General features: G+C 33.1%; 3 protein-coding genes across 6 annotated transcripts; 2 read left to right on the top strand and 1 right to left on the bottom strand.

The window, feature by feature from the left end:
• The first annotated feature begins 11,557 nt into the window (after positions 1-11,557).
• Positions 11,558-61,850, top strand: LOC114335932 (uncharacterized). Of its 2 annotated transcripts, XM_028286221.2 has the most exons (9): positions 11,559-11,924; positions 27,572-27,676; positions 35,338-35,433; positions 39,138-39,333; positions 41,599-41,823; positions 44,768-44,959; positions 50,820-50,873; positions 55,476-55,667; positions 61,504-61,850. In XM_028286221.2, exons 1-9 carry the CDS (start codon positions 11,649-11,651, stop codon positions 61,728-61,730), a joined length of 1,563 nt encoding a protein of 520 aa, XP_028142022.2. In that variant the 5' UTR covers positions 11,559-11,648; the 3' UTR covers positions 61,731-61,850. The 2 variants fall into 2 exon arrangements, with proteins under 2 accessions (XP_028142024.2, XP_028142022.2); XM_028286223.2 differs by lacking the exon at positions 35,338-35,433 and having other exon boundaries at positions 11,558-11,924.
• A 7,364-nt stretch (positions 61,851-69,214) lies between these two features.
• LOC114335931 (glutamic acid-rich protein-like) lies at positions 69,215-185,477 on the bottom strand. 3 transcript variants are annotated; one of them, XM_028286219.2, is made up of 13 exons: positions 185,323-185,477; positions 179,017-179,168; positions 173,015-173,045; positions 172,853-172,958; positions 172,748-172,799; positions 161,091-161,241; positions 134,714-134,800; positions 115,971-116,220; positions 108,271-108,528; positions 107,883-108,172; positions 82,933-83,102; positions 70,773-70,923; positions 69,215-69,291 (listed from the first exon to the last, which is right to left on the bottom strand). In XM_028286219.2, the coding sequence occupies exons 1-13, from the start codon at positions 185,422-185,424 to the stop codon at positions 69,271-69,273; spliced, it is 1,821 nt and encodes a 606-aa protein (XP_028142020.2). In that variant the 5' UTR covers positions 185,425-185,477; the 3' UTR covers positions 69,215-69,270. The 3 variants fall into 3 exon arrangements, with proteins under 3 accessions (XP_028142020.2, XP_028142021.2, XP_028142019.2); XM_028286220.2 differs by lacking the exon at positions 82,933-83,102 and adding an exon at positions 82,831-82,886 and having other exon boundaries at positions 107,883-108,175; XM_028286218.2 differs by having other exon boundaries at positions 107,883-108,175.
• A 35,213-nt stretch (positions 185,478-220,690) lies between these two features.
• On the top strand, positions 220,691-221,542 carry LOC114335934 (uncharacterized). Its single transcript, XM_050661169.1, has one exon. The coding sequence runs from the start codon at positions 220,691-220,693 to the stop codon at positions 221,540-221,542; it is 852 nt and encodes a 283-aa protein (XP_050517126.1).
• The last annotated feature ends 21,504 nt before the right edge of the window (positions 221,543-243,046 follow it).

A 243,046-nucleotide genomic window follows, 5' to 3' on the forward strand; every position in this document is an offset into this window, starting at 1 on the left:
CATATGCTGCCCTCCCTGATAAATTGAAAATGGTTATTCATTTTTGATTTACATTTACTCTGTGTGGAGTATGAAGGGAACCATTCTCGTTGGAACTTTACCGCGCTGAGCAGATGGGACGTGAATTGTAAATTGTAGAATTCCCTCATCTTCCTTAGTCTCAGCATCCGTATGGCTTGCCAATTGTAGAAGCCTCGGAGGTGTAACCAGAGAAGGTTCCCATTGTTTTCATTCTGGTGGGGTGTAGAATAGCATTATGTTGTTTTATATGCCATTAGAGTGAAAACTTGGTATTTTTGCTAGCAGTTGCCGCTAGGGCATCTATGCCATTTCGTTCGTTGCAATCCGGGACTGCACGCTGGGGTTTGTTTTGGTTGGATCAGGGAGGGCAGCATATGTGCCTCCTGATGAGAGACTAATAAGTTTCGAAACCGGTAGGGGTGCTTGCCGCACTCTCTGATTGGACTAGAATATGGTTCGGCTGTGTTTTCGTTTTGCAACGAAATTGAAAATGGTTATTCATTTTTGATTTCCAAATTCTTCGCAGCTTCTATATGGGGTAGAAGCTTGGACTCTGAAAGCCCAATCCGTAAAAAAACTGGAGGCATTCGAAATGTGGCTATATAGGCGTATTTTGAAAATTCGTTGGACTACAAAAGTCTCAAACGAAGAAGTGTTAAGACATATTGGATATGGCAGAAAGCTTATGTACAAAATTAAAATAAGAAAAACGTCGTGTCTGAGCCACATACTTCGAAACGATAAATATTCTCTGCTACACGTCATCATGCAAGGAAGAGTAGAGGGAAGAAAAGGCTTGGACAGAAAGAAGAAATCTTTGCTGAGGAATATCAGATATAGGGCTTTTCATCGATTGTCATTTATTTCGAGCATCTGTCATATGTTGTTTAATCTGTGTATAATATTAATATACACGGATTATACGACATATATGACAGAAGCTCGAAACAAAGGACTGTGAATGAAAAGCCCTATTGGACTAACCTCAGTATTCAACAGATATTTGACGTTACGGAAGATTGGGAAGCGTTTAAAGAAGTCATCGGCAACCTTCGTTAGAAGATGGCAAAATAAGAATAAGAAGTTTAAATGCCTCGACAACCAAGACCATTGACATGGAAATTGGCCACAGTTGATTTCGCAATCAGATTGTAGTGTAATGTGTAGTGTATATGTTGAGTAAATTTCTTGTTACTTAGTAAAGTCAACTTCATCTCTTTACAAAGATATGCTAATGAAAAATTGTATCATTTGTTATTCACTGTGGTTTTGATGCTCTATTACTTCTTCGTAAGTAATCTATCTGTACCACATCTAACCTCCTCTTTAAGTCAGTATTCGAAGCTTGTATCACATCAAATCACGTTTTACTTGGATTAACTGTTATTCCTTTCAAAGTATAGTGATCAAATAGGCGCCACAATATGAATTACATAGGTATATATCATAAGCACCTTGCACAAAATTTACATGATCATCCAGAATAGTTATTTTTCTACGAGCGTGCAAAAATGTCTACTTTCTCGCACGCATTTTAGTTTAGAAAGTTTCACTTTTCCGCACGCGTGTTACTTTTCCGCACGCGGTTTTTTACTTTTCCGCACGCGTGTTAATTTAGATATGTTAATATGGCCTTAAAGTAATTATAATACATGCAATAAACTAATATTTACATATTATTTACTAATTTATTTCAAATATGTCTTATTGTGTTCCTGTTTTAATGAAATTAACGCGATTATTTAATTCATAGGATATTCTGACCAATAGAAAGCTACAGAGATGCAAATTAAGGTGAAAATTCCACACCTGTAATTTTGAACCAATCAAAATACGTTATTTTGACAGATCACCATGGCAACGGAGGTATTTTATCGGAAATTTTTTGCTCGTGGGGTACCCAACAGCGAATTATAGTGGAAATTTTTTGACGTTTACAATAACAGAACATTTTTGACAGACCGGTTTTTATTTGTTTACATAATTTAAAATAAAACGCCAAAAAATAATTTTCTATCACTTGTAGTTACTCAAAACTTATGTAAAATTGAAGAATATACTATTTTCTATCTTGAAATGGTATTCCCATGCAACTACAATGAGTAGAAATTACGAATTTGAAAGCCTAAATAATTGCTGACAAAGCTGTGGCGCGCTATTAATCTGTTCATGCAGCTTTGGATTTTCAAATGCAAATTTGGTGTGGAATTTTCTTACCAAATACCACGCGAAGTCAAATTAATATCCGGAAATTTTTTTTTGATCATGAATATTTTTAGAAAATTTCCCTCGTCTGCGACTCGGGAAATTTTCAAAATATTCATGAGCTCAAAAATATTTCCGGAAATAATTTGACCTCTAGTGGTATTACTAGTGATAATTTTTGATAATCTCCCGTGGTTAAGCATATTACGTCAGATGCCCTTCGTTGCTATGAAAAAATATATTCAGTGACATTAATGAAAATTAATGTTTTAAAAATTATAGAAGTGATGGCTTTCAATCGTCAAATATTTATAAAAACTGTGCGTTTAATGGTACTTACATAAATAAGTTACAATAAAATTTTGGTTTTGAACAGTTTTATTCATGAAATAATCGCAACAAATTGCACTCGACCTCTGAAATTAATATAGAATTTTTGCTCTCGTGACACTTTGACATAATTTCACTCGCCTTCGGCTCGTGAAATTAAAACTGTCAAAGTGTCACTCGGGAAAAATTCAATAATTTCAGAGCTCTTGTGCAATTACTACTGACAATTCGATGAAATAAAATTATTTTGACATAATATTCGAAAGTCAAATCGGTAGACAATAACAGTCGTTTTGAATCATCGTCATGGAAACCAAGATCGTCGTCATGCTAACTAATTATATTGAAAGTTTGGTTTTGACAACCTTGTCAAAGAATTAATTTGTGTATGTATTTTCATATTAATTAAATTAATTGATTAAGATTTGGTAATTTTTTAAAGACTCTTAGAAAAAATATTGTTCCTAACTCTTGCAGAAAGTCTCTTTTTCGCACTCGACTGCTTGCCGAAATCCCTCGTCGCGTCGTTCGGCAAACTGCAGTCGCGTGCGGAAAAGAATGACTTTCTGCACTTGTTAGGAAAATAACTATTTCCTAACAAGTGCAGAAGTGCAAGAAGTGCAAGAGTTAGGAACAATATTTTTTCTAAGAGTCTTTAAAAAATTACCAAATCTTAATCAATTAATTTAATTAATATGAAAATACATACACAAATTAATTCTTTGACAAGGTTGTCAAAACCAAACTTTCAATATAATTAGTTAGCATGACGACGATCTTGGTTTCCATGACGATGATTCAAAACGACTGTTATTGTCTACCGATTTGACTTTCGAATATTATGTCAAAATAATTTTATTTCATCGAATTGTCGCGTTAATTTCATTAAAACAGGAACACAATAAGATACATTTGAAAGAAAATGTAAATAATATCTAAATATTAGTTTATTGCATGTATTATAATTATTTTAAGTCCATATTAAAATATCTACACGCGTGCGGAAAAGTAAAACGCGTGCGGAAAAGTGAAACTTTCTAAACTAAAACGCGTGCGCGAAAGTAGACATTTTTGCACGCTCGTAGAAAAAAATTATTATTATACCGTTTTCATTTACACTTTTCTAAAAGCTGTTGCATTACGAACAAATTATCAAAACAAGACCCACAGCTTTAAATCCGTCTTGCTCTTCACTCACAATTCTTTCCGCATCTTTATCTAGTAATCTAGTATTTTTTCAAAAGCCTTGAAAACAGTCAACTCAGTACTCACAGTATACTCAAACGTGTGTAGTTATTTGGGAATTGGGAGAAAAGTTTGTATTTATTTATTAGCAGATCCGCTTTTTATTAAGGGCATAGGTACAACATTTCGCGCCATTATGTTTTAAATGCATTCAGTTTTTTCGAATCCTGAGAAAACTGATAAGTATTTTTGGAAAAATAGAAAAATAGACGGTTTCGTTTTGATTTAAATCTGTCTCCTGCCATCCCCCGATAGCGCTATTTCTAGGTCTACCTGTTGTCAAGGAGGCTATGCAAATATGGTATGAGAGTACAAAGACTCGTTTCATATAGGTTCTCTGAATAATCGCATTTTTGGAATATTTTCCTAGCGGTGCCTTTTGATATTTTCATATCTGGGTTAACAGAAAACTTGAATTGAGTCGACATTCATTTCACTTATTCCCCGTTAGAGGGCGTTCTAACCTTACTCCGGTATAAATAGTTTTATTGTATACCGAGAGCTACGGAAGAAAAATATCGGAGAGGACCACAAAAAATCAAGTGGTGGATGCTAAAAGATGAGAAAGAAAGTCTATTCAGGAGAAGAATAGTAGAAAAAATATGTTGGAACATGAAAGGAAGCCCTAATACAATTTGGAGAAAAATGGCCAGTAGTATTAGAGAGACTGCTATTGAAATACTTGGGAAAACGTCAGGAAAAAAGTTTGAGGATAAAGAGACTTGGTGGTGGTCAAATGAAGTACAAGGAAAAATAAAAGAGAAGAGAAAATTATATAAAAAGTGGCAAGAAACCAGATCCGACACAGACCTTCAAAACTATATGGTGGCGAAAAAGGAAGCGAAAATAGCAGTAGCAAAAGCCAAAGCAGAAGCGTATTCAAACCTATACGATCAACTTGATACCAGGGAAGGCGAAACGAAGATATATAAAATAGCCAAACAGAGAGCAAAGAAAGCAAAAGATTTTAATCAGATTAGATGTATCCGAGATGAAAATAATAAAATACTAGTTCACGAAAGGGATGTCAAAATGAGATGGAGAAAGTACTTTGACAGCTTATTAAATGAAGAATTTGACAGACAGCCTGTAGATTCAACGGAGACAGTAGCAGCAATGGTCACCAAAATAACAAACGAGGAAGTGGCTCAAGCGCTTCAAAAATAAAGAAAGGAAAAGCGGTAGGACCAGATGATATTCCTGGGGAAGTATGGAGAGCATTGGGAGAGACAGGAACAAGGTGGTTAGCGGGCCTATTTAATAGAATTATGGAAGTTGGACAAATGCCAGACGAATGGAGAAGCAGTATACTGGTACCTGTTTACAAAAACAAGGGAGATATACAACAATGTATAAACTACAGGGCTATAAAACTGCTTAGCCACACCATGAAAATATGGGAAAGAGTAATTGATAGACCGATACGCGAAGAGACCGAAATATCCGAGAATCAATTTGGCTTTATGCAGGGCAGATCAACAACAGATGCAATTTTCATTATAAGGCAGTTGATGAAAAAAAACACGAGAAAAGAAACAAACGCTCATATGGTATTTATTGATCTTGAGAAAGCATATGATAGAGTTCCTAGAGAGATTCTGTGGTGGGCACTCAATAAGAAAGGAGTCCCTGGTGAATATGTAAAGATTGTGAGGGATATGTATGAGGGAGTAACGACTAGTGTTAGAACAGGTGTGGGAGAGACTGATAAATTTCATGTAAAAGTACAATTGCACCAAGGCTCTGTGCTTAGTCCGTATTTATTCTCATTAGTTTTGGACCAGATAACAGCAAAACTACAGGGTAACATTCCATGGTGCTTAATGTATGCTGATGATGTCGTGTTAGTAGGAAATAGTGAAAGAGATTTAGAACAAAAACTGGAACAGTGGAGGCAAGCTCTGGAGGAAAAAGGTTTAAAACTTAGTAGGACAAAAACAGAGTATTTGGAATGTTCATTTAAAGATGGAGTTACTACAAATAAAATGGTATCTTTGGATGGTGAACTGATTGTAAAAAGCAACAGTTTTAAGTACTTGGGATCGGTATTACAGAGTAATGGAGAAATAAATGGAGATGCATGCAGTAGAATTAGGGCTGGATGGATGAAGTGGAAAGAAGCGAGTGGTGTGTTGTGTGACAGAAAAATTCCAATGAAGCTGAAGGGAAAATTCTATAAAACAGCCATAAGACCGGCTATGATGTACGGAACTGAATGTTGGGCAGTGAAAAAGAAAGAGGAACAACGAATGCATGTGGCGGAAATGAGAATGCTTGGATGGATGAGTGGAGTGACAAAGAATGATAAAATTAGAAATGAGTATATTAGGGGAAGTCTAGGTGTGGCACCAATTGTTGCCAAAATGAGAGAGCATAGGTTGAGATGGTTTGGTCATGTTCAACGTCGAGACGCTAATCACCCAATACCAAGAATAGCTGAAATGCGGATTCCTGGAAGGAGTAGGAGAGGAAAACCAAAGAAGACCTGGGGGGAGACGATAAGGCAGGACATGTTGGTAAAGGGGATTAACATTGATATGACCCAAGATAGAATTGTGTGGAGAAATGCAATTAGGGAAGCCGACCCCGCATAGGGATAAGGCAAAGAGAATGATGAGTTTTTCTCCCCGTCATCTGTTGTTCTTGATGTCGGATATCTTGGCTTTTTATTTATTTTCAAAATCAATATTATTTATTTATTATTTTGTGTAAAACGGTTATTTAGAATATAATATTGATATTTCTTTAAACTGTATTGTTTCAGGTATAATTATATTCTTCTACATTCTATTCCTGTTTCTGGAGAACGCTACTTGCTCTTGTTTCTATTCCGTATTCAACAATTTAACTTGTGGAGCATTTGTGTACGTTGAAAAACTAATCGTAATTAATTAAACAAATGATCCTAATAGGTACTTGTGACTAATTTTACTACTTCTGACATCAACAAAACCAATAGAAAAGTGATAGTGAATCGTTGACCTCATTGACGTGCAATTTAATTAAGGCTTTCTAATGCTTATTAGGACGATATACAGGAATTGTACAGACATATATAAAATTTGCAAAAAAATAGTTTACGGATTATCGCCATGAATCGCCATTATCGCTATTGAACTGAAAAGACGGAAAACGAAACATAAGAAAGCAACAAGATGCGATGAAATACATTTTGAATTTTAGAAAATTTTCAACGAGAAGAACCTGAAATGTTAGAACCATTCAATAATAAGTATACAGTGTGTCTCTGTTCTAATATCGTGTTACATTTTTTGCTTGACCAGTATTAAGTTGTAGTTCTACGTAAGAATAGGTATATTCTTTTGGATGCAGTAGGTAGTAGTGTTACCGGGGAAACTGGAATACTTAAATTTAAAAAGTTGAAATTGATAATTACGATAACAACAAAACATTTTAAAGGTAGAAAAAATTAAGAAGTTTGGATATCTTGGGACAACTGTTGATGAGAATAACTAATACCTGTATGTATATTATAGGTGTAAACTGGAAAAGTTACAGCTCATTTAATAAAATGCGTTGAAAACTGAAAGTAAAACTAAACCCATTTAACATGTGGATCTACAGAGGAATATTAAAAATAAATTGGGCGGATAGAGCAACAAATATTGAGCTGCTAAGAAAAATAAAAAAAGAAAAGAACGTAGATAATGAATAGAATTAATTTAAAAAGTTGTAAGTCGAGTGATAAGAGTAGATAACACTTTGTTGCTTAAAATGATAACACAAGTTATTTATGCCTGGTTGCACCAACAAATCTTAAACTAAAGGCTTGCTTTAAGCTCAGCTTACGAAAAATACGCATTACACCATTGAGTCTTAGATCAATTTTCAACTTATTACAATAGATTGCCATGTGGATTGGATGGATAAAAATCGAAAATTATGGTGCAAAATAAGTTAAACTTAAAGCGGCTCTATCTATAAGCTGAGCTGGGCTAAGCTGGAGCTAACGATTTGTTGGTTCAACCAGACATTAGAGCCCGTAATGTGAGGCTCTGCCCTCAGGACTAGCAAACCACGTGCTGTGGGGAGTAGGGTGGAACGAAAAATTCGAAGTCATTATTTTTTATGGGGCTAGTGCAAAAAAGTTGTGTCTTGATGTATAATAAAACTGTAAGAAATATTTTTTGTATTGGACCCTATCTTCAGGTTCCATATTAAATTTAAATTTTTGGGAATAACAAAAAAAAAATAAAATTTTAAAAATTTATTTTTTATCAGTTCTTTGAATCTAAATAATTGTTTTATAATACAATATACATTTTAAGATTGATAGTCTGATTTTGTGTTAAAAAGGCATAATATTATTTCTAGACTGCAACCTTGAACGAATAAAGCCATATCCCTTGATTCTGGTCCATATAACAGTTCTTTCCACGGATTTTGTCTGACAAGGGCAGTTTAAGACCTATTTTGTTATAATTCCCAGAATCAATCATATCCCTTACATCTTCATTGGAAATATGTTTTAGCAAAGGAGGAGCCATAACTTTGAATTCAGAAATAGAAATTAAGTCATTATAATCTACAGCACTTAAATTGAATGTTGTTATTTTGAATCTCCGGATCTTTTTTTCTTTCTGACTTTCTCTAACTTTCGGCACTCTGCGTAGTCCTAGCTCCCGTATATGTTTTCGTTCATCTTTCATCATACCGAGTAATACATTTTCGGGATGCGCAAAATAAGCATTCCTTTAGATAACGGCATCAACAATTTTTCTTTGGTCAACTGGTAGAAATCGTGAATAATGGATCATTCGCCATAAATGTTTTGCACCATCAGAACAGCTAGGATACAGTTTTATATAAAACCAAACTGGTGCATACACTTTTTTGATGAAACTTACATAACATAATTAATTGGGGGCTAGGACATTCAGTTCCAACATATAGTCGAAGCAAACGATTAGCAACTGTCAGCCACCTTGCGTGTGATATTTTCCCAGGATTTTAAAGACTCAAATCATTAGGATATTTTCCCGCAGCAACTGCTTGACTGATTTGGTACAAGTACTTCTGATCGGTACTAAGGTCTGTTGTTTCTAATAATATTGCTAGGTTGTTCTCTATTGCGACAAAATCGACGACAGCCTTCTCTTCACAGCGTTCCAGTAGTTTCCCTATTTGCCTTGAAAAACCAAGTGATCCACTGGGGGTCCATCTAACTGTTGAATTAAATGACGTAGATGTAGCTCACTGCAATGAATTAAGCATACTAGCCATAGTAGCCATCGAAGTGAGGTGCCGCAGTATTTGTGACGTAGGTGGTTGGACTGTAACTGCGTTGACAAATGAGCAATTAATTCTTCTTCATGATCATCTGCATCAGAAGAATTTGAGCCAGACAAGCTGCTACTTATGGAACGACTAGAGGAATCAACGTGTACATGCTTTAAGAATAATTTCGTCAGTAGTATATTTTTGAGAACTTGCATGCCTTTGCCTTTATGGTTCTTTCCATTCTCTTCCTTATTGCTGCAGATGCTGCAATATCCACTGGTCCAATTGCCATTTTTCGACAGGATCGTTGATCTTGAAGAAAAAATTGCTCATTTTGTGGTACTTTCTTCATTTTGTCACAAGTACACACACACAGTTCCAGTCATGTTGCACTTGTAAGCCGCGATATTCAATAACTTTTCACACTCCTTTCGAAACTGGCAAATCTTTTATATGTATGAATCAGATGCTTGCTGAGTGTTTGTGTATCGCTTAAGATTTTGATGCCCTGTATAAATATTTTTAATCATATCTTAAATGCGCTTATGCGATAATGTTTTAATAGAAGCTTTTATTCATATTTGTTCTACTTTCGTTGCAACCGCATTCAAGATGTCGGCGATAAATTGATCTTTATTATTATTTGTTTCCGTTTATTACGAATAAAGAGAAAGCACTTTAGAATGTCACACTTAGTTGGTAAAACACGATAATTAAAATTTGATCGGAGCCATATTGATTTTTTTGACAAAAATATTTTTTTTTGTTTTTCATTTTTTATATCCAATATGGAACCCCAAGATATTTTTTTATTTCAAAATACTCTCGCACTAATTGTTTTCATCACCTGACACAACTTTCAAACGATAGCCACAAGAATTTTCTTTTCTTTTATTTTTTAATTCTTCTTCATGATCACCGCATCAGAAGAATTTGAGTCGGACAAGCTGCTACTTTTGGAACGATTAGAGGAATCAACGGTACATGATTTAAGAACAATTTCGTCAGTATTATATTTTTGAGAACTTGCCTCTGCCTTCATGGTTCTTTCCATTCTCTTTCTTATTGCTGCAGATGCTGCAATATCCACTGGTCCAATTGCCATTTTTCGACAGGATCTTTGATCTTGAAGAAAAAATCGCTCATTTTGTGGCACTTTCTTGATTTTGTCACAAGTACATACACACAGTTCCAGTAATGTTGCATTTGCAAGCCGCGATATTCAATAACTTTTCACACTCTCTTCGAAACTGGTAAATCTTTTCTATGTATGAATCAGATGCTTGCTGAGTGTTTGTGTATCGCTTAAGATTTTGATACTCTCTATAAATATTTTTAATTATAACTTAAATGCGCTTATGCGATAATGTTTTAATAGAAGCTTTTATTCATATTTGTTCTACTTTCGTTGCAACGGCATTCAAGATGTCGGCGATAGATGGATCTTTATTATTATTGGTCAACTTCCGTTAATTACGAATAAAGAGAAAGCACTTTAGAATTTCACACTTAGTTGGTAAACACGATCATTAAAATTTTGATCAGAGCCATATTGATTTTTTCGACAAAAATATTTTTTTTTGTTTTTTTATTTTTAAAATCCAATATGGAACCCCAAGATATTTTTTTTATTTCAAAATGCTCTCGCACTAATTGTTTTCATCACCTGACACAACTTTTAAACGATAGCCACAAGAATTTGTCTTTTCTTTTATTTTTTTGACCTCTTTCGTTCCACCCTATTGGGGAGTCCTGTGTAGCCTGATGTAAAATGTAGGAATAATTTAAACATCACATTTAATGTCATAAGTATAAAAATTGTAATACCTCTATGTTCGATATGTATACCTGACGTAGTACGACATGTAATTTTAGTCTATTTGTCCTTTGTCCAGTTCGTGTTATATGTTATGTGTTAATTTTTGCCATTACTCAAAATTAAACAAATAATGTTACATTTTATAAGGATACTTTCTTGATTTGATGAGGCGCCCCCGATGGTGCTATGAGCGAAAGTATACTTGGGCAAGATGTAATAAATTTAGTGTAAATGCATTCAGTGTAAAAAATGCAAATTTTCTACAACTATACACTATTTAAAATGTTTTTACCCCAATATTTTGAAGGTCAATCATGTAAAATTTGTTAGCAGCACTGATGCTGATGTTACTTCGATAACGTTCTGTGATATAGCCCTCTAAGAGATTTTTTAAATTTAATTTAATTTAAAGGATTTTAACTATTTTTTTTGTAATACTAAATAACTTTATTACCCTAAATAGGATCCTTAGTATTGTTTTGCATTGTAAACAAAACAAAATTATTAGGTAATATATAAATAAATATTCAGATTGGGCAGATTTGTATATGCCTAATAAAATTGACACGCGTTCTAAAGCATCGTTTAAAAATTTTTCACTTCTACGACACTGATGTGTGTCTTCACCGGGGTCACCCAACTCAAGAATCTACCATAACCATTATCTCCGTATAAAATCCACCTGAAGAATACACTCAGCTTTAGTCGTTTTATTCTCTTTGCAGAAATATCTTCAACTATCTTTACATGGTTCATTGCTAACATAACAGACATAAATACCTAAAAAATGAAAAATCTTATTTTCTTTCTGTACGCGATTCTGGTGCCCAGTTTAAACGCTATCCCCGTAGATGTCATCCAGAGAAATATTCCAGTAGAAGTGAGGTATGACCAGATCCTCCCAGGAATTGTATCCAGGGAGCAAGTTCTAATGCACGGAAGAAGGAACTTAGATGCAAAGGTGCAATTATCTTCAGACGAACTGCCTCAGGTATTGAAACATTTACCGATTCCACTTGAATCTGATCTCGTTCCTGAAATTGTTAGCGAGGAAAAAGTTCAGGTGAGTAAATATTTAAAATTTATTAAAAGTTTTGCGGAAATTAATATAGATTGATTGATTTTTAAAGTTCATCGGTTTCTTAATGGTTGTTTTACCCTTGTTTTCTAAGGGCGTAGGTGCAAAATTTCGGCTCTAGTGCTTTTTAAGTGCATTCATTTTTTTTAATCCTTAGAACACTAATAAATATTTTTGAAAAATTTAAACGCAGAATGAAAGTTTACATTGTTACCGAGGGCCCTTAGTCCCTTAGAATAACCAAAAAGTTTCTTTGAATGAGAGAGATATTTAAAATTTAAACGCAGAATGAAAGTTTACATTGTTACCGAGGGCCCTTAGTCCCTTAGAATAACCAAAAAGTTTCTTTGAATGAGAGAGATATTTGAAATTAAAAATCATACTAAATTTTCCCTTTTTTTTCACCTCTGTAACTTACCTATTAAAATAAACATTATAGACGTTTTCAGGGACTTTCGGCTCTCGGTAGTAATGCAATATTTTATTCTTCGCTTAAATTTTTTAAACAGACATAAGTTTTCTCAGGATTCGAAAAAAAAATGAATGCATTTAAAACACAGTGGAGCGAAATTTTGAAACTGCGACCTTCATTTTCATCAAACATTCCATATTCGATGTTTGTATTTGGTTTTATTGTCAGTTTATTTACTGAAGTGCAAGTGTTTCCGTCTTCTGTCTATTTTCATACATACGATACATACCTACGTTAAGTAGAGATTAGAGTTAGAGGATCCGATATAAAGGTACGTATACATATGCGCGCCACTCGGCACGCGCCCTGCTCGCCCGCAGCATGTTTGTTAAATTAATTAAGTGTTTTCAACTGACCCACAAACGGCGCTCACACGAAGCACCATGATTCAACTTTTGTCGATTTTTCAACGATCCTTTGATGGTTCGCAATATGTATTTGGACGGGTTCGCCAAAAGTATGTTGGTTTTGGCGTGCCTGAGTTGAATATTTGTTAGTAATGAAGTGGTAGGAAGGAAATATTATCAAACTTGTTCAAACTTATTGATGCTTACCGTGGAAAATCCTTATTGTGAGATTCTCAACATAAGGACCATTAAAAAAAACTTAACATTACATATCTATAGGTACATACCTTAAGGTCGACCTGCACCGATCTGTTTAATGGATAAAAATTATTTGATATGTAATTTATTATGCTAAGATTTATAGAAAACAAGGGGTGCCCGATATAATTTTGTCATGATTATAATTAATTAATAATTAAAAATTGAATTTTTTAAATAAATTTAAAATTTATAAAAATTTAGAAGAACCTCAAAAATTTATAGATTTTTTGGATCATTAGAAACAAAAAAGTTTTTTTGTAATTTTTCTTTAAGTTGATCGTTTTCGAGTTTTAAACAATTTAAAACTAAAAAATAAACGAAAAATGACGATTTTCAAGGCTTAAAATCACAAATAAAAAATATTACTTTTGTAATCATCAAGTAGGTACCCAAATTCAAGTTCAAAACTTCTTTTATCCCGATAAAAATTTTTGCCAGGTTTTATTCTAAAATATATTTTTTTAATTGTTAATGAGGAAGTTTCTTATAGGAAAATGGGCGGTCGGACTCCATTAACAACTCAAAAACAATGTTTTAACACGAAATAAGTCCAAAATATGGTTAGAACTGATATAATATGGTTAGAACTTGAATTAGGTACTTCGTAATTTCAAAAATTTCACTTTTGTTTTTGAGCCTTGAAAATCGTCATCTTTCGTTCTTTTTTCAGTTTTAAATTGTTAATAACTCGAAAACGATCAACTTAAGAGAAATATTACAAAATACCTTTTTTGTATCGAACGATCCAAAAAATTTAAAATAATATGTCAGGCCGATTTTTTTAATTTCTAAAAAAAGTTATTTTTAATTAATAATATTAATTATGGTCAGGACAAAATTATATCGGACACCCCTTGTTTTTTATTTAACATACTAAATTACACATTAAATAATTTTTATCCATTAATAGTGGAGTCACTGAAGGTTTTTACCTCCGATTTCGTTGAACCTCCATCGATTTTCATGAAAATTGGTGAGTAATTATAGGATACCTCAAGGAACAAAGGTGACATAATGCCAACTTGCGCTTTTACCCTGGAGGTGGATGCCACCCCTTCTCGGGGGTGAAAATTATTTTATTAAAAATAATACCATAAATCGATAGAGGGACAAATTATAAGCAATATTTGTTATATCAAGTTATTAATATAAATCAACACTTTTTGAACAATATCCCTTCGTTGGCTCAGTGTAGTTGGTCTTTAAGTTGTGATGGAAACACCCAATAATAGTAGCAGAGTTTATTGATGAGACTTACACTATGGATGTTGACCCGGGGTACTTTGAGTAGAGACTTAAATGATGAGCGTTGAAGACAATCACTCGCGTTAATGAATTAATAATAATTGAATTTCTAGACAAGAGATCTTAGTTTTATATAAGTTTAAATTGGGTCAATGTAAACACGGGCCCCGCGTGATTTTGTGTATCTAATTAATGTAAATTGTTTATCTTATGTCAGCAACTTTTGGCTGATGTCCAAATTATATTATTGATAATTGACCAAATGTGTATGTAATTTAATTAATTACGTGTGTGTGTGTTTAATAACAAATAAATGCATTCGATCTACTGGGTGATAAAATGATACTGTCCAATTTCGGATATGAATACTGAATATTTGATATTGGACATACTGCGGACTCGGGCAAAAACTGGCCCAAGTGTCAATACTCAAAGTTTACATATAAGTATTACATAAAATAGTCAAATTCAAACATGTTAATAAATAAATAGTTTAAGAATAATCAACAATCTTCCAACCGTACTCTAGCTATCAATGTCCGACTCTATCTCTAGATTAAAATTAGGGCAATTGGATGAAAATGTGGAGAGTGGGATGTCGGCCTTTGAAGTCGACGGTACATTGTTATGCCGATTACTACTTAATACATGTACTTCCTGTTCGTTAGTCTGAGTATGTGGATTCCCTGAACGACATAGTCGTACAACAGGACGGTATTTCCATAACGTGAGTATCCCAATAATTACCATTATAGTGATGGTCCCGGTGGCTACAAAATAATGCCAATTAGATTCTGGAATCGATTGCCACTGCGTATGCGTCATTTCTTGTTCTAGACTTTCCTCCTCAAGTAACGCGTGACGTAGCTCTCCTCCTGGTATGTCCAGGTAGGTGTTTAGAGGCATGTTAAACCTGCGGGGTGTCCTCGCCACCAATTGGGCCACGGGAGTGATTGGCGCCTTCAGGTAGCTTGTTACCGCTCTCTCCATCCCACTGCTAGTGGGGAGTAATGTAATATTTTTCGTTTGGGCGATACATTTGGGTGAAAGTTTCAGGAATGTGACTCGTTCCAGTACTCTTTCGCTCCGATTTCCATCGCAAATAATGGATATGTGTATCGTGACTGGCGTGATAACGAGCCAGAGGTTGGGGGTACCCATCTTACTCCATTGAGCTGTCTGTATTGTCCTGGCTACCACTGGACATGTGCTATTCTTAGATCGCTCATAAATTTCTTCAAGTATGCAGTTTGGTTGGGTATCCATGTTCCTTATAGCCGTTGGTGAGCACGCTATCTGCGTCGTATCTGCCGTGACTTTCAGCATGCTGTACTTAATTTTCCCTGTCACTATGAAATAGCCGATGACTGTTATATATCTGTCGTCATGACTGACTTCTGCTTCTATAATGGGCTGTCGTCGTATTTCGACCCCTTGTGGCAGTATCTGCCCTGCTTTCTCTATCAATTTGTTTATCTCACCCGGTTTCACTATATCAATGAAGTGTCCGTGGTTATAGTGAAGGTTTAATATTCCCTCGTAAAATTGAGTATATTCGTTTATGAATTCCATAACTTGCAACGCTATCGTTTGTATTCGCAACGTGCTATATTCGGTTTCTAGTCTCTGTGCTTTGTCTTCTACTTCGTTAAGTCCTTTAGATATTTCTTGTAGGCCTGTGATTAGTGCTTTGTTAAACTTGTTCATTTGCTCGTTTATCCTGTTCTCTGTGTGATTGATTGATGTTATTGTTTCTAACATTATCTTCGCTTGATGCTGTGATCCCTTTATTAGCTCCTTTTGATTATTGTCTAATGCTTCAATGTTACTGTAGGCTTCGTCATTGACTCCAAATACTGAGGTTAATATTGTTCCTAATATTCCTCTTCTTTCCCTTGCTTTTATTTCTACTGTCAACCCCTCGCTTACTGATTCCGCCTTTCTTTGTCCTTCCTCTAACTTCCCTATTATATCCTTACAATTCACGATTTTTATATCCTGACACAGTTCTCGTACTCCTTGTATCATATTTCCTATTAGTTGGTGCTCTGTTCGAATTCTTCCCTTTTCTAGTAACACCTTTATTCGAAATGTTCCCCGGTCTATAACGACCTCTCCAAGATCTTCTGTGAAAAATCCTGGTTCCGGATTATATATTTTATATGGTTCTGCCTTTATGGGTTTTAACATCGTTAAAAACATTATAGCTACTAGTATTTTCTTCCATCTTAGTGCTGCTGCCTTCTTCGGCTTTTCCTGTTTCTCTTCTTCCAGTCGTATTAGTTTATGTATGGGTCTTTTTGTCAGTTTCCCGTTCGCCTTTCTCACTGTTACGACTCTGGTTAGTCCCTCCGCTCCAGGGTGTGTTTCTGTTACCCTCGCTAATGGCCATCTGCCTGTATCTTCTTCTTTTATTATAACTATTTCTTCTTCTTTTATGTTAGAGTGCGCCTTATGCCATCTATTTCTCTGTTGTAATTGGTGCAGGTATTCCTGTTTCCAAATTTTCCAGAAGTCTCTTTTTATTTTCTCCAATAATCTCCACCTCGTCGGCATCTTCAAATAAGTCGTAAGCTCTTCTTCCCGATTTGGTGATATAATTTCTCTCCCTATAAGGAAGTGAGCTGGTGTTAGGGCTATTTTCCCTTCAGGGTCTTCTGATGACCCACATAATGGTCTCGAGTTCATACATGCTTCTATTTGTGTCAGCACCGTACTCAATTCTTCATAATATGTTAGAACTGTTTCCCCGATGATTCTTTTCAAGTGATATTTCATTATCCGCACTGCGCTCTCCCATAGTCCTCCGAAATGTGGTGCATATGCAGGTATGACATGCCATTGGGTACCTAGTGCCAGTAATCCTTGTTTTATCTCGTCATCTATTTTTTGATTTTCTTTTTTCAACAAATTTGCTGTTAATTATTTATATGGGAAATAAGCCACAATTAAAATGAAAAAAATAATTTTATTAACGTTTCGACGCCCAAATCGGGTGCCTTTGTCAAAATACAAAATATTACTAAAATAAACTAAAGTGTTGTTGCTAAGCAAAAAAAATTCTTCTAATAATTTATTTAATCTCACTCATTTATATTGGCAATTCAGACATACATTATACATTTTAAAGTAGAAGACTTTAAAATGATATTGCCAATATTTTATGAGTTGCGTTCCTGGGACGACTTACTGAAAGATAGTTCATTCGATTACATGAAATTAACCCCAACTCAAGAATATCCGTCATAAAAAATTATAGCATGTGATATGTCTTTAAAAAGACAACCAAATGCAACGACAGTAAAATTCTCGCGTTAGAGACTTCATAGTAAATCACAAGGGAAAACCAGGAAAAACCCTGTGATACTATCCCGATTATATTTTATGATTATAATTAATCATAAAAAAATGCCACAAGGAAATAGCTTCAGAACAAATTTGCTGTTCCTACGAATATGGTTCCGTTATCGCTGTATACGTTGTTGCACTGTCCTCTGCGTGCCGTAAATCTCTTGAACGCCGCGATGAATGCATCCGTAGACATATCGCTTACTACTTCGAGGTGTACTGCCTTCGTTGACAGACACACAAATACTGAGATGTAGCCCTTATAGCTCCTCTGTCCTCTGCCTCTCGTGGTACTTATTTTTATTGGCCCGGCATAATCTATCCCTGTGTTAGTAAAGGGATGACTCGGGTTCACTCTGTCTTTCGGTAGATCTCCCATTAATTGTTGTGCTGCTTGGCTTTTATACCTCCTGCACCTTAAGCATTTTGCTAGATGATCTTTCACGGTTCTTCTGCCGTTGATTATCCAGTATTTCCTTTTTATATACTGTAGTGTTTGTTGTAATCCGCTATGTAGATTTTTTGCGTGACTATCTGATATAAGTAACTTTGTTAATGCACTATCCTTTGGCAAAATTATCGGATGTTTTTCTCCGTACTTTAGATTCGTGTGTCTCAGTCTTCCGGTGACTCTTAGAATTCCTTGTCTATCCAGGAATGGTACCAATGACGCTAATTTAGTTTTCTTGTCTAACTGCTGTTTCTTCTCCAGCTTCTTTATTTCTTGTTTGAAGTAGGCGTGCTGTGAGTGCTTTATCACCTTTAATAGCGTTTCCTCTAATTCTTGGACTGTCAGCTGACTTTGTCCACTGTCCTTCTTTTTTCTGCATTTTTTCTGCAAATCTCCTACAGTATGCAAGTACTCTTCTCATTCTTTCTAAATTTGAGAATCTCTCGCATATGTCCTCCTTTATCGTTGTCGTGTGCACCGTTATTTTCGTTTTGACTTCCTCCTCATTTGTCTCTGGTATTTCTTCTGATTCCTGCGTTAAAGTTTTGTTACTAGTCAGCCAAGTTGGTCCCTTCCACCATAGCTCTGCTTCTAATAATTCTGATGCTGTACTTCCACGTGAGAGGATGTCCGCTGGGTTTTCCTTCGTATCTACCTTATGCCAATTTTTCGGTCCTATAACGCCTCTTATTTCCTCTACTCTGTTGGCGACGAACATTTTCCACCTTTTTGATGATCCCCTTATCCAAGCCAGGGTTATCATTGAGTCTGACCATGCATATACCTCAATGTTTTCCCTATTCAATGCTTGTAGTGTTTTCTTCATTAAATTTGCTAATAGCACCGCGGCACACAACTCGAGCCTCGGTAATGTCGTTTTTCCTTTCCATGGTGCGACTTTCGATTTTGCTATCATTAGATTCGTTTTGATTTCTGGGCCTAACACCCTTGAGTAGATTACCGCTCCATATCCTTTCATAGATGCATCTGCAAATCCATGTAGTTCTACTCTGTTTGTCTTGCTTAAGTCGTTCCACCTGGGCAATGTTATTTTCTCCAGATTTACTAATTGCGCCTGGTATGTATTCCACCTGCTTTGTTGGTTGCTAGTTAATTCTTTATCCCAACTGGTTTTTTGCTCCCATAATTCCTGTATGAACATTTTCGCCTGAATTACTACAGGTGCTATCCACCCTAGTGGGTCGTATAGTTTTGCTACTTCTGACAGTACGTGTCTTTTCGTTATTTTCTTTGCTGTCGTTATCCCTATTTTGAATGTGATTATATCTTCTTTAGGGGACCAGTGTATTCCTAACGTTTTCCGTACTTCTTCTTGTTTGAATGCCTTGGAGTCTACGTTCCTCATTTCCTCCGGTACGTTCTCCATTATTTTCTCTTCGTTGCTCAACCATTTTCTGAGAATGAAACCTCCTTTTCTGAACAGTTGTATTAATTCCTTTTGGGCTATTTCTGCTTCCTGCACTGTCTCCGCTCTTCCTAGTATATCGTCTACATACATGTTTTCTTTTACAATTTTCGATGCCAACGGGAACCTCGCTCCTTCGTCTTCTTGTAATTGCTGTATTGTTCTCAACGCTAAAAATGGTGCTGCGGCCGTGCCGTATGTCACCGTCGTTAAGTTATATTCTTGTATTGGGTCCTTTGTGTCCTTTCTCCACAAAATTTTTTGATATTTTTGGTCTTCTTCTGCCATTCCGATTTGTCTAAACATTTTTTCCAAATCCGCTGAGTATGCTATCTTATTGGATCTCCATCGTAATAGTATATTTGTCAAATCTTGTTGTAATTTTGGCCCTGTGTGCATAATATCATTCAGGCTTACTGCCGATGAGCTTTTACTTGATGCATCAAACACGGCTCTTATTTTCGTTGTAGTACTGTCCTCTTTTCTCACTGGATGATGAGGTAGGTAGTACCCATCTCCCTGGTTTTCTGCTATTACCATATGACCTTGGTTTTCATAATCTTCCATGAATTGTCTGTAATTCGCTTCTAACTGTTTGTCTTTTGCAAACTTTCTTTCTAGTTGCATCAATCTGGCGAATGCCTGCTGCTTAGATTCTCCTAGCTTTGTAACGTCTTCCTTAAACGGAATTCTCACTTCGTATCTCCCGTCTTCATCTCTTTTTACTGTCTGTCGATACATTTCTTCACATTCTTGTTCTTCTACTGATAAACTTGTTTCCTGATTTACTTCTTCTAATTCCCAGAATTTCTTTATTTGTATGTCCATCTCTTGTCTGGATATCATACAGCATACTTCTGCTTTTGTAGTCTCCTTCTCTCGTGCTATCCCCGAAACTATCCATCCTAGTTTGGTGTTTTGACTCAGGAGTCCATTACTTATTCTGTGCATCCCTTCTGTCAATATGTAACTGTATTCTTTTACTCCTAGTAGTAAGTCTATTTTCCCTACCTTGTAATATCTTGGATCTGCCAGTATTGCATTTTTCTCGTTATAGTCCGGTAGAATTATATCCTGTTCCGGTAAATTCCTTGTTATCTTCGGTAATACTAGTGCTTCTATTTCCATCTCGAAGTCACTTTCGTAATGAGTTTCGATTAGAAGTTTCATACTCCAATTGGCTGTTTTTTCTCCTGACGAGCCTATCCCGGATATGGTCGCCTGTATAGGCTTCCTTGTTGTTCCTAGCGTCGTCGCAGCTTGTTCCGTTATAAATGCGCATTGTGACCCTTGGTCGATTAATGCTCTCATTATGTGTGAATCTCCTTTCGCATCTCTTATGCGTACAACAGCTGTCGCTAGTAATGCTTCACCTTCCTTATGGCTTGTACAGTTTACTGAATTCTGCCCTCTTTGGTGGTCGTTGATATTCCTATGCCCATTGGTATCTTGTGTATTTTCTCGCCTTCCGTTATTTTGTTCTCTGGCTTTGTATGGATTATTATTTCCTCCTCTGTACCTATTAGCTTGATACCCATTTCTTCTATTATTCGAATCTCTTCCATTTCTTTCTTGTGTTTGTTCTCCTTTCGTTTCATTGGAGTTTCTTTTGTTGCCTGTGGTTCCTTTCTCATAATGCAACATATGGTGATGGTCTCCGCCACAGTGTCTGCACCTATATTGTACATAACATTGTTTTTCTTTTTTATGTGCTAGGCAGTTTGCACACAATCCTTTTTCTTTTATCATCCTGTTTCGGTCTCTTACATTGAGTTCCTGAAATTCTCTGCAGTTCGGTACTCCGTGATCTCCGTTGCATATCACGCAACGTGTTCTTGGTTTCCTCCCAGATCCTCCTTGCTTCTCTTGTCTTTTTTCTGACTCCAGCAGTTCCAGTGTCTGGAATCTTCGCTGTAAGAATGTTTGTGTCGATTTGTACGTCGGTATCTCTCTACTGTCTCCAACGTGGTTTTCGTACAGCCTCCTGGTTTCATTGTCCCATTTCGTTATGATAATTCGGGCTACCAATGGGCTCCACGCTTCCGTGTCTGTTCCTAACCCTCCTATGGCTTCCAGACTTTCGTGGAAGGTGTCATGTAGTGATTTCAATGCTCTAGCAGAAGATTCCTTTACTTCCTGTGCTAGTAGCATCCTGTCTATCAATTTAAACAATATCATCCTTGGATTCTCATATCTATCTTTTAGCATGTTCCAGGCCACTTCGTAGTTGGCCTCGGATATGTTTAAGTGTTGTATCATTCTGTTGGCTTCCCCTCTTAGTTGAGTTTTTAGGTACTGCATTTTTTCTGCGTTTGATAACTGGTCGTTTTCATGTATTACTTTAGTAAACAGATCGTGGAAAGTTCTCCACGTTTCATACCTGCCTTCATACACAGGGATTTTTACCTGCGGTAATGTCACACCGTCCCTCCTCTGTGTGCTTTCTGGCCGTTGCATTCCTGGCCTTATTTTCTTCAAGGTTTCCCTGACTCTCCTCTTTAGTTGATTTATTCTCTCTAATTCTCCATTATCTATAGCGTCTAGTTCCTCATTTACTGCTGCTTCAATTATTAGTGTATTCACCTTTTCCATGTATTCTCTTAACTCTGACTGCAGCTCTTCATCCTCCTGCAAATCTTGTTCATTTTCTGGCCGTAATAATTCCTCGATTCTTTGCTTCCTTATCTGTATCTCCTTTACTTTCGGTGCTTTTCCTCTTTTCAGCACCCTTCCATATTCTTCCAACAGGGTTTTCCCCTCAATATATGTCTTAAATACCTGATCATGGTATTTTGTTTCAAAATATTTTTCTTTCGTTATACCTCCTTCTAGCAGCTTTTCGTGGTTATTCAGAAATTTTGCCCAATATTCTTCTAATTTTTCCTGCCTATCCCGGATGTATTGTTGAGTCCTCCGAGATTGAGAATCCTTTTTAGTATTTGAAACTAGTTTCGCTAATTCTGCTCCTATCTCCGCTTGCTTAACGTATACACTTTCCATGGTTATTTTTATAAAATTTTAAATTCAGCGGTAAATATATTAAACAATATGAACTGTATTTTATTTATTAAGCAATGTACTTAAATATGCCTATAATGTCTGGCTAATTGGCTAGTCCAAGGCCATCAAATTCACACAAAAAAAATATCTGCTTATTAACAATTATATTAATTTTCTATACCTGTACTATGACGCTCTCTCGTAAGCCAGAATGTATATAAATAAAAATGTAATTGTATGCCCTTGTCAAGTTTGCAATTTTTTCAACGTTACCGTAGGTAGCTTGCCTGACTAAGTGGTTTCTGTTTGTAAATAAACTGAATAGTATTACGATTTCACTAACGCTAAAATTGAAATTCTTTGGTTGGATAATGTAATGAACCTTTGTATTTTTAAAAGATCTGTAAATAATATATTTAATATTTATACTGGAATCTTATTCAAATTTGGCAATTAGATATCTATGTGATTAATTTTTACAGAAGTAGGTAAAATATTTTCATTTTCTAAAATAGTGAAAATTTAACTGAAATTATTATATAGAGTGGACTTTTATCGTTCTATAAGTTACGTAGTATTTTAATTTTTTCGAAATAAAGTATTTAATTGAAATTAAAGCAAGCTATATGTTTATGAACGTTTCTTTTTTTTTCTCAAATTATTTTTCAAATATATTTTTGTCTCTTTATTATTTATATGGTATACATTCTAAAGTACATTATTTTACTATTGATAGAGTGGAGATTGTTGTTCTAGATTGTTGAATTATAATAAAAATACAAACTTGTTAAATTGTACGATTGTAACAGTTGGAAGATTTTGTAATTATTCAAAAACTTACGGTTTTTTTTTTGTTTTCTTAGACGTCTAGGGTCCCTCGCTTCTGGTAGGCTCTGCAATCGGCTCTCGGCTATGGTACTGCTCTTAGCTCTGCTATCGGCTCTCGGCTTTGGTACTGCTCTTAGCTCTGCAATCGGCTCTCGGCTTTGGTACTGCTCTTAGCTCTGCAATCGGCTCTCGGCTATGGTACTGCTCTTAGCTCTGCAATCGGCTCTCGGCTTTGGTACTGCTCTTAGCTCTGCAATCGGCTCTCGGCTATGGTACTGCTCTTAGCTCTGCTATCGGCTCTCGGCTTTGGTACTGCTCTTAGCTCTGCAATCGGCTCTCGGCTTTGGTACTGCTCTTAGCTCTGCAATCGGCTCTCGGCTATGGTACTGCTCTTTGCTCTGCAATCGGCTCTCGGCTTTGGTACTGCTCTTAGCTCTGCAATCGGCTCTCGGCTATGGTACTGCTCTTTGCTCTGCAATCGGCTCTCGGCTATGGTACTGCTCTTAGCTCTGCAATCGGCTCTCGGCTATGGTACTGCTCTTTGCTCTGCAATCGGCTCTCGGCTTTGGTACTGCTCTTAGCTCTGCAATCGGCTCTCGGCTATGGTACTGCTCTTAGCTCTGCAATCGGCTCTCGGCTTTGGTACTGCTCTTAGCTCTGCAATCGGCTCTCGTTCTCCCGGGTCTAGTGGTCTCTCTCTGAGGGTGTTGCTGGTGTGGACTGTATAGGCTTTCTCAAACTTCCTTGAAGTATTATTTTTCTCGATAGGACCATGAACAATATCCTTTCGATGGCTCAGTGTAGATGTTCTTTAAGTTGTGATGGAAACACCAAATAATAGTAGCAGAGTTTATTGATGAGACTTACACTATGGATGTTGACCCGGGGTACTTTGAGTAGAGACTTAAATGATGAGCGTTGAAGACACTCACTCGCGTTAATGAATTAATAATAATTGAATTTCTAGACAAGAGATCTTAGTTTTATATAAGTTTAAATTGGGTCAATGTAAACACGGGCCCCGCGTGATTTTGTGTATCTAATTAATGTAAATTGTTTATCTTATGTCAGCAACTTTTGGCTGATGTCCAAATTATATTATTGATAATTGACCAAATGTGTATGTAATTTAATTAATTACGTGTGTGTGTTTAATAACAAATAAATGCATTCGATCTACTGGGTGATAAAATGATACTGTCCAATTTCGGATATGAATACTGAATATTTGATATTGGACACTTTTTGAGTTATTAAGACCAAAAATTTTATTTTTTCGTAAAAAAATGCATGTTTTAAATCGGTTTTTCACGTATAACTCAAAAACTATAAGTTTTTACAAAATAGTTATTATTACTGAAATTGATGATAATTAAAAACTGAATATATTCCTTACTTAAAGAACTAAACTAATGTTAGTTCAAAGTCAGTTATTGGCAATTGAATGTGTATTTTTTTCGACGAGTACTCAAATCTAAGTATTCAAGCTTAAATAACGGGAAAACGATGCAATGTATAAAATATACCTGCTAATCATTTGTCAACTTACTTCGAAATACCTATTAAATGAGCTTCAGAACAAGTTAATAGCGTCAAAATTAAGCAAGTTATGATGAAAATAAAAGAACCCTTTTGAATTTGTTAGGAAAAAGTGAAAAATAAAACATACGCCATTTCCACAAAAATTAAAATTTATAATAATCCTTAAAACAATTTCTTTATATTAGCATAAGTAATGATTTCAATAATTTTGACCGGTTTAGAATGCATATTTTTGAAAGAAAACATATAATTAAAAAAATCATAATTTTTAAAATTATTGTAATTTTCATATTCTTTTGAAAACAACTCCAAAACTACTCAATATATGTAAAAATGATAAATACCCAAATTTCAGTTTATTCCGTGTCAAATATTTTACCTGTTTTACTATTTCCATAGGGTAATAAATAACCGAGATAGAAACGTTTAAATCTTAAATTTTGCTGTGAAAACCATGCAACCGGGGCCATTTAACCTTTTATTTTTTTAAAAAGTGAGGGGTCTAAAAGATTAAATTCAACGTGGTTAAATAGCCCTTGGAATTAACTTCCGAACGGTTTTTAGATAAACCTGATATCTTAAAAATAAACGGAGTGATTAAAAAAAAAACAATAACATTTTTTGGAAAAATTAAAAAAAAATTTTGAAAAAGTTTTGGTTCATAAATTTTAATGCTATCAACATGTTCGGGGGCTCATTTAATAGATATTAAGTAAGTTTGACAAATGTTGAATAAGTTTATGTTATAAAATACATCATTTTCCCGTTATTTCAGCTTGAATACTTAGATTTTTTTACTCGCCGAAAAAAATATATATTCAATTACCTATAACTCACTTTTAGTTAAAATTAAAAGGTATTTCTAGTAAAGGATTTATTTTATTTTTTATTAGCTTTAATTTTGGTAATAACAACTTTTTGCAAAAACTTATAGTTTTTGAGTTATTGATGAAAAATCGGGTAAAGCATGCATTTTTCTCAAGAAAAACTAAAATCTTGGATCTTCAATAATTCAAAAGCTTTGAATTTTTTTTATTAATAACTTTATATAACAAATTTTGCTTATAATTTGTCCCTCTATCGAATTATGGGGTTATTTTCAATAAAATAATTTTCACCCCCGAGAAGGGGTAGCATCCACCCCCAGGGTAAAAGCGCAAGTTGGTACCATGTCACCTTTGTTCCTTGAGATATCCTCTAACCACTCACCAATTTTCATGCAAATCTATGGAGGTTCAACGAAATCGGAGGTAATAGCTCATATCCACCTCCAGTGACTGCACTATAAACAGATCAGCGCAGGTCGACCTTATATCGTATCTCAGACTATAAGAAATAATGTTAAAGCTGGAGATCCATTTGCCTCAAATAATTATTAAAATAATAATTCTGTATAAATAAAGAAAATTCTACGTGCATACCTAATAACAGACACATACGTAATATTCATTTAAAAAAATATTGGCTGCTACTAGGACAAATAGATATTATTTTAAAATTTACGAATATAAAGTAGGAGAACTTTTTAATATTAAACAAATGAGTGAATCTGGATTTATTTTTCATTGAATATACAGTAAGGACGTTTAGGTTGGAATAAATTCATTTTTTCGGGAATCGGCGATTTTGGAGAGAAATCCCGAAACAGGTCGATATTTATTTTTAAATTATGATTTTTGGCACATATGTCACACTAGTGACGTCATCCGTCTGGGCGTTATGACGTAATTGATGATGTTTTTAAATGAGAGTAGAGGTCGTGTGATAGCTAATTTAAAAGTTTATTTAATTCTTTATTCAATAATATAAAAATGTGTCCAAATTTTTTTTTCTAAATTAAATCAATTGAGACAAAAAGAGGAATGTATGTAATTCATTTAATTCATAATAAATTTTATTGCTCTCAGAAAACAGAAAGAAATGTTTATTTGACAAATAAATCTTGTTTTCGCTTAAATTCAATGTTAATGCTGACACCCACCTGTCCCTTAGCTGTGAAATAAATATTTTTACCTGTTTTCTGACAACAGTAAAATGTATTGTAAATTAAATAAATTACATACATTCTTGTTTTTTTTGTAATTTAATTTAATTTAAAAAATTTTTGGACACCCTGTATAAATAATTAAGTAAATGCTTATATTACTGAATAGATAATTGATTACCCTTTCAAATGAGCAAGCACACGATTCCTATTCTCATTTAAAAAATCATCGATTACGTCATCACGCCCAAATTGATGACGTAACTAGTATGATATACACGCCAAAAAAACCTTAATTCAAAATTAATAATAGACCGGTTTCGAGACTTATTTCCAAAACCGCCCATTCTCGAGAAAATGAATTTATTCCAACCTAAACGTCCTCACTGTATGTGAATGATTTATAGATTCTCAATTTTAATAAACTTAAAAATATTATTTTCCTCGTCATTTCTTGAGCACTTTCCGATAATTAACTAACTAACTGTTTGCTTTTATATATATATTTTATTTTAATTCAAACCTTTTTGTTTCGTATTGATGAATTTTTATATATTTACTCTATTGTTTTTCGATTTTTGCTTTTTGTTTTATGATTTCTGCAACCATAAAGTAATATGAGACTGTGTAAGTCAATCCATACAATCTTATAAATATTATCTAATTTATTCTTATATTATGATCTATTCGGACTCACTATATTTATATAAAACTATCTTTGATTTTAGGTGGCATCAGAAGTCGAAAACAATGCAGTTAAATCTTTAATTCAACCTGAAGATCAAGAAAGTGTTGAAGTTCTTCCCGAAAAACCTATTGATTTACCAATAGAGGTAAGTTATTATAATTTTTTACCATTAGAAAAAAGCTTATTATACCTATATTTTTTTTAAAAAGACATTGTTTTTATGTTTTAAGATATAAGTATGGAAACATCAAAAAAATATTCCCAACGATGTTATTGTATAATAAATAATATACTTTAAACCGAAAGTGTAAAAATAGTTTCATCATCTTTGGCTCTTCAACTCTTTCTGGATCTAGGTCTGTTCCATGATTAATTATAAAAAATTTCCATTATTTCTTATTATTTACTTTAGTTCTCCAATTTCGCACTTCTTTTCATTCACTGAGCCCTTAAATCCTAATCTTTATGTAGTTACCTTTTCTTCTCCTTCCATCTGAACTTTGGCTATGTATACATTTTTGAGGCTCCTTCATGATTCAACATCGTCCATGTTTCTGAAGCTAGATGAAAATCGGTCCAATAAGTGTTTTATATCATTAACTTCAGTCCTTTTATAACTATGCTTATTGTTAGAAGCCTTTTAGTACCAAATTGAATCTGAGATAAGCTCTTCTCATCAAATTGTATCTGAGCTTAATGCATTATTCTGATTGATTTCTTAAATGCATTAAATCGCTGATCTAAAATATATACCAATGAGGAAGGTATAATTTCGCGTATTATCTTTGAATCGGGAGACAAATTCAGGAAAAAAAACCAGCAGGACGAAGAAGATGCTCCTAGCTGAAAGATATAAAAGGTGAAACATACTAAGAATTACATAAGACAGAAAACAATTATTAATCATAATGATGACCAATATTCAATAATGAAAAGGATATCTAAAGAAGAAACGACAAAAGTATTTTAAAAGTCATTTGTTGTTCCTCCCGCTCTAAAACTAGCTTTTCCAGACTTTCAAATTCGTACTTTTTATATGATATCTGATTTTTCTTAGTTCTATTAGAATGTCTTTTATATTAAGTGTGTCTTTTACTGTTTTCTATTTATTGGTGTCGTTATTTTGATTTCAGAAATTGATATGCACTATTATATTATCTCCCCATCTCATTCGTGAACGTCCTGAGAGCAGGGACGCGCCGTCCATATGGGCAAGGTCGTGCGGCGCACGACGGCGCCAAGGCGTTAAAGGCGCCCTTTGACTCGGCAAAGTTAAATAAATATCCAATTCAAAACTAAATATTTTTTGAAGCAAAAAAAAACATTGCAAAAAATAACTTAGTCCACTCATTCCCAAACATTACTATTTCGTTACGTATAATATTAACTATAGGCACCGATTTCTGTATATAGCTTAAGCCGTTCTAGCTAAGCGTTTATTTGAAAAACAACACATGTTCTTATAGAATAGTAGTTTATTTCTCCAGTTCACACATTTGGTTCACATTGCATAGAAAATTTTGATAGTTTTAGAAAAACAACAGAAGTCCATGCGTTTTATTGTAAAAACAACACTTGTCCCATCCTAGTCAACGGTAGTTGTAAGTGTGAATGATCTTATCCTTAAATGTATCAGTTGTGTGCATTCTTTGATAGTAATAATGTGATGTTTGTTTCTTTTGTATTAGAAATAGTTCAGCATAATAGAAACTATATGTATAACACAATACCTCTCTATTTTCGAATATATTTTGGTAAGTTTGTACAATTATTTTGATATCCACATTCCTTCCAATGAATGTCTTAATAAAAGTAAGATTTGAAATAAATTAAAGCTGAGCAGTTTTACTTGATTTTCCAAAATTTTCATTTTTGGACAAGTGTTGTGTTTCAAATAAACGCTTCAATTACTTAAGATCTAGAATGGGTCAGGAACGGCTAGAAAATCTTACTATTATTTCTACAGAATCTGAGTTTTTAAAGGACCTGAATAACGAAAATCTAATTAATGAATTTGTCAAAGGTAAAGCAAGAAAAGTTCAATTTCTATAAGAAATATCCGTTGGTTTGTACATAAGTACATTTGTTTAAAAAATTGCAATATAAATATGTTTCATTTTTTGATCTTCAATCTTTTTTAATAATTTTAAGTAATGCTGTATAAATTTAACATAGTGTTTATTCTGTTCTGTTTTATTATGCAATATAGTTTTAAAAAATTATTTTTAACAACTACTACACTACTAGAAACAACAGAGATGAAAATACTTCGACGAATACAAAAGTCTGTTGGATAGTGAGAGAAGCGAAAACATAAGAAGATCATGCAATGTAGAAGACATAAAATGGATGGGTGACAAAACGGAAACAGGAGTGGAACGAACACATTAGTAGAATGGCAGAGGATAGGATATTACGAATAGCGCCAGATAAGTCACCAAATTGACGAAGAATTATTGACAGACCAAGAAAAAGATGGTGCGATAATCTAAACAATTTAGGAGGCAAATATTGAAGAATAAACATGCTTTAAAGTCTCCATACAAGAAGGAAGAAGAATATATTATTTTTTATAACAGTACTGTGTACTTATTATTTCCTTAAAAAAAATCTGGGTAGACGTAGAAAAAATTTCATAGTTTTCCACGTTGAAATGTGAAGGAGTGATTGATATTTCTACCCTGGTAATTTTGATAAAGGCGCTTATCAATATTTTGCACGACGGCGCCGAAGTTACTTGGCGCGTCCCTGCCTGAGAGCATTCTTCCTGTCGGGACTTCCTCCCAGAATTACTTGGCAAGGCGGATATTAGGGAGTCTATGAACATGTACTACCCATTTTAGACGTTGCACTACATCCCTAGCCCTATACATCTGTTAGACCTCTGCATTTGTTTTCATTCGATATTGGTTAGTATTCGGGCCGTGATAAGGTCAAAAGATTCTTCTGAGGATTTTTCCCTCAAAACATCTTAGTTGTCTTTCCGTTGCTTTTGTCAGAGCCTACGTCTCACACGCCATCTGCGAATCTTATATGCTCCACCATAAATTTTAAATTTTGTTTTCTGTATAAATACAATCATTTGAATTTTTATAATATTACTTTAAAGTTAACAAATTTTCTAATTACGTTAACGAAATAATATATTATAATAATTAACGAAATATATGATAATAACAAAGAAAACTCAAGACATTCGTGAGATATAAGAATCAGCCTATTGAAAGAGTAAGAGAATTCAAATACCTAGGTACCACCATTAATGAAAATAATGACAACTTTCAAGAAATACGAATCAGAATTGAACAGGCAAGAAGCACATTTAAAAGAGGCGTCTCTGCTGACGGGACTTAAACCATGAGTTAAAAATACGACTGCTGAGGTGCTATGTGCTATCCGTATTATACTACGAGATGGAAGCGTGGACCAGGGCCGGATTTACATGTTGAACCTGTATAGGCATTAATATTTCTGGCGCCCAACGCCTTGATCTGCCCCCAACCCCCTCATAACCAACCAACTTTTGGCTTTCCCTGCTGATTATTTTAATGTAAACACCCTAGTGTTCTTTTGCACTATTAACAATATTCTATGGTTATAAAAGGTGTGTGCTAGGGATTGAAAATAATAAATACAAAATTACCGTACCTAATTAATGTTTTCTAAGGTTTTAATAATAATAGTTAATAGTGATCATATAACTTAAAATAATACACAGAGAGTGCTTACAGTTTTCTTAAAAAACACATAAATAATATGGCTACCTTAAAATGTTTGTTACTTAAACCGTCAGTAGCTATAAATCAAGTCACAGATCAGACTATCATTTTTTTCTGCCAATAATTGCCTTCTCAGCTCTAATGGAGGTTCCACAGTTTCTACTCTTAAGGCTACGGCTCCACGGGCGAGAAATTGACGCTAGCAGTAGCAGTAAAATGAACTTAAGGTTCCGCGGAACGGAATGGGAATAGCCGAACTGAACCGACTACGCACAAGTCCTGTAGTCGGTACAGTTCGGCTACTCCTGTTCCGTTCCGCGGAACCTTAAGTTCATTTTACTGCTACTGCTAGCGTCAATTTCTCGCCCGTGGAGCCGTAGCCTTACGGTTCAATTGGAGTTGATTTCATTGTATTGCACCAATGCAGAGTCGCAAAGCTTTGTTTTGTAAAGCATCTAATTTTTTAAAAAGTTATTATTAGCACTGCCATATAAGAAGCTGTCATAATCTATAATGGGCCTTATATATGATTTATTAAAAGTCAAGGCTGTTTGGGGCTCCGCCCCCCACCATGTCCTCATAATACATTTCAAGAAGTTTAATCCCTTACTACATTTTTGTAAAATTTCTTCAATGTGTGCTCTAAAGGTTAATTTTTTATCTAGAGTGATTCCGAGATATTTTATTTGGTTGGTTAAAGAAAAAATAATATCATTCAGCTGTATGGTCGTACAATTTGGAATATTGTGTCGGGTGAAAATGACCACTTTTGATTTATGCGGAGATAAATCAAAACCTAGATTACTTATATTCTGGATGAAAGGTGTAACTGTTGTATTCAAACTTTGTAAACTTTTATCATAACTTCTTGCATGTGTGTAAAAGACGAAATCATCAGCGTACTGAATAATATTTGCATTAGGTGAAATATTGTGTAAATCATAGGTGTATATATTGAAAAGTAATGGTGATAAAACCGATCCTTGAGGTAAACCCTTTGTAACCAAACGATATTCAGAAATGATGCCGTTATCTTTTCTGATTGCTACTGATCTATTTATGTAGAGTTTAAGTATGGTGTCTGCTACTTCTTCTGGAATTTGTAAGTTGATCATTTTATTTCGTAGTATAGTCCAGTCTACACTATTATAAGCTCCTTTTATATCAAGAAATAATGAAGCTTGGTAGTCATTTCGAGAAAGACTAGTGCAAACATTTCAAGTGCAAAGTCAAAAATTCATCAGTTACTCAAAAGATCTCCACCCTAAATATTCAGGACCTTACAGGATCATACTGGAGTAATAGAAACTCACCTCCTTTATGTGAAGGATTTAGAAACTCAATAGACTTCTCCCCTACAACAGTTAAAGTCAACTTAGATGTTTTATTGTTGAACATTCAAGTAATTATACCTAGATATTCTGAATTAAGATATCTTAAAAATGAAATGATCAATCAGCTATTAAACAAATATCAAATGTATACTGCTATTTACACAGATGCATCAAAAGATCCTTATGGCACAGGTGCGGCGTTTATTGTCCCACTGCAAGTACAACGCAAATTTAAATTGAGTGGAAAAACATGCATTTTTACAGCAGAAGCGTTTGCTATTTTGAAAGCTATAGAATTTATAATGGAAAATAACATTTCATACTTCATAATTTTTTCTGATTCACTTTCGATTTTAAATAGTTTACAATCACATTTACAAATCCACTCCGCATATAGTCATCCTTACATAGCCAAAATAAAAACTTTGCTCTCTCAAATGCAAAAAACTAGAAAATTTATTTTTGTGTGGGTAAAAGCACACTCAGGTATCACATTCAATGAACAAGTTGATAAAACGGCTAAAGAAAGCATACAGTTGGGAGAAGATGTTACACCCTTATTAACATTAGATGAGAGAATAAATATTGCTAAGGATAATTTATATAAAAAATGGTCTAAACAATACAAACATTTTATTTTGACAAAAGGCACAAGATATACATTGCTAGAACCCGATATTCGAAAAAATTACTGGTTTAAAAATTACGATTATCCAAGAAGTTCCATAACAACCATATCTCGGATGAAATTTGGACATGCTTGCTAGCCGGCACATTTATACAAAATAAAAATAATTGATAACAATCTTTGTGATATTTGCAATGAAACGGCGGACTTGGATCATATATTTTTTAATTGTAAGAAGTACACACATCAGTCGGACATTCTTACAAAAAATTTAAGAAGTTTAAATGTTTACGGTCCCTATAATGTTATGTATCTTTTGGCACTGAGTGATAAACGTATTTTTGATTTTATTTTGTTTTTCCTATATGACTGTAAAATTAAGTTATAGAATGACTAGATTAGGCTTGTAACCTTAAATGTCTTTCCTTTTGATTGCCTACATGCCTGCCTTACCGTGTGGGGTGGGTATATAGGTAATCAATAATTATTAAGGAAAAAGAAAAACCCTTGAATGAGAAAAGTGGGACCCTTGTCCTTATCCCAAAATTTTTATTAAGATTAATTTTGCAAAAATTTACTTTGAAAATAAAATGTTTATTATATCTATTCTTAACAAAAAGGTCGGTCAGACTTAGATAACCTTAACTTAGATGACTAATTAGATAGTTTAGATAAGATTATATTATGTTTATGTATGTACTATTTACTTTGTTTCTGGCCGCATGGTCTAATCCTAACGCCAATAAAAAAATCATACTATGGGCTTTCTTCTACTTTTTGCAGCAGCAAACGCATTAATAATGTCGTTATCCACGTTATTTGTAACATCTGTTTAAATTGGCGGTGAGTTTCGACGGTAGCGCTCTCTCGCGGTTTGAAACTGATAAAATTGGTGTATGTGAAATATACAAAACGAGAAAAATAGATATTTATCTAGAAAAACACAAATTAGGAACTGAAATATTATTGAAACCTGCTTACTGAACGAATACACAGAATTAATAGTAAAAGTAATTATGTTTTTTATTTTATTCATTATAATTTTAATATTTAATATATAAATTCGTGCGACTGGATGACTGCTTACGCAGTCAAAGAGGCCATTGAAAATGAGAAGTTTATATGAAATTTAGAGGTTACCTCTGTTTTTGTTGGCTGTGAGTTTCGGTAGCGCTCTCTCGCGGTTTGAAAATTGTACTTTTCTGATAAAATTGTTCAAATTCAATACACAAAGCTGCCACTAACAGTGCTGCCGAAAACTGTCAAATCCTTTCTACTCATCGGCTCACAGCGAATATCTAGAATTGCAGTGTCAGCGTATACTCGGAGCAGGGCAATGCGAACAAAATCCGCCCGTTCCGCGCCCTAACAAATTTAGCGCTCGAGGCCACTGCCTTTTCGGCCTAGTGGTAAATCCGGCCCTGGCGTGGACACTGAAGAAAATTGATTGACGTGAGGAGACTGGATCCATTCGAGATATGGATGTACCGAAGAATACTAAAGGTCTCATGGGTAGACAGAATAACCAACGTAGAGGTAATGAAACGTATGCATAAGGAAAGAGAAGTACTTCTTACAATTAAGAGAAGAAAACTGAGATATATGGGACATGTGATCAGAGGAGATAAATATCTAATACTCCAGGTCATTATTCAAGAAAAATTCAAGGAAAAAGATCCATAGGAACTATACGTAACTCATGAATGGTTACATGAAAGAAAGGTGAATGGTTACATGAATGGTTACATGAAGAACCTTAGGGAATGGTTTGGATGTAGTAACAACGAATTATTTAGAGCCGCGGTCTCAAAAGTAAAAATCGCTCTGATGATTGCCAACCTTCGTAGCGGAGACGGCACCTAGAGAAGAAGAGAATTATTCATATTTTGTACCGATAACTCACTAAATTTTTTAGCTGGATAGTTATCTTGTGCATATTTTCTGATTATCTTATCATTTTTTATGTAAAGCAAGAGTCCTTTATTATTTTGTAGTTTAATTTCTGGCTTTAGATGTCTAATTTGGATACCTTAAAATTCTTATTTTAATTTTTGTGATAACAAGGAGCTCTAAAATTGAGATTTTAAAGTTTTTGTGCAATTAAAAATAATATTAAACATTTTAGGTTCCAGAGACACCTTTCGTGAAATCTTTATTAGCCCCAGAACCACTTAGCGATTCGAACACTGTTCTGCAAAAAGCAGCTCCAAAACCTGCCCAGGTAAATTTGCATGTAACGAAATATTAATTGCATTTAATTTTATTAATTATAGTCCGGGATCCCAGGACCATTTCGACCATTTATTACTAACAAGCTAATTTTTCGTGAGTAGCTTCATTTTGACGAGACGCCCAACTATTGCCGTTACAACAATTTTTGTTTGTGGTAGCTAAAATGTATTACTAACTGGGTTATTTTTGTTAATAATTCTCAAGATAATTATCTCAATTAGACGAAAACATAGTTGTACTACAAAAATGCAAGGTCTTATCAAAGAGTTCCACTTTTCAACGTGTATCATTAAAGAGGCCATGAAAAATAATTACTAACCATCTGATTTTTTTTCTGTCGATTCGTTAAAATTTATATATCATACAGAACAAGTAAAAACTTCTTTTGTATAATGGTAAAAAAGTTTATTGAAAAACTATTAAAAAGTCATCCCAAAGGATCGCAAAACGTTTTCGATCTAGATCAGATCCTGTTCAGTGCCTAGAACGAAGTATTTCTACGTTAGAATGAATACAAAAGGTTAAAATTATGACTAGTTAAAGACAAAATGTGGATAATACTTACGTTCTGCTTAGTAGATGAAACTAGCAACATTATAGAGTAGGTGACATCGAGAAATATGATTTACATTTTTAAAAACTGATGTTAGTAGCGACATTGATTTTGTTAATATTTATATAATTTAACACTTACATTGGCCTACAAATTGTGTGGTACGTTGTCCTGGTCCTACGTTCAAAAGTTATTAATACCACAAGACCATTTTTTTTATTAGTAACTGTAGGTCAAAAGTATCACGTGATTGTTATGTGTATTTTTCATCCAAATAAAGCAATATCGTACAAGAAAACAGGTATGTATCGCAAGTCCAATAAGATTTAAATGCGCATAAAAAATGTGATGAAACGGCCTATGCGCCTATATTCGTTGCTACCACACTGTAAACAACTGTGTGCGCATGGGTACTTATAATAATGCAACTCAGCTCTAATAGCAGAAATTAAATTTATTTTTAATTTCATTATTTCAAATATTATGTATTTAATTGGAGGACCGAAATAACGGATCATGTAAATTGTAGAACAACGTGGGTGTTAAATTATACAGGGTGTCCCGAAAAGATTGGTCATAAATTATACCACAGATTCTGGGGTCAAAAATAGGTTGATTTAACCTCACTTACCTATATACAAAAGTGCACACAAAAAAAGTTCAGCCCTTTGAAGTTACAAACTGAAAATCGATTTTTTTTCATATATCGAAAACTCTTAGAGATTTTTTATTGAAAATAGACATGTGGCATTCTTATAGTATTATAGTAGCAACATCTTAAAAAAAAAATTAAAGTGAAATTTGTGCACCGCATTAAAATTTTATGTGGGTTTTGTTCCCTTCAACCCCCCAAACTTTTGTGTACGTTCCAATTAAATTATTCTTGTTGCACTATTAGGTAAACACAATATTTTTAAAACTTTTTTGACTTCTAGTACTTTTTCGATAAGCCAGTGTTTATCGAGATATTTTGATTATTTGTCGAATCCATCACATATTTGTATATGGTTAAGTACGATTATAGATAGCTGTCAATAATCTGAAAATTTATTTATAATTTACATTATTAGGTATATTTTGAAAAAGAAGCCACATCTCGATAAAAGGTGACTTGTCAAAAAAAGACTAAGAGGCAAAAAAGTTTTAAAAACACTGTGTTTACCTAATGGTACCACAATAATAGTTTAATTGGAACCTACACAAACATTTAGGGTGTTTAAAGGAACAAAACCCCCATAAAATTTTTATGTAAACATATTAAAAAAGAAGCCGCATCCCGATAAAAACTGGCTTATCTAAAAAATACCAAGAGGCAAAAAAGTTTTAGAAACGTTGTGTTTAACTAATGGTACCACAACAATTAATTAATTGGAACGTACACAAAAGTTTGGGGGTTTGAGAGAACAAAACCCCCATAAAATTTTTATGGGGTGAACAAATTTCACTATAATTTTGTTTTAAGATGTCCCTGCCATAAGAATACCCCATGTCAATTTTCAATAACAGATCTTTAATAGTTTTCGATATATTGAAAAAATCGATTTTCATTTTGTAACTTCAAAGGGCTGTAACTTTTTTTATGACCACATTTGTACAAAGGTAAGTTAGGTTCAATCAAACTATTTTTGACCCCAGAATGTCTGGTATAATTTATGACCAATCTTTTCGGGACACCCTGTATAAATATTAACTAACCAACAGAAAAAAAATCAAGTGGTTAGTAATTATTTTACTCGTTCATGGGACATGTTGAAAAAAGAGGCTCTTTGACAAGACCTTGCATTTTGTAGGACAAATATTTTTTCGGCTAATTGAGATAATAATAATTATTTTGAGAATTAACAAAAAAAAAACAGTTAGTAATAAAGTTTTTAGAATTGTCAAATTAATATATTTCATCCTTGCTACCGCTGTTAGCTACCACAAACGAAAATTTTCGTACAGGCAATTGTTGGGCATCTCATCGAAGCGAAGCTATTTACGAATTTATTACGAATTTACGAATTTATTAATTCACGAAGATTCAGCTTGATAGCATGAAATTATTTTTACATCAGTTATTTTTATTACAACTTTTGATAGGACCAGGATAACGTACCACGAAATTTGTAGGACAAAGAGGGTATTAAATTATATAAATATTAACTAATCAACAGAAAAAAATTACGAATTAAAATAGAAAAGGCTAGAAGTGCATTCACTAATATGAAACAAATATTTTGTAGTAGAGACGTCAGCCTAAATCTTAGAAAGCGAGTACTAAAATGTTATGTATCTTCTGTTCTTTTATATGGTGTGGAGACATGGACTCTTAATAAACAATGCCTCAATAGATTGGAAGCATTTGAGATGTGGACGTATCGAAGAATGCTGAGAATCTCCTGGACAGACAGAATAACCAATGAGGAAGTACTAAGGAGAATACAGAACAGCAGGGAGATACTGAATTCCATCAAAATAAGAAAACTTCAATACTTGGGTTATATAACACGTGGTGAGAGATATAAACTCCTAAAATTAATTATGCAGGGAAAGATTCAAAGAAGGCGCAGCATAGGTAGGAGAAAAATGTCCTGGCTGAGAAATCTCAGAGAATGGTTTGGATGCAGCTCAACTGAACTCTGTCGGGCTGTAGTGTCAAAAGTGAGAATAGCAATGATGATTGCCAACCTTCGTCGCGGAGATGGCAAGTAAAGAAGAAGAAAAAAAAAGAAAAGAAATCAGATGGTTAATAATTATCTTTCATGATCTCTTTAATGATACACGTTGGAAAGGGGGGACTCTTTGATAATACCTTGCATTTTGTAGGACAAATATTTTTTCGGCTAATCGAGATAATTATCTTGAGAATTAATAAAAATAACCCAGTTTATAATACATTTTTGAGAATCGTCAAATCAACATATTTCACCCCTGCTACCCTTGTTAGCTACCACAAACAAAAATTGTTGTAAGGACAAAAGTTGGGCGTTTCCTCAAAATGAAGCTACTCACGAAACATTAGCTTGTTAGTAATAAATGTTAAAAATGGGCCTGGGATCCCGGACTATTATAAGAAATAACTTTAAAATTCGTCCTATTGAATTTGAGTATTCCCAATAAATATTTTAATATAATACTTTGTATTTTTTTTCTTACAGACCTTAGACAGTGTCTTACAAGAAACTCAGAACATCATCAGAGTTGGTCTTAAGAATTTGAGAGACTCTTTCAAACCAAACAAAGGCGAATTGGGTCCCACTGCTGAACAATGGGCTACGTTGGAGAAACAAGTTGACGAATACTTCTCAGAAGAAAAGCACAAACTCGCTATTAGACAATCTCAACCAGTAGAAGGTATGTACATTAATAGACAATGGAAGCTAATGCGTCTGGAATTTTTGACAATTTGTTTACGACAATTTTTTTGTGTTAGCAATATAGTAAATTATTTCAACATAAGTGCAGATCACGGGTGGATGGTACACAAATTAGAAGAGAGAAGAGATGAAAATCTATCTTATAAATATTTTAATTAGGTAATAGGGGAGAATGGGGGAATGGGAACCACTTAACTATAATCTTTAATAAAAAACAAATTTTAGGTTATATAAAAAATCGGTCCAGGTTAAGTGCTAGTTTAAAATGTTAATTATCCATCGCTATTATTATTGCGTCAATTTATTTAGTTATGTTAAAATTATTATGAAATTACTAAAAATAGTGAATGGCTCCAATTGCCCCAATAGGTCGGGTAATAGAAACCACAATTTATTTTAAGTTTTATCTGTATTAAAGTTTTAAGTTTCATACCAAAGATAGTAATAAATTGTTTTCAACTCATTTTGTTTAAACAAAAGTCACAGAGATAATCTTTAGCTGTGTCAACCCCCGAACAATCTGCATGTACCCATCGACCACAATATGTACAGCGATACCATAGTTCTGCCACTTTTCCCAGAATCATAGAAGATAAAACATAAATCTGTTTCATCTTAATTATCCGAGTTATCATCACAAAGGTCTTTATCACTGACATTTTCTTCATCCGATGAGTCTTCAAAAACTTGACGTTTTACGTTTGATCGTTTATCGGTTTTATTTTTGGGTTTTTTTGACTTTCTTGTTTGTGTTTTTACTTTTGTTTTTTCGTTTGTGTTTTTACTTTTGTTTTTTTTCGTTTGTGTTTTATTTTTGTTTTTTTCAGTCTTTTCTCGTTTTTCTTTTTTATCCTGCTTATTTTCTTATTTTTCTTCCAATACTCTTTTCATTGGTGTTACTGTAAGAATTTCAGAATGTTGTTTCGCTCTCGCCATTTTCTTTGCAGGCATATGTGTTTCTGGTAACGGTGAAGATTTGTTAAGAATATCTTTGTAAATCTTCTAAACTCCAAGAACCCTTTACAGTCTGCCTTTTTCGATTTCTCGGCATCTGTAAAAAAATATATTTTGAAGGTTATCGGGCAATCAGAGTCACTAATGGGGTAATGGGAGCCACTAAACGCCTAATGGTTCCCATTACCCGTTTTGTTTAGAAAATTTTAACCTATGAAAAAAATTACCAAAACCAGGTGATTAAAAAAACAAATCACGTGCAGTTATCTTTTAGGTAGTTAAGTTTAGTTTGCATAAAATAGTTTTTAAGAAAAACATATTGGAACCAACTTACCGTGAATTTTGTAAACCACGTGTATTATAACGATTACTGCAAAATGTTTACTATGCTCACACAAGAATCAAACAACATTGAATACTGAATAAACATCTGCAACGATGTCGCTGGTTCTCTGCATTGTCGGTAACGTGTCGCCAGTGTCAGCAAGTATTTAAAAGCGCGTGATTTAAATAAAACTGGATGGCTCTCATTACCCGATAGCTCCCATTCCCCCATTCTCCCCTACCAATTGCATAGTATACAGGGTGATGCAAATAAACGGCCAATTAGAAATATCTCGAGCACCAAAGATAAGTGAATCATGAAAATTGGAATTAGAGGTTCTGAAGAGTGAACTGTTCGTTGAAAATATTTTCATCTATCTGCTACTTCCGACTTCCGGATATATTGGAAGTTGCTAATAACTTCGTTTTTTTTAATGGGACACCCTATATTTTTACATTTTTGGATTATCTTCGATGTCGTATTTCTTAAAATAGGAGGTTATATGCATACCACACTGGTCGCAGTATTCTGCGGTTGAGTAAACCAATAATAGGGCGCTGGTTCTTAGAACTTTTGCTGATGCTCTCCATAATGAGTTTTAAAGTTTTTATATGATATTGTTTCGTATTCTGGCTTTGCAGAGACTAAGTTAGTTGTATTAATCATATTTATTAGCCTTTGTTTAAATATTTTTCTAGACTTCCTCTTTTTAGTTTTTCATAAAATAATGTTACACTGGCTTATGGGCTTACATGCCGCAGTCTGGTAATAGTCTGAAGCAGATATAGTTAAATACGATGCAAACGATGGATATAGTTCTTCCTGCCATAGTCAGCTCACGTATGAAGACAGCAGCCTTCCTATTTTACAATTACAGACCACTGTTTAGTAACCCATATATCATTACAAGAAATCAGATGTGAAAGTAAACTATTTACTTTAAAATATCTCTGAATATTACAGGTGGATCTACAGCAGCACCAGTAGCCCAACAGCCTCAAAATAACTGGGTCCAGAATATCGTTAATGGAATTAATGGAATTGCTAGTAACTTTGTCCAGAGTATACAGAGTATAGGAAGTGCTACTAGTGGTGGAGCACAACCTCCCAATGGACAAGCAGATGAAGGAGCGGCAGGAGCACCACCAAGTAATGGATTCCAAGGATTCGTTCAGTTTTTCAATAATGGTAATATTTTAAAAAATTACTCTATCAGAATCATCAAAACTATCATGAATTTTGTTACTTTTATTAGTACAAAATAAAAGCCCTATCTTGCAAAATGTATAGTTAAAATCCCCAAAACGGGATTTATCACAACAGAACGTTTTTTCGGAAACAATATTCCATCATCACTGTTATAAGTTTACATGTTTAAAGCCTCCAAAATATACGGGTAAAACCCTAAAGTTGTTTTAAAATTGTTAAGGCTACATTATTTTATAAAATTTTTAAAGGATGTTAAAAATAATATTTCCATATTAACCCCTGACATTACATGACATCAATCATATTGGTTGGAATATTTAAAGATAGCACCTTATATGACAGTACAACTCCAGTTGTCATCTAAACTCTGCCATGTAAGGTCCTACCTTAAATTATCCAACCAATATGGTTCATGTCATGTGATGTCAGGGGTTAACCTGGAAATATTTTTAACGTCCTTTAAAAATTTTATAATATAATGTAACCTTCACAACTTGAAAACAACTTAAGGGTGTTTACCCGTATATTTTGATGGCTTAAAACATGTAAACCTGTGATAACACTGATGATGGAATATTGATTACGAAAATATTCTGTTATATAATCCTTTTTAGGGATTTTAAACATACCTTTTACAAAATAAGGTTTTTATCTACGACTGATACATAATATATGTATTATACTTGTGGTGTTTGCAATATAATGCCATATAATAATCCCTTAGGGATTAATAATGCGGGATTAATAGCTATTAATCCCTCTGGCACAACAATCACAAAATTCACCACGGAAACAAAATAATCAACCTCAAAAAGTGTCACTGTCAAACGAATAGTATATTTGACAGTTTGTGTTGAGATGGACGAAAATGAAGAATCTTTTAATTGTACACCACCAGAAATTGTAGAACTAGCTACAGCAACAGCATCTACCTTAATACCTGAAACATCGAAATCCATTTATAATAAAACGTACGCAACCTTCAACGAATGGCGTGTTCGAAGTCAACACAGGTAGCTGAAGGATACATTGATCAGTCTATGAGAAACAAGGCAACTACAGCAGATACTATCGCTAAAGAGATAAACAGTAATGTACCATCTTCTTGTTCTACAGCAATCGAGATCCCAAATATTTGTATTAAAAACTCTACTAAAGTTAATGATGATTCTCAACCAATTCAGTTTATTAATTGTACTATTACTAATTTTAATGTTTTTAACAAATAAAGTTGTTCATTAAAAATCTTAAATTAATTAATTTGTCGTAGATAAAGTAGAGTATACTACTCGCAATAATGGCTCTCATTCCCTCGGAATGTTACTCCCTCGCCGCTAACGCGGCTCGGTTCGTATAAATATTCCTCGGGAATAATAGCCATCATTATTGACTCGTGGTATAATCTACTATAATTTTTTGTGATTTATTGTATACAGCCAGTTATAGGAATTTTTCCTCGCGATATTTTTATTAATGGTTATAGATTTTATGTCAAATTTACCTTTTATAGATAGAAAGGATTTTGAACACTGTTTCTATTTACGGACACAATCTTTTAGTAAGGGAGCTGGTAGACATTTTTAGGCAGGTGTTTGAGGCATTCTAAAAAATTTTCAAATACAGTGGAACCCCGATAAGTCGGCCCCCGATAACCCGGAACTCCGGCTAACCCGGACCGATTTTTATCAGACAAACATTTCAACAATAAAAATGTATTGCTGTTACAAAATCTCGTGAACCTAATTCATTCATTTGGTGACGTCAATATACGAACGAAACGATTGATGAATCCGACATTACTGAAAATATCAGGGTGCAGATGGGACCCTGTCGCGCAATTCGCAGCAAATAAAATAGTCGTATGTTTTTGGCTTCATTTTATTTCGGTTATACATACGCATTTTCAAGGTTCACGAGGTTTTGTACCAACTCTATGTAATATAATATTTGAGAGATAATGGAACCGGATTGAACTACATATACCATAGTAAAAATGACTCATGGTACACCACATTCATTGTCGAAAACAACAGGCACCTGTATTATCCTTTATTTTTTTGAAACTGTCTGTGTTAGCATTGTTTAGAAAAGACTATTAAAATTCTTTTTTTAACAATGGTCTTAGTCATCACTGTTATTAAATAACATAACATCAGAGACGGTATTGTGTGTAGTAAAGTCGTATTATTGTTCGCTTTCGTTTTGTAATCGTTCGTAAATTTATTCAGATTTTGTGTTTGCGTGTCTTTTGTCTATAAGGGCAACAAAACGTAAAAATGTTGTAGTGACAATGGAAAAGAAACTAGAAGCATTAAGTAGAATTGATAAAGGTGAATCTTGCAGCATTATATTATGGTGTCGGTACATCTACAGTATCGGATTGGAAGAAAAATAGAACTAAAATCGAACAATTTTTTTTTTCAAAATGATAACAAAAGACAGTTTAATCGGTGCAAAGCTAATAAAGCTAAGAATGAGACTTTTGACGACGCTTTGTATGTGTGGTTCTGTGTGGAATGCGAACGTGGTTTACCAGTGTCTGTGTGACAATTATAACGGAGTTTATCTGTAAGCATACCATATTTTATTAATTTTTACCATTTTCTACGGCTAACCCGGATTTTCGATAACCCGGATCGGCCGCGGTCCCAATTAATCCGAGTTAACGGGGTTCCACTGTACATAATCCTTCTATAATATCGTAATACAGAAAAAACAGACCTGGTTGGATGATATCGCTCCCTTTTCTACTACTAAAAGTGCCATTTAGATTTTTTTTGAAAATCATCATACCCTTTTTATACTGCTAATAATTAAAATTTTTAAGAACTTTAACTTTAACTACCAATGTATTAATTAGACCGTTTTTAATTAATATTTTAAAGAACTATTTTTAAATAAAGTACCTATGTATGCTTTTTAGGCATAAGCAACATTGTATCTACTATCACAGGTACAAATAATAATCAACCTACGACTTCAAATAACAACCTTAGTGATCCTGGAAGCGGTGCCACTCAAGCGCCTGGTAATGTTATAGGAGGATTTTTTGGTACCATTGTAAGTAATGTACAAAATGCTTTTGGCATTCAACCACCACCACAAGGAGCACAAGGTAAGTATTACATGTTTATCTTTAAGTACATTTATATTAATTAACGTCACTAATACAGTAAATGCACGGCAACAGAATGAGTATAGAGGAAACGTATATAGTGACAAAGAACTGAGTCTATACTACAATCACCATCAATCTGCACTAGAAATAAACAAACCAAGACACGGTAAATGCGACGAGGAGCACCCTCGAATCATAATCTACAATGTATATACATTGTAAATTCAAAATCATGATTTACAAATCATGATATACATTGTAAATTATGATACGGGAGTGCTCCTTGTAGCATTTATCGTGTCTTGGTTTGATTATTTCTAATGCATCTTGATTGTGATTTTAGTATAGAAGTTCTACAATTACGGTTGCAATCCTTATCTGACGTGTAAGAGAACATCCATAAACTACGTCGTAAAAATTTCGGGACCCCCCTTTATAGTGATTTTTTTAAATTCCATGATATTTCTGTATTTTTTAAAGTTAGCTTTCAAAGTTTATTTACTTACTATGTAGCTCATTAATATTCGCGTACAACAATTAGCTAATTATATCATGGATAAAGGGACACGCGGGCATTAGGGGTAACGACATAGTAGACAGGCTAGCCAAATCCGCCCTAGAAATAGGCGAAGAACCTCCCTTGATCTTATTACCCATTTCGGATATTGATATTATTAGTAAAAGACATCAAAAAGAAAACTGGCAAATGTATTAAATAGTGTGATGTTATGTCTTCTGGTCCCAATTAATTAAAACTCAGGTTTTCCGATAACATTATATTTAATTCAAAGCCGATGATTCACTACATAAGTTGTTTACAATATTAACTTGACCTATCCTATACGTGAATACCTTCCAACTACATCGATAATCATAATAATCTTTCTCGCCCGAGTTAATGTTTATATACACATTTAAATAATAACAAAACATGACAATTCAATGTTACTTGCGGTTATTGAATCCAAGAACAGATACTACATGGATTAATGACTTTGAATGAGTTTTAAACATCTTTTGTACAGGGTGATATTATAATACCACACCTCCCCGTTTTGTTAAAATTACATATTTTTAAAATGTGATGCTCCTCTTTCCCTTTTACAAAAATGTTTATGGTTCCCTAATACTATTTTCAAAAATTAAATTTTCTAACTATGCTAACTAACTGTAACATGGTACATTTCAGATCAATCAATTTTTCCCTAAACATGTATATTCTTTTTCCTATTTTACACAAAAGTTCATATTTTCCCTATACTAAACTGGTATTTTATAACCTATTACTAGTTCACGTACTTTCACGTCGTGTCTTTTCGTCCTTTTTTTTTTCCGTTCACTAATTCACTTCATCAAAACAGTGTCCACAGTGAATGAAATTGATCCTTACTTTTAAATAGTCTTTTAGTGCCTATAATCCGTAATTAATCTAATTGTAATAAAATCTCGAATTTAATACTTCCTAAGCTAAGCTAAATATTACCTAAACCTCTATTAAATGGTATATAAAAAAAGAATTTAACGTTACTTTACTATTTCATCTTATTATTTCAGTCTTATTTTGATTTATTTATATACGCCTTACTAACTTTAAAATATTGTACCTATAATAAAAATGTAATCTCTCTAAAAACTTCTAATATGTCTCTAAAAACTTCTAGTAACTCTCTTGTACCTATAATAAATATTTAATCTCTGTTGCTGAATGTCTAAAAATTTCACTTTTTGTGTCCCTTTGCTTACTATCTACTAACACTATTGTAAGATATTGTCTATCCTTAATTCAAACACTTCCATTTTCCGCGAAAATTTATCCTGAATTCATTATATACAAAAAATAAGTTATTTATAATTTACGTTACTTTAGAGAAAAAAAAAAATTATAACTTTAATTCTTAGACATAATTATTTAATGATTAGCTACTTATTTGATATTATTCTTAATTCTGCTTGTTTATTTTGACATTTCTGAAAATTTTATGTTTCTTCTTTCATTTTTCCCACATATTTTCCTCTTCTTCTTCTTGTCTGGTACTACAACTCATATAATTCATTTTTCTTTATATAATAGCACTTCTACAGTGTACATAATTCATCTTCATATACATATTTCATATAACAATCATATATCATATATCTCATATATCATTTCATATAACATCATAATCATCACTTCATATACTAGCTCCGATACCTTCGTTTTACCTTAATAAAAGAGGTTTCACTCGGATGTCTTAGTTCTCCGCCAATATTAACCCGAATTTTCGCCCTGATCTGTACGCACCATTAAGGTGGTATAGTTAACTCAAAACACGAAATAGGTATTTTATGCGGTTCAAATTCTTCTAAAAATATCACAACCTCAATCCCTTCCTTTGAGGCCGTTGTTTATTCACGAATAATCATGAATAAAATAGGTACCCTTCAAAACACAGAGTGGGTCTCTAATAAGCTTTCAAGCTTCTATAAATCACTTAGTACCTTCCTAATTTGACAAGAGCAGTGGGTTTCTTATTGTCTCTAGTTGCCTCATAATATTTAGCTTATAATATTGTTAGTTCTTCTTCTTATCTATATAGTCCTCCAGATTCTTTATCTCGACTCTTCAGGTCGGTTCGTTAAAAATATATCTCTTTCTTATAGCAATGTTTGTCTTAAAGCTCTTATATCAACGTATGTCATCACTAATCATTATTCATTAAAAAATATCATTTATCACTCAAAAAATATTAATTCAGGTTCATATCATACAAAATTTAACACAAAATCGATTAAAATGTACCTATAGAATCAATAAATATCAATAATAAAAACAACTGGCTAACAAAAATTCAATAATAGTATACATATTCGTCAATAAAAAAATAGCATATGCAAAAGTTAGATAAAAATATTCAAAATAAGTTTATATCTCAAACTTCGATAGAAATTTTTGGAAAAAATTCGAGATTCCATAAAATATTCAAAAATAACCGGACTAAAAATCGAAATCGGATAGAGATTTTTCAAATAAATTCAATAAAAATTCAAAATTCAATAAAAATTCAATAATAACATATATAATAAACTTTGATAAAAATATTCAATTCAAAAAATCACTTCATGTTTCAAAATTCATAGATAAAAAAAAATCGATACTTCATAAATTATTCAAAAATCAGCAAAGATAAATATTCAATTTTCAATAATAATATAAAACGAGGGAAGCATTTTTAATAAAGATAGACATTCTTACTTACATTTTATTTCCACTTTGTCTTTACACTGTCGCTCACTGGGTTTCCTGTCCATCTTCGCCGTCTCCGTTTCCAATTTGTTGCCGCCATCTCTGCTCCTTTCAGAAGACCTCCTCTAATCTGCAGGATCAGCCATGTATTAAATAGTGTGATGTTATGCCTTCTGGTCCCAATTAATTAAAACTCAGGTTTTCCGATAACATTATATTTAATTCGAAGCCGATGATTCACTACATAAGTTGTTTACAATATTAACTTGACCTATCCTATACGTGAATACCTTCCAACTACATCGATAATCATAATAATCTTTCTCGCCCGAGTTAATGTTTATATACACATTTAAATAATAACAAAACATGACAATTCAATGTTACTTGCGGTTATTGAATCCAAGAACAGATACTACATGGATTAATGACTTTGAATGAGTTTTAAACATCTTTTGTACAGGGTGATATTATAATACCACACAAACATATTATCGAAACACGAGAACTGGAAGTAATTATACAAACAAATGCAGCCTGACATTCCCATAAAAAGATGGTTTATGGTTTCATTCTGTATCAAATCGCCATTTCATAAGAGTTATAAATAGAGTGAGATGTAATCACGCTCTTACTCCCCTTCATATGTTCAGTTTGGGTCTCACAGAGTCACCTAACTGTAAGTGTGGAAAAGAAGGTGATCTACTACATATTCTCCTCGAATGTTCCCATCAATCAGTACATATTAACAAATTTTATGATAATCTTAATATTTTAAAAATTCCACTTCCCGTCTACCTGAACAATTTGATTTTTTCTGAAGATATTAATACATTAAAAACAATTTACGAACATATCAAAAACTGTAAATATAAATATTGTAGCAATATAATTAACCCTGTATTTAAGTAATTTTGTTAAAATAAAACAGGCATGTTTGTTAAAACAAAACAAACATGTTTGTTTTGTTATTTTTTTAAACCTGTAGATTTAAGTAATTATTGTATATTATAATCGAAAGAAAAAGAACAAGAAAAAAAAAGAGAAAAAAGAAACAAAAAAAAGAGAAAAAAAAAACCAAAAAAAAAAGAAAAAAAAAAAGAAAAAAAAAAACTAAGAAGATCTAAACCTCCGAGATATTGAATCGGGTTTATGTCTTAGCCTAGTAAAAAAAAAACAATTAAAAAAAGGAAAATAAAAATCAAATTAAAAATACAATAAAAAAATATACAAAAAAAATAAATATATGTATACAAAAAAATATTTACTTCCAAAACAGTGTATTTTTTTAGAGTTTGTATGTGAGTTTGTTATGTACATATATTTAGAGTTAGAAATGCAGAAAAAATTCCTATGATTGAAAAAAAAAATTGTTTGTTTTTAAAATAAAATGTCTGGCTAATTGGCTCAGCCAAAGCCATCAAGTTAACAGAAAAAAAAACTAATTAGCTTTATTGGGACAAAAGACAATACTTTTATCGACTTCCGATATGCTTTCTTAACTGCATCATATAAATCTTGATACTTATTTGGTTTTGATTTCAATACTATTTCTTTTATCAAGTATAAATACAATGTACTAACTAAATAAAATAGAATATTTTATTTCTATTCATTCTTGTAGAATTGTTTCACACATAGTATTCAGCAAATAAATGAACAATTTAATATTTACTGCTTGTTCTGTATAGAAGCGTTTGTATAAATACATAGAACAATGTTTTATTGTTTTTATTCTGTACAAAATTGCTAGCAATATTATTAAGGCTGTGAGTGATAAAAACGGAACGTACTTTCTAAAAAAAACATCAAAATTATATTAATCACAACCACAACAATTCAATTGACAGATGTACAATAATTAGGTACTTATCTAGACTCTGTAATCTCGTCTGCTTTTTGTTCCTGCGCAACTAATGTTAAACTTTTACTAGAAAATTACGTATTGGCTTTTTGAATAATAAAAACTAAGGTTTATCTCTAATGAAATTTTAAAATGTACAGTTCCGCAATATCTGAAAACTTAATAATCAAAATCAATTGAAACAATGCCAGAGTTAATTACAAACAATTCGTTAACAAAATATGCGACATCATAATTAACAGTCTCAAGCATTTGAGTTGAGTAAAAAATATTGATTTGAGAATGAAATAGTTTGCTTTAAAGTAGGTTTTATTATTTTAAATTTAATTTTGTTTCATCAAAATGCTATCAACCATATTCTACAAATGTTTTTTTGAATTTAACTGCAAAAGTAAGGAAATTAAAATGTGACCACAAAATAAAAAGAAAAGCATTCTTAGAGGTATTAAAAACTAAAAAGAAAACAAATACATAAAAAATTAATCAAGGTTGTCTACAGTCCGCAGCTATAATTTTTGTTTTTATGGTATATTACAAATCGCTACACAATCGTTGTATCTACATGATATTATACATGTACAACGTACGAGAATGAATTTTGTTCAGGGAAAATGGAAGACAAAGTATAAGTCATATAACGTTGCTTTCGTTATATCATTAGTGCCAAAAATAAGGACAGAGCAATGGTTTAACCTAACCTAACCTAACTTAACCTAAAATTTTTATTATAAATTAACTTAATAAATAAACTAGGTACTTATTTTTAGGCGATACTGGGTCACAACAACAAAATGGACCAGTCCAAGTAATTCAGTCAGTGGGTAAGTACAAATCTGATTAATTAAATCTTTTTTAAAATTTTATCCAGTAATTTTAATACTTTAAAACAACTCTTATAATCAATTTGCTGAAGTCATCAGAAGCCACCCCTGATAATTATCAGGGGTGGCTTCGACTTTGTAAAGTTTCCTGAGCCATATCTGTTCTATGTTTCCATTATTCATTGTTTAGTTAAGAGAAATAAACTTCTCGGCATCTTGTATCACCTCATATTGCCGGTGCGAAACAACAATGACGTAACTGCAAAAGGCAAATTTCTTAGGAGAACAAGAAACGATTCTTAAATATTTAAAATAGGGATTTAATGGGGAGTAATCGTCCAGGAGCATCGGTATGGCGTTTATTCTTACAATGACGGCTGTATATTTACAGCTTTATTTTTATCCCTATTGATTCGAATTTCATTATTTAATCACCAATTTCGACCCTATCTACAGTTACGTCATTATTCATCTAAAAATTTGTAAGTATTTAAAATAGTGATTAATTAAAAAGTAACCGTCTAGGACCATCGGTATATTCGGCGTTTATTCTTACAATGATGGCTTTTAGTTTCATCTCTATTGGCTCGAATTTGATTATTTAATTTTATTCCCCCATTTTCAACACTATCTACAGTTGCGTCATTCTTAATCTTAAAATTTTCCTGCACAAAAAAAGATTTTTAAATATTTAGTTTGCCTTTTATTCTTACAGCGATGGCTTTTATTTTCATCCCCATTAATCCGAATTTCATTATTTTAATTTAATTCCCCCCATATTCAACATTAATTTACAGTTGCGTCATTATTCATTTAAAACAAGGTTTAAAACAGTGCTTATTTCAATAACGACGCAACTACTCTGTAGTGGTTCAGCACGTAGTTAGTTCTGTCGCTTTTGTATCATCTGTATACAGTATTTTAGAAGTTAATTACGTAATAGGCCTGGAACACGCGTACCTAAAAAAGTTGATTAATAGCAAGCTGAATATTTGTTAATAGCTTAACGGTGTCTAGTCGGACAAACTTTGATGTACGGGAACACTGGAACAGGGGAAGGTTTAATTGTGGAACAGTTTAAAAATTTGGAACGTCAAATTACGAAAACGTCCCATGCATTTTGTCGGACAGAACATTCAATTGATTTGATACCCTTTCATTAAACTTTCATGCAAAAATCAGACTGCTATTACCAGCCAACATGATTCGTGTCATTTGACATGTTCTTCGTGTTCCACCTATTAAAATGCCCAGTTGGTGATAAACACCAATCTGATTTTTGCATGAGAGTTTAATGAAATGGTAACAAATCAATTGGAAGTTCTGTCCGAAAAAATACATGGAACGTTTTCGTAGTCTGACGTTCCAAATTTTTAACCTGTTCCACAATTAAAACTTCCCCTGTTCCAGTGTTCCCATACATCAAAGTTTGTCCGACTAGACATCGTTAAGCTATTAACAAATTTTCAGCTTGCTATTAATCAACTTTTTTTTTGGTACGCGGGATCCAGGTCTATAATAAATAGGAATTAACAAAATTTGCAGTTACGTCATTCTTGTTTCGGACCTGCGACATATTCACCCAACCTTTGGTCCTTTGACCTATCCCGTTTTTTTGTACCTATCAGTTGCACCATTGTGATCCTTTTTATCATGTTTCTATGCTTCATGTTCTAGAGATCGCGTTTGCTGCTCATTGCAGACATATTTGTTTGATCGTAGTATTTTTTCCACCGAACTTTTTCGTTCAAAGTTTAGTTTAAAGTTATATCTGCACCATCATGTTCTGTTTTCACAAAATACTTCAAAAATTTTATGTGGTTTTTTCATATTATCCTAAATGTGGTTGCCATATATTTCAAGACATAACATTTCAAGACAATAACATACTAATGAGACCAGTTTGTATCAGAAAATTTATGAGATAATAATCCGGATGGACCTAATCTGTTTGAGAACATGTATTTTACATCAAAAACAAAATAACAAACGACAGAACAAGAAGTGTATTTCTTCCTCATAAAGAGTAGTCACAAATCTAATAAATAATTTCAACGTATATTGGAAAGTCCTTTTTAAAACAAAAAAATATAGAAGCATTCAAAAGTTTGTAATTATTTAACTAGAAAATATATAGATTTTACATTTTTACAACAATAAAATTAAACAATAAATCCTCCTTTTTCTTACGTTAGGACTATGTCCCGTGTTTTCTTCAATGGTTCAGCAGTAACAGTTGAGACGACGAAGACCAATTTTCGTCTATCTCGTAAGCGGTCATCCAGGCTAACGAGATGTGGTTGGGCAATTTTTGCTAACCGATTCTAACTCTGGTATTCTGCTAACATGGTCTCTCCATTCTCTTCTTCTGTTTCTTGCCCATAAAACTACGTCTTGGATATTCCATATCTCTTATCCCTATCTTCTTCATTCGTTTTACGCTCTTGTAGAGTAGGCATATCTTGCTATTGCTCTTGGTAGGGGAGCCCAAGCGGGGATTTTTGCAGTTACTCGAGCGCGTCAGATTATTAAATGGGAGAAACCTTGTACCCTGAAAATGTACCTCTACCATATATTGGCCCTTAATGCAGGGGAGTTCGTTTAAGCGGTGGCCGAAAAAAAATATATCCTTAGAAAAACTCGAAATCGTCAGATTAAGATAAGGTAAGTTAAGTACATGCAAAACAGTATATATTTCAAAAATCTGACGATTTGAGCGGGGCGTAAGGAAATTGGTGAGTCCCAAAGTTTCACAAGAAAAAAGCGAATATTTGGCGAAATGAATGACAGATCGAAAAACTAAAATATACGTGCTCAATATTTTTCAGAAATCTATTGAATGATACCAAACACGACTTCCCACGGTGAGGGGTCGGGGGTAAATTTAAAATTTTAAACACGAATCCCGCGATATTTCGCGAAATGAACACCAGATCGAAAAACTGAAAAATACACTTATTCAATATTTTTGAAAAATCTGTCGAATGGCACCAAAACACGATCCCCCTCCCCCCAGAGGTGGCGGAACTTTAAAATCTTAAATGGGATAATATGATAATATTTTTATGGTGGGATATTATACGTCTACGTCCAGGGTTTATTTTATAATTATTCACATAGTTCTATGATTTGTTTACATATTCGTTATTCGTTGGATCGCTTTTGATTCGCGGTATCAAATTGCTAATTCTTACGCTAAAATCCCTTGAAATTACTATCTTCCTCTTTAGGTATGTGATCTAATGATGTTTGTAAGTTTTTATAAAGATAATAATATTTATATAAATATTATAAAACATATTTGATAAAACAGATATATCATATCTGTTTTCATCTGATAGGTATTTTCTCGTATCAGGTGCATAATATATGGTTATTATCTATGTCGGTTTTGACTTTTGTAATTTCATTGAGTGAACAAAAGAGTGAAAAATCAAAGCACAGTTATCTAGCTAGTATGATGCAAGGTTGAGAAATGATCGGTATTCATGTATAAACTCTAATATTAATCATGTAGAAAACTAAGGATTCGTTGAATGCTGTAGATCTACAATAATCGTTTATTAGGTAGGGGAGAGTTGGATAAAACGGGATAGTCGGATAAAACGGGATACTTAGCCTAGAGACCCAACTAGTGCTGCTATCAATAGGACAACGACGAAAACTTGTTCTCAGTCGTCATTTTAACATTCTCAGTTCGTTTTACCTCGATGCCATTATTTGATGAAAAGTCGTTGTGTTTAGAATTGTTCGACTCTATTTTTTTGGTACTTTGTACTTTTTAGTCCGTTGTTTTCTACATTATATTGCCTACATATCTAAACATATAATTCCGGTGACTATTACATTTAATTAAGCACTCACTAACGAATATTCTCCTGTGTAGTCTATCTAATTTTACTTTCACGTTTAGGCAGGAGCCATTTTTGTTTTGAAAAATGTCTGAGTTGGACAAAACGGGACACTTATAAGTTGAATAAAATGGGATACAGTTTTTTATGTCCCGTTTTATCCACCTATTTACTTGTTGGCCTATTAATTTTTTAAATAGCGATAAAGCGTGCTCTCATACTGCAGAAAATAACAACATATTTTTATGTGACTTTTGTTCTGATATACGTACCTAGTCCTAAATAAAAGGTATTATTTCCTATTTTGCAATAAAACATAAAAAGGCCTATTTTTAAGTTTCTGACTACTGAAGGTATTGTTTTTCAAAGGTAAATCTTGCTTTGCAGTCTTATATCTACTTAAATATACTTTTTAGATCATTTTATGCAAAAAATTAAATATTGTACACACGGTTATTCAACCGTGGTATACTAAAACGGGATGTGAAGGACTTTGATAAATATTTTTTTTACTATTTTCCAGTCATTAAAAATAGCTAAAAATTTGTTTTTTGCGTGCTTCAATAAATGTTATACCTATAAAAAAATAATAATATGATAATTTCTTTAACATTTTTCCATAATAAAATAAACAAGAATGGTATCCCGTTTTGTCCAACTCTCCCCTACATTATATTTTAGTAACAAAAACTATTCTAAAAAAAAGTACCAAAGACAGCATTGTGGTTATTTTGATTTGTTCTTATTTTAGGTAATGCCATATCAAACTTCTTTGGAGGAAATAGGCCTCCATCCAATAGTCAAGGAGATGAAGGTGCATCGGCCCAACCAGGAAATAGCAATATAATTCAAAATATTCAAAACGCTATCCAAAATAGTCCATTAAATCCGTTCAGACCACAAAACGGACAAACTCAGGTCAATGCAAATCCAGTTCAACAAGGTATGTTATACAAGACATGAATTTTAAAACTAGTCGCAAATTATTTAAATTTAAAATGTATAAACTTTTTCAATTTCTTTGCAACACGAAAATGCAGCAGCTGCATAATACTCTGGTTAAATCGGAGAGTGCAGGAAGAGTCTATACCGGTTGTAGGTTTTTTCCTCCTCATCAGTAGTCCCATATCCTCTTCTCTCCGATTTTCCCAGGCATCATACTTTGGGCCTTTCCGAATTGCAACGAACGAAATGTCACGGATATACTAGAGCCATCTACCGAAAAACAAAGTAAGCTATCAATCGAAGTGGCACAGAAAACGACAATAAATATCGTTCCCATACCACCAGATTGACAACAGGTGGAATACTTTCTTTGGTTACAACCTCTTCAGATTTTCAAAAATTATAAATCATACAGAATGCCGAGGAAATTAAGATGAGAGAATTTTAAATAATTCACAACCCATCTGCTTAGCATGGTAAAAGTTCCAACAAGAAAGATTCCTTAGTACTCAACAACAGAGTAAATGAATTAAAATGTATAAACATTTTATCGAAAAACATATGAGACTACTGATGAGGAGGAAAAAACCTCCGAAACCGGTATAGACTCTTCCTGCACTCTCCGATTTAACCAGAGTATTATGCAGCTGCTGCATTTTCGTGTTACAAAGAAATTGAAAATGTTTATACATTTTAATTCATTTACTCTTTTGTTGAGTACTAAGGAATCTTTTTTGTTAGAACTTTTACCACGCTGAGCAGATGGTAAGAAAGTATTCCACCTGTTGTCAATCTGGTGGTATGGGAACTATATTTATTGTCGATTTCTGTGCTACTTCGATTGATGACTTACTTTATTTAAATTTATTTCAATGCAGAATTTAAAAAAATCGGTCTTAATCTCCATCCATCCAATGGCACTACAGCACAAACTGAACCTTGGCCTCCTTCAGCAAGCTTCTACAATCATTTCGATTTACCTACTGCTGTTCTTTTCCATGAACGCGTTTGTAGAAGGTTTTTGGCATACTCATCCATTTCGTCTTCCCATTTCGTTTTTGGCCTTCCAACAGGTCTTTTCCTTGCATTCTTGCATTTAGCAATTTTCTGAGTATTCCATTCTCATGCATGCAGACCAGGTGCCCTGACCATGGTAATCTCTCCAGTTTAGTGTATTGTGCTAGAGTTGGTTCGCTATATTGTTCGTATATTTCTTTATTATACCTAATTCGCCCGTTGTTATTTTCATTTATTGGGCACATGTAATATTTTTCTTTCAAACACGTCTAATGCATTGGCATATTTCTGTCATTGTTTTACACACCTGGTTATTGTTTTATATACCCGGAGTTTTGTTTACCGGTGTATCCCATCCGGATATGTAATATGTAGACTAATCCGGTTCTATTTATTTCCGGTTCTTCATTGTTTGCGACCAGGTCCATTTCTAAATACGTGAATCTATTCCCATGCTCTATATCGTCTATAAAATATTGATGTTGAGCTGGTCTATTTGATTTGGTTTGTATGAGTAGTTTTGTTTTATTTGTATTTGTTGCTAGCCCTACAGCTTCTGCACTCTGTTTCAACTCAACGTAGGTTTCTTTCGCCGCATTCATTGTTCTGATTATTATGTTTAATATCATATGCGTATGCTGCTAATTAGATATACAGGGTGTTTCATTAATAATTGTCCATATAGTAACTGGAGAAACCTTAGCACAAAATACGAAGATTTAACCTAAAACTCTTAAATAAAATGTAGTTCCTTACAGAGTTACAGGGTGTTTTACCTAAAAATTTAAAAACCATTTTTGCTCAGCATTCTAAAACTATTCGACGTATCCTTTTCATACTTGGCAGGAAGTATAGGTACTGTATAAACTACTAAATTATGTTAAACAAACGTTTCTGGCTATTACCAGGGGCGTACGACGAAGGAAAGTGAATGGTTGACCCTTTACAAATTCTACGCCACTGGCGGAATTGCTATTTTAGTTCAATTATTGGATTCTCCAGTACTTTTTACAAAAATAATATACTTTTAATTCGTAACGATAAAGTCATTAGTTTTCGAGATCTTTGAAGTTAAAAATGAAACGACACGGTTATTTTGATTAATGTATTGTGTCGCTTCATTTTTAATTTCAAATATCTCGAAAACTAATCATTTTATCGTTCCGAATGAAGAGTATATTATTTACATAAAAAGTACTGGAAAATCAAAAAATTACACTAAAATAGCAATTTCGTCAGTGGCGTAGAATTTGGGAAGGGTCAAAGCCACTATCCCCTGTCGTACGCCTCTGGTAGTATCTAGAAACGTTTATTTATCTTAATTTAGTAGGGTGTACAGTACCTACACTTTCTGCCAAGTATAATAAGAATACGCCAAATAGTTTTAAAGTACTGGGTACAAATAATTTTTAAAATTTAATCATATGAATCATATCATAAATTAATCAAAATAACTGTGCCGTTTCATATTTAACTTCAAATATCTCGAAAACTAATGACTTTATCGTTACCAATGAAGAGTATATTATTTACGTAGAAAGTATCGGTAAATCTAAAATCGGCACTAGAATAGTAATTCCTCCAGTGGGGTAGAATTTGAGAAGGGTCAACCATTTACTATCCCCTGTCGTACGCCTCTGGTAGTGGCTAGAAAAGTTTTTTTATCATAATTTAGTAGTTTATACAGTAACTATACTTCCTGCCAAGTATGAAAAAGGATAGGTCGAATAGTTTAAAATTCTGAGCAAAAATAGTTTTTAAATTTTTACGTAAAACACCCTGTAACTCAGTAAGGGACCACATTTTATTTAAGTGTTTTAGGTTAAATCTTCGTATTTTGTGCTAAGGTTTCTCCAGTTACTATATGGACAATTATTAATGAAACACCCTGTATTTGTTTGTTATTTCCGCTCACCGTCAACCGTCGAATTACATATTCAAAAACAAGATTAAAAAGCGTTGGAGTCAGTCAGTCGTCTTGTTTTGGTCCTTGCGTTATCATAAACGCATTAGTGATCTGTCCTTGAATACATACATTTGCTTCTGTTTCTGTCATTGTCATTTACACTAGTCGTATTAATTTTGATAATATGCCGGTCTTAACCTACGATGAGATAAAGTCAAAAGGACATGTACCTACTACATATTACTACTGTAATAGTTATTTTTCTACAACCACTATTCAAAGTGCACTTTTCTGCACGGTTTTATGTTAGCAAACTTGATATTTTCTCACAGTATAAGATATTTGACATTAGTGTGCAGAAAAGTGACGTTTCTGTGCCGCAAAGTGACGTTTCTGTGCCGCAAAGTTCTTTTCTGCACAGTTGACTACCTCATTCTGAGTAACGTTATATTCTGTTTACATCCGTGGACTACCGCATTCTGAGTAACGTTATATTCTGTTTACATCCGTGGTTAAACTTTAGACAAATATATAACCTATAAGACAATTATTATATTTAACTATAGCATAGAAACTAAATTATGGATGTTACAACTGTTTTATTTTACAATTTTATTCTTATTAAACATTTTATAATTATCAAATAACCAATAAGGATTTAGCAACCTGTGCAAGAGACGTCGAATGTAGTAGGTTTTGTGTAAATCCGTGACTGCATAAATATTATGTCAATAATGTGTAATAATTGTTTAAATTTAAACAAATTAAGGCAGTGCATTAATTTTTTAACTGATTTCTGTGCAATTTATTTAGGTATAAGGAATTTAAATTGATTAGTAGGTATTAATTAAATACAGTTTAAAATTTATCACATAGGTACCTATTATAATTAATCGTCGTTTGGAAATTGTGATTTTTATTTTTAGGAAAAACTGTGCTTGTAGAAAAAGTATAGTGTGAAACACGTGCAGAAAGGTAATTTCTCACTCGTTTGAATTGCGGCACTCGCTTGCGCTCGTACCGCAACTTTTCAAACTCGTGAGAAATTAGTACCTTTCTGCACTTGTTGCACAATATACTATTTCCTAACAAGTGCAGAAAGTCATTCTTTTCCGCATGCGACTGCAGTTTGCCGAACGACGCGAAGCGGGAGTTCGGCAAGCAGTCGAGTGCGGAAAAAAGACTTTCTGCAAGAGTTAGGAACAATATTTTTTCTAAGAGTCTTTAAAAAATTACCAAATCTTAATCAATTAATTTAATTAATATGAAAATACATACACAAATTAATTCTTTGACAAGGTTGTCAAAACCAAACTTTCAATATAATTAGTTAGCATGACGACGATCTTGGTTTCCATGACGATGATTCAAAACGACTGTTATTGTCTACCGATTTGACTTTCGAATATTATGTCAAAATAATTTTATTTCATCGAATTGTCGCGTTAATTTCATTAAAACAAGAACACAATAAGATATATTGAAATAAATTAGTAAATATGTAATATCTAAATATTAGTTTATTGCATGTATTATAATTACTTTAAGGCCATATTAACATATCTAAATTAACACGCGTGCGGAAAAGTAAAAACCGCGTGCGGAAAAGTAACACGCGTGCGGAAAAGTAACACGCGTGCGGAAAAGTGAAACTTTCTAAACTAAAATGCGTGCGCGAAAGTAGACATTTTTGCACGCTCGTAGAAAAATATTTTTTCCAATGCTATTTTTAAGTTTTAGTTACAACGACTTTGGTAGTTTTTTAATGGCTAACATGCCCTGATAAAATCTTTCTAAATTAAAAGACAGTTTATGTTTCATTGCTGTTCAGAGATGATCAATTATCCCCTTATCTACGTTTCACTCTCTCCAGAGATCTTCAGAGAGGCTCTATGATCTGCTCTGAATCAATTTTCGTTGGAATTTTTTGCTAGACGATTGGACGGAATGTGACTACATGTGGTAAAGTCCCTTTCATCTCCTTTATTCGTCTTCTACTTGCCTTGTAAATTGTAGAAGGCCAAGATTAAGGATGTACCCAGAAGGAAGAGGTCTTCAGATTTGGGACACCTCATTTCTTTCTAAATAATCATCAATCATAGCTCCCCAATTAGAGAGAGAATACAGATGGGATTGGAAAAAGTGGATCTTAAAAGACATCTTACATCCGAGTTGTTCGAATTTGTCCAGTGATATTTTTACTAAATCAGGGAAGTTAATATTTTTTCTGTTGTTTAAAAATCTACGAATAACTTTTGTAAGAGTCTCTTTTTCATTGACTTTCAAAGTTCTTCTTTTACTACTCGTATCACTACAACCCGGTGTGGGTCTTGTGTTAACTGCACAACGCGCTTCCATCTCGAACGGTCGTCCATGATAATTGGGTCATTGGGTAGCCCCATTGTTCTTTAGTCTAACCATATGTTATCTCTCCATCGAATTCGTGGAGTCGTAAGAGCCTTCTTCCTGTCGGGGCTTCCCCCAGATTAACTTGGCAAGGCGGTTATTAGGGAGTCTATGAACATGGCCTGTCTATCTTGACGTTGGGATTTAATTTCTTGGACTACATCGCTAGCCCTATATGTATATCTATTTGACCTCGGCATTTGTTTTCATTCGGTATTGGTTAATATTCGGGTTGTGATAAGGTCCAAACATTCTTCTGACGATTTTTCTCTCAAAACATTGTAGTTTTGTTGTCATTACTTGTGTATCCACGTCTCACGCCACCATCATCTCAGAGCTTGGTGTAACGAACAATCGGTTTATTGAAACGTTGTAGTGTTTGAAGTCATGTTCATAGGACTTTTGATGTATAGTACTTATTACTGATTTCGATAAATTTGTTGACGGAATATTTATAAAATTTACAGTATGTATTTGCATATTATACAGTTGTTTATTCTTTTAGCTGTTCAAAGCATTGGAACTCAAGTACAACAACTAATCCCAACTGGAGGAAGTGGAGCTAGTCCACAACCTCAACCAGCTAATCCAAGCGGTGCTAAGAATCCTGTATCTGCTCAAGCTGGTTCTGAAGACTTGAAACCTGTTGAGGCTGTTCCAGTTCTCGAAATAGAGGAACCAATTAAGGAAAATGAAATCGTTAAAAAACAACTTCCTTTAGATGTAAAATAATAAATACAAACAAAAATTACGTCTCTTGACATTTATGACTGGTATTCAATAAGAATGATGTTTTAGTTTTTAATATTTAATTAATTTATTTTAATACACAAATAAATGACTGAAAGTCAAGTTTATTCTTTTTATTTCTAACATATTATAAGAAGTAGAATAGTAATTCTCGAGGCCTTAATGTTAAACGTCATATTTTTGTAGGTATGTACTTTTAAAGTTAATGACGTTCTTCTTGTTCTTCTTCCGGTTCCTATCGGTTTCGGATGTTGGAAATCATATTGGCAATCATAACCTTGCTCGCTGTAGCTCGAAACAGTTCCGTTGAGTTTTTCTTAAACCATGTTCTCAAATTCTGCAGCCATGATATTTACGATCTACAGGGTCCTGGCTTACCTTTGACTTTACCTTGCAATATGGACCGCAGCAGGGAGTAACGGTGCTGATTTCTCATAACGTGTTCCAGATACTGCAATTTTATGCGTTTGATCGTAAACACAATCTCCAGTTTCTTCTTGATTCTTCCTTGTTCGTGATCCTTGCTGTCCATAATATTCTCAGCATTCTTCTATAAAGCCACATCTAAAATGCTTCTAAAAGTTTTTAATAGTGGCTCCGCAAGCGAACGGCTGCACGGGCGACAAGTTTACACCAGCAGTAGCCGTAAAACGAACTTAAGGTTCCGCGGAACGGAATAGGAATAGCTGAACTGAACCGACTACGCACAAGTCCTGTAGTCGGTTCAGTTCGGCTACTCCTATTCCGTTCCGTGGAACCTTAAGTTCGTTTTACGACTACTGCTGGCGTAAACTTGTCGATCGTGGAGCCGTTCGCTAAGCGTCCATGCCTCCGCTCCGTACAACAATACAGAGAAAACATAACATCTCAACTGTCTCATTTTTGTATCGAGGGATATGTTGTGGCTTTTGAATGATTTGTACTCACACCTAAATTTGATGAGGATGATGATGGTGATGTTTTTCATGGAAACTAGTCCACTTGCCACAGATTTTTGCATGTTTAAATTATCATATTTTAAGTTATATTAATTATGGTATATTTACGAATTGAAACTTGACTGTTACAAATGTAAATTATAGATCTGGAAGCGTATAGATGATTACATACGAGTTCAAATATTGATTTCCGATTGAATGACAGGAGATGGGTCATGTTTACTGGAAGTTGCACATTACTTTTTACAAGGTTTTCAGAAAATATAGCTGAAAGTGCTTTATTTTTATAACATCCGAAAAGGATGTGATTAATATCACACCTAAATTTCTTAGCAAAATTAACGTAATCATTACGTAATGTAATGACGCAATTATCCAAGTAAAAATCTACAAAGAAGCTTCAAACTTGATTAAGTTGAAGTAAAATTATAAAATTAATACAGAATATTGCCTCCACTTGCTCTTACTAGCAATATTAATAATTAAGTTATAGATATTTGTGCAATATTTTCTCATTCAGAAAATATGACTTCACCACAGTACCGGTTTAATCTAACTTCGAGCCCTGAGCATTGGCGATTTAAGGGCCCCCTTCATTGCTTCGTTGTCAGTCTTCAGTTTTTTAACAAGTAAACACAACATGCACTAACTATAAATGTTAATGGAAATGTAAAAAATACATTTAAAAATATAAACAAAAAACTAGTTCCACAAAACAACACATGACAAAAAAAAATATATTCTAAAAAATACCTAAGACAAAAATTGTACCTATCACTTTTTTTCTTGACTTGGCATTATTCAGTTGCTCCAGTTCTTCATTTTCTATATATAATGGTGATAATGCGGCTAGATTTTCTTGACCCCAATTATTTGACCTTAAATATGTCTTAGTTATTTTAAAGTCGAAAAAGAGCGCTCGCCTAACGCATTAGAACTTGTTATCGTCAAATAAATTTGCAGTAAGTTAAAATATTGGGAAAAGTTGCCTTTACCAAATTTTTCGCAAATTGTATGTTTATTTAAATTTTGGCATTACGTTATAAAATGAGTGATTTCATTATGTAATTTATCTTTGGTTTCATCGATCTTTTTTATATTTCTCGCATAAAGTATTAATTGACGTCTTGACTTCTTTTTTATTTAGCGAAAAAAAAAACATCTAAGAGCTGACGTTACATTTTTGTAGCATTCAATTCTATTTAAAAAATCTTGAGTAATATTGTCAGATATAACATTAAATACTACAATTCTGAATCTCTCTTGCCCCTTTAAAATTGTTTCACTTTAACTTGCTTCATCGAAATAGCTATTTGTATAACAACGGACGAAAGTGCTGCTTTTCCTCCCGAGAATCGCAGTAATCATTCAAGGGAGGAAAAGGCTCTTTACTCCCATGTTATACATATGGTTTTTCCACCTTCCTCAAATAACAAGTCATTTTTTCATTTTTACTTAATTTATTTATGTAACTAACCAACAAAATTTATTAGAACTAAAACTAACAAGTAGGTACAATATAACTGTCGACTGTCAAATATAAGTCCAATTATTAATGTGAACATTGTTAAATCAAAATAACAATTTACTGTTTTTTAACATTCTGTAAAATATAGGGTGCTTTATAAATAAACGTTAAAATGTATAGATACTTACGTAATAGAAATTAGATATTGTACAGGGCGTCAATAAGTTATACTTATTTCATGAATGAAATATCATGACGTCACTTTTACTTTTCCTCCCTAGGGAATAATTTAATATATTCCCTAGGGAGGAAAAGTAAAAGTGACGTCATGGTATTTCATTCATGAAATATAACTTATTGATGCCCTGTACAATATCTATTTTCTATTACGTAAGTATCTATACATTTTAACGTTTACTTAAAAACACTCTGTATTTCACAGAATGGTAAAAAACAGTAAATTATTATTCTGATTTAACAATGTTTACATTAATAATTTGACTTATTTGACAGTTGACAGTTATATTGTACCTACTTGTTAGTTTTAGTTCTAATAAATTTTGTTGGTTAGTTACTTAAATAAATTAAGTAAAAATGAAAAAATGACTTGTTATTTGAGGAAGGTGGAAAAACCATATGTATAACATGGGAGTAAAGAGCCTTTTCCTCCCTTGAATGATTACTGCCCTCCGCTACGCGTCGGGCAGTAAACTTCATTCTCGGGAGAAAAAGTAGCACTTTCCTCCCTTGTTATACAAATAGCTATTCTTTTCTTTATTCTTTGAAGGTCAGTTGTATAGAATATCTTTGAGATATCCTCGTTTTCGCAAAAGAAAGTTTTCGCTTCTAGTTCAATTTCGCTAAACTTATTTCTTACGTCTCCAGCAAAACTCAAAATGTCATTAATTCTATTCCAATTGACACGTTCAAGTCCACAGTTTCTAACGTTTTGCTTGTTGCGTTCACTTGTTCCAAAATTCTTGCACATATCAGTGTTAATAGGGCTGTATCAAAGGTATCTATTTTATTGTGCACTGTCTTGGCTTCATTTCTAACGGTTGACTTTTCGCCTCTAATATCTGCTGGGAGGGTTGACATGTCGACAGTGCTTCTGATGGTGGCTTAAGTTGTTAGCCGTCCCTCCCACACATGAGATAATTTCAGTTCTTTTTCTTCTCTATAATTTCTAACCTTAGAAATGAAATCAACCTCTTCATTTTAACCATTTCATCCATTTTCTTTGGAATCACAAAGAATCTACATATCCCTCTTTCACTATAGTGTTTACAATCCCGGGCAAAGCACATTACCATTTTTATTATACAAAATACAATGGTTCACATAAGTTCCTAACCTTTGCTTGGAGAATATCACTAAAAATCTATATTTCACAGAAATTTAAGACCGAGTTATGGTAGTATGTATTAACTTAAAAAACACTATTAGTCTGGGCAGATTATTAGCCCGATCAAAGAATAGAAACCTTTATGAAAACCTCCAAAAAAATAAAGGAAGGATGAAAATTTGGGAATAGATAGTTGAAATTATCTATTATTATATAAGAAAAAGTTTGCAATTCTATATTCCCTCCATTTTAAAAAATTGGGAAATACGTGGTGAAAAATATTTTCTCGGAGGTGAAAACATATACGTTCAAAATAAGTCCGGAATTCGATAAAATGACTAATTCTAAGCTACTTTTGTTCAATAGAGTTTTTTCACTTAGTCAATACTTTTCGAGTGACTATGAGTGAATTTCATTATTTGCGAGTGAATATGTTCATTTTTAACAAAAAAAAAAGGTTTTTGATCGGTTTTTCGCAAATAACTCAAAAATTCAAAATTTTAAAATTTGGCGGGCAGGTGTAAATATAAAAATTATAAGGGGTTTTTTGTGACGTTTGTGATCGAGATAGTGCAAAAAAAATTTGGGAATAAGTAGATCACGACGTAAATAAGCAACATCTTCAGGGGCGGAACGCTGCGTGGGGGACAAAGGAGCCGCGGGCAGGAGTGAATATAAAAATAATAACGGTTTATATTATAACTTATAATTTTTATATTTACCCATGTCCGCCACCCCTTTGTCCCCCACGGAGCTGTCCGCCACTGCAGATTTTGCTTAGTTACATCATGATCTGTTTATTCCCAAATTTTGGTGCACTATCATGATCACGAACGTCACAAAAATCCCTTATAATTTTTATATTTACACCTGTCCGCCATCACTTTGTCCCCACGCAGCGTTCTGCCCTGCCCCTGTAGATTTTGCTTAGTTACGTCATGATCTACTAATTCCCAAATTTTTGTGCACTATCTTGATCACGAGCGTTACAAAAAACCTTATAATTTTCATATTCACACCTTCCCGCCACCCCTTTGTCCTCCACGAAGCATTCTGACCCTGGAGATTCTGCTTAGTTACGTCATGATCTACTTATTCCCAAATTTTGGTGCAATATCTCGATCACGAACGTCAAAAAACCCCTTATAATTTTTTATATTTACCCTGTCCGCCACCCCTTTGTCACTCACGCAACGTTTCGCCCTGGAGATATTGCTTAGTTACATTATGATCTACTTATTACCAAATTTTGGTACACTATCTTGATCATGAGGGTCACAAAAGAACCCTTTTAATTTTTATATTTACCCCTGCCCGCCACCCCTTTGTTCCCCACGCAGCGTTCCGCCCCTGGAAATTTTGCTTAGTTATGACTTGATCTACTTATTCCTAAATTTTGAACCATGATCATGAATGTCACAAAAAAATAATAAAAACCGCGACTTTGATCTATTATAACTACCCTCGTCCCCGGCTCTGGTGTCCGTCCGTATGGGAAAGGCATGTACACAACTAATTCAACATATCCTCGTATAGTTTGTCCATATTGCTTATCACGAGCAAAATCCGCTTCCAGCTCTTGGAGTAAATAACAGCCTGAATATTATCAGAAATTCTGTATGGAGGTAGAATTCAATTTTGAAATGCTTAACTTATCTTGTTAGTATTTTTATAACTTAAAAATATTGATCGAAATGTTGGTTTGCTAAGTAACCTTGATAATGAATTTTATGATTTATAGACCAGGACTAATCTGTAAAAAAACGTCTATTTTTGGATGTGAGAGGTGGCATTTGGATTTTTGCACATAAAGTTAGGTGACACCTTCAATAATAATAATTGATTTATGCTCCTTCTCAAATATGCCCAGAACATTAATAAAAAAATTAAAATATTTAAAAATTTCGAAAAACATCGATTATTTTTTGCTTTCTTTGCTTATAACTTTATAACGATTCGTTTTGGAAGAAAGTCGTAGAGAAATAAAATAGATAATTGAATTTTGTATTATATACGACTGGTCAAAAATATCTTACGGTATTACCTTTTCTGCAATATAGCAATAAATACAAAAGAAGGGGGCAAAATACGCCTGTTGTTATTCAATGTTTCTTAACCACTTTGGTGGCACTTAGAACTTTAGTAATTCGCTTAGAAAATTCTTATAACTTACTTAAACGGTCTATCAAATTTCATTAAAATCGACCTAATAGATTTTGCATAATAAATTTGCAATCTAAATGTTTTTAAAAAAGTCCAAATTTTTTAAAATCTTTCTGAACAAAAAATAGACCATTTAGAAGTTGGCTAATTTTTAATATAAAGAGGTGTTTTACCTATCTAATACACTTTACAGAATTAAAATCGGATTATTTAGGGGCCTCAGCAATGTTTTAAAATTATAAACAATTTTTTGGCTTATAAAAAAATAGCTTTGTTTAATAATAAAAAAATTAATTTCTAGCAATGCAAATGATTAAAACCGGTATAATTTGACTTAAACTTTCAAATACTGAATACTAAATACTTCAAATACTTTCAAAAACTGTCAGCAGAATTGCTATTTTATTTTTTAATCAAAAGTTATTCCCGTTCAAAAATTGCAATTTTTCGATTTTTTGAAAGTTCCACCGCGTTTATCTCGAAAACTTTGCATCCTACAAAAAAAATGTAAGAACATTTTTTGCTTGGAATTACCCAAGAAATACAAAAAAATGTTTTATTTTGCGAAAAATCGATGTTATGTAATTCCTCAAGTTCTTTGTTTATAACAATCTTATCGACATCCAGATCAACCGTTAACCAAAAAATTCTTGTTCTACTGGTCAAAATACATAAAAAAACTTCGGTAAGTTTATCTAAATAAAGGAGCCCGTAGCACCCCCTCCTGGCCACAGCACTAATTTGTTTATAAGCCAAAAAATTGTTTATAATTTAAAACATTGCTGAGGCTGCTTAAATAATCCGATTTTAATTCTGTAAAGTGCATTAGATAGGTGGAGTGCTGCTATATAATATTTAAAAAAATTGATAAATCTTTGTATGTTCTGGTTTTTGTTGTGCAAGATTTTAAAAATTTTTAAATTTTTTAAAAAAGGTTAGATCGCAAAATTATTATGCAAAATCTAGTAAGTCAATTGAAATTTGGTGGACGGTTTTAGCACATTACAAAAATTTTCTAAGAGAATTAGGAAGGTTCCAAGTGTAACTTAAGTGATGGAAAAACATTGAATAAGGACAGGCTTGTTTTGCCCCCTTATTTTATATTTATTGCTATTTTGCAGCACGGGTGATAAATTAAGACTTTTTAGAAAATCGTATCTGATAGAAAATTTAATTATCTTTGTTTTATTCCTATACGACTTTGTTCCAAAATGAATAGTTTTAAAGTTATAAACAAAGAAAATAGAAAAAAAAAACGAAATTTTTTGAAATTTTTAAATATTTTATTTTTTTTTTATTAATGTTCCAGGCATATTTGAGAAGGAGCATAAGTCAATTATTATTAACGAAGTTATCACCTAACTTCATCCGCAAAAATCAGAATGCCGCCTCTCACATCCACCTAAAAACAGATACTTCCTGGTCTATTAATATTCGTCACAATATTAAGTAATGTTAGTAATATTAAGGATTGAATAAAAAGGTAATAATATATTATTATTACGTTTTTATTCAAATGGTAACAAGAATACAGTAAATAGATAACACAGAATCCTTAAATAATAATTTATTCCTAAAATAAGTATACAATAAAAACTAATTTATGACTTATGCATTTTCGTGGCCTGCCTGAAAAAAGAAAAGAGAAAAATAAATTATTCTGTAAAAATAATAAAAAAATATATAATATATTATTAGGCTATTGATTATATTCAAAATAAGATAGCTAAAAGGAACTACAACGTTAACGGGGTTTTATTATTTGATATGGTCAATGGACATCTATATATGAAAAAACCGCGGAGAGCTACCATTTAAAGGGGTGCGTTTTTGAGAAATGGGTGAATTAGTCCCTGGGTACAGGTTATATTAGGGTAAGTTCTATGCAGTTTTGGTACAAATACGTCTACATAAAAATTGTTCCTGGTTAAATTTCTTATCTAAATATAACTTTTTAAAGTCAAAGGTACTTTTTTTTTTACAAAAATATATTCAAAAGAAAAAGCACCAAGAAACCCAAAAGAAATAAATTTTGTTTTTTGTCCCATAACTTTTGTCCACGGGGATATAGGTATAGACATTGCTTCATAGAAAAGAAACTTACATATTTTTTCTTTAAAATGATGTTTGTTAGAGGTCATTAGGATTTACAGTTTTCGAAATATGATTTTTCAAAATTTGCCACTCACAGCAATCTTGGGCAATTTTCCTTGTTATTTCGCAAATATCGCTCTGTAACTTTTTTCTACGTAACTTTTGGGTATATGCAATGGTACACGTAATAGGAATAGAAATCAATTACCTTTAATATGGTCTACTGTATAACGTTGTACGACTTTTTTTAAAGAGATTATGGTTTTTCAAGGTTTTATACTTTTAAAGATTTTTTTATAATATAATATAAAAATAAAATAAAATTATTATATAATATATTATATATTATATAATACCTAATATAAAAAAATATTATTTTTTACATTTTTTACCATTATTTTTGAAATTTCTCATTATAACTTTTTTTTTCTTGTATATGAATATGCTATCTATATATTGCGCAACAAAGAGGGCTTACTTTCTGATCTTTAAAATGGTGTATCATCTATATTTAAATACATAATGGAAACCGAGTGATTCTTTGATATTTTTTTACTTGTAATATTTAAAATTTTTTCTTTTACAAAAATTACATTAACATTAGTCTTAAAAATCATCACTTTAGTTAAAATTATTTAAACGTTGACATTTAAAAAATTTTCAAAATCAAAGTCCATCTCTTCGTTAGCATTAGCTTCAATATCTTCCTCTGACACCTCAGTTATCTTAGAGTTCCCACAATTAGTACCCATGCACGTGCACCCTTTGCAGATTATTGAACAACTAATTCCTATCTTCCTACAACCGCAGTTTTTTGTACATCCTTTGGTACATTTACATTCTATTTTTTCAAGCAAAGCTTGTGGTGCAGGAGCTTTGACAGTAAATATTGGAATTAATCCATATTTTGAAGTTTGCCCTCTAAAGAAAAAACTCTAAACCTGAAGTAAAACCACTTCTATGTAGGTTCATTCAGAACCTCCATCCAGAACCTTCAGTAGTATATATTTATTTACCTGATAATAATCTTGCTCTGGTAATATCTTCTCAGGTCGCGTTGTTATACCTCTAGTAGGTGGTTTCATGCCATGGATGAGGCGGTATACTTCAGAGTTTTGCAAATGGTCCAAATTCTTTGAGGGTGGGGTATATTTCATGAAGTTAATCCTAAAAATTATTAATTATAACATACGGCAATTTATAGTTTATATAGTTATATAGTTTATATAAATTATGAAAAGCCAACGTAGTTTTTCTGTACATTCTTGTTTTGTCTAACAATCCAAAACTTAAAAACTTTTGTTTTCAATACTTTCACAAAATTTATTATAAGTTTATGTCACTACACCTGTTTCGACTGAGTTCCTTTCTCAAGTGATTTATTTCACTATGTGTCTGCCCTTTATTTAAAGTCTCTAACTGAATAGATTATGGAGTGGGGAGCTGTTTTTCTCAAGTTGATCATTCAGAATTATTCTAATAAAATGCTTTTTAGGCCTTTATTTTAAATATGAAGAATTTAAAACTATTCATTAAAAGAATAACTTAAATCTAGAAGGTGAATTGCATCCGCAGAATCTGTTTTTCTGTTATTGCAAGCCCTTTTGTGTATTGGAATACCTTTGTCAAAGGTTCTGCCAGTTTCACCGATGTAAGTTTTTTTGGACACTCACCATATGCCAGTTTGGATCCACCACTCTGTAATTGCTTTTTCTTTTGGATCTTATTGTTCTTAATCTATTTGCTTAGTTATTGTTTGTTCTGAAATCTGATGTTATTCCTGTCTTTTTATGTGTTTGGCTATTTTTGTTGATATCTTGCCTGTATATTTACATGTATACAGAATGTACTAGGCTTTTCTGTCGTGGTAAGAAGACCAATTTCAGGGTTTTCTTATGAAGTATTTGGTTTAAAATTTTGTTAATTGCTTGTTCGTTGCAGCCATTGTTTACTGCTATTTGCTTGATGATATTCATTTCTATCTCAAAGCTATTTTTTCGTTTTATCACTACTAGATCATAATCATTCTTTTAATGGAGAGTTTCAAATTTTTCATATTCAAAATAAATACCTTAAGCTATCTGAATCTATGGAAATTATTAAATTAAAAAATACAGATATCATTCTGAATGACCAATTTGAAACAAGCATCTCCTCATTCTTCAACGCATTCAGTTAGATACTTTATAGTCCAGGGCGCATCTGTTTTGAGATGGACGTTGAGAGGTGACTCATATTTTTTGCAGAAATTTCTTGGAATTAACTCCTATAATAATAATTGTCCTCCCACTCTAAAATGTCCGGAACACTGTTTAAATAATCAAAATGTCAAAAAAAATGAAGAAAAAATTCGATTATTTTCTTCGTTTTTTGATTATGACTTTCAAAGCATTCACTTTCGAGAAAAGTTGTACCAATATAAAAGTTGCGTAATTAAATTTCCTACAATATAGGATTGGTTACAAATTTTAAAAATTGTCACCCTTGTTTATGCTACATTATGCCCATTTATGCTACACTTAGGACCTTCATATTTTACCCAGAAAAACTATATAATATAGTAAAAAAATACTGTAAATTTCATTAATATCTGTGCAATAGATTTTGCAAAATAAATTTTGCAATCCAGCTTTCGCAAAAAAAATTTATTTTTTCAAAATGTTACAGGACTGAAAATAAAGCAGATAGCAAGTTAAATTTTTTTTACGTATAGAAGAATACCTTACCTTTCATTTGCAATTTTTAAAATTAAAATCCATTAACTACCACGGCGTCAGGAATTTTTTTAAATAATCATTAATTTTTGGTGCTACGCGCAGGACAGCAGTGTTCGATTCACATAAGTTGATTTCCACCAAAATTTCTTCCAAATTTTATCTAATATATTATTTTCTTACACTATATTTTGTTGAATGTTAATATTTAAATTCCACAAAAATTAAACCAAGTTGATTTTTGTTTATGAAATATTGTTTAAACAGTTGCATATTTTTAAAAATAATAAACTTTTATTCTCTAAATTAAAATATATGAACAAAAAAAGTTTTTGCCAAAAAGTGTTATTTCAAAGGACAGAGCATGTGTTTTTATGTTGCAATAAACAAATTTATTTAGTTATATCGAAATGTACTAAAAATTAAAATTTGTCAATCATTATCAAAGGTCATTGGAATGTCCAATCAGAGCAAACTATCCGCTGTCCTGCGCGTAGCACCAAAAAAAATGTGTATTTAAAAAAATTCCTGACACCGTAGCGGTTAACCGAATTTAATTTTGCAACTTGCAAAGGAAAGGTGAGGTATTTTTCTATATGAAAAAAAATAAACTTGCTGTCTGCTTTATATTCAGTCCTGAAAGATTTTGAAAAAATTAATTTTTTTTGCGAAAGCTGGATTGCAAAATTTATTTTGCAAAGTCTATTCAATCGATCTTAATGAAATTCACAGTATTATTTTCTTATATCATAAAGTTTTTCTTGGTAAAATATGAAGGTCCTAAGTGTAGCATAAATGGTTGAAAAACGTAAAATGCGAATACTTGTTTTTTATCGTTTTTTCGCAATTATTTCTATTTTGCAACAAGGGTGACAATTTTTAAAATTTTTAACGAATTCTATATTGTAGGAAATTTAATTGCGCAACTTTTATGTTAGTTCAATTTTTATCAAAAATAAATACTTTCAAAGTTGTAATCAAAAAACGAAGAAAAAAATCGAATTTTTCCGTCATTTTTGACATTTTGATTATTTAAACATTGTTCCGGACCTTTTTGAGTCGGAGGGTAACTCAAATATTATTATATGAGTTATTCTCAAGAAATTTCTGCAAAAAAATATGAGTCACCTCTCATCGTCCAAATGTACTAATATTTTTACAGATGCGCCCTATTATGCGGTCTATTAAAGTTTAAAGTATCTAACTGAATAGGTTGAAGCAGACACATAGTAAAAGACATCACTTGAGAAAGGCACACTGCCAAAACACTATATGTAGTGACATTAACTTATAATACATTTTGTGGAAGTATTGAAAACAAAAGTTTTTCAGTGTTTTATTTTTGATTAGGTATTAATACATTTATATTAAGTTCATATCAATTTAAATTTAATTATAGTGCAGTCATTGAAGGTGGATGATATTAACTATTAGGACCTCCATCGATTTTCATGAAAATTGGTGAGTGGTTATAGTTTATAGGTTATATTCCTCAAGGAACAAAAATGACATGGTGCTAACTTGCGCTGTTACCCTGGGGGCTGCAAGCCAGCAATAAATTGTATCAATTTGCTTCATCCCTCTCAGACTTAGGTAAGTGTAATAAATTCAATCTTATCTAAAATCTTAGAGACTGTTATGGATATTGTCACAAAAGTTTTAGTAACAAAAAGTATAAATATGGTGAATTTGATAGGAGTGTAGAAGTGTATGTGACCAGAGTCCTGTACAGTCACGAATGTTGTTCAACCACGAACATTTTCAACGACCAGATCCTCTGCGGCCCTCTATTTTTACGTCTAGATATATGTCATAGGTCGTCTTTCTCATTTTGATTAATGTTAAAAATTCTGTTCCCACTCTCCTCAAAACTTTATAATTTGTAACGTGATTCACCGAAGATATTCTAAGCATACATCGGTAAATCCACACACCGAATGCATCAATGTGGTTCATTGTAACGAAACATGTGAAGACTTATACACGAAGTTTCTCGAAAGTGGTGACCGAGAAATAGCCGATGAGCTTTTACACAACATCGATACAGCTAGACGCCAAAAATGGATAAAGACTGTCGAAAACCTTGACTTCAAAAAATCAAGCCGGCAGGCATGGTCCTTGTTGCGGAAAATTGGAGGAGCTAACCAGCTGGAATCCAGAGAGTCTAAAATGTCTCCTAACAAGGTTGCCTCCCATATAGTATCTCTATCCAGAGCTCCACGAGATCGAACACATACTACCAACGTGAAAAGAGACTTAAGGACATTAAAACAAATGAACAGAACGAACTCCGAATATTCAACAAGAATACTTATTTCTGAAAACACACATGCGCTGAAAGAAATGAAATCAGGTAAAGCACCTGGCTTTGATGGTATCCATCCAGAGTTCTTGATACACAATGGTGCATACACGAAACAGTGGCTTGCAATGTTCTTTAATGATATACTTCAGTCAGGTAACATTCCTTTCTCACTTAAGCGAACAAAGATAATTGCAATTCCGAAACCGGGCAAATCAAACGATAAACCAGAAAACTACCGCCCCATAGCTCTACTCAGCATGGTATATAAACTATTAGAAAAGCTTCTCCTCAACAGAATTAGTCACAGGATACTAGAAAATGTCCCCATTGAACAAGCTGGCTTCCGCCCTCATCGAAGCTGTACGGACCAAGTGATGTCATTAACAACTTTTATAGAAGCTAGTTTTCAAAAGAAACAAAAGACAGCAACAGTATTTATAGATCTAACAGCAGTATATGATACTGTTTGGAGACAGGGATTAATATATAAACTGGCCCGCATTATCCCCTGCAGAAAGATAATTAACCTCATTGACAACATGCTGACCAACAGAGCCTTCCAGGTTATAATGGGAAAGGAGACGAGTAGACAGATGAAACTTAACAATGGTCTTCCACAGGGTTCTGTCCTTGCCCCTTTACTTTTCAGCCTCTATATTGCTGACATGCCTGAAACCGAATCTCGGAAGTTTGGATATGCTGACGACTGGACCCTTGCAACAAGCCACCAATCTTTAGAAACTACAGAAATCATTCTCACGAATGACTTATCCATCCTCAGCGAATACCTTAAGAAATGGAGACTACAGCCAAGTACTACAAAAACTGAAGTATCAGCTTTTCATCTAAACAACAAGTTGGCAAACAGAGAATTGCGAGTGCATTTTAATAACAAGCTGTTAAAACACAATAAATACCCGAAATACCTAGGGGTTACTCTAGACAGAACGCTCACATTCAGAGAACACCTGACGAAAACAGCAGCAAAATTGAAAACACGCAACAATATAATACAGAAACTCTGCGGCACTACATGGGGGTCCACAGCATCAACATTAAGACCCTCTGCTCTTGGCCTGATATATCCGGTGGCAGAATACTGTGCTCCAGTGTGGCTAAATAGCAGGCATACCCACCTGGTCGACACCCAACTAAACCGTACTATGCGTATGATAACAGGCACAATTAAGCCCACCCCTACAATGTGGCTACCTACCCTTAGTAATATAGCACCACCCAACCTACGCCGCGAACATGCATTGGTTAAAGAATATAACAAAATAATGGACAGTCGCCAGCTTCTAGTCCACAACGACATCCCCGATATTCTTGGAAACCGTCTCCGATCCAGGTTACCCCCTCTACAATCTGCTCAAGCGCTGCAGCAATCCAACTTTGACTTAAATACCCGATGGAGAGAAGATTGGGAAAGTAGGACAGATCCGCATTACCGTAGTCTACCGGACATCATAGGGAAACCTGGCGAATTTGAACGTCCCCGTAAGATTTGGGCAGCCCTTAATCGAATTCGAACAAACTGTGGAAGATGCGCCGACTCCCTCCACAGATGGGGTAAACTCCCCTCGCCTTCTTATGACTGCGGCGCTGCAAGACAGACGATCAGTAACATTGTTCAGGACTGCCCACGCAGAGCATACACAGGCGACCCTATAGACTTTGTAATGGCAACCGAAGCGTCAATCGAATATATAAAAAAATCGGACATCTGTTTGTGATGCATTGTATAATGCATAAATCTAAATATATTCTGTGATATACTTAAGCCATACGCTAAATAAATAAATTGTAACGATTTCCGTGGTAGAAGTCACTAATACTATATAAAACAAGACAGAGTACAAGTAGCATCTGACACATCTGACGCTACGATCACTCAGCAAATTCTTCTTCTTAAATGATATTACTCTTACTATTTCTGTCCTTATTCCTATTTCCTGGTCGAGATCTGGGTAGTCTATTATCCAGCAGCGCAGGTATTTTAATGTTGTCACTTATTCTATTAGCTTATAGATAGCTATGTTTGTCTGCAAGTTGGAGTTTTGGCTTATGACCACGATCTTAGTTTAGGTCGTGTTAATTTAGACCGAGACCATCACCTTCTCTAGTTAGTTTGTTTAGTAGTAAAACTTGAAGGTCTTCTGCACTGTCTGTGCAAAAACTTCAGTGTTGTCAGTGTATCATCTGTTTATCAAAATTGGGTTAATCACACAAAATAATTAGGTCACAAATTCAGATATCTATATTGGCTAATAGGCAACAAGATCATAAATCAATATTTTGGAATAACTTCTATTTGGAAAAAATCATAGTCCGAAAAAAAAACAATCAAAGGATCGACTGTGTACGCACTAAAAAAAGCTAACAAGACATTTGATACAACAGTTACGCACAGTTAGAATAAAACCTATACTAAATTTACAATCAAGATGCAATAGAAATAAACAAACCAAGACACGTTAAATGGTACTAGGAGCACTTCCGAATCATAATTTACAATGTATATACATTGTAAATCCCAAATTAATCATGATTTCCAAAATTTATACATTGTAAATTATGATCGGGAGTGCTCCTAGTAGCATTTAACGTGGCTTGGTTTGTTTATTTCTACTGCATCTTGATTGTAGTACTATTATATTTATTAGTACAGTGTGACCAGTGTTTTGGTATAATTAATATACAAGGTATAGTGCTGTTTTTTCCCTAAAACAAAAATAACCAAACAGCACTATTAGGAACAGTATATTAATGACAGTGGCGGATCCAGAAATGTTGTTTGGGGGGGGGGGTCATGGGTCTTGAGGGTGATTTAATTACCTTCCTTTTATGCAAGGTCACTTAGTCTTACCAACCCTAGGATACGTGGGTTTACAATTATGGGGGGGGTCATGACCCCGTGACACCCCCCCTGGATCCGCCAGTGAAATGAGTACCTATACAATTATTGTAAATATTACTTATAGTATACATATAGTGATTTATAGGCAGATGATAATAGAAAAGAAGAAAGGTAACACTAAAACGATTAATAAGAATACTATAGGAATAAAGACAAAGATATACAAAAAATTGGTAATAAATGGCAATTAATCCCAATGCGGCATTTAAAAGAGTGAAAAACAGTAGCTATTTGTATAATAAGGGAGCAAAGTGCTACTTTTCCTTCCGGTATCGTAGGGCAGTAATCATTCAAGGGAGGAAAAGCCACTTTACTCCCATGTTATGCATATGATTTTTCCACCTTCCTCAAATAACAAGTAATTTTTTCATTTCTTAAATAATTTATTTATGTAACTAACTAACAAAATTTATCAGAGAACTAAAACTAACAAGTAGGTACAGTATAACTGTCAACTGTCAAATATAAGTCAAATAATTAATGTAAATGCAAAATACAAGGTGTTCTATAAAAATGTATACCTAAATACTTACGTAATAGGAAATAGAATATTGTATTCGCTCCGAGCGTTAACAAAGTGTCAAAGCAAAATCGACCGACCTGCTCATGGTGGCGGTTTTTTGAAATTTTATAAGGACGCTTTGCGTATGTTTAAATGAGATATTTAAAAAAATGCCGTGTCACGCTAGTGATACTATGTATTAATATAAACAGAAAATAAAAACGCACTTAATCTGATATAAATTCTTCACTTTCCAATATTGATTATCAGTTTGATTTTGTATACATAACCTCACTATCGCAGTTTATGTCAATAAATCTTTATTAACGAAAAAGAAAATATTTTTGTTGCACTATAAATTACAGTATAAATTAATAACTAATGAATTCTAACAATTGTATTCGGTTATTATCACTACAAAATAAAATATTCAAGTTTAACAAAATAATCCCATAAGACTCAATGTTAAAACGTCCTTACAAAATCTGACAGCGTGTCACGTGACTGTAAGTAGAGGGGAGACGCACGGAGCCAATAGGGCTTTTCATCGACTGTCATTTGTTTCGAGCTTCTGTCATATGTTGTATAATCTGTGTATCATATTAATATACACGGATTATACGACATATGACAGAAGCTCGAAACAAATGACTGTGCATGAAAAGCCCTATAGGGCGTCAATAAGTTATTTCATCAATCACATACCATGACGTCACTTTTATTTTTACTCCCTATAGGACGTAAAAGTACTTTTTCTCCCTAGGGAGGAAAAGTACGACTTTGCTTCCTACAATCAGGTCAGAAAATGTATACTTTCGGTAGAGGTAGGTGGAAAAAATATTAAGCAGTTTTGTTATTTTATTTGTTTCTTCTGTTAAAGCCAGTTTTACACGATGCGATAAATTCGAGCAATTTATCGTAATGATCGAGTTGTTTCAATTTAGTCGTGTGTAAACGGGACATCACTGCGTTTTATCGGAACTGGAGTCGAATTGCACGGTTGAACCGTCCCCGAATAAATTTTGGAAAATCGTACCGACTTGTCTGAACGTGTAAACAGGATGCAGCGATATCTTGCTACAATTTTCTAAGTTTGTGTTGTTGCCCGTCGCTGTTGCTGTCGAGAAGTCTTGAGTGAGTTCATTGAACTTTATAAAAGTCACAAGTGTTTTTGGCTCGTTAAGAGCAAGGAATATTCCGACAGAAATAAAGATGATGTCGCATATATTAAACTCGTAAAAAAATACCAGGAGTTTGATCCATCGGCAGACCGAAACACCGTTGTAAAAAAATTGGCGCATTACGTATGGTGTACAAGAAATAACCGTCGAAAGTTTGCAAATCGGAAAAATCTGGTACGGGCACGGATGAAATCTATAAATCTACTTTGTGGTACTTAGACCTTTTTTTCTTACTAAACATCCGAGTAATACTGACAGTACAACTTCCTACATGGCTCCGGCTTTAATGGTGTCGATAGTCGAAGGGTGTAAACAATACTCCACTCTTCGATTTCTTGGAGCAATAAATTTTTTAATCACATCGCCGAGAAATTATTACATCTCGTAGCGTGTAAACCGACCTTTACTACTTAGTAGCTTAAAGTAACGTTTACACGTATCCAGTAACTGGCGCCAGTCTCACTGGAATACCAGTGGCATGAAAAATAGACCACCTTTCTGTTCAAGACAGCGCTGGCAGACAGCGGCACTGGACTGACACAAAAAAGTGTTTACATGATGCCACTACCATGCCAGCGCTGTCGTGTCAGTGCGACTGGCGCCAGTTACTGGATATGTATAAACGCGCCTAAGGCTACGGCTCCACGGGCTGTAAATTGACGCTAGCAGTAGCCGCAAAACTAACTTAAGGTTCCGCAGAACGGAATAGGAATAGCCGAACTGTACCGACTACAGGACTTGTGCGTAGTCGGTTCAGTTCGGCTATTCCTATTCCGTTCCGTGGAACCTTAAGTTCGTTTTACGGCTACTGTTAGCGTCAATTTCCAGCCCGTGGAGCCGTAGCCTTAAGGTACGTTTTTACTGGAGCGGCTGGCCCTTTATTCGCTGCAAGATCGTCGCTGAACAGGGTTGCCAGATTGGGGTATTTTCCAACAATTCACAGATAGAATGCCAAATGACGTGTCGAATGAAAGCTTACAACCGAAGGATGGTATTAAAGTTGAGAAATTTGACATCGGACTTCCGGTTTTAGAGCTGATTGTACTTAAAACAGTACTTCCGGTCGCATTTCTAAAGCCGGAAGTCCTAGGTCAAGTTTTTCACCTTTAGTACCATCCTTAGATTATAAGCTTAAATTGCACATCTCATTTGGCATTATACCTAGTGCAATGACGGAGGAGTTATTTTCACGGACAACGAACAGACGGACATAGTCATAAAACCGGAAATATACATTTGCCCTCGTTTTTCTAAGGTTCGTCGAATAATATATCGCTTGTACTATTCCGGCCACTTTAAAACAGTACTTCCGGCCGCATTTCTAAAACCAGAAGTCCTATGTGAAATTTGTCAATCTTTAGTACCATCCTTGGATTATAAGCTTTCATTCGACATCTCATTTGTCATTCTACCTAGTATAATGATGGAGGAGTTATATTCGCGGACGGACTGGCAGACGGACAGACAGTCATGAAACCGGAAGTATACATTTGTTCTCGTATTGCTAAGGTGTGTCGAATAATATATCGCTTGTACTATTCCGGCGACTCTAAAACAGTACTTCCCGTTGCATTTCTAAAATCGGAAGTTCTAGGTCAAAATTCTCACCTTTAGTACTATCCTTGGATCATAAGCTTTCATTCGACATTTAATTTGTCATTCTACCTGGCATAATGACGGAGGAGTTGTGTTTACGGACGGACAGACAGATGGACAATATTAATATCATTATTAAAAGAAAACAATATTGTTAAAATACATGCTAGCAGAGGAAATAGAGGACGAGGAATATTAGAAGTGTCAAGTGCTCCAAGATTTGAAAAACACGCAATATTTAAAAGAAGAGAAGAAGAAGGATACTACACTCAACTTTTGTGATATTCAAAAATTGTGATAAAAAATCATTAACTAGGAAATGATTAACTGAAACATACTTATAAAAGCTTCACAATTTGCTAAAAATCTCTCAAATTAAAAACTCCGAAAGACTTCACAAACTGCTAAAAATCTCCTAAAAAAAAATTTCGAAACAACGAAATACGCCACTATAACCGCCCAGCGTCTACGACTTTTGTCTGCTCTCAGACCAGTCACTGGACCAGTTACCAAAAATCGAGGCTAGCTGACCCTTGATACAACGGTTGTAGACGCTTGAGTCAAACCGGCTCCTACAAAACACACAAGCAAACGCACAAGGAGATACATCGCAATCACTGCTCAGCTAAAAGGTTGCCAGATGCGATTTTATAAATCCCCCACTTAGAAACTGAAATTCCCTCAACTTGAAGCTCACATGCCCCAAATTTAAATTGTTGCCGCATTTTAATCAGTTAGTCGTCAAATGTGAGAACAATAAACCAAAATTACACTACTTATCAACAAAGGACCCTGGAAATAATTCATAGGTCCTATCGTCTTCGATTGTATGAGAGTCTAATATACAGTCCTATGTACATTCGCAAATTTAATTTACCATGACCTCTTAAAATCGTCCATAATTTTCCCCCCAAAAATATCCCCCAACCATTTCTGCTTAGAACAATCACTCCTCTAGAATCTTTCTAATTACCAAAAAAATTGTGGGAAAATACCCCAATCTGACAACCCTGTTCAGCGATGATCTTTCAGCGATTAAAGGTTCACACGCACCGAATCGGCATAGAGCGATCGGCTCGGCTAAGAGTAATCGGCAGATTTTGCTATGCATGTAAATAAATGACCCACCGCGCACCGCTTAAGAACGTTCGACTGTCGAGCGGTGCGCGGTGGGTCATTTATTTACATGCATAGCAAAATCTGCCGATTGCTCTTAGCCGAGCCGATCGCTCTATGCCGATTCGGTGCGTGTGAACCTTAAGGCCGCACCTACATTGGATCCGTATTTCTCCGATTCGACGTCGGTTTGAAACAAACTCATGATGTTAAATGGCGGCACCTACATTGGATACGTAAATCGCCCGATATCGGGCGAGACATCGGTCGATATCGGATCGGATCGGAGAAAGACGGATCCAATGTAGGCGCCGCCATTTAATACTATGAGTTTATTTTTTAATCCGACGTCGGCCGACGTCGGATCGGATCGGATCGGAGAAATACGGATCCAATGTAGATGCCGCCTTACTAGCCAGCCGCTCCAGTAAAAACGTACCTTTAAACTGATCGATAAACTATACTGGTATACTGGTAAATATAATTTTCTAACGACGCTCGTACCTATATCAATCTGATACATACCTCCAAAAATGTAATTAATATTTTTCGTGCATTACAAATAGAGCACTGGTTGTTTAGTTTAAACAATTACTCAATTAATAAGGTAATTCGCAAACCGATAGGCCATTAAATAGATATTAAAAGGAATAAGATTATTAAAATTATTTCCAAAAGGCATCACATTTTATACGTGGAGACAAACACTGATTTTTTGAAATAATGGTTCTAAAATATACCTGTAGACTGGCTTAGATGAGTCTGACCATGGCCAACTGCAGTTCCACTGGTTAACCTAAAAATACGCCAAATAAATGAGATTAAACTAAAAGGTTGCCTACCCTTTTCTTTTCCCTGCAATGACCTCCAAATTACTGTCTATAGTCTCCATTATCTTTGCATCAGTCATTTTGGGTTTTCTGGTCGGTACGACATCATCAGGATCTATCCACTTTCTCCCCCCGGGAAGGACTATTGGTCTGAACGTTGCTTTTCGTTGATCTTCCATCTCCTAATTGATTATAAAACAAGAAATATGAATGTAAAATAAATTAAAAATATTATTTGTTAATTATCTGCAAGAAATATATAATAATGAAAAAATGTTTAAACGTTTTATAAACGATAAATAATATTTCATTATGGTAAAGTATACTGTGTCACTTTTTCACAAAGAAATGCAAAGAACTAATTTCCAAAAAAAATACTATATATCATTGAACTATTTTTTTATGATTTCTTGAAATCACTAAATTCAAGTTAGTTTATTTTGGTAACAAATTCATCAGCTGAACTTACAACTTAGAATCCAGTTCCTAAACTGTTATGTGTATCCTGTATTACTATATGGGCGTGTTAATATGATGAACAAATTAGAAGCCTTCGAGATATGGTCAAATCCTAGAATCAACTATTTTCAATGGGAAATAAGCCACAATAATACCAAAAAAATGATTTGATTAACGTTTCGACGCGCAAGTCGGGTGTCGTTGTCAAAATACAAAATAATACTATTATCAGTATTATTTTGTATTTTTCAAAATACAAAATAATACTATTATCAGTATTATTTTGTATTTTGACAACGACACCCGGCTTGGGCGTCGAAACGTTAAAAAAATTATTTTTTTGGTAAAATTGTGGCTTATTTCCCATTGAAAATAGTTGATTATGAAAATGCCACAAGGAAATATATTCAGAACAAAATCCTAGAATGCTCAGAATAGTATGGGTTCAACGCATTTCAAACAGAGAATTCTTAAACAGAGTAGGTCAAGTCGAAGGTGACTTGATGAAGATGATAAAAAAGAAAACACTTTAATATCTGGGGCACATAATGAGAGGTAGCCGATACTGGTTACTGCAGTTAATATTCAACGAAAGGATGGACGGATAAAGAGGAATTGGTAGAAAGAAATATTATCGCTCCGAAACCTTCCTCAGCTTATCAGCAGACGAATATGTTACATGCCGCGCAAGATCGAGAATGATGTCAACAAATTGTCATGGAAGCTACCCATGCCTAAAATTTGGGCACGGTACTAAAAGAAAAAGAAGAAAAAATTGATTTTTAATAAATATTAGGTAAATTAAAATATGTAATCAACAATCACCCTCCACATTCTATCAGGGCTAGGACCAGCTGTAGTAGCCGCAGAGCTACTTGATTCACCCGATAATTACCCCAGTCAAATCATTAGAATACAATAAAGCGGCATATTTGTGTTTCGCGAACCTTAAGAAGACATTTGACAAGGTTAAATTAAATGACGTTATCCATTTATTTTATACAAGAGATGCACCTTTAGGAATAATTAAAACGATCCGAAAAATCTGCCATACCAACATAACACAAGTAAAAGTAGAATAAGAATCAACTGGCCCAATGGAAGCTGGCAATAAAATAAGACATGGAGATTACCTGTGTCCTCTATTGTTCAACTTGATCATGGATAAAATAATAAAAAAGTAAGAACTAAAAAAGGATACCAAATGGGAAAAACAATATAATCTAATATGCAGACGATAAAATACTAATCCATCAAAGTGAAGATGATTACAACGTATGCTGCACCAATTTAATACAAGCGCCAGAAAATTTAACATGTTAATTTCCTCATAAAAGACAAAATTCATGGTTAAGTATAACCGAAAATCTACTTATATGTAAATAAGAGCTGGAGGGTTAGATAAGAGAAAAAGTAATGGATTTTAAATATCTAGGCATCACACTATCTAGTTATAGAAAGTGAATAGTAAAAACAGCAAAAAGAGATATGGCCTGATACAGAGAGAACATACTTAATGCTGAACATAACGGAGATAAAAACCCTTTGAAAAATAGATGGTAAGACACTATGGGACAAAGTTAAAAGTACAGATATGCGTCGAAGATGCAAAATGGAGAACATTAATAATTTGGTAAGATACAGAAGAGTAGAATGGAACGACCACATAAGCAGAATGACAAAAAATAGATTAGACTGTTCCCCAATAGGAAGACGATCAGTGGTAAGACCACGAAAACGATTGAACGAAAACATTAATAACTAGGTGAAAAACAGAAGAGTAGAATCGAACGAACACATAAGCCGAATGACAACAAATAGAGTAGTAAGGACGGCGAGAGACGGTTCCCCAATAGGAAGACGATCAGTGGGAAGACCACGAAAAAATGGAATGACAACTTACTGGAGGCACATTGAAAAAACAGCCAGAGTCATGTCTACACAAAAAGAAGAAGAGAAGAATTATTTATTTTGATATCGTGTGATTTTATTTCTTATGAAAATAAGATAACAGATATGAAATAAAATCAAATTTAATGAACAAATGAAAAATTAAATGAAATCGAAATGAAATATTCACAATCCTCGGCAAACTAATAAGGCTAATGAGAGCTACAATTATAAAGTTAATGTTGAATGGGTTGCATATGCGAGTTCATTTTGAATAAAGTAAAAGACATACGTACTCGCAATAATTTATTGTTAACTCCCGACACCGGTTTCGCTCTCTATAATATGCAGAGCATCTTCAGGTCAACGGTTACAAGTAACTAAATGATGCCGCTACAAGGGGCTTCTTCTATAATAGTCTTCAATAACATGATTTATTGCTCAAATTATGCTAATGGGGATATTATGGGATAGACGGAAAATGTTGTATAGGTTAACAAGTATATGGACAAGTTCTTGAGAGTAGGGAGAAAAGTGACGAGAAACAACCAGCAAATCTATGTTTGTTATTTTGTTTGTGAAATAGATTAAAAGTGGATGTCATGTATTTAATTTTATTATGTAACGCTTTTAAAGTTTTGTTTATACATATTTATTAAAAGATTTCTATTTATTTATGTGTTGGTGAGTGTAAGGCAGCGTTTGGATCAAAAGGAGTTGGTTGATGAGAATAAATCTCGTTCGCTTCAGTGGAATGACAAAAATTGTAGATAACAGTTTTATCACTTTATTTAACTGACTACAGTACGAATTGATAATACTTGACAAAGAGCCTATTTTACTCTTCACAGACTCGAGGCAAAGTAAAGTAATTATACATAAAATTACAAGTATATGGAAACCGGCTGGTTCGGCATTAGATCTACATGTTGTAAAAAGAGTCCAGGCCCGTCGCAGCGGGATTTAAACAAATATTAAATAAAATATGAGAAATTAATTGAATTCGTAAACATGCCCCCCACCTTGAAAGGGAAAGCTTTCAATTAATTAAAAATGAAATTAAACGTAATATATTACAGTCAATGAATAATCACTGTTACTTGGCGACTTCTATTCACTTGGAAGTGGGCAAATTTAGCTGTTCTAAGTGTGACAACCCTAGAAATGTTGTCAGCCCCTGGATGCAACTGTTCCACACGTCCCACAGACCACTGGAGAGGAGGTGCGTCCTTACTTTTGATTAGGACAAGAGCACCAACCTTGATTTGGAATTGATTCACCTTCCACTTTTGTCTCTGCTGGATCTCCGAAACGTACTCCAAAGACCATCTTCGCCAAAAATGTTGACGGAGTTGCTGAAGAGGTTAAAATCTTGATAACCGAAGAGAGTTGACATTAGAAACGTCTACTTCTGGTATGGAATTCATGGACCTCCCAAGCAGAAAGTGAGCCGGGGTTATAGGTAAAAGGTCTGAAGGATCGGAGGACATAGGACTTAAAGGGCGTGAATTTAGTATACCTTCCACCTTAGTGAGCACAGTTGAAAAGTCTTCATAAGTTAAATGAGATCCCGTAACGATTCTTTTTAAATGCGATTTCATATATTTTACTACCGCCTCCCATATTCCGCCGAAATGAGGGGAATGCGAAGGAATAAATTGCCAATTGATTTCATCATTGCAGCATGATTCCGTGATTTGTTTTTCATAAGATTTGATAAACTTACCGAGATGCTTAAGCTCGTTACGACAACCTACGAAGTTCGTGCCATTATCGGACATCATTTGAACTGGCTTGCCTCTTCTAGCTATAAATCGTCTTAAAGGAGCGAGGAAGCAAGAAGTAGTTAAGTCTGTGACCAGTTACAAGTGTATCGCTTTAGTAGCTAGACAAATAAAAAGACTAACATAAGCCTTGTAAGTACCTGGGTTTCTACCTTGTCTTGTTTTGAGAGTGAACGGGCCTGCATAGTCCACTCCCGTGATTGCAAATGGAAACGATGGATTTACTCTAGATGCAGGAAGATCTTCCATCATGGGTGTACATTGAAGAGGGTTGGCACGAAAACAGCGTATACATTGACGAACAACCTGTTTCGCAATAGATCTACCTAAAATAGGCCAAAAACGTTCACGAACGACGGACAATAAGTGCTGAGGACCGGCATGCAACAACCTTAGATGCTCCGACCGAAAGATCATAGTCGTAACAGGATGATTTGCAGGAAGAAGTATTGGATGTCTTTTATTAAAATCATATTTAGAGTTGCGTAATTTACCACCAACTCTGATTACTCCATCACTATCCAGAAATGGATTTAAAGAAAGAATTTTACTTTTAGAAGACAGCAATTTTCCCTTGGAAAGGTTATGAAGTTCCTTTGGAAATATCTCTGCTTGAACCATCTTTGCAATACATATGACAGAGGTTTGAAGCTGTATGGTGGTTAGAGGATCGGAAACTCTGCATCTTGACCCTGAACTATTTCGGAACAGACGCAAACAACGAGCAATGACTCTTGTGAGAAACGAGAAATTGCTGTAATTCTGGAATGGAATGGATTGCGCGAAACTTGTGACCAAAGAATGAGTAACTTTCTTAGTCTCCGGAAGATCTTGCTCAGGCTGAATGATTAGGACCGGCCAACTACCAGGAGAATCCATGAGGAAGGGAGGACCGTGCCACCAAATTTTTGATGACATAAGTCGACTGGGTTCTACACCTCGGGACAATAAATCCGCAGGATTATCCTTGGTACCGACATGTCTCCAAGCGCTAGACGAAGTGCTGGATTGAATTTCAGACACTCTATTGGCCACGAATGTTTTAAGAATATGTGGCGAGGTTCTGATCCACCCTAAGACGATAGTGGAATCTGTCCAAAGAACAATATCATGAAATTGAAGACTGAACGATTCTGTGACTTTCTTCACGAGCTGTGACAATATCAAGGCTCCACAAAGTTCTAATTGAGGAAGGCTAATTTTTTTTAAAGGGACGCACCGATATATTACCTTGGTGATCAATACTTTGAATATAAATAACGCCACCATATGCAGCTTCGCTAGCGTCAGAGAAGCCATGCAGCTCAATAGTTGAAGCATTTGCAATGATGGCATGTCTAGGAATTCTTACATTGTTTAAATGGCAGAGCTGATCCCGAAATGAAAGCCACTTTGTGTGGATGTCTAGAGGTACAGCTTGATCCCACTCCAAGTCTTCCAACCACAGCCGTTGCATTAAAATTTTTACAATGATAATTGTGGCGCTAAGAAGACCAAGAGGATCGAATATATGGGCTATCCCAGAAAGTATAGACCTTTTAGTAACCGTTCTAGGAAGATCTTCAGAGGATATATGGTACTGAAGAAGGTCGGATTTTGGACACCACTGCAGTCCCAGAGTTCTTGTAATTTCAAAAGAACCTAGCGAGAAAGGAAGATCTGAAGGGACCAAAGAATCCTGAATATCTGTAAGAAGTGAAGGGTCGTTAGAAACCCACTTTCGAAGAGGGAAACAACCTTTTGATAATATATGATTAATTTCTTGACAATGTTGAAGAAGCTCTGAGGCTGAATCAGACCCCGTCAGGAGGTCATCCACGTAGAAATCATTTTTAATAATCCTTGCAGCTTGAGGATACTGCTCAGAATTTTCATAAGATAATTGGAGCAGGCATCTTGTAGCAAGAAAGCTGGCAGAGGCAGTGCCGTAAGGCGTAAGTTACCGTGTTCAGAGAATAAGTTTGCAAAGGCTCCTGAGGATCCCGTCTCCATAAAATTAGCTGGAGGTTTCGTTCAGAAGGACAAACGAGAATTTGCCGATACATTTTGGCGATGTCAGCAGAAGCCACATAAGTGTGTTGCCTGAATCGAAATAGAATTGATATAAGATCATTTTGGACGACTGGTCCAACCATTTGAAGATCGTTAACTGAAACACCTGAAGTGGTAAGACAAGAACCATCGAACACTATACGCAGATGAGTAGTGAAACTATTCTCTTTAAGGACTCCATGGTGTGGGAGATAGAGGTGAACTGGGTCTGTAGGCTCCTCAACCTTAGACATATGAACCATTGAAATATATTCGTCCATAAATGAAATATACATATTATTCATGATAGGATTATTCTGAAGTTTTCGTTCTAGATTAAAGAATCTTTTTTCAGCTCTGCTCCTAGATTCACCCAGAGTATCAGTCGAATTCTTTAATGGAAGACTGACTACAAAACGACCATCCGAATTTCTTTTATGAGTCGATTTAAAGTGTTCCTCGCACTCTATTTCCTCCTTTGAAAGAGGTGGGAGAAGTGGACACTCTTCTATTACCCAGAATCTTGATAGATGATGACATTAATTCTGCTGTGCGAAATTGCAAGTGACGATTTGATGATCGTACCTTTTGGGCAGTGGGCCAGAAATTACCCAGCCAAATTTGGTTTTTTGTAAAATGGATTTCTGAGGACCCAATTTGATTTGTCCAACGCACAGAAGATCACAGAAAAGCTCTACACCTATGAGGAGATCTATGCCGGAAGGAATATTGAAATTTGGATCAGACAAGCGAATATTCGATGGAATAGAGACAGAGTCTACGTCGACCGGAATACTTTGAACATGACCACAAATTGAAGAAGTAACAAGACAGTTTAAGGTTGTCGAAAAAGAAGAATATAACGAATATACTGACAACTTACTCTTGTGCTTTATCCTTGAAGATATTTGAGTGACACCGACCACTGAAATGTCGGCAGGTTCCTTGGAGAGACCCAATTTGGAAACCAGACTATGCGTGACAAAATGTGACTGAGAACCACTGTCTAGAAGGGCTCTACAATTATGTTTAACTCCAGACCGATCTGGAATTTGGACTGTGACAGTTGACAGCAGTGCAAACGAATTCTGAACTGCATGGCATGACAATGTTTGTGGAGTTTGATTATCCGAAGAAACGGATTGAGTATCATTTGGAGAATTGCTATTTTCTGCATTAACGTGGAGAAGCGTATGATGCTTCCTTCCACATTTCTTGCACTTACCATACTTGCAACTGGTATTTTGATGTCCTATAAATAAACAATTAAAACACGCTCGTACCCTTTTGACCTCACGCATGCGCGCATGCACATCTAAATTTTGAAAAGAAGTACAAGTTGACATTTTATGAGGGCCATTACAATGTAGACACAGATCTGAAGAATCTCCATTATTGACGAATGATTGACTTGTATTTTTAGTTTTAGACCTATGAGATGAAGAATGAGAATGATCTTTGGAACTAGAACCTCCCTTGATAGATCTTGCTTCAAACTTTTCTAAAGTATCAGCTCGATGCTGCAAGAATTTTAGAAGATCTTCGAGAGTAGGCTTTACTGACGTAGGGGTATTACATCGACTCTCCTTGTCCCAATCTTTGACAATTTCAGGATCAAGTTTTTCTAGAATTATAAAAATCATGATTGAGTCCCAACTGCTTACTGGCTCCCCTAAGGATTCTAGAGATCGCAGATTACTAGTTAATCCATCAATTAGATGTTGGAGACACTTAGAACTGTCACGATTAACTACCTTTAGATTAAAAATGGACTTGATGTGATTATGGATTAGTAAAGGCTCATTAGAATATCTGTCACCAAGAAGCTTCCACGCTACTGTAAAACTAGCTGCAGAAACCTTAATAGAATTTATGATCTTTTCAGCTGTCCCCGATAGGGATGATTTTTTAAATAATGAAATTTTTGAATGTCACTTATATCATTATTTTTAACGATTAATGTATCGAAACAATCATGATAATCTAACCAGTTTGAATAGTTCCCGCTAAATTGACGCAAATGAAGGGTTGGTAGCTTTATCCCTGAATTGAATAAGCTATTACGATCAGAAAGTGAACTTTGATTTGCATTTTCGTTGCTAGATATAATAGGCTTAGGCTGCAGAAGCTCTTTTGCCTTTGCTATAGTAGAAAAAGAAACATTTTCAAAATTTTCACGATATTTTATTTCATCTGATACATCATCTACTAACGCGTCTATTTTACCCTGAACAACTTCAAATTCCTCTATTATTGTTTCAGCCCGATCTAATCTGACTGAAAGTTCGGTGACCGGCAAATTATCCGACGACCCCGGTATAGCTATTTTATCAATGCATTTTGCGAAGGTATCGAGACCATTTCTAACAGATTCCCTACTTTTAGCGAGCTCGCATACCGAATAAATATCCTACATCGCATGTGGCATGCATTGCGAAAAGATATGCACTGAGTATCACATCTGGTTTTCGGTGAATCTTCGGTGACTTTCGGTGGAATTTCGTTCACCGAAAACCAGATGTGACACTCAGTGCGTATCTTTCCGCAATGTATGTTATGCGATGTAGGGATATTGCTTTGGTTTGCGAGCTCCCTTACCGAGGATCCTTTTGGATTCTTTCGTTTCTTTTGATTATGGCATTTTATTTTAATTAAATGTAAATGAATGAAATTTATTCTTAATATCAATCCTATTCCGAAATAATTCAAATACTATTAATTAAATGAAATCAATTTATACCAATTTTATTATAGGTATATTATACCTAATTTTAAAATAATTCACGTTTCAGTTTATTACAAATATAATTGGCAATCTCATTAAAAAATATAAAGTTCAAATATCATTAAATATATATTTGAATAAAAACTGGCTCACACAAAGCGAAAGATAACGAAATATTTAAAAATATTGGTTAGAATAGGAAATCAATAAAAAGGAAAAACTTATATTGGTACCGGCAAACACACTTGTTCTACAAGCTGCTGGTTGTCGACGATCGAAAATTTCACTAACTTTTTACCGTGATGAAATGCCGTCTTGAACTGGGTGGTTGGATTTACTGGTAATAATAAAATTTAAACTGGTAATTTATTATTGACGCTGGATTTCAATAATCTTATGCACAAAATGTGATTTGGTTAACATCAATGTAGGTACCTGAAACTGAAAATCAAAACAAAACAGAAAGAAAGGAAAGGGTTAGTTTTGGAGTTGGTTAAAAATTACAGAAGTGAAATATTCCGTTGAAAGTTACTTGAAAATAAAAGTGGGAAATTGCTTTATTAATTGAAACAGAGAAGAAATTTTAATAAACTGTTGACTTAAATAAAAAGAAAAAAGAAATGGGGCTACCTACATTGAGTTATGTCCATCAATAAATAAATAAAATCCACGTTTAAACAAAATGGGGCTACCTATATTGAGTTATGTCCATCAATAAATAAATAAAATCCAGGTTAAAACAAACAACACAAAAATACAAGGACGAGACAACAAATAGTTTGGGAAGAGGAGTTAGCTGAGGAGCACTACTTTTGTTTAACTATTTTAATTTCAAATTCTTGTTTTAATCTTATTTTTTATGTGACAAATTTGTGGGAAAGTTAATAGTGTCAAAATTATACTCGGTTATAAATATCAAAATTTTGATGTGGCCAAATCTATGGCCAAATCTATTTCTCCCTTTATATCACGAGTGCTCAGTGCTCACCCTGCTTTGGGATTGTAGCAGGCTAGTTTGCTATCTGTTGGGCATACGGTATACAATAACATGGCCAGCGTTTACACAACCGTCCACACCTGGTTTTACACAAGCGACTCATTTTACCCAAGTATAGAAAAAGGGTCAAGGAAAGGAAATAATAGAGCAATATGTTCATTACTAGAGCGGGGTAAATAAAATTCAAATAGCAAAAAGGGGAGTATCTGCAACAATAAGAAAGAAGTATAATAAATATGTCAAAGATTAGATGGTCATAAATGAAAAAATAATCAGTGAAGACATGAAAATTAAAGGAAGAGATATAGTCATAATAGGAGTATATGTCCCCACCGACGACTGTAAACAGAAGGACAGTAAAGACTTTTAGAAGAAATTCTACAAGAAATACTCAAATACGCTGTAGTAAGAAAAAATTGATTTTTTTTTATAATAATTAGATTATCTGTTGAAATAAAAATGAATGAATAACGACCGAAGATAACGGAAACCTATGGTTAACACTAACCAAATATAGATAACTAATAGTCAAAAATAAACTTTATAGTAACAAACAAAAGTGAAGTGAACAAATAGAATAACATAGGCATGAAAAAATCGTGGTAATATGTGTAATAATATTGTAAAAATGGTTAAAATGGCATTAAAATTAATTGCGAATTTAAAATAAACTTACTTAATAAGTAAAATTGTACTTACTGACTTATATAACAAATTTTATTTTAAGATTAAACCAAAACTAACATCAAAAATACTAATTAGAAAAATAAACTATGCGATACAACGTCACTATTTAAATGTGAAATGCTTTTGGCCCTTCGCTTTGTTTTTTTTTACCACGAGCGCAACTTTGGCACTATGTCAAGCATTTTTAATTTGTCTTCAATGAAATATTTTGAATGCTTTATTCCAATTCGTAGACATAAATAAATAAACAATATAGCCGAACTATTTTCAATCGCCAATGCACTGCCAAAGACAATGAAATATTTTGTATTTGGTATCTAGGAACATTACAATATTGTACTTATGTTTTTGCAAACTTTTAGTATAACGTGTCTAGAAGAAGAGTCTGAGGTGGCGTACAAAAATAATAAACATGCTATCAGTTATTTATTTTTTGAAAGAAATATATTTAATTAAAAAAAGAAATAGGAAATCATAACAAAGAAAACAGAAAATTTTCGGATGTTGTCTTAAGTATTCAAGTTTCATTTTGAGAACCATTAGTATATCTGGCTCATTTCTCGTCCATATAATTACTTTCACCTGTAAAGCTGTGTCTATCTATGACAAGAATAAAAAACCGCTAAACGCCGTAAAAATGAGTGGCGCATACAATATTCCAGCTACAAAAGATCTGATATGAAAATTACGTGGCGCGAAAATGTATTTTAATTTTGATGCAAAATAAAATTCTAGTTTTATTTCAAAAGATTTTTCCATAATATCTGCTAAATTTGAAGTAAACTCCCCACAAAAGAGTAAATTTGATACAGTTTGAATTTTGAAACTCTTTTGTGGCGCGTTTACTTCAAATTTAGCAAATATTATGGAAAAATCTTTTAAAATAAAACTAGAATTTTGTTTTGCATCAAACTGAAAATACTTTTTCGCGCCACGTAATTTTCATATCAGATCTTTTGTAGCTGGAATATTGTATGCGCCACTCATTTTTACGGCGTTTAGCGGCTTTTTATTCTTGTATCAGGAGTTTTTCAAGTTATATACAAATTAAATGTATGAAGTTGAATGCAATTTTTCTCGATTACACGTTAAGCTTTATAAATGGTCACCTTTGTCGCATTATCTCCCAAATGATCTAGTGTCCATCGAATGTACAATAGATTTTTTTTCTAGTCGAAAGAGATTGAATAAAAATATTGGGAAGGCCGGTAAATGAACTCGGATTGCCCGTTGCAGATCAAATTTAGCATCGTAACCACTACAACTACATAAACCATTTCGGGAATAATCGTTAATTGAATTATACATTTGTAGCTTAATAACTTCTAAACGGCTTAAGCGATTTTGATTACTAAACATGAGTTTGAAACGTATTGACAAGTAGTATCTGACGCATCTGAGGTCAAGTATGAAAACTAAAGCTGTTACAGAAATTATTGAGCTTGAAAAACCGTTTTTCCCCATAGGAAATAGATTTGATCATACTTATGAAGCGTATTACTTAAAATTTCGAATTTTCCCAGATATAAGGTAAACAAAGTTAGATTCGCCTAGAGTCCTTCTACAAACGCTCAGTTATTAGCGCAATTCGTAGGTTGAAATTTTGAGTAATTGTCGAAAAACAAAAATGTTCAAAGTTTAGTTTTTCAATTTCTCGGCTATACTGAGCCGTGTGTATGTCTGAGCTTGATTGCTTAGGCACCATTTGAAAGCTTAACTCAACAATATTGATGTGGTGTATTTGCGATTTTCCTGTCTCTCCTTGAACCTAAGATATATACGCCCAAAAAATTTGCCATTTTGTATTTACCTAGCCCTATAGCTGGCTTACGGGTAGTCAGAAGTCAAAAATTACACCGGTTCTAAATCGGCCCTCACACCCTCTTGAAACACAGAAAAAAATTCAGATCGGTGTAACTTTTTCACATACATACATATATACATACATACATACATACATACATACATACATACATATCCACAAACATTTTTCCCCTTTTTAAATAAAAATTGAGTTCTAATTCTGAGCTCGGTAACTTTTGAACGGTATAACCGATTTTCAAAATTAAACATGCGTTGGAAAGGCAATGATCTGTGCTATCAGATGTCGCAAAGGTCGAACTTAAGTTTTTGAAATTTTTGGGAGTTTTGGGGACGAGAACTAAAAACAGGCCCTAAATGGGAAGGGCCGCAAAATCCACAGCCTTGGACCAAAATGGAGAAGTAATATATTGATGGACTAGTCTTTTCCTAAACTTTAAGATGGGATTTGGCTCAACTTTCAATTCAGTCAGGTTTAGAAAATCGAAAATTTCGTGTACCTATATATAGTGTCGCATGTACGGGTGTTGTGCGCCACTGGCGAGAACTGCCATTCTCTGGTAATTTTCAAAATTAGAATTGCGTTGGAAAGGTAATGATCAGTACTATCAGAAGCCGCAAAGGCCGAACTTATATTTTTAAAATTTTTGTTAGTTTTGAGAACGAGAAAGAAAAACAGACCCTAAATAGGAATAGACGTATAATCCACACCCTATGACCAAAATGAAATGTTCACATAACATATGGATGGGCGAGTCTTTTCCTAAACTTTAATTTTTTAATTCAGTCAGATTTAGAAAATCGAATATTTCGTGTATATATAGTGTCGCATGTAGAGGAGTTGTGCGCCACTAGCGAGAATTGCCGTTTTCTGGGGTCGCCTTGGTCGCATTCTCTCCCAAATGATCTAGTACTTACGACACCAGTGATAAGACAATCCGAGTTCATATCCCAGCCATCCTAATAATTATGTAATTATGGCCGGCAAATGAACTCGGATTGCCCAATCAAACTTAGCATTGTAACCACTACAAGTACATAAACCATGATTGATTAATAACAATAACATTGATTTTTTCGATATAAACTAAGTTTCGATAACCAATAAATCGAAAACTATTAATTTTATCAAAAAAATATAAAACATTTTTTGCTTACAATTAATGTTTTTACCAACATTTGCGGTCAAAATATAATAAAAAATTTCCACCCTCGAGATGGGGTGGCAACCACCCCATGGTAAAAGCGTCTTTCGGCATCATATATATTTTGATTCTTGGGCTATCCACTACTTATTGTAAAATTTTCAAGCAAATCGATCCATTCTGTAAAAATTGCGAAGTGAAAAGTTTCAGTTCCTGGACTAATTATACTTTTTGAGCTCTATAACTTCTGAACGGCTAAACTGATGTTGATCACTAAACATGAGTTTAAAACGTATTGACAAGTAGTATCTGATGCATCCAAGATCAAGTATGATAACTGAACGTATTACAGGAATTATTGAGCTTGAAAAACGGTTTTTCCCATAAGAAATAGATTTGATCATATTTATGAAGCATATAACTAAAAAATTCGAATTTTCCCAGATATGAGATATACACCGTTAGACGCGTCCTGAGTCCTCCTACAAACGCTCAGTTATTGGCGCAATTCGTAGGTTGAAATTTTGAGTAATTGTCGAAAAACCAAAATTTTCAAAGTTTAATTTTTCAGTTTTTCGGCTATGGTGAGCAGTGTGTATGTCTCAGGTTGATCGCTTAAGCAACATTTGAAATCTTAACTCAACCCTATTGATTTGGTGTATTTGCAGTTTTCCTGTCTCTCCTTGAACCTAAGATATATACGCCCAAAAAATATGCCATTTGTATCTACCTAGTCCTCTAGCTTGCTTACGGGTAGTCAGAAGTCAAAAATTAGACCGGTTCTAAATCAGCCCTCACACCCTCTTGAAACACAGAAAAAAAATTCAGATCGGTGTAACTTTTCCACACACATACATACATACATACATACATACATACATACATACATACATACATACATACATACATACATACATACATACATACAAACATTTTCCCTTTTTTAAATAAAAATTGAGTCATACTTCTGAGCTCGATAACTTTTGAATGGTATGACCGATTTTCAAAATTAAACATGCGTTGGAAAGGTGCTATCTATGCTATCAGAAGCCGCAAAGGTCGGGCTTAAGTTTTTGAAATTATTGGGAGTTTTGGGGACGAGAACGAAAAACAGACTCTAAATGGGAAGGGCCGTAAAATCCACACCCTTGGTCCAAAATGGAGATGTAACATATGGATGGACGAGTCTTTTCCTATACTTTAAGATGGGATTTGGCCCAATTTTCAATTCAGTCAGGTTTAGAAAATCGAAAATTTCGTGTATATATAGTGTCGCTTGTAGGGGTGTTGTGCACCACTGGTGAGAACTACCGTTCTCTGTGGATATTCGCAGGAAAATTTAAATAGGGAGAATTTAGGATTTACCTTAATGGGCTAATATTTTGAAATATACATGAATATTCAGCAGTAATTCTCTCCGGGAGCTGTACAGATATGTAATGTTAGAGTTATTTACACAAGCACTTGAAAACTGCACAAAAGGAATCAAGATAAATAGTGAACATATAAATAACATTCGTTATGCCAACAATACAGTCATTATCGCTGAAACTGAGAAAGACCTGTAGATTGTACTAAACACAATTTGTGATACTGGGGAACAGTTTGGTTTAACAATAAACATCTTCTTCTTCTTCGTCTAGCCATTCACGTCCACATCTGAACATAAGCCTCTTCAAGTCTTCCTTCCATTGTTTTTTGTTGTACGCTACTTGTAACCAATTTTTCCCGGCAGTTCGTTTCAAATCATCTGTCCATCTCATAGGAGGTCTGCCTCTGGGTCTTTTGTGTTGGTATGGTCTCCAGGTTAGAATTGTTCTGTGCCTGTTTAGATCGCTCCTAGCTACATGTCCAGCGTATTCCCATTTCAATTTTAATGATTTTTGTACCACATCGGTGACTTTGGTTTTCTGTTTTATCCATGTATGTGTTTTCCTGTCCTTAAGTGATATGCCAAGCATTGCTCTTTCCATCGCGTGTTGAGTGACTCTGAGTATGTTCATATTCTTTTTTGTGATTGTCCATGTTTGTGCCCCATATGTTAATATCGGAATAATGCATGCACCAAAAACTTTAGATCTAAGATGTAGTTGAATTTGCTGATTTCTAAGTATATAGTTCAGTTTGCCGAATGCTGCCCATGCTAACTTTCTTCTTCTTTTTATTTATTCCGTTTGAATTTCCCTATTTAGTATTATTTTTTGTCCTAAGTAAATATATATATTTTTTCTATAACTTTTTCTATAACTTTGTCGTTTATTAGTGTCACGGATTTTTCGGCGTGCATGACTTTTGTTTTGTTTAAATTCATTTTCAGTCCTATTTTAGAAAATTCTGAAAGCATGGTTTGCAGTTCTTGTAGGTCAGTAGCTATCAGGATTATGTCATCCGCAAATCGTAGATTACTGAGGTAGCGGCCATTGATGTTTATTCCCTTATATTTCCAAATTAGATTTTTAAACACGTCCTCCAAAACTAAGGTGAACAGTTTGGGTGATAGAGTGTCTCCCTGTTTGACTCCCCTGTTTAATGGTACAGGGTTCGTGTATTCATTTTCATTTAGGTAGTATGTAGCTGTAGCTTGGTTCATAGTTTCTTTTATTAAGTTAATATATCTGCTGTCTATTCTACAATTTTGCATTACGTTTATTACGGCCGTGTGTTCTATATAGTGTCGAAAGCTTTTTCGTAGTTTACAAATGCTTTAAAAACTGGAAACTTGTATTCGTTACATTTTTCTATTAATATTTTTGTGGTTAACAGGTGATCGGAAGTTGAATAGCCTTTTCTAAAACCTGCCTGTTCATATGGTTGGTATTCATCTAATATCCTTATTAGTCGGGTAGTTATGACCTTGGTGACTTGTGAGTATTTTAAACAGGTGTGACAATAGGCTGATGGGCCTGTAGTTTTCCAACTTTCGATTATCACCTTTCTTGTGTAATAAGATTACGTTAGGGTTGTTCCAGCTCTTTGCCCTGGTGTAAACAACTGAAACAATAAACATACAGAAAACAAAAACCATGGTTAGCAGTAAGAGGGGTAAAGTCATAACAAAGATCCAGATAAAAAATGAAGATATTGAACAAGTGGACAAAATAAAATACTTAGGAGCCTGGATTACGGAAGATCTAAATCCGAAAGTTGAAATTCGGTCAAGAATAGAGCAATCAAGAGCAGCCTGTTTGAAGATGTGATATCCATTCTCTTCTTCTTTATGGTGCCTAAGCTTAGACTGCTAATGCTGACTTAATGAAAAAGCTGAAAGCCTTCGAGTATGACAGCTAAAAATAACTAAACCACTCTAGTGATAGACAGATAATTTGATAGACAAAGATAGCTAGTTAATATTGACCTCAACAACATATTGGTTTCACCTCACAGAACGCCCCATACCTTACCTATAGATTAATGACATCCGCCATTTCATCCGCTAACCTTCCTACGTACGAGCACACTTAGACCAAATTTTTATTTAAAAACCTCAACAGGCCTTGAAGGCCTAGGGCTAAATAAAAATAAAATTGAAATAATAATATAATACTATACAGAGTGTCCAGAAACTCTACCGACAAACGAAGACAGGAGATTCCTCAGATAATTTTAAGACAATTTAACCCAATTCACTTAGTCCGAAAATGCTTCCTAAGGAAGCTAGAGCTCTTTGAAGATGGCATCTTATAATTAGTTTTTCTTAAATACCTCCAGAACGCCTCTATATAGAAAAACGAAAATTGGTACGCGTACTTATCTTCCAGAGATAAATCGATTCCATGCATTGCGAATTTCTAGTACCGGTCATAGGCGTCCGTTTTGGGTAGGGCAACGGTAATTTTGTCACATAAGTTTTTTGTCTTTAACTTTTAAGCATTTTTGACTATGGATTATTAAAGTGTGAAGTAGTCTAGTACTAAAAGGTACTCTTGCTTTAAGTCGATAGGATACACCGTTTTCTAGAAAAATATAATATTTCTCGTTTGTTGAATTAAAAAAAAAATAATAAAAAAAAACTATTTAGAAAAACGAAAACTGGCACGTTTATTTATATTCTAGAGATGAATCGATTTCATTATTTGCGAATTTCATGTAGCGGTCATATGCGCCCGTTTTGGGTAGGTCAGTGGTCGGCAAACTTTTAATCCAAAGAGCCAAATATAAACATTACAAAAATTAAAAAAAAATTGGGAGCCAAATCTGCTTGTTCAGCAAACTTTTATTACGCTAAATAAAACTAAAGGGTTTAATCGTGAGTCGGTTAAGATAGTGAAAAATGCTCCCAGCGATGTTCAAAAAATAAAAGAACCACATGGTGTACATCAAAAAGTATTCGACCAATAAAATGTTTAAACCCTTAGCCCCATCCATAAACTCCCAAAAAATTAAAAAGTGATTTTTCGTTTTTTGGCTATATCTTCGTTTCTAATCATCGTAGAAACTTCTATTTTCTTTCGTTTTGAATGGTTTTATTTCCTACAACACTGTATTTTTTACAAAATTTTTGGCGCAAAATCCAATTTTTTTCTAAATGTTGATATGTAGAACCGAAAAGGGAAAGAACAGCAAACGCGAGCTTTGAAAGCGTTGAAAATGATCATATCTTCCTTCTCCAGGTCATTCAAAGCAGACCACTTCTTGTGTTGTGAATATTTTTTCTTCTCCAATATTTCCAATTCAACACAAAGACGTTCGCATTTAGAGCGCCGTACCTCCTTGTTTTTTAAATCCAGAAATTGTATTTCAAAGCTATTAATGCCAATTTCAAAAGGAGAAAATTTCAACTCAGTTGAAATTTTTGACAAATGCTAAAGTTTGTAAGTTTGATAAAAGCTAATTTATTAGAAAAATATGTAATGTTTTTCTACCAATTTTTTTAAGGAACATATTATTGCGCTTTCCGTGGATATTTGTGCCAAAGCCGCACCTAAGGAGGCAAAGAGCCACATGCGGCTCCGGAACCGCACTTTGTCGACCACTGGGGTAGGTGAAAGGTTATTTTATCGGATAACTTATTTGTCTTTAATTTTTAAGCATTTTTGACACTCTATTATTAAATTATGAGGTATTCTAGTACTAAAAGTTACTCTTGCTTTAAGTTGGTAAAATACACAGTTTTTTTGGGAGTTTTTTTTTCAATTTTTTTTTTTCAAATTTCCAAAATGAAAAATTTTGAAATCGATTTTTCTAGAAAACGGTGTATCCTACCGAATTATAGCAAGAGTACCTTTTAGTGCTAAAATACCTTATAATTTAATAATACAGAGTCAAAAATGCTTTAAAGTTAAAGACAAAAAGTTATGCGATAAAATAACCGTGGCCCTAACCAAAACGGACGCCTATGGCCGGTACTAGAAATTCGCAATAAATGGAGACGATTTACCTCTGGAAGATAAATAAGTCTGCTAATTTTCATTTTTCTAACTAGAAGCGTTCTGGAGGTATTTAAGAAGAACTGATTATAAGACGCCATCTTCAAAGAGCTCTAGCTCCTTTAGAAAGCATTTTTTGACTAGGTCAATTGAGTTAAATTATCTTAAAATTATCTGAGGAATCTCCTGTATTCGTTTGTCGGTAAAGTTTCTGGACACCATAACACTTGTATCAAGTGGGGTGGCTTCTTGTCCAATCAGGATCTTTGCCTACTTAATTGACTTAGAATTCTCCTTCATTCTTCCCTGTTTGTTTCCCTTTCTTCCCAACCCTCATTTATGGGATCTTCCTGTAAACTCTCAAATCATCTTTGTCTGGGTCTTCCTTTCCTTCTTTTCGTGATTGGATCCCGTTTTAGGATAATCTTTGGCATTCTCTTCCTTTCCATCACGTCCCATCACGTTTCTCATCACGTGTCGCATCCATCTTACTCTCTATGCTATTATAAAGCAACAAGCGACTGATGGTTGGTTCGTTATATATATGTAGTTCCTCTAATTCCCTGTTTTTTTCGTCGAACCCAACCTTCCTCCGTGTTTTTTCCTCCATACATTTTCCTGAACATTTTCCTTTCCCATCCTTCCAATTTCTCCGTATTTTTTCATTGTTCATACTTTTCACTGCTTTATTATCCTTAGCTTTGTTTTTCTCGATACATATTTTAATTTTATCAGTTATGTGAGGCTTCCCATCTTTTATTTTCCTTTGCTAATGTGGTATTAGTTCTCATTCTTTCTGACCTTTCTCATCTATAATAACCCCCCGATACTGGATCTCTAAAATGGACCACTCTCTCGAAATTGTATTCCTTTGCTTCATTAGAAATGAAAGAAAACTCTTTCATATGAGTCATCATCATCATCATCATCATCATCATTTCTCTATGAAAGAAAACTGCCCCTCTTCTTTTTGATTTGTATTTCCGAGTATCATGTACTTTGACTTTTCCTGGTTTATTTCTAGATCAAAATATTTTGCCTCGTTTTTTAATCTTTTCAGAACGTTTTTAATTATTTTCTTGTTTTCGTTAGAACAGTAAAATCATTAGCGAAGGCCAGACATTGATGCTCATTGTTGAAGATGGATCCTGTCGTTTTAACTCGGCTATTATTGATGATTGTTTCCAATACTAAGTTAAAAAGCGCCTAAAATAACGGATCTCCTTGTCTAAGACCTCTGTTCATTCAAATTCATCCGATAAGAAACAGTTCGACATAAGCCTACATTAAAGACTATAAGATATGCAGATGATACTAACATCAGTAACATCCTTGCATAAACTGTAAACGATAATATATTATAAAAATTATCACATTACTATTTGAGGAGCAAACGAGTAAATTTATCGCTTCTACTAATAGTATTTTATATAAAAACTAATTAGTTAATGTGTTGTGTTTATCAACTAAAAATACTGGTAAGTCGATTTCAATTAACCTTCGGATGACCAAGCGGGGGAAATTGTGACCCCAGCGTATGTTTTTCTTTAATAAATTCAAAAGTATTTTCAATTTTTAACTCATTATTTTTTTATTTGACTTTAATATCATTCTAGATATCCTCATATTTTGAAATAAAAAAAAATTCCTATATTTTACGAATAAAAAATATATTCTGAAGTTGATGTTTAGTAAAATACCGTCTATTATGTGTAATTCCAAGTAGTTTTACGCTAATGACGTCGACTTTGCAAAGTAACAAGACACTTACTCAACATACACTAATGCTCATGTTGTGACTGGCTGAATGACAAAAAGTCGATGCCATAAAAAAAACTTCATTTTTTTTGTTATTTGTCATTTTGTTCCCCCCCTTGTTCATCAGTGTAACAAAAAAAGGTTGGTCATCGGAAGGTTAACAGCAACTATCGACAAACAAAAAATTAGGCTAGTTCTTACTGGCCATACATGTTTAATATTTTGGTATCCAGAATACTAAAATCAAATTATGGCATCATCATCATCACAAACAGGTTAAACTTAGCTTCGCTGCAGAAACCAAAATCACATCGAAAGAATCTACCACAGCAACAATATGTCCCAGTAGAACTATGGTCATCGTGAACGCTCTTCCAGACGTCGTGCTATTTGATTACATCAAGGCAATTGGCGAAATTGTTACCCCTAAAGAAATAACCTTTGCTTCACGAATTTCTAACCAGCGTATATGCATCTATCTTTCTTCATTATCCGTAGTTAATAATCTTCTGCAAAATTATCCGATCATTACTGTTAGAAATCAAACAATATCTACTCGCAGACTTATTACACCTGCAAAGAGGCTACTACCCTGTCCAACATGTGCCTTTCGATCCCGAATTCACTGATAGAGCAAGCACTTAAAAACGAACTTCGATTACAACTTGCTTCTCCTATCTCTTTTATCGACATAATTATCAATAATTCAGTTATTCATGAATTTAAAGAAGTAATTATTATTCCTATTCTCAAACCAGGTAAAAATTCCAACTTAGCAGATTCGTACAGACCCACTTCCCTTATGTCTTGTCTACTAAAAACATTAGAACGAATGATCAAACATAGACTAGAATGGTGATTAGATAGGAATAACTTACTTCCAGAATTTCAATTTGGATACAAAAAAAGATGTGGTTCTATAGACGCTATTGCTACATTAGTAACAGACATTCAGGATACATTTACCAATAATACATATCTACCTACAATATGTTTAGATATAGAAGGTGCATATAATCGTGTTTGTCTTGACATCCTAATGGAAAGAATGATTAAAAATTTTCACATACCAGCTGCATTAGCGAAAACCATACTCAACTTTTAGATTTGCAGAAAAATTTATCTGAGATCTAATAATAATAAACTAATAGGTCCCCGATATAATAACGTAGGACTTCTACAGGGGTCAGTTTTAAGCCCTATATTATTTAATCTGTATACAGCTGACTTGCACAATATTTCAATGGTAAATAACAGCTTTAATATAATACAATATGCTGATGATTTTCTGATATACTCATCTTCCAAATCATACGAAAAGTGCATACAAATTTTAGAAAAAATGGACGACTTCTCTAATAGCTGGTTCAAAGAAAATGGATTTGAAATAGCACCAAGCAAATCCAGTATATGTATTTTCACGAGACATAATCTCCCAAAAATAGACAAAATAACAGTAAGGAGTCGTGAGTATAATTTCTGTGCCTCAATTAAATATTTAGGGATGATTCTTGACCGTAAATTAACTTGGAAGCTACACATCGAATTCATGTTAAACAGATGCAACAAGGGATTAAATTTCCTTAAAGCAATTTCTAAAACTTGGTGGGGAGCCGATGTAGAACGGCATTGCTTTTTTATCGATCGTACATAAGATCAATCATCGATTATGGATGTGTTTTGTATGGTTCAGCGGCTAAGTATATCTTGGGAAAAATAGACGTGTTTCAAAATACAATATTACGTATTTGCCTGGGTACTATGAAGTCAACTCCAACCAATTCGTTATATGTTGAAGCTCTTAAATTTCCATTGAGATATAGAAAAGAATATCTTAGTCAAAAATTTCTGATTAATACTTGTCATAGAAACCCCTCTCTCTACTCCAATTTTAGCAAACTTAATAATGCAGATTTAATACATAAATATTGGATCCACAAGAACTCTCCTCCACTTTGTGAGGCTTTTAGAAATCTCTCATATTGCGATTACACCAACTCACATACATATAATAGCTCAAACTTTGAAGACTTTGATGCTTTTTTGCAAACTATTACGGTAATTAAACCAAGATACCATGTAAATACTGCAATCAGCTTCAATATTTTAAGAAATTTATTAGAAAACTGACCATAATCAACAGTTATTTACACAGATGCATCAAAGTCTTCTTTTGGCACTGGATGCGCTTTTTATATCCCCTAAAAAAGTATAGAAAACATGTTTACACTGGATCATAATTTTTCAATCTTACTGCTGAAGCCATAGCAATTTATGAAGCATTAAAGTATTTTAAGAGTTCCAATGAGCCAATGACAGCTCCGCAATAATTGCGTCTGATTCTTTGTCGGTTCTTTTAGCCATTGAGACTATGTTTTTACCCAGTAAAAACACAAATATTTACATTCTTCTAATTAAAAAAAATATTTTTGAATTACACCATGAGCAAAGAACAGTTAGAATTTTGTGGATTAAAGCTCATATAGGGCTCGAGTATAATGAGCATGTAGATATATTAGCTAAGAAAGCCATTGATTCTGGTGTGAAAACAGATTATAAGCTCTGCTTTCCAGATGTATTTATAAAAATCAAGAATGATCTAAACAAGCAGTGAAAACCAAGAATATTATGAATATAGTCAACACTCCCACTCACAATATGCACTGATACAACCCACAATCCCGAGTGAATTTTGGTTTAAAAATTACTCTGTCCCACGTAGATACATTACATCTATTATCAGAATGAGATCTGGACACGCGTGTTATCCAGCCCATCTGGCAAAACTTAAAATTTTAAGTTCCAATTTATGCGAAGATTGTCAAAAAAAAGCAGATTTAAACCATATTTTCTTTGAATGTACAAAATATATACAACAGACTGATGACTTAATAAAAAATTTAATCAAACATAAAATCCTTCCTCCCTATAACATTTGCTACCTTTTGTCATTAAATAATAAAACCGTATATGACTATTTAACAGAATTTATTTCAAAAAGTAACCTTAACTTGTGAGCACAGTTAAACTAGTAACCTTTGTTTTACCCCATTTGTTTAAAACCTTCTTTCCGTGACCCAGTCTAGTTTGTGTATTAATTTAATGTCTTGATGGGTACCTAGACGAGAAGCGAGTAACCATGTGTATTCCTTAGTGATAAAATCAAATATGTATTGTGATAATTACTTTCTTTTCTTTGCTTTAGGAAGAACTTGGTTGTAAAAGTTGTGACTGGCTGAATGGCAAAAGCATGTGCCAAAAAAAAAATCTCTTTTATCCGATGCGGTTCACCGGAGGACGAATATGCTCACATTTTCAGTTTTCGACGCTCTATCTATATTATACCGAATAAAGAAAACTTTAAGTTAAATACCTCAATTGTAATGTCGCATGAAAATACAAATTATAGAATCTTTATCACTTCGGATAAACTTGAATGTTTTTTATGTAAACAATCTAGACACACTGCAGACTCCTGTCCTAACCCTCAAGAAATATCTAGCAGTCCCTCTCAAAATACAAATTCTAGCCTAATCCCATTTGAACCTTCTTCTACTATATATCCTCCTTCCTCCTCCTCAAACGAAGAAATCAATTAAACTAATACTGACTTAACAATTCCAAATGAACAGTCTCTAATATCGGTGTCCCTGCCTTCAAATTCTTGCATGAAAAAAACTTATTTTACCGACACAAGTCTCGAATCACCCACTTTATCGGTTACTGGTAACCACCCAGTCTTAAACCCTATAAATGCTCAATCTACCACAGCCTTCGCAACTCCTAAATCAGCTCCTAAAAATAAATTAAAAACTGATGACAAAGAACTTGGTAAAATTACTCCCTCTGCTCAATCAACTATTGAACAATTAATTAGTTCTAATCCTGAAAAATTTTCGTTGGCAGCATTACAACTTATTGCCTTCCTGGAAAATTCCTTTGGTAGCAGTGATCTTCTTAAAGAAGCTCATGCCTTACCACCAACGTTAAGTCTCTTCTAGAAGACCTTACGCAAATATATCAAACTGTATCTGATAGATCGCTTAAAAATCGCATTACGAGATTAGGTATCTAGAAAGCTAAAGTGATAAAAGCTATACCATGTAAACTAACTCGTGCTAATGACCATATATGTCACATGCACGTTAATTTAAATAAAAAAATTATCCGTCAAAGCAATATTAATAACGTCTGAAAAATTAGTTACGTGTTTATTTTATAACAATTTTTTTCTCTTTATCGTAAATTTTTTGTCTAAAAAATCTTTAAACACACATAGGAATTACTTTAAAATATTACCTTTTCTTTTTTGGCTGCTAGTTCCTCCTCTCTTCGGCTCTCTTCCTCTTCTCTCTGTCTTTCTTCCTCTGCTCTTTGTCTCGCTTCCTCTTCTTCTTGTTTAATCCTCGCAAGCTCTTCAAAATCTTCTTGTGCTGTTTCTTCTTCTTGTTCACCATCAAATCGGGCTCTTTCCATAATTGCTTTTAACTCTTCATCTGCTATTGAATCGTCGTCCAGTTCATCTCCAACTACTGAATTCGTATCTTCCCCACTTTCAGCTTCAGCCGCTTCTTGTGAAGCGGTTCCTTCTTCTAAAAATTAAAAAATATATAATATATTCGGTGTAGCTCTAAGAAAACGAATATGTAAAAGTATAATGGAAATATTAATAGAGATATGAATTTACCGTGATCATTTTCATCTTCAACACTATGTTTTTCATCATTTTCATTCTCTTCTTCCTCTTTACTACTAACAATTTCAGCTAATTGCTTAGAAACAGCATCCAATGTTAATTGAACCGCAGACGGAAGTTGTGAAAGAGCTTGTAGTTGCTTTTGAACTGCTCTTAGCTGCTCCTCCAGCGTCATTGAAAGATCTGAGTTCGGGTCGACTATGATCTCAGAAATTGGTTTAAATTTCATTCCCATTCCTATGGAATCTTCTACAAATTTTTAAAAATTTTCAAAATTTTATTGACACTATTTTTTAATATTACTTTTTAACTAATTCTACATCGAAATCTACTATTTAAGTTTTCTAAAATGTTTTAGATGTTTACACTAAACCATCAAAAAGGTTTAATATTTAACAATTTTTATGAGATGTGAGAGTTGTGCTCAACCTTGTATATTCAAAATATGTATACGTACAGTTGGGTCCCTGAATCTTTACCCGTGCGTCATCATTTTTAAAGCATACGAAATAAGTCGATGATAAGTCAGAAATTGAAATATACTAAACGCAACAGCAAGTCACTTACTGTCACTTGCTGTTGCGTTTAGTAAATTTCAATTTCGACTTATCATCGACTTATTTCGTATGCTTTAAATGATGACGCACGGGTAAAGATTAAGGGACTTAACTGTATATAGGGCGTCCCCGAAAATAGTGCGTTCCTTAAAGGTATAGATAGAAGGCACAATGTAGAGCAAAAAAGTCTTATAACATTTTTTTCTAAATTCAGCCGTTTGGCCAAAAAATGAAAATACATTTTGATATGCAAATTGAAGTCTGGCAACACCGTTGACACATTTAAAAATAATAGGTTTGTAGGTCATTTGTATCGGGTAGGTAGTAAAGCAAAAATGTAAATGTCAACCAAATGGCTCATGTTTACATTTTTTCGCCCCTTGGTTTGTTTGATGTTATTGACATTTCCAAAGAACAGGTATTTCTTAGCAATGAGGAATTTGTAAAGGATACAGAAAGGGTAAAGGGTGCAATATTTTATGAATTACCCAGAACACTAAATGTAGAGGCCTATAAATTTTTTTCAAAATGTTTTGCCGGTACTTCTTAAAGACGTGCCTTCACAAACACGACGCGACGTCAAATGTGGTTTCTTCACGACGAAGTCTCAGAACATTTTACCAAAGCTGTGAAAAATCTTCTGGATACTACTTATCCTCGTCGTGGAATTGGTAGGAATGGACTTATTCTGTGGCCACCGTGAGTCCCGAATTCAATGTATTGGATTTTTATTTTTGGGGACATTAAATTTGAAATCGTTAGTGTATGATAACCGACGTAAAACCCAAACAGAAGCTGAATTACAGAAACGCATTTTTGGTGCTGCAGAAACTATCCGATATAATTTAGTTAACTATGGCATTACTAAACAAACATTTAATTTAATTTTTAGACCATAAGTAAACAAATTACTGATAGTCGGAGCAAAATGTAAAAAACTAAATTAGAATCATTCAACGTTGTCTGTTGTATTTAATTTCCACTGTAAACTATGTAATTCAGTTAAAACCCTTGCAGTCAACACCTCTAAAGCTTAATAAATAGATAATACATACTAGTTTAGTTAAAAGATACAGTGTTTTTTATTGTAAATGATTGACATTTTATCAATTCGTTAAAAATTATTCCATATTTCAATAGATTTCAGAAAATCATTAGATACAAATCCTATTTCCACTAAGAGCATTAATTACATATTTTATTAATTAAACCATAGTTACTTAAGTAAAAGTTATAATTTATGTAAAATTTCGAGCCTTAATCCAAAACCTTAATTCAGATATTATTAGCAAAAATGCCACATTATTAAAGCAAGAAATAATTATTTTGCAGGTAGGTACCTATATCTAGGGTCATCAAACCTAAAAATCACACCTCAAACAGTAAATAAACAAGGGGTTCCATTAGATGAAATTTCTACAATCACAGGTTCTCCTACGCAATGTTGCCAGGTCATTAAAATCTATGAAAATAAAAATTCACTCAGAGAAATTCACCTCATATGGAGAACAATGTAATTTTTTTTTTTTGGAAACGGTTAACTTTAGGAAAAAATGTTATAGGACTTTTTTGTTCTAAATTGTGTATTATATCCACACCTTAAAGGAACGTACTATTTTCGGGGACACCCTGTATATTTTATGTTGCGGGTAAAGTTAGGTAAACGGGTAATTCTAGGATTATCGGGGTAAAGTCCGAAGTACTCGCCAAGTTTTGGTAAAATAAATGCAAATGTAAAACTGCTGGAAATATTTGTAACTCCAAATGCCACAGCAGCTTGTCTTGTTTTACCAAATAGATTATAATTTTTATTTCTGCATTATTTATAGTTTTACTTTCCTTACTTTTGTAAAATGCGTTTTTTTTAACTTACGATATCTTTTAAACAGTTACGGCCTTGTAATTACTAGTAGATCCAATTAAGCATTTAACCAAAAGGCATCAGATATAATGTGTTTTACTTTAGTAAAGCCCGTGAACTCTTTAAATTATATTTCGGACTTACTATCGGATATTATCGATAACTCGCGAGTATTTCGCACTTTACCTGGGTAATCCTAGAATTACCCGTTTACCTAACTTTACTCGTAACATACATATTATACAATGATGAGTGCACTAAGAAGCGGCAAAATAACGCAAAGGACGGAAAACATAATACGTTATAAAATAAAAAGAGATGAAACTAGTAGAGGTGGGAAATTATCAATAGAAACCTATAAATTTACACTATATTGATAGTTTCCCACATTTAGATGTATCGGAGGAGTATGTTAAGTAAAACTGTCACAGGAGAATTTTATAAAATAAATAGAACGATACGAAGAGACAGGATAGGACAACATGTGACGGTCAACACCTTCAATTTCGAAAGGGTACAACGTCTTAAGTATCTGGGGGCCATAATCACAGCTGACAACTATGTTACTGAGGAGATAAAAGATATAATCCAATCGGAATATAAAATTAATCGGATAAGCATATAAAATTAAAAAATCTTACAAGGAGTTCAAAGATCAAAATCTATAAATCAGATAGTCAGACCTGTACCACAGAATAACTAACCATACAGAAGCGAAACTCAAGCCCAAAACGGTAACATAAATTTCATTCTCATGCGTCACGTAACTGGTGCCACCTCACTTTTGCGACTGACAGTGACAGTTGTTTTTAGTTGAATTTTATATTTATATAGTGTTTATTCTATATAATTATTTACATTTTAAAGTTAAATTTTATATTTCATATTTAATTAACCCGCCATTACACGCGCTATGAGGGAATACCTCACCATATTTGTTTATAACCAATGAAATCGTCTTAACTAATACGATAACCTTGAGCACCCAGGAATGCCTTTAGCATCATTCATGAGAGGGTATGAAAAAGTTATAGAATATTTCAGGCGGCCAGTGTGCTCTGTGATACTTGAAATATGTGACATCCCTCTTCAAGTGAGAGATTTCCTCACTGCGCGTGCAATCACGGTGAAATCACTTTTCTGTTATCTCAAAGAAACGTTTAGGTTTTTGTTTAATATTTGGGAAGGTTTAATTAAAATATTATTATTTAGGTTAGGTTAAGAAGAGTGGCGCACCGAGGGGGGTTTGGGGGGTTAAAATCCCTCTCAGAGCATATATAAATATATAGAAGGAAAATGTAACTTGTCTTTCACAAGTAATACAAAAAACTTTCGGTACCCAAGCCAACCCCCCCACCCCAGAGGAAAATTCTAGGTGCGCCACTGGTTAAGAACCCATTTTTAAATTTACCTATTCTAATTGGGAAATAATCCACAATTTATTTAAAAAATTGATTTTATTGGCGTTTAGAAATCCACCTCGGACGTCGTTATCAAAATACAAAATATTAATAGTTAATTACATAAATGCCAAAAAGAAATAGATTCAGAACAGTTGTTAATTTTAATTTGTATTTTTAGTAAAATGAATTCGCGTAAAGATTCGCGTAGGAATTCGTCGGTCTTGACGGTCCAGTTAGCTAAGACGCAGTGGATCGAGAAGTTTAGTGGATTTGCGATTTGCGATCGCTGGTTCGAGCCTCAGCTAAGTCATGAAATTATAAAAGGCCAACGCCGTAGTATAAAACTCTCAATAGAGTCTACGACTTGGTCTGGAATAAACTGGCGTCTGATCGGCCTATGGAGGAGCGGTACGGCAAGGGATAAGGGCTTGCGGCTTGGTTATACTCCTCCACAGATCCCTATCGAAGGGCGTTGACGCCTAAGAACGGTGTGTATATATAATTCGTCAATTACTTCAGTTTCTTGCTGAAATTGAAAATGAAGAAATCTTGCTTTTGATCTATATTATTCTTACTTTTGTTTTGTTAAATTAATAAAAAAATTGGTTTACGAGACTTTCTATAATAAATATGTGAGTACAACCCATTTTACAGTTATACATGTTGACATTCATTCTTCGTAGAAATAAGTCGAATTGATGTAGGTGAGGGCGACGCTCATACGCGTGCAATCACGTCACAATAGAAGACGCGTGTAACGGCGGGTTAATAACTACTTGTCATAAATATCACATCATTTGGAATGGTCTATTCCTTAGATCATCAAGTTCTATTCTGTAACTGGTGCACAAGGTCAAATATTTCGGTCCCAACAAAATCAATGGAAACGACAGTCCGATTCGCTTCTGTATAGTTAGTTATTCTGTGCCTGTACTAACATAATATGAAATAAAAATGTTCTAAGTATTTTTCGTTCAAAACGTTTGAGCTTTTCTTCTTTGGTTTTGGTCATGATCCACGTTTCGCATCCATAATATGGATGGGTGATTCGCCAAAATAGACGGCAATTTCGAGGTAGAGAAATTTAATTTAAAACATGGTTTAGAATTAGTTCATTTTTAAATATTTTTTATAAAATTAGCTATTCAACTTACCCATGATACCAGCAGAGATAATTTTTAAATATTTTTCGAAAAACGGAAATGTGACTTCGGAGTTGACTAAGTGTCCACGGTGTTAACGTAATTCTCTGTTAATTGAAATCTATGATCGTAACAATTAAATAAAAATTGGTATGTAATAAAACTATACAAAACACTTCCATTTTGATATAAACTACTACAGAAAAACATGAAAAATAGGTAAAATATCAATTGCGTCGGAGTTGATTTAGACCGGCCTTCGTGTTGACAAAACTTTCCAATATGTAGCCGTGTCTTCTCCGTTAAACTTCAAAAATCTAATCTGCTTTTGAACACAATCTTGGCATTTCCTTTCTATACATTCTTCAGTCTTTTCTGCGCAACATAATGATTTGTTTTCCGCTTCCACACATGAGCTCCATGTTTTCACATAAATGTGCCTACATAGACAGATGTCTCTTTTATCAACATTAGAGAAGACTACCCAAAATGGTATATTCTTACAGAAATGAGCATAGCTGTATAAAATATTACTTTCTTTCATAAAATCTTTATTTAACGATTTTGGGGGTTTTCGCCTTCATTTTTCCGTCGTACTCCAGTGTATACGAGCCATTTTCTATAAAAAGACGGTAATATTACCAAACCGACCGAAACATCTTGAGAGCTTACCTAGTAACCCTTTTCCTATATCAGACTAAATTTAACTTGTATTTTTTTAGTTTAAGAATGACCACTCACATACTTTCAACAACTCCGAGGCACGTTCGTCAACTCCGAGGCACGACTGAGCTTTGGAGTTGATGGCTTCGGTGTTGATGATTTCATACATTTTTAATTCTACTTTCTACAAATTTTAAAAATAATTCTGCTTTATTCATGTGGTGTCAAAAAAACTTTATAGCGCATACTTAAAAGAAAAACATATTAAAAAAATTAAGTTTTTACGAAGGCTTCGGTGTTGACTGTATAAAAACATACGCTTAGCTTAAGACACCTTGATAAATTTTCTATCGCTTAGCGATATCATGTTCGTCCACTTTCTTCCACAATTTGGGTTAGACTGAAGCGTTCCTCTCTTGTCAAGCTGCCTGCCATACAGTATAGTGCAGTTTGGCCTAACTTTTCATATATTTTCATGAAGCCTCGGTGTTGATGCACAAAGTTGGTTACAGTTTTTAGTAGTAGATTTTTATGGTTTGATTTTAAAAATGAAAGTTATTAATTTGACAGTTTTAAATTACATTGGGTTTTTAATTAATTATTGATAAAATAATCTGCACTTTTGTAACTTTTCAGTGTGTAATACTATAAAACAGATCAAAAAACAAGATGGGTTACAGCCTCGGAGTTGATATTTTGACATTAAAATTGCATAAAATGCTTGTAAAAATACTTTTTTTAAAATTAATGTTAAGTGGCATACATTCATCTATTGTATGACTTAACTTTGGCATCATAATTTGAAACACAGTATGTAAAGGACTTAAGAAGAAGCGAGTTACACAATATGCCGCTTATTTTGGCGAACCACCCGGATACGAAATTCGGATCATGACCAAAACAAACGAAGAAAAGCTCAAACGGATCATGACCAAAACAAACGAAGAAAAGCTCAAACGTTTTGAACGAAAAATATTTGGAAAAATTTTCGGACCTCACCCGATATCTCCACAAACCAGTATAGGATCAGAACCCATATCGAATTAAAAGCATTCTACAATGACGCCGATATTGTCCACGAAATTAAATCACAGCGACTAAGATGGGCAGGCTACATTCACACACTTCATAACGTGATACTTTTAAGACTGGCATGGAAGGAGATTCCTACAGGCAAAATAGCACTCGGATGTCCCAGAATGCGATGCAGAAATAACATCCAAGCAGATCTCCGGAAAATGAACATTCCATTTGACCCTAGGTTGATGGAAGACCGAAAAAATTGAAAAAAAAGTTGTTACAGGTAAAAGTGATAAACTGTGAAAAAGGAGATATCACAATTTACAAGCTCACTGCTCTCACCTGTTTTACACATGTTCTTAATCCCTACGGACACCAGCCGTATACACCCCATACATTGACAAAAATGGCTCGTCACTTTTGGAGTGGCCAGGGCCAGAGGGACATGGTATCCATTCGATGTCAAGGATAGAGAGACTTTCAAATCTGCAGCTTGGAAGAGGGAGTATAATCCGGATCTTTTATTTTCTTACCACTGTCAACAAAGGCCAACCTGTATCAATATCAAGAAAGGTAATGCCCGATTTCCCCTATAGCCAGCACAGTAACATTCTGATCAAAATCGGTATTAGCATCTCAGTTATAAGATCGTTTCCACACCCCAGATGGATCATCAGGAAAGCTATAGTCCGTCCGCTCTAAATTTTTCCATGCGTCACGACTTATTTTCAAACAAATTAAGTCAAAACCTAAAGTGAAACGTACGCCGATGTGTGTAGTATATAGTATACAGTATACAAAATGTATATAACATATCGACGTTCGGTTCACTTTAGGTTTTGACTTAATTTGTTTGAAAATAAGTCGTAACGCATGATAAATGCTTAGGTTGGATTTCACCAAATAGCGCAAACTACGAGAGATTGACGGGAGCAATAATAAACTCGGCAAAAGCAACAAATGCTAGAGAGTACCGCAAATGATATATATTAGGATGATCTGATGAGAGCGATGAGAGCGTAAATTATTTCATAATAACACTTACTTCTAAGATTCTCAAAATTATCATCATCATCATCATATTCGCGAACTTCATCACATTCAGAACATTCCTCGGATTCATTAGAATATTTTTCCTCGTCCCTTTCGTAAATGTTATCTGCACCATAATATTCTTCGTTATTATTTTCTTCCAAAGAATCTGGTTCAGCTTGAGAGCCTAAACTATCTAGCTCCGGGGAATGTGTGCCATCCCTCTCCGCTGGGGCATCGTAACTTGTAAATTCTACCTCAGACTTAAAAAAATAATTAATGTATTTGACCATATTAAAGATAATAATTAATTATACAGTGTAGCATAAATCAATGAATGGGAAATAAAGAAATAATTATTTTATTAATACGAAATTTTGCTAAATAATAAATTTGTAGAAAAATTTTAAGAGAGCTTGTACACCTTGACACCTACGGGTATAAGAGGCTTTCGATTATGTATGTATGTATATTTTCTTCAAACTCATTTTTGCGAAATATAAATCAAACTACACGATAAAAGCAAATGGCTATAATTTAAATGAGCACCAAAGTAATTATTGAGTCACAAAGTTACCTACGAAGTTTTATATTCTGTCTCTAAAATAATATTTGGTAACCAAAAATAATAAACGAGCACCAAAAAACCTCAACTAGAAATAGAATTTATGAACACCAGAAAGGTTAGGCAATGGTCTCTAATAGACGCTCTAGGCTGCGTATAGCGTCACGCCGTAGGAAAATTGTCCATTTTCATTACTTTTAACTTTGGACAAAAACTATCTTGCAACCGAAAATAGTTAAAAAAGAGTAATTCTAAAACAAATTCAAATTACGGGGTGAATTATTGAAGACGCCCGCCGTAGGCTGCGTACGACGTGTATTGGAGACCACCGCCAAAATGAGGCACTCAGAGCAACAGTGGCCTAACCCACAATCCACAATTGTACCAAAATGCTTTTATTACATTAAATATATCCCCTATTTCAATATTTTCAGCGAGTGGCTCAAGCATTGTTGCTTGAGTCACTCTGCATCTGAAAATACTTAAATAAGAGATAACTTTAATGTAATAAAAGCGTTTTGGTACAATTGTGGATTGTGGGTTAGGCCACTGTTGCTCTGAGTGCCTCAAATAATGGTTGGGAATAATACAGCGCACCAAAAAATAAGAACGGAGTATCAATATGTGCGCACAACACGCCCACTATCTGATATTGATGCATTGCAAATAGCAGCGACTTCTGAAATATTCAATAAGGCATTCCAAGTCCTTCTGGATAAATGGAAAAATGAAAAAACATTCTTGAAATACTTACAAGAAGAATTGTTTGTTCAGAATACGAATTGGTATTTGGGTGCAGGGCCGCCGCTAAAATGTTGGCCGCCCGTGTGCAACTTAATATTTGCCGCCCCCCTTCCAACAGTTTGGTCGTTTCAACATAAGAACTAGTATTTAAAGAAATGTACAGGAGACCGTTACGCGTATATGAATGATAACGTTACGTTACTTTTTGACCTGGATCCCGCTTCCCTAAAAAAAGTTATTATTATTATGTCAATAATAATATACAGAAGTGCAATCTTGAACTAATACCTACATGTGTAAGTTTTGTTTACAAGACTAGGTACTTACAACATTAGGCTTGCTTAATTTTTTACTAACATATTTAACTATATAGGCCTGGATCCCGCGTGCCAAAAAAAGTTGATTAATGGCAAGCTGAAAATTTGTTAATAGCATAAGGTGTCTATTTGGACAAACTTTGATGTATGGGAACACTGGAAGAGGGGAAGTTTTAATGGTGGAACAGGTTAAAAATTTGGAACGTCAATGGAATGGAACGTCATTTGAAACTTCCAATGATTTGTTACCATTTCATTAAACTCTCATGCAAAAATCAGACTGGTGTTTATCACCAACTGAGCATTTTAATGAGTGAAACACGAAGAACATGTTAAATGACAGGAATCATTTTGGTTGGTAATAGCAGTCTGATTTTTGCATGAGAGTTTAGTGAAAGGATAACAAATCAATTGGATGTTCTGTCCGACAAAATACATGGGACGTTTTCGTAATCTGGCGTTCCAAATTTTTAAACTGTTCCACAATTAAAACTTCCCCTGTTCCAGTGTTCCTGTATATCAAAGTTTGCCCGACTAGACACTGTTAAGCTATTAACAAATTTTCAGCTTGCTATTTATCAACTTTTTTGGTACGCGGGATCCAGGCCTATTTGAAATACAGTAGTGTGCAAAAGAAACGGTTACACTACTATATATTACAAACAAAATCGTTTATCAAAAGCGTATTTAAAATCAACAAATAATTCTCAACTTAGACTGAACTATAACCCATCTATAACCATACATAAGCATAAAGGAACAAACTCGAGTAATAAAAAATATTTTTTTAAACCACCGAGTAATAAAAAATACTTTTCTATTACTCAATAGCAACTTAACAAGCACTTATCTAAATTCTCGGAAAGTATCCTATTGTTGTATCCTACTGTCTTAACAAATCATAAATGTTCAGAATTTGAAAAAATCGCATATGGACCAAGTAGATAAAAATATCTTAAAGTCCGAAAGCCGCCAGCTACTTTGAATTCAAAAGCATTCCCGTAACTACTTTATGACTACAGCTGCAAAAGGGCAGTTCATATAACATTCATAAATAACATTTTCTGGCATTTGTGTTTAGATTGTTTGGAATATTAGAGTTTATAGAAATATCTGAATCATTACTACATATTTAATTTTTTGAATTTATTTTCGTTTAAAAAAAAATTTATCATCAGAGTGGCCTGCTTTTGGCCGCTCTTATAATCGGCCGCCCGTGTGCGATGCACACATTGCACACATGGTAGCGGCGGCCCTGTTTGGGTGTTGCAATTGCAACATCGGCCACTAACAACGGATTAGATAGATAGGGTTAGTAAAGACAGTAACACGCTTGTCGAACTATACCCTATTTCCCGTTTTTTAGTTAGCGCTTCTCAAATGGTAACTGAATGGTCAAATAAAAACTGCAAAACACAGTTTCAAAACAGGTAGACTGACTTAAAAACAATGGACTGATGTCTGCTAGTTGGTGCCCAAAAAATATGATTTAAAACTCATTTTAGAATTCCGAGTGGGGATGCATTAGAATTGCAATCGTTCGACGAGTCATGCACCAAATTTGATGATTACAAGATACAGCATTTTAGTGAATGGGAAGTGTCTTTCCCGAAGAAAATAGATGAGTGGCTGCAAGGTACTTGTAATAATTGTCCAGTCCAACGTTCATGAGGGAATATCTGTGCACACATGTTCTTGGAATGACCATTCGGCTTAAATAGGCTATACCACATCCTGAAGCAGAAATAAAAAGACAGCGGGGAGGACCGACGCGAGCCAAAGCAGATCTTATAATATATAAATATAGTCTAAGAGTTAGTGCACCCTCCGACTAACGGTCGTCCTGTAAGGCTAGAAATTTGTCTAGTGATAATTAATAGCACACCAAGGCTAAAAACCATGACCTGGCAGGCATCAGCCGTGCACGTGTATCTACCAGTTGAATCGAAAAGTGCAAATTTAGGGGGTAAAATAAACTTTCTCCTGTAAAGTTTAAATTTAAGTACAGTGGAACCCCGATAAGTCGGCCCCCGATAACCCGGAACTCCGGCTAACCCGGACCGATTTTTATCAGACAAACATTTCAACAATAAAAATGTATTGCTGTTACAAAATCTCGTGAACCTAATTCATTCATTTGGTGACGTCAATATACGAACGAAACGATTGAATCCGACATTACTGAAAATATCAGGGTGCAGATGGGACCCTGTCGCGCAATTCGCAGCAAATAAAATAGTCGTATGTTTTTGGCTTCATTTTATTTCGGTTATACATACGCATTTTCAAGGTTCACGAGGTTTTGTACCAACTCTATGTAATATAATATTTGAGAGATAATGGAACCGGATGGAACTACATATACCATAGTAAAAATGACTCATGGGACACCACATTCATTGTCGTGTTATCGAAAATAACAGGCACCTGCATTATCCTTTATTTATTTGAAACTGTCTTAGCATTGTTTAGAAAAGACTATTAAAATTCTTTTTTTTAACAATGGCCTTAGTCATCACTGTTATTAAATAACATAACATCAGAGACGGTATTGTGTGTAGTAAAGTCGTATTGTTCGCTTCCGTTTTGTAATCGTTCGTAAATTTATTCAGATTTTGTGTTTGTGTGTCTTTTGTCTGTAAGGGCAACAAAACGTAAAAATGTTGTAGTGACAATGGAAAAGAAACTAGAAGCATTAAGTAGAATTGATAAAGGTGAATCTTGCAGCATTAAATTATGGTGTCGGTACATCTACAGTATCGGATTGAAAGAAAAATAAAACTAAAATCGAAGAATTTTTTTTCAAAATGATAACAAAAGACAGTTTGGACAATCGCAATCGGTGCAAAGCTAATAAAGCTAAGAATGAGACTTTTGACGACGCTTTGTATGTGTGGTTTTGTGTGGAATGCGAACGTGGTTTACCAGTGTCTGTGTGACAATTATAACGGAGTTTATCTGTAAGCATACCATATTTTATTAATTTTTACCATTTTCTGCGGCTAACCCGGATTTTCGATAACCCGGATCGGCCGCGGTCCCAATTAATCCGAGTTAACGGGGTTCCACTATATGTGTTTGAGTAAGTCATTTAGTAGAAATGTGTACAATGACAGGCGATTCTGAAGAGCATAAGACCTTGCCAGGCGAGGGGAAAGATTATGGGTTTTTCCTAAAATTATTTTTTTGCATCGAACAAAGTTTTTTTTAGGTTTTTTGAATCATTCCATACAGAAAAAGTCTTTGGTGATTTTTCTCTAAGTTAATAGTTTTTGTTATATAAGCGATTAAAAATTTTGAAAATTGCGAAATCGGCCATTTTTAACCCTAAATCGGACATTTAACTAAAAATTTCGATGTTGCCAAGGTAGGTAGATATTCTTTAAACATTGATTGATGAAATCCCGAAGAGATTTTTGTAATACAATATCGAAACCCCCTTTGTTTTTTAATTGCTAATCAAGCAGGCGCGACACTGTAGTATAAGTGAGGACGTTTGAGTTTGCATAAATTCATTATCTCGAGAAAGGGCAAATTTAAAGAGAAATCCTCAGACAGGTCGATTTTTATTCTTAAAATAGGAGTTTTTGGCATATATATCATACTAGTGTTGTCATCCGTCTGGGCGTGATGACGTAATGGATGATTTTTTTAAATGAGAGTAGGGGTTGTGTGATAGCTCATTTGAAAGGTTATTTAATTTTCTATTCAGTAATATAGACATTAACGTAATTATTTATACAGCGTGTACAAAAAAAAATTATTAAATTAATTTAGACAAAAAGAAAAAAAATTGTTTGTACACCCTGTATAAATAATTATGTTAAGGTTTATATCATTGAATAGAGAATTAAATAACCTTTCAAATGAGCAATCACACAACCCCTTCTCTCATTTAAAAAGATCATCGATTACGTCATCACGCCCAGATGGATGACGTCACTAGTATTATATATATGCCAAAAAGTCCTAATTTAAAAATAAAAATCGATCTGTGTGAGGATTTTTCTTCAAATTTGCCCATTCTCGAGATAATGAATTTATGCAAACTCAAACGTCCTCATTTATACTGCAGTGTCGCGCCCGCTTGATTAGCAAGTAAAAAACAAAGGGGTTTTCGATATTGTATTGCACAAAACTCTTCGGGATTTCATCAATCACTGTTTAAAGAATATCTACCTACCTTGGAAACATTGAAATTTTTAGTTAAATGTCCGATTTAGGGTTAAAAATGACCGATTTCGCAATTTTCAAAATTTTTAATCGCTTATACTATAACAAAAACTATTAACCTAAGAGAAAAGTCACTAAAGACCTTTTCTATTTGGAATGATTCAAAAAACCTTTGTTCGATGCAAAAAAGATAATTTTAGGAAAACCCATAATCTTTCCCCTCGCCTGGCAAGGTCTTATGCTCTTCAGAATTGCCTGTCATTGTACACATTTCTTCTAAATGACTTACTAAAACACATACTTAAATTTAAACTTTACAGGAGAAAGTTTATTTTACCCCCTAAATTTGCAATTTTCGATTCACCTGGTAGATACACGTGCACGGCTGATGCCTGCCAGGTCATGGTTTTTAGCCTTGGCGTGCTATGAATTATCACTAGATAAATTTCTAGCCTTACAGGACGACCGTTAGACGGAGGGTTCACTAGCTCTTAGACTAATAGTTCAATAATATAATTATTATTATGCCGGGTATCGATAGAGGTTAGAACAAATTTTTTATTTATTTAGTTTTATATTCGTTAGTTCCTATATTATTGATTTATACGTTTTAATTTAAGTACATAAACTGATGTTTTTAATTTTAGTTCTCGAATGTAAAATTTTGTATGCCCATGTTGTTGGGGCTTAAATATATTATTTTGATGCGGATTCTGGGTTATTATGGTGTTCAAACATTTATTGTTCAAATAAGATTGGTGGTGTCAATAATAAGTTGCTGCTGAAACAGATAAATAAACTTCACAACTCAATACTTTGGCGCTCAAAAGGTATAAAAAATGTAAAATAAATTGGTATTAAAATTTTGGTGCTAACTATGATATTTTCTGCCAAAAGACATACGTTTGGAGATCATATCGATTTTAAATTATGTTCAGTCAAATAAAAGCCAAAGCAAATTAGCTAGTAAGGAAACATCTGAGTGAAATGTGGATTTCGTTCAGATGTTTTGGATTCTAAATGATAAAAAGACACACTAACAGGGGTGGCCAAACTGTGGCCCGCGAGCTACATGTAGCTCTTTGAAGGATTTTTTGTGGCTCTCAATAAATGTACCTGAATTACTTTCAATTTTTGTGTTTGAAAATGTCTTAAATTACTGACAACAAATATAAAAGACTAATTAATTGTAACAACAGGACTTACACAAGGGGACCCCTTATCACCGTTGCTATACAATTTGGCCTTAGAATATGTAATAATTAAAATATCATATGCGCTGACAGGGGTCTAACGAATCGAGGATGAAAGGCATTGTTGGTCTTTGTTGATAAATCTAGGTGCAGTCGCTCATTCTACAAGAGACGTGAAAGAGGTGTTTCCACAACTCGAGGAAGAAAGAGGTAGCTGGGCCTTCGAATAAATGAAGAGAAGACGAAATACATGCCAATAGTAACCAAAAATCCAAGACTAAGAGTTAGGAAAAACATAACTATTATTAATGACCACAACTTCGAAGTAGTAAAAGGGTTGAAATATCTAGGGGCGGTAATCACAGATGACAACCACATATAAAAAGAGGTCTCAGCATGGATAGCTGCGTGGAATACAGCATCCCTATCATCATTATAAGATCTAAGCTGCTAAAAAGACAATCTAAATGCAGACTCTACACGCCAATGATTATTCGCCCAATTGTTACAAATATGGAAGTGAAACATGGACTCTACATTAGCGGGAAATAAATATGCTGCTGGATTTTTGAAAGGAAAGTTCTCAGAATTATATTTGGCCCTCAAAGAGATGAACCGACAGGAGAGTGTAGAAGAAGCCGCAAAGCTGAGTTGGTGACTGGGTATGGTAGGTACTGAAAACATCGCCAGACATATAACAGCTAAGATAAGATAAGCAGGTCATGTGGTACGATCAGAGGAAACAGAGTGTTAAAGACAGTGTTTTTTGAGAGACGGTAGAAGATCGGTGGGCCCAGAAAGAGATGGAAGGATGATGAAAAATCAAAGTATCCTGAATTAGTAAAGGCTGCTTGTAGAATTATTTGCATATTTTAAACAACGAAGTAAACAATTTTATTTCACTTTAAAATTCTAAAATCCAAGCAGTGAGAGAAGAATTAATACTTTTTTTACACTACTTAAATAATTTTTAATTGCAGTTCGCGAAAAATTTCAAGTTTTTAAAAATGGTTCGGACTATCAAATAGCTTGGTCAGTATTAGCCACCCCTGCACTATAATATCATTTGGACTGAACTGAAAATTTTAAAATCGGACAGATAATTTAAATTTTATATATAAAACAAGAAGTAAAAGTATTTTGTAAAAAAAATTGAATACCTCTTAAAACAAAAAAACACACACATATCATTTGGACTGAACTGAGGGTTTTAAAATCAGGCAGATAATTTAAATTTTATAAATAAAACAAGAAGTAAAAGTATTTTGTAAAAAAAAATTAATTTGAACGCCTCTAAGGTTCCTTATTTTTTCGGGTTCTCCATAATACCTTATAACATAATATATCTATATCATAATACATACAAATATGTAGTAATTTTAGCAATTCACAATCAGTAATCTTAGGAATTGTTGTATTATATTCACGTGATTCTTCAATATAATTACATGACAGAGTATTCTAATAGCATTAGGCATGACAATAATGAAATAGGTAATCTTATATTTAAAAATGTAGGAGGCTTTATCACCGATCGAAAGGCCAAAGTGCAGTTTATGAAATCAAGTACTGATTAACAAAAGAAAACAATCGTACATGAACGACGTGGGAAAATTTAGAGGTGTGTGCAGACTCGGATGACTATATGCTCACAGAGACTATAAGACAAAAAGTTAAAACAGAAAGAAAACAGAAAAACCGACAGAAAAAATGGAATATCAATAAATTTTACAAAGCAGATTTTAGAAAGAAACATGAAGAGAAAATAACCGCAAATTAGAGATAACGATAAAGCAGGAGATATAGCATCAGAATGTGAGTAAGAAAATTCAAGAAATAAAAGACGATAGATTTGAACTAGGAAGGAGAAATGGTGGAAGACGGCGTAGAGGAAGAAGACATCTAAATCTCAAAAGAACCAACAATAGAGGAATTGGAGGAAATAATGTAGAGTAGCAAAATGAAAAAGCTCCTGGTAAAGACAAAATTAACATAAAACGTATAAAGTATGGAGGAAGAAATATAAGGGGAAAATACTAAAAATATTGAAAAATATATGAAAAGAAGAGAAGATGCCAGCAGACTGGGAGATAGAGCAGATTATAACAATACATAATAAGGGATCGAGACCAACCTATTTGTGAAAGTTGTCAGCAAAAACATTATTAAATATCACGTAAAAAATAGTGACATCAATAATACAAAGAAAAAGAAAAATATCATGAAGAATAAAGTAGGAAAACAGCAATTTTAAGTCAGAGAACGAAGATTAACAATAAATGCTATATTCACAATAAAACAAACAATGGATAAAGCAATCAAATACAAATTGGAAATGCTCTTATATACTTCATACAGCCATTCGATTCGATTTGAAAAGGAAACAACTAATTCCTAATAGCACTAAAAACACTAAAAATGTCACTACAGAACTTCATAAATTGGAATAAACACGCAAAGAGGAGAGATATATGAATTCATTATAATTAATAAAGGGATGAAACAAGGTAATTTCTTGTGATCTCAGGGAGATCTGCAACACTCTTTAATCTAGCTTTAGAATAGGCACTGCGAAATATAAACAAAAGTAAGCTAAGAACAAAGGGTAGCCAAATATTCGTTTATATCAAAATCCTGAAAGTGAGAAACTGAAGGGAACTATGCACATATCTAAATGAGTGTGGAAGAAAATTGTAAGGAAAGCTAAGTCACAGAACAAACTTTGACAACACACAAGAGGAATGCGGAGACAAATACGGTCCTGGTAAAGAGACAGTGAGGTCGATTTGAATCTGCTCCGCAATTTAGCTTCAAAATTACTGAGGTATTGCCAACAGATAAATTACCAAAGTCTTACAAAGTGTAAATAAGTAAATTAAGTAATTTAGAGTGTAAACTAAACAAGAATTTTAAAAGTAAGATCCAACCATTATTAACCTAACCTAGTTTTAATAAAAATATATTTTAAATTACTAACAGTAAAACAATAATTATCATTAAGTTTTTTGGCACTGATAAGAAGTCACGGTCCGCTGGGGCGACTAGCCGTTGCTTCTTTTCGCAGTGTTAATGACTAATAGATAAATTCAAGTTTTTTGCACCTATCGAAAAATACAGAGTCGAAATATTATTGTTGATATAAATAAATAACCGATAATTAAACAATTTTTAAATAATTTTAAAAGTAAAATAAAAATTTAAAAATTAAATAATTAATAAATAAAATAACAATAATATTAATACATAGTAATAAGTAAATACAGAATTAGGTCTCTAAATAAAAACACAATGAGTGAGCATAGAAGCGAAACTGGAAGCGAGGTAGAAACAGACGAAGAAACTAAACGGAAGAGAACGGAAGGAAACGATGACAGTTTTGAAAGAAGTAAAAAAGCAAAGAGAACACAACAGAAAAATGAAGCAGACAAAGATACAAATGCAGTCATGATTAGAATGATGAAAGAACTTATGGAGAAAAATGAAGAAATGATGAATGAAATAAAACAGGTCAGGAAGGAACAAGCCGAAAACAATAAGCAATTAATGGAAATGAGGCAAGAGAATCAGAACTTGAAAAGAGAAGTAAAGCAACTACAGGAAAGAATCGAATACATAGAAAAATACAGTAAGAAGAAAAACCTGATATCAGGATTAAAAATGGACACAAACGACGATAGAAACATTAGAGAAGAAATGGAAAATTTCCTAGTCAGGGAACTGCAAGTTAAAGTGAAATTAAGGAACGCCACAAAAATTGGAGAGAATCTCTGTGTTATAGAAACGGAAACAATGACTGAAAAAATGAAGATATTGAAAAACAAGAGAAAGTTAAAAAACCACAACGAACGCATTTACAGAAACAGTGACCTAACGACGAAAGAAAAAGAAATACAGAAACAATTAAGCAAGGTGGCGAAAGAGGAAAGAGAAAAAGGAAAAATGGCAAGAATTGGATACAAAAAGTTAATAGTAGACGGTAGAGAATGGAGATGGGATGAAGAGAAGGAGCAGCTATACGAAATAAAAAAAGGAGAAGCTGCACCAGGGGGGTCAAAAAAGTAAAAAATAATAATCAACATGAGAAAAATGGTAACGACATGGCTACAATAAGGACGATGAATTCGGAGAAAGGAAAAGAAGATAAGAAAGGAAATAAACAAATTGAAAATGTACTGAAAGTGGGCACATGGAATGTAAGAGGGACCTACGATGAAGGAGCATTAAGAAATTTAGATAAAATACGAGAGAAATATAGAATCGAAATAATGGCCTTGCAAGAGACCAAGCAACTAGGAAGTGAGATAGTAAAAGTTGGGAAAAGTACCCTTTTTAAAAGCGGCGGGCCAAATAGATACCTGGGGACTGGTTTTATAGTATCAGACAGAATAAGACGAGTAGTAACTGACTTCCAAGCAATATCAGAAAGACTGTGCTATTTAAGATTTCGCGGGAAGTATAGAAAAATTAGTATAATTAATGCACATGCTCCTACAGAAGAGAAAGACATGGAAATAAAAAATGAGTTCTATGAACAACTCGGTGAGCTAATTGGGAAAATACCAAAATATGATATAAAAATAATTGTGGGAGATATGAATGCGAAAGTAGGAAGAGAAGAAATTTATATGAATATAACAGGAGGTAAAAGCCTACATAAAGAAAGTAATGACAATGGCAAAAAACTAATAGAACTTTCAATGGAACATAACCTTAAGATAGTAAGTACACAATTTGATCATAAAGATATACATAAAATAACCTGGATCTCTCCTGATAGAAAAACGAGAAACCAAATAGACCATGTACTCATTGAAAGAAAACACAACAAATCTGTGACTGATTGTAGAAGTTACAGAGGAGCAGACGCGGATAGCGATCATATATTGACAATAGTCAAACTTAAGCAAGAAATTCCCAAGCTAACAAGAAAAGGAACACAACGGAAAAAATACCAATTAGAGCGACTCCAAGATAAAGAGGTAGCAAAAAGAACAGAGGAAGAGATAAACAAGAGATTGGAAAGAATCACGACCGGGAACCTAGAAGAGGAATGGGAACAAATACAAGCAGCTGTGATAGAAGCGGCAGACCTTAGCATTGGGAAAGCAGAAAAAGAAAATAGAGAACAATGGTTTGATGAGGACTGCAAAAGAATTCTAGAGCAGAGAAACAACCCAAAAATGGAAAATATTAGAAACAACACAGAAAAAAGTAACGAGTATTATAAAGAAAAGAGAAGAGAAGCTAAGCGATTATGTAGGCAAAAGAAGAGAAAAGCACTGGAAAAGCAACTAGAAATAATAGAAGAAAACTATATCCAAAAAGAAGTTAAAAATTTTTATCAAGGAGTAAAAAAAACACGAGGGACTCAAAATAAATGCACAATGTTTTGCAGAAATAAAGATGGTATGTTGCTGGGAGACAAGACAGAAAAATTGAATAGATGGGCAGAATACTTCGGAGAATTATTAAACGATAAAGCCCAAACAGAAACAGAAATGCAACAGCGAGGGCAAGAAATCAAACAACAACAAATACAAGAAGCGGAACCACAGCAAACACAAGCACCGACAGAAAGGGAGATAATAACAGTAATAAAGGACCTAAAAAATAATAAAAGTGCCGGAGAAAGCGGAGTTCCAGCAGAGATATTAAAGGTAGGAGGAAATATACTGCAGCAAAAAATAGCTGGACTTATAAAGAAAATATGGGACAACGAAAAAATGCCGGAGCAATGGAACACAGCACTCATCTGCCCAATCCACAAGAAAGGTGATAAGACCATTTGTGAAAATTACAGAGGAATCGCACTGTTAGAAGTGGTGTATAAGGTATTAGCAAAAATTATAAGAACTAGATTGAAAGCTTATGAATCAGAGATAATAGGAGAATACCAGGCTGGTTTCAGACAGGGAAGAGGAACAACCGATCAAATTGTTTTGCTAAAGTTATTGCAAAACAATAGTTATGAACAAAATCTAGGCTTACATATGCTCTTTATCGATTTTAAACAGGCTTACGACTCAATCTCACGAAACGGGCTATACGAAGCAATGAGAGCACTAGGAATATCAGAGAAACTGATACGATTAGTTAAAATGACGTTAACTAACACAGTCAATAAAGTCATGATAGAAGGCAGTTTTTCAAATCAGTTTAACGTCAACAGAGGATTAAAACAAGGGGACCCCCTGTCAACAGACTTATTCAATCTAGTACTAGAAAATATAATTAGAGGAGCCAATATCCAGACAAGCGGCACGATTCTTAACAGAAGACAACAGTGTATAGGTTTTGCAGATGACTTGGTGTTTCTGACGCGTTCAAGAATAGAACTTCAAAAAATGTTTAAGCAATTTGAAGAAGAAGCAAAAAAATATGGCCTGACTATAAACCAAGGAAAAACCAAGTATATGGAAATAAGAGGAGAAAATGCTGAAGAAAATAAGTGGATTACTCTAAGGACAAATGACAAAGATTATAAATTTGAGAAGGTAACTGAATTTGAGTACCTTGGAGTCACAGTTACAAATAGAGGAGACGAAGAGAGAGAGATAGATAAACGGTTGTTAAAAGGTAGCAAAGCAGTAGGTTCATTAAACGCACTGTTGAAGGCAAAAAACGTGTCCAGGGCAGCCAAGATCCGAGCGTATGAAGCAATAGTGAGACCAACGGTGCTGTATGCATGTGAAACTTGGACAATGAACCAGAAAGTAGAAAAGAAGCTAGAGATTTGGGAGAGAAAAATATTGAGAAAAGTTTTTGGTGGTATAAAGGAGGATAACGGGGAATGGCGCAGAAGAACAAACCAGGAGCTAATGGAGATGTATAAGAAACCTAAAATAACTCAGAAAATCAAGGCACAGAGAGTTAGATGGTTGGGCCATGTTTTACGAATGCCACAAGAAAGAAACGTCCTAAGAGTTTTATCAGCAGGAGAACAAGGGAAGAAAAGAAGAGGGAGACCACGAAGGAAGTGGTTTGATGCCGTCCGGACTGACCTAGAAGAAATGGGTACAAGAGACTGGAGAGGACAAGTACAGGACCGCAAAAAGTGGAAGAAATTAGTCAAGACTATCGAAGCCAAGGGGCTCTAAGGCCTGTAGGGCTGTTATATATATAATAAGGGATCGAGACCAACCTATTTGTGAAAGTTGTCAGCAAAAACATTACTAAATATCACGTAAAAATAGTGACATCAATAATACAAAGAAAAAGAAAAATATCATGAAGAATAAAGTAGGAAAACAGCAATTTTAAGTCAGAGAACGAAGATTAACAATAAATGCTATATTCACAATAAAACAAACAATGGATAAAGCAATCAAATACAAATTGGAAATGCTCTTATATACTTCATACAGCCATTCGATTTGAAAAGGAAACAACTAATTCCTAATAGCACTAAAAACACTAAAAATGTCACTACAGAACTTCATAAATTGGAATAAACACGCAAAGAGGAGAGATATATGAATTCATTATAATTAATAAAGGGATGAAACAAGGTAATTTCTTGTGATTTCAGGGAGATCTGCAACACTCTTTAATCTAGCTTTAGAATAGGCACTGCGAAATATAAACAAAAGGAAGCTAAGAATTGGGGTAGCCAAATATTCGTCTATATATTCGTCACATATCTAAATGAGTGTGGAAGAAAATTGTAAGGAAAGCTAAGTCACAGAACAAACTTTGACAACACACAAGAGGAATGCGGAGGGATTCACCGCAATAAACGAATCAGAGAGCTCTAATTAAGAGCGGCAAACATTCTAACTGGAATAAAAAGCCTTGGCGATGATGAATAAAAATACAGATGAATAGATACCGTTAATAACAATTAACCCATTTTCTACCAGAATATCAATAAATATATTTTTTCATAAATATAACTGCAGATGACAATGGAATGAAACTAAATAAACGTAAAAATATTCGTCTATATATTCGTCACATATCTAAATGAGTGTGGAAGAAAATTGTAAGGAAAGCTAAGTCACAGAACAAACTTTGACAACACACAAGAGGAATGCGGAGGGATTCACCGCAATAAACGAATCAGAGAGCTCTAATTAAGAGCGGCAAACATTCTAACTGGAATAAAAAGCCTTGGCGATGATGAATAAAAATACAGATGAATAGATACCGTTAATAACAATTAACCCATTTTCTACCAGAATATCAATAAATATATTTTTTCATAAATATAACTGCAGATGACAATGGAATGAAACTAAATAAACGTAAAAATCTGTTTTTATTAATTTTTTTTTAAACATAAGAAAAAAACGCTGTGACCATATGGTCACCCAGGGAGGTTACCTATATATACATTATGTATTTACTACTGTGTATGAAAAATTTCAAAACACTCAATGCAAAGTCCTAAATTACATTTTTCATATTGTGTACGTATCACAGAAGAACATCCTTCTCCTGTACACCTACGTCTTTTGCCGTTAGAAACTGGAACAACAAGATGGTCAATTTTGTCATATCGTAGATTGTCGGACACTCTATTCATGGACAGACAATTCTTGCTGACTGAAGGCTTACCAGGACGTCTAGGCGGTACTCCATATTTCCGCATATACATCTGTGCAATTTCTCGGCGGAAAACTATATTAGGTGTTTTTTTTCTTTCCTTTGAGGACTTTTATAAAGCACCCACGCGTTATGTAGGCACGCCAACAAGCCAAGTAAAAAGTGGCCAATACCACTTTTTACTTCTGATGCCAATTCTGTATCGTGCCACATCTTCATCCATTCTATCCGTGCCACCCATGAATGTATTATATTTTGCAATAATCAAAGGCCTTTCTACTTTAATAATTTTCTTCTGTTGCTTAGAGTATCTCTTGACGTAACTTTGAGGATTGATGCCGTAGCAAGTGGATGCAGCCGTAACTACAGCATTATCCATCCACTTGACCAATATAAATCCGTCATTTTTAGATATAACATAATCAACAGAACCTCTAGTTTTAGTAGCCATTACTTTGTTGTCCGGCAAAGGGCAACACTTAGGAACTCTATTTTGTCTTATTGTTCCAGTACAGTCATATCCCCTTAGTTTTAATTCAGCAAGCAAATTGAAACTCGTAAATAGATTATCGGTATAAATATGGTAATTTGGCATCTTATTTGGTAGATCGTTAAGCATTTGAAGTAAAGGAGCTGTTGCACTTCCAAATTTTTCTACATAACTGTTATCAGTGTTATCAGTTGAAATCTGTTTACCTTGATATAACTGACAATGAATCAAATAACTGTCTTCAGAATTATCCTGATGAACATCTGGAGGACAAATAATCACCGATGTTTCATCATTTTCTATATTTTCGTCATCATATAACATGGTCAATGCTTCTTGTAATGTAAAACCACGTCTAAAAAGAAAAAACCTATTAATTATCACATATTATCCCTGTGTGACGTTATGGTCACAAACAAATATTAGAAGCTCTACCGCATTTGATACAATACTTTTGTGAAAAATTATATAAACATGTCTTAAACACATGTCTCTACATCCTATTTGTTCAAAAATATTTTTGGTTTCTTTAAAAATAAGATTAAAAAATATTACTTACTCAAAGCGAACGTCCATTTTGATGCTTTCTCGTTGTAACACCAACAAACATTAACTATAACACGACTTTGCCAGCGAATAGATCAGGTACCGGGTATGTCATTCGTTACATAGATATCTCTAGTCCGCGTGGTCGTATTACTAGTTGCATATATCGCTGTATGTGTTTAATATTATATATTTAAAAGGGGCCATTTAGTGTGACCATACGGTCACGCTAGCAGAAAACGGGTTAATTGGACTTCGTAAGTCTTAGGTTTTCACCCAAAGTAATCGAAAGTAGAACTGGAAGTCGATAGTTGAACTTTTCGTGTAACTTTGCGTCGATTGATATAAGATTTTACTAATTTTGAGTCATTTTTATTAAACTGTAGGTCATCATTGTTTAAACAGAAATGACTTTAAAACCGGAACTAAACTCAACTCAACTTTTTAATACGCTTCCATTGATGTGATACATACCTATACTATTTCTGCGACTATAATGGCACTTCTGGTTAGAACTTTTTAACCGGAAATGATATAAAAACCAAAATTTTACATTTGTTCTCATCTTGCTAAGGCACGTCGAATGATATATCGCTTATACTATTTTGGTGACTTTAAAACAGTTCACTTTTAAGGTTTAACTCTAAACCGGAAGTCCGATGTCAAATTTCTTATCTTTAGTACCTTCCTTGGGTTATAAGCTTTCATTATATACCTCATTTGTCATTCTATATGTATTAATAACGGAGGAGTTGTATTTGCGGACGGATAGACAGACGGGCAGAGAGTCATGAAATCGGAAGTATATAATTTGTTCTCGTCTTGCGAAGGCGAGTCGAATAATATATCACTTGTACAACAGTGACTTTAAAACAGTACTTCTAAATCGCATTTATAAAACCGGAAGTCCTAGATCGTATTTGTTACATTTAGTACCATCCTTGGATTATAAGCTTTCATTCGACACCTCATTTATTTTTCTACCTGGTATAGTGACAAAGGAGTTATATTCGCGGTCGGACGGACAGATGGACAGACAGCCTAGGTCAAATTTCTCACCTTTAGTATCAGCCTTGGATTATAAGCTTTCATTTGACACCTCATTTGTCATTCTACCTGGTACAATGACGGATGAGTTATATTCGTGGTCGAACGGACAGACGGACAGACAGCATAGGTCAAATTTCTCTCTTTTAGTACCATGCTTGGATTATAAACTTTCACTTGACACCTCATTTGTCATTCTACCTCGTATAATGACGGAAGAGTCATATTCGCGGTCGGACGGACAGCCTAGGTCAAGTTTCTCACTTTTAGTACCATCCTTGGATTATAAGTTTTCATTCGACACCTCATTTGTCAATCTACCTGGTACAATGACGGATGAGTTATATTCGTGGTCGAACGGACAGACGGACAGACAGCATAGGTCAAATTTCTCACCTTTAGTACCATCCTTACATTATAAACTTTCATTTGACACCTCATTTGTCATTCTGCCTGGTATAATGACGGAGGTGTTATTTTCGCGGTCGGAGGGATAGACGGACAAACAGCCTAGGTCAAGTTTCTCACCTTTAGTACCATCCTTGCATTATAAACTTTCATTTAACACCTCATTTGTCATTCTACCTGGTATAATGACGGTGGAGTTATATTCTCGGTCGGACGGACAAACGGACAGACAGCCTAGGTCAAGTTTCTCACCTTTAGTATCATTCTTGAATTATAAACTTTCATTTGACACCTCATTTGTCATTCTACCTGGTATAATGACGGAGGAGTTGTGTTCACAGACAGACAGACAGACAGACAGACAGACGGACAGACGGACGTGGATAATTCAAAGTTTTCACATTTTTTTCAAAATTAGGTGAAAACAATAAAATTAACGTAAAAAAGTACAGCTAGTTACGTCTAGTGATGATGCAACGATAAATGTCCGAAAAGAGTACCGTAGAGAAAAAATGATAGTGACCTGGAAAACAAAGGAAAATTTTGCATAAAGGCATTCAATAAAGTGAACCCCAATCAGATAGTTCACGTCTGCTATAATTAATAAAAACAAATCAAAAATAATATAGTTTGACTTCGAAGCCGCATGAAGTCGAAAAGCTTGAAACTAGTAGGTAGTATAAAAAATCGCATTAATGTCACACTTGCAATGTCATTAATCGCACTTACAATATTTTGGTCAAATTGCACTCGTTTTTCTTTTGGCAGATATTTTCTCCTAGACTGCTTTTTTATAGTTATTTTATAAGCATTTTCCTGCAAATTAAAAGAAAGTAATTAATAATAATTGAACCCTGTTATTGTTAGTCGAATATACATACATAATGGAAAACTAAAAAGCAATTTGTTTAGTTAGAACATCAAATATGTTTTCATTCATTCAAGAAAAATGCCTTATACGTTTTATGAAACTCAGGATATAATAATTAAATTAAATAATTAAATAAATTCCGCCATATTATGTTATTTTAATATTTTCGCTGGGAACTGAATTTTTTAGGTACCTACTTGTTGTAGGTACAGTTGATTTTCCAATCAGATAGTGTAACGTGTAGTATGCGTATTGTGAAAATGTCTTGTTAGTAAAGTTGACTTCACTGTCTTTACAAAGAGATGCTAATTGTATCCGAACTTCTGCCGTCCCTCCGATGAGTACCGATCCCACAAATATAAATATAATTAAAAAAAAATACAGAACGTTTAGGACAAAATGTTTTATATTAACTATGGAAAAGATAGTTTGTAAAAGTCGCTTTATTTAAAGTTAAGTCGTTTAGTTAAATTAATATTAAAATGTTTTTTAAGTAAGGAATTTATTATATTTTTTATTTCCTTCCATTTTGGCAATGAAAACTTTTTTGTAAAAACTTACAGTTTTTGAGTTATTTATGAAAAATCGCTTTAAAGCATGCATTTTTTTCACGAAAAATTAAAATCTTTGATCTTTAGTAACTCAAAAATATTGATTTATTTTAATAACATTACCAAACGAATTATAATTTGTCCCTCTATCGATTTGTAAAGTTACTTTTAATAAAATAATAATTGTCACCCCCGGGAAGGGGTGGTATCAACCCTCAGGGTAAAACCGTAAGGTGGCATCATGTCATCTTTATTTCTTAAGGTATGCTCTAACCACTCACCAATATTCGTGAAAATCGATAAAAGTTTACCGAAATTGTAGGTAATAGTTGATTTTTGCCTTCAGTGACTGCACTATACAAATTAAATTGCAATTTAATGATCTAAATGCGCGTATTTTGGGAGCTCATAAATTATTAAACGATATTTATATAGTCGCTAAATAATTAATTCATTTTAAGTACAACTCTCTCTTAAGCCGAGAAGATGCGGTGGTTTTCATGCAAAAGAGTTGCTCAAAAATCGAAATGTGCGTGATTTAAGAGTTTATTCTTAGAATATATATATATATATATATATATATATATATATATATATATATATATATATATGAATTATATCCGCGATACGATATATTAATTTTCTCAGCATTTTTCTCTTAAGTTAATCAATTAAAGGGTTGTTTGAGGGTGAAGGGAATGAGCTCAAAAATCGAAACTATATCACTTCGAGAGCTCATAAATAGCTCGCACTTCTGTCGTAAAGATCGATTCAATATCCCTATTTTTAGGTATGGGGGACTGACTAAAATATTAAATTCCTGCTTAGTGTAACGAGCTCAAGATTTTTAATTGGCTGAATATGAAAGCTCATAAATAGCTCATAAATCAGTGCTCTTTGTTTTTTAATTTTTGCAAGTGGGGGGCAGCTCAGCAGGGGTCTGGAGAAGCTCTGTTTGTCCTAAATATTCTATATTCTCACGCAGCGATGCTTGGACGTCAACCAAGAGGTAATGCCTGTTTCATTGGTTTTGAAAAGACTTTTGACAGGGTAGGTCATGATTTACTTTAAGATAAGAGCAAAGACATATATGATTTGAGGATAATCCTGGATTTATACTGGAATCAGCGAGAAAATATAAGAATGGAAGCTGAAGTTTCAGACGTAATAAAAGCAACACGTAGAGTTCGTAGAGTGAGACAGAGATATAATATATATTATATTATCGTCTAATAGTGAACACATTTGGGACAGGTTGTATATTAGTGCACCTGACCTAACCTACATTTATGTGCCATCCTGTTTGTGCGTCACAGTGTTGCCATATTTTTTTGTTTATTTCTTGTATAATTTCAATTAATGTTAAAAATATACCTACAAGAATAATAGAACTACTTTTTTAGTATTTCAAAACTACTTTTTAATTTATTATAATCATTCATCTGTTTGATTAATCTATTTATCTACTTTTTTATAATATAATAATAATAGTAAGAGAGGAAAGTATGCTAAATTTGCAGTCACTCGAGCGTTTTGGGGACCTTTTGGGTTGTGATTATTAGGTCCAAAAACCAAAAAAAGTTAAGTAAAGTTTTAAATTTTAGTGGGGACTTTCCATTTTTAATTTAATTTTCCATTTCCAACAATCGTTTTTCCGATTATAGCGCCATCTATCCATAATTCGAAAAAATGTCTCGAATAAAGGTTACTTATTTTTAAGTAAAGAATCCAAATCTGCAATCAAAATTTGGGGCTTCCATTTAAGATTTTAAAGTAACCTCCACCCCACCTCCGTGAGGGGTCGTGTTTGGTACCATTCGATAGATTTTTCCAACCATGATGACTTTATTTCTTGGAAGAATAAAATAGAGCTTGAAACAAATGCTAGTTTTATTGCGGAAAAAGGCAAAAAGGCAGGAATAGTGAAACTACATATGCCACCGACCGATAATAAACAGGCCCGTTTCGCGATTCAAGTTTATATAGGCAACACAAATTACACGCTGCTAATATTCGGGTCAGGATCTATTATCGAGTTTCCGCGAGGAGTGGTTTTTGTTATCATTCGATAGATTTTTGAGAAATATTGAACACGTATCTTTTACGAACTGACGTTCATTTCACGAAATATTCGCTTTTTTTTATGAAATTTTTGACTCACTCATTTCCTTACGCCCTGCTCAAATCGACAGATTTTTTAAATATACACTCTTTTACATCTACTTAGTTTTTCTAAGGATAGATTTTTTTCTGTGCCCCCTTAACGAACTCCTCTGTGTTAAGGGCCAATATATGGTAGAGGTAGGTAGGGTACCAGGTTTCTCCCCACATGATAATCTGACGCGCTTGAGTAACTTCAAAAATCTCCGCTTAGGCTCCCCTACCATAATAATAGTCTCCCATTTTATACCGCTGACGCGGCTTTGGGAGTATAGTAGGGTAGTCTGCTGTATCTAGGGCCTACGGTATACAAGGAAGGTAACAGGGCCAGTGCTACGCTTCAAACGCCTATTATTACCCCTGGTTTTACCCAAGGTACTCATTTTTATTCTGGTATTAAAGGCTATAGATATTTAAAAATGTCTAGATGTTCTTGCCGGCGCTGGGTCTCGAACCCCGGCCTACTGCATGCGAGTCAGATATCCTACCGCTGAGCTACGCCAGCCGTAGTTTTTTATAACAATTTAAATTATCTTTGATTTAAAAACATTTATACAGTTTACCTTCATTTATTTTTTTTATTTACCAGTTGATCTTTTTCTTTATAATAATGTTAATTAAGATTGATTTAAAACTTTACTTTATTGGTGTTTAAGAACTATTTTTTAATTTAATATAATCATTCATCTGTTTGATTTATCTACTTTTTTATAATTAAAATGCCTCTTTTGAGCTTTTTGTTTTAAAAAACAACATAAAAAAATTTTACTTGATTGACGTTTCAAAACTTTTTAAATGCATGTAATGTGATAGTATGACAAAAATTGAGGATATAGCAACGGTGTTACATGTCAAGCTATTGGGTGCACTAATATACAACCTGTCCCACATTTGAGGCGTTCTTTGCAAAAACCCCATTTGTCATTATTTACAACATTGAAGATATTTAAAAAAAAGTTATTTAATTGAACCGTATTAAGTTTACAGAAATTCTCAAATTTGTGATTTATTATTTTGATGATTACACACAGTTTACAATATAAATAAAATTATTTTTTCCTTTGGTTTTTTTATGAAGGACATTTATTCATTGGACATATGGGGTTTTTGCAGGAAATTTTCATTAATTTATAGGAAAAACGATATTTATAGTAATAAACCAAAATAAAAAATGAACGAAAAATGGTGTTTACTTATAAAATCACACAACACAACTATTCGAAGGAACGTTAACCTATAAAAACCTACTGACAACCAAGCGATAAAATTTCCCGCAAAAACACCAAGTCATTAACAACTGTGGTTTTGAAGGAAAATGCGCTTGACATATGGGGTTTATGCGGAATCGCCTATATTTTTGTCGCTTATATCTTGGACTACTGTGGTTTTAATGGAATTTTCTTACGCAAGGAACGTAGGTAATTAGTCCTTCAATCCATAGATGGCGTAAGTCCATTTCCGAAAAAAACTGACATATTATGGGGTTTTTGCAAAGAACGCCTCATTAGTTCTTCTACTTTACGTGCCATCTCCGCGACGAAGGTTGGCGATCATCATTGCTATTCTCACTTTTGACACTACAGCCCGAAAGAGTTCAGTTGAGCTGCATCCAAACCATTCTCTGAGATTTCTCAGCCAGGACATTTTTCTCCTACCTATGCTGCGCCTACCTTGAATATTTACCTGCGTAATTAATTTTAGGAGTTCATATCTGTCACCACGTGTTATATGACCCAAGTATTGAAGTTTTCTTATTTTGATGGAATCCAGTATCTCCCTGCTGTTCTGTATTCTCCTTAGTACTTCCTCATTGGTTATTCTGTCTGTCCAGGAGATTTTTAGCATTCTTCGAGACGTCCACATCTCAAATGCTTGCAATCTATTGAGGCATTGTTTATTGAGAGTCCATGTCTCCACACCATACAAAAGAACAGAAAATACATAACATTTTAGTACTCGCTTTATAAGATTTAAGCTGAGGTCTCTACTACATATTATTTGCTTCATACGAGTGAATGCACTTCTAGCCTTTTCTATTCTAATTCGGATTTCTTTGGTATAATCGTTTTTTTCACTAATGTTTGTCCCTAAATAGTTATAATTCTGAACTCGTTCTATCGTCTAATTATTTACGTGTAGATTTATGTTTCTAATATTTTTCTTTGATATAACCATGAATTTCGTTTTCTTTAGGTTTAGTGACAGACCAAATTCTTCACTCGTTGCAACAACCTTATCTAAAATTCTTTGTAGATCTGTAATAGTTTCTGCTATTAGTATTGTAACTTCTGACCCCACATTTGTTAGAAAGATTTATCAAACGATAATGAAGGAATAATCGTAAATGGGAAAGTAATAGGTAACATAAGATATTCTGACGATACTTTCTGAAGACGTTTAACTTCTACTAGATAATATGAATAGAGTATGCAACAACCTCTGTATACTGATTAATACCTACCAAAAAAACCAAGTACCTACCTATATAATATGATCTTTAGTAAAATTGTAAATCATCAGAAAGCCATTATTATAATACCCCTATTCAAATGCCGAATAATTACAAATACCTGGCAGCTATGATAAACGAGAAAATTTATGAATATATCTAGATCAAAGGACATATTTATTGAAATTGCGAGGTTCAAAAATGAAGAAACGGTTTAATAATCGTGAAATCAGTTTCTCTCTATGAATGAGTACGTTAAGCACAATATTATGTGTTTAATACTTTGTTGTATGAAGAAATACGGAGAGAAATAATGAAATATTGTTACTCCATCTTCTGCGTGGTCGTCCGATACTTACTTCTACCACTTATTGAGATTTGTCCCTTACTATCTATTTTAACGACTATTGTATAATGTGATTGTTCCATTCTTCTATTTTCTATTTAGTGTCCACTTCTTTATGCCCTGTACATTATATTTTGTTATAATCTTGTCACTTGTCACTTAATTTCTCGCAGTGTGTTTCCTGTAATCCTACTGACAATTCTCATTTTTGCTGTTTCCAGCACTAAGCACCCTCTATGTTTTGGATGTGTGGGATCTTGTTTATGATATTGTACATGTACTATTAGTCTCACACTGTCCACGAGAAAATATGTAATAAATTACGCAATAACTCATAAAGTTTTATGCATTTGCATATTCAATTATGTGGACGTCAGCTTTTAAATAATCGTGTGCATACAACAATTTTCTTGAAACCCACAATCAAGTTTTAATTACATTATGATATTATATTATCTTATAACCAGTTTTTATTCTAAACTGTAACTATAATTAGTAATAATAATTGTCACTATAAAACATTTAATTGTGATATAGGATGAACATTGAACAACAATGTGTACTGAAGCTATCTCCTTGTGGCATTTTTATAATTAACTATTTTCAATGGGAAAAATAATAAAATAAGGGAATTTTAACAAAAAATTATTTTAATAACGTTTCGACGCCCAAGTCAGATTAAATTTCAGATATAGGTAAATGAGTCAGATTAAATAAATTATTAGAAGAATTTTTTACTAAGCAACAACATTTATATTTAATTTAGTATTATTTTGTATTTTGACAACGACACCCGACTTAAGCGTCGAAACGTTAATAAAATCATTTTTTTGGTAAAATTGTGGCTTATTTCCCATTGAAAATAGTTAACACTGTGTACATCGTGAAGGACATAGACAATCCGTTCTTGATATCATTGATAAATTGATAAATTGAGCAGATCTCGAATGAGAACATCAACTTTAGAAGAAAATACCATTACCGTGCTAATAAGTACCATGCAACAACCATCCAGAAATACAACCTCGTCCAGCGAATCATACAGCAATGAAAACTGCACCCACAACAAACATCATACTTGTATAGTGTAAAAGTACACTTCATCATCATCATAGTCATTAACATCTTAGTAGATGTGTTGTGGTTCATAATTGGGCTTCAGCAGCTCGGACAGTTTGATTGATAATATTTCTCCACTGGTCGCGGTCATCAGTTACATGTATTGCCTCAGTATACTGTTTGTTGAGAAGCTTTTTAGTAATGTCCGCCCATCGCTGTGGAGATCTTCCGCGTTGGCGTTGAGTCTGAGGCCTTCCTTGGACCACCAACCGCTCCATTTTGTGATCACTCCGATGGATATGACCAAAGAACTTTAAAATTCTAGAGTAAACGGTACTGGAGAGACGCTGATCCGGTTTAATTTCATCCAGAACCGAGACATTTGTACGGCGAGCCGTCCATGGAATTCGAAGCAGGCGTCTCCATGTCCACATTTCAAAGGCGTCTATACATCGTCTATCTGATTCTTTGACTGTCCATGTCTCCCATGCATAGTAAAATATGGAAAAGACCAGAGTTGAAACGAGTCTCTTTTTGTTTGTCATAGTAATGTGATGATCACGCCAGACCCCGTTTAGTTCACTCATTGCTGCTCTTGCTAGTTGAATGCGTCTTCTAATTTCGGGTTCACAACTGCCTGTGTTGTTAACTAGAGCTCCAAGATATATCATCGATGAGACTACCTCGCATCCCGCAATAGTTTGGGTTTCAGGAAACTGTTGTTGGCGATCAATAACCATGATTTTGGTTTTATTGTAGTTAACCATGAGTCCAAATTTAGCACTTTCTTCCTCGAGTTTTTTTTAATAATTCAATAATCTCTTTTGGAGTAGAGGCTAGAAGTGTAGTGTCGTCTGCGAAACGCAAGTTAGATATCTTAACACCACCTAGGTTTACTCCTCCCTCCCAACCATCCAAGACTCTGCGCATTATGAACTCCGAATATATGTTAAATAATAAGGGAGATAAAACGCATCCTTGGCGTACTCCCTTCTCCAAAGTGCATTTGTCAGACAGGTATCCGTCCATTCGAATATATGCCAGGTTATCTTGGTACAGTTTGCTAATAAGGTGAGTCAAGTGTTTAGGTACACCCATTGTCGTCAATATGTTCCATAGTTTGTCCCATCTAACATTATCAAAGGCCTTTGTATAATCGACGAAACATATAAATATCGGGATCTGGTATTCTCTGGCTTTTTCTATGATGTTTCTTACATTAAGGATTTGTTCTCTAGTACCTCTGCCCTTTACAAATCCAGCCTGCTCAGGTGCTATTTGCCAACTTATGAAGTTTTCTAGACGCCGTTGCAGTATGTAGAGGATCACCTTACTGGCGTGTGATATTAGAGCTAATAGCCTGTAGTTGTTACAATTATTTGTTGAACCTTTCTTATGAAGAGGTATGATTATGGTCTTTCTCCAATCCTCAGGCCAAACGCCTGTGTGCCATATTTCATTACACAATCGATGTAATATTTTCACTCCACATTCCGGAAGATGCTTCAAGACGTCTGCAGTAATGAGATCATATCCTGCTGCTTTGTTTAACTTAAGGCTTTTTAAAGCGAATTCCACCTCGGAAAAAAGTATGTCAGGTTCAGATTCAAAACTAGTGTGGTGTGTCTCTGTTGAAGGAGAATGGAAAGTGGAGGTCTGGCAGTCAGGTACAAACGGGGTGTCCGCTGGCATCTGGTCCGTATTGGCGTATAAAGACTTACAATACGCCCTCCAAACATCAATAACCTTGTCCAAATCCGTCTGTACATTACCTTCATCATCTTTGATAGACCAAGATTTCTGTTTGAATTTACGTGTGAGTAGTCTGACTTTATCAAAGAGTTCTTTGGTGTTATTTGTGTCGGCATGTAGTTGAATTTCTCTGCAGATTTTCTCTATATGCTTGTTTTTGTCTCGTCTACAAGCAGCCTGAATAGCTCTAGATAGCTGTCGGTACTGGGAATTCCTGAGAGGGTTCTCGATTCCAGCAATTTTAAGTTTTCTACGTTCTTCAACGAGGTCAAAAGTATCTGCAGACATCCACACTTTTTTTGGTCCGGTTGAGACGGCATTAGACTGTGCCTCGCAGTCAGCCAAGGTCTGTATCAAGGTATTTTTAAAAGATAACCAAATCTTTTCGGAATCATGAGTGGCGATAGTTGGTAAAATATTTTCGAATCTTTCATTACATTGGCTTTTAAATTGTTGTGTATCTTTTATTTTTGATATCCTCTTGTTTCGGATCCTAGCACATGCCTTGAATTTTTGCTTTAGCGTTGCAAAAAGAAGTTGGTGGTCAGAGCCGCAGTCAGCGCTAGGTCGTGTTTTACATTGGCTAATAGATGTTTTCCAGCGATGTTTAATCATTATGTAATCGATTTGATTTCGGTGTCGTCCGCCAGGTGAGATCCAAGTGTACAATCTTCTGGGGTGGTGGTTATACATAGAGTTCATTATTGTCAAGTCATTGTCAACGCAGAACTGGATAAGGCGGTCTCCCCTTCAATTACGTTCACCTATTCCATATCTACCCACAATATTTCGTATATGTTCGTCATCCATAGTAACACCGATTTTTGAGTTTAAATCACCCATGATGATAGCGATTTCTTTATTTGGGATATTTTGCAGATATGATTCCAGTTCGTTGAAAAAAGATTCAGTTGTATCATCATCAGCAGTTGAGGTAGGCGCATAGACCTGAATCAAATGGACGATAGAGGGAGATCCATTTAGTTTTAAGGAAATTATACGATCACTGATAGCTTGATATCCCAGTATATAAGGAGAAAGAGATTTTGAAACCCAAAAGCCAACACCATTAATACTTTTGTTAGTGTTGCCTGAAAAGCACATGAAATGTCCCAAATTAGTTATGTAGTGCCCCTCGTTACGGAAGTGAAGTTCAGAGAGCCCGGCCACAGAGATATTGGTTCGTTCCAGTTCCTTCTCCAGAATAGCTTGTTTGCCCGGTTGTAAAAGGCCACGGACATTCCATGTAGCTATGTTGTATGGTTTGCGGTTATTAAGTTTTTGTTTTTCACCAGTAGCACATTTCGCATGTAAAGCCTGATGAGTCACTTCTACATGCCCGGTAACTGATTTCACACATTCCTCCCCGGACGAGAAGATGCGTAGAAGATGCGTAGAAGATGCGATCCCCGAAGAAGAAAAGTACACTTAAGCAAGATTTAATAAATAACAGTGCTCGATATAGTTGTTCCATTACATCCTTGCACAAATGTCATGATTCATTTCTTCATCTTTAAGTGCCATCTTCCAATCGGAGGTTGGATATCGTTTACCTTTACTCTACCGCTGCTCTGAATTCTGCAGTTCTGAGTTCTATGGAATTGCATTTAAACCAGTCCCTTAAATTGTTCAACCAGGACATTCTCCTTCTTTGTATACTCCTTTCTCCTCTTATCTTTCCCTGTATTATCACTCTTAGCAGTTCATATTGCTGTCCTCTTAACACGTGTCACATATATTGTAACTTTCTTATTTTTATTGTGTTTATTATTTCGTATTATTTGCCCATTTCTCGCAATAATTTCGTGTTAGTTTACTTCTGTATCTCTCTTATTCTACTGTTTTTCATCCCATTTCATCTAATATGTAGGTAGTTTACTTATAGTTTTTTTACGAATAGTCTTTTGATAAATAAATCCCTTCTGAAGATATAATATACAAAGCATGGTTTTGCATTATTCTTCTTCAGTACTAATATAAATAATAATATAAATTCACATCGAATCGCTCCGAACTCAGACAGGAATATTTTCGCCGATAAGAGTTTCGACGAAATTGAGTTTCTAAAGTTTGTTTTGATGATCGACTAAATCATGAAATAAAGTAGTAAATTTATTTTCAGTTTTTTGCTTTTGACAATTTTCGTGCATTCATTTATTACTCTTTTTTTTAAACTTTATTTTGTTGTTCCTTTTCCTCACACAACAAACTAATAAAAATATTTTTGGGTCCATAGTCCACATTTTATAAGATATGTGAAAATAAACTAATTTAGACTAAGATCCGGGATATGTGAAATTATGTACATAAAGTTAGCGAATCACTTCTCGCAAATGTTATGGAAAGCACAATGGGAATTTGCCGCTTTTTTGCCGTTAATTAGTTGTGAAAAAATTAATTTTGCCGCTCTTTTATTTTTCTTAATATTCTATGTTTCGCTAACTTCATAGGAAGTTAGCGAATCACAACAGCAAAAAATGTTTCAAATTCAAATCGAGTTGGTGCTGAATTTGCCGTTTTTTTGCCGTTAATTAGTTTTGAAAAAATTAGTTTTGCCGCTCTTTTATTTTTCTTAATATTCGATGTTTCGATAACTTCATATGAAGTTAGCGAATCACAACAGCAAAAAATGTTTCAAATTCAAATCGAGTTAGTGCTGAATTTGCCGCTTTTCGCCGTTAATTAGTTGTAAAAAATTAATTTTGCCGCTCTTTTATTTTTCTTAATATTCGATGTTTCGCTAATTTCATAAAGGATGGGGAATTAGTGTGAAGAAGTCCAATTACTCGTTTATCGTAGAAGATACGAAAAAAAGTTATTTAGTTAAAAGTTGGTGCCTAGACAGGACCATAATCTGAAAACATTTTCAAATATACAGGCTTATCCGTATTGACAGGGTGACACAAACTTATGTTTTTTTAAATAGGACATCCTATATATTTTTATATTTTTGGATTCTCCTGTACGTCTACTTTCCTAAAATATAGGCTTTTGTAGTAATATACGAAGTGGTTTAAAAGATAATTACGTTTTTTGTTAATTTCGTAGCAATATTCACACCCTGTAGAATTGTAGTAACTTGGCATAAAAATTAGTATGCAAGGTTGGTCAAAACTTGGAATGAGTATTTTTTGAGCTTTCTTAAATGGATTTAAGTATAGTATTTTCGTATTGTGAACCAACAAATTTGTGATAATTATAGAGGAATAACACTACTAAGCACAACATATAAAATATTGACTTCAATAATAGGAAAAATATTGTCAAAGATCACGAAGAAGAGAGTGAGACAGTACCAATGTGGAGTCGCAGAAGGAAGATTTATGGAAGAAGGAAGAATAATGGAAAAATCTAATGAATACAAACTGGAATTAGAAATGCTATTTATCGACTTCAAACAGGCATTTGATTCGATTAAAAGAAAACAACTAACGATTGCCCCGGAAGAATAAAAAATCCCACATAAACTCAGAAAATTAATAAATATGACAATGAGGACTACCAAAATTAGCATTAAAACGCAAAGAGGCGAGACAGATGAATTCATTATAAATAAAGGAGTGAAACAAGGGGATGCCTTATCTCCACTGTTTATTCTAACTTTAGAATATGTCCTACGAAATATAAACAAAGGAAACCTAAGAACAAGAGGTGGACAAATAATCGCCTACGCAGACGACATCGTTATTATTGCAAAGAATAGAAACATAATGAAAGAAATGCTAAAAGAAATAAAAGACAAAGGGGAGACAATGGGACTCAGATTAAATGAAGAAAAGACAAAAATATTAAGACTAGGGAAAACAGCAATAAAAGGAAAAACCAAAATAGGTAATTCAGAGTTTGAAGATGTAGAACATTTCAAATACCTAGGAGTGACAATAAGCAAAACGGGTAAAAGAATATAGAAAGAAAAGAAAAAATATTGGCAGCGAATAAAGCTTAATTTGCAAATAAAACACTACTTAAAAGCAAAATACTGTCTATTAAAACCAAGATAAGAATGTATAACACTCTAATTAGACCAATATAATTATACGCAGCGGAAACAATGACGATGACTAAAAAAGATGGAGAAAACTTAAGAATAGTGGAGAAAAAGATCTCAGAGATTAAGAAAGTACTAAAAGAAGATATCGTGACCAAAATAAAGCAATGCAGAGTTAGATAGTTAGGTCACATCTGGCGGGCAGAAGATGAAGCAGTGACATATACTATGATAGAATGGAACCCAGTAGGAAGAAAGAAAAGAGGAAGACAAGATCAAAATATTTGCAAGAAGTTGAAGAAGACTTTTGCCGTTCTTTTATTATTTTTTTTAATATTCGATGTTTCGCTAACTTCATATGAAGTTAGCGAATCACAACAGCAAAAAACATTTCAAATTCAAATCGAGTTGGTGCTGAATTTGCCGCTTTTTTGCCGCTCATTAGTTGTGAGAAAATTAATTCTGCCGCTATTTTATTTTTTTTAATATTCGATGTTTCGCCAACTTCATATGAAGTTAGCGAATCAAAACAGCAAAAAATGTTTCAAATTCAAATCGAGTTGGTGCTGAATTTGCCGCTTTTTTCCCGTTAATTAGTTGTGAAAAAATTAATTTTGCCGCTCTTTTATTTTTCTTAATACTCGATGTTTCGCTAACTTCATATGAAGTTAGCGAATCACAACAGCAAAAAATGTTTCAAATTCAAATCGAGTTGGTGCTGAATTCGCCGCTTTTTTGCCGCTCATTAGTTGTGGAAAAATAAATTTTGCCGCTTTTTTATTTTTGTTAATAATCGATGTTCAGCTAACTTCATATAAAGTTAGCGAATCACAACAGCGAATAATGTTTCAGATTCCAATCGAGTTGGTGCTGAATTTGCCGCTTTTAAAACTATTCATTTCTGAGAAAAGTTGTACTGACATAAAAGTTGCGTAATTAAATTTCCTACAATATAAAATTAGTTAAAAATTTAAAAAATAGTCACCCTTGTTGCAAAATAGCACTAATTGCTAAAAAAACCATACAAAAACAAGTATTCGCATTTTACGTTTTTCAACCATTTATGCTAAACTTAGGACCTTAATATTTTACCCAGAAAAACTTTATAATATAGTAAAACAACACTGTAAATTTCATTATGATAGGTTTAATCAATTTTGCAAAATAAATTTTGCCATCTAGCTTTCGCAAAACAAATCAATTTTTTAAAATGTTGCAGGACTGAAAATAAAGCAGATAGCAAGTTGATTTTTTTTTCTTATAGAAGTGTACTGTACCTTTTATTTGCATGTTTTAAAATTAAAATCGATTAATTACCACGGCGTCAGGAAATTTTTTAAATAAACATTAATTTTTGGTTCTACGCGCAGGACAGCGGTGTTTGATTCACCAAGTTGATTTCCACCAAAATTACTTTCAATCTTTATCTAATATATTATTTTCTTACTCTATATTTTGTTGTATTTTAATATTTTAATTCCACAAAAATCAAACTAATTTTATTATTGTTTGTGAAATATTGTTTAAACAATAATTGCATATGTTTAAAAATAATAAACTTTTATTCTCTAAGTTAAAATATATGAACAAAGAAAGTTTTTGCTAAAAAAGTGTTATTTCAAAAGATAGAGTATGTGTTTTTATTTTGAAATAAACAAATTTATTTATTTATATCGAAATGTAATAAAAATTAAAATGTATCAATCATTACCAAAGGTCATTGGAATGCCCAATCAGAGCAAACTATCCGCTGTCCTGCGCGTAGCACAAATAATTAATGTTTACTTAAAAAATTCCTGACGCCGTGGTAGTCAATCGATTTTAATTTTGTAAATTGCAGATGAAAGGTGCCGTACACTTCTATATGTAAAAATAATTTCAACTTGATATCTGCTTTATTTTCAATCCTGTAACATTTTGAAAAAATGAATTTTTTTTGCAAAACCTGGATTGCAAAATTTATTTTGCAAAATCTATTAAACCGATCTTAATGAAATTTACAGTATTGTTTTAATGTATGATGAAGCTTTTTTGGGTGAAATATGAAGGTCCTAAGTATAGCATAAATGGTTGAAAAACGTAAAATGCGAATACTTGATTTTGTATGTTTTTTTCGCAATTATTGCTATTTTGCAACAAGGGTGACTATTTTTTAAATTTCTAACTAATTTTATGTGGTAGGAAATTTAATTACGCAACTTTTATGTTAGTACAACTTTTCTCGGAAATGAACACTTTTAAAGTTATAATCAAAAAACGAAGAAAAAAATCGAATTTTCCCTTCATTTTTTGACATTTTGATTATTTAAACAATGTTCCGGACCTTTTTGAGAGGGAGGATAACTCAAATATTAATATTTGAGTTATTTTCAAGCAATCTCTGCAAAAAAATTTGAGTCACCTCTCAACGTCCAAATGTACTAATATTTTTACAGATGCGCCCTGGTCTATTAGAGTTATAAAACGTTTCTAGAATTTGAAGAATAATCTTTTTTGAGAACGATTTCCGGAGTGTAAATCGAAACGACAAACGTACACCAATAATTATTGTCGCTCTCTCCCATTAACCGTTAAAATGTCAACATCTGTACTTCTTTGTTTCCCCGTGTATATTTAAATTATACAAAAACATAGATACAATATAATTATTGTGACTAACTACCAAACAATAGCTCTACTGTTTCAGTAGAACAGTAGGAAACACAATGAATAAAAAGGTTCTTTATTTGAGAATGCAATTCAGCCGGTATTTATAATACAACACATAATAAATGTCTCGCGTTGTTATCTTTAATGATAATCTATTAGACGATTTTTTTAATAAAGTATGTCCTTCATTTGCTCAAAATTCACCTACACGACCTACACAAAGTCATCATTCAAATAATCACTTCTTGTTAAAACCATTTTTTGAAACTAAATTAGATTTTGCCCTTAAAAACCGCATAAATACTTCTCCTGGTATCGATCACATAAAATACCCCATGCTAACCAACCTATCAGATGTTGCTAAAAAACTTCTTTTAAATATCTTCAATGATATCATCCAAAAAAATATAGTTATCGATTCTTTCAAAACATCTTAGTTGTTCCTATCCTTTAACCCGGAAAAGACCCAAACATCGTAAGTTTATATAGGCCAATATCCTTACTGTCTTATATATTTAAAACTTTAGAAAGGCTTACAAAATTTAGATTAGATTGGTGATTACAAAAAGAGAATTTACTTCCAGTAAACCACTTTGGTTAAAAAAGAGGTTTTGGAACTCTAGAAAAGTCTTCTTCAACTTCTTGCAACCATTTTGATCTTGGTCTTCCTCTTTTTTTCTGCCTACTGGATTCCATTCTATCATAGTATATGTCACTGCTTCATCTCCTGCTCGCCAGATGTGACCTAACTATCTAACTCTGCATTGCTTTATTTCGGTCACGATATCTTCTTTTAGTACTTTCTTAATCTCTACATTTGTTCGGCTTCTATATTCATTTTGCTCTGTTCTGATTGGTCCCAGTATGGTTCTCATGATCTTTCTCTCCACTATTCTTAAGTTTTCTTCATCTTTTTTAGTCATCGTCATTGTTTCCGCTGCGTATAATAATATTGGTCTAATTATGGTGTTATACATTCTTATCTTGGTTTTAATAGACAGTATTTTGCTTTTAAGTAGTGTTTTATTTGCAAAATAAGCTTTATTCGCTGCCAATATTTTTTCTTTTATTTCTGTATTCTTTCACCCGTTTTGCTTATTGTCACTCCTAGGTATTTGAAATCTTCTACATCTTCAAACTCTGAATTTCCTATTTTGGTTTTTCCTTTTATTGCTGTTTTCCCTAGTCTTAATATTTTTGTCTTTTTTTCATTTAATCTGAGTCCCATTGTCTCCCCTTTCTCTTTTATTTCTTTTAGCATTTCTTTCATTATGTTTCTATTCTTTGCAATAATAACGATGTCATCTGCGCAGGCGATTATTTGTCCACCTCTTGTTCTTAGGTTTCCCTTGTTTATATTTCATAGTACATATTCTAAAGTTAGATTAAACAGTGAATAAGGCATCCCCTTGTTTCACTCCTTTATTTATAATGAATTCATCTGTCTCGCCTCTTTGCGTTTTTATGCTAATTTTGGTAGTTCTCATTGTCATATTTATTAATTTTCTGAGTTTATGTGGGATTTTTAATTTTTCCAGGGCAATCGTTAGTTGTTTTCTCTTAATCGAATCAAATGCCTGTTTGAAGTCGATAAATAGCATTTCTAATTCCAGTTTGTATTCATTAGATTTTTCCATTATTCTTCCTTCTTCCATAAATCTTCCTTCTGCGACTCCACATTGGTACTGTCTCACTCTCTTCTTCGTGATCTTTGACAATATTTTTCCTATTATTGAAGTCAATATTTTATATGTTGTGCTTAGTAGTGTTATTCCTCTATAATTATCACAAATTTGTTGGTTCACAATACGAAAATACTATACTTAAATCCATTTAAGAAAGCTCAAAAAATACTCATTCCAAGTTTTGACCAACCTTGCATACTAAAACTAAACGTTTCTCTACATTAATAATGTTTAACAATAGTAGACTATATTAAAAATATTTTCAATATAAATAGAAATTTTTATGTCAAGTTACTACAATTCTACAGGGTGTGAATATTGCTACGAAATCAACAAAAAACGTAATTATCTTTTAAACTACTTCGTATATTACTACAAAAGCCTATATTTTAGGAAAGTAGACGTACAGGAGAATCCAAAAATGTAAAAATATATAGGGTGTTCTATTAAAAAAAAAAAACATAATTTTGTGTCACCCTGTCAATACGGATAGCCCTGTATATTTGAAAATATTTTCAGATTATGGTCCTGTCTAGGCACCAACTTTTAACTAAATAACTTTTTTTCGTATCTCCTACGATAAACGAGTAATTGGACTTCTTCACACTTATTCCCCACCCTTTATGCAATTTGGGAAACATCGAATATTAAGAAAAATAAGAGAGCGGCAAAATTAATTTTTTCACAACTAGTTAACGGCAAAAAGCGGCAAATTCAGCACCAACTCAATTTGAATTTGAAACATTTTTTGCTGTTGTGATTCGCTAACTTCATATGAAGTTAGCGAAACATCGAATATTAAGAAAAATAAAAGAGCGGCAAAATTAATTTTTTCACAACTAATTAACGGCAAAAAGCGGCCAATTCCCATTGTGCTTGCCATAATATTTGCGAGAAGTGATTCGCTAACTTTATGTACATTGTGAAATTTGCTAATCATTTAAGGCTGGAAAAGAGTCTATATAGGGCAGTCAATGAGAGCAAGAACAGGTTATTACCTCCGAATTCTATCCTACTGCATGGATTTTAATGAAATTTTAGGAATAGCCTGAAAATATCTCCTTATTCAAAGTCTACCCTATGCCGATGTGTGCTTTTGTCTTGGGGGCGGTTCCCACCCCTTCTCGTGGTGGAAAGTTTTTTGGTTAAACAACTACGGAAGTTGCTCGAGAACCCAATTCTAAGCAAAAACTGTTCTATAATTTTTTTCGAAAACTCAATACTTTTTGAGTTATTCGTGGTTGAAAATTGGCCATTTTCATTGAAATATAACACCTTTTCAAACGTTTTTTTGCGAATACCTTAAAAACAATGCATCTAACTAAAAAAATTATATAAAACATTTTTGTAGCTCATAAAAAAACAATGAGATTCGTTCTTTCTTCAATCTTCTAGTTATAACACAAAAAGAGATATGGTAGGTAAAAGAGTTTGTTTTTTTTTGTGCATCCTCAAAGCAGTGTATTCAACTTGAAATAACAGAGAAACGGTGGATTTTATGTATATAATACCTTTTATTGTGCTTGAAAAGTCCTTTAAAATAAGCAATATTAAATGTCGATTACATTCAAACTAAGCGAGATATGCTGCAAAAAATTGATGACTAACGAATTTTAAGAAAAAAATTGAGAAGTATATTTAACCCCTCACCCACAATAATTTAAATGTATCGTTTTCCTTCTACAATACATTTTACTACAGTGTCATTTTTATGTTCATAAAGTTAAGCGGGTTTAAAATGAATGGTTTTTGAAAAAAATAAGATCAAATTATAGAGCGCATATTTAAATTTTCTTAAAAATCTTCTTTTTCTCCATGTAACTTGAAAATGATAAGAGATACTATTATAAAAATAAAATCAAAATGTTTATCTAGAAGAAACCTTCATTTTTGTATGGCATCTTTTTTGGCATCTCTTATCATTTTCGAGTTACATGGAGAAAAAGGAAGATTTTAATAATGTGATCTTATTTTTCTTCATAAACCATTTATTTTAAACCCGCCCAACTTTTTGAACATAAAAAGAACACTATAGTAAAATGTATTGTAAAAGTAAAACGATGCATTTAAATTATTGTGGAAGAGGGGTTAAATATACTTCTCATTTTTTTCTTAAAATACGTTAGTCATCAAATTTTTTACAGTTTATCTCACATAGTTTGAATGTAATCGACATTTAATATTGCTTATTTTAAAGGTCTTTTCAAGCACAACAAGTGTTATTTGTAGCATTATACAACTAAAATCGACCGTTTCTCTGTTATTTCAAGTTAAATACACTGATTTGAGCATGCACCAAGAAAAAATGTTTTTTTCACTTACCATATCTCTTTTTGTGTTATAACTAGAAGATTCATAAAAGAAAGAATCTCTTTGTTATTTTATAAGCTACAAAAATGTTTTATATAGTTTTTTTAGTTAGGTGCATAGTTTTTAAGGTATTCGCAAAAAACCGTTTGAAAAGGTGTTATGTTTCAATGAAAATGGCCAATTTTCAACCAGGAATAACTCAAAAAGTATTGAGTTTTCGAAAAAAAATTAAGGAACAGTTTTTGCTTAGTATTAGGTTCTCTAGCAACTTCCGTAGTTATTTAAGCAAAAAGTTTTTCACCTACGAGAAGGGGTGGGAACCGCCCCCAAGACAAAAGCACACATCGGCATAGGGTAGACTTTGTTTCTTGGGCTATTCCCTACTTACTGTGAAAATATCACGTAAATCGATATAGTAGGATAGAATTCGGAGCCACATAACCTCATTGACTGCCCTAATAACTTAAAATGTATGAGCACTAAACCGTCATTTTTTAGTAGCACATGCGTCGACAGTGCAGTATCAAACTTTCCACTTATGCGCGGAAAAAATAAATTAAAGGGTAGCCTGTCCCACTCTCAGAATTTCATTTTTTAATTTTTTTAAGTTCTATGTGACATACGACGCCCTGAAGGGCACTAAGGATTATGAGAAAGAAGAAGAAGAAGTTCTATGTGACAAAAAAATAAGGTTCAGAGTGATTTTAATCCATCACCCCCTTCTCCCTAATCCTACGATCAGAAACTTCATTTTTCGTTTTTTTTTTAGGAGGGATGCAATCAATTTAAAATTTCAAAAACTTCACACGCATAGTTGAGGCTTTTACAAAACATGTCAATTTTTATAGACCCGTAGGTTAAGCGTACCTACCTATATAACTCAAAAAAAAAAATTAATTTTATTTTGAAAAATCTGTTTAATTATTTTTTTTAAGATGGCTGCAGATCTATTTTGTTTTGAATTTGGTGTATTTTTTCAAACACCAAATTCATACATGATTTTAGATTTTTCCGTAAGATTCGTCACTTTAAAAAATCTGAAAAACTGTTTTAAAGGGAGTTTTTGGGAGTTTAAACGTGTTTCTCCCATTTTCGAATATTCTAAGGGACCCAGTTATTTCAATTTACATATTTATCTACAAACATTGGCTTGATCTATTCTGAAGTTTATAAAATAGTGAAAATACCCAAAAACCTCCTAAAAAATTTCACCTATTCCGGCTCTTTTGATCTTGCCGATAAATGAGCCTTACGACGGCATTTACCGAAATGTAGGTTGCGTTCCGTTACCGGCCGATTCGGTTAAATGCGCGCTTACCTTTACACTACAAAAATTTCAATATCAAAATTATACTTTTCATGTTCTATACAATTTAGAAACAGACTTATTATTATTTGATAAGGCATGCCATTTAAGTATTTTTATGGCAAAAATATTAATCATTCAGACAGTTGCAATCATATTATAGTGTCATGTGTAGTATGTGTGTTGAGTAAATGTCTTGTTACTTAGAAAAGTCAAGTTCATTGTCTTTACAAAGATACGCTTAGCAGTTAAATTATTTTTAGCAAAATGCTACGTTATTTTTTTTTGTAAACAAACAGTATTTCGTGCGTTTGCGTATTCATTTTGATTTGAAAATAATCAAAAGGTTGTTAGTCTAAACATTGTATTTGATACGAGTTAGATATTTAATTTTTGACACATATTTATTTTATTTACGAAAATATTAATTTAAAACGTCGACATTAGACTTTGTATTTGTACGGAGAAGTACATAATTATTTAATAAAACCAGTCGTAATAAGGCAATTTTTCTAACTAAAAATGTAAAATATGAAGGTTATGCAATTACTATGCATTTGTGATGATGGAGTGTATTTATTTAACATGGAAAAAATATGACATTATATTATAGTGCAGTCACTGAAGGTTTTCACCTTCAATTTCGTTAAACCTTTCGGTTTTCATGAAAATTCGTGAGTAGTTAGAGGATACCACAAGAAACAAAAGTGATATGGTACCAACTTGCACTTTTATTCTGGAATAGGATACCACCCCTTCTCGCGGGTGAAAAGTAGTTTATCAAAAATATCCTCATAAATCTATGAAGAGACAAATTTGAAGCAAAATTTGTAATATCAAGTTATTAAAATAAATCAATACTTTTTGAGTTATTAAAGAGAATATAATTTGATAATTTAATTTCTTGTGAAAACATCTATGTTTTAAAGCGGTTTTTTATAAATAATTTAAAAACTAAAAGTTTTTACAAAAAAGTTACCATTATCACAATTAAAGCTAAAAAGAAATAAATTATATTCCCTACTTTAAAAACCTTTTAATATTAGAAGACAGACGACGGACTAGACGGACTGGAATATGGTTCGGCTGTATTTTCGTTTTGCAACGAAATTGAAAGTGGTTATTCATTTTTGTTTTACTTTTAATATTAATTAAAAGTGAGTTAAGTATACCTAGGGGTATAATGGACTGTATATTTTTTTTGGCGAGTACTCAAATCTATATATTCAAAACGGGAAAATATTCCATTAAAAACGGGAAAACTATGCATTTTACAAAATATATTTATTAAACACTTGTCAAAGTTCTCAGAAATACCTATCAAAGGAGCGCAAGACGAACTTGATAGCAAAATTAAGCAAATTATGACGAAAATATACGGACCCTTTCGAATTTTTTAGAAGGAGGAGAAAAATAAAACATGCGCCATTTCCACAAAAAGTAAAAATTTATAGTAATCCCTATAAGACTTCCTCTACTTTAGTATAGGTAATAACCACAAACATTTTTACCGGTTTAGAATGCCTATCATTGAAAAAAAAATGGTTAAAAGGATTCATAATTTTTAAAATTTTTGTAAATTTCATTTTCTTTGGATAATAACTCCAAAAACACTCGATTTACATAAAAAATGATACGAAACAAAATTTGAATTTTTCTTGTCAGCAAAGATTTTAATTGTTATTTTATTTTTGTACGATAAAAAAGAAACGAGATAGAAACATTTAAAGCCTAATATTTAACCGTCACCGATGCCCCTTAAACTTAAAAAAATAAGGCATTTCAAAGATTAAGTTTTTTTATAACACTTGAAACAGCCTTTAAAATGGTTTTTGAAATCATAAAAATTAACGGAGTTATTGTAAAAAAATAATACCATATTTTTGTAAACATTTGTGGAACATAAATTTTGATGCTATCAGCTACTTTTGGAGCTCTCTTGATAGGTATTTCTGAGTATTTTGACACGTGTTTGGTAAGTATATGTTATAAAATGCATCATTTCCCGTTATTTAAGATTGAATACTTCGATTTGAATACCTGTCGAAAAAAAAAATATACATTCAATTACCTATAACTCACGTTGAAAATATTAAAAGGCTTTTCAAGTATTAGTGTAAGAAACAAAGGTTGAACCTTGCAAAATGGACACAAGTCCGGTTTTATTTTTTTTTCTGGTATATTAAGGGGTGCTTATTATAAGACTAACTTGTTCTGAAAAAATTTCGCCCCGGAACCCCCCTTTTCATCCCTTTAAAGGGGGTAAATTGTGGTTTTTTCGGAACGTAGCCCTTCCTGTACCTTTTAAAAAATTTTCTTTTATAGAAATATGAAGAGGACTATATTTTTTACGATTTATTTCCTACAGCATCTGTCTATCATCCACTGTTTAGCAGGGGTGGTGCCCCAAAGTTGACAAGTTTTTTAAAAAAGATGTTTTTAAAAAAAATATATTTTTCCCTAACTGTAACGGAAATTAAGAAAAAATCCTGCGGCAATTATTCAAAAATATTTGATTGATTTTTTGGTATAGGTTTCACTTAAAAGTAATTGCCCTTTTTTTAATAACAGGGTGTTACATTTTAAAAAACCCCTTTTTATACCATCTGAACCGTTTATGCTAGAGTAAAAAGACTTTCAGCGATTACCCATGTACTAGTGCTATTTACAAATTTGTATAATGTACCCCCATTTTTCCCCGGAACCACCCCAGAAAAAAGAAGAATTAATAAATAAAGTGATTTTCTTGGAATCCTTCACACACAATGCCCTTTATTAATATGCTTCATATATCATTTTGTGCACGTTATTATTGAAGTGATTTCCTGTAGCAAAAAAAAAATAAATAAAAAGGGGGGTTGAAATTTTATTTTGTTTTTGATTTTTGATCCATATGGTCATATGCTTTATCAATAGTGCTTTTCAAAAATATATATGGTTATTGCAACATCGCTGCGGAAACCACCCCTATCCTTGAAAATATACTGCAGAAACTACCCCTATCCCTTGGCGAGCATGTTTTTACGATTTTCTTATTACCTATGCATTCTTTTTAAACAAAACTTATACAAGGTTAAAGACCACTATTTACTCTAAAAATTAGGTTCTATTCATTTTTTTCGTATAAGCAACCGTTACGGCACAGTGGCGCCGTAAAACTCATATATGCTTTGGCGGGCTCCAGTTTTTGTTTTTTTTTTCGTCATCTGTTCGTTTTATTAATAAAGTACTTATGTAAAATAAAACAACACAGTGTAGCCTACAAATTATGACTTATGCACATTTTACAATCTTTGCGCCCCAAAGCCACAGTGGTGGCCCAAAATAATTTTTTGCATATTTTCGCCACCTACACGCATTTTATTGCATTATTGCTACCTTAATAGCACAATATTCACCTTTAAGGGGTAGCGAAGCAGTGTGGTGGATCCAGGGAGGGGTGATGGGGGCGATCACCCCCCTTCACAAACCAAGTGATATTCTATTTAAAGATTATAAAAATGTTCATTTATTTTTATAGAAATACTTATAATTTATAGGAATGGCGTACTTTTTATGCTTTAGCGACAGTGGCGGATCCAGCATCGTTAAGAGGGGGGGTGACAATTGGCTAAATTTTTATTAAAATTAATGAATATTTTATAATCTTTAAATATAATGTCACTTGGTTTGAGAACGAGGGGGGTGATCGCCCCCATCACTCCTCCCTGGATCCGCCACTGCGTAACGACCACTTAAAGGTAAATATTGTACTATTAAGGTAGCATTAATGCAATAAAATTCGTGTAGGTGGCGAGAATATGCAAAAATTGATTTTGGGCCACCACTGTGGCTTTGGGGCGCAAAGATTGTAAAATGTGCATAGGTCATAATTTGTAGGTTACACTGTGTTGTTTTATTTTACAAAAGTACTTTATCAATAAAACGAACAGATAACGAAAAAAAAAAAAACAAAAACTGGAGCCCGCCAAAAGCATATATGAGGTTTACGGCGCCACTGTGCCGTAACGGTTGCTTATACGAAAAAAATGAATAGGACCTAATTTTTAGAGTAAATATTGGTGTTTAACCTTGTATAAGTTTTGTTTAAAAAGAATGCATATGTAATGAGAAAATCGTAAAAACATCCTCGCCAAGGGATAGGGGTAGTGTCTGCAGTATATTTTCAAGGATAGGGGTGGTTTCCGCAGGGATGTTGCAGTAACCATATATATTTTTGAAAAGCACTATTGATGAAGCATATGCCCATATGGATCAAAAAGCAAAAAACGAAAAAAAATTCAACCCCCATTTTATTTATTTTTTTTTTGGCGACAAGGGTTACACTAGGAAATCGCTTTTGGTGTCCATGCATAGGTAATAATAACGTGCACAAAATGATATATGAAGCATATTAATAAAGGGCATTGTGTGTGAAGGATTCCAAGAAAATCACTTTATTTATTAATTCTTCTTTTTTTTTTTGGGTGGTTCCGGGGAAAAAATGGGGGTGCATTATACAAATTTGTAAATAGCACCAGTACATGGGCAATCGCTGAAAGTCTTTTTACTCTAGCATAAACGGTTCAGATGGTATAAAAAGGGGTTTTTTAAAATGTAACACCCTGTAATTAAAAATAGGGCAACTACCCTTAAGTGAAACCTATACCAAAAAATCAGTCACTTATTTGTAGATAATTGCCGTAGGATTTCTTCTTAATTTCCGTTACAGTTAGGGAAAAATATATATTTTTTAAAATCATCTTTTTTAAAAACTTGTCAACTTTGGGGCGCCACCCCCGCTAAACGGTGGATGATAGACAGATGTTGTAGAAAATAAATGGTATAAAATATAGTCCTCTTCATATTTCTATAAAAGAAAATTTTTGTAAAAGGTACAGGAAGGGCTACGTTCCGCAAAAACCACAAATTAGCCCCTTTAAAGGGGTGAAAAGGAGGGTTCCGGGGCGAAATTTTTTCAGAAAAAGTTAGTCTTATAATAAGCACCCCTTGATATAACAGAAAAAAAATAAAACCGGACTTGTGTCCATTTTGCAAGGTTCAACCTCTGTTACCTACACTATATGGAATTTATTTGATTTTTTATTAGCTTGAATTTGGAAATTACAATTTGATGATAACTTTTGCTACGTGTTTTCGATACTGCAATATAGACTTGCTGGGAATTGAAGCCAAAAAACACAAATAAGATACAGTCCTTTGAAATATGGTATTACAGGAGGATGCTTAGAATAGCATGGACACAGAAGAAAACTAACAGGGAATTATTGCGAGAATTGGCCAAAGAATACAAAATGAAGGGGCTACGAGTAAAACCGGATAAGTCACAGATTAACCATTTTGAGTTATTGGATGTTAACGCGCGGACTTAGCTTACTTTTCTCGTGTATAAGCATAATATATTTTACGGGTTTTTTCTCGTGACTTGTCTTGTTATTGCCGTGTTTAAAGGTTTCAGGAGATGCAAACTGGAATTTACTACAAGATGGTTTAAAAAATGAAATTTCTACAAAAATTGACTTAGCCGGTTTTTACCGTGTACCCTTCAAATAATAAAAAACACAATTAAAATATGAAAGTTACAGTATCTGGGACACGTAATGAGGGGACAGCGATATGAACTGCTAAGACTGATAATACAGGGAAAGATAAGAGGAGGAAGGAGTATAGGAAGAAGGAGAGTGTCCTGCTTGAAGAATTTAAGGGACTCGTTTAAACGCAGTTTAATAATACAATTCTTCAGATTAGCGGTAGATAGAGTAAAGATAGTGATAATGATATCCAATATCCGGCAACGGGAGACGGCACTTAAAGAAGAAGAATAAAACAGAATGTGGTACTCCGGGAATGACCGAGGAGAGTAACCATAGTTTTCTTATCACGATATACAAAAGAGGAGGAAAGAAAACGAAATATAAAAGTGTAAGCGTAAGAATATTAAATGTTTCTTTAAAATAATATTTATGTGTGTATTACTGACCTCTATAATTTTTTCTTCTTCTATCACCTTATGGGGCTTTGGGATTGGTCGTTCGGGCTTTATTAAAAACGTTGAGAATTTGTTTTGTTTATATTTGTCTTCAGTAGGTATATATGTTTGAGTTGAGTTTGAAAACATCAATTTTTCGTTGCTGTCATGAAAAGAAAACATATTAAAAACTAAGACAGTAATAATATTCGCAAGCATTAAGATTATTTACTATTTAAAGCAATTTTACAATTTACAACATAATATAAGACATATTATGGTAACCGCTTATATTCAATAATTTTTATATGAATAAATCAAGAGAAAAATGACACAGTGGCACAAAATACTAGATATCAACGAATAATTAAAAAAAGGGAAAACTACATATCTGATTTATTTGAAGATGGTAGAGTAGAACACTACGAACCGATTGCTATATTATAGTCCAGAGAAATAAGATTTTTCTCGTGACACATCCCCCTCCAGGCCGAAACCAAATTTTTTGAGTAGTATGGACATCTACAGGGTGATTGATTAGTAGGGTAAAGCTCAATAGCTCCGCTATAGTAAGAGATAGCAATAAAAGTTAGAAACAAAAATTTTAGCCACCTTTGAGCTTCATATTACAAAATTAGTTAGAATGTTACAGGGTGTTCGATAACACAGTGGCAGACTTAACTTTTGTTTTTTTTAATGGAACACCCTATATTTTATTTTATATTCGCAATTCTGTTAACTTCTCCATCACAAAAATATAAAGGTTTGTAATGTTATACAGGGTATTTACAAAGTTATAACCAATTTTGTATGAAAATCGTAATAAGTTTAACTCCCTGTATAAATAAAAATAAGCACAACATAAATGGTTTATTAATGCCATATTTTTTTATTTATTGTCAACATTTTTAAGAATTATTGATATTCCTAATTTTCTTTAAATCAAATACAGGGTGAGTCAAAACGCAAGTACATTATTTTCTCAGTAATGTTAAATGGAACACCCTGTATTTTATATCAATATTTAAAAGTAACATCAACGTACTTTAATTTTTATATAACATTTCCAATGCCCAAATTTATTAGTTTTCGAGATATTTTCATTTTTCAGAGCAAATTATTTTAGGTGTTTAAATTTATCTAAATTTTAAGTAAGCCATGACTGAATTGACAATTGAAGATTACCAATTATCAATCCGGTAATCAATGTAACACTGTAGTAAATAAAGAAATAAAAATAATTTATTAGTAATACATTTTACAAACAAAAACACAACCACTACATGCAACATTTTTGAAACAATTAAAAACTGTCTTTTATGTAAATGCAACAAGTAAACAAAGAAAATTAGTAATACATTTTACAAAAAAACACACAAACACAAAATACAATATTTTGTGAAGACAATTAAACACTACTTTTATATGTAAATGTAACAATCTAACAAATAAAGAACGAAATATAATTTATCAGTAATACATTTTGCAAAAAACATGTTTGAAAAAATTAGAAGCTACTTTTAATAAAATATTTTTAATATTTAATTACATAAGGTGTTCAAAATTATCTCCCAACACATTTATGTACGCCTAAAAACGATCATTGAATGAGCTACTTATTCTACGGAGCATTTGTAAATTAACACATCGAAATACACTTTGTAAGTATTCTATTTTTCATCTAATCCCTTGATGTTGGAGGTATTTTATAAACTTCATTATTAACGTAACCCAAAAGAAATCAGTCCAGTTTATTAAATTCTGGTGATTTGGGTGGCCACGCTACTGGTCCAATGAAAAATGAAAAAGCTCGAAAACTAATAAATTTAGACATAGGGAATGTTATCTAAAAATTAAAGTACGGTAATGGTACTTTTCAATAGTGATATAAAATACAGGGTGTTCCATTTAAGATTACTGAGAAAATAATGTACTTGCGTTTTGACTCACCCTGTATTTGATATAAAGAAAATTAGCAATATCGACCATTCTTGAAAATTTTGACAATACTTTAAAAAATATGGCATTAATAAACCATTGTTGTTTTGCTTATTTTTATTTATACAGGGAGTTGAACTTGTTACGATTTTCATATAAAATTGGTTATAACTTTATAAATACCCTGTATAACATAACGAACCTTTATATTTTTGTGATGGAGAAGTTAACAGGATTTCGAATTTAAAATAAAATATAGGGTGTTCTATTAAAAAAAAAACATAAGTTTGGTCTGCCACTGTGTTATCGAACACCCTGTAACATTCTAACTAATTTTGTAATGTGAAGCTCAAAGGTGGCTAAAATTTTTGTTATTAACTTTTATTGCTATCTATTACTATAGCGGAGCTATTGAGCTTTACCCTACTAATCAATCACCCTGTATAATAATAACCTATATGTTTCCTGTAGCCGATTTTGATCATATACCTAGTATAAAACAAATGAAGATCAAAAAACGGTAAATTTTCGCTTTTTTCGTCTATTAAAAAGTTAAGCATTTTAAACAAATTTTTGAAAAAAGAAACTCATAAATCGTATAAAAAACTTTAATATGGCGTTCGCTGAATATGTCTATCCTTATTGGTTGCTTATAAAATTGCAAAATAAATCATAAATTTTGAGTTTTTATAAATTTTCGTAACTTATGTAAAAATTAACTTAGAACCATCTTATTACACGCAATGCTGAGACTTCTGGTGCTTCAATCATACCCTAAATTTCAAAGCAATTAGTAAAACAGTTTAAAAGTTATTTAATTTGTTTATCCCAAATTCATTTTTTTTGCAACACTATAAGTCAGAAAATTATGAGGCTACAGTAATACTTCGGACAGTTTATGAAAGAAGAACATTTATACTTTTAAATTAATTTAAAAAAATGACAAAAAGTCATTTTAAGCAGTGTAGAATCATTTTGCAAAACATATAGATTTTTTGCTTACTTATAAACAATTAGAATAACTTTTTAACCGTTACTCGTAGAAAAATTATTTTTTCATATTTAGAAACACTGAATTTTTATACACATTTAGAAAGAAAAACAATTGTCCAGGACAATTAGGGACGAAGTTCGCCCTCCCTTTTTTTTAATTCACATGTTCTTGCAAGTCTCGATCCAACCTTTGCTAGAGACGGTCGCATAAATTTATTTTTAGTACAAAAATATCTAGTAACCAGTTTTTGTTCCAAACTTTATCGTTAATTAGTAATATTAATTACCAGTGTTTTAAAAACGCAAATAAAATAAAACAAGTACTATTTCTATTTTCTATACGCAAAAATACCGGCAAATAAAGTCATAGGCGTCCCATAAAATAATTGTTCGTGTTCGTGATGTATAAAACATTTAATTGTGATACAGGATGAGCGAAAATGTAGAAATCATAGACAAAGACAATCCGTTTCTAAATTCAAATAAAGTGAGCAGATCTCCGACGAGAAGATCAACTTCAGAAGAATACACCGCTAACTTGCAAACAAATACCATGGAACAACCATCGAGAGATTCAACCACAGCCTCGTCTAGTGAGCAACAAAGCAATGAAAAATACTCAAGCATGATAGTGCACCAAGAGACTGATTCTACTAACAATTAACAAGAACAACCAGGTAACTCTTTTCTTTCTAATCATGCTTCTTCTTCTTCTTATTCTTATCAACCGTCACAAATACACATCAGTAATCTACACGATAGCCAAGAAAATCAGGACCAAGGATGGGACACTGTTCAAGCGCGTAAAAGAGCAAGAAAGGACAGCCCTGAAGCTGATAAACAACTAAAACAAACAATAATGAGCGATTACTGGCTCAAAGCACCCACACCAACGTCTAATAGATTTGCTAGCTTAGATGAAATACCTGATGAAACCAACCTAAACGAAACTGATGAAGTTAAAAATAGTATTCAGCCCCCACCCATATTTGTTTCAGATGTAGGTGATATAAAACCTCTTAGAGAATTGTTAGAAACAATATCCCCACTGGGATACACCATCAAATGCCTTTATAACAACCAAGTAAAGATCCAGCCCACAACCTCTGAACATTACCGAAACATAGCCAAAGCACTAAATGAGAAAAAAACCCACTATTACACCTACCAAACAAAGGAAGAAAGAACATTCCGAGTTGTACTTCGTAATATGCATCAAACAGCAGATAAAGATGCTTTAAAAGATGAGTTAGCACAAATGGGACACGAAGTAACCAACATAGCTAATATATATATAATAATGGATCCAAAACGGCGCTTCCGCTTTTTTATATAGAACTAAAAGCTAAGCCAAATAATAAAGACATTTATGAAGTGAGAGCACTTCAGAATATGATTGGGGTTCCCCAATGTACCAAATATCAACGTTATGGCCACACACAAAAATTCTGTTATATGCCTCCAAGATGCGTAAAGTGTGCAAGTAATCATCATACTCTAGACTGCCCACGCAAGGAACGCAGCAATAACGTACAATGTGTACTCTGTATGGGAAACCATCCGGCCAACTATAAGGGCTGCAGCGTATACAAACAAATACAAAAAGAAAAGTTCCCCCAACTAAGACAGAAACAAGAGACCCATAGAACAGACATTAATACAATTAACAGCCAAACAGTAACCCCTGGTGTTTCTTACGCTCAAAAAACGTCAGGAAATAGTCAAACAGCTGAAATCACAAACCAACAAAGTAATGTTGGCTCAAACCATTTAACGACAATTGCCAACCTGGAAAACATGATCGCAAAATTAATGGAGAGAATGGATACTATGCTTAATCTCCTTACCACTATGATCTCCAAAATGCACTAATGCAAAACGCACTTAAAATAGCCGTCTGGAACTCAAATGGGCTAACGAATCATATCCAAGAAATAAAAATTTTTCTCGACGAGAAGAAAATTGATGTTATGCTCATATCAGAAGCCCATCTAACAGACAAAAATTATATAAAAATTCCAAAATACACTGTTCACTACACAAAACATCCAAATGACAAAGCACACGGTGGCACAGCTATCATTATCAAATCTAATATAAAACACCATGAGTTAAATAAGTTTAGTGAAAAGTACCTGCAGTCAACTAGCATTGTCATTGATGACTGGTTAGGCAACCTTACCTTATCTGCTCTCTACTGTCCTCCTGGTCAATACATCAACGAAAATAACTTTAATACCTATTTTAGTTCACTTGGACACAAATTCATAGCAGGAGGAGACTTTAACTGTAAACATCATCACTGGGGCTCTAGAATAATCACAACAAGGGGTAGACAACTGCTGAAGTCGATAATAGGGAACAATCTACAACACATATCTACAGGAGAACCAACTTATTGGCGTACAGATCCAAATAAAACACCAGATCTCTTAGACTTCTGTGTGATTAAAGGTATCTCTCTTAACTACTTAGCAATACAATCATGCTGGGACCTCTCGTCAGATCATTCTCCCATTCTAATTGACCTAGACTCCAAAGTCATACTCAGAAATAAGCCTCCAGTCCTAACCAATAACCAAACAAATTGGAACATATTCCGAAGTGCATTAACAGAACAAATATCAACGAATTTGCCACTTAAAACAGAAATACAAATTGAAAATGCAGTACAACAACTTACTACCTCCATACAAAAGGCGGGATGGAGTGCTACACCTGAACAAACATTATGGAAGGAAACCATAAATTGTTCTCTGAGTGCAAAAAACATGATTGAAGAAAAAAGAAAACTTAGGAGAAAATGGCAAAACACACATGCACCTATTGACAAAGAAAATCTAAACAGAATTACCAGAAGACTTAAAAATCTATTAAAAGAAGAAAAAAACAGGGGGATTCAAACTTACTTAGAAAATCTGACTCCATTCAAAGACACTAACTATTCGCTATGGAAGGCGACGAGAAAAGTAAAAGGACCAAAAGACGCCATACCTCCTTTAAAAAATGCCAAAGGTAAATGGGCAAGAACAGACACAGAGAAATCCGAGACATTCGCAGAACATCTTTCGACAGTATTTAGTCCCTTTACTAGAGTAGTACCATTAGAACAAGAAGAACCATTTCATTCTTTTCTTGAGGCTCCATATCAAATGGAACTGTCAATCTCCAAGTTTAATATTAAAGAAGTAAAACAGATAATAAATAATGAGATACCACCTAATAAGGCACCAGGATTCGACCTCATAACGGGTAAGGTCCTTCAGGAACTAACCGATGATTGTTACAGAATAATCACTATGATCTTTAATGCTATGTTAAGTCTGCACTACTTCCCGTTGCAATGGAAAGTGGCACAGATTATACTAATTCAAAAACCTGGAAAAGATCCAAAAGATGTCAACTCATACCGACCGATAAGTCTGCTTCCGGTCATCTCTAAGGTGTTTGAAAAACTTCTGTTAAGAAAAATAAAACCAATATTAGAAGAGAAAAGTCTCATACCTGACCATCAATTCGGATTTCCTAATCAACATAGTACAATAGAACAAGTTCACAGACTGTACACAACAGTAAGAACTAGTCTCGAAAACAAGCAATACTGCACTGCAGCCTTTTTAGAAGCCTCTCAAGCTTTTGACAAGGTGTGGCACACAGGACTTCTGTACAAATTAAAGAAAAACCTACCTTACACTTACTTCAAACTGCTTCAATCATACCTTACAGAAAGGAGATATCTGGTAAAATATAGTGAAGCCTATACAAAACTCTACCCCATCCTATCTGGTGTACCTCAGGGTAGTGTGCTCGGACCGATCCTATACCTAATATATACGGCTGACTTGCCAACAAGCAACGACCTAACACTTGCAACATTCGCAGATGATACTGCTTTCCTGGCCTCTCATGGTAATCCAAAAATAGCATCAGAGAGACTGCAACTACATCTGAACAAAACAAATGAATGGCTTAAACTCTGGAGAATTAGAGTAAACCCCTCAAAATCCACACACATTACATTCACTCTAAGAAGAGGTACATGTCCAGAACTTAATCTCGATGGACATCCTTTACCTCAAAAGGATGACGTAAAATATCTAGGTATTCACCTTGACAAACGACTAACTTGGACCAAACATATATGGACGAAAAGACTTCAACTGGGAATTGTATACAGAAAACTTTACTGGATGTTGGGAAAAAACTCTCACCTATCGATCGATAACAAGCTGCTTATATACAAAACAATAATAAAACCCATTTGGACATATGGTTCGCAGCTCTGGGGATCAGCTAGCAAATCTAATATTATGAAAATACAAAGATTTCAATCCAAAACTCTAAGAACAATCGCTAATGCCCCTTGGTACATCCATAATGACGCAATACATAGAGATCTTCAGGTACTATCAGTCTCCGAAGAGTGCAAAAAATTTTCTGAACAATATCAAAATAGGTTGCGGGTACATCCAAACACCCTGGCACACAATCTTCTCAACAAGCAACAAGCGAAGATATTGAAGCGATATGATCCCTTGGACCTACCTAACCGATCCTGACAGTGCCTACACAAAGGAAGCTACGCCTTCAGCAGCGTCCAGCCATTGTGTTCTGTGCCAGTTTTAGTTTTAGTTTTCGTGCTCGCGTATCAGTGTATGTGCGCATCTCACCGGTAAACAAGGTAATGTGTGTGTGTCGTGATGCTTTGGTCACTGGACCTTACATCTCTCTGCCATTGTAAAGACAAACAATTTTACTTATTGTATTCATTGTAAAACAGATTGTAAAAAAACTTGGATGTTAATAAAAAAAAAAAATGTTCTTGCAAAATAATTTTGCAATATTTAGAATTATTTTTTCTCATTTTTTTAATTAAATTAATAGTGTAAATCTTCTTCTTTCATAAACTATCCAAAGTATTACTGTAGCTTCATCATTTTCTGACTTATAGTGTTGCAAAAAAAATGAATTTGGGATAAACAAATTAAATAACTTTTAAACTACTTTACTAATTGCTTTGAAATTTAGGGTATGATTTAAGCACCAGAAGTCTAAGCATTCCGTGTAATAAAAAGGTTCTAAGTTAATTTTTACATAAGTTATGAATATTTATAAAACTCAAAATTTATGATTTATTTTGCAATTTTCTAAGCAACCAATAAGGATAGACATATTCAGCGAACGCCATATTGAAGTATTTTATACGATTTATGAGTTTCTTACTTTCAAATTTGTTTAAAATGCTTAACATTTTGGTAATAGACGAAAAAAGCGAAAATTTACCGTTTTTTTATCTTTATTTGTTTATAACTATGTATTGGGACCGTGCAAGTTCGGAAAAGCGACACCTATTTCTACGCTCTGCACTTTTATTCGCACTTTTGATTATATTTGCCAATCATATGGTCCTGGTTACTGGATAATTTTCAAGGCCATAGTCAAAAAAAAATAATAAGAAGAAAAAATAAGATTTAGGTTATGCTGTTTAAACGTAAACAATTGTATGTAGTAAATAAAATTAGTTATTAAAATGCAGTACTGCAAGCAAAATACAATTAATTAAATTTACCTTTATATAATAATTGCATATCATATCAATATTGTAAACAATATATAATTTTTCTTCTTAAATGACAATAGGTATGAAATGTACGTCAATTTGACAATTTCAATTGACAATATGAATTATTTAAGAAAGTTGCAATATTTCTCCGCTCTTCGCGCACGATCGTTTCGCGTATCCCTTCCAAGTACTTGCACACCGCGAATATCATCAAAACCGGCTGCAGGAAACATAAAGGGTATTATTATAGATATCCATACTATTCAAAAAATTTGGTTTTGGCCTGGAGGGGGTTGTGTCACCAACAGGATATTTTTTTTCCTTATTTATCTGAACTAATAATAGATCCATAATATATAACAGAAAGTGAAGTTACAAACCACAAAAAATGGAAAAGCGCTTGGCCCCGATAAAGTAACGGCTCAGATACTAAAGTTTTTTGGGGTGGAATTAAAGCACTGCATGGTCAGTATGGTCTCTTTTACATAATTTAGGACACTAGGATATTACCAACTTATTGGTTAAAGTCAACATTTGTCACAATACTAAAGATGCATCTTGCATGAGAATCATTGCACACATGCAGTGATTATCGTACAATAAGTCTGATGAGCCACGTTTTGAAACTCTTCCAACGAGTAATACGTAGCTCACAGGAAGCTACGACAAAAATATATATGCTGCTTGAGACGAGGATTAGCAATAATCAATTAGGGCTTAGGAGTGACTTGGGTACAAGAGAAGCCTTTTTCAGTATCCAAGTACTAACACAGAGATGCAGAGATACAAATCAAAATTGTACAGGGTTATTCACTATATTTTGACCCCCCTGTAAACTGCTTTATTTACATAATTTATATTTTTGACATATATATTGTACTAGTGACGTCATCCATTTGAGCGTGATGACGTAATCGACTATTTTTTTAAATGGGAATAGGGGTCGAGTGCTAGCTCATTTTAAAGGTTATTCAATTTCCTACTCTTTAATATAAACATTAACATGATTAATTATACAAGGTGTCCAAATTTTTTTTTATTAAATTAATTGACACAAAAAAAATGTATGTAATTTATTTAATTCAAAATACATTCTACTGCTGTCAGAACACAGAAGTAAATGTTTATTGAACAAATAAACATTACTTTTCACTTAAATTCAATGTTCAAGCTGCCACCCATCTAACTCTTGGCAGTTTGACCATTGAATTTAAGCAAAAATCAATGTTTATTTGTGCAATAAACTTTTATTTCTGTTTTCTAACAGCAGTCCAATGTATTTTAAATTAAATAAATTACAATATGAATAACCATTTTCATGATGAATAACCATTTTCAATTTCGTTACAACAGGAAACTACAGCCGCATCATTATTCTGGTCAATTAGAGAGTGCAGCAAGCACCTCTACCGGTTTCGAAACTTATTAGTTTTTCATCAGGAGGCACATATGCTGCTTTCTCTCTCTCTCTCTCTGACCCAACGAGCACAAACCCCGGCGTGCAATAACGGATTGCAACGAACAAAATGGCAGGGACGCCCTAGCGGCAACTGCTAGCAAAAGACTAAGTTTTTAATCTAATAGCACATAAAGCAACATCAAAAAATGTTACTCTACATCCTACCAGATTGAAAACAATGGGAACCTTCTCTGGTAACACCTCCGAGGCTTCTACAATTTGCAAGCCATAACGGATGCTGAGACTAAGGAAGATGAGGGAATTTTCCAATTTAACAATTTTACAATTTTTAAGGGAATTAATTTTTAGGGAATTTTACAATTTAACAATTTTACAATTTTTAAATTGTAAAATTCCCTCATCTTCCTTAGTCTCAGCATCCGTTATGGCTTGCAAATTGTAGAAGCCTCGGAGGTGTTACCAGAGAAGGTTCCCATTGTTTTCAATCTGGTAGGATGTAGAGTAACATTTTTGGATGTTGTTTTATGTGCTATTAGATTGAAAACATAGTCTTTTTTTTAATAAATTACTTTCTTCTTTTTGTGTCAATTAATTTAATTAAAAATTTTTTTTTGGACTTATTATTAATCATATTAATGTGTATATTACTGAATAGGGAATTAAATAACCTTTCAAATGAGCTAGCACTCGACCCCTGTTCTCATTTAAAAAAAATAGTCCATTACGTCATCACGCCCAAATGGATGACGTCACTAGTACGATATATTATATATGTCAAAAAATCATTATTTAAAAATCGAATAACTTTTGTATTTTACATTTTTTTCTAATTCTGTAAATAAAGCAGTTTACAGGGGGGTCAAGATATAGTGAATAACCCTGTATGTATGCAATCGATTTTGAAAATGCTTTTTACAAGGTCCGACATAACAGAATGCCAGAAATATTGAAAACAGCTGGGTTGGACGACAAAGATTTACGAATAATTTATTAGTACAAATCTATACTGGCATCAAGTTGGCAAGAATAAAAGTTAAACAAGCACTGTCGAATAAAATAAATATATCAAGAGGAGTGAGACACTGCTGTATACTATCGCCTTTGCTTTTTAACTTGTCAAAGGAAATATTTAAGAGAGCTTTTATGGAGTCAACCGAAGGTATTATAGTGAATTGACCAGTTGATATTATAGTTAGCAATGCTAGATATGACGACGATACCTTAGTGCTGACTAATTACGAAGAAAACCTTCAAGGTCTAAAGAACAAAGTCTAAAGAACATAATTATGTACGGATGACGGTATAAAAGTCGGAGATGCAATATTGGACAAAGTAGTGAAAATCGTGTATCTCGACAGTAATATCAATGATCACTGGGATCTAACCTCAGAAATTAAAAGTCGAATAGAAGACCTAAGTTGGGTCGATAAAGTTAGAAATGAGATCCTTATAGACGGCTGAAACAACACAACTTGTCAATATAATAAAGAGACGCAAGCTGGGATACTTCGGTCACATTATGAGAGACCCTGAATATATCTTTTACACCTGGTCATTCAGGGAAAGATCCAAAGTAAACATGGTTCTTGTAGAAGAAGAACATCGGGGCTGATAAATTTAAGGCAATGGTACGGAAAATCGACTACATTATTCAGTGATACTGTCAATAAAGTCATTATAACGAATATGGTATATACCAGACCACATGACCGGTATATCATAAGATAATATTAATATATTGAATCAACTGCTTACCTCTTCTTAGTCATGGTCTTTATTGCTTTGTGTTGTCCAAATTCTGCAAAAACTAAACAACAAAAAATTGTATAATACTCATAAATTTCGCCAGTTCTTCCTTACTTTCTTTTCCTAGCGTTTCCGCAAGTTCTTCAGCCTTATCGATAATTTCTTCATCCACTAGCACTTGGACATCTCTCAAAAAAACTTCTATTTCTTTACCCTCATCCTAATAAAATCTGTTATCTATTAATTTTTATTATGAGTTATTGGTTTAATACTCACTTGTAGAATTTCTGGAGGTACAAATTCGCCTCTGAAATAAAGAATAAGATATTTATAAATAATTCTTAAATTTAACTTCAAAGTTAATCAACACTGAAAAGAAGTGAAACGAATGGAAAACAAGAAATCTGCCAAAGATCTCACGGGATACATGAACATCAAGGGAAAAAGAATAAGTTTAACAAAATAATATATCGATAAAGAATATCCGGAGATATACACCATTCCAAGAAAATAACGCACGACCTTAAACTTTTTGATGTCTCGAATTTCGTAAACCTTTTATCCAATTTAAGTGACTTTTTAATATGTTATAGCCTTATTCTTTAACAATATCGCTGTAATAATATTGTTGCTAGAGAGGTAAACTGTATTTGTATACCAGGTGTACCAATCAAACTGTGTTTTTTTCTCAAAGTTCACTCAGGTTTAGCCTCGGGTTTTCTTAATATTCTGTTTTTTTATTCATTCGCTTATGTTGGATAATAAAAAAGTTAGGTACTTTAACAACTACCCATGTTTTTCAACAATACAGGGTGTCCGACAAACATTAAGGGGTAGTTCTGCATGAAAAAGAAATGACAGTTTGCTTTTTTAAACATAATGTCTTCAAGTGCTTCGTTTCCGAGATATGGGGTGTTGAAATTTTTCTTACAAACTGACGATTTATTTTTATTGCTGTAAAACCGGTTGAGATATGCAAATAAAGTTTCGTAGGTTTTAAGAGGTAGTTATTGCGCATTTTTTGACATAAAACTAAGAATTTTATATTCACCCTTGGCGTGTTTACGGGTAATATGATACACAATATAGGTCTGGATCCCGCGTATGAAAAAAAAGTTGATTAATAGCAAGCTGAATTTGTTAATAGCTTAAGGGTGTCTAGTCGGATAAACTTTTATATATGGGAACACTGAAACAGGGGCAGTTTTAATTGTGGAACAAGTTAAAAATTTGGAACGGTCAGATCACGAAAACGGCACATTTATTTTGTCCGACAGAACAGACTTAAACTCTCCGAACAGAGATTAAACTCTCATGCAAAAATCAGACTGCTATTTATCACCTGTCATAATTCCTGTCATTTGACATATTCTACATGTTCCACTCATTAAAACGCCCAAATAGTTTTAATGTAATGGCTCTTTAATATAGCTCATTTTAAAGGTATTTTTAAGCACTACAAAAGTTATTAGTAGCATTATACACCTAAAATCGACCGTTTCTCTGTTATTTCAAGTTGAATACACCAATTTGAGAATGTACCAAAAAACAAACTATTTTCACCTACCATAGCTCTTTTTGTACTATAACTAGAAGATTTATGAAGGCAAGTGTCTCTTTGTTTTTTTATGACCTACAAAAATGTTTAATATAGTTTTTTAAGTGAGATGCATAGTTTTTAAGGTATTCGCAAAAAACCGTTCGAAAAGATATTATGTTTCAATGAAAATTTCCAATTTTCAACCACGAATATCTCAAGTATTGAGTTTTCAAAAAAAATTATAGAGCAGTTTTTGCTTAAAATTAGGTCCTCTAGTGAATTCCGTGGTAATTTTAACCTAAAAATTTTCCACCCCTAAGAAGGGGTGGGAACCACCCCCAAAATAATAGCACACATCGGCATAGGGTGGACTTTGAATTAGGAGATAAGTAGAGGCTAGGCCCAAAATTTCATTAAAATCCATGCAGTAGGATAGAATTTGGAGGTAATATCCTATTCTTGCTCCCATTGACTGAAGCAATAATGAAATTCTGATATTTTGTCTGTATGAATCTCCTTTAAACTGGACGAGACAATAAATTGTCTCCAACATTGGTTACGGTAAACGAAGCATTTCAAGAGAAAAATCTAGGACTCTATAGTTTACTAGGAATCTAGAAAACTAGGAAATACTAACACCTTTTACCCTTCAGTTAATGGCAGTATTCAAGCGGTCTATGTTCGGTCTCAAAAGTGAAAATACGATATTCTTTCATTATAATTTATTCACCCATTATAAATATTTTTATCGTTTTAGGGTACGTTTAAACACTTTAATACCAACTCGAATAATTCTGCAAACAATTCTTTCGGTGAAACTGAAGTATGTATTCGAGAAACGTTGTTTGGTAAACAATGAGTTCATAACTTTTTATGACTTCCTATGTTCCATGAATTTGTCAATTTCAGTTGTAATTTACCTCTTCACGGTATATCCCATTGAAATGTACTTAAAATAAAATGTATTTAAAATATCCTCAGATGACATTTCTCTAACTGAACAAGTGTTCAAAAATCATAATTCATACAAATCTAAAGAAACAAAGTATATTGGCAGACAAAAAAATGGTTTTAAAATACCGGGTGTCCACTTATATTTTCCCCCATTTTAACTACCTATAACTTCTAAACGGCTCAAGATAGAAACATGAGGTTTTCGCTGAAATGTTTTATTTTAGTAAAAGTTTTGTATGAATCGATTGAGTTTTTTATATCGCTTTCAATTACGAAAATAAAAATGGCAGATTTTTGAAAAAAACTTTGTTGACTTGTTTTTAATGGAACACCCAGTATATTTTTTTGTAAATTGAAAGTAAGGTCATTCACCTATCCAGCGATATAATGTTTTTTAAAATAGGTTGTCAAATCACTGAGTAATTAATTTTTAAAATGAGAGGTGTAACGTGGATATCACATACCTAAATAACATAGCTAAGCAAATTGATATTATGTTATGTGTTTCCACATTGCTTCTCTCCTTTTAAAAATTAATTGCTCAGTTATTTGACAACCGATTTAAAAAAAATATATCGCTGGATAGCTAAATAACCATTTTTTTAAGTTAAAAAAATATACTGGCTGTTTTAATAAAAAAAGTCAACAACGTTTTTTTTTTCAAAAATCCGCATTTTTTATTTAAAAGCGATATGAAAAATGGCCGTTTACCTAAAAACTTGAAAAAACGGTCATTTACCTATCTAACGATATAAAAATTTTCAAAATCGGTTGTCAAATGACAGCAATTAATTTTTAAAATGAGAGATGCAATGTGGAAATCACATAACATAATATCAATTTGCTTAGTTAGAGAGTTGCACCTCTCATTTTAAAAATTAATTACTCAGTGATTTGACAACCGATTTCGAAAAACTATATATCGCTAGATAGGTGAATGGCCTTTCTTTCAATTTATAAAAAATATACTGGGTGTTCCATTAAAAAAAAGTCAACTGCGTTTTTTCAAAAATCCGCCATTTTTCTTTTCGTACTTGAAAGCGATAAAAAAAATTCAATCCATTCAGACAAAACTTTTACTAAAATAAAACATTTCAGCGAAAACCGCATATTTCTATCTTGAGCCGTTTAGAAGTTATAGGCAGTTAAAATGGGGGAAAATATAAGTGGACACCCGGTATAAGAAGCCCAAGAAAACGAACTCTCTGAAGCAGCAAAACTAGGAAGTACAATTAAAATTCTTTCCAAAAATTCATAAAATTCCGTCGTAAGTACAATTTTTTTTTTCAATATCAATATCTATTTTGATATTGAATAATACAATGTGAAATCGCTTCTTCACTGCACCTTTTTGTATTTTTCATTCCTCAATTTATGCTCTCTACTATTGATATCAATCACTTTCACCTCCAGACATTCTTTAATATATCCATTCTTAATTTTATTACTTTTTGTCACTTCACTCGTCCATCTTAAGTATTCCTATTTTCTCCATATGCATTCGTGGTTTTTTATTTGTTTTCAACTGCATTTAACTTTGTATATTTAACTCTATTTCCCTACTCTCCTCTAATACTGAATCTAGATACTTTAAAATATTACTTTTCAGAATTATTTTACTATCCAAAGTTATCTTTTTATTTGTATTAGAAACTCCATCTCTAAGTAAACACGAAATTCCTTTCATAGTGCAGTCACTGAAGGTTTTCACCTCCGATTTCGTTGAACCTCCATCGATTTTCATGAAAATTGGTGAGTAATTAGAGGATATCTCAAGGAACAAAGGTGACATGATGCCAACTTGCGCTTTTACCCTGGGGGGTGGATGCCACCCCTTCTCGGGGGTATAATATCATAAGTCGATAGAGGGACAAATTATAAGCAAAATTTGTTATATAAAGTTATTAAAATAAATCAACACTTTTTGAGTTATTAAAGACCAAAGATTTTATTTTTTTCGTAAAAAAATGCATAAATCGGTTTTTCACGTATAATTCAAAAACTATAAGCTTTTACAAAAAAGTTATAATTACTAAAATCGAAGATCATAAAAAACTGAATACATTCCTCACATAAAGAACTAAACTAGTGTTAGTTTAAAGTTATATTGGAAATTGAATGTGTATTTTTTTCGACGAGTACTCAAATCTAAGTATTCAAGCTTAAATAACGGGAAAACCATGCAATGTATAAAATATTCCTGCAAAACATTTGCCAAATTACTTCGAAATACCTATCAAATGAGCTTCAGAACAAAGTAATTGCGTCAAAATTAAGCAAGTTATAATGAAAATAAAAGAAACGTTTCTAATTTTTTAGGAAAAAGTGAAAAATTAAACATAAAAAATTTCCACAAAAATTAAAATTTACAGTAATCCTTACAAAAACTTCTTTATATTAGCATAAGTAATGTTTTAGATAATTTTGACCGGTTAAGAATGCATATTTTTGAAAAAAAGATAAAAATCATGATTTGTAAAATTATTGTTATTCTCATATTCTTTTGATAATAACTCCAAAAATACTCAATATACGTAAAAAATTATACATAATCAAATTTTAGTTTTTTCTGTGCCAAATATTTTACCTGTTTTACTATTTCTATAGGGTAAAAAATAACCGAGATAGAAACGTTTAAATCTTAAATTTTGCTGTGGGAACCATGCACCCGGGGTCATTTAACCTTTTATTTTTAAAAAAGTAAGGGGTTTAAAAGATTAGGTTCAACGTGCTTAAATAGCACTTGGAATTAAATTTCAAACAGTTTTTGATATCGTAAAAACGAACGGAGTTATTAAAAAAACAACAATAACATTTGTTGGAAAAATTTTTAAAAGATAAATTTTGAAAAAAATTTGGAGCATAAATTTTAACGCTATCAACATTATCGGGGGCTCATTTAATATATATTTTTAAGTAGTTTGACAAAATGTTTAATAAGTTTATGTTATAAAATGCATCAGTTTCCCGTTATTTCAGTTTGGATACTTAGAGTTCGTTACTCGCCGAAAAACATATACATTCAATTACCTATAACTCAATTTAAGTTAACATTAAAAGGTTTTTGTAGTGAGGGGTTTATTTCTTTTTTTATTAGCTTCAATTTTGATAATAATAACTTTTTTGTAAAAACTTTACACTTTTTGAGTTATTGATGAAAAATTGGTTAAAAACATGCATTTTCTCAAGAAAAATTAAAATTTTTGATCTTAAATAACTCAAAAAGTTTTGATTTATTTTAATAACTATATATAACAAATTTTGCTTTAAACTTGTCCCTCTATCGAATTATGGGGTTATTTTTAATAAAATAATTTTCACCCCCGAGAAGGGGTGGCATCCACCCCCAGGATAAAAGCGCAAGTTGGCACCATGTCACCTTTGTTCCTTGAGATATCCTCTAACCACTCACCAATTTTCATGCAATTCGATGGAGGTTCAACGAAATCAAAGGTAACAGCTCATATCCACTTTCAGTGACTCCACTATCAGTATTTCCTACTATATCATTATATGTATAATATGAGGTTATGGGATGCAAACCTGGACATTAAAAATAGAACAAATAAAGAAATTAGAAGAATTTGAGATCTGGTGCTATAGACGGATGTTCAAATAACTGCATATTAAAAGAATTACCAATGCCGAAGTACTGACACAATTACAAAAAGAGTACGAAGTAATTAAAACAATTAAAGGGAGAAAATTGGAATACCTGACCGATTACTAAGGGTGAGGCCTAAAAAATGCTAAGACTAAATTACTTATTTATTCAAATATCTACCTTTTAATTCCAAGAATGAATTCAACTCCTGCAGAAGATATAGCTTGCTGTAATTCAAAATGGGTTAATGTAGCTGTAGACTTATTATTTACATTCACAATTATATCTCCTATTTTTAGCCCAGCTTTCTCAGCAAGACTGTCTTCATTTACCTGAAAAAGTTATTATAATAATTAATATCTTACCACGCAATGACAGTTCCGTTAACAAATAAAAAAAACGTTTAAAATTGAGCAGGGTTAGAATTAGTTCTTATTTTAGGTTTATTGATGATATCTATTTGAGTCTACTTTTTGAAGTTATATTTCTTTAGGCGCGATTGGGCAAAATGTTGAGAGTGATTTTTTTTTTATAAAATTGAGAGTATGAACTACGCGCATACCTTCGGTCTGAAGTTAGTTGCTGAATCTTTCAAGTTACGTAGGAATCAATGCAAATAAAGTGTGAAAAAATATATTGGTGTTTTTAGTAAATATATTTTATTATCATTTTTGTGTCTTTGGATTTGTCTTCGTTGTGGTTGTGAGTAGGATAATTATTAGGAGATATGACGAAAAGAAAATTTAAAATTTGTGTAGAAAATCTGACGTTATTTTATTAAATTTTCTACGATTTATCAAAGGAAAACTAATTGAGGAGAGGCTATAGTTCATAAAAAAATGACGTGTTAATGTTATTTTTACTTTTTGGTTTTATTTTAATAGTTATTAAAATTTGTGTCATATATAAATAAAAGTACAATTAAACTGTTTAAAATATATTTATTTCGGTGAAATCACAATAATAGAAGTATAACTTCTTACGGGCGTACAAAGTATACACACTTTTTTTGCTGAGATCACTTCAGGATGAACCTTGTATCAATAATGACGTCTTAATGTTATTTTTAATTTTTGGTATTATTTTAATAGTTATTAAAATTAGTGTCATATATAAATAAAAATACAATTAAACTGTTTAAAATATATTTATTGCGGTGAAATCACAATAATAGAAGTATAACTTCTTACGGACGTACAAAGTATACACACTTTTTTTTGCTGAAATCACTTCAGGATGAACCTTGTGTCAATAATCACAATATACGCTAGTCACAAACGTCAAGCGTATTTTTTTATTTAACAAAATCTGAAAAAAAAAGAATATTTTTGGTTTTGCGCCTATATTTTTGCGTATAACTCGAGAGATAATCCTCGTATAAAAAAATTATACAAAAAAAGTTTCGCTTTTCAATTTTACATAACAGTTGATTAAACAGAAGCTGAAAATTTATTGTTTATTAAAAAAAGTAGCAATAATTTGGAAAAAATATGCAAAAATGGAGTTTTTCGTTTAATATTCCGATGCATTTTGTCACCACTGCTATTGAATGTACATAGTGAAAGCATCTGCCAGGAAGCCCTTTTGCAAGCAAACGAAGGAATCCTAATCAATGGAGAGGTTGTAAATAATATTCGATAAGCGGACGACAATGTACTAATTGCAAGAACAGTAGAAGAATTACAACGATTACTTACAAACATAAATATTGCTTGCAACAATTATGGCATAAGTACCTATCAATATCAAAAAAACCAAGTATATGGTCTTCAGTAAAAACATGACACAACCAGCACATATTAATATGAACGGCATTAAAATTTAAAAATTATCAAGTTACAAATACTTGCGAATTTTAATAAACGAAACTGGAGACCAAAACAATGAAACAAAAAGACGTATCGAAATTGCCAGAGCCACCAACAACATAAAAAACATTAAAAGTTTCGAGATGTGGTGCTACCGTCAAATGCTGAAGATAAGTTGATTTGAAAGAGTCACAAAAACCTTCAAGTAATACGAAGGATAGGAAAAGACCCAGAAATTTTGTTAACGATAAAAAGACGAAAACTCGAATATTTGGGTCACCTGATGAGAAGAAATAAATACACGTTACAGTGGAACCCCGATAAGTCGGCCCCCGATAACCCGGAAGTCCGGCTAACCCGGACCGATTTTCATCAGACAAACATTTCAACAATAAAAATGTATGTATTATGTTAAAACATTTTATCTGTAGCCGCTTCTGGAATGTCTTAAAAATATCGAATTTCATTGATAAAATGCGCATATCCCACCGATCTTCGCTTCGACCATAATATAATATTTGAGAGATAATGGGTATTTGTGCAATTTGAACTATACGATAGTAAAAATGACTCATGGCACACGACGGCGGCAGCAGAGCGACGTGTATTATCTCAGGCTATCGAAAATAACAGACACCTGTTATTCCTTTATTTATTTCCAACTGTCTTAGCATTGTTTAAAAATTTTTTTTTTCAAACAATGGTCTTTTAAACAATGAAAGAACCACTGTTCTTAAATAACATAACATCATTGCGATGGCAGACGAAATTGACACAACCGAAACTGACATGAGTTTTTTTACCTAGAAATGAACAATACCCTATACTGTCTATGGATCATTCCATTTCAAATCACTCAATTTTGGAGCAAAAAAAATTTTGGACCTCCGATTTGTCTGAAAATTGGTATATAGCTTCTGCGGGACGTAAAAATAAGATATTTAAGGTCAAAAAATCTTCTTCTTCTTTTTTTCTCAAAATTTTATGCGATTTTACAGTGATTTGGTGTTTAGTTATACAAATTTGCATTTTCTATCGTAAAGTATCAATGGAAAACATAATATTTTAATAGAAGGGACTCAAAAATGCCATTATATGGCATTATAACAAGTTACTTTGATTCAAAACAAGCTTTTGATCAAATTTAATAGTGTCGAAAACGTTAAAATACATTTTTACATTTTTCTCCATTCCCAAAATACATCATAATCGATTTGGCTGAAAATTTTCCCACAGATAGACAAAACATAGGACTTAAAGTGGTGAGAAGGATTTGAATTATGTTGCGATACCAAAAAAGTTACATGAAATATTATAGTCAAAAATATAGGCGTCTACTGTAAGTACAATTAACTCGAAAATATCGACCTCACGACAAAAATTGTTAAAAAGAAATTGTAATAATTATAAATACGATTTATTTGGAACAATTTCAGTTCCTACCATTTTTGTCGAAAAGTTAAAAATGGCGGAGATATTGAGCAAAACAGGTTCTCCTTTAAAATCAAGATGGCGGCTAACGTAACGGAGGAATTCATTCGTGATTTTAAATTTAGGCTACTATTGACTCCTCTAAAGATCAGAAAAATAAAATTTTGGGCAGCTCGGCATTCAATTTCAAATGCCATCCCGACTGGACTAATATATACTTTTGAGTCTGATATTACTGCATGTAACTTTTTTGGTATTGTAATATAATTTAAATCCTTCTAACCACTCAAAGTCCTATCTTTTGGCTATCTGTAAGCAAATTTTCAGCCAAATCGATGATGTATTTTGGGAATGGAGGAAAATGAAAAAACGGTATTTTACCGTTTTTTACACTATAAAATTTGATAAAAAACTTGTTTTGATTCAAAATACCTTGTTATAATGCCATATAATGACATTTTTGAGTCCTTTCTATTAAAATATTATGTTTTTCATTGATACTTTACAACAGAAAATGCAAATTTGTTTAAATAAACACCAAATCACTGTAAAATCGCATAAAATAACATTTTGAGAAAAAAGAAGAAGATTTTTTGACCTTAAATATCTTATTTTTACGTCCCGCAGAAGCTATATGTATACCAATTTTCAGACAAATCGGAGATCCAAAATTTTTTGCCTGAGTGATTTGACATGGAATGTACCCTATACTATACTCTATACAGCTATAGGTAAGTTAGATGTGTACTGTGCATATATATTTCATGTTATTTCAATTATAACGGACTTTATCTATAATTATACCGTATTTTATTAATTTTTACCATACTCTCCGGCTAACCCGGATTTTCGATAACCCGGATCGGCCAAGGTCCCGATTAATCCGAGTTATTGAGGTTCCACTGTACTTCAAAATATAATGCAAGGAAAAATAGAAGGAGAACGGAATCCAGACCGTGGAAGAACGTCATGGTTGCGGAATTTAGGAGAATGGTTTAGCTGCACCACTAATGAACTCTTTAGGTCAGCTGTAAACAAGGTCAGGATAGCCTTAATGATTTCCAATCTCCGTTATGAGTGGCACAAGAATTAGAAGAACAGTAACAATACTAACGGATGACCTTACCATTATGGGAGAATATTTTCGCAAATGGAGGCGACAGCCCAATGCAACTAAAACCGAAGTGTGCTGTTTTCATCTAAATAATTCCCAAGTCAACAAAAAACTCTCCGTTTACTTTGAAAATAGGCTACTGATTCATAACTCAACACCAAAATATCTTAGAGTGACTTTAGACAGAACTTTGAGTTTTAAAGAACATCTACAAAAAAACGGCAGCAAAACTGAAAACGCGAAATAATATAATCCAAAGAATATGGGGCAATACATGGGAGTCCTCAGCCTCCATACTCAGATCATCCGCTCTCGTACTTATATACTCGGCAGCTGAATATGCTTCCGCGGTATGGCTCAATAGGGCTTTTCATTCACAGTAATTTGTTTCGAGCTCCTGTCATATGTCGTATACTCCGTATATATTAATGTTATAAACGGATTATACGACATTTGACAGAAGCTAGAGCCAAATGGCAATCGATGAAAATCCCTATAGCAAACGCACGAAGATTATTGATACTCAATTAAATCCGAAAATGCGAATGATCTCGGTTAAAATTAAACCAACACCGAACTATTGGCTTCCCATTGTGAGTAACATCCCACCGTCGAAACTACGAAGAAGTTATTCTCTTCATAGAGAATATAAAAAAATCCAGGCTAACCATCAACTACCCAACCACCATGATAAGCTTGATATCGAAATGAACAGACTGTGGTCCAGATATCCTCCATCGTTAAGGGCCTCTTTACATCAGGAACATTTCGACTTCCTCGCAATACATGGACAACGTTAAACAGAATAAGAACAACACAAGCAGCGGTAGCTGTGCTGACAGCTTACATAGATGGGGAAAGCCCTTACTCCTGAGTGTGACTGTGGTGCGCAATACGCATGCAACAGCGACCCCTAAAACTACGTTATACCATTGATTAAGGTATCAATCAACGGTTATACCGACCACGAAAATCAACTTTAAGGTGAATGGCCAATGTTGGTCATTATTTATGTTTTCAAGGTCGCTGAATCCGAATATAAAACTAATTTTTAACTAGAATTGGTGGAACATGTTCAAAAATCAAGTTTTATTCAAAAATGCGAAAAATAAATTGAGATGATTTTTCAACTTCAACTCGCTAATCTTTGATCGATGTAAATATTTCCTTTGGAAAATTTCACTGTATGATATCATCTTTGAAATATTTATATAACAATGAGATTTATCCAAGATGTTTATACAAATTAAAAGAAAAGTTGTGAGTTTTTAAACATTTAGTCGTCAGATTTCGTAAGTTTACGAACAGTTGAAGTAAGTTTACAGTTACAGTTTTTCGTACCTAAGTTTACAGTTTTTTTGAAGATTTTTTACAAATTTTGTTCAAATTCAAAAAAGGAAAAAATTTTGAAATCGTTTTTTTTTTTGAAAACTGTGACTTCTACCGACTTAAAGCAAGAGTACCTTTTATTACTAGAGTACCTCACAATTCAATAGCCATGGTCAAAAATGCTTAAAAGTTAAAGACGAAGCAGTTATGCGATATAACGTCCGTTGCCCTACCCAAAAGGGTGCCTATGGCCGGTACCTACTAGAAATTCTTAATTTATGGAATAGATTTATCTCTGGAAGTTAAATAGGCGTAATAGTTTTTGTTTTTCTAAATTCAAGCGTCCTGGAGGTATTAAAAAAATCCATATAAAAGGCTCTAGCTCCCTTCCAACAGCTCTAGCTCCCTTAGGAAGCATTTTAAGACTAGGTGATTTGGGTTAAAACTTAATATTTTAAACCAAGGAATCTACAGATGATATATTTTAAAATATTTCCAATTAATAATGAAACACCCTGTATAACGAAATACAATAATTTTTTGTAATTTTTAATAATTCAATCCTAAAATAGTATTTTAAAAAAACACAATTTAGAATATAACACTAATATTTTACAAAATTTTTTAATAAAACGCATACACTTATTGAAAGTTACTATATAACTCTATAATAGTCGTAACATCACTCTTACCAAATCTAAAGTCGTAACAACCACCACACCAAAATAATTAAACAATAACTATTTACGAACAATCTCTTAAATAATAAATCTATTTCTGAATAGTTTTTCGCGGATTCTTTACCTTGACAACGACCAACGGTTGTTGAAAATCAGCTCCTCCCACCACTCGAAACCCCCAATTGGAGGATGGATCTGGTTTAGAGAATTTCAGATCTATTGCCATCTGAAAACAAGGCCACGTTTATACGTTTACACTGACTGAAAATTAAGTACTGAAATCTGGAGGTACCCCATAGCTGAAATCTATTTCGGAATAATAATCCAGTATTCCACTGGCCCTTTTAAATCATCATGCAATAATTTGTGTAATAAATAATCAAAAATAAACGTGAACTCTCAATAATGTCTTTTTAATAATGTGTTTCTCTTTTCTTCTTCTTGTAGTGCCTATCCATTTTGGTTGTTGACCACCATCATGACAATTTGTACACTGGTCTGAAAAGATTTGTGGTTGTTGTGTTGAACCACGAACGAAGATTTTTTAGCGACGAAATCCTTCACCTTCCTGGTCCCTGTTTTCCTTCTAATTTTCAATGCAAGATTAGTTGCAGCAGTCCATATATTTCGCTGTTACCCATGATGTGACCGTTGTATTCAATTTTGGCTGTTTTTATTGTCGTTAACTAGGACAAACCCCGGCGCGCAGTCACCGATTGCAACGGACGCAATGACAGGGATGCCCTAGCGGCAACTGCTAGCAAAAAACTAAGTTTTCAATCTAATAGCACATAAAATCTCTGATTGGAGTACGAAGGGAACCATTTTCGTTGGAACTTTATCGCTCTGAGCAGATGGGATGTGAATTATAAATTGTAAAATTCCTTCATCTTTTTAAGTCTCAGCATCCGATATGGCTTACAAATTGTAGAAGCCTCCTCGGAGGTGTTACCAGAGAGATTTCCCATTGTTTTCAGTGTGGATGTAGAATAATATTTTGGATGTTGTTTTATGTGTTATTAGTTTGAAAACTTAAGTTTTTTGCTAGCAGTTGCCGCTAGGGCATCCATGCCGTTTCGTTTGTTGCAATCCGTGACTGCTCGCCGGGGTTTGTCCTAATTGGGTCAGAGAGAGCAGCATAATATGTGCTTCCTGATGAGAGACTAATAAGTTTCGAAACCGGTAGAGGTGCTTGCTGTACTCTCTGATTGAACTGGAATAATGATGCGGCTGTAGTGTCGTGTTGAAACGAAATTGAAAATGGTTATTAATTTTTTATTGTATAATTATTTTTTTTTTAAATTAAATAAGCGTATTTAGTTCAATTCAAAGAGTATTGAAAAAAAAATTCAAGGAAAAATATTTTCCTTGAATTTCTCGAGGTAACGCTGTCGAATTTTTTTGGTTTTACGATTTTTGCCTTTTTGGTATCACTCAAAAGACAAAGCAACGAAATTTTCTGCAAAGAGGGTGAAAATCAACATATTAATTATTGTAAAAAAAAACAAAACAAAAAATATCTCGACAGCGTTACCTCACTAAATGTCTCAAGAAAATATATGTCAAATTTGAGCATAGAAGAAAATATAATGCAAAGATCCAGATGTGAATTTTTACCTGTATATTTTACAGACTTGATTAGTCCATCTCTGGGTGTACCGATTAATCTAAATTTGATTGTTGCCAATTATTCAGTAGCGTAATGTCATCTACCGTTGTTTGATATGTTGAATGTTTGGAGTGTTACTATTTATTTCCATTTTGGAATTTATTATACAAGTTCGACCAAAAGTTACAAACACCTTTCTTTTGAAGTGGAAAATCTGGGAGGAAACTATGTATTTGTATGTTGGTTTTACAGTAGTAGGTATATCAGATTATCATCACTGGTTGGAAAAATTAGCATAGGGTTTTCGAATATTGAAATTTAATAGGTATGAGTAAATTTTGTCAAAGAGCTTAAAATAAGAAGAATAGGAGATATTCCTCAAAAGAAAAGTAATCGAAAGAATTAATAAATTTAAAAAAACGTAATAAATGCAAATTGTGAATTCTAATATGAAGATAAAAGCTAAAATAACAATTGAGTTGGTTTAATTGGTGAAAGACAAAATAACAAAACGTGGTATAAGTTGTAAGAAGAGTTATAGGATAATATCAGTGAAGCTTATACTTAACCAAGAAATAATATAAAAGAGAAATAACAAAAAAGGGAATAAAAAGTTTGTATATGCAACTCACCTGTTACATATACTTGCTGTCACACCATACTCCACATTAGTGCATAACGAAAATATTACGATACTTAATCAATTAGAAGAAATACACATTAACAGAGGATATTAATTAAAACAGAGGACAGAGTAACCATAAGGCAAGCCGCACACTAACGAAACATGAAACGAAAAACATGAAACATGAAACGTAAAACACGTTTCATGAAAATTAAACACGGCTAAACAAATCTTGAAGTCCGCCTACCAATGAAACGAGTTTGATTCATGCTCATAACACATTTTTATTTTCGGAAAGTTTTATAAATGGCCGGACGTCTATTTGTTTAGCAGTGTCTTATTTCCATGAAACGTGATTTACGTTTCATGTTTCTTTGATGTGCGGCCTGCCTAATAGTTTAAGTAGATGATTTTAATGCACATGTGAGTCAATACAAAAGTGGATATAAAGAGATACATGGAAGACTAGGTTTTGGAACTAGAATTGTTGATGGAAATAATATGATGGATCTATGAATAGCAGTAAAATGGCCATTGTTAACAGATTTTTTGACTACAAAAATCAAATATGTACTGGGTTATAATAGACGAGGAAAAATTGTAGTATCCATCACAAATATTTATGATTAAAAATGAGTTGAAACGTGAAGGAAAGTGCTAATTCAATTTGAAGAGTTGAAGAGATATAGTTAGGATAGGGCATAGGAATATTGCAATTAAAATACTTGAATAACTTCATGAAATAAATACTTAAGAACACAAATAGACCAGGGTATTTAGCACTAAAAACACCGTAATTAATCGATTTTTAAATATAGCATCTAGCTACTTGCAAATTTGTTCAGGATGACGTCAGGAAAAAAATCTATTATGCAAAAATGGGTAAAAATGCACAATTGCACTTTAAAGTACACAAAATGCATCCAAAAGTGAACACACATGTCAAAATAAGTTTATTAATGGCCATATTTTGTTATTCAGGCGGTTTTTGGGGTCACTGTCACTGAACACGAATACGCAATATGAACCGACATCTGATGCACCTGGTGCCCAGGGTTACTGCTAAGGCACATCATCCGGAGTTTCAAGGGTTTTCGGTACTAAATGGATGCAAACAGATTACTCGGGAGTTTTTGGGATGGCTTAACACAAAAACTTCACCAGATCTGACCCTCGGAGCACCTGGTGCCCAGGATCATGATGAGACACTCCATCTTCTGGAGTTTTGTTGGTTTTCGGCACTAAATTGCTACAACCCGATAACTTGGGGGGTTTTGGGGTTTGCTGAACATGAATATGACAACAAATTCGACCCTGGAAGCACATACTGGCTCAGGGTTAGTGATATGCACGTCATCTTCTAAAATTTCGAGGGTTTTCGGGTTTCAGAGGTCGGTCCTGATGGCGTATTCATGTTTAGCACCTACAAAAACCTCGCGAATAATCTATTTGCATCAATTTAGAGTAAGCCTCGAAATTCCAGAAGATGAGTATATCAGTAACCCTGTGTACTAGGTGTTCCGAGGAACAGTTCTGATATATTTGCGTTCAGTAACCACAAAACCACTTAAATATCCTATTTGTAATAATTTGGTACCAGAAGCAATCGAAACTGGGTACCAGGTAATCTGGGGGACGTTTCTAATGAAGTATTCCTGTTCAGCGATTCCAGACACCTCCGAGTAATCTGTTTGCATCAAGTGAGTGCCGAAAAACCCTCGAAACTCCAGATGACGTACCTTAGCAGTAACCCTAAGCACCAGGTACTTCAGGAGTCCATTCTGGTTACATATTCGTATTAAGTGACCCCCAAAACCCCGTGAATAACCAAATCTGAACCTTAAACCCAAGGTTAAATCAGAAAAACCACCCTGCAGCGCTGTCCTGTGGATCCAAAAAGTGGCTAAAACAGGCGATTTTGTAGTCCCAATGATTTTGTAATGGACGCCACAGTGGCGAGGATCGGCGACCGTGGCTGGGGACAGTGGCTGCCCACTATTGCTCGTCTGGGATGGCACGTTTAATTTACATAAGAAATTACGGCTAATCATATCATCGAAAGGTACTTTGTGGATCCACAGAGTAGCGCTGCAGAGTAGTTCGTCTGTTTTTGCAGTTAGAATAAATATCTTGGAGAAGTTATAATCGGAAGTTTTTCGAATCATTACAAATTCAACTTGGTTTCTACTTAATTATTTTTGAACTCTCTTACTGATTTTTAAATAAAAACTTAAAATAATAAATAGAAAATTATTCCAAAAAGCCTGTTAGTTGACTAGAAAGCTCTCTAACAGCTTATAAAAGAACCACTTGAGACCAAAACCAACCAGAAGATTTTTTACTTAATATATTTATTTATGTATTTGCCTTTTTGGTTCACACCTAAGAGAGTGGCACCAACACAAACAAAAATCAGAGTCGAAGGAGTAAATACGGAGTCCACGGAATACTTATACAGAAAAAGAATATCAGAGAAGATTGCCGAGAATGAAATATTAGAAAGTGATAACATCGAGGAAAGCTGGGAAAAACTCAAAAGTAACATAATTACTGCAGCAACAGAGTCACTTGGAGAGAGGAAAGTAACGAATTTCAATATATCAAAAAGAAAACCCCATGGTTTCGAGAGGAAGTGAAGAAGGAAGGAAGAAGAAAGCCTTTCTACAATACAAAACGCAACAAATACAACAGGCATACAACCACTATAAACGAATTATAAACGAAACGAACACTTTACTCAGACAAATAAAAAGGGACTACTGGGAGAGCTTCTCAAAACAGATGGAACACGACTTCTACGGGACATAAAAAGAAATATGGAGAATGATCAGAGAACAAAGAAAAGAGATGAACGAACTAATAAAAAGGAAACACATTCAGAAGGAAATTGGGTAGACTATTTTCGATCTCTATTTGCCAAAGATAACGATAACGAACCACCAACACCTGAAGTGAAAATAAACGAAGAAATAAACATTGAAGAAACAGAGGTAACGGAAGCAATAAGGAAATTAAAAAATAGAAAATCACCAGGAGAGGACAGAATATCGAGTGAAGTTCTGAACTACGGAGGAAAAGATCTGACCAAACAACTATTAAAACTAATCCAAGAAATATTAGAACAAAGCAGAATACCACAAGAATGGAGATCAAGCATCCTAATACCTCTATTTAAAAAGGAAGAAAAATCGGACCCGGAGAATTACAGAGGAATTAATTTATAAACACAACACTAAAACTAACGACCAAAGTAGTAACAAACAAACTGAATAAAATTATAACATTAGCGGAAGAACAACAAGGTTTTTGTTCGGGAAGATCATGCACCGACGCTATATTTATAATGAGGCAGGTTCAAGAAAAATCATTAGAATACAACAAACCGGCATACTTATGTTTCGTGGACATTAAGAAGGCATTCGACAGGGTCAAATTACAGGACGTTTTCCATTTACTGTACGCAAGAGAGATACCTCTAGGAATAATTAAAACGACCGAAAATATCTACCAGAAAAACACAATAAAAGTAAAAGTAGATGAAGAATTAATTGACCCAATTGAAGCTGGCAATGGAATAAGACAGGGAGATTCCCTGAGTCCTCTATTGTTCAACCTGGACTATGGATGAAATAATAAAAAAGGACAGGAAATAAAGTAAGAACAAAAAAAGATACCAAATGGGAGAAAAATAACTTAAAATAATCTGCTATGCAGTCGACGCAATACTATCAAACTAATCTATCAAAGTGAAGATGATTTACAACGCAAGCTGCACCAATTTAACATAACCGCTAGAAAATTTTACAAGCTAATTTCCCAAAAAAATGCTAAATGCAAATTATAACAGCAAATCTAATAAGGTGTAAATTAGAGCTGGAGGGTCAAATAATAGAACAAGTCATAGAGTTTAAATATCTATGCATCACACTGTCTAGCTACGGAAAGCTTGGAACAGAAGTAGATGATTAAGTGAATAAAGCAAACAGAGCCGCAGGTCGCCTGCGTGAAACAATATGGAGAAATAAAATCATCGGAAAAGGAGTGAAAGGCAGAATTTACAAAACAGTGGTCAGACTAATAATGACGTACGCGGCAGAAACACGACCTGATACAGAGAGGACAAAAAGAATGCTACAAACAGCAGAGATTAAAACACTTCGAAAAATCGATGGTAAGACACTATTGGATAGAGCTAGAAGTGCAGATATACGACGGAGATGCAAGGTGGACATCATTAATAACTGGGTGAAAAACAGAAGAGTAGAATGGAATTGGAGTAGAATGGAATGATAACAAATAGAGTAGTAATGACGGCGAGAGACGGTTCCCCAATAGGAAGAAGATTAGTGGGAAGACCACTAAAAAGTTGGAATGACAACCTACTGGAAGCACATTGACAAATAGACAGAGTAATGTCTACACAAAAAGAAGAAGAAGAAGAAGCTTTATTATTTATTATTTTTTAAAGTCTATTGTATACACGGTCATATTGTAGCCAATTGGCTTATTGTGCATCTTTTATTCATACGTGATATCCGTTCCAGCATTCTGGAACTCTGACTAACTTGTGAACTGTGGATACCATAATGTTGTTCCACCCACTAGTCTCCGAAAAGTGCTGTCTGCGATCTAAAGCAGGCCACGTACTGAATCGGCATAGAGCGATCGGCTCGGCTAAGAGCAATCGGCAGATTTTGCTATACATGGAAATAAATAAGCCACCGCGCACCTAAGAAGGTTCGACTGTCGAACGTTCTTAGGCGGTGCGCGGTGGCTTATTTATTTCCATGTATATCAAAATCTGCCGCTTGCTCTTAGCCGAGCCAATCGCTCTATGTCGATTCAGTGCGTGGCCTGCTTATGCTATCACTGTCATGCAAGATATAAATGACAGTTTCAGGTCCCCCGTAAGCATATTTACAAATGCTTCTATACTACGGCACCGGAGTGCTGAAATCGACTAGCCTTTGATATACACTATTATGGTAGGGGAGCAAAGTATGCTAAATGTGCAGTCACTCGAGCGTTATGGGGACCTATTGGGTTGTGAAGAGTAGGTCTTAAAACCAAAAAAAGTTAAGTAAAGTTTTCCATTTTAGCGGGCGCTTGCCATTTTTTAATTTAATTTTCCATTTCCAACAATCGTTTTTTCCGATTATAACGCCATCTATCCATAATTCGAAAAAATGTTTTGAATAAAATTTACTTATTTTTACGTAAGGAATCCAAATCTGCAATAAAAAATGGGGGCTCCTATTTAAGATTTTAAAGTAACCCCCCTCCCCACCTCCGTGGGGGTCGTGTTTGGTACCATTAGATAGATTTTCTAAAAATATTGAATAAGTGTATTTTACAGTTTTTCGATCTAATGTTCATTTCGCGAAATATCGCGGGATTCGTATTTAAAATAATAAATTTACCCCCCACCCCTCTCCCTGGGAAGTCGTGTTCGGTATCATTCGATAAATTTTAAAAAAATATTAAGTACGTATTTTTTAGTTTTTTGATCTGTCATTCATTTCGCGAAATATTCGCTTTTTTCTTGTGAAATTTTAGGACTCACCCATTTCCTTACGCCCGGCTCAAATCGTCAGATTTTTGAAATATACACTCTTTTGCATGTACTTAACTTACCTTATCTTAATCTGACAATTTCGAGTTTTTTTAAGGATAGATTTTTTTCGCGGGCCCCCCTTAACGAACTCCCCTGTGTTAAGAGCCAATATATGGTAGAGGTACATCTACAGGATACCAGGTTTCTCACCATATGATAATCTGACGCGCTCGAGTAACTGCAAAAATCCCCGCTTGGGCTCCCCTACCATTACGCTTCAAACCCCTCATTGATTTCGGCACCTATTAAATTAAAAGACATCTATTAAATTATGGTATCTATGTTTTTATTGCAATTAATATTATTGTAAGAATTGGATATTTATATTTCAATTTATTGCTTGAAAAATAAAAATAGAAATGTCTTTTCTTTTCTGAAAAATGTCTTTGGCAGAGCCAATTAGGCATACTTGCTTGTGATTAATTGCAGATTCATAGTCATAAATTTCTTATTTCGTAACATACGTATTACAATATTATTTTTATAGATACATAAGTACATTTGTTGCTTTACTTTAATTTCTTTTTTATATAGAAATGTCTAAACAGCAATAAATCTACAATACTTAAGAATGTGTTTTTTGGCCCTAACCCGAGAAACAAATAAAACAAAAATTATAAAAAAAAGCCATTGAATAAAAAAGAAATAAATATTTTATATTTTTATTTATTTATAAGTACAGATATAATAACTCGTACACAGTGCGTCCATAAAATATCGCATAAATTCATTATTAGCTAAATAAACAACATTATTAGAAATTACCGAAACAGGTCGACTTTTGGTGTCCAATTTTTTTTACATTAAATTAATTGACACAAAAAGACCAATATGCGTAATTTATTTAGTTCAAAATACATTTTACTGCTGTCATAAAACAGAAATAAAATTTTTATTTGACAAATAAACATTGCTTTTCGCTTACATTAAATGTTCAAACTGTCAAGAGACAGGTGGGTGGCAGCTTAAACTTTGAATTTAAGCAAAAAGTAATGTTTATATTTGAAATAAACATTTTATTTCTGTTTTCTGACAGCAGTAAAATGTATTTTGTGTCAATTAATTTAATTTTAAAAAATTGTTTTTGGACACCCTATATAAATAATTATGTTAATTTTTATATTACTGATAGAGAATTGAATTGCCTTTCAAATGAGCTATAACACGACCCCTATTCTTATTGAAAAAATCATCGAGTACGTCATCACGTCCAGACGGATGACGTCGTTAGTATGATATATTAAATGCTAAAAAATCATAAATTAAAATAAAAAATCGACCAGTTTCGGTAATTTCTAATAATGTTGTTTATTTAGCTAATAATGAATTTTTGCGTTACTTTATGGACGCACTGTATAAGATAGGTCTGGATCCCGCGTATGAAAAAAAAGTTGATTAATAGCAAGCTGAAAATTTGTTAATAGCTTAAGGGTGTCTAGTCGAATAAACTTTGATATGTGTGAATACTGGAACAGGGGTAGTTTTAATTGTGGAACAGGTTAAAAATTTGGAACGGTCACAGCACGAAAACGGCACATTTATTTTGTCCGACAGAACAGCCTTAAACTCTTCGAACAGAGATTAAACTCTCATGCAAAAATCAGATTGCTATTTATCACCAAATGGGCGTTTTAATGAGTGGAACATGTAGAATATGTCAAATGACAGGAATTATGACAAGTAATAAATAGCAGTCTGATTTTTTCATGAGAGTTTAATCTCTGTTCGGAGAGTTTAAGTCTGTTCTGTCGGACAAAATAAATGTGCCGTTTTCGTGCTGTGACCGTTCCAAATTTTTAACCTGTTCCACAATTAAAACTACCCCTGTTTCAGTGTTCCCATATATCAAAGTTTATTCGACTAGACACCCTTAAGCTATTAACAAATTTTCAGCTTGCTATTAATCAACTTTTTTTTCATACGCGGGATCCAGACCTAAGGGTAATTATATCTGTACTTATAAATAAATAAAAAACATTTATTTGTTTTTTATTCATGGGCGTTTTGTTTTTAATTTTTGTTTTATTTATTTCTCGGGTTAGGGTCAAAAAACACATTCTTAAGTATGCTAGGTTTATTGCAGTTTCGACATTTCTATTTGAATACAATAAATTGAAATATACAATACTTACAATAATACTAATTCCAATAAAAACTTAGGCACTATAATTTAATAGATGTCTTATAATTTAATAGGTGCCTAAATCAATGAGGGTTTGTAGCGTAATAGTGTATTTCAAAGGCTAACCGATTTCAGCACTCTGGTGCCGTAGTATAGGAGCATCTGTAAATATGCCCCCCGTAACATAGTCTGCTTAACTCTAAGAAATTTAATCTTAAACTTTTTGGATCCATTTCGTCCTCTTTCTCCTTTGTGTTTCTTTTTAATTATTTGGTCTTGAACTTCCTGTCTTATTATTATAATATTCACAGTTTTACATCGTCCTGTTATTTAAGCACATACCTTTGAGTAGATTCTTTAATTTTATTTGGTTTTTTATTTCCTCTGTTGACGAATCTATTTGGTTAGTATTGGTAGCTCTTCTATTTAGTCTACAAATTGCTTTACGTGCTTCTATTAATATTGAAGTATTTCCATGTGTGTTCAATACTGGAGCTATTTAGTCTGCTGATTTCATCATTATTGTTAATTTTTTTTCTAGTGCTATTTTGTATATCTGTCCTCTATTATTTTCTATAAGATTATATATTTTTATAGTTTCTACTTCAAGGTTTGTTAAATTTAAGGCTTGTTTATTTTCCGTCTTTGATTTTCCTTTAATATCAGTTAGTAGTAGAAAGTTATCTGAAAACCAGAAGACCAGTAGACCAGAAGAAATTACTAATTTATTAAAAAAACTCGAGGTAGAAAGTGCTGACATGACTCACGGTTAACTACAACAAAACAAAAATCATTGTTATTGATCGCCAACAACTTTCCTGAAACTCGAACTATTACGGGTTGTGAGGTAGTCTACTCTATAATATAATGGAGCTCTAGTTAACAACACAGTCAGTTGTGAACTTGAATTTCGAAGACGCATACAACTAACAAGAGCAGTAATAACTCAACTAAACGGGGTAGGGCATGATCATCTCGTTAAACTGTGACAAACAAGAAAAGACTTGTTTCAACTCTGGTCTTTTCCATATTTTACTATGCAAGCGAGACATAAACATTCAAATAATCAGATAGACGACTCGGTTATAGATGAAATTTAACCCAATGAGCGTCTCTTTAGTACTGTTTACTCTAGAATTTTAAAGTTCTTTGGTCATACCCATCGAAACGATCACAAAATGCAAAGGTTGGTGGTCCAAAAAGGCCTCACAGGTCCAAAAAAGCCTCACAGCCCACGCGGCAGATCTCCACAGTGATAGACACACATTACGACAAAGTTTCCCAACAAACAGTATACTGAGGCAGTAGGTACATGTAATAGATGACCGCAACCAGGGAAAAAATATCATTAATCAAACTATACAAGGTGCTGAAATTCAATAATTAACCACAATACATATATGCTAAGATGTCAATGACTATGATGAGAAAGTGATCACTACTTATTTCTGGTTCTCTCCTAACTTCTATGTCCAGTATTGTCTTTCTATTGCTCTTTTCCACTAATATAGTTAATTATTGTTGTTTCGTCTCTACTCTTCACTTCAATGTTATATTTGTGCATGTATTTCGGTCGGTTTCACAAAGTAAAAATACCTTGTGGTTAAGAGATAACCAGCCCGTGGTTAACCTAAAATATACATTTCACAATATATAGGGGAGTCAATAGAGTTTGCTTATGGAAAAAATTAAACAAGGTAGATCTTTTTGTAATTTTATTAAGAAATGTTTAATAAACAACTTCTTTTTGAGACAATTAAGAAAGATAAAAAAGTAATACAAAAACCGAAAAATATCAGTTAAAAAAATGTTTGTACAAAGTCATCAAAACTTATTTCTGTACAACTTACCTAAAATACATTTAATAACAAGCTCAAAAACTAAATTAAAAAAAAATTTTTTTTGAGCATTTATACAGGGTGTAACAAAAATACAGGTCATAAATGAAATCACTATTCTGAGACCAAAAATAGTTCGATTGAACCTAACTTACCTTAGTACAAATGTGCACACCTAAAAAGTTATTGCCCTTTGAAGTTATAAAATGAAAATCGATTTTTTTCAATTTATCGAAAACTATTATAGATTTTTTATTGAAAATAGACATGTGGCATTCTTATGGCAGGAAAATAAATTATAGTGAAATTTGTGTACCCCAATAAAATTTTATGGGGTTTTGTTCCCTTAAACCCCCCAAACTTTTGTGTACGTTCCAAATAAATTATTATTGTGGTACCATTAGTTAAACAAAATATTTTTAAAACTTTTTTGCCTCCTAGCACTTTGTCGATAAGCTAGTATTTATCGAGATATTTTGAATATTTTTCGAATCCACCACATATTTGTATGTGGTATTAATTAATAATCCGAAAGTTTTTAACTTACATTTTTAGGTATACTTTAATCCATATATTAAAAAAGAAGCAACATCTCGATAATAGGTGCCTTATCGCAAAAATACGAAGAGGCAAAAAAGTATTAAAACACTGTCTTTAACTAATGGTGCCACAAAAACAGTTTAATTGGAATATACACAAACATTCCGCCATAAAATGTTTATGTAAACATATTAAAAAAGAAGCCGCATCTCAAAAAAATGGCTTATTGAAAAAATATTAAGAGCAAAAAGTGTTAAAAACATTGTGTTTAACTAATGGTACCACAATAATAATTTAATTGGAACGCACACAAAAGTTTGTGTTTAACTAATGGTACCACAATAATAATTTAATTGGAATGCACACAAAAGTTTGGGGGGTTTAAGGGAACAAAACCCCATAAAATTTTTATGGGGTGTACAAATTTTACTGTTATTTTTTGTTAAGATGCTCCTGCCAGAAGAATGCCGCATGTCCATTTTCAATAAAAAATGTCTAATAGTTTTCGATATATTGAAAAAAATCGATATTCATTTTGTAACTTTAAAGGGTTATAAATTTTTTTGTGTGGACATTTGAACTAAGGTAAGTTAGGTTCAATCGAACTCTTTTTGGTCCCAGAATAGGTGATTTAATTTGTGACCTACATTTTTGTTACAACCTATACAGTATATTATCTGCGTAACTTGGAACCTATTGATAACTTTTTATGCATCGTATAATATAATTTAAGATGCAACCATCAAATATCAAATTTTAATAATTTTATACGAGGTATTTTAAAACATATGAATTTCGCCCAAGAGTAAAGTACCTTTATATTTTCCAATATTTAATACCGAAAATTGTTATTAAGAAAAGTTGTATGGAATTAAAAACTATGTTTCAATATTCAATTACATTCTTTAAATTCAAATATTGTGAACTATAAAGGTACCTAACTGTTAAGGGAAATTCATATTTTTTTACATACCTCGTATAAAATTGAAAAAGTATGATATCTGATTAAACATATGATATTAAAACATATTTTTCAATTCCAAACAACTTTTCATAATAACAATTTTTGATTATCTGAAATATAAAGTACTTTGCTATTTAACAAAATTCACATTTTTCACATCGAAGTGTGTAGATGCAAAATTCACATTCTCCAAATTTTCATATTTCCAGTTATGTATATCAATGAATTCGTCTTTTCAAGGCGAATCGAACCGTGATAATATTTTGAACCAAAACTCACATTTTAATATCGAAAAATCATACTGAAAATGAAGTTCTGAAACAGAAGTCACATTATCCAATACATGATTTGCAACAAAATTAACATTCTCCAATTCGACCGACCAGAGTGCGTGTGCGTAGGGCGCATCACGTGATTGTCGTCACTCTGGTGATGTTTTGTCAATGGTTTTTGAACCTCAACTCACTTGTTGCATTTACATGTGCTTGTTAAGGTTGATTTACGCTTTTATGATTGTGATTTAAATAATACGACTTTTAACTAGTTAATAAACTAAATTATTGGTGGATAATGGATAAACTAGTAGAGCCCTCGACAGGTCAAGCAAGGAAAAAGAAAATAAGTCCCGAGAAGTGGAAACGACACAAATCTGAATTAGTTAGTTGTTAGTAGTCTACAGTCTAAAGCAAAGTTCAAATATTTTGCATCATAACTAACATTATCCATGAGATTTTGGTGCAAAACTCACAGTTAACCACATTTTGGTACAAAACTCACATTGTCTGAATTTTCAATTAAATTTACATTCATTAAATACAACCATAAAGTTTAAGCAAACTAGTCCAAGTAATGAAGCTTAAAATAGGACAAAACCTCGCAATTTTTACAGAATGGATCGATTTGCTTGAAAATTTGAGAATAAGTAGTGGATAGTCCAAGGATCAAAATCTATATGATGCCAAAAGGCGCTTTTACCATGGGGGTGGTTGCCACCCCATGTCGGGGGTGAAAATTTTTTATTATATTTTGACCGCAAAAGTTGGTAAAAACATTCATTCTAAGCAAAAAATGTTCTATACATTTTTTTGATAACATTAATTTTTTTAAACATTAAAATTAATGTTTTTAATCAGTTTTCTGCAAATAACTCAAAAAGTTTTTGTTTTATCAAAACAACTTTGCTTAAAAAAATGTACCTTTTGAAAAAATCAACAAAACAGTGTTTTTAAATTTTCTTTAAGACCAATAGTAATCGAGCTATACTTTATTATATGTTAGGTCTTCTTCGGCAAATGCTAAATATTGTAGTTTCAAAGTCAAAAGACGGGAAAACTATGCATTTTTCGAGGATCACTTGTTTAAACTAATTTGAAGTATTTAAAAATATCTATCTTCAGAAATAAAAAAAAAAGTCTTTAGCTCAAAAATTAGGTGGCTTATAATGAAAAGAATGTCAGACCCTATATTTTTCAGCGAAAAAGTGACCGAAAGCAAACCCCTAATCACCACCCTGATTAAAATTAGTCATTTACCTTATTTCTTCTTCTTCACTTATGTATTATTAATAGGTTCTAGAAGTTTAACTGGTTTAGAATGATTAGTTTAAAAAAATGGAGTCAAAAGCAAATATCGAATTTTTGAAGTTTGGTACAAAATTCCTTTTTCTTCAGAATAGAAAGATTATCATCAGAGATACAAAAAATATTTAAATATAAAATTGTAGCTTATTTAATTCACAAGAACTTGGTTTGCAAAAATTTTCTCTACGGTAAAAATTGAGTGAGCTATTGACAATTAAAACTTGTAATAACATGCAAAAATCACCTTTACCAACCCTTTCAAAGTCACCGCTTCTTGCGACTGAGGTTTTTAAAAGGATTTGGTATTAACAGTCTTATATATCTTGTAAAAACCTACCAAATTATTTTTTAACAAACTTTCTAAGATAAAAATTAAAAAGGTTACGGTTAAAAAATCAATACATTTTAAAAAAAAAAAAAAGAAATCCAATTGGAAGCATAATAATGTAAGTTAGCTTTGCTTTTAGTCATTGGCCTTATTAATTCTTCTTTATTTATGTATTATTAATCGATTTTAAAAGTTTGACTGGCTTAGAATGATTAGTTTTTAAAAAACTAGAGTTAAAAGCGAATAATGACTATTTGTAGTTTGGTAAAAAATGCCATTTTCTTCAAAATAGAAAGATTAGCATCAGATATACGAAAAAATGTTTTAATATGAAATTGTAGGTTATTTAATTCCCAAGAACTTGGTTTGAAAAAATTTTTTCTACGGCAAAAATTGAGTGAATGGTAAATGAGTATATATCGAAAAACATTGACTTTTTCTATATAAAACTAACACTTTCGATAGCGAATAAATCGAAAAGTATTAATTTTATCAAAAAAATATATAGAACATTTTTTTATTAGAATGAATGTTTTTATCAACTTTTGCAGTCAAAATATAATAAAAAATTTCGACCCTTAAGATGGGGTGGCAACCGACCCCATGGTAAAAGCGCCTTTCGGCATCATATAGATTTTGATCCTTAAACTATCCACTAACTATTCTCAAATTTTTAAGCAAATCTATCCATTCTGTAAAAATTGCGAGGTGAAATGCTTCGGTTCCTGGACTAAACAGTTTCTATTACAGTAAAGTTGTTACACAAAAAAAAATTGAAGGATCATACCATGGCCTTCAATAGTAATAGCTATTTGTATAACAAGGGAGGAAAGTGCTACTTTTCCTCCCGAGAATGAAGTTTACTGCCCGACGCGTAGCGGAAATTTCCTCAAATTAATAACAAGTCATTTTTCATTTTTACTTAATTTATTTATGTAACTAACCAACAAAATTTATTAAAACTAAAACTAACAAGTAGGTACAATATAACTGTCAACTGTCAAATATAAGTCAAATTATTAATGTAAACATTGTTAAATCAAAATAACAATTTACCGTTTTTTACCATTCTGCAAAATACTGGGTGTTTTATAAATAAACGTTAAGATGTATAGATATTTACATAATAGAAAATAGATATTGTACAGGGCGTCAATAAGTTATATTTCATGAATGGCGTCACTTTTACTTTTCCTCCCTAGGGAGGAAAAATATTTTCCTCCCTAGGGAGGAAAAGTACAACTTTGCTCCCTACAATCAGGTTCGGAAAAGTATACTTTCGGTAGAGGTAGGTGGAAAACAGTTTTTCCGCCTACCTCTACTGAAAGTATACTTTTCCGGACCTGATTTTAGGGAGGAAAGTTGTACTTTTCCTCCCTAGGGAGGAAAACATAGGGAGGGAAAAGTAGAAGTGACGTCATGGTATTTCATTTATGAAATATAACTTATTAACGCCCTGTACAATATCTATTTTCTATTACGTAAGTATTTATACATTTTAACGTTTATTTATATAGCACCCTGTATTTTGCAGAATGGTAAAAAACAGTAAATTGTTATTTTGATTTAACAATGTTTACATTAATAATTTGACTTATATTTGACAGTTGACAGTTATATTGTACCTACTTGTTAGTTTTAGTTCTAATAAATTTTGTTGGTTAGTTACATAAATAAATTAAGTAAAAATGAAAAAATGACTTGTTATTTGAGGAAGGTGGAAAAACCATATGTATAACATATGTATAACCATATGTATAACATATAGCACTTTCCTCCCTTGTTATACAAATAGCTCTTTCTCATTTTTCCGAAAGTTGAGAAACGTGGAGAATGTGAATTTGGCATCTATACCATACGAATCTCGTATAAAATTGATAAAATTTTATATCTGATGGTTGAGTTTTAGATTTTAGGCTATGCAGTGGATTTTATGAAGAATAAGTTTTGAGGTACTTTTGAGGTTTGAAACTAAAAATTTTGACAACGATTTGACATTAAAAACCCCCATTATAGCAGGCCAATAAAAAGAAAAAGAAGGAAAACCCCCTCAATATTAATTCAGCCGAAATCCACGAGAGGTCGTCATTGTTACTTAACATCGCGAATAAGGCCAGGGGCCTGATTCTAATTCATTTCGACAGTCGCAATTTCATTTCGACACCGCCATGACAGCCGGAGAGTATAGCGATTCTTGGGGATATTAACCTTATCATGTTGAGACTGCTCAGAATTTGGGTTGGCGCTTCGGTTTCTTGGATTTTGTTGATAGTCTGGGAAAATTATCGAAAAAATACCATTTTTGGGAAAAATTATTTACCAGCTATTTTATTGCTAAAATCGAATCTTAAGATTGCATATATTAGTAATATGGGGTATGACAAGTCCGCAGAAAGTGTGTTATTTTATTTATAAACAAATTAGCACTCCTAAATCTTCTTTTTTTTTTCAATTAGTGGTCTGTAACTCCTATAACTTTTCCTTTGAGCCAAAAACACTCAAATAAAAATTCACCGTAATTTAGTTCTGCACAAAGTTATTTTTTTTCCGATTTCCTTCAACAAAAATTTTACTCAGAAAATCCGAGTTTTCCCAAAAAATCTGCCATTTTCAATTAAAATTTTAGGGAAGTACCTAATTATTTATCAATAATTAAATAATTGAAGACATGAAAGATTTATTATAGTAGATTATACAGAGGGGCTAAATTATGGAATAAATTCATTTCTTTAAAACGGACGATTTTGGAGCAAAATCCCGAAAGAGGTCGATTTTTATTTTTAAATTACAATTTTTTGGCATATATTTCATACTAGTGACGTCATCCATCTGAGCGTGATGACGTAATCGATAATTTTGTTAATGGGAATAGGGGTCGTGTGGTAGGTCATTTGAAAGGGCGTTTAATTCTCTATTCAGTAATATAAACATTAATATCATTAGGTATTTATACAGGGTTGCCAAAAAAATGTTGAATTAAATTAATTGGCGCAAAAAGAAGAATGTATGTAATTTATTTAACTCAAAATACATTGTACTGCTGTCAGAAAATAGAAAAAAAGGTTTATTTCACAAATAAACATTTCTTTTCGCTTAAATTAAATCACAAACAGCCTCCCTCCTACCTATTGGCAGTTTGAACTTTTAATTTAAGCTAAAAGCAATGTTTATTTGCAAAATAAACATTTTTTTCTATTTTCTGACAGCAATAGAATGTATTTTGAGTTAAATAAATTACATGCATTCTTCTTCTTGCGTCAATTAATTTAATTCAAAATTTTTTTTGGCCTCCCTGTATAAATAATGATATTAATGTTTATAATACTGAATAGAGCATTGAACGCCTTTGTAAATGAGCTACAACACGAACCCATATTCCTATTTAAAAAAATAATTACGTCATCACGCTCGGATGGATGACGTCACTAGTTTGAAATATATGCCAAGAAATTTAATTTAAAAATAAAAATCGACCTGTTTCGGGATTTTTCTCTAAAATCGTCCATTTTAGAGAAAATGAATTTATTCCATAATTTAGCCCCTCTCTGTATATCAGGAGACCGGCGACAATCTAACCAATAGTTTAGCAATAATTAAAATGTTAATTAAAAAATTTCGGTCGAAATAATAACCAGAAAGATTATGATACACCAGAATAACTATGATTTTCATATAAAAAAGCACTATACCTATTCAACGTACCTTACAGGATTGAAATTGGACCATTTGAGCGGTCTCAGGAATGTTATAAAGAAACAATTTTTTGGCTTATAAACAAATAGAACCCCTCAGAAAATATTAGATTAAATTAAATTAAGTTAACGCTGTTGAAAAGAGCACGGCTTCTGTGTCCTTTTCGAAGAAAAACAAATTGAATTGCGAGGAGTGATTCCAGGTATAACCGGTCAAATTTGACCGGCATTTGCGACAGAGTTATAAACAACAGGATTTTAATCTTTGAACCATTAGATACCTTTTAATTCCGGTCCTCTTTGTACATACAAATTTTCATATCTTCAAGACACTCATAACAAAAAAGATTTATGTCACTGTCACCAAATTATTTAATTATTGATAAATAATTACTTCCCTCAAATTTTAGTTGAAAATTAAAGATTTTGTTTGGAAAACCCGAATTTTCCGAAGAAAATTTCCGTCGAAGGAAATTGGAATGAATTATCAATGTGCAGAATTAAATTACTGTCAATTTTTATGTGAGTGTTTTGGTTTAAAGTTAAAATTTTCGGAGTTATAGAGCAATAATAAAAAAAAAGATTTCGGAGTGCTAATTTGTTTATAAACAAAATAGCACACTTTCTGTGGACTTTGCACAGCTATATTACTAATATAGGAAATCTTAAGATTTGATTTCAGCATGTCCAGCAATAAAATAGCTGGTAATTAATTTTCCTTGTTTTTTACTAATTTTCCCAGATTATTACCTCACATCTTTCATTGAGTTGATGATTCATGTTGTGGACATTCTCAATTATTATATTTCTAATTTAATACTATTCTATCTAATTCCTCAAAACAAGCAAATTTCAATTAAACCCAGCTATATTATAATACCTTTTGATTTAGTTTTCCTTGCAAGAAATAAACAAAACACATCTAAACTAAACCTAACCTCGCTTTTGGCCATTCATTCATCTCCGTGTCAAATAATTTCGACAGTCGCCATATTGAAAGCGACTTGTTTTTGGTCGAAATTTGATTTAGAATCAGGGCCCAGGTAGCGGCTTGGGATGTGGTTAACCGACAACATTTTTATTCTGAAGTTAGGGTGCTGGTTTAGAACTTGATCAGGATATCGTAACCTAATTTCGATTGTTTTATTGAAAGAGTATAGGCACGTAAATTATTAATTAATCAGATATGAATTTATAATATGTACAATAATGTGCATGCTGTTAGCAGTGATGAGGATGCTGGTAGACCACGAATAATTGGCCACAGAACAAATATTTTTTAAGAACTAGTTCATGAAGATTTTAGACTCCTAAACAACACTGTTAAAAATATTTTGGAGCAAATTGAGGATAAAATTTCTTACTCTACGGGCAGGTAAGTAGATTAACTGAGCTCAGATATACTTTCAATTAAAATATATATCATTTTAGGAATAATGCCCTTATACCACTGCACTATTTTTAGGGTGGGCCGTTGAGTAATGTGTTTCTATTTTGTTTTTTTAATTAAGTTGCCTGACTTCAGAAAAGATGTATAATAAGATAACTCACTTCACAGTGTTTTGTTTTATAATTAATTTAATTATTTTCCACTGCCACATAAGAATGAGATTTTTACGAAAAAGTCTAATCGACTAATATATGTCAAATTAGTTTTTTTTTCATTTATTGTGGTCGACTAAGCCAAAAAAGTGTTTAATAAGATAACTGACATCACAGTATTTTGGTTAAGTACTGCCACAAAGCAAAATAAAAAATAAGAATTTTTCAAAAAAATTGTATTGTTTACTGTATGGTATATGAATTTTTAAAATCTAACTTGGGCTTAAATCGACTTTCAAAGAAAGACTTTTTAAAGTCTTTCTTTGATTCATATTTGGACATATCTTCCCTTGATTTCAGTCAGTTCCTTATATAACCGTCTCATTTTTTACTTCCACAGACAGAAGCCGAAGCTTCTGTTACTATTTTGACGGCCCACTCAACCGCTTGTGTGTGATAAGAGTATGCTGTTACATATGCCAAAAGACTGGTTTCAGGATTTCAACAACTTCCCTTCTTTCCCTATGGCTCTGTCCATAAAACTTTCTGGCAGTCGATAACCTCAAAGTAGGTACTCCTTAGCGTCAAATAATAATTCTCGTACTACGAAATGTCGCTGATCGTTGTAACACTGTCTACTCTTCAAAATTTTTGGAACTTGTTTTATGTGTTTACGTTTGCCAAATAACATAGCCAAAATACTATATTCTGAACTCCCAAAGTATCAATTTCTTTGAATACTTTTGTAGACTAAATCCTTTAATTCTGATAGTAAATAGTCGCAGAGTCTTATTGTCTTTAACAAATGCCTTGCACCATAAATTCATGATGTTTGAGTCTTAAAAACACATTGCAAGAAACATAGAGTTAACGGAAAATGTGATCGCTAACATCTATTAGTGGATTTGCATCTGAAGAAGAAGAAGAGCCTTAAAAAATACATGGGCGCATACACTTTCATTGCAAAATTGCTTGGTTTTTGTATAATATACAGAGAGGATCTAAATTATGGAATAAATTAATTTTCTCTAAAACGGACGACTTTGGAGAAAAATCCTGAAACAGGTGGATTTTTATTTTTAAATTACAATTGTTTGGCATATATTTCATACTAGTGACTTCATCCATCTGAGCGTGATGACGGAATCAATGATTTTTTTTAAATGGGAATAGGGCTCGTGCTTATTTGAAAGGGTGTTCAATTCTCTATTCAGTAATATAAACGATAATATCAATATTTATACATGGTGACCAAAAACATAATTTTTGAATTAAATTAATTGACGCAAAAAGAAGAATGTATGTGATTCATTTAACTCAAAGTATATTGTACGGCTGTCAGTAAATGAAAAGCATGTTTATTTCACAAATAAACATTTCTTTTCGCTTAAATTAAATCACAAACAGCCTCTCGCCTACCTCTTGGCAGTTTAAACATTTAATTTAAGCGAAAAGCAATGTTTATTTGCCAAATAAACATTTTTTTTCTATTTTCTGACGGCGATAGTATCTATTTTGAGTTAAATAAATTGCATACATTCTTCTTTTTTCGTCCACTAATTTAATTCAAAAATTATTATTTTGGCCACCCTGTATAAATAATGATATTAATGTTTATATTAATGTATAGAGAATTGAACACACTTTAAAATGAGGTGCCACACAACCCCTATTCCCATATAAAAAAATCATGTTTCGGGATGAAATCTTATGTCCCCCATCAGCCCGACTTATGTCCTTTCTCGTTGATAACAAGATTTTATCACAAAATCAGTTCGGCTTTTTAAATAATAAATGTACCACCGATGCCATGTTTTCTGTACTGTATGAGGTTTATCAAGCATTAAACAATAATCTCCACACTGCCACTGTTTTTTGTGATTATGCCAAAGCTTTTGACTGTGTACATCACGACATTTTGATAAAAAAATTAGATTTCTATGGAATTCGAGGTATTTCTTTGAACTGGTTTCAATCTTACTTGAATAATAGAAAACAACTGGTTAGAGCAAATGATACAGACTCTAGTCTAAAAAATGTTGTATGTGGGGTACCACAAGGTTCAGTATTGGGTCCTCTACTTTTCCTTATCTTTATTAATGACATCACTAGTTTAATAATCGATGGAAAAGTTTTTATTTTTGCTGACGATACCAGTATCACTTGGAGCAACTCAAATATCGCAACTCTTCATGCTACTATAACTTCTGATCTACTCACAATAAAATCCTGGTCTGATTCTAATTTACCCTCTTTTAACGTAGATAAAACAGTAGCATTGCCCTATAAAGGAACTCTTCAACCCTTACCTCTTCATAACAGCCAGATCAGTATCGTTGATTCTGTAAAGTTTCTTGGTATTTTTTTAGATAGCAACCTTAAATGGTACCTTCATATCGATGTGTTAAGCAAGAAACTATCCTCAGCTTGCTTTGCAATAAGATCTGTTTCGAAGGAAATGGATTAAGCCTCTTCCAAAATAACATACTTTTCATTGTTCGAGTCCCGTCTTCGATATGGTCTGCCTTTTTGGGGTTCTGGTACAGCTCCCCAATCCGATGTTATTTTTAAATTACAAAAAAGAGCAATAAGATATCTGTTTGGCCTCAGAAGAACAACACATTGCAGAAGCTACTTCAAAGATCACAGGATTCTAACATTACCTTCTTTATATATTTTAGAAAATGTTTGCTTAATTCGTAAACATCTACATATCTTTCCGACAAGACCTAGACATGACTATTCCACCAGAAATTCCACCTTTGACATCTATTTACCGATCCCATCCAGTGAGTTAGTAAAGAAGTCTATATTATATTCTATATCAAAAAACTATATAACCATCTCCCTCTACAACTTAAATCTGCAACATCTTTCCCCAAGTTCCGTAAAATGACAAAAGCCTATTTATCTGAAAGACCATATTATTCAATAGCAGAGTTTCTTAACCAATAACTAAGAAATTACAGTATTCTTATGTATAAGTAGAATCTTAATCTATATTTGAGTGTCACATGCAGTAGCATAACTTATTAAATTACTTATTAAATTTCTTAAGGTAGATTACGCAATTTGCAATTTTTTTTAATTTTGCAATAGATTGTTACTGATTTTTATTTCACTTTATTATGTTTTATTTATATTGACGATTTGTATAATTTTAGTAAATTGTATTTGTTACTGCTTTTATTTATGATTCTTGTAAGCTTTGTCTATAAAATTGTTAAATTTTTCATAACAATAAAGCATATTTCTATTCTATTCTATTCTATGATTTTTCTCTAAAGTCGTCCATTCTAGAGAAAATGAATTTATACCATAATTTAGATCCTCTCTGTATACTGGTTGGTTATAACTAGAGAGCGGAATATATGCAAAGTGCATATAGATGCATATATTGCATATTTTCAGACAACAAACACAACATTGCATATTTAAGCTAAACACGATTTATTTTGCATATTTTAAAAATAAATTATATAAGAGTTTAAAATTTTCCTCTCTTAGTTGGAATTTTATAACTTCGATATGAACGAGCTCGTTATTTATCTATCTATCGCTCATCTGGACTTTCCCATTACTACCTGAATTTAACAATTATGGGTGTTCCCAGAAAAATATTATTTTATTAGCGTAGCAAGTCGTAGGTACCTACCTGCTTTTAAGGGTCTAATAATTATTTTGTCAGTTTCCGGCCAATATTTGTTTAAAGTAAACGTTGTATCGTATTTAGTGTTTTTGAAGTGATTGGTATATATTAAATTTAAATATGTCTACCATTCAAAAAAGTGCTTGGATAAAGTGTTTTCCCGAGTTAAAGCTAAGTGGAGACAAAGTATTTTGCAAGGCCTGTTCCAAAATCGTAAGTTACATTCATTTTCACATTTCATTTTTTAAATGAGGAACTGACAAACAAAAGCATCATGTCCCACAAAAGAAATTTTTCTGGAAAGAGTGTTTTTATTCGACAAATTCGCTTTTACTTCTATAAAGACGGACATAGAGAGAAGCATCAAAATACAAAAATCCATCAAATTGTAGACAATTCCGCTTTTGTTCTTCAGCTTAAGTAACGTACTTTGTTCTTTAAGTAACGTACAAATTGCTAAAGAACTTATGTTCATAAAAGTTAATTTTAGTTTTTTACCAGATCTAATAAAGTCATTAGAACAAAGGAAGTTACAATTAAATGATTCGGTTAATCTTGTTAAAACTTTTTCTGCTCATTGTCAAAAAATTCCCGGAAATACAGGGATTACAATTAGAAATAAATTAAAAAATGATTTACAAAAAAATGAGGGTTTCGATTGTTTGAGGAAAGTTGAACGTATTTTTGAAGGCAACTTTTCTGAAGATCGTACGACTTAATATATTGTTTTATTTTTGAGTATTTTTAATATGCATTTGCATATTTAGACAAATTTAGAAAAAATACCTGCATATTTGTAGTAAAAGTAATGCATATATATGCGCATATTTTGGTAATGTTGTGTTGCATATATTCCGCTCTCTAGTTATAACTGAAGGATACGGGAAGCAGTGGTAAGCCAGCGAGAATATAGAAAGGTATTTTCAACAAACACTACGTTTAACTGCTTGACAAAATATCGTACAAGTATTTTTGTTCTGTACTAAGATCTTTGCTAAGGAATTCATCAACTGATGATTCTATTTTTGAAAATGAAGCTACAGAAAGAGTTTCGCAAACTTGCAGTCGTTTTCCAAGTGACCCGTGCAGCTGACCACTACATGAGCCTTCCAATTTTATTCTCCAGTAACACTAGAATGCCTCCTTTAAGCCCTGTGTTTGTGACAGTACCGTCATAGCTGAGGATCTCTAAGCTATTGAGGTCCAAATTACATTTTTTTGAAAACTCGCAAGATTTCATTTACTATATTCATAACAGTGCCAGACGTAGAACAAATGTTACCCAGATACTTAGAACCAGATTCTTCTAACATTGTGATATGCTTGTTTACCAGAGTTTTACTTGCATTTTCCTGGAACACTAAAGTCTTGTCTTTCCATCCATCCAAGTAAAAACCACAAAGAAATAATGAAATAAAATCGTTATGAAATCCAATTATTTTCTTTCTTCTTGCTCTTCCTTTTTTTGCTAACGTAGGTATACTTTATTTGGGTATACAGCCACATTTTTTAAGTAGGTTTCTATATTAATTTTTGTCTATTTATTATTTAGTGACGAATTACCTAAATAAAGTATACGGTATTATACAAAGTATACATGAAGCCGCTACAACAATACAGATTTTATTTCAACTTTTTTTGAGATTATTTTTTTGAGACAAAATAAGTAAGCCTGATGTTTCAAAAATAAGATAATAAAAAGACATTTTTTTTAATATATTTATTTTTTCCACTGCCACAATGACTTTTTATATTAAAAAAATTTAGAGTCTTTGTGGCGGTGGAGAAAAATATTTTTATCTACTCATTTTGGATTTAAAATTTGTATTTTAGTACAACGTAACTTTTTTGACCCCAGGTGTTGTTATTTTACAGAAAAAATTTTTTCGGCCCACCACTGCTCCCTTTAAATTTTCATTCAAATTCATTTCTTCATTCTTGTCCACTACTGGTGATTTTTGTGCAATTAGTAAAGTAACAAGTAGCAGAGTTGTAAAAAGTGTCAGTGTATCATTGGCAAATTTGGTACTAGTTTACATAAGGATGCTCGAAGGTGATGAAATAAACGAAATAAGGGAATACATAGTTTTATAATGTGTTCTTCGAGAGACCAGACGGTAGAAGATCAGTGGGCCGTCCCAGAAAAAGATGGAAGGATGATGTTGAAACCGATCTATCTAGGATTGGGGTACAACAATGGCAAATCGAAGCGCAAGATCGCAGACGATGGAGGGCCATAGTGGATGCGGCGAAGACTCACCCCGAGTTGTAAAGCCAGTCAAGAAGAAGAAGAAGATAGTTTTATAATATTGCACGTTTTCCGAGATCCATACGTGCCATTGATTGTGCACATATAAGAACCAAGTCCCCAGAAGAAGCTAATCCAAAAATTTATAGGAACCGAAACATTTTTTTAACTGTTTAAACTATTTCAGGTGCAGGCCTAAAAATAAAGAATATTGTAGTTAATAGAGGCCATGTGTTTCTATTTATAATGCACATAAATTCCAAAATTCAAATATCTGTGCATCTTTTGGACAAGATAATTCTGGTGAGTATGTTTTTCTAGAATTTTTTTTATCCCTTTTTTTAAGCTCTTAAAAATTGGAAACGGAAATGCAAGAACATGGGACTCCCACTAAATGACCATACACTATATTATACTTTTTGTTTCGCAGACGACCAAATACTAATAGCACAAGACTACGATGATATCTGTTACATGACAAGAAAGCTAATAGAGAAATACAGGAAATGGGGACTAAAGATCAAGATAAGAAAAACCAAATATATAAATATCGGTGGAACGCAGCAGGACTTGATACTAGAAGGAGGAGAAACAATCAGTAAATGTAACGAATATAAATACCTGGGTATGAAAATCACGAATAATGGAACACTGGACGGAGCCATTAAAGAACGAAATACTCAGGACAGGAAAGCAATTACGCTCCTAATCTCAGTACTCTGGGACAAGCAGGTAAACAACCAAAATAAGAAAAGATCTATAACGCTATAGTGAAAAGCATCATAACATATAGCTGCGAAGTATGGCGTATGAAGGGAAAAGCAAAACGAATGTTAGAGGTCACCGAAATGGATTTCTGGAGAAGAGCTGCAGGAAGATCAAGAAGAGAACATGTCACCAATGAACGAATACGAGAAATAATGAAGGTCACACATACAATAAATGACGAAATCAATGAAATACAACTACGATGGTTTGGTCACGTACAAAGAATGCACGAAGACAGAATCCCAAAACAAATACAAAACTGGAAACCGTAAGGTAGAAGAAGAAGAGGTAGACCGAGGAAAAGTTGGCAGGCAGTAAACAAAGCCATGGATGAAAGAGGTCTGCAAGTAGATCAATGTGAGGACAGAGAGGAATGGCGAACGGGTATCGGAAGATAGAGAACGTTGTAAACCGATAATATATATATACAGAGAGAGTCTGTAAAGTGGAATAAATTCAATATCTCAAATACTAATTGTTTTTTTGGAAAATGCTCAGACCCGTCGATTAGTATTTCAAATTGTCCTTTTTGACATTCAATAAAAATATATACAGGGTGTCCCAATTTAGAGATATGACGTCATCGTCGATTTTCTTAAATGGCAATACTGTCATTTTGATAGCTAATTTGATAGGGTTTGTAAAGTTATACATAACTGCAAAATATCAAATTTTTATTCTCTACCATTTACAAGATAATAGAAAATAACAAAGTTATATCTGTAATTTGGAATATATTCAATAATTAAAATACTAACTGTTTTTTTGAAAAATGCTTAGACCCGTCGATTAGTATATCAAATTGTCATTTTTGACATATAATAATAATGTATACAGGGTGTCCCAATTTAGAGATATGACGTCATCGTTGATTTTCTTAAATGGCAACACTATCATTTTGATAGCTATTTTGATAGCGTGTGTAAAGTTATACACATCTGAAAAATTTCAAAATTTTATTCCCTACCATTTACAAGATAATAAAAAATAACAAAGTTATGAAGAACAAGAAGTAATCAAATAATAATTGAATTTATTTATTTCAATTAAGCAAATGCTCATAACGTTGCCCATTGACAATTTGACAATAATTGAGGGCAACATTATGAGTTTTTGCTTAATTTATTGAAATAATTAAATTCAATTATTAGTTGATTACTTCTTTTTCATAACTTTGTTATTTTTTATTATCATCTAAATGGTAGAGAATACAAATTTGAAATTTTGCAGTTGTGTATAACTTTACACACCCTATCAAAATAGCTATCAAAATGACAGTGTTTCCATTTAAGAAAATCAACGATGACGTCATATATCTAAATTGGGACACCCTGTATACATTATTATTATATGTCAAAAAGGACAATTTGATATACTAATCGACGGGTCTGAGCATTTTTCAAAAAAAACAGTTAGTATTTTAATTATTGAATATATTCCAAATTACAGATATAACTTTGTTATTTTCTATTATCTTGTAGATGGTAAAGAATAAAAATTTGATATTTTGCAGTTATGTATAACTTTACAAACCCTATCAAATTAGCTATCAAAATGACAGTGTTGCCATTTAAGAAAATCGACGATGACGTCATATCTCTAAATTGGGACACCCTGTATACATTATTATTGAATGTCAAAAAGGACAATTTGAAATACTAATCGACGGGTCTGAGCATTTTCCAAAAAAACAATTAGTATTTGAGATATTGAATTTATTCCACTTTACAGACTCTCTCTGTATATACAGTGAGCACGTAAAGGTTGGAATAAATTTATTTTCTCGGGAATGGATGATTTTGGAAAAAAATCCCGAAACAGGTCAATTTTTATTTTTAAATTACGACTTTTTGGCATATATATCATACTAGTGACGTCACCCATCTGGGCGTGATGACGCCATCGATGATTTTTTTAAATGAGAATAGGGGTCGTGTTATAGCTCATTTGAAAGGTAATTAAATTCTCTATTCCGTAATATAAACATTAACATAATTATTTATACGGGGCGTCCAAAAAAAATTGTTTTGGATTAAATTTATTGACATAAAAAGAAGAATGTATTTAACTTATTTAGTTCAAAATACATTTTACTGCTCTCAGAAAACTGAAAAAAAATGTAAATTAAATTTTCAAACTTTCACGAGGCTGGTGGGTTGCGGCTTTAATATTAAATTTAAGCAAAAAAACATATATATTTGCCAAATAAACATTTTTTCCTGTTTTCTGATAGCAGTAAAATGTATTTTGAATTAAATAAATTACACATTATTCGTCTTTTTATGTCAATAAGTTTAATTCAAAAAAATTTTTTTGGACACCCTGTATAAATAATTATGTTAATGGTTATATTACTGAATAGAGAATTGAATTACCTTTCAAATGAGCTATCGCACGACCCCTATTCTTATTAAAAAAATCATCGATGACGTCATCACGCCTAGATGGGTGATGTCACTAGCATGATATATGCCAGTAAGTCGTAATTTTAAAATAAAAATTGACCTGTTTTGGGATTTTTTCCAAAATCGTCCATTCTCGAGAAAATGAATTTATTCCAACCTTTACGTGCTCACTGTACATACAGGGTGATTGATTAGTGTGAGGAAGCTCAGTAGATCTGTTATAGTAAAAATTACAAAAAAAAGTTATTGACAAAAATTGTAGGAAGCTTTAAACTCCACATTTTAAAATTAGTTACAATCTTACAGGGTGTTCCATAAGATGGTGGCAGACCAAACTTATGTTTTTTTTTAAATGGAACACCCTGTATTTTATTTTAAATTTGAAATCTGCTTCACTTCCACATCACAACAATGTAAAGTTTTATTATGTTATACCGGTACTTACAAAGTTATAGCCAATATTACCTGAAAATCGTATCAAGTTTAACTCCCTGTATAATTAAAAAGGAGTATCGGAACATTGATCTATTGCAACCATAGTTTTTTAATAATTGTTAAAAATTACAAAACACATTCGTTTTCATAATATTCGTTAAATCAAATACAGGGTAAGTCCCTGCATTTTATATCACTATCGAAAAGTACTAATATCGTACTTCAAATTTTATAAAGTACTCCCTATACCTAAAGTTATCAGTTTTCTAGATATTTTTATTTTTCCATCAAAGTATTAATTTGGTAGATATTTTAACGTTTACCAATAATTAATGTGAGTTGGCCATGATTGATTTGTCAGAAACTGACAGTTTGACATTATTGTTTATTAATTCAGTAAAGAAATAACGACACAGAAAAGAAAACAATTTATTTTAAATAAAATTTATAACAAGTAACCGACGGAAAATTAAAAAAAAATAACAACACAAAAAAAAATAAAAACAACAGTAATTTTAACTTATCTTACTTAAGTAAGGTGTTCTAAATGACCTCCCAAAACATCTATGCATAATTGAAAGCGGTCATTGAAAGAGTTGCTTACATTACTAAGCATTTGTAAAGAAATATTTTGAAATACAATTCGGATTCTATTTTTCATATCATCTCTTGTTGTTGGAGGTATTTTATATACTTCGTTCTTAACGTAACCCCAAAAAAATTAGTCCATTTTATTGAGCTCTGGTGACCTTGGGGGCCACCTTACCGACCCATCCCTTCCGATCCATCTTTCACCAAACTGATCATTAAGTTCACCACGTACTAATTCGTTGTGGTGCGCAGGAGCACCGTCATGTAGAAACCACATTTGTTCACGTATATTAAGTGGAACCTCTTCTAATAATATCGGTAACTGATTTACGATATAATCTAAATAAATCTCACCATTTAAATTATCTTCAAAAAAATATAGTCGTACTACATGGTTACCGACGATACCTCCCCACACAGTTAGAGACTATCTTGTTTGACTATGTGTTACTATGTGGTATGGATTACTTGTTGAATAGTAGTGAAAGTTATGCCTATTAACAGAACCGTTTCGATGGAATGTAGCTTCATCACCAAATAAGACATAATCAAAAAAATCTCTCTGCTCATTAATTTTTTCTAAGGCCCATTCACAAATAACTATTCGTTTCTGAAAATCATCATTATTTAATTCTTGGTGCTTTTGAATATGATAAGGGTGCATCTTGTTTTTAGATAGAATGTTTTGAACGGAGTAGTAACTAAGTTCTTGTTCATTGGAAATACTCCTTATACTTGTGTGTGTGGGTTTTCTGTAACTGCCATCAACACACTAATTTAGTTTTCCTCTGTCACACTAGTTTTTGTTCGTTCATGTTTTTCATAATTCACTGAACCAGTGCGGTTAAATCGATCTTTAAATTTTTCAAATGTATCTTGTCTCGGTTGCCGCCTGTCTGGAAACCGTTCTTGATAAATTCTAGCTGATAGTAATGAATTTCTATTGCATTCCCCCAAAATCCAGATCATATCTACCATTTCATCAGTAGTAAAATTCATTATTGCTAATTTAAATTGAATTAATTACTGAATTACTAAATAATAATTGTTGCTAATTTACGGTGTACCCCAATGGTACGGTATTCTATTTAAAAAACATAAGTTTGGTCTGCCACCATCTTATGGAACATCCTGTAAGATTGTAACTAATTTTAAAATGTGTAGTTTAAAGCTGCCTAAAATTTTTGTTAATAACTTTTTTTTGTAATTTTTACTATAACAGATCTACTGAGCTTCCTCCCACTAATCAATCACCCTGTATATATATATATATATATATATATATATATATATATATATATATATATATATATATATATATATATGTTCTTCTAGAAAATAGTGGGTACCCAATTAAAAATTGCCTAATAAAACCTTTAGCCCATGTCACAAAAGCAGCTGAACAACTCTTTAATGAGTCTCAGAAAAAAACCAGAAATATTGTAGAGACAGTATGCTAGGTATATGGAAGCGAAGATTTCCGTCTTTAGCAATAGGACTAAGACTAAAATTGGAAAATTGTCAACCAATAATAGTGGTCACTGCTGTTCTCCACAATATAGCTTGTGACGCAAATGAAAATGATCCACCAAATCAAGATCAAAAAAGCGCTATTAGTTTTGCAAATAATATTAATGCACCAAATATGAATGAACAGTTAGATAACAAATTAAATCCTCATAGTATGATATAATATTAGAAACAATTATTTTGTTCAACTGTAGTTTAAAAAACAGACAATTTTTCTTTGTTTAATAAAATTATGTTAGATTATTTGATAATATGCATACTTTGAGTATCTGCCTGTATATGCATAACATTAGGTTGCGTAACTTTAACGTAAATTTGACTTTTACTTGGTTCCAGTTATTATGGATACATCAATGTTCTAAGGCTCCACTACTACTAACTTTGACTTTGACTTGTTCCAGGTTCCAATTATTTATATCCATCTCGACCACTTTGATTTGGTGTATTTTTTATAATTGGAGAGTTTAGCGAAATATCACTAACAGTAGTTGTACATCTGCTATTTCTTTCACTGCCACTATCATTATCATTTCCATTATCTTCGTCTCCGCTGTTTTCATCAGAATCCTCACTTCAGCTTATAATATAATCGTTATCACTCTCAGTTGCATTAGTATCACCGTTGTTTAAAATTTCTTCTAATTCTACATCAGTTGCAACTTTCTATCTAAACAGAAATAAAAGTTAATTTTAAAGACCTATCATCATCACATTGTTTGATTTGCTTGTCTAGAAAATGCGTAGAAGAAATGCGTTCAATGTGCTTCCCCGTTTAGGATTTTGTCCTCTTCAGGGTTTGTAGTGAATGTGTAGTGTTGGCAGCAAAAGCAAACAGTCCGAAAAACACACTGGGGCAAGCGCCGTGTCCTGGTGTTCTTGGATCCTGGTTAAAGACCTAACGGTGGCAACGGTCACAAAAATGTACCTATAAATATAAATATGTATTATTAAAACCTAATGTACACATCAGTGGACACATATTTTTGATGACTGACAACTTTGCAACAAATAAAATTGTTTAAATAAATCCCTACTATCTGACTTGTAAATTAATCTTTAGAAAAAAATATTACCAGATCTATTTCTTTTCGATGACTGATTTAACAAGAAATTTAATAAGATTTACCTCGTGAAGTATCCATTTGTTTAGTGTCCTAAAACACGACATTTTCACTTCAACTAATTGCCAAGTGCTGCTATTTAAGTAATAATACCTATTTTTACATAGAGAAATAGACATGTGCTTCAAGGAATAATATGTTGCGTCAAATTCAAATTAAGAAACGTACCTATAGGTACCCACTGAAAAATATGAACTTGATTAATTTGTTCACATATTATATGAGTACGCGTGGTCCGAGGATGATATTAGAAAACGAAAAATAAAAGTACATAGTCCATTTTAATAAGTTCCTAACACTTTTTGTGTTGATTTTTATAATTATCAGCATAAAAATATTGGGTCCCCTATTAATTATTTTTTAATATAATTTATTTTAATTACTTCCACGGGATAGTTTATTTCTTAAAAAATATTAAGGTAAAGTTCAAAGTTATTATTTAAAAATAATTTTAAATAATATCGATAGTAAAAACAAGTTTTTGGTAACATTCCATCGTAATAAATACATCGACAGTAACCTTGCACTTCATACTATTTCTCTGATCAAGATTTCATTTATTTGAGAAATTGAAGGCACTTCATTAGACTTCAGGTACAGACTAAAATCACATTTTATTATCTTGAATTAGTACAGCCTCTAAAGAAAAACCGAAAAAATAATTTGGATTTTCATTTAAATTTTTATCTCTTGATGTCTCTCACTTGTGCTTGGGAATAAGAACAATTTATTACGATTAAGAATTAATCAATTCTTTTTTGAATGCCCCCCCCCCACAGCCTAACGTTAAATGGAAAAATGATTTTTGTAGTATTTTAATAATGTATGCAGAGAAAACTGCGAAAACTATTGAGGAATGAGCATTCTATCGTCTATGGGTGTAGGTATTTAGGTATTGTATGGAAGGAACGTATAGAAAAAATTGTGAATGGATATAAAGGAGAAAATCGGAGAAGACGAGGCTTAATTCACAGCGGGAAGAGTATGATTAGCTCACATTTACACTGTCGAACAACTAATAATAAAAAAAGTGGCCAAAAATAGATATGTCCATTTGATTTTTATAGATCTTACGAAGGTTTACGCCTCTATGCCTAGAACCAAGCAATGGGAAGCATTGGAAGACATCAAAGTTGCAATAATATTAATAAAAGCAGTAAAATCACTCTACAAGAATAACAAAGGAGCTATCAAAACAGGAAATAGAATATGCAGTCCATTAGAGACGACAAAGGGAATGCTACAGAGCTGCTCCACATTTCCTATCATATTTAAAATATTCCTGGAAAAATCCCTAAAACCATGGAATAGAAAATGCGATGAAATGGGCACACCAGTAAGAAACGAACATCTGTAAACTCTAAGTTTTTATCACTACCAAATAGTGATCGCCCAAGACGAAAATGACCTCAGCTGTATGATGAGAAAATGGGAACAGAAATCAAAGATAAATAAATCAAAGCAACAGACAAGTACAGTATTCAGGTTAATTTAGTACAACATCAGTATAAAAACAAAAAGAAGGATCTATCACACCATGATAAGAAGGATACTGACTTATAAGTGTGAAAATTGTTTAATAAATAAGAAACCCAAAAACAAAATAAGAGCAATAGAGATGTAATTCATAACGAGATGCTGCAGAGTAACGAGAAGAGAATAAATAATGCAGAGATTAAGAAAAAAGAAGGGGTGATTTTGGATCAGAAACTCTTATGGAAGGAACATATAGAAAACACAGTTAAGAAAGCAGAAAGGGGAGTGAACGTGTTGAGAAACATTTCACATTCTAAATGGGGAGCAGATCCTAATATTTCCTTACTGATGTATAGATCCTATATTAGATCAATAATAGACGACGGATCTATTTTCTATGCAGATGCAGCAAATGTTCATCTACAAAAAATTGAAAATGTTGTCAATAAATGTTTAAGACTTTGCATAGGTGCTTTAAAATCTACTCCAATAAACAATCTACATGTGGAGTGCGCAGAGATGCCATTAAGGTTAAGAAGAAATAAACTATGTAGTCAATTCTTAGTAAATTTATCACATAAAGAATCAGAAATAATTAATAAAATTCATTGGCTTTCGATAAATGATTTAATAAAAGGTTTTAAGAATTTAGAATAAGAATTAAGAAAGGTAAAGGAGAACTGGCAGAATATAAAGAAACTTTACATACAACCCCAATTCATTTAAATTATATTTTTAATACAGTACAATTAAAAAATTTAAAAATAAACTTCCTAAGAGATTATTCCAATTACCCAACATGTATTAGAGATGTGATGTTTAAAGCTGATATTAAAGAACTATCATCAAATGCTTATCAAATCTACACCGATGCTTCCAAAAGTACTAAAGGAACAGCATGTGCAATATACGATCCTCAAACAAATGAGAGTAAGATGTTTAAATTAAACGCAAATAGTAGCATATACTCAGCTGAATTAATAGGCATATTAGAAGCCCTAAAATACGGCCAGCATCTTCCAAACAAGAAAATTTATATTTTCTCTGACAGTAAAAGTGCTTTGCAAAAAATTAAGCACCTTCAATCTACATCTAAAATAAATTATATCATCTTAGAAATATTACAAAAAGTTGAAGACTTAAATAAAGATTTCAAAACAATACATCTAATATGGGTCAAAAGCCATTGTGGAATACTGGGCAATGAAACAGTTGATGTCTTTGCTAAAAGGGCCATACGCGAAGGAGAAGGAACAAAATACAAATGTACAACAAATGAAATAAAAAAAGTTATTAACAACGTTTGGAAATCAAAATGGGAAGAAGATAATAAAAACAATCAAAAAGGCAAACATTACAAAGAAATTCAAGAAACGATTCCCAAAAAACCATGGTTTATAAAGGGGAATCTTTCCAAAAATGCAATAAGAAAAATTTGTAGTTTGAGGTTTAATCACGTACCGGTTCCCAAATTTATATTTAAAATTCGTTTAAAAACCGATCCATATTGCAATTGTGGAGAAATAGGAGACGCAGAGCATCAACTATTAAATTGCTCTCTAATACAAGCTCAAGTGAAAATCTTTTTGGACAAAATTTATAAGTTAAGGGATGTCATACATCCAATTAATTTAAAATTCTTATTAAATCAAAGTAATAATCCATAACTGGTCATTTTATTATGTGAGCATATTAAAAATAATAAACTGGAAATATGAGTAGCTATGGTTAACTATCTGTATTTAGAATTAGATAAATATTGTAAAAAAAATGCAAAAACAATGTAATAAAAAAAACAGAAACCATTAAGAAGACGAATAACCTCCGCGAGGCTGAATCGGGTTTTAGTCTTACCGTAATGGAAAAAAAAACAAAAAACAAAAAAAAAATATATATAACAAAAAAAATAAAAAAGATACAAAAAAGGAAAAAAAATATAATTGAATAAAAAGATGAATAATTGAAAACTAAAAGTAAAAAATGTGAATGTAAAATAATAATAATAATATGATATGATGATATTGTAATGTATACATAGGAAAGTAAAATAAACATAGAGTAGTTGAAATTAATGTAAAAATGAGCAAACTCGGTTAGATGGGCGAATGGACCCTAAGGTCCGCAGTCATACAAACCCAAGAAAAAAAAAAGAAAAAATGAACTCAGACAATAGACTACCTAGAACAGAAGAGATTAAACTTCTACAGACATGTCAGAACAGCAGACAAAACCGTGGGATAAACAGAATAACAAAGTAGAGCCCGACAGGAAGAAGGACTAGGGGCAGACCCCGAAGATCTTTAAGAGATGAAGTGGACGAAGCAATGAAAAGAAGAAATATGCAGGAATGGCCAAACAGAATGAACTAGAGAAAACGGTTCAATGAAGGAATACAGTAAAAACTATGGAATGTTTAGTATGTAGGTACGTAGGTAATAATGTACGCTTAGATGTGATTTGAACCTGTCCCTCAGATACAATGATGGTATTATAATGGATAATAACCGGAAAAATAGCGGAAAAGATGAAAAACATAATACATTGTGATATAAAAAGAGATTAAATTACTCGAGGTGGGAAATTATCAATAAAAAGCTAAAAATTTATATTATATTGATAGTTTCCCACCTTTAGACCTATCGGAATCAAACTGTACAGGAGAAATTTATAAAATTCTCGTGTCACAGTGGCAGTGACCAAACTCCTCCGATACGTCTAAAGATGGGAAACTATCAATTAAATGCGAATTTATAGGTTTCTATTGTTAATTTCCTACCTCTACTAGTTTGATCTCTTTTTATTTCACAGCGTATTATGTTTTCCGTCTTTTGCGTTATTTTGCTGCACTCATCACTGTATACAGTGTATACACTGTATACAGTGATGAGCGCGCTAATAACAGGCAAAATATCGCAAAAGATGGAAAACATATTAAGTTATAAGATAAAAAGAAATGAAAATAGTGGAGGTGGGAAATTTAGCCATAAAAACCTATACATTTTTATTCTATTTACTGTTTCCCACCTTTAGATTTATCGGACGAATTTGGCAACTGCCACTGTGACAGTGACAGTTTTAGTTAACATACTCCTCTGATACGTCTAATGATGGGAAACAATAAATACAATGTAAACTTATAGGTTTTTATTTCTAAATTTCCCACCTCCACTAGTTTAATTTCTTTTTGCCTTACAACTTAATATATTACGTTTTCCATCTATTGAGATATTTTGCCGGTTATCAGCACGCTCATCACTGTACACAAGTTGAAGACAATAAATCCCATATCTATATTTGTCAATGAATTGTTCGGCCCCGTTTGATCGAGTTGTCTATTTATCCAAATCACCCAGTAAACCAGGTTAACTAATTCTATTCAGCCAACCTACTCACTTAAGGTCTTAAGATTGAAAAGGTAATACACATCTACACCCAGGGGCGTAACAGAGCCCCCCAGCGTGAGGCTTGCGGGAGGGCCCCAATCGAGCAAGGGCCCCATCTAGTCGTCTGACATTATGTAAAAATCTGTTATAGGTAATATGATTTTACTTTGTGTGCTTAAAATTAAAAACATATCGAGAAACTTAATCCTTTCCGATCTCACGAACTTGTATGGGTGACGACAATAAACTATAATGCTTTGTACGTGACTATTGAAAGATTTGAGAATTGTAATTTGTCCAATTTTAGAAAAATATTTCTAAATATAGAAATGGGTTTTCTCTTTAATCTTTACCTACGTTTAGTATTTCGATACAATTATCCAGAGGCGTAACAGAGGCCCTCGCAGCATGAAGCCTACGGGGGCCCCAATATGTCAAGGGCCCCATCTTGTTGTCTAAATATGTAAAAATGTTTTGTTATATTATTTGCATACATACGTTTTTTAAGTAGTGCAGTATTGAAAATGAAGTTGTCCATCCGAATTAATAAAATTGTAGATATATTCGCTGATAGTAGATAGTGCACGAAGAAAGTTGATTATCTCATAGAATAATACTAATGTAATCATTTAGTAATTTTTGTTCTATTTTATTCTATACCAATAAAGATGAAAAATGTAAGTCGTCATAAACAATGCATGAATAAAACAATAGCTCAGTAAATGACAGTTTTGGAGGGAAATTATCAGCGTCACGACGGACGTATTTGCTTGACAATTTGGATTTAGGTTCTAGTTACACTCCACTTCAAAGTTGGATTTATGCCGTTGGTTGCTTTTACTTCGGGGGGTGACACCCCTCCTTGGGGTGAAAAACATACGTTTAAAATAAGTCCGGAAATAAATTGACTAATTATAAGCAACTTTTGTTCTATAGAGTTTCTTTATCTATGTTAATATGTACTTTTCAAGTCATTTGCGAGTGAAAATGTTTATTTTTCAACAAAAAAACAACGTTTTTAGACGGGTTTTTCGCAAATAACTCAAAAATAAGTATTTATCGAATTAAATATTAGATATCGAAAAATATTTGTAGCAAAATTGTAGCTTATAAAATACAAAAAATGGTGTACTTTTTCATGAAGTCGTTCGACACAATAAAAGCACAGTTGAAGCTCATGAAAAATTATTCTTTTCCAATTCCAAATCGAAATCTTCAAACTGAAATAACCAAAAAATGATGAAATTTTCTGGAAAAACTCATTAAAACTTTTTTTAAATGTTTCAAAAAAGCTTTATTTTTATTTTTTATAAAAGTTTCTAGCACCAAAACTATACGAGTTACGCTCAAAAAAAAGTTGGCCCCTTTTTGGGGAAAAAAAAATCGTAAAAATCTGCCACTATTTCGCACCCCAAATAAAATTTATCATTAGCGCTTTACCATTTACTTTAAATATTTGTATAAGATCTGTAAGGTTGACCGGATCGAAGTTCTTATTTTTGAAAAAATTTGGTTCCATAGTAAAAAAAGTTTTTTTATTTTGGAAAAATGCCTTTTTTTCAAACTAACTTAAGAAGTATTACTGATACGAAAAATCTCAAATAGTTATAAAATGTAGGTCTTGCTTTTATAAATATTTTGGCTTTATTTTGTTTTTCTGTAAGACAAAAATTGGTTAAGATATGGCTGTTTAAAATTTGCATATACTCGTGATTTGTGACTCGTTCAAGCCCTTTCAACTAGAACCCTTTTAAAAATAAGCACTTTGAACCGGTGAAACTTACAGGTCATATAAAAAAGTTAAGTAATTTGTAAGGCGATAATGATTAGTTTCATTTGGGGTGCTAAATAGAGGGAGATTTTCACAATTTGTTTACCAAAAAATGGGATTAACTGTATTTTGAGCGTAACTGTCTAGAACTAGTTAACTAGAACGTAACTGGTTAGTTTTGATGCAAAAAACATTTGTGAAAAATAAAGCTTCTTTTAAACACTTTAAAAAAGTTCTAGGCCCGGTACTTTATGTCTCCGTTAACAGCCGGTTAGTTAACCGGGGTTTAATCGGGACAGAAATATATACATAACATAGATATAAACGCAATTATACTTATTATTATATTCATAAATAATTATAATAATAATTATAATTGCTTTTATTACAACGCAAGAGGCCCTATGAGGTACTTTTCTGTCCCGATTAAACCCCGGTTAGCTAACCGAAGTTTAACCGGGACATAAAGTACCGGCCCCTAATGAGTTTCCCCGAAAAGTATTTCATTTTTTGGTTATTTCACGTTGAAATATTCGATTTGGAATTTGACGAATAAGAAAAACTTTTCATGAGCTACAACTTTTCTTTTACTGAGTCGATAGACTTCATTTTTGTTTTAGTTTTTTATAAGCTAGATACATTTTTGCTAACAATATTCTTTTCGATCGAATACTTACTCTTTGAACTATTTGCGAAAAATCGCCTAAAAACGTGGTTTTTTGTTGAACAATAAACATTTTTACTCATAAATAACTCGAAAAGTCTTGAGTAGACCAATTCGATGGTGACACTGAAAATTACACGGTATCGACATATTTTACGTTGATTTACTGGGCTGTAACACATATTCGCTCCGTGCATGACTGACGCGACACCTAGCGTAGTCGCCTGAAATTTTTGGCGAACACAATTTGACGTTAAACATATGATACACATATGACATATTTGACGTTAATGTAATATTTATATTTACCATTTTTGATATATTTTGTCGTTTGTATCAAACGACAGTAGTTCGAGTGTCAAATAAACGTCAAATTAAAAAACAGATATTTGAAAATTCCCTGAAGAAAATATCAATTTTAAGGGTTTTTCTTCACCTTTTCGTTACAGTTTAGTTGTCGGTGTTAATATTAATTAAGTGTACATCGAATGCAATTAGGCAGTGTGAATTATTATTACCAGATTTTAACATTAGCTTGTCTATTGAACTATTACTTTTGTGAACACAAAATGGAAATAGATGACGATAGGAATATATCACAAGATTGGGGAAGGAAAGAAAGTCAGTATGAAAATATAAAAATAAATAATAAATATCAAAACGCCAATAATCAGGAAAGCGAAATATCTATTGAAAAAATTAGTATTCAATCATTATTCGGTAAAAGTTGTCATATTTCGCCGCTAAGGGCGCTGGCATAGTTTCGTGTATACCCACTATGGTCACGCACGGAGCCCACAGGTATTTGTTACACATGTCGCATTTAGTAATTTTTTAAAGGGGGCCCCGACGGAGTTTGTTACGCCACTGTCTACACCTAAAGAACAATTTAAATATTTTAAATTAAGTCCCTACCATGTTGTTGCCCATTCTCATCAGCTATCTCTAAAAGTATGATAAACCAGTATCGTCCTGATCTTATCTTTCCCAAAGAGTATAACTCAATTAATTATACACAGGACTAAAAAGTCGAAAATCGAGGCGATTCAGCTATTATCACTACCTTCGAAGTTCTAGCTACGCAATTACTTTGTTATGCCCTATTGATTCCATTCCGTCTCTAATATTCTTTCCATTCTCTTAACTATTATTTGCGTAAATAATATATGGCTGAGGAGGCTAATTGACCTGTAATTCTCTAAAGGCTATAGCGGGACAAGATGGTCAAAATTGCACCAGGCTCGATTCAGTTTTGGGTTTAACCATTCGAAAATATATCATTGAAAACTCACTCAACTAAATTTTCAAGTCCCTAGGTGCTCCGGGGGGTCCGCTATGGAAAAAAACGTGTTTTTTTGAAAACATTTTTTCCCAGACGCTGTATTGCTGCAAAAATCTGAAAAAATTACTGAGCGCGTATCTTAACAACATAAAGCTGCCTGATTTTTTCAGATTTTTAGCTTTAAAATTGAGTGCAGGAAAAATTTTTGAAATTTTCAAAAAAATTTTAGGTTATGTTGTAAATTTTTCGCCAACTTTAAAATATTGTTGTTTTGTGTATTTTTTTCCAATGGCATAGGCCATATTATCATTTTCGATGTGGAAAATACCTAAAAATCGAAAAAACTGTTTTTTTTTGGCATTTTCTGAAGTTTTTGACTCATAAACTCAACAACATACAGCTAAATTAATCATCATTTACATTTTTATATGTATTGTTACATTTACAATCAAAATCAGCTATTAGAACTTATTTTTTTCCTACAGCATGCTCAAAAACCCCGTTTCCGCGTTTTTACTAAATAGCCTCAGAAATCAGTAAAAAAAATAATTCTTTTAACGTTTAAAAAATTAAAATTTTGTTGTTATCGATAGAATGTAATATAATTATTACTTAAATAAATTATTTTTGTGTTTTGCACGATTGTTTGAATTTCATATATAATAATATCGTCCCATTAAGGGTACCCTGCCATAGGCTTATAAAAAAAATCAATAAATTAATTTTTTTAACGTTTTAACGTTTAAAAAATAAAAATTTTGTAGTATTCGATAGAAAATGTTGCCCCTTTATAAAAATGCTTGTTGCGGTTGTGATTTTCAAAGCGCGCTAAGGTTAAAAAAGCTCGGCACTTTGGTGCCGTACGCAAGGAAGCGCTTCTAGCCACGTTTTTGGAAAAACTCAGGATAAACCAGTCCTCAAGTACCCGCCGTCGAAGCAACTAACTACTTACGTAATAAAAATATTTTTAAAATAATAAAATAAGAAAATCTACGGTTTCGTATTGATTAAAAAATAAAAAAAAAATAAATAAAAAAAAAAATTTTTATTAAACGTTAATGAAGAATTATTATTTAAATAAATAATTATTAAATTATTTGAATTACTTAATTGATTAAATAGTGCAACCTAAAGAGTGCAGAGTGTTTAAAGGGATTAATAAATTTAATTATTAAAAAGTTACTACACAATCATGAAATTACAAAATTCAAATTAATATACAGCATGGTGCAAAGAAAGAAATAAATTCGTTATTTCGTAAACTGGCGACTTTTGGAAAAATACCGAAACGGGTCGAGTGTGATACAAGTGACGTCATCCATCTGGGCGTGATGACGTAATAGATGATTTTTTTAAATGAGAATATGGCTCGTGTGGCAACTCATTTCAAAGGATATTCAGTTCTCTATTCATTAGTATAAACACTAACACAATTATTTATACAGGGTGACCAAAAAAATTTGAATTAATTAATTGACATAAAAAGAAGAATTTAAGTAATGTATTTACTCCAAAATATATTTTACTGCTGTTAGAAAACAGAAGAAAATGTTTGAGATATAAACATTGCTTTTCACTTAAATTCAATGTTCAAGCCAGCTCCTGCTAGCCACCTGCCTCTTGGAAGTTTGAACATTTTATTTAAGCGAAAAGCAATGTTTATTTTTCGAATAAACATTTTTTTCCGTTATCTGAAAGTAAAATGTATTTTGAATTAAGTAAATTATATACATTATCTTTTTTGTAAATTATTCTATTTAAAAAAAAATTAGTCACTCTGTATAAATAATAAGGGTAATGTTTCCATTGTTTTCAATCTGGTGTGATGTAGAGTAATATTTTTGATGTTATTTTATGTGCTATTAGATTGAAAACTTAGTCCTTTCTAATAATGGTAATGTTTATACTACTGAATGGTGAATAGAGAATTGAATAACCTTTCTAATAACCAAATTATAGTAAAGTCCCAGTGATTGGCTGTGTACGATAGTTGAAAAACTTACACAGAAATAAAAAACTTCGGTTTGTATAATGGTATACAAAAAACTGTATGTGGTATGTAAAAAACTTTTAAAAAAGTCATCCAAATAGATTATAGAAAAACATCAGAACATTTTCTATCTAGTCAGATCATCTTCAGTGACATTCTGTTTAGTTACTGAAACTATAGCCCGCTAGTTGATATATTATTACGTAGTCTTCAAAATTACATAATTATTTATTAAAATTTTCCATATAAATAGTTAATCATAAAAATGCCAAAGGAAATAGCTTCAGAACAACATTAAAATTATACTTTTGAAATGCGGCACAATGTCGATATTAATGGATTTTACTAAAGCTCAAAAGCAGCAGGGCTTCCCTGCTCGAAAAACTGAAGGGGTACTTGTCACAACGAGTTCGAGGTCAAGACGGAATTCGGTCTGTGTCCCTCGTCTTGACTTGTCATTCCAAAAGTATAATTTTAATAAAAATTTTATTTTAATAAAATTATGTAATTTTAAAAACTATATATCAACTAGTGGGCTAGTTTCAATTACTACACAGAATGTCACTGAAGATGATTTGACTAGATCGAAAACATACTGGATGTTCTTGGATGACTTTTTTAAAAGTTTTTTAATAAAATTTTATACCATTATACAAACCAAAGTTCTTTACTACTATGGTTTTTCAAATAACCGTAATTCTCATTAAAAAAATTCATCGATTACGTCATCGCGCCCAGATGGATGACGTCACTACTAGTATGATATATATGCCAAAAAATCACAATTAAAAAATCGACCTCTTTCGGGATTTTTCCTTAGAGTAGACAGTTTAATAAATAACGAATTTATTCCTTTCCTTTGCATCATACTGTATATTAATTTGAATTTGAATTTTGTAATTTCATGAGTACGTAGTAACTTTTTAATAATTCATTTATTAATCCCTTTAAACACGGCACTCTTTAGGTTGCACTATTTAAGCAATTAAATAATTCAAATAATTTAGTAATTTATTTATATAATAATTCCTCATTAACGTTTAATAACACGATTTTTATTACGTAAGTAGTTAGTGACTTCGACGGCAGTACTTGAGGAGTGTTTTTTTTTGTATCGAACACTACAAAAATTTTATTTTTTAAACGTTAAAAAATTTTCCTCATTAACGTTTAATAACACCATTTTTATTACGCAAGTAGTTAGTGACTTCGACGGCAGTACTTGAGGAGTGGTTTTTTGTATCGAACACTACAAAAATTTTATTTTTTAAACGTTAAAAAAATTGATATTTTTATAAGCCTATGGCAGGATACCCTTAATGGGACGATATTATTATATATGAAATTCAAATAATCGTGCAAATAAATCACTTATTTAAGTATTAATTGTATTACATTCTATCGATAACAACAAAATTTTAATTTTTTAAACGCTGAAAAAATTATTTTTTGACTGATTTTTGAGGCTATTTAGTAAAAAAAAATAAGTTTTATTAGCTAATTTTGATGGCAAAAGATAAAAATACATACAAAAAGGTAAATTATGATAATTTAGCTGTATGTTGTTGAGGTTATGAGTCAAAAACTTCAGAAAAAAACAGTTTTTTCGATTTTTAATTATTTTCCACGTCGAAAATGATAATGATGCGTATGCCATTCGAAAGAATGGAAAAAATTCACAAAAGAACAATATTTTAAAGTTGGCGAAAAATTTCCAACATAACCTAAAATTTTTTTGAAAATTTCAAAAAAGTTTCCTGCGCTCAATTTTGAAGCTAAAAATCTGAAAAATCAGGGTGCTTTGTATTGTTAAGATACGCCTTCATTAATTTTTTCAGATTTTTTGCAACAACACAGCGTCTAAAAATAATTTTTTTTCAAAAAAACACGTTTTTTTTTCCAAAGCACCTAGCTCCTGGGGATCCTGTTATTTTTTAATCAAAACGAAACCGTAGATTTTCTTATTTTATTATTTTAAAAATATTTTTATTACGTAAGTAGTTAGTGACTTCGACGGCGGGCACTTGAGGAATGGTTTATCGTGAGTTTTTTTCCAAAAACGTGGCTAGAAGCGCTTCCTTGCGTACGGCACAAAAGTGCCGAGCTTTTTTTAACCTTAGCGCGCTTTGAAAATCACAACCGCAACAAGCATTTTTATAAAGGGGCAACATTTTCTATCGAATACTACAAAAATTTTATTTTTTAAACGTTAAAACGTTAAAAAAATTAATTTATTGATTTTTTTTTATAAGCCTATGGCAGGGTACCCTTAATGGGACGATATTATTATATATGAAATTCAAAAAATCGTGCAAAACAAAAAAATAATTTATTTAAGTATTAATTGCATTACATTATATCGAGAACAACAAAATTTTAATTTTTTGAACGTTAAAATAATTATTTTTTTTTACTGATTTCTGAGGCTATTTAGTAAAAACGCCGAAAAACGGGGTTTTTGAGCATGCTGTACAAAAAAAATAAGTTCTAATAGCTGATTTTGATTTTAAATGTAACAGTACATATAAAAATGTAAATGATGATTAATTTAGCTGTATGTTGTTGAGTTTATGAGTCAAAAACTTCAGAAAATGCCAAAAAAAAAACAGTTTTTTCGATTTTTAGGTATTTTCCACATCGAAAATGATAATATGGCCTATGCCATTGGAAAAAAATACACAAAACAACAATATTTTAAAGTTGGCGAAAAATTTACAACATAACCTAAAATTTTTTTGAAAATTTCAAAAATTTTTCCTGCACTCAATTTTAAAGCTAAAAATCTGAAAAAATCAGGCAGCTTTATGTTGTTAAGATACGCGCTCAGTAATTTTTTCAGATTTTTGCAGCAATACAGCGTCTGGGAAAAAATGTTTTCAAAAAAACACGTTTTTTTCCATAGCGGACCCCCCGGAGCACCTAGGGACTTGAAAATTTAGTTGAGTGAGTTTTCAATGATATATTTTCGAATGGTTAAACCCAAAACTGAATCGAGCCTGGTGCAATTTTGACCATCTTGTCCCGCTATAGCCTTTAGAGAATTACAGGTCAATTAGCCTCCTCAGCCATATATTATTTACGCAAATAATAGTTAAGAGAATGGAAAGAATATTAGAGACTTACCAACAAAGAAAACAGGCAGGATTTCGAAAAAGCTACGGAATAAAGGACCATCTACAAAGTATAAAAACTCTAATAGAGAAAGTAGTGGAATACAATAAACCTCTAGTTCTGGTTTTTATCGGTTTTCACAAAGCCTTTGAAACAGTTGAGCGCGGCAAAAATATTACAGACTCTTAAAAAATGCAGGCTAGATTATAGGTATACACAATTATTATAATACTTACAGGCAACAACCACTGTCAAATAATTACATACTAACAGTAATCGCATAAAAATAGAACGGGGGTTAGACCAGGAGACCCAACTTTTTAATACGGTCTTAGAACATGCTTTCAAGAGTTTGTAATGGATGACAAAGGGAAGAAAAATAGATGGGGAATACCTAAACAAATTACGCTTCGCCGATAATATAGTCATGGTAGCTGAGGATCTAGGTATGGCAAGAGAGATGGTACAAGAACTCGTTGTGACTACAGAAAATGTAGGTTTAAATATAAGCATCTCGAAAACAAAAATAATGACAAATTTGGTATCCGACCAGAACATCAGTATTGGTGGGAAAGAATAAAATTCGTAGATAGACCAGTGGATATGAAATTACGATTGGCGAGGATAACCAGACTCGTGAACTGAAGAGAAGACTCGGTCTTGGGTGGGCAGCATTTGGAAAACTGAAAGAAACTTTTAAAAGTGAGTTGCCCACATGCCTAAAGAAAAAGGTATTTGATCAGTGCGTCCTCCCAGCCTTGACGTACGGATCAGAAATACTTACCTTAACTAAAGCCTTGGCTACCAAACTAAGAGTCACGCAGAGAAGAATGGATAGGTCAATGTTAGGAATAACTCTGCGAGACAAAATGAAAAACGAAGAAATCAGGAGAAGAACAAAGGTGACTGACGTCATTGAAAGGATAGCCAGGTTGAAGTGGAGGTGGGTAGGACACACAGCCAGAATGCCAGATGGGCCATGGACAAAGCGGTTAATGGAATGGAGGCCAAGACAAGACAAGACAAGCGTCGGTCGACCGCCTACAAGATGGACTGACGACTTAAGAAAGCTAAATAAAAACTGGATGAGAGCGGCGCAGGATAGACGGGGTTAGAAACGAGGGGACGAGGCCTATGTTCAGCAGTCAACTTTTGAAGCTGGATGATAGATTATACTCATGTGCTTATTCTTCTAGAGAGTGTCATGTAGGTATCCAGATATCGTTGATTCATTGTTAGTCTGGGCGTTGACTTCCTCCCGGAGATTTAACTACTGGTAATAGGCCTGGATCCCGCGTACCAAATAATTTTATTAATAGCAAGCCTAAAATTTGTTAATAGCTTAACGGTGTCTAGACTGACAGACTTTGATATATGGGAACACTGGAACAGGGAAGTTTTAATTGTGGAACGTGATTTTAATAATTGTGGAACTTTTCATCCTGACAAGTTTATGTTTATGAAAACTGGCATGTTGTTTTTAAGTTTATGCAATAGCACACTTCATTCTAACACAGACAAGCATAGTGAACAGGCGATCTTTCAAACCACATTAACCGATAAGTTTTTGCGGTGATTAAATTCAATATTTATATTTATAAATTAAATTTTGTGTAAATATATCGGTTAAATATTTGGAATTGTTGTGAAAATTAAGTGATTTACCTCTCGTAATGGGGGAGGAAAATAACAATAAGACGCAAATGTGCGATTTAAGTGTTGGGACAAGTTCTCCAGACCAGGACATGGAAATTGGTGCGATTTCCGGTGATAACACTGACAAAACAAGGGAAGTAAAACTTTATAACATTTCTTCTAATAATTATGATTTCCATAGCTGTTGCGTATATATCGAGAATTTAAATAATCAGAACATATTTATCTCGTTTACATCCAATGGTGGTGGGGGAAATTTTGTATCAAAAACTTAAAATCGAAAACCTAAAAGAAATAATTAAATCTATAGGAAAAATAGAGTTATTGTAAAATCTATTTTGGAGGAAAATCATGTAGTAACATATAATAAGTTAAAGGATGATAATTTAAAAGCATATATCCCTAATCATCTCTTGGAAATCAAGGGAATAATTCACGGTGTAGATACGAGGTATGATACTGATTATTTAAAAAAAACATATAGACTCTTCCGCTAAAATTACCGACATTAAAAGAATGCATAAAAGGTAGATAAAGACGGTAAAACAGAATACGTCCCCAGACGAAATATTAGTTACATTTAAAGGAAATGCTTTGCCAACTAATGTCGTAGTTAATTTTGTGTATTTGCCGGTAGAAAGATTTGTACGCCAGGTAATACAGTGTTACAAATGTCTGAAATTTGGTCACATTTCGAAGCAATGCCAGGGCACACAAGAATTTTGTATACGATGTGCAAAAATTAAAAATGATAGTCACATATGCGACACTAAAAAAACCTTTTGTATACATTGTAAAAGTGAAGATCATATTTCGAACTCCAAAAGTTGTCCTGTTTATGAAGAACAAAACAAATAAAAACATTATGTTAGATCAAAATATCTCCTTTCTAGAAGCAAAAAGGTATAATAAATCATCTTTTTCCGGATTTGTTAGTAACAATAAATTTTCGATGTTGTCAAATCTTGAAGAACATTTTCCAAAACTACCTAATGTATCTGATGACATTACGTCATCTCATCCTACCTTTCCAAGACCGTATATGAAAAAACCAACAAACTTTACTCATCCTGGACGTAGTAGGATTAATACTGAACATAATGCATATGAAAAAAGAAAAGTAACTACTCCTGTCCCGCAATCCTCTACAGATTTTACCACTTTTCCTTTTAGATTTGGCCCGTTACAGCCTCTACCACCTAATCCCAATAAACCTAATAGTTCAATAGATGGTAATAAAAACAAGATAGTTATTTCGTTAGTCAATTTTTTTTCTGAATTTATAAAAAATGTCAAATCAGTTGAGGATGCAAAAACACTGGATAATAATTTGTTAGCTAAGGGTTTACATACTTTTCTCGAGGGTATTTTTAAAGGTACTTAAATGTATGGCTTTAAACACCAAATTTAAAATTATACAATGGAACGCTAGATCAGCTGTTACAAATAAAAACAACCTACTTAATTTTCTTACTAAAGAAGATGTTGATATTGTTCTTCTAAGTGGAACTTGGTTCAAAAATAATGTTGTTTATAATTTTAAAGGTTATAATATTGTTCGTCAAGATCGTACAGACGGTTTTGCTGGTGGTACTGTTTTGGTAAAAACGGGTATCCGTTTTGAAATCTTAAAATTAAATAAACACTTCAATAAAGAGCTGCTTGCCTGTGGCGTTAAACTTAATTACGATAATACTTACTTGAGTTTTCTCTCTGTACCTATATAGATGTCCAAAAACCAAAACCAGAATAGAAGATTGGACAAAGGTATTTTCCCAAGTGAAGCACCCCTGCATTATTGGGGGTAATATGAAGGCCCACAATGCGCTCTGGGGATCATCAAAAAATGATAATATTGGCGATCAAATTGTAGAGATCCTACAGGGTCTTGATTTCTTGAACCTACTTGTCAAAGAAATCCAGGACATTCACTTATTGATATTATGGTCTGTTCCCCTTCCATTTTTGCTAAGACATTTTGGTTTGTAGATTCTGATACACTTGGATCAAATCACTTTGTTGTAAAAATAGAATTCGAATACGCAAGAGTTGTTAATGAGACTATATCATAAAAGTAAATGGAATATTAAGAAAGCCAATTGGGGTATGTACGCTAAAATAATCGAGAATCTGTCAAATGAAAGTGGACCTATATCTCCAAATACTGAAGAAAAATATAGTTTTTTATTAGACTGTATCAATAAAGCTTCCACGCAATCTATTTGCGAATATAAACCCTTTAAGTGTAAGAAACCGACTCCTTTACCGTGGTGGGATGCAGAATGTGATCTAATTTTTGGCAGAAAGGAAAAATGAATTAATAAAATACAAGACAGATCCATCAGTTGAAAATTTTATTAAATATAAACAGGCTAGTGCTCACGCTAAGAAATTATTGAAATCAAAAGCCAAACAAAGCTGGGTTGATTGGTGCTCAAAATTAAATAAACAAACGTCGCCTACTTCGATTTGGAATCAAGCGAAAAGGATGAACAGGAAAAGGGTCAATGCTCCATTACCACTAAAAGATTCGTGGATAGAAGAGTTTTTCGACAAAATTGCACCACCATATGTGAACAATCACGAAGATTTAATGTTATTCAATCCGAATCATAGTCATTTTCTCTTAAACCGTTTACCATGCTAGAATTGGACTGTGCCCTTAGTGATCGTCCCAACACTTGTCCTGGTCATGATGAAATCAAAAATATTATGCTATTGAATTTACCAAATAATGCCAAAGAGTTACGTTTAAATATTTTTAATCCGATAATTAGAGAAGGTTCCAACATTTCAGCCTTCAAACATATTATTTTCATCCCTATACCCAAACCTGGAAAAAATCTGAAATTAGTTGAAGCTTACAGATCCATATCTTTATTATCTTGTGTACAAAAACCTCTAGAAAGAATAATTAAGGCTAGGTTAGAATGGTGGTTACTAGAGCAGAACCTTCTACCCAAAGAACAATACGAATTCAGGAAAGGTTTTGGTACTTTGGATGCACTGGCTACCCTAGTTGTAGACATTCAAAACAATTATTCCCAGAACAATTACTTACCAGCATTATTTTTTGATATAGAAGTTTCTTATGACTCCGTGTGTCTAACAGCACTTAAAGAAAATGTGACAAGAATATTTCAAATTCCAGCCCAATTTGCCGCTAGTATTGTTAACCCTTGTAAGGCGGTGCGGGGTGCAGCTGCACCCCAGACCTCGTTTTTCTTACCAATCTCTTTTACTAAATTTTTTTGATATTTGTCCATTTTTTATTCGCATTAAATTCAATTCTAAACGCATTCCACCCATTACAGCATTTAAAACTCTTTGCGTTTATGTGCTTTTTTGGAAAAATGACTGTAGGGTGCAAATGATGAAAATTTCTTATCCTGAATTGGACGTTTCTGATGTTCCACCTGGAGCTAACAGAGCTACGGGACAAAGTCTGTGTTACTTATATCAGAGAAAAAGACCGAAAGTCCCGGCATAACTCTATTATGTGTAAAAACTGTGTGTTGCTCACTCTGTGAAAAATTTCATGTGTTTGTCTTGCAACGCTAATAATTTTTTTTTAAAGAACAAACGAGTACTTTTTTTGTAAAATTATGTTTCATAGTATAATAAATAAGTCCTAATTATCTTTCAAATCAATTAACCCGATGATCACATATAAAAAAATGGATATACAGATGGGGTGCAAATGCACCCCGCACCGTTATTTACGTAAGAATATAAGCACCGCTTTACGAAGGTTAATCTTTATTCAAACATATTAGTTTATTTAAGAAAAGAACAAATGCTCATAGGTCCCAGAATCGTGAACAAAGCATTACCTCAGGGTTCTGTATTGAGCCCTATCCTGTTTAATATGTACGTAGCGGATTTGTACAATATTAAAATTAATAACATACCATTCAACCTCGTACAATACGCAGATAATTTCTGCATTTACACAGAACACAAAGAATATGAAAAAGCAATTAAAAACTTGGATAGTATCTATCAGCTACTTCAAAAATGGCTCCATAAAAACAATTTTGAATTATCTTATAATAAATCTCAGGCTTGCATTTTTACCGGACATTATAAACCTGACGATCAAATAATTAAATTAGGAGAGCATCAATATCCACTAAAAAATAAGGTCACATGTTTAGGGATGACACTTGGCAAACATTTGATTTGGAAGGATCATATTTAGGTTATGTTAAACAAATGCAACAAGGGAATACATTTCCTTAAATCGATTAATAAAACGTGGTGGGGCGCTGATGTAGACGTAAATTTATTATTTTACAGAGCGTATATTCGCTCCATTTTGGATTACGGAAGCATATTTTATGCATCAGCCTGTAATGCATTGCTAAATAAAATTAACGTAATACACAATTCAGCTTTACGTACATGTTTGGGTGCTATGAAGTCCACACCAATTCAACCCTTGTATTTGGAAGCCTTGGAACCACCTCTAAATCTCAGACGAAACTTCCTGACCGAAAAATTTCTGGTAAAGACATATGTATATAAAAAATTAATCCTTATGCACAAAGCTCATCACTCTGAATTGCTATGATTTGTCTACTAAATACTGGGAAAAAAAAAGAAAGCCTTTAGTCTGCGAAGCTGTGCAACATAATATGGATGCATTAAAAGAGATAGATAAAGCTACGTATACACTTCAAAACATATCATATGCAACATATTGTTGAAATACCGATATCTTGGTACCAAAATATAATGGCAATATACACATAAATAGGAAGATTATTCACTCAATACTCGTATTATCGGAATTCGAAAACTCCGTCGTTATCTATACCGATGCTTCCAAATCATCAAACGGCACTGGATGCGCTTTTTTTGTCCCGTTGCGCGTTGGAACGAATAGAACACACATTTAAGTTGAACTCCCAGACCTCTATTTTTACAGCAGAAGCTCTTGCAATATATGAGGCCTTACTTTATGCATCAGAAAGTAACTCGGACCATATAGTGATATTATCAGATTCTTTATCAATTTTGACCTCTATTGGGAAACCGGGATTGCCAAATACGTACGGTTGCCCTTATATTTACAAAATTAAGGATATCAAAAAAAAGTTAGTAACAAGGGGCAAGAATGTACTCTTTGTTTGGATTAAAGCACATACCTATAGGTTTGGAAAATAATGAATATGTAGACCAATTAGCAAAAGAAAGTATTTTGTCTGGTAGAGAAACTTCTTATAAAATCACGGCTTGCGACTTTCAGGTTTCCTTAAAATTAAGATTATACCAAAGGTGGGATAATATATGGAAGGAATATTCCATTGTTAGCCCAAATAGATACACTTCTCTTCAAACAGATATTCCTAAAACTCCTTGGTTGAAGTTTTTTAATGTACCTAGAAAATAGGTTACCACGATCATTAGACTGAGATTTGGACATGCTTGTTACCCGAAACATTTATTTAAACTTAAGGTTCAAGATAATGATCGATGTGAATTCTTTACAGAGGAAGGAAACCTAGATCATATATTTTTCAGTTGCCCCAGAAATACTATAATTTCATCCAGATTGATAAATAACTTACACAAATAAAATATATTAGCCCCTTGGATCCTTCAGTACTTATTATTACTAAAATCGAGAATAGTGTATGATTCCTTAGTTATGTTTTTAAAAGATAGTAAAATAACCAGGTAAATAAGTATGCATTAGTTAATAACGTAACCTTTGTTTCTAACCCAATTGTTAAATTCCTTTCTTACCGTGGCCTAGTGTTGTATGTCTTAAAAAAATGCCTTGATGGGCCCCTAGGCGAGAAGAGAGTGACCCTGTTTACCTGTTTATTGTTTTGTATATTTATTTTGATATAAACTTATACAATCATTTCTACCATGTTGAGTCTGGCTGAATGAGTAAAAGTCTATGCCAAAAAAAAACACACTTTATATAATATAGCGTTTCTACGCCAAAAACGATTTATTTTATGAAAAAAATTATAAATACAAACATTGTAGGAAATTTTTTCTAGTTTAATTGTCTGCATAAATGTTTTTTTTTTTTGTAAAATTCGTCGGAAATGAGATATTCTCAAAAAACTGTTATTAGGCGCCATTTTTTTAATATGGTGGCGCGAGTGGCAGATGTACGAGGTGGTAAAGTTGAAATTCGAAAAGAGAACACCGAAATCCATAAAATTGCCAATTTTCAAAACCCCCGGAAAACTTTCCAGGTAAAACTACTAAATAACTGGACTATACTATATAGTTTATAACATAATTTGTAACGTACTCCCACAGAGTAATTCGCGTCAAACAAACTGTACAAAATAACTTAAATATTTGTTATAGTAGAGGATAAAACGTATGTGTTACAGGATTTCAAAACGTTTACGTTTACACATTGACAACACACCAAAACAAAAATAAATCTGTGAAATAGAATTAGAGATAGGCTTATATACGTATGATTTCATTCCTGGCAATTGAAATCAAAATATTTAAAAAATATACTAAAATTAAATCTAAAATATAAAATCTAAAATCGGTCTTACCCTCAACTTAAATATTCTTTTTGTAATAAAATTAGCCAATTACGGTGTCTGAATGTGCCGTATAATATTGGAATTATTTTTTGAAACTTTATTGTCTGGTTGCCCGATCATGTTATACATACCTACTTAACCCGCGAGCAGTCGCGCCGTTAGAAAAATTTTAACATTTTATCCTTTTTCGTGATAACTTGATGAACAATTTTGCAACATAACTTTCAACTAGTAAGTGCCTCGAGGAAGGGTGTAGTAATGCGTAGGTTTTCTTCTTCTTCTTCTTCTTCTTCTTCTTCTTCTTCTTCTTCTTCTTCTTCTTCTTTTTTTGCAATTTATGGCTTTGGTGAGAAAAACATTACAAGTAAATAAAAATACTATAACATAAAGATACTATAACATATTACTATAGCATACTATAACATAAAGATTTGATGTAAACTCGCGATTACGTGACAGAATAGAGCGCGACTGTTCCCGGGATAATATAGACGTATATTATAGATAGACCGTCATTTAATACAAATCTCAACCACGGTTTTATCCCTTATACCTTTTTGTGTACTGAAATATTATACACTTCTGGCAAAAATTAACGCATCGCCTTAAAAATGTCTAGAATGTATTTTTGATGTCTAGACTTTTCTAACACGATTTAAGTGATTTTTTGAATATGTTACAGCCTTATGATTTGACAATATCGCTGTAATGGTAGGGGAGCAAAGTATGCTAAATGTGCAGTCACTCGAGCGTTATGGGAACCTATTGGGATATGAAGAGTAGGTCCTAAAACCAAAAAAAGTTCAGTAAAGTTTTCCATTTTAGTGGGCACTTTTCATTTTTCATTTAATTTTCCATTTCCAATAATCTTTTTTTAGATTATAGCGCCATCTGTCCATAATCCGAAAAAATGTCTCGTATAAAAGTTACTTATTTTTACTTTACTTTTACTTATTTTTCCAAATCTGCTATATAAAATGGGGGCTCTTATTTAAGATTTTAAAATAACCCACATCCCCATCTCCGTGAGGGGTCGTGTTTGATGCCATTTGATAGACTTGTCAAAAATATTGAATAAGTGTATTTTGTTCATTTCGCGAAATATCGCGGGATTCGTATTTAAAATATTAAATTTACCCCCACCCCTCTCCGTGGGAAGTGGTGTTTGGTATCGTTCGATAGACTTTTAAAAAATATTGAGCACGTATTTTTTTGTTTTTCGATCTGCCATTCATTTCGTGAAATATTCGCTTTTTTCTTGTGAAACTTTGTGACTCACCCATTTCCTTACGCCTCGCTCAAATCGTCAGATTTTTGAATATGTATACACTGTTTTGCATGTACTTAACTTACCTTACCTTAATCTGATGATTTTGAATTTTTCTAAGGATATTTTTTTTTCGGCCCTCCCCTTAACGAACTCCCCTGCATTAAGAGCCAATATATGGTACAGGAACATTTTCAGGGTGCAAGGTTTTTCCCCATGTTATAATCTGACGCGCTCCAGTAACTGCAAAATTCCCCGCTTGGGCTCCCCTACCATAATAATATTGTTGCTAAACAGGTAGATTCTCATTGTGTATCGGGTGTACCAATCAAACTGTGTTTTTTTCTCCCCAAAGTTCGCAACACCCTGTGGAATATTCTAGCACTTATAAAATATTAAAATTAAAACCCAAATGCAGCCTTAAGCTTTCTTATCATTATGTTTTTTTTATTAATTCGTTTATGTTGGATAATAAAAAAGTTAGATATTTAACAACTAGCCATGTTTTCATTAATTTATCCTCATTTTCGGCGTCGTTTAATAAACAAGCCTAGAGTAGACTATGAGAAATTAACAATTTAATAAATGTCAAATCGTTAACAGCCAAAAAGTTTTTGATTTGTAGTGAAAATTAGTAGATTTATTATTTAAAGTTTTCGTTAAGGTGATACAGTAGCGATCAACAAGTAGCCAAAACGCGTTCCAAGATTGCGGCTGTAATTTTGAATATTTTTTCGAGATATTTGGCACACGTATTCGTAATATAATAAAGAATGGCGGTACAGAGCCCAATTTGCAAAATTTATTAATATGTGGAAATGATTCTGTAATTAATTACAATATTAAGAAAACGAGCCTGTACCGCCATTAAGAAGAACAAAAAAATACACTTTCTTCAAATAATCTTTTTTATCCGATGCCTAGATTTTGTGTCATTTTGGAACTACTAATGAAATAAAAAATTTTAGTAGTTCCAAAATGACACAAAATCTAGGCATCGGATAAAAAAGTTTATTTGAAGAAAGTGTATTTTTTTGTTCTTCTTAATGGCGGTACAGGCTCGTTTTTTTAATATTGTATTTAATTGCAGAGTAATTTCCACATAATTATAAATTTTGCAAATTGGGCTCTGTACCGCCATTCTTTATTATATTACGAATACGTGTGCCAAATGTCTCGAAAAAATATTTAAAATTACAGCCGCAATCTTGGAACGCGTTTTCGCTACCTGTTGATCGCTACTGTTTCCTCTTAAGTCTGTAATTTTTGTGTTGTTGTTTGGTAGACATGGAACGCGCTACAAAGAATTTGACCCACGATGAATATTTTCAAGCAGCGACCTTACATAGCGAAGGACTTAGCTACCAGTCTATCGATTGGAGGTCGGAAGCTTCACATACATCAATTTCGAGTTACTATAGTCGTTCAAAATTGTTTTATTAGATTATGTGCTTTAAGAGAACGAATTGCCACGTCAAGGAATCTTTTAACGGAACTTAGTGCGGTTCATAATATCT

This window comes from Diabrotica virgifera, chromosome 1, assembly GCF_917563875.1.
Source record: "Diabrotica virgifera virgifera chromosome 1, PGI_DIABVI_V3a".
Taxonomy (NCBI): Eukaryota; Metazoa; Arthropoda; class Insecta; order Coleoptera; family Chrysomelidae; genus Diabrotica; species Diabrotica virgifera.

Coding starts and splice junctions, on each gene's coding strand:
- LOC114335932 (XM_028286221.2), top strand. CDS start 11,649: ATGAAAAATCTTATTTTCTTTCTGTACGCGATTCTGGTGCCCAGTTTA. Junction 11,925..27,571: donor TTAGCGAGGAAAAAGTTCAG/GTGAGTAAATAT, acceptor CTTTGATTTTAG/GTGGCATCAGAAGTCGAAAA. Junction 44,960..50,819: donor ACCACCACAAGGAGCACAAG/GTAAGTATTACA, acceptor ACTTATTTTTAG/GCGATACTGGGTCACAACAA.
- LOC114335931 (XM_028286218.2), bottom strand. CDS start 185,424: ATGGCAATAGATCTGAAATTCTCTAAACCAGATCCATCCTCCAATTGG. Junction 172,959..173,014: donor TACCTCCAGAAATTCTACAA/GTGAGTATTAAA, acceptor AGATTTTATTAG/GATGAGGGTAAAGAAATAGA. Junction 134,801..161,090: donor AAGAAGAAAAAATTATAGAG/GTCAGTAATACA, acceptor TTTAATTTGCAG/GAAAATGCTTATAAAATAAC.
- LOC114335934 (XM_050661169.1), top strand. CDS start 220,691: ATGTTTAAAGCTGATATTAAAGAACTATCATCAAATGCTTATCAAATC.